Genomic DNA, 254826 nt, shown 5'->3' with positions numbered 1-254826 from the left:
GCTCCCGGGGGAGTCGTGAGGTCCCCGGTGCTGGGCACAGCAGGGCCTGCAGGCCGCTGGGGGGGTTCCTCTGGAGCCTTCTGAGGAGGGAGAGGACACTCGCTAGCTGCCGTGTTGGGAACAGATATCAAGAGGCAAGAGCAGACAGTCAGGAGGCCGTCCAGGGAGTGTCTGGATTTAAAGGAGCAGGAAAAGTGACTCAAAGTTCAAATCCGGGTTAATTCAAAGGATTTACTGACTAATTGGATACAGGGTGTGAGGGGGAAGGGAATTAGAAGTGACTGCAAAGTATTTAGCCTGAGTGATGGGAGGACAAGAGTTGCCATTTCCTGAGAGGAGGAAGAGTGGTGCATCCCGGGACTTGGTCTGCGTGGAATCATGAGATCCTGTTTAAATATCCGAGCAGGGGCACCTGCCCGGCTCAGTCCGTGGAGCAGCTAACTCTTGATCTCGGGGTCCTGGGTTTGAGCCTCCTGTTGGGTGTAGAGATTACTTAAAATCTTTAAAACAAATACACAAGAGTTGTCACAGACAGCCGGCCATGTGAATATGGAGACTTGTGTAGAGATTTAAATGTGGGAGTCTAGGGGCGCCTGGATGGCTCAGTAGGTTAAGCATCTGCCTTCGGCTCGGGTCATAGTCCCAGGGTCCCGGGATCGAGTCTTGCATCGGGCTTCCTGCTCAGTGGAGTCTGCTTCTCCCTCTCCCTCTGCTACTCCCCCTGCTTGTGCACGCTCTCTCTGTCAAATAAATGAATAAAATCTTAAAAATAAATGTGGGAGTCTAAAGCGTGGGAGGTAAGTGTGTGAAACTGAGGTACAAAGTTGTGTCAAGATATTCAAATGTGCACAAGTTCACTCTGTGACACGTGAGTGAGAAGTACAGGCTTAGGCTGATAAGGACCCAGCTGAGGTGGGACGGGCTGTACTGAGACACTAGACACCCCGTATGTGCAGAGGGGGGATCTGGGTGGGCATCCAGACCCACACAGCGAGTGGGGTTCCCCATCCCTGGGAATGCCCACCAGACGGGCCCACCCGTGTTGGGGGGGAATGAAACCATCAAGCAGGTGTGCCCTGGGGAGCAGATGGAAGGACCACCTCCACCTGAGCATTACGTGGCGTGCAGCCCAGGGGCCTGCTCACATGCCTCTGAGTTCTGTGCCTGTGCCCATCTGCTGGGGGCTGGGGCCAGGCAGGGCAGTAACATGTGCCCCCTCCCTACAGCGTCTTGGTTTACACTCTGGTTTTCTGGCCAGTAGAGGCTTGAGGACAGAATAATCAAATTTTATTTATTTTTTAGAATTTTGAGAGAAAGAACCCTCACAAGCAGGAGGGGAGGGCGGGGGGCAGAGGGAGAAGCAGAATCCCCACTGAGCAGGGAGCGGACCTTGATTTCAGGACCCCGGGATCACAACCAGGCAGACACTTAACCGACTGAGCCCCACAGGTGCCCCCAGAATAATCAGTTGTATAGAAGACTACTTCTGGCCCTTAAACTGTCAGACAGTTACAAAGTGTGGAGACCATGAACTTCAAGCAGTTTAAGATAAAAATTTAAGTTTCATTTCATCTTTAAAAAGATGAGAGTTCTAAGGGGTTCATCAGGTCAAAACATTCATCCTCCCGTGTTCCAGCCAGGCCTTCTAAGAAAACACCAGTGGTAACATCTAACGCTGGCTGAGCATTTACTGAATGGGCTGAGGTACGCTGTCCGTTGGTGCTGCTGGTTATGGATCCCCTAACTTTATTAAAGGGTTAAATGATGGGATTAAAGTTTTAACAAACCAGACCACAATATTAAAATGTGGTAATTCTTTTTATTGTTTTTGTTTTTCAGAAAAATTAATACTTGACACCCAGTCTTGCCTGAAGTTTTAAGTCAGTGTTAACAAGAAATGAATTTTTCTACTGAATTTACAGAATATTTAGCTTTGTTAAATAATTTCTCATCTTTTTCTTCATTATTTATTATACAACATTCGAGGATAATACAGCTGTCTTAAGATTTCAGATCTGAGAAATCTATGGCAAGACTTTTAGAAAGTGCATTAGTCAAGGTACAATTTAAATATGAATATACACACATTCCATAACCCAAATCTATAACATGGACTATAATCTTTCCCCCTACAATATGGCCTGACTTTGTAGAACAGTGGATTTCAACTGGGGGCGCCTGTGCCCTCCAGGAGCCATTTGGCATCTAGTGTCACCGTGACTGTCACAGGGGGAGGGGTGTTAATGGCTTTGAGTGGGTAGAACCCAGGGATGCTGCTACACATCCTACAACACACAGGATGAATTCTCACAACAAAGAATTATCCAACCCAAATGTCAACAGTGTCAAGGTTAAGAAATCCTGTTGTAGAGTATCACCCAATTGACTCAATTTCCATTTTACAAAGAGCCTGCCTGTCCACTGTCATTCGGAAAGCACACGTTACTCACTGGCAAAAACCATTTAAAAGATTTAACCCGACCAGTATCATTACCAAAAGCGAAGTTTGACTTTCGGTATCAAAATACTTCCAGCATGATTAAACCACAAAATCAGCTTAGAATGGCAGAAATCAGGATATATACCATTTAATTTCCCTTGAACCTGCTCTACGTTTAATTTGCTCATATGGAAAGTTAATTTGGACTATTCTGAAGTAGCTAAGCAAATAGTTCGCACTGCACATTCTTCTAGACTGTGATAAAAATGTAATGATTTATAAAGCATTTGGTAAAGAGCAAAGTTCTCTACAAGTGTACTGATGGTATTTATCACAACATACCGAAAATGAAGAGCTTCATTTATTTCTTAGAGTTTGTTAGGACCATGTGATTAGACAGGTAACATTAATTTGCCCTTGATATTACAGTAACCTCTCACAGATGTCTTTTACAAATAGCGATGCACACATGTGGGGTGTGTGACATAAAATTAACAAGTTGGTTGTATTTTTCGTACAAATACTGGTTGTAAATTATCAATGTTTCAAGGGACGAATTCTTATGGGGAACCAAATTTTTAAAGAATTATGTTAAGTTTACTAAGTGGAGAAATTTCTCAGTATTTTACTAACCATTCATTTTCACATTCACATTCTATGTATTTTCTTATGGTCAACAAACTGATTCAAATGATTTAAGTTATCCCACCATTTAAAGAGGAAAGCATCAGCAATAATCTGAAACCATGGAGTTAACTTAATTTCACCACGGGCTGCGTTTTTCAGAAGTTCTCTTAGCTCTTCCTTTGTCACATAACAGTAGCTCTTAATCTCATTGGGATCTGGATTCAAAGTTACGTTCTTCCTCACAAACAGAATGTAATCAATTTCATGTTCCCCCCAGATACCATCTGACTGAGCCTTGTAGTGAATTCGTGTTAGGTAATTAATTTCTTCTGGAGGAACCTAGGATGAAAATAAAACAACAGCAAAAACATCAACAACACAAGTAATGTAAATCAGCCCACCACATTTCAGTAAGATCCTGAACAACAGAACCATAGTTTTAGAATTAGAACTCTTAAAATATTAATCTGTTGATGATACATCAAGATATTACTACATAGTTTCAAATGCCTACATTTTTTTTTCCCCGCAGGACCAAGAATTTAAGTTGATTTTATTAAAATAATTGTATAAAAAAAAAAGCAGTCACTCAAACTAAATGTGGCATTCTCCTTCACATCTTGATAGTACTTTTCGTGGGGGGGAAAGTATTTACCATTTTAACTAGATGAAATATACTTTATTTACTCAGGTCTTATTTAAAGAGGACAATTCCAGGAAATAAAGATTATTTCAATTTACCCAATCAGATTGGTAGTTTATATTCGTAAGGATTTTCACAAGAAAACTATCATCTTTGATCTGCTCAATTATAAAAATAATCAACTTTATATACTGGTTAACAGATCAATCCATTTTAGCACTGAGCTAAATCCTCACAAGTAATATGAAGAAATCAAAAAAAATTTTTTTTTTAAGATTTTATTTATTTATTTGACAGACACAGCGAGAGAGGGAACACAAGCAAGGGCAGTGGGAGAGGGAGAAGCAGGCTCCCCGCAGAGCAGGGAGCCCGATGTGGGACTCGATCCCAGGACCCTGGGATCATGACCTGAGCCAAAGGCAGTCGCTTAACCGACTGAGCCACCCAGGCGCCCGAAGAAGTCAAAATTTAAATAATCTTTAATGGAGGTGCTTTCTAAGACCAATAACTCACAAAGTTATAAAGCAGAGACCTACCTTAAATGTAAATTTTAATTAAAATGTTTTAACGTATGTTTGGATTTCTAAACAAGATTTCAGCTTGTACAGTTGTGTAGTAAAATCGGTTACCTCTTCCATGGGAATTCCTAATTCAGCCTTTAATCGCCTCTGTGCTGCTCGTCTTACTCCAATGGCCTCTCTTTCTTCCAGCTCTTGGGGATTACTTAACGGATGACTACAGCACGTGTTGGTAAAACAACCTAAAACATGTTAATATACATGTAGATTAACTTTTTTCCAAATAGGTCTAAAAGATAAAAAAAAATTAAAGTTTTAAAAGTAACAAAAATGAAGATTTCTAAATCAGTTATAATGAGCTATCGGTAATCATTCTGTGAAACAGACATGTGTAGATAAGTTCTTTATTAACGCAGTCTTAACCAGAAAGATCAAAGAGTATAAAGACAAACCTACAACACAGGTGAAAATATACATTAGAAATCTATGTGAATATACACATATGTAGCAGTTTTCACTGCTGTTTCATTAGGTTGTGCTCAATGCACACACTTCTTTATTCGGAATATGAAATGATGCCATCCACAGGATTTCCCTTCCGACCTTGGCTACCAAGAACGCCCCGGACCGAGTCACGCTGGACCCGGCTCCCTACAAAATACTCCAAGCAGAAGCGCACTCACCTGGAAAGGTGATTTTAGCATCTGACCTCTGCTGCAGCAGGAGCTTATTTTCCGTGTTGAATAAGAAGACGCTGAAAGCTCGATGTAATAACCCTGCGAGCCAAAGAAGGCGAATTACTTTACTGTAAAACAGCAGTTACTTGCCCTATTCTCTACCTACGGTCCAGAGCCCCTGGAACTTGCTGCCATCGTCTTCTATTCAGCGGGTCTCTGCACGGCCCGGACAGGGCAGCGGGCACGTGGGGCCGCCCGGGCCGCCGCACCTGCCCCTCAGCTGCCCCTCAGCTGCTCGGGCCCCCGCACCTGCCCCCGCACCTCTGTCTATGTTCTCGTTCAGATGGCAGTTCCGTTTGGTCTCCGCCCCGATCCGACGGTCCTCTTCATCGATGAGGATGCACATCTCCGCCAGCAGTTGCACCTGCTGCGCGTCCAGCTTGTCTATGTCAATCTCCGGCATGCTGGCAGCCCGGCGGACCCTGCCTGTGACCCTGGCGCCGACAGAGGACCGGGGCTCGTGACCCCCCGTCCCCGGGAGAGGCTCCCCACCACCACCACCCGGGCCCCGGGGGACCTCCCCCCAACTCCCACCCGCCACCGAAAGTCCCCCGGGGGGGCGCGGGGCGGCTTGGCGCACGGGACGCAGCGCAAGCGGGCGGCGCGGCCACACTCGGTGCCCCCTCCGCGCCCCTCAACGCCCGGGACCCGCGGGGACCCGCGGGGACCCGCCGGACCCCGCCCTACTCCCGCCCGCCTGCCTACCTCAGTTTGCTGCCCTCTGTATACCCCCGCTCCGCCGCGTTTTTCTCCCGCAGGCCCCGCGGGGCCCGCCCCTCGGGGCCGCACGCCCAACCGTCAGTGCCCGCGCCAGAGCGCGCCACATGCTCCCCGGCCAATCGCGCGCCGGCCGCGCCTAACGTCACGGTCGCGCGAGGGCGTGTGCAGGGCCCCCGTCCCGGAGCCGAGGTCCCGCTCTTCCCGGTGCCCTCCGAGCGCCGCTCTACGGAGCTCAGGACCCTGCAGAGCCGTTTTAAGAAGGCTGCCCGGAGACGGAGGGCGGAGCGAGCGGCCCCGACCATACCCGCTAGTCCGCGCGCCGGAGGCGCCGAGCAGCGCGGGAGCGCACGTTCCAGGTGCCCGGGCGCGCGGGCTCTGAGACGTCGTGACGTGTGTGCGCGGGGCCCTCTGCGCAGTTAGCTGACCGGCGGGCTGAGCTCCGATTCCCTCCGAGGGCGGGCTGGATGAGGACCGAGCGGGACGGCGCAGTGCGTGCCCTGGTTCGGAAGGCCGCGACGCACGCACGCCCGCCCGCACCGTTCACCCCCGCCAGACCCCGCTCTCGTGAAACCCACACTTGTACCCCATGTCACACCCACCGTATGGCCCCCACGCAGACCCAACACATCCCCCTCACACCGCACACACAGACCCAACATCACACCCCTCACCCCACACACAGACACATCACAGCCACACACCCACACAGACCCAACATCATATCCCTCACCCCACACAGACACATCACGCCCACACACCCACACAGACCCAACATCACACCCCTCACCCCACAGACACATCACACCCCCACCCCCACACACAGACCCAACATCACACCCTTCACATCACCCCCACACACAGACCCAACATCACACCCTTCACATCACCCCCCCACACAGACCCAACATCACACCCCTCACCCCACAGACACATCACGCCCACACACCCACATAGACCCAACATCATATCCCTCACCCCACACACAGACACATCACGCCCACACACCCACACAGACCCAACATCACACCCCTCACCCCACAGACACATCACACCCCCACCCCCACACACAGACCCAACATCACACCCCTCACATCACCCACACACCCCCACACACAGACCCAACATCACACCCCTCACCCCCCACACACAGCACACCCCTCACATCACACCCACACCCCCACCCAACATCACACCCCTCACCCCACACGCAGACACATCACACCCACACCCCCACACACAGACCCAACATCACACCCTTCACATCACCCCCCCCCACAGACCCAACAGTCACACCCCTCATCCCCACACCCCCACACACGCAGACCCAACATCACACCCTTCACATCACCCACACACCCCCACACACAGACCCAACAGTCACACCCCTTACCCCCCACACAGACCCAACATCACACCCCTCACCCCCACACACAGACCCAAGTCACACCCCTCAACCCCACATCCTCACCCCACACGCAGACCCAACAGTCACACCCCTCACCCCACACACCCCCACAGACCCAACAGTCACACCCCTCACCCCACATCCTCACCCCACACCCCCACACACAGACCCAACAGTCACACCCCTCACCCCCACATCCTCACCCCACACACCCCCACACACAGACCCAACAGTCACACCCCTCACCCCCACATCCGCACCCCACACACCCATCACACCCCTCACCCCACATCCTCACCCCACACACCCTCACACACAGACCAACAGTCACACCCCTCACCCCACACACCACCACACACAGAACCCACATCCTCACCCCACACAGACCCAACACATCACACCTTTCACATCACATCCACACCCCACACACATCCCCACAGACCGAACACATCACACCTCGCACATCACACCCACATTCCTCACAGACCCCCCACCCTATACCCAACATGTCCCCGCATACATCACACCCACTGAATATTAAAATATTAAGTATTAAAAGTTATTAACTTACTAATTAAAAAAATTCATTTATCTATTAAAATTTTTAAATTATTTAAATTACTAAATTTGCCATCAGGTAACAATCATTCACTTATTTAAATACATTGCATAAAGTGTGGTTATATATTAAGAGCATCTTAATTCAGATTACATATGAAATTATTTCTCAATTTTTAAATAATTATAAAATGTCTACATAGCTCAAGTTCCTTCCTCTTGTGCCTGTGAAATTTAAAATATTGAATTATTACTGCTAAGCGAAGTGACGTGCAGGGGTCCTCAAACTTTTTGGTCTCAGGACACCTTTACCGTCTTAGAATTTACTGAGAACTTAAAGAGCTTTTGCTTACTGTTGTTTGTATCTATGCTTATTTACTATATTAAAAATATTAAGACTGATATATTATTTGTTAATTCACTTAAAAATGATAAATACACTACATACTGACATAACATTTTAATAAATAATTGTTTTGCAAACAAATCAGAAGAGGTTTGTGGGAGATTTTGTTTACATTTTGCAAATATCTCATGTCTGACAAGAGAAGATAGCTGTTACACATTGTATTGGCTTAAGTCTACGAAGAAAATCTTGCTTCACACAAATAGGCTGGAAAATTGGCAAGTATTTTATTAGCCTTTTCAGTTATCATGGTTATTCTTTTTTTTTTTTTTTTAAAGATTTTATTTATTTATTTGACAGAGAGCACAAGTACGCAGAGAGGCAGGCAGAGGGAGAGGGAGAAGCAGGCTCCCCGCCGAGCAGGGAGCCCGATGCGGGACTCGATCCCAGGACCGTGGGATCATGACCTGAGCCGAAGGCAGCCGATTCACCGACTGAGCCACCCAGGCGCCCCCATGGTTATTCTTTTTTGATAATAACCACAGGTAGTGGTTTTTAAAGGATATTTGCTATATGGAATCTGAAACTGATGTGGGAAACAAAGGCAAAAGAGAAATTATTAAATTACTATCTACAGCCCATTAACAAGTCCTTGAAACAGGCAGAGTGATATTCCTCTAGGGACTCAACTGCCTTGATGTTAATACTTTGCTAAGGGCAAAAGGCAACCTTCGCCCAATTCCCAGGATCCTGTGAGTCTACTTTAACACATAAAAATTCCTTTAGAAATTTCCTTTAACCCTAAACCCCCCAAAATACATGTTGGTAATCACCTTCCCCCCAACTCCCCAAGCATATGGTCCACCGATATACATCTGAAGGGTCTCATGACTCAGGTTTTACTAGACAGTAATAAATAACCTTTTTCCAACAATACTAGCCTCCTCAACGTCCTGGAAACCTTGCTTCCAAAATTCCTTAGAGACATGCTATCCCCAACCCCCTCCCAACTTGAAAGTGTATCATGGGCCACTCCTCATGACCCAGGTGCAGCTCTTTCTGCCCATGGGTCCCATCCCTGTGCTTTAATAAAACCACCTTTTTGCACCAAAGATATCTTAAGAACTTTCTTGGCTGTGGGCTTCAAACCCTAATGTCTTTCCTACATCAAAAGCACATCAATGAACATTTTATACTGTTAAATTAACATTCATTGTTTTGGACTGAAAGTTTGCGTATTTTCTCATGCATGATTTTGTAATATTGGGTCACTTGGAAAATATTACTTCACTAATTAAGCAGATCTTGCAAATGTTGACACATTTCATTATTCAGTACCAATCACCTTTGTTAACATCACCACTAATTTAATCAGAAAAGTCCTGGGGCACCTGGGTGACTCAGTTGGTTAAGCATCTGCCTTCGGCTCAGGTCATGATCCCAGGGTCCTGGGATCGAGTCCCATATTGGGCTCCCTCGGAGCCTGCTGGGAGCCTGCTTCTCCCCCTCCCCCTACTTGTGAGTGCATACGCTCTCCCTCTGTGAAGTAAATAAATCTAAAAAAAAAAAAGACAAAAAGAAAAAGTCTTTAAGCATTGGGAAGCCGTCAAGCCCCCAGTGAACAGGGAGGGAACTAGCTAGGTCTGTTTTATCAAAGTCCTGTGTCCCATTGCTCCTGGGCGACTGTTTCATCAAAGTCCTCTCTGTGTCCCAGTGCTACTGAGCCACTTAGCAAACATTTATGTTCCACCCTCCTATGAGTTGCTCTTCTAAGTCCCAGACTCCCTTCTCCTAGGTTCAGGGTGACCTATGAACCTCATTTTGACTGTCTTTGGAATCTCTCATGTTTATGTGGATTCTCATACATGCATAATTATAATTAAATTTGATATTCTCCTGCTAATCTGTCTTATGTCTTCACTATAACTCTTCCACCAGCCAGAAGAACCTTGAAGGGTAGAGGAAAACTCTCCTCCTGGTGAAATGTTTGCCACAATCTCCAGAAGTCTGAAACCCTTACAGAAGGGTTTCTTAGTGCTAAACTGAGCTTTTACTAAATGTGTAAATAACTTCAGGATTTATTCTAGTTTGTGGTTATTTGGATCCCAAAATGTTAAATTTGTTTCTTGTTCAATCATCTTATGAGGGCTTCTTGAATTTGAATGGCGAGCTTTCGTTTTTAAAGGAAGGAGTGAGAATGTTGACCCACATATCAGGAAAATGTTTTCTTGCTTTTCATTTACTGTAGGTCAGCTTTAAACGCCTAGGCAGAGTTGTTTGTAAAGCGGAGGGTGGTCGCTCATTTAAGGTCTCCAGTCCATTATGTCCCTTTTCCAACCTAGATCAAAGACGAGCAAGTCCCACCTTTTGCAGTGAGCAGCTGATTTTGTTTTTTCTTTTTAGCCAATGGCGAACAAATATTTCAGAAAGGAAAGTGGATGAGTCATCCTCTGCAGATAAGCTGAAATATTAATAGTTCTACCTCCACCGGGAGCCCGTGCGGACCGGCAGCCTCCGTCACAGCCCTGCGGGGAAGAGTCGCGGCCGGCAACCCTGCGGCCGCGGGGAGCACACAGGGCTGGACGCCCGACAGCGATCCCCCCGACCCGAGCCGATGGACGCGAACCTGTGGGGGTCGAGGACCCCCGCGGGAGCCCGCCGCAGTGAGTACCGGGGGCCGCGCCCGCGGGCTCCCTGCGAGTGCCGGCGCCCCGCTCCTCCCAGTCCACGGCTCGGCTCTTCCGGGCGCACCTTCGGGCGAGCACCTGGCCCGTGGGGTAGGGGCGGGCAGTCACGGACGCACAGGAGCGCCCCCGCGCCCCCACTGCCCCGGGTTCCCCGCGCGCCGGGGCACGGCCAGCGCGGGCGGGCGCAGCACTTCCGGCGCGAGCGCAGGGCGGGGGTTGGACTTCCGGCGGTCGCCGCTGAGACGGAGGCCGCGGAAGGGACTTCCGGCGCGGGGCGGAGGTCGTCGCGGGACTTCCGGCGGCCTGGGCGCGAGGCGAGGCCGGAGCTTCCGGCAGCGCCGGAAGTGCAGGGCGTCGGGCTGCCGGGTCGTTGGGCCGCGTCAGGGCGGAGATTCGGGGTCCTGCGTCTCCCAGTCTGTCGCGGGCGCCGCGTGGTTGGGAACGGGCAGGCTGCAGCGCAGGGCCCGGTTGGCATTGGGGGTCGGCGGGCACGGTGGCGGCAGGACAGGTGAGTGCCGGGCGGTCATCTTCCACCCCCGAGGGGTACCCGGGGTGCAGGGGGCCATGGCTTCCGAGCGGGACTGGGGGCGTGCCCGCGGGGCCTATGGCTGCCTTGCGCCCGCCCTCCACCCCCGACCCCGCGTGCCCTGGTCCTTGCTGTCGATGGAGGGCTGGGGTCGGTCCGGGGCGGGGGGATGGCGCCTCGCTCAGAGACCCAGGTTACGTGGTGGGCAGGAGCTGAAAGGTCCGGTAGCCCAGTCTCGCAGCAGCAGGCTCCCGTACCCAGCCCGGTCAGCTGAAGCTGAGCCTGTCGTGGGAGAGCGCGGCGACTCGGGAAGTTTCATCTATTTCCGTTCCAGCGAGCGCCCCGTAAATCCAGGATGGTGGCCTCTTAGGTGTGACCTTAGAAATGTCCCCGGAATTGTGTGCCTCCGAGGTGGTCCCGTGCCTCCGGAGTGTCTTCTCCGCGCCCGGCCGCCCCGCTCCGCGCGCGGGCTTGGGCTCCGCAGGGCTGGTGCGGCCTGGCCTAGGGGTTAGTCGTGCGGGCGCTGAGTCCTTGCGCTGGGCCCAACCAGCGGGGAGAGCAGCGGACCCCGGCCGCACTGCACAGCAGCTGCGCGACCTTTCCGAGCCGCGTCTTGATATGGAGAAGGTCATGTTATGATGTGCGTGCCACGCGTTCTTCCGAAGTCCTGGACACGGGAGAACTTTAGTGAGAGCGCTTCCTTTCTCTTGTCTCAGCCTCTTGGCAGCTTCCTTTGGGTGGCTCTGGTAGGCTGTTCACTTGCTTTTTGCACTTGCACTTGAAAATCTTGGTGGTCATCTTCCGATTAGTGGTGTCCCCCAGTTCACTGTGTGGATGAGTGACAAAACACTGTCCGCAGGTTAAGACTGATGGCACATTTCTGCAGGTGCCTCTCTCCATAGATGCTGCGGAGCAGTTGAGTTTGCTGTTCCAGCCCGCCAGGAATTCGCAGCACAGCGCTGTAACAATAACGTGTTAGGGAGAGCTGTACTGAACGGCTTGTGGAAAATCACATTTGATATTGTTAAATGCCACACACATTACATTATTTAATCATTCTTTTGCATATGATTAACGTTCATGAAATTAAGCACTTAAGTGTTCTTTTTTTGCTAAAAGAAAATGTTTAAAAGTCCCACCGGGGGCGCCTGGGTGGCTCAGATGGTTAAGCGTCTGCCTTCGGCTCGGGTCATGATCCCGGGGTCCTTGGATCGAGCTCCGCGTCGGGCTCCCTCCTCCTTGGGAGCCTGCTTCTCCCTCTGCTTCTCTCTCCCTGTCTCTCATGAATAAATAAATAAAAAAAAAATTTTTTTTTTAAAGATTTTATTTATTTATTCATGAGAGACAGGGAGAGAGAGAGAGAGGCAGAGGCAGAGAGAGAAGCAGGCTCCCGACGGAGCAGGGAGCCCGACCCTAGGCTCCCATGACCCCGGGATCATGACCCCAGCGGAAGGCAGACGCCCAACCATCTGAGCCACCCAGGCGCCCCATAAAAAATCTTTAAAAAAAAAAACCAAAAACCCATCGGGTATGAGAATGTGAGTAATGTTTTGTATACGGGGTCATGTGTGTGTGGCACATGAGTTGTGCAGACTTTATATTAAACCTACGTATTTGAATAGTGGGTTAGGGAGGTTGGGTTTTTGGAGGGAACTATTTATAATTCCTTAAAAATGTTTTTTAAAAAAAGTAGGATTTTTTCCCATAAACCTGTTTAATGCCCTATAATAGTGGGTTAGTATGAATATTTTGAAGAAATATAATTATCTTTCGGAATTTCAGATATTTGTTTTTGATTATATTTAGGTAAAAGGGCACAGCTTTTAACATTGGTTACAGTAGATTATTTTTAGAGTAAAGACATTTTTTTCCCCTTTTCAATTCTGTTCTTTTTTCCCTTCTCCCTGCCCCTTCAGGGCCCGCTTTTTTTTCTTCTCCCCTTTACAGTTCCTTTTTTTTTTTTTTTTTTAATATTTTATTTATTTATTTGACAGAGAGCGAGAGAGCACAAGCAGGGGGAGCGGCAGGCAGAGGCAGAGGCAGAGGGAGAAGCAGGCTCCTTGCTGAGCAGGACCCTGGGATCTTGACCTGAGCCGAAAGTAGCTGCATAACCCGCTGAGCCACCCAGGCGCCCTTCCCCTTTACAGTTCTATGACCAGTTTACTAAAGTGTTTGGCCTGTTGAACATTTGGGAACTGTGCCTCACAGGGTTGTTGGAACAATAGTGGCTGTTCTTACTGACCCTTGTGAGCCTCACACCACACCTTTGTAGCAGTTCTTCCGTCTCAGGGGGACCTGCCCATCCATTACCGGTGTCTTTGCAGTACTTTCTAACTGCGCTTCCCTCTTTGTCTAGCTTAGAGTCCATGCTGTATCAGTTCAGTATTCCTTTTGCAAACACCTGCAATTTCCTTGCTTCTCTCTATGATCTCAACCTGAAAACACCCTAAACTTTTCAAACATTTATATAGGATTTATACTAATACTGATCCATGCTGAGGTGAAGGGGTTTGTTCTCCCTGGAGGGTCTGGTGTGAAAGGAAGTAGTGTTGGCACCCGGGTAGACTGCTGGAGGAGGGAGAGGATGTAAATGAAGAGGACAAGAGTAAAATTTTAAAAAAGGTTCAGGAAGAAAATTGTGTTGGAAAGATTAACAAAAGAAAAAAAAGAAGAAATTGGAAATAGGTTATAACAAAAAACTAGAGGAACCTACCACTTCACAGTTTCTGAAGAATGGTGAATATGGCTGAAGACCTGAGTGGAAGAGGCAGAACTTGAATTCGCGGGGTCGTCTTCAAGTGTTAATAACACAGTGCTTGGCACAGGCATTACGAGCCCATCGTTGAGATGGCACTTCACAGAGCTTAGAAAGGTCCTAAGGGATAAAATCACTCAGGATGAAAGATCTCCATTTGATGCCAGGTTCTTGTTCCAGATTTATAATTTGTAATTGTGTGAAGTGTACGTATTTGGTTGGAAATGGATCAATGTGAAAAGCTTAGTGTATGGACTGTGTGGTGGAATGAGAAAAACAAGCAAAGGCCAGAACAACACTATATGGGGCTCATGGGGAGGAGGGAGGTTCAAGCCTCAGTGCAAGGCAGAGGGTGAAGATTTGTTTATTAAAATTTTATTTATTTAAGTAATCTCTACACCCCAACATAGGGCTTGACCCTGAGATCGAGTCACACACTCTTCCAGCTTGAGCCAGCCAGGCACCCCCAGAGGGTGATGATTTTTAAAGTTAGTTGTGTAGAAGACTGCTTATTTCTTACTGAAGGTATAATGTCTGGAAAGCCAGTGGTATGATACTTAAGACAGAAAATCATTGATTCAAAATCTACAATTTTGAGGGGCGCCTGCCTGGCTCAGTTGGTAGAGTGTGAGACTCTTGATCTTGGGGTTGTGAGTTTGAGCCCCATGTGGGGTGTAGAGATTACTTAAAAACTGAAAAAGAATAATAACCTGAAAAGCCTACGACTTTGAGGTGAAAGGAAGGTTGGTGTTGCCCTTCTTGCACTTTATATAACCAACTTGTGAATCTTCAGAATGTGCTAGACCTTCCTTCTGATACTTAGCAGAGTATTCCCACTGATGCACGTCTTCAGAGACGGAAGAAGAGACCTTTACTCTGTTATTTACTTGATTGAAATGTCTGCAGATAAAGTCTCCTCTTTATGGCTCCATTAGGATCTTTTTCACAGGGTTTTGATATTTTCCTCCTTTACAAAATGTGACTTATAAACTGCAAGGTAACTGTTATAGTGTTAATGATTTTGACAACTGAGATGCTTTATGAACTTACTAATTTAATATGTGTAATCACTGAAACAGAATTATGTCTACCTCTTTCTTTTTATGAAGAATATAATTTCTGGGTAAGGTTCCATTAAGTCAGTTTGGTGTTTTGGCCAATTTTTTATGTGGCACAATTCAATAGTTCTAAATGTTTCCACTAAAAAAAATTACTGAAATACTCTTTTAAGTGGGATAATATGAATTGTTTAACAATTTAGTTTTGTTATATTCAAATTTGTCAAATTTAATATTGATGTAATCTGTGTATATAAAATTCTGCCAATTATAGATTCTGCCATTGTTTTGCATTATGTCTTTATTTCAGCCATCTCTAATTTCTCTAGCTCAAAATTTTCAGACTTAAATTTCATAAAAAAATTTGTTCTTTAATTTTTCAGTCAAAAATCATTTTTCCATTGGGGCACCAGGGTGGTTAAGGCATCTGTTGGTTAGGCATCTGCCTTTGGCTCGGGTCATGATCCCAGGGTCCTGGGATTGAGCCTCGAGAGCCCCGCATCTCTCCCTGCTTGTGCTCTCTCTCTCTGTCAGATAAATAAATAAAATCTTTAAAAATAATAATTTTCCATCTACTGTGAAAATGAAACATGATTTAAGATTGAATCAGTTATTTAAAATGATTCTACTTTAACAACTGAGTTTTTTTTTTTTTTTTAAAGATTTTTTATTTATTTGACAGTGAGAGATACAGCGAGAGAGGGAACACAAGCAGGGGGAGTGGGAGAGGGAGAAGCAGGCTTCCCGCGGAGCAGGGAGCCCGATGTGGGGCTCGATCCCAGGACCCCGGGATCATGACCTGAGCCGAAGGCAGACGCTTAACAACTGAGCCACCCAGGCGCCCCTAAAATGATTCTACTTTAAAAAAATAATTTTTCCTATGTCATTTGAGGGAGTGCCAGTTTTATTACATGTTGCTTATAATTACATAATGCTTATTGTAAGCTTTTTTTTTTTTTTATCTTATTAAGAGTATTATTTGGTAAGTCATAGAATCTGGAGGCATGATGGGGTCAAAATGCCTATCTCCACTTTCAGTGTAGACCTCTCCCAGATTTATAAATTTGGCCCAGTTCTCTTTTCATCTCTAGACTTGTGTACTTTCTGCCTCTTCTGTGTTTTAGATATTCAGAGGCATTGCAAACATAATACCTTCAATATTTAATTCTTGATTTCTTCTGCAAATCTGCTGCCTCAATATCTCAATACCTCAATAATCTGATCTCTTTTTCACCTACTTCTTACCTCAGAAATGAGGGCTGTTCTTGACACCTCTCTTCTACCCCACCTGTCCTCCCCACCCCAAATCCATTCATGTACCCTTCTAATCTTAAGGGTCATCATTAATTGCCTATACTGCTTTAGTAACTTCCTAATTGGCTTCCCCATTCCTAGTCATATGATTTTTCCATGTGTTTTCTGCACAGCAGGAAGAGTGATTTTTCATGCAAATCTAGTGTCACTTTATTTTTACAACATGGCTTCGTTTTTGTTTTAGGATAAAATCTAAACTTAAAAGACTCTAAGCCTCCCTCTCCCACTTGTACTATTCTCTCCATTGTTTGCTATGCTTTAGCCACATTATTTCTTTTTTAGTATTTCTGGTTAATTAGTGTCATTCCCAGCTCAAGGTATTTGCACATGCTGTTCCTGTTCTAGGAATACCCACTCCCCCTCTCTCTTTCCACATGGTTCACACTAATTCTTCTGTCTCAATTTAAATGTCAGTTTCTTGGAAAAATCTTGCTCTTTAGCTTGTGTCTTCTCATAATATTTGTATATCTTTCAGAGCAGTCACCACAACTTATAATTTCTGTAATCAATTCTGAGATGACCTTTAAGGTCATCTCAGAATGACCTTTAGAGTCTAAATCATGAAAGTAGGGACCAAGTCTGTTTAGTTCACTGCTGTATTCCTAGTACCTAATGCGTTCATGAGCTGAAGAATATTTGGTGCATGACTTAAAGAAAGAAAGAAATGCTGTTGCTGTCTGTGCTTTTAAAGATGACAAAATTAAGCCTTAAGAATGTGGTTAAGTAACTTGACCAAGGTTGCACAGCTAGTTGGTGATAGATGTGTTCATTCATTCATTCATTCATTCACTTATACATTCGTCAAATATTTTGGGATGTATTTATGTCAGGCCACATGGTTGGCCCAAGTACAGTAGTGAGAGCCCAAATAATGTCCCAGGTGGGACATTGGTGGTGTTGTGGGGAAAACATTCATTAAGTGAGTAAACCACAAATAAGATCTAGGTGTGGAGGTGATGAGGATCATACAGTGCTGTGACTTGCAGTGGCCAAAGGAAGCTGTTTTGAGGAGGTAACATTTAAGCCGAGGCTTCATGGTGAAGCCGAGCCAATGCTTTGAAGAGTTGGGGGTGGGGGTTGCATGGCTCTAAAACTAATTAACTGTTGTGCTCTTCTTTGGATTTTATTCCTAGTAGGTGTTTAACTTAACTGGATTATTTATATCTATTTTACTCCGCTATGTATTTGAAGTGGCAAAACTAGTTCCATTCACTGACATTTTTTAGGGAAGCAAAAAGTTATTCATTGTATAGCCAGAATTTGTAAATGGAGTAATGTGTGATGGATTAAAGATGTCTACAAGTTCTTTCTCATTCTTTTTCTTTCAGTAGGTTAAGTCTGTTTGCCCTCCACTTGAGTCTGCGTTGCCCTTGTGATTTGCTTTGACAAATAGAATATCCAAAAAAGTGAGAGAAATAGAAGATTAAAAAGAAAACCAAATGAGAATTTTAGAGATAAAAGAAATAGTTATTTTATTCCTATTTCCTTCTTTTTTTTAGATTGGATAGTTGAATGTGGTTTACATAATGCTATAGAAAATAGGTGATAATTTTAATAAATTCACAAATTTCAGAATTTTAAACCTAAAAACACAGAATTAGTTAACCTATTTGAAAATTTTTAGTGTGTTGTAAAACACGATTTACTTTCTTGTTGCCATACTAACACAAGGTCTACACATATATAATTTGAGATACAAAAGGTCTCTGATTTTGTACTTATGGAAAGATAGAGTAGAGGTATTTCCCTATTCCACTAAGTATATCTAAAAACACTGGGCAGTATATATAAAACACATAAAAGACTGAAAGGTGGAGAGAAGGAAGTACAGTGATATTGGTATATTGGGACCTCAGAAATGATACAGAGCTGAGTTCCCTGGATTTTCTTTTTTGCCTCATATATCCCAGAATTGGGCCTGAAGAGGTCACAACCCAGCAACACCAAAGGGCTCACCTCAGAGGACCCAAGAAAAGCCTGCTCTCTAGTCAAAAGACCAGGAAAGGAAAAGCCCCGGAGGCAGAACACTTCTAGAAAACACTGCAGCACCTACCCTCATCACTCTTCTGTCTAAGGCTGGATGGAGAATCTAGGCTTTTACCCTTGAAAAGCTGTGTTGAGGTGACACTCTCTGCTGGGTGGTATTAGGGAAGGCTGGGTGAGCAGGTGGGATTCTCATCTTGTTGGGTGATGAAAACATGCTCTTCCTGCTGGGGTGGCGTTAGAGGAAACCTAGTAGGGATTCAGGAATTTCACCACCACTCGGTGCTAATGAGGCCACGTAGGGTTTAGTAACAAAGACCTATGGTGCAGTCAGGGTGGTGTGAGTGGAGGCCAAGGGAGATGTAACTCTCACCCCACTCAGCAGCAATGAGGCGTATCTCCACCCAGGGTCAGCGGAGGCTGAGCAGAGAACCCTGACTTCCATCTCCACCTTTGCAGTTTACCTGGCAGAAACAAGAAATTGCTGGGACATCATCGTTAGAGGCCTGCTGTAATAGAAGACTTAAATCAGATCTCGGGTCTGGTAACATGAAACCCAAAATGTTGAGGCTTCAGTTGAAAATTATATGTCATATGAAGAACTGGGAAAATCTCAGTTTGAATGAGAAAAGACAACTGACAGCAACACAGAGATGTTGCAGATGTTAGAATGATTTGACAGGGATTTTAAGGCAGCCAAAATGAATATGTGTCAGTGAGCAATTAGTGATGTTTGAAACAAATGAAAAAATCTCAGGATGAAAACATGGGATATAAAGAAACAAATGGAAATTTAGAACTGAAAAGTATAATTCAAACGAAAAACCCAGTGGATGGCTGAACAGCAGAATGGAGAGGGTAGAGGAAAGACTGAATAGAAATTACCCACCTTGAACAACAGGGAGAAACTAGCCTGGAAGAAAGTGAACGTATTATCAGGGACCTGTGGAACTTTGACAAGAGACCTATTGTTCTTGTTATAATCCCAGAAAGAGGAGAAAGACAGTGGGGCTGAAAATGTGTTTGGAGAAATACTGGCTGAATATTTCCTAAATCTGGCAAGCCATAAACCTACAGAATCAAGAAGCTTAATGAAACCCGGAGAAGATAAACTCAAAGAAATCCATGCTAAGACACATTGTAGTCAAACTTCTGAGAACTAAAGACAAAAAAGCAGTGAGAGAGAAATGTCACTTTACCATTAGTGGAAAAACAATTTGACAGTGGATTTTTCATCAGCGACCACAGAGGCCATAAGGAAATGGCATATTTTTCAAGTGCTGAAGGAAAAGAACAGTCAACTCAATTCTGTATCAAGTGAAAACCTCCTTCACGTGATCGGTCACCAGCAGACCTATCCTAAGATAATAGATAGAGGAATTTCTTTCAACGGAACGGAAATGACATAAAGCAATCTGGGAACACCAGGAAGGAAGTACAAACAATGGAAAGAGGAAACATACTGGTAAATTCGGTAGATACTCATGTTTGAAGGTTGAAGCATAGCTCTTGATGTTCTCAGTGTATATAGAGGAAGTATTTCACTTGGCTGTTACAAGTGGGAGAGTGTAAGGAGATAAGAAGGTCAGGTTTCTACACATTACTGTGAACTGGTAAAATGTTGATAATCAGACTGTGATAGTTGTGAGAATTTAATACCTAGAACAATCACTAAAGAAAGTTATACAAAAGAGGTAAACTCAGAAACTATACCTTAAATCAAAATGAAAATTCTACCGTGATCCCAGGGTCCTGGGATCGAGTCCCACATCAGGCTTCCTGCTCAGCGGGAAGCCTGCTTCTCCCTCTCCCACTCTCCCTGCTTGTGTTCCCTCTCTCACTGTGTCTCTCTGTCAAATAAATAAAATCTTCAAAATGAAATTCTAAAAAATGTTCAAGTAACCCACAGGAAGGCAGAAAAAAGAAAACAAAATGAGAGAACAGAGATTGACTTGTATACTAGGAACAAGTGGGGTTTACCTGTACATGCAAATTTGGATTAGCATGTGAAAATCATCAGTGTAATTGATCTGTTAACAGGCTAAAGAAAAGCCATACCATTAGGTGATGCAGAAAAAACAGATGACAAAATTCAACGCATTTGTGAGACTTAGGAAGGGGGGAGCCTTCTCATCTCAGTAGACAAAATCTGCAATTGACCTATAGCTAGCGTCATACTTAATGGTCAGAAACAGTTTTTTTACCTTGAGATCAAACAAGGATGTTGTCACTGTTTACAGCATAGTACTGGAATTTCTAGCCAGATCAATAAGAAAAGGAAATAAAGGCCTACAGATCAGAAAGGAAGAAATAAAACTGTTCTTTTTTAAAAAATTTATTTATTTATTTATTTGACAGGGAGAGACACAGTGAGAGCAGGAACACAAGCAGGGGGAGTGGGAGAGGGAGAAGCAGGCTTCCCACGGAGCAGGGAGCCCGATGTGGGGCCTGATCCCAGGACCCCGGGATCATGACCTGACCTAAAGGCAGACACTTAATGACTGAGCCACCCAGGCACCCCTGTTCTTTTTTTTTTAGATGACATAATAGTCTACATAAAAAATGCCAAAGAATCTATAAAAAATCTCCTAGAACTAATAAATGACTTCAACAACAGTGTAGGATACTAGCAATTAACACAAAATGGAAATAATACAATGTTATTTAACATTACTCAGAAAATAAAAGCACAGACTTCAGTGCAAATTCGAAAAGATATACGTAGGACTTCTTTGTGGAAATCTATAAAACTGAGGGAAGAAAAGATGATCTAAATGAACTGAGGCATATACTGTATTCATAGATTGGGAGGCTCAACATGATAAAGGTGCCACTTCTCTCCAAATTGAGGAACAGATTATACAGAATTCCTGTTAAAATTCCATGAAGATTTTTATTTTTGTAGGTATGGGAAAGATTATTCCAAATTTATATGGCTAGGTAAAGGAACTAGAATAGCTTAGACAATTTTGAAAAAGATTTAAGTGATAGGAATCACTAATGATTTCAAGACAGCACAGTAATCAAGACCATGTTATTGGCAGGGGTGCGTGGCTGGCTCAGTTGGAAGACCATCTGGCTCTTGAACTTGGGGTCATGAGTTCGAGTCCCACGTTGAGTATAGAGATTACTTAAATAAAACTTAAATACTGTGTTATTTGTAGAGAGAGAGATACATAGATCAGGTGAACAGAATAGAGAACCAAGAAATAATCTCACCTAAGTATAGCCAATTGATTTTTGACCAAGATGCCAAATTTTCTCAACTCAATGTAGGATGGATAGTTTTCAACATGTGGTGCTGGAATAATTGGATATCCTCAGCAAAGAAAGAAACAAGAAAACCCAAAACAAAAATACCCCTGGACCTAAACTTTATGCCTTAATACAAATATCAACCCAGAGTAGCTCGTAAATTTAAATATAATGTATAAAACTAAAATTTTAAGAAGAAAAAATTTTTAGGAGCTAGGATTGATAAAAAGTTCTTAGATGTGACTCTAAAATATCCATTGGAGAAAGATCAGTGGGATTTCATGAAAATTTAAAAGTTTTGCTTTGTGAAAAACCCTGTTAGGGTAAAAGACTGGGGGAAGCTTGGTAACCCGCACACCTGACACGTAACTCATGAAGGATATATGGAGTACTCTCAAATCTCAACAGTAAAAACCCAAAGTCCTATTAGAAGATGAGCAAAAGATGGGAGAAGACATTTCCCTAAGAAGGGTATTTAGACCGCAGATAAGTACATGGAAAGATGTACAGTATCACCAGCCACCAGGGAAGTGTGTGTGAAGACCGTGACACAATACTGCACACCTGTCAGAGCCACTGAAATGAAAACATAGTGAACATACCAAATGAGCCTATGGAGAATAGAATCTCCTACATCGCTAATGGGAATGTACGAGGTTATAGCTGCTTTGGAGAATAGCTTGGCAGATCGTGTTTTTCATGTTGCCTAAAGTGATAGTATTTTAGACACAGTTGGCTAAATAAATCATTAAAAGTGATTTCACCTGTTTTTACTTTTTTAAATGTGGCTACTAGAAAATTTGCCGTTATGTGTGGCTTGCATTGCATTTCTCTTGGACAGCATTGCTCTAGGATATGTGGTCTAGAACGTGTGATTAGAATTGGTTCTCTGGGGAGTAGGCTGAGGTTGGGGAAAGTTGGTTAAGGGAGACTTGTTCTTTAAGCCCTTCAAAAACTTGATAATCAAATTTGATAAAAAGTTACCTGTTTGACAAAGGCTGGGGTCTTTATCTAAAAAAAGGTTAATTTGTTACTTTCTAAATTAAATAGTAAATATTGCCGGAGTGAAGAATGAAGTTTGGAATTGAAAGTAATTATTGTCGGGGCACCTGGGTGGCTCAGTTTGTTAAGTGACTGCCTTTGGCTCAGGTCATGATCTCAGGGTCCTGGGATCGAGCCCCGCGTCAGGCTCCCTGCTCCGCAGGAAGCCTGTTTCTCCCTCTCCCACTCCCCCTGCTTGTGTTACCTCTCTCGCTGTCTCTGTCAAATAAATAATCTTAAAAAAAATTCATCTCATTTAAAAAAAAAAGTAATTATTGTCTTCTATTTTTCCTTCATTTTGGTTTGCCATATCAGAAATTAAGTACTTGTTTTTCCTGCTTTTGTTTAGCTTATTGCAGGAGCGACTGGGACATCACCTTCTAGAAGTAATGCCCACAGAAAGCGGGAGTTGCTCCACTGCTCGCCAAGCAAAACAGAAACGCAAATCTCACAGCCTTTCTATACGAAGAACTAACAGCTCGGAGCAAGAGAGGACGGGTCTGCCAAGAGAAATGTTAGAAGGACAGGTGAGTTAGTGCTGATTGTGTTTGTAATGTTCCAGAAATAGCCAAATATATGGAGGTCTCCAAAGTAGAGAAAAAGAGTGGGTTACCAATACAAAACAAAACTAGCCCCTCTTCCCTTAATAACTGATTAAAACAACCATCAAATGTAACGCCTACACGGAGACACATGGGTGGCTAATGTGCCTAAGGAATTTTTAACATTTTAATTAATTTACGTTTAAATTTAAATAGCTACATGTGACTACTGGCTACCATATTGGATAGTGCAGGTAAACAGTCTAGTATACTTTTTTTTTTATTAGATTTATTTACATTTCTAGTGAAAATCCCACACCCTCCTTTGCTAGCATCTTCTGGAGTTAACTCCCGTTTGAGGTAAATGTGTTCTTTGCTTGGCCTTCTGAATGCCCCTCCTCCATTGTGATGTAGGACAAGTATGTAATTGCATTTCAGGGTAATGAAATTCTGAAGGTCATTCAGAGGCCTGCAGGCTGAACAGCCTGGCTGCCACGCTGCTCGTTGGGTCCTGGTCTTCGTGTCTTCAGTGCTCTCTAGACGGTTCCTTCTTGTTGAGGAGGCGTTTTGTGGATGGCTGGCGTGTGGTGCTCTGTCTGGTTCAGCAGCAGGAAGACAGTAGCAGGGGTGCTTGTTGCAAGCAGGTGGCATGGTAGGTGGAGGTGGACATGGAGGGACACGTGAGAATCCACGTGGCCAGTTACCGTGGATTCACTTTCCAGACAAGGTTACAGTGATTTGTTGGGGAGCAGTGTCCTGCCACGAGAAGGTAGTGTGAACGAGCAGTGGTGGTAGTTTTACACATCTTAGATTCATGAGTGCAGCATTTAGGAAGTGCAGGGCTCAGCGTGGGGATGCAAGGCCCGTGCTTGCAGAGTACTGCTGAGTCTGTGTGTGCACCACGTGTGGACTGGCCTCCTGCATCCCTGATGTGCTGATGTGGCAAAGTGCACATGCGTTTAGAAGCTTTGCCGAATCACTAGCTTTTCTGTCCTGAGTTTTCTGAGGGGGTGCCCAGAGCTCAGCACCGCTCCATCAGGGTCTATGAAATGGGACGAGACCATAGCCCAGCCTGGAGCGCTCTCATGTAGTGGAAGAGGTTTCGTTTCACTGCACATTTCGCTTCCTGATTATCAAGTGAGGTTATTGCTGACATCCCAGTTTTGTCTCCAGTTACAATGACATTCTGCATTTATTGCTCAAGTAAATGTGATACTTCATTTACTGAATAATAAGGATCTGAAAACACTGTGGGTGTACGTGAGTAGGAATGGCTACAGTAAGAGGGGATTTGGCCTAGTTATAGGACGCAGAAAGGTTTCTCACCAAGTGCTTCGTGCGAGGGGGACTGGCTGGACGAGGGTGCAGGAAGAACGTGGCACAGAGAGGGAAGAGAATATGCAAAGGCCATGAGGCAAGGTGGATAGTGTGGTAAATGTTCATTGTGATGGTTTATTTGACTTTTCATTGTTATTTCAAGTTTTCTTTTTTTTTTTCATATTTTTCATTGGTACTTTAGAGGGATGTTGAGGGAGGCTGTGTTACCCATTCTGCCAGATTTCAGTTGTGAACATGTGGCTTCATATATAGTTTTAATTAGCTTATTAAATTTACTTGAACATTATGTGATTTCAAAGATATTGCTGAGCTGTTTGTCATTAGAGATCATTTTGCCTAAAATTTTTGTCTTCCTAAGAACTTAATCTGAGAAGGGGTGCCTGGGTGGCTCAGATGGTTAAGTGTCTGCCTTCGGCTCGGGTCATGATCCCAGGGTCCTGGGATCGAGCCCCGCATTGGGCTCCTTGCTCCATGGGGAGCCTGCTTCTCCCTCTCCCACTCCCCCTGCTTGTGTTCCCTCTCTGACTGTGTTTCTCTCTGTCAAATAAATAAAACCTTTAAAAAAAAAAAAAACTTAATCTGAGAAGTTTAATAAACTGGATATTTTTATTTGCAGCTCATTAAACATTAGAGAGTTTGTGCTGCATGTAAATTTGAAGTGTCCCTTAGAAAGTAACATTGGCAGCAGTTAAATCTTGAAACCTTATTTTAGAAATCTCTGTGAAGAATTCTCTTTGAAAATACTCTAAGTGCGGGAGGTACACAAAGTAGGCCATAGGCTGTGCCCTCTGGAGATGAGAGTGTAGTGTGGACTCTGCAGTTTCCTCATTACCAGCAGTGGCCAGGACGTATGTGCTGGTGAGCACAGGTGGTGCTGAGGACACCGCCCACACCTTTATACATAAAAATTCAGCAGAGGTGTTGCTTCTGCTCATGGGCTTCCCATGAGGTTTGGACAGGGCTGCAGGTGTGCAGAACACGTGGGGAGGCAGGCATGAAGAGCGTGGTGCTCCTGGGCACTTAATGCAGTAAGGTTTTTGTTTAGCTGACACGTTTTGCTACTGCAAGTCAGATTTCTTGTGTTTCCCTCCTCATAGTCTTGTAGGTATTAAGTATAGTTATAAGAAATATCCAGTATTGTGCTTGAAGCACAATAGATGGGAGGACTCTATGAAAGCACCTCTATTAGTATACAGCTTATTCCAAGTAACTTATAATATCGTATGGTAGAATTTAGAGACTGTATAATGAAACTTCATTTATGGGAACTGTCTTCCTTCTCTACAGATTTGGAAGTTTTTGAATAAGGTAGGCTTATTCCCTCCCTTGTTAAAGAAAAATGATGTTATTTTGAAGAAATGCTTGGTTTTGAATCCTGTATTATGCTGGGTGACCATTTATATCATTGGATTGTAGTTATTACGTTTGTAGTCTGTATAGATGTGAAGTTAAGTTCTTTAAGCATTTTATGTATAAGAAATAAGAATTTAAGACGTGATAATTAACTTTGGAAAAGAGTTTCTTTTTCATTTTAAACAGAATCTTCCTTTTTCCAGGATTCTAAGCTGCCTTCCTCGGTTCGCAGTACACTTCTGGAACTGTTTGGTCAAATAGAGCGAGAGTTTGAAAACCTTTATATTGAAAACTTAGAATGTGAGTATGTCCTGTCTTCATAAACTTCTATAAAATTTTTGGGTAGACATTCACCACTGTGTCTGTTTTCTGTACTTGTGTATCACGTGTAGTGATTTAGAATAACATGAATTTGTTATCTTATAACTCCCTAGTCAGAAGTCTGTTTGGCTATGTCACCAGACTCAAATCAAGGTGTCGGCAGGGCTGTGCTCCTCTGGAGGTGTGAGGGGGGAGGAGTCTGTCTTCTGCTTGTTTGCATTGTGGCAGATTTCAGTTCTCTGCAGTGTGAGGATGGAGGTCCTCATCTTCCTGTTGGCATTCCCGGTATCTAGAGCCTGCCTCGCTCTTTACCTTGAAGCCCTTCCACTCCCACCTCCAAAGCCGTCAGCAGCGGGTAGAGTCCTTCTGGCACATCCCTGAGTCATTCCTAAGGACGTGAGGGAAGGAAGGGTCATCAGGTCATGCAGGGTGACCTCCCCATTGAAGATCCCTCACCTTAGTCACATCTGCAAGGGCCCTTTTGCCATGGAGGCCACATGTTCACAGGTTACTTTTGGGATGGATAGTACTCTGCTGACTACACTCTCCCATTCAAATTGTGATTTTATGAAAAACAAATACATCTTATAACCATTCCTACATAAAGTATATTGTAAATTGAGAAAATGTTGATTCGTGTTTCTCTTTAAAATATACTATATTTTGAGAATTTCCTAAAATGTATTATCTGTTTGACTTACTAAAGGTAAATAAAAAAAAAATTTAAATTAGCTTAGCTTTAGTTTCTCTTTTTAAATTTATTTTAGAAGGAATGTCTTCCTTTGCTTAAAGAATCAAGCAGCATAGGGGCTCTTGGCTGGCTCATTTGGTGGAGCATCTGGCTCTTGATATTGGAGTGGTGAGTTTGAGTCCCACATTGGTGTAGAGATTACTTTAAAAAAAAAAAAGCGGTATAAAAAGATAACTACCATTACCCTTACCTTTTGACACATTCCATTCTGCAAAGGAAAGCATTTTTTTGCTTTTAATTCTTGTGATTATTTTTGTAAACTTAGTCCACTTTTACTTTTAGCTTGTCAGCTTTAGGCCACATGCACTCATGCTTCCCTCTGAAATGTCAGGAAACAAACCTGTCCTTTACCCATTCATTGCTCCATTACTTTACAGTGTTTGTTATTTTTATAGGGTTTGTGTTGAAATCTGTATTATGCCAGTGTAACTATTATGTGGTCTTCATGCTTTATATAAACTGTGATTTCAGAAATTGAATCCTAATAAACAGCATTTCCATTATTAAAATATTTTTTTCTTTATTAACATATAATGTATTATACTAAAATATTTTTTACTCTAGGACTGAGTGATGTGGTTGAATCAGTAATGAAGAGAATGTAATCCTATGTCATTTAAACTCTGCTAGTGGACAATTTAATGTTTTATTTTTGGATTCTCCTTATAAGTCCACCTTGGAATTTTACAGAGGGAGAAATTATTCCAAGTTTTTATAAAGTAAAAATTAGGTACCATGTACTGCTTCTGATCTTAAGGTTTTTTTTTTTTTTTTTTTTTTAAGTATCAGTTGTAATGACCCAGGTGCTATTGAGTTTCTATTGTGATCTAAGGCCTTATGTTTTATGCATTCATGCAGTTTGTTCAAGAAAAACAATAGAAGTACAGGGGCACCTGGGTGGCTCAGTTGGTTAAGTGTCCGACTTTTGATCTCAGCTCAGGGTCATGAATTCAAGCCCTGCGTTGGGCTCCATTTGGAGCCTACTGAAAAAAAAGAAAAAGAAAAGCTATAGGATTACAAACGACTATGCTAGAGGAACTTGGAGTTTACACAGTCTCCTGCTGCCTGGTTTGGATGGCTCCCTGCGGTCTGTGAGGAACAGTCTAAAGCGCTCAGGTGGATCTGCTCAGAGCCTCTGCCCTCAGCCTCCACCGCCTGACGCAGCCCCTGTGTCTCACGGGAGCCTGAGTAGAGGGTGCACAGTGCTGGCAGGTGGCATGGCATGGTTGCAGGTGTGCAGCCCTGGTGTGGGGGGCTGGGTGGCCAGGTCATGGTCCTGCTGCCTTGCTGCAGTGGCTCGTGTCCTTGGCCGAGTCCCTTCCCCAGGTGTTGCTCCTCATCCTGTGGTCCGCAGGCCTGTTCCAGAGAAGAGCACCAGCACGAGTGTGTCTGCTGATTCTCTTGATGACTCACGTCCTTCCTCTTCCTTCCCTGTGGTTCTGTACTTGTAGTCGTGTTTCATAAGTCCCTGAATTGTCCGTCTTCGTAGATACCATCCTTGACTGGGGCTCTGTGTTGCCACACAGCAGTAGTTACATTTTGTTATGGTATGTATTTTCCCCCAATTTCAGTGTTCTCAGCTAGACTGTACAAATTTCACTGAATTTTGGACAGTATCAGAAAAAAGTGTTTTTATTTTTTATTTTTTTTTAAAGATTGTATTTATTTATTTGACAGAGAGAGACACAGCGAGAGAGGGAACACAAGCAGGGGGAGTGGGAGAGGGAGAAGCAGGCTTCCCACCAAGCAAGGAGCCCCATGCGGGGCTCAATCCCAGGACCCTGGGATCATGACCTGAGCTGAAGGCAGATGCTTAACGACTGAGCCACCCAGGCGCCCCAGAAAAAATGTTTTTAAGTGTACAGAAGAAAGTACAAAGGAGATGACCTAGACTGAGGCCCCGGAGCTCTGCCTGTGTGCCCTGACAGCACAGTGTCTTCCTGGTGTGACGAGAGGGCTGGAGTTTGTATTCTTTGAAAGCTGTCTTGAGGTTTGTGAGAACTCTAGGAACTGTGATCTTGTTTCTTTTTTTTTTTTTTTTAAAGATTTTATTTATTTATTTGAGAGAGAGAATGAGATAGAGAGCATGAGAAGGGGGAGGGTCAGAGGGAGAAGCAGACTCCCCGCCGAGCAGGGAGCCCGATGCGGGACTCGATCCCGGGACTCCAGGATCATGACCTGAGCCGAAGGCAGTGGCTTAACCAACTGAGCCACCCAGGCGCCCCTGTGATCTTGTTTCTTAGAGTATTATTCATGTCTGTGTTGAGACAGTACTTCTGTATTAATGTTTTTATGTACTCAGGTTTTGGAAGTGCATGTCTTACCTTTTTGAAAAAAACTTTTTTATTCCCAGTGCGTAGGGAAATCGAGACTCTTAACGAACGATTAGCTGCTGAAGGACAAGCGATCGATGGGGCGGAACTGAGTAAGGGCCAGCTCAAAACGAAAGGTAAGGGTGAACACTCATAAAAGGAGTGCACTGCACATTCTGTGTGGGGGGAATTTGGACTTTAATGAAGGATGTGGATTGATGGGCTTTGTGCAGTAGGCAGGACTCGGGGCATGTAATCAGCATGGGTGTAGAGGAAAGGAAGAAGCGCCAGGAAGCTTGGCTTCCTGTTGTAACCATGCTCTGGCCCCCACGCCTGAGTAGACAGGCCCTCGCGGGTCACTGTCTTCCTGTGTGGAATGACAGATGGGGTTTGCTGTCCCCAGTCTGTCCCTACTCTGACATTTTGTGACCCTGTGGTTGTACGACTATCCCTGACTGTTGCTTCTTTGTCTCTGCAGCCAGCCACAGCACCAGCCAGCTTTCACAGAAGCTGAAGACCACTTATAAGGCCTCCACCAGCAAGGTATGCCGGGCGCTGGCTCTCGGGCCACTCCTGTGGTATTTGAGGTGTGCAGATGTGTACCTGAAGCTGCATATTTTCCAGTTAGAAATGTGTAACAGACAAAGAGGAACTTATTCTGTTTAGAGAAATTGGATTTTTGCAGGGAATATCGTAGGTATGTTAAGTGGCCACAGCCTCTGGACACCTAGGTGCTCCTCTGCCCGGGTCCTTCCTGAGAGTCCAATGTTCTGTGTGAGTAAATAGATTGTCTTTTTTGAGGGAAGAGACAGTTTGTATTGCTCTGTGGCTTGATGTAGAGGCTCTGAATTTGGAGCACGGGACTGGTGAGAAGCAGTGAAGATTCTCTTCTGGGCCACAGGCACGTTTTCCTGTTTAGCCGCCTCTTCTCTCTCATTTTCTAAGGATCGTACAGAAGTGAAGGTCTGTCTCCAAGGCTCGTAGGGGCAGTTGTATTTTGCTTTTTTAAAAATTATCTTGTTCTGACCTTCTTAAAGTGGCAAGGATTTAATCATTTGGGAATAAGTTTATCTGGGAGGGAGGACTGCTGTAAGGTAATATTTTAAAATGATTTTGTGTACATCTTTACTTTGGAGTATTTTGAATATACAAAAGATAACTTAATTATCTAACTGTAATAAATGGACATCCCTTTTGCTAAACTTGAGGGAAAAGCTGACATTTGTGGTGTGCTATGATGGCATAAAGAGTTCTTGTTAACTTTCTATGTTTCCAGTTTGTTCCATCGAGCTTGAAGTTACTGAGTGTGACATCCACAGCGAGATTAACTATGATTAATAGAGCAGATTCAGTCTTACGGCTACTTCTGCTTATTTGAAAACTCTTAGTACTTCTTTGTTATTAAAAAATATGAATATTGATTACCTTTTTTCTGTTTTCTTTGATAACTCTACAGTATAAGTGGTTCATTTAAAAAATGTTTTATTATGTATTATCTAGCTTATACTTACTAGTTTTTAAGTTTTTAAACAAATTAACATTAAACTTCTTTTCAAAATGTATTGTAAGATTATGTTCTTCCTCACCTGATTTCTTGTTTTATTATCTTGACTTATATTGTTTATTCCGGTGGGTACAGCGTTCATATTCTACGTATAGTCTTAGAATTTGGAAACCTTCAGAGCTTTTCTGAAGTAGAAGATGAAAGAGTGTATAAACTTGTCCTTTACTAGCAATAGTGAAAAACAAGATTTGGGCCAAGGGAAGGATATGTGCTATAATACTCTGCTTAAAAAAAATGTATTTTAGATCCACAAATTAATCTCTGTGTATAAGAAACATGTAATTAATGATCTTTATTGTGTGCATTAAAGAATAATGTTGTAAGATGTTAGCTGAAAATTGAAGAAAGACTCCGGTACCAGAGTATATTCTGATCCGTGCTGCGTGTGTATTCTTGGTGGTAGCACAAAGTGTGTGTTCAACAAGGAGGTAGTGAGCTTGAAGGCAGCATTACTTGCCTCCTCACTCAGCCCTGACAGCAAGTAGTGTGCTTGGTGCACCCACGTGCGCTCAGCAGACCAGAAGAGATCTTCCCTTCCTGGGGGCCTGAGGATCGATCGCTCATGTCTGTCCAGGGCTGGAGGCGTGCCGGTCTAACTGGCAGTCACTGTAGAGAAACTTGTAAAATGTTCACACCTGTTTTTATAAAGATGACGATCTCTCACTGTGAAAAACCCCTCTCTGATTTTGTTGAAGTACTTTAGATTGTATCTTAATTAAAACGATAATTAGGTTGATAGATGTAAGCATCACTTTGTCACTTCATTCTGCTTTTCTGTCATGAATGTTCACTCTGCAAGATCGAGTCTTTTGTGGGGCCTCTTTGCTGTCGTGATGGAGTCAGGATTTTTAAGAACAAAGAGTTAATAGGTATTCAAAGTGTAGTGGGCAATTGGAAGCAACACATGAAATGATTTGTTACAATATTCATAAATTGCATATTGTCCACTTGCAAAATCCCACTGGAATCGGGGTTGGCATGAGTCTTGAGCAGTGACCTTCTGTTCTTCCTGTCTGGGTGGAGTTGGCGAGGAGCGTGGCTTCAGTAGCTCATGTCTCCGGACAACATCTGTGTTAGAAATGGCAGGAGGCTTCACCCGTACTGTGGGGCAGGCTTTGCATGTTCTCCAACTCCATTCCGTCCTACGTGTTACGTTATTGAACATCCGATTGGCACCTTAGGCCAGTCAAAGCACTTTTCCTTGTCATGGAGGGACGGTTTCGCTAGTTTGGGTGGGATAGGAGCTTTCAGAGGGGAAAAGATGATGGGTTTGTGTTTGAGCAAGTCCTTTTGTAAAATTCAAACCGAGTCAGATATATTTCTTCCGAAAGAGCCTGTCTTCGTTAAACATGTTTTAGTCGTTCTCGGCGTCAGGACAGTTTGAATGTTCACACCCAAATTGATGTAACAGTAGATTGTGTTGTAATGTCTTTATTCTAAGAATGAACTTAGATTCATTTTCAGGGCTTTGCTAAATCAGTGTTTGAAATAGCTGTTTAATACCAAGTTTTCTTTTTCACTTGATTTTATAGTTTCATTATTCTGATTAATCTCCATTATTCTGATTTGCTTAAAAGCTGAAAAGTCGTTCTGAGAACAGTTTAAAAACCAAACTCTGAAGAGTTGTGTTTAATTAGTTTCTTTCTCATGCACTTTTCTGTTTTTCCTTGTACGAGAAAGTGGGATTTGTTTGCTGTGTGTATCGTACGGGACGATGCCTCACCCTCGTGCACACCTCTGTGGTTCTCCTGTCTGTTTCCGTCAGACTGTGAGCTGCCCGGGGCCTGCTGCGCTCTGTGTGTGTCTCCTAGTGCAGCACCGGCACCAAGCACGCACTCAATAAACAGTGCTGGACAAACCTCACCTGGTAGAAGTGTCGTCTTTGGATTCCTCCCCACCTTGGGCTCTTTGCCTCCTGATAATACGTGGTTGGTGTAAATTACCAAAAATGGGAAAAAAATGAAGTTTGCCCAATAATAAAAGTGGTTTTAAGGGTGTGGGTATACTCTCCTGACTTTCATGTCCTGGTAGCTCTTTTTCTTTTTTTCTTTTTTTTTTAAGAATTTGGAAATTTGGCTGATGGCTTGGATTTGTGGAAGAGACTTGCAGCGTGTAAACAGACCCTTCTCCTCTCCATGGGAGGACACATGTGCTTTGCAGGGGGTTGGGGGGGGTCTTCTGAGGCCTTAGGGTGGCCTTCGTTCTTACTTTGTGACGTCTGGCTGGAGGGATGCTGCTGTTTGCCCTTATGTTGTGTTCCCTTAATGCTTTAAATATCCTGCTCAGGGACTCATGCTGTTCAAGACCTCTTTTTCTGTTGTGCCTTTTTTAACCTAAAAACATTCAGCCAGTAAATTGTCTACAATACTCCTTCCCGTCATGGTTTTAGATTGTCTCCAGCTTCAAGACCACCACGTCGAGGGCCGTGTGCCAGCTCGTGAAGGAATACATTGGCCACAGGGATGGTATCTGGGACGTCAGTGTGGCTAGGACACAGCCTGTGGTGCTGGGCACCGCGTCTGCTGGTGAGTCTGCAGTGAGCCCCTCTGCTTGCCAGGCGCGGTGGCCCTGCCGGTGTCGGTAGCGGACCGGAGGCCAAGCATCACTGTCACCAAAGCACTTGGTGCTGCTGTGCCCCGACAGGCCTTGCCGCTGTGACGTGGTGTCGGGGGGGCGGACGCTGGCTCTGGGGTCAGGCAGCTGCGTAAGCCATCACTGTTCACGGCAGCATAAGGTAGCGTGTCTGTTTACACAGACTAGGTATTTTTTTGATTGGCTTTCTTGTTAGTCACAGTCGAGTGCATATCTGCCTGAATTGAGGTATAGCGGAGGGAGGGGCCTTGTGGTCTCTGAAGCGGGCCCGTTGCTCTAGGGTTTAGGGGAAAGCTGGACTGCTGGTGGCCCTGTTTGCCTGTGGGACTCCTGGGGCAGGCATCCGAGAACCCTTTTTTGTCATTAAAGAAAAGACAGTTTTTGAAAGCTATCCAAGGTGCATAACCTAATACTCTTTCAGATAAAAATTGCTAAAGTTAAAAATGGTGCTCACTTGTTGGAAATGACTTTACCAGCCTGTGAGAAATTACTTACTAGGTTCTACTTTTCAAAGTAGAAGTGGAAAATGTTGCAGCAGTTAGACCTGTGAAGAAAGTTCTCTTTCTTGTTTGAAATTATGCACATGAGCACCCCACCGTGTTTGGGAAATTACAATTAGAAAGAAAGAAAGAAAGGATTTTCCTGTTATGTAAGAGGAAAGGTCCAAAGGAATATTTGTATCTCAGATACTTGTAACTGGATTTGAATTTGCATTTCAGTGCTGTGTGATGCTCTGGAAAGTGTTAATTCAACAAAACAATGGAGCTGTCACGACACGGGCGAGATGCAGTCCTTGTGACAGCACGTTGAGGGTCCAAGTCCCTGGGTTTCCATTTGCCACTTCCCTGACCTCAGGTCACCAACTTCTGTCTTCTTGGAAATATTGTCTTTGGTCAGTTGAATTACAGAGTAGTACAGAGTTGCCAGAGATACTAGTGATAATGTAACGTCTCACTTTTATTAAAAAGACCATAAAATTGGTGATGGGTCAGTTACTCTTGTTTTTTGGATCTTGCAGATCACACGGCTCTGCTGTGGAGTATAGAGACAGGGAGGTGCCTCGTCAAGTACTCAGGCCACGTGGGGTCAGGTGAGCAACACAGGGTGGGCGGTGTCTTCTGATGGGAGGTGTGCTGATCTGGCTGCCGGGCCCATGGGCACTCAGGGGCGGTCAGAGCGATGCTGCTTGCACAGTGGGAGCCTCGTTGGGGAACAGCATGCGAGTAGGAATTGTCTCTGTTTCCTTTACCGTTGCCTAGAAAGCCACATGTCAGCAAATTTGGAACTGAAATGTGTACCTTTGTCAAAGACTGTGTATTCATTTCAGAGGTTCCCTTTCAGGGTCATGCTGCTTTGCACGTAGTAGGGCCCAGGGAGGGTTGCCGTCTGTCCCCGGGCTTCCTGCCTCCAGGTAATGCACGGCGGTTGCAGCAGCTCTGCCCTGCCCCGAGCTGCCCCCGCGCCTACGCCTTGTGTGCCTTGTGTTCTGACCGCATCTCGCCCACTTCCCTCTGGGCGCCCTTGGTGGTTCCTTCCTCCTGGCCTACTCTCCACTCCAGTCTGTCAGGTCGCCTCCCGGCTCCCTCTCCCCTCACCAGCCACCGCCACCGCCACAGCCCTCCCCTTTGTAGACACGCACAGGTGGAGCCTGCCTTCTGTGTCCGCGGCCACGTGTGCCCCACCTGCAGACTTCTGCCTGGTGGGGGCATGTCTGTTGTCCTGTCTGGGCTGCGACCCACATTCGTCCCTCTCTCGGGGTCTCATTCCCTCGGGGGTCCCTGCTGCCTCCTCGCGCCCCTCCGCATATGCACGTCTTCCCTGCCACGTGTAGCTTCTGTCTCCACAGGGGGTGCCTGGGCGGGCGGGGTCAGCGCTCACGGCTTCGCAGACGTTCTCAAATGAACGTGTGCTGAGCCTTTGTTTCCCCACCGCGCATTTATTCATTGAAGAACATTGTTACAGTGAAATACGTCCACATTGCCTAAAAATTAAGAGGGTGTTAGCAGCCTGTATAAAATGTTACCGCGGGCTCCTGCCTCCCCTTCGTACTCTATTTCACTTCCCCAAAAGAGGAGCCCCTTTTAACAGCTTTACGTATTCTGCTTTTTTCTTCCATTTTCCCAAATAGCCTATTTTATTATTTCTGAGGTTTTGAGTTTTAGACAAGTGATTCTTACAGAGGCAATGAGGACCCACTCCCTTGCCACATAGGTTGCTCTCCACTCTTGTCCTTGCAAGTGGCTACAGCACGATTCTTATTCAAATCTAACTATGGTGACGTGGGTATTGTTCACAGCTGCTCATGTATGTGCCCTTCTTGCAATTGCCTTATTTTTATTTGGCCTGATTTCTGTGTCTATCCCAAACTCATCCCCTAGCTCCACCCCTTGTGGTTTGGCCACGGGATGACCGTCCGCTCCTGTGGCCAGACTTGACACGCGTCTCTGTTCCTTTGTTGTGGCTCTCGTCCCTTCCCCAGAGCCTCCCGTACCTGACGACTTTGATGCCCTGCTCTTCGTGGGCTGCCCTGTGCGTGTTCCTTCCACATCCTGCGGCCAGCATGTGGGGTGTGGCGCTGCCCTGGGTGTGGTGAGGCCGGGTGACGGGAGTCGGAGCGCTAGCGTGTCGGGCCTTCCCTTCTCCCGAGGGTGCTGTCCTCTGGGGCGCCATCTGTGTAGTGTTTGTGTCCTGGCTTTTGCTTTACTCACTAGGCGGTGCTCTGATTACATGGTGAAGGTCCATTTAACCCCCCTCCGCCCCACCCCGGGATTTCTCATCTGCGTGACTCACCACAGGTAGTTTGACATGTGTCTGTCCTGGCTCGTTCCTCTCTCATCACCTGGACCAAGTGCCCTCCTGTGCATTGGCCCCTCTGCCTCACGGGTCCCATGCTGAGCGTTGCCGCTGCCCCTGCTGGAGCGCCCCCCAAGTCAGGCCTCCTGTGCAGGAGATGGTGCTTTCTCCCGTGTCTTGTTCTCTTTCACGTTTGTGTTAAAGTTAGGCACACAAATGATAGATGAGGTGTCTTCGAAGCTTGTCCTGAAGACCGTTTGTCTCAGGTGTCCTCTACCTTTCTGCTCCCTCTGTGGCCACTGTGTGTTGAGTTAGCTGCATGTTGGGAGCTGCTGCGTGTCTTTAGGGTGCTTGCAGGGCTCGCCGTCCTTTTCTGCATTTGCCACAGTGCGCTGACTCTGGCAGGGGGATGTGTCGCTGCAGCCCGCCCTCTGCCCATGGCACCTGAGCTCGCCTCCGGTCCCGCCCGCACTCGTGGCACTGTCTCTTGGGTAAGATCAGTGCTCAGTTTTCTCTTTATTAGACCTGTGCAAACACTGCTGACAGCCAGCACTGTGGCTGTGAACAGTCATTAAGCGCCCACTGTATGCCTGATTCTTGGCCGAGCACTCAGTGTGCGTTCTTTCACACACACCTCACGGGGCCTGTAGAAACGTGGTGTCTTTGCTCCCTGCAGCACTAGGAAGGTGCTCAGGGTCACACAGACATCAGGGTGCAAAGTGGCCGCTGGTCTTACCAGTTGCTCCTTGACACTGGGAGTGTTATGTTTATTGTAGACATTGTTGATGGTTTGCTGTTTTTAAGGAGGTAATTTTCCATGAGTTCTTCCCACATTTTCTGTCGTCTAGAGTTTATAGTGAAAGCATCTTCTAGCATTTTCCAGTTCCTCAGAAAAACAGAATTCCAGTGGCATAGCTGACAGAATCATCCTGAAGGCACTTGCTGAAGTTTGCTGAAACTTCCTGTGTATTCTGTGTGCACTGTGCATGTCTTCCCTGTGTGGGTGTGAGGGCTGGCTGCCCCACGTGCCCTGACCCAGGTCAGCTCTGTGTTGGGGTGCCTGGGAGCTGCTCCTGTCATTTTCCCTGGGAGAGCTAGGTGGCAGGCAGGGAAGTCCCAGCAACCGGATTCCAGTCTCTGCACACTCCAGCTGCCATCTTGTCGCTAAACTGTTGGGACGAGGGGAGGGCTGCACTTCTCTCCTACTCCCTCATTCCATCCGGCAAAGGAACACCACCTTGGAAGACTTGGGCAGATTGCCACAATTGGAGAAGGAAACTGTCTACACTATCCTGACTCTTCCCAAGCTGGCAGGGGCCTGCTTTCTCCGTTCCTGGGGTTTCCTGGAATGGGACAGGAGGGAGGGTGGCCTTTTGCCTGATGGGGTGGGGTGGGCAGTCAGCCATGTCCCTACTATATTCTGTCTCCATCTGTTGTCATAAGTGTTTTCGTTTTCGTCCCGACTTATTTTTAACTCTAGGTGGCTTATGTATAAAAAGAAGTAGATTATTTATATTCTTTTTCTGTGTGTCCTATACTTTGGCACTGTGATAGTTGATAATTGTGTTTTCATGTATCTCTAGTCTCTTATATGTTTATTCATAGCTTAATTATATGGGAGGATCTAATATTGAACTATTATAGTTCTTTTAACTTTTAAAGTTACCTTGTAGTTTGTGCTGTAGCTTTGATAAATATTGTTGATATGTTTTTATTTTAAACCTGTTTTTGTAATATTTTTATTTTGCAGTAAATTCTATAAAGTTTCATCCATCAGAGCAGTTGGCTCTTACTGGTATGTTGATTTTTTTCTTTATTGAACAAAATTATTGATAATCTTGAAATAGCTGTAGTCATCCCTTTCTCGTCCATGCCTCATATGAAAGTTTGTAGCCATTTTATGCAATACTCGAGGAATGGAGAAGGAAAAACACATCAAATAGAACCTTTTTAAACCATAGTGGATTATGAATTAGATGAGCTTGATTCTCGTGTGAGATTGCAGGTGACCCACCGTGAGGTCGCCTTATGGAGCACGTGGTGGTCACCGGCCTTCCCGCTCACACTGTGGTATTTCTCAGAAGACTGACCTTGCTATTCTCCAGCCCTGTCACTGCTGCCAAGTTCCTAATCCTGCATGCACCTGAAGCAGAGACGCGGAAATAGCCCCAGGTCATGGTGCTCTGCGGGGCCAGTGTTTTTACTTCTTTCTGGGGAGCGCTCCTGGGCCCTGGTAGCATGGGTTTGCCATAATTTTATGTTGGACTGAGGAGTCTTCCTGTAAAATCGTCTGACACCTGATTTTTGGGGACACTGACAGTAATCTTGAAGGATAAATGTTTGGTGAGTGGAGGTCAGTGAGTTTTCTTGTAAAGGAGCAGAAGTAAATGTTCTCATCTTTGAGGGCCCCACGTCCGTGTCACAACTTCTTAGCTCTGTGTTAGTGTGAAAGCAGCAGAGGGGGTGCCCAGGTGAGCGGCCATGGGTGTGGGCAGTAAGCCTTCTTCTAACAGTGGGTTGTTGCCTGGCTTTGGCCTATGGGCCAGATTTTGCTACCCTGGGGTAGAGGATGAAAGTGGGGTTAATCAGGTGCTTTTCCATGTGAGCAGAGTATGGTAGGAAAGTCAATTTGAGAGCCCTCTGTGTGAACAGGCCTTGACCACAGTAGCTAGTTGATGCCTGAATAAACAATTGGAGAACTTTCCACCTTGTGAAATGGTTTGGTGTGTGACTGTGAAGAGGGAGGGTGGAGGGAGACCAGTGACAACCAGAGGTGGGGCGGGGAGGAAATTAAGACATTCTCACTAGGCCTGATGGAAGCTGAAGCAGAGCATGTAGTGGGCTGGAGAGGGGCACCGATGCTAAGCGAGCTCGCACGTCAGGCAGTGAGCTCGCTTGACACCACAAGAAATATGCCACAATCCACATGTGGCTGCTTTGGGGAACTTCTGCAGCCACAGAGAGAAGTGGGATTCAGGCAGGTCCTCTGTCTGGCACGTCTGTGGGCCTGTGTGTGCCCTTCACTGTCCTTTCTCTTTCCGGTCCCCAGTCTGAGCAGCACTTTGCACACTTGGCTCGTGAAAGTAAGGTCTCAGTACTCAACGGGGGCCTGGCAGGTTTTGAGCCCATCAGTGTGGAGTGGAGGAGAGCACACATTTGCATGAGACTTGCTTTTCTAAAACACCTCGAAACTACTGTGGTCATGAGCTGAAGTGTAGTTGGGTTCCAGTTTACTTAGGTTAGATAGATGGAGAATAAAATCTGTTTGTAAATTTCTTCACAACCTTTTACCCTAAAATGAAGGGGGATGTTTTTAACCAGTGTCTTAATTTTATACGTTTCGCCCGTTGTCGGTAGCATCATGCAGTCTCAGATGTAGCTCAGGATCACTGAGTTACAGAGCCTAGCAGAAAGCACATTTTACACATGGTGTGCACTTCGGGTAATTGTGCCCTAATTTCTGTCCTCAGCTTCTGGAGATCAGACTGCCCACATTTGGAGTTACGCCGTTCAGCTGCCGACACCCCAGCCCATTGCCGACACTATTGTAAGCAGCACCTTTACTTACCCTGAAAGCGCGACATGGGGTATGTTGGTAGGGTTCTGGACATTTGCACAGTTTAGGATAAATTTATAATGTCTTACAGCCTGGATGTATGTGGCCCCTCCCCTTACCCCCCCCATCCCATAGTTTGAAGCCCTCACCTCCCAGTGTGACTGTATTTGGAGGTGGGCCTCTATGGAAGTAATAAGGTCCTGAGGCTGGGGCCTGATCCCAGAGGATTGGTGTTTCCTCTCCCTGCGTGTGCCCAGGAGAGGCCATGGGGGTACGTCATGACAAGCCAGGAAGGCCACACCTTGATTGTGGCCACCCAGTCTTGGTGTTTTGTTCTGGCAGCCCAAACAGACCAAGACAGTGCCTTCCTTTGTGTGTGTGTTGTTTGTTCTCACCCCCCTTTCCATTGGCCATTAATGTTTAAAAATTGTTCGATTCCGTCCTATTTCTAAATATTTCGTGTATTTTAGACAACATATCTTTCATGTAAGGTAAACAGTGTATGTCATTATCACGTGGGTGAAGTTTTAACGCAGGTAACGGGAAGTTGCGTATGGAGAGGAATGATGGGTGGGTTTAAACCACAGAGCCTTTGAAGACCTTTGTCCTGTCAGATGCAGCGGTTCCCCTAGCCCAGCACCCTGTGTTTATCATCGCGCAGAGACCGCCTCCCTAGCTTCCTCTGCAGGGCAGTGTTCTGCCGTCTGGGGTTCACGAATGGTTAGCCTGTCCCTGTGCTGCGCATGCGGGGTGGGCACGCTGGAGCATGGTGTGCGCTCTGGCTGTAGCTGTCGGGAGGACGGTAGTCACCCTGCGCTTGGGGTGCTTCCACCTTTGAACGTTCCGTGGTTGCTTTTTTTATTTTGTTCTAATTATTTTAAAAGGTTGATTTATTTGAGAGAGACAGAAAGAGAGCACGAGTGGGGAGAGAGAGAGTATCTCAAGCAGATTCCTCCCTGAGCAGGGACCCTGATGTGGGACTCGATCCCACGACCCTGAGATCAGGACCTGAGTAGAAATCAGGAGTTGGACGCTCAACTGACTGAGCCATCCAGGTGCCCCTATTTCTTTTTTTTAAAGCAGCTTAAACATCGTTCTTTTTGAAGATGTATTAAGTAATTAATACATTCCAGTGATGAGTAAGAGTTTTCTTTAGTGAAGAGACCTGAACAGTTCTTTCTTTTTTTAAAGAGTTTATTCATTTGTCAGAGAGTGCGTGCAAGAGCAGGGGGGAGGGTCAGAGGGAGAGGGAGAAGCAGACTCCCTGCTCAGCAGGCACCCTCCCCCCCACAACGGGGCTCCATCCCAGGACCCTGAGATCATGACCTGAGCCAAAGGCAGACGCTTAACCGACCGAGCCACCCAGGTGCCCCTGAATAGTTCATTTTTAATTGAGCTCGTTGTGTCTTTTATCTTAACATGTTTTTCCCTTGTGGAATAACCAGACTGTCACCTACTGTGGGAATTCACTCAGGAAATAGTGCTGACAGAGGACAGGGCAGAGGGGAGGCGAGGGTTCACGCTCAGAAAGTTCAGAGAAGGCGTTAACCTTGTATGGATTTGTTTTCAAACAAAATAAGAAACATGCCAGTTTTGGCAGAGGAAGACAGGTATATGTCCAGTACTTATGTTATAAAAACTGAACGGATTATTTACAGTATTAAATCAACTTTCTTTTCTTCTTTATGATTTTGCTTGCCTTGGGCTGCCTCAGGCTTTGGGGGTGATCCGGGAGAGCGCCTTCCGAATGGAGCTAAGCCTGTGTCCATCAGTGACCAGAGCCGCCCCAGCAGCCCGGCCACGGAGGGGTCGGAGGGGTCGGAGGGGTCAGAGGGGTCAGAGGGGTCGGCGCGGCCTGCCCTCTCTAGCCCCACCCAGCACAAACCGAGCTGCTAGTCATCATAAGCTTTTGCTCACTGGTCTTGGCTCAGGTTTTCTTAACAGTTCTCCCGCATGTGAGAACAAACTCTCATCTGCTAAGATTTTGTTTATTTTCAGCAGTACAGCTCTTAGATGTTTTCTCTTCTTTTCTTAAAAAGATTTTGTGTTTGAGAGAGAGGGAGAGAGCGAGCCTGAGAGCAGGGGGGGAGAGGCAGACTCCCTGCTGAGTGCAGAGTCCGACATGGGGCTCGATCCCGGGACTCCAGGATCATGACCTGAGCCGAAGGCAGACGCTTAGCCGACTGAGCCACCCAGGCGCCCTGTATGTTTTCTCTTTTTAATTTGGACCAGTGAGTTTCACTTGGCATCCACCACATTGATAAAGAAATATTTGGGTGGTGTAGTGGAAACAGTTCTAGATTACCTGTTAAGTCATCATTACCTTATGACTCATCATAAGTGAGTCAGGGCTTCCTCAGTTCCAGGGCTGCTGGTGCTCAGGAGATACTTGGTGTGGACTTGGCAGTGCTTGGACGTTCAGTTCCAGTGCTGCTGACGGTGAAGGCGGTTCAGTTTAAACACATGGTCCCTAAGACACTAACTAAGCACACGAGCAGTTCTCAGCCTCCATCCCCTGCTTTTTGTCACGTTAGTGTTAAAAGATCTTATAATTATTCGTGAATAGGATTTAGCACATTTGCATTTTAAGATATCTTTTAGTTCCTTGTGTAGTTTGGAAAAATGACTTCTGTAAAGGTTCTGTCACCTTTCTGCACTCACTCACTGAAATCGGGGCTCCCAGGCAGGAAGGGCCCCTGAAAGCTGCTTAGGTAACTCGCTTCAATTTTCACTTTCCAAAGAGGAAAATTAAGCCACTCACTAGGTTAAATTAGTTAGTCAACATCACACAACTGGTGTCACATGATGACTTAACAGGTAATCTAGAACTGTTTCCACTACACCACCCAAATATTTCTTTATCAATGTGGTGGATGCCAAGTGAAACTCACTGGTCCAAATTAAAAGGTCCTGATAGCTAGACCTTTCTAAAGTGGGAGCTCCAGGCCACTCTTCTGAGACCCGAGGTCTCTCCCCTGGACCTGCGCTGAGGACATCCCTGCGTTCATGCTTACTTGTCACTTTTCCTTCCAAATACTTGGGGAAGAGCCCAGTAGGTGCACTGCTGCAGGTCTGGGTAACTGAACAAAACTCTCAGGACATTTGGGATTATCTTCGACGTGTCTCTTCTTTCCCTTCCTGTCTTCCTCTTCCACCGTTTCCACTAATCTGTGACATCTTACTGCTTCTGATTCTTATATGATTCTTGGATGCACTTCTCTCTGTCCCTGGGATGCCCCTTCTGTAACACCTACCCAGAGATGTCTGTTGAGCCATGGCCCCACCCAGCACCCCTCTTCTGCACCTGCCCGAGGCACTGTCCAGACCACCCCTGCCTGCTGGGGGCAGTGAGGTTGGGGAGCTCCTCAGAAGCGGCCGTGGGAGCTGAGAAGCCTTGTGGCCCAGGGGCTGGTGTTGCCTGGAGGAAAGACCCGAGTTGGGGCATCCCCATGCGGGATTTGTAGTGACCCTGTTGCTCCTCCTGTCTGGATGCGGTTACCAATCAGGGTCCTTTCACCTTGAGCACAGTACACTTCTGGGACCTGTCTTCATGCTGAGGGGCGGGTGCTGTGTTAACCCCGAGCTGTCTTCATGTCTAGTGCCCAACCCTAACTAACTAGTCTCCCTGTCTCAGGCCTGGCTGCTCACATTGTATTCTGTCTGTACGATGTCAGGAGTGGTCTTTGTGGAGTTGCACTTGTCACCTTGGCGAGCCCTTTGCCAGTCCCTAGCCTTAGTTTGTGACTCTGCCCGACTCCCGTTCTGACTGGACGCTCTTGTTGTACCTCCCTCTCCACGGGTCCGTTCGGCCTTTTTCCTGGGTGTGCTCTCCTCATCCCCTCACGCTCTCCACCCTACTGATGCTGCTCTGCGCAGACCACCCGCCTGACTCAGAGTGCCCTGCACTTTGCTTCGTAGTCTTTACCACGCTTTGAAATCGGTAACTCTGCATAATTACGTATGTCTGACTTTACTGTGAGATTGTGAGTCCCTGTCTCCCTGGAGAAATGCCACCTGTGGTTCCACCAGACTTTTCCTCGGCTCCCTGCACTTGACCTGTGAGCGCCCGAGCTGTGCACTCCCAGCATGCTGCCTCAGTTGGCCACTGCCATGCTCCTCAAGGATTTCCACCTCCCTGCCTGCCTTTTGTCCAGATCCTTGCAGGCAGTACTCAGACCTGGCGCAGCGGCATCCATCCTTACCCTCAGTTTTCCTACACAGACCTTGGACCCTTCATGCTCTTGAGCATCTCCTGATGGCTCAGCTGTGTGTCCCTGCTGCTTGGGGCCGTGCTCATCGGCATCCCCTCCACGCTGCCCAGCTCAGTCAGCCCTTGGACTCCTTCTTGTTTACATTTGATGCTCTGATCCTCTGTCAACGTCTGTGTTTCTCCCACTTTCTTTCTCTTGAGTCTTGTTGGCGGGGTCACATCCGACCCCATGTGAGCTGTGCACCTGTCATTTCACCTCTCCCCTCTCTGCCGCCATGACCTTGTTGTTTGTATATAGCTCAGTCTGCTCCCGTCTTGGGGCTTTTGCACCTGCTATTCCCTCATCTGGGAATGCTGTTCCCCTAAATGTTTGCGTGCCTTACTCCCTTGTTTTCTTCATGTCCCACCTCAAATGTTACTTTAGCAGAGTCTTTTCCAGATAATTTTGTATAAAATAGCAGCTTTTATGACTGTCCATCCCTTCATCTGCTTTATTTTTCTTACTAATGCTTATTATTGCCTGACTTTGTGTGTGTACGTGTGACATATCTTTATACTGCCTGTGTGTATGTGTGGCCTGTACCCCCCTATTGTGTGTATGTGTGACATATGTCCTTATACTGTGTGTACATACACGTGACCTATGTTCCTATATGATATTTACATGTGACCTGTATCTCTATACTGTGTGTGTGTATGTGGGAATAGTTCCCAGTACTCTTAACACTAGTGTGTGTGATTAATGATATATATTTCCATACTAGTGTGTGGGCGTATGTGTGCATGCATGCCCGTGTGTGGTCTGTCTTCCTTGCTAGCATGTAAGCTCTGTGACGCGAGGACGTTGCTGGTCCCTGGCTCCAGCGCCGTCCTCACCGGCCTGTCCGTTGTTCTGGATGTCTGTGTCAGACAGTGGTTCTCTCTCTCCTCTGCTGTGAGACCGGCGTGTGGCCTGGCAGTGTGTAAGGGCCGGATAAAATTCGTTGAATGAATAGATAAACATTTTTTTAAAGAGCCGAAGCCTTTTATGCTTTCGTTTTAGCTTTTGACAAAAGATCTCATTGATATTATAGGAAAATAGGTGAACTCTTGTTATCTATTTCTATAGCAACAGAATTCTAAGTAGCTCCTGAGAATTGAAATGTTTCTTTTCTTATTGTGATAAATTACTGACTTTCAATTACATTTTATTACATTTCTACTAATACATGGTGAAAACTTAAAATCATTTTATTTGCCATTTTTTGGTTAGTGGAAGTGGACTGTAGCTCATTTGATGTCATAGCGGCCTTAGTTTTTTTTCTTCTTATACTTGGTCGTGGTTTTTAGCCAAGTAGATAATCATAAAATTGATAAATAGTGAGCTCCAATTAAATACCAGATATTGTGCTGGTAGTGATCATAATGAGGATCGAGTACTAGAAAGACAAATGACAACAGTCTGATTGTGTAGCCGTGTCAGAAAAGACGCAAGATTCCCAGGGAATTTCTTCTCTGCTCTCACCATCAGCAGCAGACCTGTGGCGAAGACGAAGTAGAGTGTTCTGATAAAGATGAGCCTGATGTAGACGTGGACGTGTCCAGTGACTGTCCTACCATCCGGGTGCCACTGACATCTCTTAAGAGCCACCAGGGAGTGGTCATAGCCGCTGACTGGCTGGTTGGGGGGAAGCAGGCGGTGACGGCATCCTGGGACAGAACGGCAAATCTGTTCGACGTGGAGACGGCAGAACTTGTTCACTCTCTGACAGGTACTTTAAACGTTTGCGTTTTCCAGTTGTGTTTTTTTGATTGATGTGCATGTGTTTATATCTTACCTTGCAAATTACTTCTTGTCCAGTTCTCATGGTACTCAGGTTGTGATTTTTCAAGGATTCTTTCTGAATTATAGAACTGTTTGTTAGCTAAATTTATCCTGTCTTTAGGGGATTTAATTGTAGCACGTTATATCTAGATATTTGAAATATAGTTGGTCTGTTAGCTCCCTATTGCTTTGTAGCAAATTTCCAGAAAATTAGTGTCTTAAGATAACAAGAATTTATAACTTCATGGTTTCCCTAGGTCAGGAGTTCTGGGCATATGCTCGCTGGCCCTTGTGGGTGAAGTGGTGTTTGCTGCCTGGGGCTATGATTTCATCTGAGGGTTAGAGTCTGTCCTCCTACTTAACCATTATTGGAAGGATTCATTTTGTTGTGGCCCATGGCTGAGGTCCCCATATGGCTGAAGTCCTTATTTTCTTGCTGCCTGTCAGCTGGGGACTGCTCTTAGCATCCAGAGGGTGACCTCAGGTCCCTCGTGGCCCCCTCCAGAGGTGTTTCCCCACATAGGTGTTTGCTGTCTCTCCAGCTTCCTGGAGAACATCTCTTCTAAAGGGCTCACCTGATTAGGTCAGGCCACCCAGGACAGTTTCTTTTGATTAAGTTAAAGCCACCTGATTTGGAGGTCTTAGTTACATCTGCAAAATCTGTTTTGCCTTTTAATGTACCGAGCTTACCGGAGTGATATCTCGTCACATTTACAGGTTCTGCCCAAACTCAAGGGAAGGTATCATCCAGGGTGTGTATACCAGGGATGGGGGTCACCGGGACATCTTAGAATTATGCCCACCTCAGATGTTTTTGCAAATTTGTCAGTAAGTGAATTTCCTCATTGAGTGTTAAAGATTGTATTTTACTAAGGGCTCCACATATCATATTATTAGAAGTTATTCTGGAAGTGAAGAATTAAGACTTAATCTGTTCACACACTTAGCCTGCTGAAGAGATTGGCCAGACCTTCTAACTGTCAGGATCAGGAAGTGGGTTACACTCACACTCCTTTTCCTGATCCCTTTAAATGCATGAATGAAAGGACTTCCAGTTCCTGAGGGAAAACCAATCCCACCGTGAGCTCACATGCTATTTTTAAGTGATTTCTTACTTTTTCCTACCTCTATTCACTTTTACAAAATTAGCAGTAGAGACCATAAAGACTTTTTTGATTCTTGTGTTCTTAAGAAAACATCACTCTAACTGTACCTGCAGGTGGATGATCTTGCATTTTTGTCGTCTTTGGTTGTAGGGCATGACCAGGAGTTAACGCACTGTTGCACACACCCCACCCAGCGGCTTGTGGTGACCTCCTCCCGGGACACGACTTTCCGTCTTTGGGATTTCAGGGACCCTTCCATCCACTCCGTGAATGTCTTCCAGGGCCATACGGAGTGAGTCACAGTCATTTAGAGATCTTTCTTTAACTATTCGTGAAAAAGGTTTTGCGGGTGGATATTAAAACTTAATTCTTACCTTAATTTCCAGCTCCACTGTCTTCCAAAATGGCTGTTCTTTTCCTAAACGTTTAGCTCCATTTGTATATTTGCAAGAACTTAGAAGACGGAGTCACTGAAGTTCCCACAAGGAATTGGATGGGGGTAGAATGGGGCAGTAGGGGAGATCAGGAAATACTCTAGGGTTGGTGGCACTCATGTCCTCTGCTGAGAGGGCCCAGCCAGAGCTGGAGAAGAGACATACGTGTGTGCATGCGCACACACACACACCCAGACGCACACACAAATGCACACGTGCTCACACTCACATGCACACACACAGTCTCTCACATGCACAAACACTATCATACACGCATACCCTCAGACTATCACACACGCACACAATCACACACTCACCCTATCTCACTCTCACACAACACTCAGGCTCACACGTGCACATGCACACACCATCACACTCTCACACTCTCACACACACTCACACACACTCTCTCTCACACATGCACACACCCTGGCCCTCATCTTGTAGTGCCTCCCTCTGCTTGGCCATCTCTTGGGCGGCTCAGGCATAACCGTGTCTTAACAGAGCTCTTCCTTCCTTCCAAAAACTTTTCTCCTGGTCTGACCATTCCTGACAAATTAAATGAACCTCTGTCCGGTTACTCGTCCGACAGATGTCCCCAGGTCCCCCCTGTGCCCTCTCCATTTCACGAGTCCTACCTCCTGACTGTGTCTTGTCACCTGTTCCCATGCCACCATTGTCCCTGCACGCTGCCCCTCAGGACCGGACTGTGCCTGTTTCTCCTTGGCCGTGTGTGTCCTGCTTGAGCTTCTGCATGTCCAGAAAAGCTCCCGCATGCTCAGTAAACACTTCTTAATGAATGAATACTTGCTTATTTGGCTGCTTGAAAATACGAATTTTCTTCGTTCTTTCATATGATGCAGTAAATGAGTCTGTTTTATGTGTTAATGTTAGAATACTAAGATTTAATGTTTAGGATTAATGAAATGTTCGCAAGGAAACTGGGACAGAACTTTTTAAGAAGCTTGAGATTGGAAAAGAAGTGGTGTCTTGCATCTGAGGTGTGCTGCAGTGTTGGTGGTTGAAATCTCGGTGTGTTCTGAGAGCTTCCATGGTGATTGAATCATGATTTTCTGCTACCAGCTAGAGTAACCATAACCCCCAAACAGAAGATGGCTAGTTCTCTGTGGTTGATGAAGGGCAGTGTTGCTGCCCGTGCGCAGGGCGGCTCTTGCCATGCCCCTGCTTTCACAGGTTCCGGTCCCGTGGGCTCTGCTCTTGGCCATGGAGGGAATGGCTTCCAGTCAGCCTCGCCGGGATGATGCGGAGGGGGCTGCGGTGGGGCCGGGGGTGCCAGGAGCAGCTGCCCGTCATCTGTATTTGGGGTGAGGTTGCTTTGGGCCTGGAGGACAGGAGGAGCCCTGTGCTGTCACTGGAGTGCAAAGTGAGCTGGGCCCCCTGCACACACAGCCCTACGCTGAGCCTGCGCTTCTCTTCTCCCCGGTGTTTTATTTTGAAGAGTTTCAAGCATAAGTGAAATTGAAGGGAGTAGGGCAGGTGGTGGTGTCATGTTTCGCATGTCTGATTGGGGGTGTCGTGTTGCAGCTGGTGGATATATGAAATAATGGCTGTTTTTGAAGAGGTATAATTATGAGGAACATAATTGATTATGAAGGCTTGTTATTCTCACAGGATCAGGAGTTCATAGAGCAGGCATGGACCTGTGTCTGCCCCTGGGCCTCTTGCAACCGCATCCCCCAAGATAGAAGTTGATGCTTCCGTTCACTGTAGCTGAGGACACGTGGGCTTTTGAGCAAACACAGAAGATGTATACAAGCCCCACTCTTACTCAGACCATGTGCGTTTTCTCTTAACCGAATTAGGATGAACGAGCATGTTCGTTGACGTGTAGTTACAAAGATAAGGAAGTGTTCTCCCTTTGGCGCTGATTTCCCCTGGTAAGGTTCAGAGAAGGGGAGGTTTTACCTTTTTTTTAAGCCTTTGGGAATTGGCAGGGCCCGGCTGGGGCTTGTTTGCCGTGGCTGTAGCCCGAGTCTGTCCTCTGTTCCCTCATCATGACCGTATGCAGGTGGGAGCCTCTGCTCCCACAGTGTGGAGAGGCCCCTGCCTGGTGAGACCCCACACTGCATGGTCAGCAGGTGGGGCTGCAGCCTGTGTGATCCCTACTAAACAACCTTCCTGCGTTCTGATTGCTGTAAGCCTCTGCAAATCACTGCCGTTCGGAAAAGCAGGGGGTGAGACACGGATAGGGTGTTTAGGTGAGCCTCTTCTTAGTCAGTAACTGTTGCTTTCTTGTCTCTGGCGGGGGCTGTTTAGGTTTGAGCCCATAGGATAAATAAATCCAACGCAATATGGTACCTGTGCAAGTGATGTCAGCATGTGCCCTCCCAAGGGCATGCTTTTTTTAGAACACAGGAGCCTAAGTCCCGACTAAGCGCACAGGAGCGGCTGATTTTGACTGTGTGTTCAGTTTAATCACTCACCTGTGATGTTCTGAGTGTGGCTTCTCAGACACACTAGGCTCTCCTGCCTCCCCTCAAACCTTTGGTCCCTCTGACAGATGCCCCTGCTGCACCTGTCCCTTCCCACTGGCCACGGCTGCCGTCACGGACCCATGGCCGCCTCTCTGGCATCCAGCAGTGCTCACCACCATAGGACATAAGTCACACTGTTCTCTCGGAGCTGTCTCCTAGTCTGGGAGGTAACTCTTGGTTTCCCAGGTTGATTTTCTTGAGTTCTTTTAACCCGTTTCTTTTCTGAACATGAAAAGCACAGCTCCGACGAGAGCTTTTCTGTTCATTACTTGTTGGTGTCACCTGAAGAGTTGTAGGTGGAGTGTTCTTTTGGTGGATCGTTGTTTAAGCAGAGGCAGTGTTTCTTAAAAATACATGAGCACGTATTTCACTTTAACATGATGTGGGACACACTATGCAAAACTACTATCTTAGGGCATATTTTCATCTATAGGAACTCATCACATATTCTTAAGTAAAGTTATGTGAGAATCTGATGTTTTATAATGTAATTCACTTAGTTGTCCAGTTATTTTGAATTTCTGTGTGTTGGGTTTTCTTGTTCTTTTCTTTTTTTTTTTTTTTTAAAGATTTATTTGAAAGAAGAGAGCACAAGCAGGGGGGTGAGCAGAGGCAGAGGGAGAAGCAGGCTCCCCGTAGATCAGGGAACCCGATGTGGGGCTCGATCCCAGGACTTTGGGACCATGACCTGAGCTGAAGGCAGCTGCTTAATGACTGAGCCGCCCAGGCATCCAATATGTTGGGTTTTCTTAAGGCAAGATGTAACTGTATAGGTTTCAAGATTATTGGCCTAGTTTTATAATTTGATTTTTCTGGGGTCTGGGAGAGAGATATTTTTTCCTTTTCATTTTGTCGTACTGTTATCCTGTGCTGCTGTGGATTCTGTGCCTTTTGGTAAAGGAAGAGTTTGAGATGTAGCGCCTCGAAGTTTGTGCTGCCGTGATTTCTGCTTGACATAAGCTCTGTGTAAGGTTCTCATTGGAAATGTTTAGAAGGACAGATAATGTTTTTTCCTTCTTGATGTGTTCCCTTTCAGTTTTCACTGTGTATTGTGAGAGCCCTTCATTATAATAGGAATGTTACCGTGATAGGATTTGCTCAGCGCAGCTCTCTCTGTGACCATGGGAGCGGCTGCCGGATGGGCCCAGGGTGCACCGAGTTCCGCCAGGGTGGACTTTATGTCACTGGTGGTTTTCCCAATAGCAGGAATGAGAAATTGTGTGTACTGTTCTTGGAAAGAATAGAAATGTTTAATTGAAGTGTTTTGGAATGTCAGGAATTTGAACTACCAGCAGTTTGTTTTCGTATATTTCTGTCTTCATCGTCAGGAGATTGAACTGAAATCCAGTGCTTTTCATCTGAAATCAGCTAAATCCTTCCATGTTCGTGTGTGTGTCCCCTGACAATAGGATTCAGTCAGTGAGCTGTGTCAGGAAGTCTTGTGCTGTGAAGGACAGCTTGCCCTTCCCTCCCTGAACAGGGGTGCATGCTCCGTGTGGTGGGGTGCAGCACCCTGCTGATCCCAGTCGGACTCTGGCCTTGTGGGTTGTGCATACAGAGACCTTCTGCAAGAGGCTTCAGTGGTAATAAAGCTCATTGTAAGGTTCAGTCCACTAACTGTCCTTTGAAAGGAACATGAGAGCTGCCCATTTGGATTGTCCTCTAACAGGAGGTCCCGGCTTCCTCCCTCCCGGCACTGCCGCTTCTCTGTGGGTCTTGGTGAAGGGCCCCCCCACTTTTCTTTTTTTTTGTTTTGTTTCAATTGCTATAAAAAGGGACTGACAGTTGAGGCAGTCACTGGTCATTAAGCTTCCTCCGTGGGTGGCCAATGACTCCAGTCTGTACCCAGCTGACAGTATTCATAAGTGTGAATAAACTCTGGCATTGAAGAAACTCTGAAATTAACTCAACATGGGTAAAATATCTGAGAATGCAAAGTTGGTTTTTTTTTTTCTGTTTTGCTTTAATTCTTCCCATATGATTATAACTTTATCCTCCAAATGTGAACTTTGGTGTTTTCTTCTAAAGAAAACAAAACACCACATCGAACAAAACAAAATTAAAAAAAAAAAATAAGATGAGAAATGATAATGATTGCTGTAAAGCTAAGACATTTTCATATGCTTTTATTCCCAAATAACCAGGGAAGATACTTAGTACTAAATACCAAATTCTAGGTCATATATGTACGAGATGAAAATAGCTTTGAATTTTATGTCATGCGACTAACAGTTTTCTTTGTGCTTTTGAAGAGAAAAAGCATTTTTTTTAAAGATTTTATTTTCTTATTATTTATTTGAGGGAGAGAGAGTGTGTGAGAGAGAGAGAGTGAGCATAAGAAGGGGGAGGGTCAGAGGGAGAAGCAGACTCCCCGCTGAGCAGAGTGCCCGATGCGGGACTCGATCCCAGGGATGCCAGGGTCATGACCTGAGCCGAAGGCAGTCACTTAACTGACTGAGCCACCCAGGAGTCCCGAGAAAAAGCATTTTGACAGCATGACATTTTTAACTGAGTGGTGGTGGATTTTAAGTGTTGAATTCTGTGCTTGGTCAGTGACTCAGGCTGTGTGCAGGCCCATGGTGGGGGTGTATGGGGGCTGTCTGGTGACAGACCACCTTGGATGCTGAGATTTTGGTAGACTGCAATTGGTTTGTAGGTCCGTTATTCTTGGTGATCACTTGTGAGCCCTTGTCTGTGAGGAGGATGAGGAAATACATGTTGTACTGCATGGTTTCTTCTGGGGACTGGAGGACAGCTCCAGAAGGGCCCCTGGGGTGGGAGTGACAGTCGAGGAAGAAGGGGGCCTTGTAGCATCACAGCAGCTGAATGCTCATTGAGCCTAAACTCCTTTCACTTTTACACTCCCTGCCCAGCTGCCTGAGAGTCTGGAATTGTCTTCTTTTTAATTAGATGGTTCAAAAATAATTTTGAGAAGGTTTAGCGTGTCATGTAATTCCTGGTAATAGTTGGTTAATAAAGTTACCATAAAACCAAGGTCAAGAGAGACTAAGGACACCCGCAGTATACTGCCCCAGTGGTTGTGTTATGGTGTATTTAGGACGTGTCATTTTTAGCGCCCTTTTCATGGAAATGAGCAAGGAGAGGTTAGTGAATACAGTGAGCAACTAGAGCTGCTTGGGGGCAGCTCCACACCTCGCGTTAGCAGACAAGGCCGTGGTTTTCCTGTAAATGCGGCCATTTTTCAGGTGTCATTGGATTTCACAGAGAGATTTCGCGGGTTGTCCTGTGTCAGCACCCACACCTCCCCTTCACCTCCGGTTTCTAGCCTGTAGTTTGGGGACTCGGGAATTTACTTAACAGTCCCCTCTTGATACATTTAAAAGTTGTTTCCAATTCAGAGTACAGTTTTTAAAAGTAAGAGGAGATTTAATATTTATTTACTCTTTGAAAATTCCTCATTTAAGAAGGGCTAATAGGTACCTAATAAAAATAAGGACTTTAAGGAAATGCGTTTAAATCACTTTACTTGACAGCTTTGTTGTGAGTTACCAGTTGCTTCACTTTTTACTGAGATGACCGAAGAAGAATCGTCAGGCTGTTAACACAGGCTAAACACTTCCTAACTGTTATAGACTCACTAAGATGGACCTGAGATGTGTGTGGACCAGCCTGCCCGTGTTGGCAGAAGGCTCTGAGTGAGGTGTGTGGCGAGCAGGGTGGGGAGGGAGCAGCCGCCTGAAGGCAGAGCTTGCTTTTGGAAGATGGTGGTGCTCATGGTCTGGGCGCCTGGCCCCTGACTGCCCACGCCGGGCCCAGGTGGGCCTCAGATCACCCGCTCAGCATCTGCGCTTGCTTGCACTCAGCCTTGCCGTTGGGCCCGCAGGGTGCAGATGCTGCTGACAGAGCGGAGTAACACTCCATTTCCCTCTGTCCTCAGAGGCTCCACTGACTGGTTTCTCCAGAATCCCTCAAGGACCAGAACTTTTTTAAAAAGACTATTTTAAGTGTGTGTGTGTGTGTGTGTACAGAGAGGGACTTTGGACACTTTCCGCAGCTTTCTACATGCTGTTGGAGCCCCACACTGAGCCAGATGTCGGCACTCAGTCCAGAGCCTCCAGGGCTGAGTGTTAGTACTGATTGCAAAGTCCATGGAGTTGAGTGCTGGTACTTAACCCAGAGAATATAGACTCCGTGCTGTTACCCACCCGGTCTGATGAAGCGTCCCTGCAGGGAAGGCTAGGGAGCAGCATGCTCGAACTTCGTGGACCAGTGGGCATGACTGACACGGGCCACATGGGGAACGGGTTGTCTGTCAGTGTGGCTGTGGTTGGCTGCCCAGGGGCCAGCATGGAGCGCACAGACTTGGATACAATCGAATACCATCAAGGGTGTAATTGTGACGATCGTCTGTGGAATTCCGTGTGTGTGTGTGGGGGGGGGGGCAAGCTGGCCATGAGACTTGGCGCTGTGGAAACAGCGTCCACGGTTGCAGTCACCCCCTTCCCCTCCCCCCCAGCCATTGGTCTCCTGGGTTCCTTGCCTAACACACAGGACAGGGCACTGGGACTTGCAGCCTGGAGAGCTGCTAGCTTCGGCCATGCCCCACAGGGTCTGAACCTTTGCTTAAGGGAGTCTAGTCTGGCTAAGGCTTAGTAAACTGAAGGAATAAAAGTATTTTCCCATTGTGTGTGTGGCAGTCCCCCACCCCCGTGACTGTGACAGCTCATGTGCGGCTGTGGTCCGCAGTCCAGGGCAGCACCTGTCCTGTTGGGCCCGTGAGCACCAGGACCCCTGGAGAGTCCGTCCTCAGATGATCAGGCACAGAAGGTGCCTGTCGCTCGGGTCAGTCTCCCATGTGAATAGAAGATGCGGGGAGTCAGAAGACTGTGATAATAGCTAACTCTGGCCTTTCAGCATGACCTGGGGTTTTCCATCGCTGTCCTTGCTTGGGTGTGGGAGCCATGGGTGCTCCCTGGCGCCAAGTGTTTCTTGCCCCCTCAGGCTCCTTCAGTGAGTAAATCAAAACCCTGATTACAGGACACTTGTTCATCAGAGTGGCTGAGGTAGCAGCCCCTTCGGTGTCGGTGTGAGCTTGGTTCTGGCTTGTTTAATGCTCACGTGCACACGTATTCCATGTTCCATGCAGCCAGCGTCCCTTCTGGTGGGCATGCTGGCACATCCGTGTGCACCTATCTGCACGTCACACGTGTCATCTTCCATGTAGCCCGTGCCAGTTTGGCCAGGCGCATGCACACTCCCGTTTCTGAAGCACACTTGTACGCAGTCCTTGGGCCACGAGGGCCCCCAGCACCTGCAGTCCAGTGTTTAGGGGCCGTCACCCCTAGTCCGGCACAAGGGACGTCCACGTCAGCCTCTCCCATAACCAGTGAAGAAGAGGGACCTTCCTGCGTGTGTGGCAGGTCACCACGGACCCAGGGTTGGGCTTGCTGCCGTCTGGGGCGTTTTCAGGAAAACACCAGATCTTTCTTTGATGTTGCAGTTTTTGGCTAATCTCCTAATGTATTTGAGAGTAAAAATCTTATGGCTCCTAATACATTTCCGACTTTAATTTTCCTGATTATTCTTATGAATAGGGCTTGTCTATATCCTATTACTTTCAAAGCGGATGTAAAAGTTTTCCTTTTGGAAGATTTAAATAAACGAATCCTTTTAAATTCTTCACTTCCCAGTTTTTATACACAGAATCACGTAACAGTGACTTTGGCGGTGAGTTGATTAGCATGTAACCAGCGAAGTTACATTCAGAAACCAAGGGAATGAACAGTTAGCTTGTTAAAACCTGAGGGAGATCATTCTTTACCTAATTTAAATGGAATATATTCCTCCGATTTTGCCACAATTGTTGATGTAATTACAAATATTCAAAACTTAATTATGGTTGGCTGTTAACACTGTTTAAGAAGAGTGAAATGGGTGCCCGTGTGTCTCAGTTAAGCGTCTGCCTTCAGCTCAGGTCATGATCCCAGGGTCCTGGGATCGAACCCGGCATCGGGCTCCCTGCTCCGCGAGGGGTCGGCTTCTCCCTCTGCCTCTGCTCCTCCCCCTGCTTGTGCTCTTGCTCACTCTCTGTCAAATGAATGAATAAAACCTGAAGGAAAGGGGAAAAAAAAGAGGAAGAATGAAACAGTGACCAGACTTCACAGAAAGGAAATCAGAGCCTTGACCCTTTCTATTATAAGCATGAAGTTACCCTGTAAATCATACTAGATTTAACTTTTCTGTCTCCCTTTTAAATCAGGTTGTGTGGAACTATCCTCTTTGAATAACCTTCTTAATTCAGTTAATCAAATGCCAAGGAGGAGGATTTAGCCAGGTGAACTGAGTGTTGTTTGACACATTCCCGAAGCCACTCAGGAGCCGTCTCCGGGGTGGGGGGGTGACCCTGGTGGTGGCAGAAACTTCTCTGAAGCCTCGGCACAGGTCTTCGCCACAGCAGGTCTCAGCGGCCCGTCACACTCACGCTGCCTGAGAACTGCACGTGTGCGGTTAGAGCGAGGACCATCATTGCCCCGCCGAGATGTGTGCTGTGTACATTCTTCGTGGTGGCGCACGCTCTCACACCAAGCAGGCCTGGCCCATCGAGGGGACTAGAATGCTGGGGAGAGAGCGGTTCTGTCGCTCAGTCCTGTCGGTGGCGCAGATGGGGCGTCTGTCCGTTATGCCACAGAGGGAGGTTCACGGAACAGTGTCACCAGGCTGGAATATTGAGCTCCTGCTGCTGTAACTTCTTTTTCCAGGGAGCGCTTCAGATTTAAATCCTGAAAAAGAATCACGTGTGACACAAGTGTAACTTTTCCTTTGAATGTCTTTATCTCAGGGCCTACTTTTGTGAGAGTTAGCCATGGAGCACTGTTCAGAAGGGTGTTTCATTTGGAGAAGAGTTTTCGTTTTCTCATTCAGGCGCCTGAGATCTGAAGACACAGGCCGCCGTGCGCCATCGGCGCTCTGAGAGGCACACGGGGCAGGCAGGACCGAGGCGAGTGCCCTCTCTGGGACCCTCCGTGTTAGTGTGGCTGCCCGGAGACTTGTCTTGTCGGTTACAAGTGTAGTTGATGGAACACACTGGGAAGTGGTGGTCGGAGAGGACTGTGGCCACATGACGATGTACCCACACGCGCAGTCACTGTCTGCGTCTTCCGTGCAGGTGTGTGAGTGAGTCTGGTCGGCTGGTCTGAAAGCCCTGCTCTGTGTGTTGTGCCGGCGCGGGTGGGCCACGGACGTGTTGAACGTGGCCTTTTCTGTGAATGTGGTCGTGTACTTGCCAGGTTGACAGGCCAGAGTGAGAAAGCCACACTGACCTCTCCCTGGGTACGCTTTTCCAAGGGGGCTCTGGTGTGTGTGTGGAGGGGGAGGGTGCCCCTGCTCCCCAGGCGTCTTTGTGTCCAGAGTGCTTGCTCCTCCGGTCTGTTCTTGTGTAAAAGTAGGACTTGTTTGTGGGAAGCTCTGCAGTCCGTTTCTGACGCGGGGCCGGGAAAGTGCACTGCTTTAGCATTTTCCACATCATGTGTTTTTTTTCTGAGCTGTGAAATTCCAGCAGATTGTTATGCAAAACAGTTTTGTGTCTCTGTGTGACTGGGAAGACAGCTGTTCGTCCTAATGAGGAGTGCTAGCATTACAGTCTTTCCGTTGATTGAGACCCACGGAGGGAGTGGAATGTTCCAGACCGGGCAGTGGTGTGCGGCGAGAAGGTACCGCGCTGTCAGCTGGAAGCACATGCTCGGCTGCTCTCGGCGACAAGATAAATGAGTTGGCTGGAGTTGTGCAGAGTCTGAGCTTTTCCAGTGAGCGGTCGTGGCTCAGCCGCTTCCCCGTGGGACCCAAGTCTGAGGGTGCCTTCAGAACGATTGCCCCCTCACCAGCTTTTCCCTTTGATGCACTACAGTACCTGTCAGGATTGTGATTTGTTAAAGACCTAATGTCTTTCAGCATTTCATTAACATAAGCTGAGGCGGTCTTGTGTGGAGACTTTTTTCATTAATGTAGCAGAATGCTCACAACCCCCTGAGAACGAGAGTCTACGGAGAAGCCCCGGGCGTCTGCACGGCCCTGTTTGTGGTTGAAGTCCTCAGAGCTTGTGGTGGCCCCTGCACCTGGGCGCAGCAACCTCGTTTCCAGGCCAGCCCTCACATTGCCCTTTGTGTTTGGAATAGGGAATTCAGGGGCGTCGTCAGGTTGAAGTTCTGGGCTTACCCTCCCCTTCTCCCCATTCTCTGTGCGTCACATGTGGGTCCCTCTCGGGTCTCAGTGACCTCCACGTTTGTCCACGTTGTGACAGACAGCAGGATTTCCTTCTTTTTTATGGCTGAATGAGATCCCGTTGTTTATATACACATCACATCTTTTTTATCCATTTGTCTGTGGACAGCCGCGTAGGTGGCTCCTTTGTCTTGGCTGCTGTGAGTAGTGCTGCAGTGAACACGGGAGCGCAGATAGCTCTTCAAGGTACTGACTTCATTTCTGTAGGATATATTGCCAGTGGTGGGTAGCTACATTTTTAACTTCTTGAGGAACCTCCATACTGTTTTCCAGAGGGGCTGCACCAGCTTGCATTCCCACCAGCTGTGTACGAGGTTCCCCTTTCTCCACGTCCTCACCAATGCTTGTGTTCTGTTTTTTTTTCTTTTTTTTTTGATGGTAGGCCTTCTAGTGGGTGTGAGGTGGGATCCTGTGGTTTTGGTTTGCATTTCCCTGATGATCAGTAATGTTGAGTGTCTTTTCATGGGCTTTTTGGGCATTCATAAATCTTCCTTGGAGAAAAGTCTATTTAAGTTCTTTGCACTTTTTTTTTTTTAAGATTTTATTTATTTATTTGACAGAGACACAGCGAGAGAGGGAACACAAGCAGGGAAAGTGGGAGAGGGAGAAGCAGGCTTCCCACGGAGCAGGGAGTCTGACACGGAGTCCTGAGCCGAAGGCAGACACTTAACAACTGAGCCACCCAGGCGCCCCAATTTTTTTTTTTTAAGATTTATTTATTTATTTTAGGGAGAAAAGAGAGAGTGCATGTGTTAGTGGGGGAAGAGCAGAGGGAGAGGGAGAGAGAATCTCTTGCAGACTCCCCGCTGAGTGTGGAGCCCAATGCGGGCCGGATCCCAGGACCCTGAGATCATGACCTGAGCTAAAACAGTCGGACGCTTAACTGACTGAGACACCCGAGTGCCCCTCTTTGCACATTTTTAAGCTGGTGGTGGTGGTGGTGGTTGAGTTAAAGGAATAAGTTTTTTCCAGTGTTCTGGTTAAACTGAAAGTTGGCATGGATTTTTTTCCCTTAATCTTCTGGTGTCTGTCAGGTGTGAGTATATAGACGTTTGGCAGGTTCTGTGTAATCCATGTCTTCTGGTAGCTTCTCTTTACTCCATTGCCTGAGAAGGTGGAACAGAAGAGAATGGACTAGTTTTCTAGCGTGCTGAGAAGTTGGGTATGCTTACGTTTACTCTTACAGCAGTTAGCAGAGAGAACCCTCGGCTTCCGCGTCTCCAGTCTCCTTCCTTCCTGCCTCATCAGGTCTCTGGCAGCGAGACCATGTGCTCATCCATGGGTGGAGAGGACTTGTGTCTGTACCCTGAGACTTCCTGATGATCTTCTGAACCTGTGCCCTTTCCTTACAGCACTGTGACCTCTGCTGTGTTCACCGTGGGAGATAATGTTGTTTCGGGCAGTGATGACCGCACCGTGAAGGTCTGGGATTTAAGGAATATGAGGTCTCCCATTGCGACGATTCGCACAGACTCTGCCATCAACAGGTGAAGGGAGCTGTTTGTTGTGCCTTGAGAGGGTGGATTATAATGTGGTGTCTTATTCATATAAAGTTAGTGTTTAATAGATCCTTGGAAAAGCAGCTTAGACTTCTGGGGAAGTATGTTTTTTGGGGGGGTAATATTTTTTATTGATCCTCTAATGCATATTTTCATATCTCCTGTAGGCTGAAATGTAAGTATAAAATCTGGCTGGTGAAGTAAGCTTCGTGGGCTAAGAATGGGCCACCTGTAGGGCTGTGTTTGAGTTGCTATGTAGCGTGTGCACGGTACGTGTGAGTCATGTGGTCTCTGCGTTCTGATGCTGCCGACGGATGGTACCTGTGGTTTGCTCATGTGTTTTGCTTGGAAATGTGAATGGTGTAGAGTCTCCTACTGCGTGATGCTCTGTAAATTGAGACACGCATGCTGTCACCGCTTTGTATGTAACCCGCTTTTATCTCTTCTTTGCAGGATCAATGTATGCGTTGGCCAAAAAATTATTGCCCTCCCGCATGACAACCGACAAGTGAGATTGTTCGACATGTCAGGTGTGAGGCTAGCACGACTTCCCCGGAGCAGCCGGCAGGTAACTGTGCTCTTGGTATGTGTGTTGGCAGAGAGCCTTAGGGACAACTGGGAGTCTGCGTCCTAGGTCACCACTAACAGAAATAGACTGTGAGCCCCACATCCTTTTACGTTTTCTAAAAAAAAGAGAAATTCATTTTAGTAGTGTATTTAATTTATGTTGATATACTCGAGATAATATAATTTCAACTATCATCAATATAACAATATTAGAGTTTTACATTCTTGTTTTCCTATTGTCTTTGGATGCTAGATTTTCGTTGGAAATACTTGATCTGTATTTAGAGCTCATAAAATTTAAATTTGAAACTGTTTCCCAATACCTCAACTGAGAGTGTCAGGTTTTTTAAAAACGTCAATGAGATTGCACACTCAGTTCCTCACTCTGATTTGCGGAGCTGTTTGCGCGTGTAGTAGTGGTTTCCACGTTGGAAAGTAGACTCGGATCTTGGCAAGTGAAAGTATGCAGCCGGAAGGGTGTTAGGTGAGGAGTACTGAATGTGGTGACACAGAAGCCGTGGTGTGGACCCACCTCCACCCACAACCAGAAGACACCTTTCCATGGCAGGTCCAGGACAGGGGACCCCATGTAGATACAGCTCAGACGATGCACCGGGAGCGGCCCGGTGTCCGCTGTGCTGGCTGGACCGCCCGCCACGGTGTCTCCGTGTGCTGAGAACTGGTTGGTGCTCGTGGCACCAGCTCACACCTGCTGATGCGGGATCTCTGAGGGCCACCTGGGCCCCTGGGTGTAGATCGTTCCTGGGCCACTGGAAGTGGGAGAGGCTGGCTCCTTCTGTGGGAGCAGTGTCTCTGCAGGCTCGGTGCTTGAGGGAGCCTCACCCCGCGGCCCCTCTCCTTTGCTTCCTTTGGTGTTTTCTGTGTCGCTGTGGCACACAGCTGTGTGGGCGAGCTAGTACCCTCGGGCGGCCCCTGACCCTGCCGTCAGCGTGTCTGTGCCCCCTGGCGCCCGCCACCCTTGCTGCTGACGGCCACAGCTCTGCTGGCCTTCGTGGAGACACCCCGTGTCCTCCTCGTGTGCAGCCTCACGGACAGTGACCATCAGGCGGCCCTGTGCGGGGTGTGGCTTCAGGAACGCTCGACTGAGGGTGGTCTCGGAGGACGACTGGCGGGGGCTCTGCTGTCGGCGGGGCAACGACTTTTCTTTAAGTGGCACCGACTTTCTGTGAAAGGCCTCTGCCCTTAAGACGGGATTGTTTCATCTGTTCTCCCCTTTTAGGGCTGGTACATGTATTGTTGGAAGCGGGTTATTGAACTTTTATTTGAGTACACATCATCGAAACTACTCATGAAATTAGATTACCTGATAAGAGCTTCACACCCGCTAACAAAGGGAATTTTTCATGCTTGGGTCCTGCTGAGAGTCTCGGGTGTGCCGCCCACGCGGCATGGCTAACACGATGGCTTCTCTTCCCGACGTGCCCTGCCGCACAGGAGGTCTGCCCCTGAAACACAGCACCGTGTTGTGGGTGTGGAACCTCACTACTTTGACAAGATTTTCTGCAAGAGAGGTTCTCGGTGCTACTAATTCCATTGAGGTGATTTCAGCCTTGTTGAAACTGTAGAATTTGTTGTGCTTGGATTTATACCCTTGTAAAGTGGTGTGTTAAATAGTTATTTTTAAGAGTAGTGAATAACATTTCAGTTCATTCTGAGCTTGTAATGCCTCTTCTGAGACACAAACATGGTTTTCAGCGTCACAGAACCCCAGCTGGAAATTCCTGGCTTGTATCGCCCCGGCTTCCTTCAGCTGACGGATTGGAGGCAGAGAAAACAGCAACCCGTATTTGACCCTGGTAGTGAGAGTGAAGGTGGCTAACAGTATAAAGCTGTCTTACTTTGGGGAGAGTGCGTGTGGCATTTCCCCAAAGTGGGTTTCAAGCGAGGCGAGCTCTGTAGAGTCTAGGAGAGACTGAGCGGGGAGGCTCTGTGCGCGGTGTCAGAGGTTTATGGCAAGGACACAGGGTCCTGGGGTGGGCGTGCAGCACCCTGTCCGGGATGTGTGCCATGACCCTGGGTGGGTGCGTGGCATTTTCCGAACACGTGCCCAAGGAACCTCTTTGGATGTGTGCCCCATGCATGTCCCCACGCACTCAGGCAATCCACGGGAGATGGGAGGCTGGACTCCAAACCCGAGCTGGCTTCCAGCTCCGTCCTGGGCGAGCTGCTCGTACAGACCATTGTTCTGAGTGCCACAGGGTCTCTTCCACACACCCATTTGCTTTCTACCACGAATGCCTTGAGTTGATTGATCATCTTTAATTGGTTCCTGTGCAGACTCTTGAATTTACTACAAGTTAACAGATGTGTTGTTCACTCTTTTTCCTTGGGTTCTTAACAGAGAAGTGATAGAAGGTTGCTCTTGAAACCCTTTGTGATGTGGGCTTGCATTTGCAATACCTTTATTCTGTGGCCTGTCGTCTCTCTCACATGTGTAGATAGCACTGTTCACATGTGAAGGGTTAGTGGAGGGAACTTTTGTGTCATTCTTTTGAGTGTTTTGTTTTACTTACTGAATTTCTGTGAGCTTTTCTTAATTCTACTTCTGTACTTTATTGTGTGTTGCTATAGTAACAGCAGCATATTAGACCGACCACGTTAATCTGGAACGTATGCTCGTGTCCTAAGGTGCTGTTCGTATCTCTGTACATATGCACTAGGGATATCCCACTATAAACTTTGCTGATATTTTGCAGTAATTTTTTCCATAGCTGGAATTCTGAAGGTGGCAGGAATTTACTTGGGAGGGCCATTTATTTTATCCTTGTTTTATTTGGTTCCAGATATATTTTTCTGGATCCTTAATTACCTGAGGCAGTTATTTGTTACAATGATCTTTGAGGTCTTTAAATGAGTTTCATTTAATATATTCCCAAATATCATCTAGCCTCATTAAAAAAACTTCAAATTCATCATTTATTCTTTTTTTCTGACTGTAATCCCACTCATTTTTAAAGAACCCCGGAATGGTGTAGGTGTGAATCTCACTGACTTCGTCATGTGTTCTGACGCCACTCTCTTCGCCTCCACTCCCCCACGGCACATGCACAGTGTTTCTGGCTCACTCTGACTAATGCTGCTCGTTAAGTGGTGTTCTTTCCATTCTGTCGTGATGTAGCTGTTAATTTGGCTGAGGTTTTATGGCATGTGTGCTTCAGGAATAATATACTAATTCTGGTTTGTGTGATTGGAAATAGGGCCACAGAAGAATGGTGTGCTGCTCGGCGTGGAGTGAGGACCACCCCATGTGCAATCTGTTCACCTGCGGGTTTGACAGGCAAGCCATTGGCTGGAACATCAACATCCCTGCATTGTTACAAGAGAAATAAGGTCGCCGGCGCCCTTAGCTGTGTAGTTCACCATGGACCTATGGACTGGTGTCGCTTTTCTCCTACTCGTCAAGCCCTTTTTGTGAGAGTTGCACCCTGGAAAGGGTGGTTTGTATTTTCTTTTCTCATTGTGCCGAGCTTGCATGAAATGTACAGCAAAATGTATGGTCACATGTCTTTATTTTCGTCTTGTGTGTGTGTTGGCACCCTCTGGTCAGTGGACTGAAGCCCCCTTCCCTGTAGCACGTTGTGTGTTGTGAGTTCCTGGTGTTTGACAGATGACAGGAGGGCATTACGTTTGCGTGAGTTCAGTGTGAACCTGTGTACTTACTGTGAGGCGTAAGCAGTCTGTGGCATTTCTGGAATCATCATACATATCTACCTTGTCCCGGGAAGGTCACGGAGCTGCATCTGCATTGGCTGGCGATTGGCAGGCGTGATGGGAGATCTCATGTTTACTTCCGTCTGAGGGTTTAGCATGTGCTGTGGTGTAGTTCAGCTTCAACTCTGTATTCTGGTATAGTTGTGTAAAATTTACCTGGAATTGAGAAGTTAAAAACAGAACGCCAACTTTGCAACATTTGGAAAGATTTTTTTTTGAAAAGGAAAAGTTTCTGCTCTTTTTATAGAAAATCATTTCAATCTCCTGAGGTCTCATATTAGCAAATTCAAAAATACGATTCTAATCACTGATTTCAGATATTAAGCAAAATTTAAAGCACTTTAGTTTATAGCTATGGTTATAAACAGTTTTTAGAAGTTTCAAATGACTCATCCAGTGAATGTGACTTGAACTTATAAAGAAGGCCCTGCCTGCTACCTGAAAACAAAACCTTATTTATTTTCTACACTTTGGTTTGCGTATTTCTAAATGGGTTCACTTCCTTGGGTGGTGTTTGAGAGCCAACAATGCAAATAAATGAGTACTACCTCAAAAATCAATGTATTTGGAAAACGTGGGAGTCTCACTGATGCCTAGCTAGAGCACTTTTGACTGCCGAATTCAGTTCAGAAGGCAAGAAAGACAATCGTAGCAAATGTATCCTGAGGACGAAAGCTCTTGCATTAGCTGACAAGGTGGTAGCGGAAACCATGCTTCGCAGGGTACAGGATGCTCCGTTTCGGCAGCTGGGACACCTCTCAGCGCCAGTCCTCCCGCTGCCTGGGTGAGCCTGTCACTCTTGCCTTCTTAGGAGTTACTGTTGTCTGGTGTTTGTGAGTTCATGTTTCTTGCTCAGTTACAGTTTTGATAAAGAGCCATCTCCATGTACTGCCCTTCTCATTTTAATACTTTGAATGTGTCTGCTTGGAGAGGCCCAGAGGGGAAGAGTGGCAATGATCATGGGTGCCCTCCACCTCCCAGTGGTGACTGCTGGTGGAGTGCCGTTTGGCAGGGTGTGGTGTGAGCAGAGCGTGTGGGCCGTCCTCAGTCCTGTGTGAACGCGCCTCTCTTGAGGCTCCTTTTGCTCAGGTACTGTGTGCGGTAGCTCATCTTAGGAGCTTCAGCCCTGAATTATCTGGAACGATTCTGAAATGACTTACAGTGTGGAAGGGAAGAAGGGCCAGGAAAAACTCGTCATGATGTAGTTAGGGCTGAGGTTGCCGACTAAAGACTAGAGGACAAACAACAAATGCTTCAGAGCAGCTCTTTTTCCAAAGCCTGGCATCTCCCCACACCACACCTGAGAATGTGGGCCAGAACGTCAGCGTCCAGCCCCTGCCGACCCGGCAGAGCACCGGTGACTTCGGACGCTGAGCTGTGCGTCCACACTCTTGGGCTCCTGTTGTATTTTAATTTGAATGTCTGAGTGTCTTAGAATCATTGTTAGGAGCATTGAAAAATGTATACAAACACAGCGAAATCAAACTTAAGAACCAGATCTCTGCCAGATTAAAAAAATTTGAAGCTTTTAACTCAACATTTTTGATGCTATTCAGTTCTCTGCAGACTAGTGCCCTCCGTGTCCAGCAGCTGCTGACCTCGCTAGCAGGAGGGGCCAGCCTCCTCCCTCCTCACTTCTCCACGGGGCACGGGCCTCATGGTGTTTGTGCGCACTCCCAGGAGCAGGATACCCTACTGCTAACCACCGCATTGTCCTCGGACATGGTTCCGTTCAGCTGCCACTGTGGCCTTGGTGGTGGTGTTTTCAGGAGTCATGGAGATTTGGGATAGGGAGTGCATGTGTGTGCATGGGTGTGTGTGCGTGTGTGAATGTGTGTGAGTCTGTGTGCATGGATGTACCTGTGTGGCTGGAATTAAGCCATGTGATCAGCCACACGGGATCTCATCTGAAATAGTGTTTGGAAATGAGAATGGTTTTGTCCTATGTGCTCACATGTCCAGAATTTCATTTAATAATGGAAGGAAAATGTGTGGTAACTGGAAAATATGTATTGATAGAGAATCTCGTAAGAACTATGTTGTCGGACAAAACAGCACTCTTTCTCAAACCACTGCACATCAGTTTCTGGAGAGACAAAAATTCTGTACATATTTTGGAATTTGAAGAATCCTATGTAAATCATTTATTGCTTAAATCTGTGAAAAACAAGTTTCTTTGGGGGGGGAGGTATACATTTATAAGTGTTGTGTAGAAGCAAGTGTTTTTATTGTATTGATGTAATTGTTTTTAAGTGTTGACTGTCTTCATTGCAATATGAAATTCATTAAAAATCCACATTCTGTAATCACTATTGTCAAAGTTTTATTTTATTAGGACTCTCTCTTTTTTTTTATTTTACTTATTTTTTTTTAAATGTTTTGCTTTGATGAAATATTGTTAACAGCTACTAAACACCACAGTGATGTAGAAATCAAACAAATTATAGAACTGCCCACTTGAAAAATTTTAACTTTAGGCTTAAAAGATCGGTTGTGTTCTATTTCCTGTCTGTCAGGCTAATGTTAAGTGACATGTAATTATGCTTCTCCATTCCGGCATCACTGCCCCGACAATTTCTGGAGGGAGTTAACAATGTGATATAATGCAGGTGCTTGTCAAAGTTCCTCAGAGTTTCATAAGACGCTTGTCCTGTTCTTACTATAGTTAAGCTTGTTCGAAAGTTAAAAAATTGCAGTTGCAGTTGCAGAAAGTAGGCCCTGGTCATCCCCTGTGAGAGAATATGCGTCTGAATTGGTGGTGGCTGCTTATTCACCATTCATTCCTACCCCATGAGCAGAGTGTCGTGGCGGGTGCAGGAACCTCAGATGTTCATACATAGCTTGCCAGGGTACCCTCTTGAGACTGGTAGGGCTCACTGCCTTTATTTAGTCCCCAGAGGGTGGAAATTCACTGATTACTTATTTTTCTTACCTTAGTCTTTAGAAACCTGTGATTATTGTCCACATTTCACAATTACATCTTCAGTTACATTTTAAAAGTTCATCTGTTAGCATAAAGAATCATGAAGGTGGGCTCAGTTGGAAGAGCATGCGACTTTTGATCTCAGGGTCGTGAGTTTGGGCCCATATTAGATGTAGAGATTATTTAAATATTAAAAAAAAAGGAATCACAAAGGCAAAACTTATATTGCTATAATTTTGTCATAATGTTACCAAAATGTGTCTTGCTTACTATGCATAGATTTTCTGGTTTCCCTTAATAAATTTAGATTACTTCAGAAACTGAGAACACCTCAATTATTATATGCAATGTGTGATATATAATCCATATGATGATGGGAAGAAGCTGAGAACGAAATCCTATGAAAATGTTGAGTAATTTAAAATTAATTTTATGAAAACATTTTTAAGCAGCTTTTGGTCGAAATGAAACGAGAATAGGCAGATCTCCAGCTCTGAGAGCTCTGTGAGGCACAGGTGATGCCTGTGGGCTTTGTGGGCCCAGGAGGCATCCTCTGAAGAGGGGAGGCTTAACCAGGCCAGAACGTTGACAGAGGTGTCAGGAACCAAAGAGAGCACCTCTCTAACACTTGGCACTGAGTCCCCTCACTCCGAGCAGTCTTTTTGCACTCTACCAAACCCTCTCTCGGAAGTTTTGGAACCAGAACCAGAAGTCTGTCTCTCTCCACAGTCGCTTTGTCTGAGCTCCAGAGTACTGAGAGGAAGAAGCCAGATTGGTGAGCTCAGCGAAGCTCTCTCTCAGGAATGAGTCTGATAAACAAGGATGGATTTCACCAGTGCTGCTTCTCTAATGCACCTTCTTGAGAATGCTGTAGGAAGAAAAAGTCACAGAGGAGGGCTGTCAAAATGGACAAAATGCCGACATACCTACATACAGCAATGTCTGGAGGTACTGGTTTAAATTTCTATTTTTGTTTGGCTGGGGAATTACAATTTTAACTTTTTGTCTTTGTTAAATACATACAGTAAAATTTCAAGGGTAACCACAAAGGAAAAAAAAAACTTTGAAAAGATAGAAGACATGATTAAAAGTGGTTACTGTAAGGGAGTTGGGAAGTGTGGTAAGTAACTGGAGCAGAAGTAATTTTTTAGTGTTTTGTGGGTTTAAAATTTTGGAACCATCAAAGTAGATCACCCAGTATTTGAAAAGTTCCCACTTCATGCTAACAACAAAAACTTTATAAAAGGTACCTCGTGGGGAAAATCTGACAAAAATAAAGGGACTTGAAATAATCCATGGAAATACTTAAAAACTTGAACAAAGACATTAAAAAAGACAAGATGAGAGACCATCATGCATTAATAGGAAGAAGTAATATTGTAAAAATGTCAGTTTTCCCCATATTGCCAAGTAGATTTGATGCTGTTCCAATGCTAATCACCCCAGAGTTTTTTTGTGGAATTGGACATCTGATTCCTAAATTTATTTGAAGCAAAGGCCGGGGTTGATGAGATACCGAGAAAACAGGAGGAGGGAAGGGAGAAGAAAGCAGGGTTTCCCTTAAGCCTGGCAGGGCTGTAGCAGCTAGAATGTGGGATTGGCACTGGGATGGAGGAATTGACCAGTGAGGTTAGAAAGAGATCAGATTGATTCAAGCATTTATGAAAATGTGAAGTATTTCAGCTCATAGAGCCACAAGTCAGTGGGAAGAAAGTGGCCTGTGTAGTTAATGGTTCTAGTGTTACTAGTTACCCATATGGAACAAGGAGCGAATCCGATCCCTACCTCACACCAAAGATAATTCAGGCCTCATACGTGAAAGGAAAAACACTAACTTTTTTAAAAATTAAGAGAATATTCATATGATTTTGTGTTTATTAAACAACTCCAAAAATGCATTAACCATACTAGAAAAGATTGATACAGTCAACCACGTTGAAGGTAAAGATTTGTAGCCCTATAGGACAGCTTAGAAGAGGTGAAACGGAAAGCACAGGTGTTAGTTGCATGTATATAATCCACAGAGCACTGATGTCCAGGATAGTAAAAACAAAATTCCACGTTTCCAAAGGAGAATTGGAAATTGGCAGCAGACATGAATAGGTGTGTCACAGAAGGGGTGACACCTGAAGGGAAAACCTGAATAGTCAGCAAAGAAATAAATATAGGAATAAAAAAAAGGAAAATTAAGGCCCAAATGAAAGACAGTTTCACAACTATTGGATTTGGGAAGCACTGTCAAGCATTTACTGTTGGAACTTATATGTACTATTGGTTTGGATATAAAATAATACAGCAAATTGGAAAGCACGACCTTGTGAGTCTGAATGTGTGAGTGCCCCCTTGCTCCAGCAATCACGAGGGGTCTATGTAGAACATGGTTTTTTAAGTGTGATGTGTGGAGACCATGCATGTCTGTTGCAATGAAGACTTCTGGCCCAGAGCCAGTGACTGAGGGTAGGGGTGCGACGCACGAGTCTGCATTTGGAGCGAGCCCCTGCGTGTGGTTCTGCTGTCCAGTTTGAGAGCTGCAGGGTGTCAGGACATGCCCTGGGGCACACGAGAAACCACCGAGCACCATCAACAGAGGCTGTGGCCTAAATGGTGGCACGTCTGTGCATGAAATACAACAGTAAAAATGAATGGACCACACAGGACTGTGTGCGATTGTTGATCTTGGGAACATAGTGTTGAGTGAAACACCATTTTTATAGAGCTCGAGCAAGAATCCCCATACACAGTTAGGGTCATGTATTTTGGAGCATGGGAGTGAAAACTCCCGATTCTGCATGGTGTTCTGTGGGCCAGGCGTGGAGTGCGATGCGGGAGGTGAGGGCGGGATGGGGAAGAGCCCGGACTGAGTAGTGTCCAGCTCCTGATTGGGATGGTGGATGCCAAATTCTGTTCCAGTATTCACACTTCATAACTTATCTTTACAGCTATTTTGTTAATGTGTCTCATATTACACTGTTAAGTAATAACATAAATGTAAGAAACACTACGGAGGAGGTGTGTACTGTTGCAAAGGTGGACGATAGCATGATGATAACAGAGGGGACTTCAGTATTTTTGCCCATGTCAGGGTCAGGCTTTTTATTCACTTCAGATATTAGCTCTTCTTCCACTTACAAACATGTAGTTTTATTATTCTACAATGACGGATTTTTCAGTGTGTATGTTCCATGGGAAAGACAAAGCCAATTTTGTTCCAAGATAATGTTCTTGAAAAAAATTCTTGCTAAGGAAATTGTAAAAAGGCCGTGTTACACTGTGTCAAAATTGTGTTGTTTTCAAATACATTTTGGAAATCCTAGCTTTAAAGTGGGAAATGTAATAAAGATTTCATTTACCAGGTGTGATCATAAAACAATAAAAGTAGCTTTCTTATGTTGCTCATAAACTGGGACTGAAGTAATTTCAGATCCGGGAGACGGTCCAAAAGTTGTGTTGCGTAATGGCCACATACCAGAATAAGAACATTTATTCTCACAGTCTGTGTTTTGGGGGAAGCAGCATTTATTTGGCTAGGTGGATAAGTTTGGGTATGTTTGCTTAAAAATGTAATCATTTTTTACAGTGCATGTGCATTACAGATGTCTTCTAGCTCTGAATTAATTTTTAATAAATAATAAAATCGGGACACCTGGGTGGCTCAGTCGGTTGAGCATCCAACTCTTGGTTTCAGCTCAGGTCATGATCTTGGGGTTGTGAGATCGAGCCCCGTGTCAGTCTCCACGCTCAGCTCAGGCTCCCTGTCCCCTAAATAAAAAAATAAAAAATAAAAAAATAAAATATCCTACTGTAAACTTTATTTTTTCTTTTGCAGCGACCAAAGTAATTATATATATTTTGTAATCAATCCCTAAGTGTTACATGAAGCTAATTTATTTTCTCTTTTTAAGAACAGCTTTATTGTGGCATAATTGACATAATCTACACCAAACGCATATATTGTAAAGTGTAATGACTTTTGACATATTCACCCATGAAGTCATCACCACAGTCAAGATAATTCATTTGTCACCCATTTGCTCATACCTCTGCATTTCCTCCCTCCCGCCCCTATGGACCCCATCCCTGATGACCACCGACTGGTCCGCTTTCTGTCACTAAGGTTAATTTGCATTTCTACAGTTTTATATAAATTCACTTCTATAGTAGGTACTGATTTTTGTCTTCTTCCACAAAAGCTGTTTGAGGTTAAGTCATGTTCTTGCATGTCTTATTCCATCCTTTTTACAGCTGAGTGTTTCAGTGTACGGATGCGTCACATCTGTTTATCCACATCCCTGTTGATGGAGACTTGGGTTGTTTTCAATTTTTGGCTGTCACAAATAAAGCTGGTGTGGACATTGGCGTGCCAGTCCTGTATTCCCAGGCACTGTCCTTTCCGCATTGGGCAGACATCTAGGAGTGGAATTGCTCGGCCATGTGGAGGGAATATTTTTCTTTTTAAGAGACTGCTGTGCAGTTCCCAAAGGGGTTCTACTGGAGACTCCTGGTTTCTGCTCTGACACGTAAAGAGCATGGAGTTCTCTCTTCTTCCTTCATAACGAGAAAAAAGGTGGACAGACTGATCAGTGACTCTTCTTAGATGCACTAGAGAGTTGAGGGCCAGAGAAACAGGCAGAGGTGGAGAGTCACAGCGAGAGAAGCAGAAGCGTCTGGAGCAGGAACCACTCGGCTGAAGCCCCTGGAGCCCAGGCAGCGGGCTCCCCTGGGTTCCCATGGTGAAGATCAGATGAAACCCCCTCATGTCTGGTCGGGGAGGCGGGGAGGATAGCTGACACCAGGGGTCTGACACCACAGACACCTCCCCACCAAGGGAAAGGCCTCACCAGAGCCGTGCCCTGTCACTAAGGTGACACCTGGGGGGAAGGGCACCTGAGAAGTGCTCGGAGGGCACGGCCCAGGGCACGGCTCCCTGAAAACTAACGGGCCCCTGTGAAATCCCAGCAGACTGGGATGTGGCAGGAGGCAGCTGTGGGTAACATGCCAAAGGCTGTGTGGAAACGGTGGACGCCGTGGATGGGGAACGTGAGCAGAGCATCTAGAGAAATCCTAGAAGTAAGAAACACAGGAATGAATGCCTTTGATAGACCTGACCTGGCCGAGGAACGAAACCCTCAAGACAGCTTTAGGGTAAGTTAGTGGAAATTTCCCAAACAGAAAAGCAAAGGGAAACAAGAGTGAAAGAAGCAGAACAGAACGCCCTGGTGTGAGGCGATCACAAAATGGTGTGACGCACACACATGCACGGGGAGCAGTGGAGAAGAGGGAAGGGGGGCAGGAGAAAGATTTGAAATAATAATAATTGAGAGTTTTCCAAAATTAATGACACAAACCAAACCACAAATCAAGGAAGCTCAGGGAATACCAGGTGAGTGAGTGCCAAGAAGTCCAAAACTTGGGCACATCAAGTGAAAACGGCAGGACATGGCGCCTGGCTGGCTCTGGCGGTGGATCTCTTTAAAAAGCAAGCAGACACACTGGATGTTATACACAACTGATGAATTATTGAACACTGCATCTGAAGCTATTAATGTACTATATGTTGGTTTGAAATTAAAAAAATTTTTTTTAAATAAAATTTAAAAATTTTTTTAAATTAAAAAAGCAAGCAGACAAAGTACTGGAGGCCACTAAAGCCAAAGAGCAAATGTTGAAAGGAGCCAAAGAAAGCACACCTCACCTACAGAGGAGCAGTGATCAGAAACCATGCATGCCACAGGAGAGCAGAGTGGAAGTCTCAAAAGGGCAGAGCCCCAGTCTTGAATTTCATATCTGGAGAAACTACCCTGTGGGAGTGAGGGAGAAAGACAGCTTTTCTCCAACCAATAAAAAGGGAATTTGTACATTCATCCTGTAGCCCGAAGGGTTTTCTGAATTCACCTGTTTGTTGTAACAGATTTTTAAATAGATTCCGTTGGATTGTCTGCAGAGGGGATCCTTTCGCTTCCTTGCCTTGTCTTGCATCGGCTGGAGCCCAGCGCGGCGTTGGAAGAGCTGGTGGACCCTCCACCCCATCTTGTTTCTGATGAGAAGACACTCCATGCTTTGCCATGAGCTACCGCATTAGCAGTGCTTACATACGTGCTCACTCCACTGGAGGCATTCCTCATCGATTGTTGAAGGGTTTTTGTCAGGAACGGATGTGGGTTTTTTTCTCCAAGTGCCGTTTTTGTGTGTTTATTGAGATAATCTATGATTTTTCTTTTGTAGTTTGCTGACATGATGCTTTATATTGATGGATTTATACGAATGTTAAACCAACCTTTCATTTTTGGGATAAACCCTGTTTTGTCAATGCACTATTTTTTATGTCACTGGGCTTGATTTGCTATTTTTTTGAGGATTTTGGTGTCTATGTTTATGAGAGATATTAGTCTGTACTTCGTATTCCTGGACCATTGCCTGGTTTTGGCATTAATGTAATGCAGGCCTCATAGCATGAGTTTGGAAGCCTTCTTTTTCAATTTTCTGGAAGACTTTGTAGAGTTGCTATTATTTCTCCCTTACATGAATTTATTAGTGAAGTCTGGCCTGGAGTTTTTTGTGGCTTTGTGTGTATGTGTGTGTGGGAAGGTTTTTCACTATAAATTAACAGATAAAAGGTTATTCTTGTTATCAGTTTCTGCCTGAGTAAGCTTTCATAGTTTGCTTTTTTTTTTTAAAGATTTATTTATTTGAGAGAGAGAGTGAGCACAAGCAGGGGGAGGGGCAGAGGGAGAAGCTGGCTCCCCACTGAGCAGGGAGCCCACTGCGGGACTCAATCCCAGGATTCCAGGATCATGACCTGAGCTGAAGGCAGATGCTTCACCGACTGAGCCATCCAGGTGCCTCCACAGTTTGCTTTTCAGGACTGTGTGCACTTTATCAGAGCTGTTGCATTTATCAGCATGGAGTGTTCCTGTTATTCCCTTGTTATCCTTCCGTGTCTCTGGAGTCTGTAAGAGTAATACTGGCATTCCCTCCAAACCTCTGTTGGGATATTGGTCACGCATCAGTGTAACTGTTCAGTGTGACAGACTCTTAAGATCCGCCAGGAACCACAGCGTTAGGCCTACCTCATGGTGGCTGCCAGGAATCGCTGAGGAGGTGGGAGGGTGGGGAGCAGTGGCAACGTGAAGCCTGACATGACCAGTGCTCTGTGCGTGCTGCTGTGCGTGCCCCACCTTGTACCCCTCACCCGGTCTGCGCCCCTTGCGGTCTCTGCAGTTTCCCGCCGAGGCTCCCCGTCCCCCCAGCTTCTGCTCACTGCGTTAGGGACCAGTTCATCTCCTCGTTAAATTTCTCTGAACCTTGAAAAACAATTTTTAATGCGTGTAAACAGCAACCAGCATCGTTCAGCTTCTAAATGGTCAGTAGCATCTCTTAAGTTAACCTAACTTGAAATGTGGGCGCGTCGGGTTCCCATGGAGTGTCTCCCGTTCCTGGCCGTGGTCACCATGGCAGGTCGCAGTGTTTGCAGGCATCACCGGTGGGGACTGCCTCCTCGGCAGCGCCCACGCCTCATCTGAGCACCAGCCCCTCCTGCAGATGGGCGCCTGGCTGGGGGAACAGTCTGTTGCTGGATGGAGTGGCTGACAGTGTCTCCGGAGGGAGGGAAGGGGAGGGGAGGGAAAAGGGCCATCTCCCACAGCGGCTGCCATGTCTAAACCGTTGGCCCTGACTGGCTGCTGCATGTTCCCGGAGTTCGGGGATTTGTGGACATTTTGGGGGCCGTGATTCTGCCTGTCCAAGCTGCTCTCCATCCTTAAAGAATCTCCTTTCTATGACCACAGTAGGAACGCGATTAATCACACTATTTTTAAAATATCAACGTGGGTCTAAGCTGTCCCGTGTGTCTCCAGCCTCTGGATGTCTGCCAGGCTTCCTCCTGAGCTTGTTTTACAGTCTCTCATTTTTCACCATTCTCTGGAAATGTTTTTACTAGCCTGTATTAGCTTTTTCTCTACAAATCAGACAAACATGTTTAACATGAGCCACTCATTGTGTGGGTCTCCATTTTCCATATTTATAAAGTGAGATTTTTGGATTTCCTGCCAATTTATTACGGTCATCAGAGTCGCAAGATATGGTCTTTGTTCTAAGGAAACTTGCAGTATGGGGGGGGTGGGGAGGTAAGAGATCTCTCCAAATGTTGAAATCCTGAAATACCCTGGGATGCCTGGGTGGCTCAGTCGGTTAAGCATCTGCCTTCAGTTCAGGTCATGATCTCAGGGTCCTGGGATTGAGTCCTCACGTCAGGTTTCAAGGGAGTGCAGTGCCTGTGGTAATAAGGAATTTACCTGAAAACCATAGTCTGAATGAAGGAACCCCCTACCCCTTGTAGAAGTGTCTTAAGACAGCACTGGGTGGCGCGGTGGGGTCACCAGAGGGCACGTGGAGTGCTGGTGGTGACAGGGCTCTGTCCACGGTGTGTTCAGCCACACGGGTGGGACAGAGCAGCTACTGATCATTGAAAGTTTCATGGTTTTCTGATCTTCCTGAGGCCTTGTCTCAGTCCTTGGTGTTACCCGGTCCTGGGTGGCGTTTGGGTACAGACAGGCTGCCTGCTGGGGGAGAAAGCCCAGGTAAGAGAATCGAACAGCTCCTCGAGCATTGAGGTTGAAAATCCTACAAATAAACAATATCGCTGGGTCCTTGGCACGCCCAGCTGTCTGGTTTTATGGCCAGATGAGTGTGTTCTCTTAGTTTCTTTCTGTTTTGCTGTCTGAGGTTGAATGAATGCCTTGGAAACTCCCCGGTTCCACCGGGCGCATTCGCCTGAGTGACTGTTCCTCGTCTCTGCGACTGCACCCCGTCCCTTCCCCAGCTTGTCCCGCGGGTTTGTGCTGGGCCCCGCAAGGAGCGCCGAGCCGCTAGAATGGAGCCCGTGTGTGATTTATGCTCCTGGAGGCACTGAGAGGGAGCATAATTGGCCTGTCAGGGCAGTGCTGCTTTTTGCTTTGACATATGCCCAAGGCCAGCCTATCTTACCATGGCCGGGAGTGACCCGCTCAGGCTCACCTGGGCCTCAGTCTTCCACCTTGCCACCTGTACTCAAAAGCACAGAACGAACTCATCACAACAGTGGGATTCCTTTTTTGCTTTTGCAGCTGATAGTTTTCTTCGATCAGCCTGTTCTTCGATTGGCCTGACATCATTTTTATGATGTGATGTGTGACGGACGGCTGCCCCAGGCAGGGTCACGGGGAAGGGGTGTCCTTCCATGGGGCACACCTGTGTCCTTGTTGATTTGTGTGTGTGGGTGTGTGTTCTCGTCCTGCGAGGGGCAGGGCGCCGTGTCTGCGTCCAGACTGGCTGCCCATATGTGATGCCTTCTGGGGAAGAAACCCTCTTCTGTTGTCTGTCAGTTTGTGTATGCGAGTGAACAGCACCGTGCCTGCAGCAGATTGTCCTTTTCTCGACCCGTTTTCCCCTCTTCTGACTTTCCTCGTAAGGACGGGAGCACGGGTGAGTCCCAAAGGGAAGCTGGTGAAGGGCAGCCGTGTCTTCATGATGCCCTCCCAATGGGTGGTCTTGAGAGGAGGAGATAGGGGGTGTGCTCACCTGACGTTCAAGGCCCGAGTGTGTGAGAGGTGACAGAGGACGAGAGACAGAGATGGACACGCGGGGAGGGGCATCTGAGCCTGGCGGGCTGGGGCAGCAGGTGCCGAGGCACAGGCGTCAGGGGCTTGGGGAGCGGGCTGCCGCCGTGGGCACAGGACGGGAATGGAAAAGACACTCCAAGAGGGGGCGCCTAGGTGGCTCGGACGGTTAAGCGTCTGCCTTCGGCTCAGGTCATGATCCCAGGGTCCTGGGATCGAGTCCCGCATAGGGCTCCCTGCTAGGTGGGGAGCCTGCTTCTCTCCCTCTGCCTCTGCCTCTCTCTCTGACTTTCATGAATAAATAAGTAAATAAGATTAAAAAAAAAAAAAAAAAGACACTCCAAGAGGACACTTATTTGGTACTTGATGGTTGGCTGTTTAATCTCTGCTAGCTCCTGGCACACTCCTTTGGAGACTTTTTGTTTGTATGGCATTTAGTAGGTACACAATCAATATTTTTCCAATTGAGAGCTTGTGCAGATAACCGCGGTGGGGAGGGACAGGTAATAGGAACTTGAGCCAAAATTGAGAGAGTCAGCAAGAACCAGGTGCAGCTCTGGGATGCCCCGGGCTCTTGAAAGAACACCGTGTGGTGATTCTGGGGGGAGCAGACCACCCATTGGGGGTGCAGGGGACAAGCCCCAGTGACTCAGAGCCTGGGCAGAGGCTCCCAGCGCCATCCGGGAGTTGGGACGACCTGCGGGGTCAAGACGGGCACAGGGGAGGCCGGTCGGCAATGACGCCAGGACTCTTGAGAATAGACACCCAAGGGACGAGATGGAGCAGGGAGCAGCGTGGGGGGGGGCGAGCGATGTGGGGGGGCGAGCCGCGTGGGGAGGGTGCGGGGGCGAGCAACGGAGGGGCGAGCGGCGTGGGAGGGGCAAGCGGCATGGGGGAGGGCGAGTGTCGTGGGGGGGGTGAGCAACGTGGGGGGGCGAGCGGCGTGGGAGGGTGGGGGCGAGCGGCGTGAGGGGGCGAGGCGCGTGGGGGAGGGCGAATGGCGTTGGGGGGCGAGCGACGTGGGGGGGGCGAGCCGCGTGGGGGAGGGCGAACGGCGTGGGGGGGCGAGGCGCGTGGGGAGGGGGCGAGGCGCGTGGGGGTGGCAAGGCGCGTGTTGAGGGTGGGGGGCCAGGTGCGTGGGGGGGCGAGCGGCGTGGGGAGGCGGCGAGCGGCGTGGGGGAGGGCGAGCCGCGTGGGGAGGGTGGGGGGCGAGGCGCGTGGGGAGGGCGGAGCACTGTCCTGCGCCCTAGACCGCATGCGTGGGGGCTGATGCCCGTGGCGCTGGTCTCCATGCCCCGTCGGCCGCGGCTCTGAAGATTTCCCGGGCTGAAAGCAGCCCCACGCACGCCTGCAGACGTCCAGGAGCCCCGGTGTCGGCGTTCACCGTGGAAAAAGGGGCTTGGAGTTGCAGCGCCCAGTCACGGAAACAAATGTCAGTCATAATCTGTCAAAAAATAGAGTCATGTGCAGATTGAAATAGCCCAAGTCAGGGATGTTTAGAAGTAAAACAGTTTTATAAAAAGTCAGCCTGTGCCAACATAAACTTGGGGGGAAAAGTCCCTGTTCTTCTCACCGGCAAGCAGATTTCCAGAACGTGTTTGTTTGGGCTCAGAACACACATTTCCAGCCGGAGAGAGGCTGGCCCGCCCACGGCTGAGCAGCCCCCCGCGGGGACGCCGGCCTCAAGCCTCCGTACATGCCGAGCACGCGCGTCCCGCAGCCCGGCCGCAAGGAGGCCCCGCCGCGCCCTCGGTCCGTCAGGGAAACTGGGGCAGTCGCGGGGCTGGCTCCCGTCTGTGCGCGCCCAGCAGCTTCCCACGTCGGCGCGCCCCTGGGAGCCCTGCTCCCTGGAAGGACATTTCCCAGAAGTTGCCTACTTGCTCCGACACCCCATCGGCGTGTGGTCAGGGCGCCTGTGGCTCCCCCTGAAACCCGTCCCATTTCAGCTTCTGCCTTGCTCTTCCTCAGTGCCCGTCCATGTTCTCCTGGGCACAGGTCCTTCATAAATATTTCGTTTGCACCTGAGCCCCGGGGGCCGGGTCTGTTTCCGGAGCACCCCGGCAGGGCTGGCCGAGGCAGATGGTGGACCAGAGCCCGCGTCAGTGCGTCAGCACGGGAAGGGGACACCCTGAAGGAGGATAGCACGCAGCAGGGGGCTCCCCTAGGGCCGCTTCCCTGCCGAGGCCACCTCTGCACAGGGCCTTCCTTGTCTGTTTGGGCCACTTGCTTCCGGAGTAGTTACATCTGCCCAGATGGCTGGTGAGTGACAGGGCCTTTCAACCTCAAACCTCATCTTTCAAGGCGAAGAGTTGACGCGCCACCAGCAGAGTTGCTGGAGTTCAGGCGATGTGCTGTTGGAGCTGCTCAGATGGAAAGCAATTTATTTCAGTTGGTTGGCTTGTTACCAAAAAAAAAAAAAAAAAAAAAAGGAAATAAGAAAAAGCATTCGGTGGCTTTGAGGTAACACAGAAAATTCAGAGCACGCTTTCTGGGTTTGCAGCGTCGAAAACTGAAGATTTTCATCTACGGAAATGTCTCCTTGTGATCTCCTAAGCTAGGAGATGCCTAAGTCAGGACTTAGTGTCTTCATTCCACACAAGTATGTCAGAGACCCATCATCCGGAGCCGCATTTTGAACCTTGGGGTGTGCTTCCCCTGAGCAGTTTGGGTTGTGCGTGGAGCAGGTGCTTGGTGGCGAGGTGGGCAGAGCGTTTCTCACACCGTCCAGTCGCCCAGTGGGCAGGAGAGCATGACAGAAGACACACTCGTCGGGGAGGAGATGCGCTCCCCCTGGGCGGTTGATGGCAGAACGTCACACTCAGGAGGTGCGGTGTGAGCGAGATGAGCCTCACAGCTGAGAATCTGCATGGGATGCACCTGGCTTGTGCTGGAGCCAAATGCTTTGAGTGGGTCAAAGTTCATGTCTACAATTTTCAAAGTCCTGATGGAAAGGAAAGGGTAGGGGGCAGGAAGTCTTGGGTTTGCTTCCCGGGCGTGCAGCCTGTCCGAGTGCTGTGTGTACGGGTGAGGTCTTGTTCCAGAGAGATTTTCCTTCTAATTTTTCTAGAAGGAAAACACCTCATGGTTCTGTGGTTGCTGCTTCTTCATGCTGCCCGTGGAAGCCTCCTGGCAGCTCTCATCCTCCCTGGTTGTTACCGCACAGGTTCCCATTTGATGAGCCCACAAGGACCTAACAAAGACAGTACAGCTTTCTCGGGGGAAACCTGCCACCGATGGTGGGGCTCTTTCTGGATTAAGGAGAACGGTAATGTGTGAGCCCAGAAGTATCTTGCTTGATGACATGCTTGTCTGGAACAGCGTTCCTCCTTCCACACGCCGCGATTTCTAGATGGGAACTGCAGCGCGTCATTGTACAGGGACTGTGCGAGTGGGCATTGGGGCTCCCAGATCATGCCCCCCCCTTGGCGCAAACACTTGTTCAGACATGAGGAGCCTACGCCACCATCGTGTGGCAGAGGCAGTTTGGTCAGGGTGTTTCTTGTGTCCTTAGCTCCAGTCTGAGTTTTGGGAGTGAGTGTGGATAGGTCAGGATGAACTCGCCTGCCCACCCCCTTCTCACTGAGCTGGCGAGAGGGAGGGTCTGTGGAGACCTCCTGGCTTCTGTGGTGAGAAACAGTCCCACCCCTCCCGTAGATGACCAGGGAAAGGGGGTCTCCGAGGAAATCAGCTGCTCAGGAGTGGGGCTGGGTACGTTCCAGACACCTGAGCCTGACCCTGCCACATGACCCGGGGAACGTGCATCCTTGCAAGGTTTGTTGTATGTTGTTTGAAGAGCCGACACTTTGTCCCCTAGTCCACCAGCAGAGGGTGACATGAGTGTGAAGTCTGGCTGGCAGGTCCACACGGGTTTTCAGTTCATGACTTGGTTAACATACTGTCTCCACAGTCTAATAAGTTGACTTGTTGGTCGGGTTCCACGAACTTTCCTGTACCCGTGATAAAGTCACACGTACGTATGATTTTTCCAAGACCATCCTAGGAGTGACATGTGATGGTGCTAATGGATGAGGAATTTCATAAATAACTCTCTCGGGGACTTGGGTCATTGTTGACTGCATCTCCAAGGTGACAGGTCTTGTGAGAGTCCTATGCTCTTTACATGTAAGTTCTATGTCTACATGTGTGTGTGTAATGTGTTCCAGACATGCCACTCTTAGTCCCTCCAGTGGACTCCCTCATGTACCAAGCAGAGCGGCTTGCTCCTGGCAGGTGGCTACCATGGTCCATCAGCACATGGTGGTAACGATATCTCACACGCACTTGATTCCTTGATGTTGACCAGAGGCCCCCAATACTATCTCTTTCTTTGACTTCAAATTATAGGTTCCCAGGAACTGTGAAGCTCTGGTTACACTGTCTTTGGGTCCAAGAAATTTTTCAGATCCCTGTGTGGGTGAACCATGGGTTCTCCCTGGCTAAATGGAAGAGGATCCTGCTGGAGGAACCATGGTGTGAGCTTGGGAGGGCAGCTGGAAGATGTGTGGGTGGAGGGAGGAGCTCGGACTTTGAGGTTGGCACATCTCAGGCAGGTTAAGTTCTCTGGGGACCAGTTTCCTCATTTGTTGCTGAGGACAGACCACCTATATCCCCTCAAGCTACGGGGGTTTAAAGGATAGTGGACGTTTGCGGCCCACCACACAGTCAAGCAATTGACCGTTCAGGGCTTAAGGTCAGTGTTACTCAAGCATGAACTTCTTTCCATTCCTACTAACAACCAAATCCTGAAAACCATTCATGCAGGAAGCACTGGGTTAGGTGTCATTAGTAACAGGTGCATGGAAACTCAGGACAGGTGGGAAAGGGCTAAGCTGCAGGATTGTGGAATTTTAGAGTTGTGAGAAAGAAGTCATGTAGTCATTTGTGCTCTTTGCTGACTAGTGAACAGAGGCCCAGGGAGGAGATACCTTGCCCCAGGACACACACAGCTCACCTCAGTGAAGACTATATGCTAAGATCAGGTAGTAGGTTGTAGGGTGTCCTCCACCCTGGCATTCTGGCCTGGGTGCGGTGGCTCTGGAGAAGCAAGCACGTCCCATAGGCTTGGGGTCTGGGAACGTCCAGGGAGCATTGTTTGAAGAGCTCAAGCCCCATCACATTCCTGGATGGAGATCTTTGTATAGGGATAGCAGCCCGTCTGGAGGGGCTCTGCCTCCTCCTGGCCTCCTGTTAGCCCTTGGTCCCCAGGGGCGTGGAGTCACCTTGCTACTGAATGCCGCCTCCTCACTGTTGCACTCAGGCAGGGCTTTGCTGCCTGAGCCCTTGGCTATGGGAAGAGGTGTTTGTGTCTGGATAGCACTCGGGTTGGATTCTTGGTGCTAGAGGCAGAGCTGCTGGGCTGGGAGCTTCAGACATCTTCATGGACCACACCTTGTCCCCCTAGACCCAGGGCCTCATGGTCAGCTCCTGAGAGATGCCTGGCAAACATATACCATGCAGACGGAGAAGAGCAGAGGTCAGCCCTGGGTGGTTGGGCTTGCATGATCGGAAGCCTGCGGTCCCACCAGGAGTGCCCAGCTCTGCACTCAGGGCCACTGCTGGGAAGGGAATCCCAACCCTAACCTCATCAGCCTCCCCTTTCCATTTAGAGTTGGGTGCATTGGGATTTGTTGACTGCATGGACCGTGACCCCATCACAGATAGGCCCTGCATTTCAGTCTGTAACGAATGTCTGGTCAGAGTGGTTCTGGTTTGTCAGCTCTTTGAGAGGACCCAGAAGCACTCTCTGCTCCATGCAGCTCCTGATGCTTATGGGCCCTCTGCTGTTCGGGAGGCTCGGGGTTGGCCACGGGTGTCCAGCAGTCCTTGCATTTTGTCATTTCCGGGGACTCGGCTCCCCCTCCCCCTCCTGATGTTTGCAGGCAGCCACTCTCCATGCTTGCTTAGCACTTGCAGGTCGTCTGTCCTGATGGAGACTTGCCTCAGGCCTTCCCTCCTCCTGAGAACGCAGCCTGTGGGCTTCCTTCTGTCTTTGCCCTTCCGTTACCAGCCTCACTCCCTCACTCCCTGCTTTCCTCCGAGGGTTCTTTTGCTTCTCTTGCTTCTCCAGCAGAGGGATTGGAGCACATGCTGATTAGGTGTAATTCTTTCTCACGGGTAGCCTTCCTTACAGGCCCCCACGGGTGGGGTAGCACCCCAGCTAATGCCGCTCCTGTATGGTTCAGTGTCCTGCTGCCGAGGACCGATGCGGCCCATGTGTGCTGGCATGCCCGTGGCCCTGGCAGTCGCAGCGCGAGGTGCCAGGCTCCCGGCTCCCTGGACACACGGGGGTAGCAGCGCGGTGAGCGGCAAGGTCACTTCCATGGACGTCTTGGTTGTTTCCTCCATTTTAATTATATTTTCAAATAAAAGGGGCTTGAAGTTCCCCTGAATGTGAGAGAAAAATGTCTTCCAAGAAATTGCTTTCATCTTAAAGAGTTACTACACCGTCACTCCCTCAGCTCTGAAACACTGGCACTGATGCTGTGAGATTAACGATTTCCCCGAATCGCCAGTGGAACACGTGTTAATGATCGAAACGTCATTCATGGGTCCCAACTCTGAGATGATCACGGTCAGGGTTCCGCGTCTTCAGATAAAGCTGGATGTACAGTTGTGTGTGTTCACACTGCTTTCCACCCAGCGGCATGACGGGAACGTGAGCCTCTGTTGTGTCGCCTTCTGAGAGAGCACAAGACGATGTTCTGTCTGACACACGTCCTCATCTGTTGCAGCTAAATGTTTGTTCCTGTGTCCCTGAGCGCCTCCTCTGCACACGTGTCTCCGTCTTTGAGAGGCTTTCCCCCCAGTGTGGTCGGCTTCGCTGTCTTCGGATTTCCCCGATGGCCACTGGGCTTTCAAGGACCCAGATTGCTCCCACGTCACAGGTGATTACAGAAGGTCCGTGTTTGCCAGTGTGGGAAGTGCAGGGGTGTCTTCAGTGTGTTCGCGCATCCCAACAACAAATGGCACAGAGACCGCAGAAGAAAGGTTTCCGGTGGTAATGAAGACACCCCCCCACTGCTACGGTGAGGACGGGGTTGGACAGGGTCAGGTCTTCTACTTTGTGCCTTCAGACGTTTGGTCCATTGGGATTCCCTTTGATGTGTCGTCTTGGGTGGGGGTCACACGCCTGTGCACAGCTCTCTCGTTCTCGGGGTCCCGGTTCCCGGCAGCTCCCGACGGAGGCCACATCCATGTCTCCATGGACGTGGCCCCAGCTGGTGCTCGATGGCCATGGAGCAGGGTCTGCTGGCACGAGCACCCTGTCTCCTTAGGATGAACGAGGAGGGGCATGGCCAGGGCCATCAGGCTTATTTTTCTCCTGAGAGGAAGAAAAGGTCACTTAAAGCACAAAACTCTTTTCAAGGACCACACTATGTGATGTGATCACGTAGACAGGGTGTGTCCTTGGCTGGAACATTATGTGTTGCATCCCTGTGATACGTCCCTCCCTGCTCCCAGAGACTGTGCCATCCTTGTGTTGGGATGTGTTTTGAGTCTGCTGAAATAAGAGCTTCTCTTGAATCCACATTGCTATCAGGGAGGGGCTGTGGGGCACCAATACCCGTAATTATAATTACTCGTCAGACATTGTACCCTGCGCGGGGACTGCTGTTAACTCTGATTTGTCAGACCAGGGAGACACCTCCGAGGCTTTAGGCGGTTGTGCAGGTGATGGAGCCACGGATGTATTCCACCCAAAAATCAAATGGAATATCCAACTTTTCTGAAACAGTTGTCATCGGATGTTGTCACTGATTGTGGCCAGAAAAAAGCATGGTGTATTTGAATTCCGAAGTGGTTTTAAATGTTTCCTGTGCGGCACAGCCTAACAGAACTTTGGGCCCGAGGAACCGCCGAGCGGAGTCAGCTTTGCAGTGACCTCCGTGGGCCTGGCGGGTGGACCACAGCTGCTGTGGGGTGCTCCGTTCATGCCCTCCTTTATATAGAAGGTAGAATTTGATCCATTCCTGAGTGATTTATTCTTTTTGATGCAGTCATAAACGGGGGGCTTTAAATTTGCTTTTCAAGTAGATTGTTGTTGGTGTAAAGAAATGTGACTGATTTTTGCCTGTGGGTTTTTATCCTGTAACTACTGAATTCATTTATTAGTTCTGTTTGTTTTTGTGTGTGTGGAGTCTTTTTTAGGATTTTCTACATGTAGAATGATGTCATCTGCAAGCAGAGATAATTTTACTCCTTCCTTGCTAGTTCAGATGCCTTTTATTTCCTTTTCTTGCCCAATTCTCTGGCTGGGACTTCCAGTGCCGTGTGGAGTACCGTGGTGAGCGCAGCACCCTGGCCTTCTTCCTGATGTCCGAGGGAAAGTTTTCAGTTTTCCCTGTTGCTTATGCTGAGTGAAACAAGGAAAGGCACTCACTTCCCTACTTAAATGTGGAATCTAAGCAGTCGAATCTGAGGAAGCAGGGAGGAGAAGGCCGGTTCCCAGGGGTTGCGGGTGGGTGCACAGACGTGCAAGCCCAGGGAGCTCATGCACGGTGGCGTGAGGGCGGCGCAGGTAATCCTGCACTGAACGCCAGACATGTGGGGAGCGCATCTCAGCCGCGCTCACTGCGCACACAGCGGTCGCACACGGCGGTCACCGTGTGAGGAGATGGGCTGCTAATTAGCTTCACCGGAGCGATCATTTCACTAGGAATACATTGAGTCAGCATGTCGTGCAGCTTTCCCGTATACGAGTTTTATTAAAGAACACGGATTTGGAGAGCTTATCGCTGCTAGGCACATCAGAACGTGCTGTCCTGCCTTGGAAAGGCCGGGCAGGACAGGGTGCTCACTGTAGCCCAAGTGCCTCGGCACGGGGGCTGTCGGAGGTCTGTCTCTGGACATGGCGGTGGGAGCCGGGCGGCCCCCCATGGGCGAGTGACAGACCACAGTCCTATTTGAGCCCCCGTTGTCCCGTGTCTCAGGCAGAAGCACAGTGACCTTGGCCGACCGTGCTTCTCTGAGGCACCCAGCCCAGCCGTGAAAGTGTCAGTGTCTGCTGAGACCCGCACTCGGGTTGGGTCGTGCTGGTGAAGTGACTCCCCTGGGAGTCTGGCCACGGTGGGCTGCACACTGTACCGCGGGCAGTGACAACGCCCCTCCGCTCCGCTCTGCAAGCTGAGTGGTGCGCCGGTCGGTTCCTCCCGAAACCTGCCTGCCCTGGACATCGCTGTGCCCTGGGTGACACCGAGCACCCATATCCGGGTTCACACTCAGCGTTTTAAATCTGGCCCCTGTGACACTTGATGGACCCTGTCCCCTCTTTATGGAGGAGGAACTGTGGCTCAGAAAGGCCAAGAAGGTGCTGGGACCACACAGCTCTTGCAAGGGGCCGCGTTATTGCTATGTAAACGGCTCCCCTCGAACATTCTCCCTGTCATGCTCGCGTTGGGTGTCAGCTGCGTGATGTGAAAATAAATTACATTTAGTGGAACACCTACCTCCAGCGAATGCTTGTGGAGCTCCTCACGCGGCTCCTCATGCGGCAGTTCACTGATCCCGCCGTTAACCCCATTTTAAAGATGAGGAAGTGGAGACTCAAGTCAGAATTAGGATGTGGACACAGTGCTCAGGTCGCTGGCATTTTATGCTTCCCGGCACTAAGGGACCCAGCACACGATTGAGAAACAGCAGGCCACTCTGCACGCGGCACACCTGTCCAGGGGTGAACACTCGCTGCTTGCACACTCTGCGTCCAGGAGACGGGCCTCATCCGAATTCACGATGCAGAAACCAGCTTAGGGAGTTCCGTAACTTGAAAAAGGACAGGGTTAGCATGTGGTGGAGTGAGGATGTGATTCGGGCGTGGCAGGCTCCCACGCGTGTGAAGACAGCGAGCATGAGCGTCTGACACAGGACACGGCATGGGCCCCTGGGCAGCGCCGTCTGGTGCACATTTGTTTTGGGTGGGACAGTCTTGGGCATGGGGCCGCAGTGTGGGAGGGAGGGCCTGGGGAAGAGGGAATGGGCCAGCCCTTGGCAGGATGGCACACGGAGTCAGGTCAGTGAGGGTCCCAGAGGAACCTGTGGAGCCGTTGGAGGGAGTCCAGTCACGGTGCCGCTCCTGGCGTGTGGAACGGGTTTTGTGAAACTGACAAAGGAGGGCTGTGTGGACTGGGAGAGCGCCTTGCCGGGACCTGCAGAGTGACTGCCACACAGCCAGGAAGGGGGGAGTGGGGGACCACACGTGATGGCATGGCTGCCCGGCTCTCTGTTCAGTGCACACACATGCGTGCACACACGTGCACGTCCATCACACAGGACAGCTGTCGGCTTGCGTGAGCACACCGTATGCATGCACGTGCACATACACCACACGTACTCACCCACAGTGCACACCCTGAACCAAGTGTGCACACACAGCCACACAGAGCACACACCAGTGCACATGTGCGCAGACACACGTCTCCTCACCATACAGTGCACACACCGGTGCACGCTTGCGCACACACACTTCTCACTGCACAGCATGCACACCAGTGTACACGCGCACACATACACCACATCTCACTGCACAGTGCACACACCAGTGCACACGTGCGCACACACATCTCACCGCACAGCGCACACACCACATGCATGCAGTCATGGCGCACGTGTACACAGCACATACGGGCACACGTGCAGTGCTCACGTCACCTGTGCACACTCATGCACGTGCGCACACACGTCTCCTCACCGTACAGTGCACACACCAGTGCACACGTGTGCACACACACTTCTCACTGCACAGCATGCACACCAGTGCACATGCGCACACATACACCACATCTCACTGCACAGCGCACACACCAGTGCACATGCGCGCACACACATCTCACTGCACAGCGCACACACCCGTGCACATGTGCGCACACACCACATGCATGCAGTCATGGCGCACGTGTACACAGCACATACGGGCACACGTGCAGTGCTCACATCACCTGTGCACACTCATGCACACGTGCGCACACACACATCTCCTCCCCGTACAGCGCACACACCAGTGCACGCGTGAGCACACACTTCTCACCACACAGGGCACACACCAGTGCACATGCACACACACATCTCACTGCACAGTGCACACACTGGTGCACACGTGCACACACACACTTCTCACTGCACAGCATGCACACCAGTGCACATGCGCACACATACACCACATCTCACTGCACAGCGCACACACCGGTGCACACGCGCGTGCACACACATCTCACTGCACAGCGCACACACCGGTGCACACGCGCGTGCACACATCTCACTGCACAGCGCACACACCGGTGCACACGCGTGCACACACATCTCACTGCACAGCGCACACACCGGTGCACACGCGTGCACACACATCTCACTGCACAGCGCACACACCGGTGCACACGCGTGCACACACATCTCACTGCACAGCGCACACACTGGTGCACACGCGTGCACACACATCTCACTGCACAGCGCACACACTGGTGCACACGTGCGCACACACCACATGCATGCAGTCATGGCGCACGTGTACACAGCACATACGGGCACACATGCAGTGCTCACATCACCTGTGCACACTCATGCACGTGCGCACACACACGTCTCCTCACCGTACAGCGCACACACTGGTGCACGCGTGCGCACACACACTTCTCACTGCACAGCATGCACACCAGTGCACACGCGCACACATACACATCTCACTGCGCAGTTCACACACCAGTGCACACGTGTGCACACACCACATGCATGCTGTCATGGCGCATGTGTACACAGCACATACGGGCACACGTGCAGTGCTCACATCACCTGTGCACACTCATGCACACGTGCGCACACACACATCTCCTCACCGTACAGCGCACACACCAGTGCATGCGTGAGCACACACACTTCTCACCGCACAGCGCACACACCAGTGCACACGTGTGCACACACCACATGCATGCTGTCATGGCACATGTGTACACAGCACATACGGGCACACGTGCAGTGCTCACATCACCTGTGCACACTCATGCACACGTGCGCACACACACATCTCCTCACCGTACAGCGCACACACCAGTGCACGCGTGAGCACACACACTTCTCACCGCACAGCGCACACACCAGTGCACACGTGCGCACACACCACATGCATGCCGTCATGGCGCACGTGTACACAGCACATATGGGCACACGTGCAGTGCTCAAGTCACCTGTGCACACTCATGCATACGTGCAGCACACTGAGGAGCAGCAGGAGTCAGGATGGGGCTTTCTAGGGGCCCAGAAGGGGGTGACAGCACCCTTGTAGATGAGGAAGTGAAGGCTTGTTCCCCGAGCTCTGCTTCTGGGCACATGCAGAGCATCCCCCCGCTGCCTGACTCGTCAGCCTGCCCCTGACCCTTGGGGGCCCCTCTCGGCACTGCCTGGCCCTTCCTTCTCTGATGGAGGGCCCTAGAGCTGAACCCCCTCCTTGGGGGGACCTGCCATTTTCTCCTGGATTGTCATCTTGCAAGGAAGAAAGGAAGGTGATGAATACTTAATTTTCTGTTGCGTGGGCAGCAATATTGACTGTTTTCTTTTTCTTTCTAAACTGCTTATTATGGACATTCCCCAACATGCACAAAAGCAGAAGAGAATAATGAGCCCCTGTTCCCACAGCCAGTTCTGGTACTTACCATCTCATGGCCCATGTCCTGTGATCTCTGTCCTTCTCTGATTGTTTTGATGCAATATCTGATGTCCTCTTTGGTTTGTAAAGTATAAAAGTCTCAAGGAGACAGGGTTTGTGGCCTTTAAATCTACTTGGGGATTCTATGCCATTTAGTAACCAATCCTGTTTTTAAAAAGTTGTAATATTTAAAAGTGGGAAAATTAAACTGGGGTCTAGTATAGGAGGACACACATCCTCAAGAAGATTCTTAAAGACTGAGAAAGCCAATATTGTTAAAATGTCCATCCTACTCAAAGCAATGTACAGATTCTATGCAATCCCTATCAGAATTCATTCCAATGGCACTTGTTCACAGAACTAGAACAAATCCTAAAAATTGTATGGGACTATGAAAGACCCTGAAAATTGAAAGCAATCTTGAGAAAGAACAAAGCTGGAGGCATCATGCTCCTTGATTTTAAACCATATTACAAAGTTAGAGTAATCAGAACAGTATGGTATTGGCACAAAAACAGACACATTGATTAATGGAACAGAACGGAGAGCCCAGAAGTGGACCCTCAACTCTATAGTCAACTAATCTTTGACAAAGCAGGAAAGAATGTCCATTGGCAAAAAGACAGTCTCTTCAACAAATTGTGTTGGGAAAACTGGAAAGCCACATGCAGAAGAATGAAACTGGACCACTTTCTTACACCATATACAAAAATAAACTTGAAATGGATGAAAGACATGAATGTAAGACCTGAAACCATAAAACTCCTAAAAGAAAACAGGCAGTAAACTCCTTGACCTCAGTCTTGGCAATGATATTTTGGATTTGACACCAAAAGCAAAGACAACAAAAAAATAATAAACACATGGGACATCAAACTAGAAAGCTTCTGCACAGTGAAGGAAGCCATCAACAGAGTGAAAGCCAGCCTACAGAAGGGGAGAAGATATTTGCAAATCATGTATCTGATAAGAGGCTAATATGCAAAATATATAAAGAACTCATACAACTCAACAGCAAAAAGACAATCTGATTAAAATATGGGCAGAGGATGTGAAGAGACAATCTTTCCAGAGAAGACATACCAATGGCCAACAGACACATGAAAAGGTGCTCAACATCACTGACTATCAGGGAAGTGCAAACCAAAACCACAATGAGATACCACCTCACACCTGTCAGAATGACTAAAATTAACAACAGAAGAAAAAACAGATGTTGGTGAGGATTCAGAGAAAGGGAAGCTTTCTTACACTGTTGATGGGAATGCAAACTGGTGCAGCCCCTCTGGAAAACAGTATGGAGGGTCCTCAAGAAGTTAAAAACAGAATTATCCAGCAATCCAGCTTTTGGGTATCTAGCCAAAGAAAATGAAAACACTAAATCAAAAAGATATCTGCCCTCTTTGTTTATAGTAGCATTATTCACAGTAGCTACAATATGGAAGCAGCCCATGTGTCCACTCACTGGTGAATGGATAAAGAAGATGGGGAGAAATATATATAAAACGGAATATTATTCAGCCATAAAAAAGAATGAATGAAATCTTGCCATTTGTGACGAAATGGATGGATTTCTAGGGCATTCTGCTAAGTGAAATAGGTCAGATGAAGACAAATACCATATGATCTTATATGTGGAATCTAAAACCAAAAAAAACCCCCCCACCAAACCAACTTATAGGTGCAGAACAGATTGGTGGTTGCCAGGGTAGAGGTGGAGGTGGAAGAAAAATAGGTAAAAGGGGAATTTTTTTTTTAATTGAACATATGGGAAGGTATTCCACATTTTTGGCAAGGAGGCTCAATATCAAAAAGCCATCAATCCCCTGAAAGTTAGTCCATAAATTTAACGTAATCCCAATAAAAATCTCAATAGGACTCTAGACGAAATAATCCAATAGTGAGCAGTGAGTAAAACTAGTCAGAACAATTTTGAAGGGGAGCACTAGAAATTAAAAATCTGTAGTGATTGAAGCTGTGTGGTAGTAATTGTGGGTGCACATTGGGGTAGATCAGAGACATGGGGAGAGAGTCCACAGATGGACTGCAGAACATACAGGAATTTGACTTTTTTTTAGAAGGTTAACATTAAAGATTTTTGAATTGCAGGACTCCTCCATCTCACCAGGTGAAGTTCTTGGTTATTCCTGGATGTCTTGGGGCTCGTGCAGCCGGTGTGTATGTGCGCGATGAGGCCCTGCCCCAGCCCCCGGGACACTGGGTTTGTCTGACTGGACCTCTGGGTGATGGCCGTCCTTCTTGCGGGCACACAGAGCCACGGTCGGAGGAGCAGGCCCAGGGTGGCGGGCTCGCAGCTCCAGGCAGGGGGTGGCCTGTCCTCCTGACTCCCCAGCGAGTCATGTGATTTCTCCTGGGGCACGTGCTGCCCGAGGACACACTGACCTTCTCTGTCTGTCCCCGAAGCAACCGGTACAGACCCTGGTAGGAAGCAGGTGCTTTAGAAACTCAGGGAAACTTCTTCCAGCACATGTCAGGTGCTGGGTTTTTGGCTCCATGACATTGCAGGAGGAGTTAAAGAACAAGTAACCTGTGAGAAGGTCCACTTGGGCCGGTTGAGAGAGAAGAAGGAGCTTCCAGGGAGGGCCATCTGGTGATTAATTTCCCTCTTCAGAGCGTTCTGACTCCACATGTCCCACACCTGCGGGAGCCCTGGGGTCATTTTTGGCCAGGCCTGTCATGGAATTTCTGAAACCCAGCCTGACCCTTGGCTTTGTTTTGAAAAGTGGCGCAGCCCAGCATGGCCGGGTGATCTGTGTGTGGCGCTCAGGAATGGCAGGGTGGGGCCATTGCAAGGCCATGCTGGGCCCACGGTGTCCCCAGGCCCTGAAGGAGGGGCAGGGGGCCGGAGAGCAGCCCCAGGGCTCTGGGCTGGTTCTGGGGATGGGGAGCAACGGTCCCGGTGCCATCCACAACGGCTCCCACATGCCAGCCCCCTGGAGGGCTCCATGCCTAAGTCCACCTTGGTCAGGATGCAGGGCTGTGTGCCCAAGGACAAAATCAGCGTGCTCAGAAGACTCCGCTCGGGTTGGAGCATACCAAACAGAATTTACATGACCGCTTCCTGGCTGAGTACTAATGTCTATGGCCCTTTCTGCGCCTCTGTGAGTAGGTGGCCTCACATGTTCATTCCTGTAGGAGACGCTGAAGCCCAGATGGGTGGAATGACTTCCTAGACCTAGTCAAGTCGAGGAGTGCAGGCGAACTGGGGATCCCGGACCAGCCACCGCCACAGGATTCGCTGCGTGGAGTAACAGTCGTTATTTTCCATATGTTAAGATAATATTAAAGGAACACGGAGCCCCTAGAAATGGTGTTTCTCTACGAAAACCTTTAACTGCTTTTAAGCTGATATAGACCACATCTTCAAAACAGTGCCTTAAATGTCTGTGTATGATTTAAAGGCAAGTTAGAACATTTAGAAGGGGAAAGGCTACTTGTACTGGAGTGAAAGCAGAACGTTGCTAGTAACCTGGACCTGTCCATCCCATCTTATTTCCTTCCTTGTAAAGGCGACCATTGTCTTGACGTCTGAGACAATTATTTGTGGCTTTAATGTAAATATACTCCTTGGGTCGTGATTGCTTAGACACGCCTGTGTTTGAACCTCGCGTGAATGGTTCATGCTGTGTGTGTCTGTCTTCCCTGTTACGCTCACAGGCTCGTGGTCCACGACACGTGCAGTTCTGGTCCACATGCGATGGGCCAGACGATGGGCTGTCTCTTACCCACTGAGGGGCTCATGCTCCGGTGCTGTGCACACCCTGTTCTGTGGGTACCGGCTCGGCTGGGCTTGCGCATTGGCTTTCCTATGCAGTGTCTGTCCCCTCCTGGGCTGATGACAAGGATGCCTGCGTCATGGCCACTGAGGGGTCTGGCAGTGGGCAGAGCTCACCCACACTGTGGACAAGATTGTCCATGATCTCTCGGCCTGACCCCTGGTTACGGGAAGGACTCTCGCAGGTAGAGCCATCCGGGAGACTCGGAGGAAGTGGCCAGCTCTGTGGGCCCTAACCCAGCCCACAGGTTCACAGGGTCTGGGTTCACATGTTCTGCCAGTCACAGGCCTGGCCCGGTCACGGGGAGGGGACAGCCTGAGGGGGGCTGCCCACCTGCAGTGCGGCTTGCTGGGGCGCTGTAAGCTTTCCCGCCTCTGGTGAGCAGACACAAAATTTCTTGTGGGTGTATTCCCTGGAGATGACCTGCTGGCTTGTCCAACATCACTTGTGCAGCTATCCTAACAAGAGGGCTGGCTTCATGGGGGGAGGGTGGGGGGACGGCCAGTCCCACAGGGCCCTGCCCTTAGCAGGCCCCACGCTTGGTTCGTGCTCTGCTCAAGACTCTCCACATTAGTCCTGTGCTTTCACCTGTGCTGGGAAATTTCACTAGTGGGTCCTGCTGATTAGGACACACTGTTCGAAGTGGCCAACCAGTTCACCTTTCGCCCGCCGTATGTGAACGTTGTGGTGAATGTTTTCCCAGGCTGGTGGCTGTGCCATGATAACATGTTTTAATTTGTATTTCCTTCATTACGGAGGTCTTTCTGTGTCTTTATTGGCCACTTGCTGTCTCCTCTGCTGTGTAATCCCTTGTCAGTTTTATACGTTGTGTCTTTTTCCACTGTATGGGTGTAAAGAGTTTTAATGGAGTCAAATTTATCAATCTTTTCCTTTGTGAGTTTAATTTTTTGTATCTTATTGACATTCTTCCCCATCCCAAGGTCACACAGGTAGTTTTGTATGTAATCTTGCAAAAGATTCCACCCTTGGCCTTCTGTACAACTGGAATTATTTCACATGTAGTGGGACATTGGGGTACGCCTCCACGTGTCTTCCACGTGCATAGCCAACGGCCCCAATGCCAGTGATCCCAGAGTCCACCTCCGCCACTCACCCTGTACCTAGTGTGCGCCCCGTTCTGTGTCCGGGCTCTCAGCATTAGGCGCCACCGTTTTTTTGTCAATCCATGTGTCAGTATCTTAGTTCACTGAGCTTCATAATCTGTATCTAATAAGGCAAACCTAGGATTTAAAAAAGAAGAGTGTTGGGATTTTTGATTGGCATTCCGCTGAATCTGGAGATCAATTTGGGAAGAATTGGTATTTTATTTTATTTATTCATTTTTAAAAATATTTTATTTATTTACTTGACAGAGAGAGACACAGTGAGAGAGGGAACACAAGCAGGGGCAGAGGGAGAGGGAGAAGCAGGCTTCCCGCGGAGCAGGGAGCCCGATGCGGGGCTCGATCCCAGGGCCCTGGGATCATGACCCGAGCCGAAGGCAGACGCTTAACCGACTGAGCCACCCAGGCACGCCAAGAATTGGTATTTTAAGATAACGTATGTTCCAGTGTGTGAACATGGGATGACACCTCATGTGTTCGGGTCTTTTTAATAATTCTCAGTAAAGTTTTATAATGTTCTCCATAAAGGTTTTAAACATCTGTGGTTAGTTATTACCAGGTACTTCATAATTGTAATGGTTTTGTAAATGGTGTTTCAAGTTTATTTATTTATTTATTTTTAAAAAATTTTATTTATTTATTTGACAGAGAGAGACACAGCGAGAGAGGGAACACAAGCAGGGGGAGTGGTTAAAAGTTTATTTTTTAACTATTTGTTGTTCATTAAAGGAAATGCAGTTGGTTCTATGTGTGTGTGTATGTGTGTGTTGCTCTTGAGTTTAAAGATTTGCTGGAATCTGAATTTCTTTTTCATATATTGCTTGTTGTGGAATAATTTCAGGTTCATAGAACAGTTGAAAATGTAGTAAAAAGAGTTACTGTGTACTCCTCACCTGGATTCCTTGAGTGCGTACATCTTACACGATTGTAGCACATTTGTCCATGCTACAAGATGAACCAAGACACAGCAGTGTGAGTAAACTGCAGACTTTACTCGGGTCTTGCGGGCTTTCCCACTGTGGTTTTCTCTGTCCGAGGGCCCATCCGGGATCCCCCGTTGCACGTGGCTGCATGGTCTCCTCAGTCTTCAGTCTTTGTTTTTTTTTTATGGTCTTCATGGTTTTGAAGAGTGTCAGTCTTGTATCTTGTATAATGTCCATCAATCTCAGGTTGCCTGACGTCTTCCTCGTGTTTGAGGTGTGGGTTTTGGGAAAGAATACCACATTCTCATTGCATGATATCAGGGGTATGTCAAAGCAGTGTGACTTTTCCCTGGTGAAGGTAGCGCTTGGTGAATGTGGCACTAGCCCACTCTCTCCACTGTGAGGGGACCAGTTTTCCCTTCCATAGTCTGTTCCTTGCTGTGAGTCACTAAGTCTCACCCACGGTCAGGTTGGGATGAGGAGTGTCTCCTTACGCTCCTGCAAATCTTTTGTAAGAGCTCTCCGTCTCTTCTCCTCTCCACCCTTCATTTATTCAGCCATTATACTAGTATGACTCATGGATATGTATATTATACTTGGGGTTAGGATCCAGTACTACATTATTCGCTTTCCATTCGGGGCCGTTTCAAGTTGACTTTTTGGTCCCTGTGACATAACCCCATCATGATGGGTTTCTTTTTGTTATACATTTTCTTTCCCTCTGTTACAAAAAGATGTTCTTGGATCATCTTTCTCTGCCCCAACCCTAGAATCTGTCAGGTCTCCAAAGAATCATGGAGAGAGACCATCCTCCTTTCATTGGAGGAGGATATTTAGAAACCATGGCCCCAGCATTTGGTGTACTTGTTGCTACTGGGGTGTCATTTCTTTTTTTTTTTTTTTAAGATATTATTTGACAGAGAGAGACAGCGAGAGAGGGAACACAAGCAGGGGGAGTGGGAGAGTGAGAAGTAGGCTTCCCGCAGAGTAGGGAGCCCGATGTGGGGCTCGATCCCAGGACCCTGGGATCATGACCTGAGCTGAAGGCAGACACTTAACGACTGAGCCACCCAGGTGCCCCTGGGGTGTCATTTCTTCTGGGCCCACTCAGCTGATGGAGTGAGGAAAGGTGTGTGGACTCGCATGTGTGAACATGCCACGTTTCTCTGTCATCATTTAGCTGTCTCTCTATCACCTATCCCTATAATGAACCATGAACTTAACACTCATGCGTCTCCTGAGAGGGTGTATTCTTTTTTTTTCAAAAATTTATTTCTTTATTTTAGAGAGGGAGGGAGAGAGAGAGAGCACAAATGGTAGGGGCAGAGGGAGAGAATCTCAAGCAGACCCCGTGCTGAACGTAGAGCCTGACGTGGGGCTCGATCCCAGGACCCTGAGATCACGTCCTGAGCTGAAGTCAAGGGTCGTACACCCAACCAACTGCGCCACCCAGCGCCCCATGAAAGGGTATATTCTAACTGCCCCTTGCTTATTTGCACCTTCTCCTTGACATTGAGAAACCTGGCTCCCATGTCCATCGTTTCTTTATCTGTTCATCTCTAGGACAGAAGTAGAAAATACTCAGAATTGGTAGCTCACACCCTTGTGACAAACAAATATACAGACTCGAGTTCAGTGTTTATGTACAGTTCTTCTTGTCGTTAGTTTCTGGTCACAATAACAGAATTACTTTGGTCAGACTCTACTTTTTAAACCTATTCTCCAGAGTGAAGTTAGGGGCTATACTTGTAATTCATTCATTTGTAGATTACTTAGATTTATTTGTCATATTCCATTCTAGGATTTTATTTTACATTTGCATGTGAAAGTTCACTCTTTATGATTTTGGCAAAAGCATAGTCATGTACCCACCACCCCAGGGCCATACAGAACAATCCCATCACCCGAAAAATTCCCATGTGTACCCCCTTGGCAGGCAGCCACCACCCCTCCATCCTTTGGCAGTCCCTGCTCTGTTTTCTGTCCTGATAATTTTGCCTTTTCCAGAATGTCACATGAATAGAAGTAAACAAAATGTAACCCCTCTCTACATTTATTTATGTCTTACACTTCTTTTAATTCTGATAATTTATGTGTAAATTATCTTGAGCTTTCTCTATACAAAATTTTATCATCTGTAAATAATGACAGTTTTGTTTCTTATTTTTAACTCCTTATGCATTTTGCTTCTTTTTCTTGAGATTTCATTGCTTAGTGTCCTATAAGGTCATCACACATAGTTCTGATGCTTAATATATTTGGGCTCTTGAAGGACTATATTTCTAGTGAATCATTTTTAGTGACATATTGCACATGGCTTTCCATTAACCATTTTCAAGCTCGGAGATGTTCTGGAGCTATTATGGCTAAATGGACAGGAAAAGTTACCTCTGTTCATCAAAAAATGCTCAACAGGGGACAGAGCCTCTTCATCTATAAGAAAAATCGATCTTTGGAGCAGGTAACAAAGATTGGGAAGCTTCATGGGGGAACCAAGGGGTTCACTCAGATGTTTAATGATGTGCAGTGAAACTTCTGGAACAGAAGTTGAGCTCAGACTTTTCCTTCTGCCTCGTCTCCGTGCAACTAGAGCACTGGCCTTGGAAGCAGGTGGCCTTGGAAGCAGGCATGTTTGGAGTGGACCTGCTCCTCCATGAAAGCAATGAAAATGATGGTCAAAATCAGCCCTTTCAGAACTCTGGAAAATAGCCAAAGACTGCAACAGTTCAAGGAAAAGTGCCTGAATCTTGACTCTTGGTGAAAACAGTTTGATGGTAGTTCACCTGGAGCTACCCCATCCCCCAGCTCTGTGGCGGCCTCACATGACGGTAGCACAAAACGCTGCAGCCAGGCAGCCACTGGATGGGGCAGAGCGGGTTTGGAGCTCTCCAAGGCCCCATCCCCAGAGCATTGCCATCTGACAGTTGTCAAATGTGGTACCTCCCTGGGAACCCCCACTCACAGTTTCTCACTGTCAACAGCCTTTTTCCCTGGGCCAGTTGTTGAAAAAAAAAATCAGCAGTTGTTTAACATCACAGTTGCCTGAGGTGACAGTAACAGGGCAAATAAGAAGCTGACCAAAAAGCTTGAAAGGCTGGGGACACGGATGTCCACAGAGGGCTTTGGGAAAGCTCACATACACCCACAGGACTGTGCACAACTCCATGCCCAGGGAAGACCAGAGTCGGTCCTGGTCTTTCACTTCTGGCTGACCTTGAGGCTCTGCACAGGTGGAAGGTGATGGCTAAGACAGAGTTATACAGTGCCTGGCAGAGCATGAAAGACATGCCCCAACATGCTCACGGAACCCCTTTGCAAATGCTGGGGATCTCACTTGTTCAAGGCATTTTCTCTTTTTAAAGATTTATTTATTGTTTTAGAGAGAGAGCGAGCAAGTGGGGGGAGGGGCAGAGGGAGAGAGAGAATCTCAAGCAGACTCCCCAGTGAGTACAGAATCCAACATGGGGCTCGATCCCAGGACCCTGAGATCATGACCTGAGCTGAAATCCAGAGTGGATGCTTAACCAACTGAGCCACCCAGGCACCCCATGGCTTTTAATTTTTAGGAAGATGATTTGCCCTCACACATAACAGGATTTTAGGGAATGTCTGTAGGTCTGAGTGTGTCTCTTGCATTGTCTTGACATGTTCTATTACCCACTCTGATCCTCTGATTCTTTTGTAAGAACCCTGTGACTGCATTGGGGCAGATTCAGATAATCCAGCATAATCTCTCCATCTCAAGATCCTTAATTTAATCACATATGCAAAGTCTCTTTGCTCTTTAAGGAAACACGGGTTCCTGGGATTAGGATGTGGACATCTTTGGGAAGAAGAAGGCGTTATCCTTCTTCTTCTTCCCAAAGGACTTAACCTACACAAAGGACTTAACAACAGATTTGAATTGGCAGAATAAATAATCATTGAGTTTGAAGATAGGTCAATTGAGATGATCCCATCTGAGGAATAGAAAGAAAGAAAAATGAAGTAAAATAAACAGCTTCAGAGACCATCAAGTGACCAACATACCTATAATGGAAGTCCCACAGGAGAGGGGAAAGACAGGGGCAGAAAGAATATTTGAAAAAATAATGACCAAACTTGCCAAATTTCACAAAAAACATTAGTCTCAATGAACTCTAAGGAGAATAAACGTAAAGAGATCTGTACCTAGACACATCTTAATTAAACTGTCAAAAAACGAAGACAAAGAATCTTGAGCATAGCAAGAGAGAAATGCTTCATCCCGTCCAAGAGATCCTCAATAATACTAATAGCTGACTTCTGACTGGAAACTGTGGAGGTCAGAAGGCATCAGGGTGACATGTTCAAAGTGCTGGAAGAAGAGGTCAGCCAAGAAGCCAGACATGAAAGGCCAACTATCCTTCTGGAATGAAGGAGAATGTTAGATAGCCCCAGATAAACAAAGACTGAGAACTTGTCACCAGCAGACCTGCCTTGCAAGAAACACGTCGGTCATTCAGGCTGAAATGAAAGGACGCTAGACAGTAACTCAAATGGTGCTCTCAGTAGATGCAGGGAAAACAATGGGCAAAATCCAGCACTCTTTCATGATAAAGACACTCAGCAAACTAGGAGTGGAAGGCAACTTTCTCAACCCAATAAGGGGCATCTATGAACAACTTGCAGCTAACCTCACACTCCATAGTCAAAGACTGAAATCTTTCTCCCTAAGATTTAGAACAAGACACTGTTCTCACCACTCTTTCCAACACTGTACTGAAGGTTCTAGCCAATAAATTAAGCAAGAAAAGTAAGTGGAAGACATAAATCTTGGAAAGGAAGAAATAAGATGGTCTCTATATACAGATGTGATCTTGTATGTAGAAAGTCCTGAGGAACCCACAAGAGAACTACAAGAGCTCATAAACAGTTCCTTTCATTTGTGGTCAGCTGGTTTGTGGAAGGGCACCAAGACCATTCAATGAGGATGAGCACTCTTCAGCAAGTGATAGGCCACCTGGATTCCCACATGCCAAGGAGCGAAGCTGCACCCCTACCTCACTCCATATGTAAAAATTAACCCAAAGCAGATCAGTTACCTAAATGTAAGAGCTTAAACTATACAACCCTTAGAAGGAAACACGGGTTTAAATCTTGTTGGCTTTGGGTTAGACAGGAATCTCACTTTCTTAGACATGAAAGCAATAGCATAAACAACAAAAGGGAAAAACAGATAAATTGGGTTTCATCACAGTTAAACGCTTGTGCTTCAAAGGATATCAAGAAAGTGAAACAACAGTGTACAGAGTGGGAGGGGGAAAAACTTTTAAAACATTTTTGAAATTTATCTGAGAAGGGACTTGTATCCAAAATATACAAAGAAATCTTGTAACTCAACAATAAAAAGGCAAATAACCCAAATTCAGAGTGGGCAAGGGATCTGATAGATATTTTTCAAAAGGAGACATACTAATGACCAATCGGCATATGAAAAGCTCACCATCATTAGTGATTAGGGAAATACAACTCGACTGGCAATGAGATTGCACCTGACACCCACTAGGTGGCTGTAATAGCAAAGACAGCTGCTGTTCTATCAAAAGTAACACCGTATTGGTGAGGATGTAGAGGAAACTGGAAAGCTCATGCATCGCTGGTGGGAGTGTAAAGAGATGCAGCCACTTTGGAAAACGGTTTAGAGTTTCTCAAAATGTTAAATATGGGATTATTGGCTGACCTAGCAATTCCACTGCTAGGTATATACTATACCAAGAGAATTTAAAAACTCTGTCCGGAGAAACACCTGTACATGAATGTTTATAGCTGCATTACTCATAATCGTAACAAAGTGGAAACAACCCGAGTGTCCATCAACTGATGGATGGATAACAAAATATTCCATCCAGTGGAATATTACTGAGAAATAAGGAATGAAGCTACAACACGGATGAACCTTGACAACGTTATGCTAAGTGAGAGTGGGCGGACACAAAGGGCCACACGGTGTACGGTCGCGTTTACACGGCGGGGCGGGGTGGGGGGTAGGCAGATGAGTAGACGTGAGAAGTTGTCCAGGAGCCGGCCGGAGCTGGTGGTACAGCATTTCCTTCTGGGTGATCAAGTGTCCGGATCGAGGCACTGGGGACATGGCTGTATGACTATTGGGCGTGGTGCTTAACACTGAGGTGTTGAGTTTGGAGGATATGACTTAGCATAATAAACTGTAGACCCAGAATTGGGAGAAAGAACAGAGCAGCTGCTTTGTTTTCCTGATTTGACTAGATTTCTCGAAGGGCGAGACTGTATTTGCCACAACGCAGGTCTTGAATTCCTTGCATGTGCAGGACTTTCTGTCTCTTGCATCTCTGGAAGCACCTAGAAGGCATTCACTGGGGATTCTGACAGCACTTGTTTGGATTTAACTGCCGTGAGTCATGAGAAATGCCGTATTTATTGCTGAAGCCTGCAGCCTTGACTGCTGACCATTATGGGCTCCAGGCCAGTAGGAAGCCTCTATTTCATTGCCCTCCTGGCATGGCTCTCTACCCCAGAGCTCACGAAAAATTCTCTGATGGCAGCGAAGAGGGCCATTTTGCACTCCTCAGAAGGTGGGAAAGTGCCCTCTGCTGAACTGCCTGGCGGGCAGGGGCTGGTGCAGCCGCTGGTGTGGGCTTACCCAGCAGGTGCAGGACAGCTGCTCAAGATGGGTTCTGTTCTCACAGAATCTTTGGCTTTAGCGTTATCATAACTTGGACCTTTATGCTGTTCTGTTCCACCACCGAATCTGTCACCTCCTTGGGACCGGGGATCCACATATTTTTTACTATGTCTCAGGACTGAGCATGGTGCCTTGTCCACAGCAAGGCTCCAGACAGACTATTGTAGAGCCTGGGAGGTGGGAGGTCCCTGCGGTGCCCCCTCTGACTGCTTCTCTCTGTGCCCAGCTGAACCCCAGTGTGTTGAGAAGAGGGTGACTCCAGGTCGAATGACAAAAGGGAGCCACGCCTGCCTCTGATACTAACTGTGGTCATTGTATCATATCCCTTCTCCTTTCCTCCCCCCTCAGTCCTCCCAGCAGCCCCTCCATTTAGGCTTGGTCAGCCTGTTAGTAGCAGATGAAGGGTTGGCGCGTTAAGGTCACCTGCCCGGGGCTGCACAGTGAAGGCAGGTCTGTGTGGCAACAGCCCCCACTCCCTGGGAGAAAGCAGCTGTGTCCACGTCCGGGGCTGGCCGGGGAGTTCTCCTCCCTTCGTGGCTGGCCTGGTGGGGAGGAGCTTACCATGGGCCTGCCCCCACAATGCAGCCTTGTTCTCCTAGTGAGCGCTTTTCTCTTTGAAATGCAAGCACGGTCCTTCTTGAGAGGCAGAAATCCCCAGACTCCAGCTTTGAGGCTGGTGGGGCAAGGGTGAGACTCAAGCCAGAAACAAGGGACCCTCTGGATCTTTGTGGGGAGAAGGAGATGCAAACAGCAGATTGCAGTCACAGCAGAGGTGGTGGGAGGTCGCCCTGCCCCGGAACTGAACCGTCTCCTCGACTGTGATGCGCTTTATTCTTTGGCTCCCGCTTCCGAGCACCTGTTTGGGAAATGCGGCCCCTTCAGAGTCTCCCCGTACCCCACGGTCGGGACTCCTTGGTGTGTCAGATGAACGCTCACAAATTTCTGCCGCCTCTTCCGTCTGCGGCGGGGTGTGCAGGTGCCCGCCCACCGGGAGGTGCCCCAGATGGTCCCACCACCAGGCCCAGGGCCGCCAGCTCGCACACAAATCCACTCTGCATGGGCACGGCTTCTCATAGTCACAGCTTCTGGGGGTCCTCAGGGGACTGCGCCCTGCGGCTCCTGCTGGCTGTGATACTCATCACGGGTACTCATGGCTTCTCTCTGCCCTCATCACTGCAGCTGCCTTGGTCGGCTCTGCCTGCGCTGTGGTGCCCACAGATGGGGACCCACCATGGACACTGGGAGGACCGCCTGGTGGAGGGACCTGGAGCTCATCCTGTGGGGCCCGAGCCCCTACTCACTGTGCTCTTATGAAGCTATGGTTGCTGGGCGTGTCCATTATGGCCGCACAAGGCATGGTGTCACCCCCCAGGGCCACACACACTCTGTCCTGGGCCTGTTGCAGCCCTCATGATGGTCAGGGTCCATTTCCCTCACCAGTGCGATCACTCCATTTCCTGCTGGCTCACGGGTAGACCGGGCAGCCGCAGCCGCTGTAAGATCCGCGTCCCCCCGCTGGGCGTCCCCCTGAGTTGCAGCTTGAGAAGCACAAATCTCGGAGAGTCTAATGGGACTGTGGGGAGCAGGTCCACCCCTGCCCTGCTTGGCTCCAGAAGCATGTCTTCTGCCGGGTGGGGACACCCCCATGCAGTGGCTGCTGGCTTCGAGGGTCCACTACCTCTTGGATGATAGTGCCCCGCCCTGTGCCTCAGCTGCGTCTGCAAGACTCCATCTAGCCACCCTGTCCGTCTGTCTGTCTGTCTGTGGTGGGGCTGGCGTCACATGGGGCCCTTGGCCTGAGGTGGCCCATCCCGTGAGGTCACTCTGCGTGCCTGGGTGGGGTTCGGCTAAGGCACCACGGGCAGGAAAGACAAACCCACATCCAGACTATGGATTAGTTCCTCTCAGGACGGATGGTTGCCCTCCTCCGGGAAGCAGGATCGTGATGTCCCATGAGCTGACTGTGTGGGCCCTGCGGTGCTGGCGGGCAGCAGTTGGCTGAAATTCCCCGGCTGCATCGTCCACTGCAGTGGACGCTGTCCAGCTGGCACTGGTCAGGAGAGTCACTTAGTGTCCACCTCAGAAGCCCACCCACTTGTCTTTCTCCCAGACCTGTTTGTCCCAGTTTTGAACTTCCAACCCTTCCCCTGACCAACCAGGTGAGCCTTTGTCTTCACTCACTAGTCTGTAGGTTCTCTCCACACCAGGTGGATCTCAGGTTCGCTGCCTGAAGCTTGTGCATGGGGCTCTCCTCTTAAAATCTCCTGAGCCAGTTCCTTACAGTGAGCCTCTCTCTGTATGCACACATCGTACTGGCTGTTTTTCGGAGAACTCCACCTGAAATGGTGCGAAGAACAGCATGAGCAGAGACACAGGAATGTCCAGTGCGTGAGGGTGTAAAGCAGCTGAGCATTATTAGAGCACATGAATTCTGGGGGTTTGGTCTCCTGGGGGGCTGCATTTGGTGTCTAAAAGATAATGGATGTCTTCCTCATCCAAGTGTGCACATATCCAAGTGTGCAAGTGGTCAGCACACTTGGGGAGGTGGGGAGAGGCCCACACTGTGAACCACCAGAGCCACCGCCCCTCTCTGCCTCCACCCCTCCTGGCTGGTTCGGCTGACCTGCTGTCCTCGCCACCAGCTGTTATTTGATATTGGGGGGTACATTGCCATTTATCTTAAAATGAGCCATTTCGGGTGACCCAAACTGAAAGTAACGAGGCCTGCTTTGTCAAAGGCTGAGCAGAGCAGGGACCTCAGGCTGCGGTGGCTGGACCCCACAGGTGCAAGGGTGAGAAGTCCAGTCCTCTGGCTTGAAGGAGTCTCCGTGCTCCATTCTGGTCCCCCCCCACCAATCCGGGTCTGAAGAGCTGATTCATGTCATTCTGCAAGGTGAGCATGCACGGTGGTTCAAAACGCTCTGTAGCACAGCTGTACCTGAGCCCGTGGAGGACCTACAGCCCCGGCAAGTTGTGCCCCAGACTCGTGCAGCCAATTCCAAATCGGAGAGGCTATTGGATGGGGTAGGCCTTCATCAAGGCCCCTCTTGTTCTCCTGTCCTGTTCACCCTCCATCTCTGTGGATGAAACTCACTTGGGAGAGTGCATTTCTGTCACCAAATTAACCCCAGCTGAAGGAACCTACGTGAGTCACTCTGGCGTGGACACAGGTGTGAAGGATCATAGTGCTTGTCCAGTCCCTTTGCTCCTCAGACGTCATGCATACCCGTCACATTTTAAGAATCAGAATAGCCTCTAGTTACTTTCCTTGGGAAACACGCACTTAGTGTTTCCTGAGACAATATATCATAAACTTCATGTTTTATAAAAGAAATTCTTACCAAGAAAGAAAAATGGCCACAGAAGAGAGCTGCCATCAGGCTAGGGCAGCTGGAAGTTGGATGGCTTGGAAAATGATTTGGGTAGACTCACAGGACCATCAGGTTCGAGGAGATTACCAAGGACCAGACGATTGATTTCCAAGGCAAGTGGCCATTCTCTGGCAGGAGGGTGTCCTCCAGGAGCGAGAGTGAGCATTGGGTACTGGCTGAGAGCATTGGGTACTGGCAGGTGGAATGGACACGCCAAGACCAGTGAATGGTCCCTGCCACCAGACATCCAGACTCCCAAACTCAGAACGTGTGGGACACGTTACGCTCATGCATTTGTGACTTGTCTTGAACCTTCCTTATGCTCAGGCCTGCTGTCTTCCTTCCTGGCCCCAACTCTCGTCTCTGTTGGGGGTAACTTACTGCAAGACTCCTCTGCCCTAACCCAAGGGTGAGGGAATGTGTCGGAACAGCCCTGGGGGGTCTGCAGACCTGAGGTCTGCTGTGTCCTCCCTGAAGTGGAACCTCCCTGTGGTTCGTGGGAAGTAAGGGCAGACTGAACAGGATGTAAGACGCCCCCGCGCCCCGGCCCAAAAGCAGGTGGATGAGAGGAACACTTTCAAACAGGCAGTGTTGTTGGGGTCACTTGGACTGTAGCCTGCCGGTGCTGTGTCCAGCATACTGGCAGTTCTGCTCCACGCCTGGTGGGGCAGGTGGAATGGGCAGCCCTTGAAAGGGACAGAATGCTCAGGTGGGCTCTGTAATGTTGAGCCCATGCAGATTCCTGTAGGGCTGAGGCCGTAAACAGCCTGAATGATGTTTTAGGTCCGAATCCATCCGGCTTAGTATTCCACAAGGAGACTGTCAGCCATGCCTATATTTCACATGCTAGGGCAAATTTGGGAGGGGGACTCAGAACACCTTCAATATTTGTAGTGCATTAACCTTTCAAAGCACCGTCACCCTCTGAGTCCGTGGATCCGCTAGCGGCTCCCAGAGGCAGGGGCTGACAGTTGTCCCCACCCTCCACAGTCAGGTTATTGGTTGACGTGAGAGCCATAAGGGTAGCTATTCACCCTGCTGAGCCTGCTGATGCATGTAATCGTAGGAGGAAGAAAATTTTGGAGTGGACATGACATTTCTTTGCAGTGGGCGCGCCCTCTGGGAACTCTCCCTACACCTCCACGTGGCATTCAGAGAACCCCCAGAGCCCTGCTTGATGAAAGATGCCCAACAAGCCAGGGAAGCACAATTTTACTCCATGTTTTTATTCACTTAACAGAAACATTCACTTATCAGATACCACTGAAGTGCGATTTACAGAACTTAGAGGGAAATTAACATGTAAATTAATACTTTAAGGTTTTGGATTTTTTTACAAATATTACAAATGTACATCCAATATTGCCATTCATTCATGCTTTTTATGTACATACCTTTGCTTAAGAATTACTATATATTAAGTTCATTTGCTTAAAAAATGCTGAAAATTAGTTGAAAACTAACTGGGCACTGCTGGGAAAGTGTGTTTTTTGTTTGTTTTTTATTGATGCATATCCTGCAGAGTGGTAGAAATCCAGTGCCGGCGTGAAACGAGGCCGTGGAATCCCGATCATTGTATCTTTATCATCCCTGCAAGTCTGATTTTGCAACGATGAGCTGGGAAATAAGGTATTTCTTTCTCCAGGGGCTGACACTGTCTGCAGTCCCCTGCGGGAGTGCTGTTGTTTGTTCTGACTTTCTGGAGACCTGGCCATCAGTGTCCCTTTGTTGGGAGCTCAGACTAATGGACATGTTCCAGGGGTCCAAAAAAGGACTCCGGTAAATCCCCCTGGCCCGGAAGTCACAAGAACCCTCGAGGTCAGCACGGCAGAGCTCAGGGGTACACAGTCCTGAGACTGATTCTCGACTGCACCGGGGAATCACAGGTGTAGGGCAGGGAGGAACAGGCACTCAAACAGGGAAGAGGAAGGGGAGGGAGAGGAAGATGACGGGGAAAACCAGAGGCAGCCCTGTTGGGAGGTAAAAAATGGTGGCGATGGGTTGCGTGTCTATCTCCTGGTTCCCAGAACTGAGAGGTGCCCCCCTGCTCCAGGCCACCTCTCCAACAACCTGCATGTTTTGCATCTGTCTCTGCTTCTTCATCCCCCCCAACCCTTTATCTGACTCAGAATCTGTGGGAGACGTTTGACAGGAGCCCACAAACTCCCTGCATGGCCAACACAGCTCTTTGGGCAGGACCGTGGACAGCGGCAAGCGCGCCCCAGCTCTGGCCCCACTCCCACACAGGAGGCCCTGTGCCTGGGAGGGCGCGGAACCCCAGCGGGACCCCAGACCCTCCGGCTTGTCCCCGCTAAGTGCCGCCGGATGGTGGTATTGTACGCCTTTCCTGAAACACAGAGCTTTAAATCTTTCACTCTGTCCATGAGCTCCGCAAGAACTTGAAGCTGGGACAGCCTTTGCAAGTGTGTCGGGCAGTGGCCCTTCCTGACCCCGGGGGTTACGGCTCCGCAACCCCCACCAGGGAAGGTGCTGGATGAGCCAGCAAAGGCTGCTGAGTGTTAGCGGAAACTTCTGTCAACAGAGGTGGTAGTCCTGACTTCCCTTTGGTCTTTATTAGGAAGGAATATTTATTGTGTTTTGGGCCAATTAGATGATTTCATTAGAATGGCTTAAAAAATGGTTGTAGAAGTTTCCCTAAATTAAAAATGTCTAAGTTTCAAATGTCTTTTTAAATTTTTTAAAACAAGATACTATAGACACATCTTGAAATTTATAATCTAAAAATAGCATTTCATCAAAATACTCTAACTATTCTATTCTGGGCATCGATATACCATGTATTTACTGTTTATGGCTCTCCAGACGTGGTAAACGCTATACCAAAAAAAACCCAGAACCCTCAAAACAACCATTTAACTTTATTGATAAGAACAGCTTCCTGTGAAAAGGAAATTATATGAGAAATTATGTGGGAGAAACTCAACTTGACGTTTCCAAGGAACAGCAAGACTCACAAAATCAGTAGTGACGTGAAGGTATATACAGACTTGAAGAGACCCACAGGTATAAAAAGGAACAATAGTTAGAGACCTGCAAATCCTTTCCTGGGCAGAAACCAAAACCAAAGAAGCCCTGGCTCCAGTCCCTTGCAGTGGAACCGCGTGCTAGGCACGGGCAGGTGGAGCTCCACAGCCGGTGACCTTCCCCCTCGGGCTGCGTGCTGTGGAAGGGCTTGCGGACACTGACCTTGTGGCCAGAGCCAGGCGGGAGGCCGTGCACGGCTGACCTCCCCTCAGGGAAGGCAGTGTGTGCTTCGAGGCAGGTACCGGTGGAGTCGACCTGATCTCGACTTGAGTAGCGGGGCTGGGTTGACGTGCAGACACGGCACAGGACATGGGAAGACTAAGGACTCAGAGCCACCGCATCTGACCCATGTGCGGACAGGCACCAGCAGGCCCCTGCCTCGGCTCTGTGGGTCTTGCCTCTGTTGCCTTCGGGCGCCAGGAGGTGGCCCCACGGTCACATGCCGAGCTGCGCTCTCCTATGAGTTCTCCTGTGGGCTCCTCCCAGGTCTCAGACCACCCTGAAAATGCAGGGTTGGCCTGGCCTCCAGCAGCGTTGGCCTGGCCTCCAGCAGCATTGGGTGCTCTTTTGGGCTTTGAAGCCCAGAGTAGATCCTCAGGCTCCCCTGCGACCTCGTCTCTGGGCCGGCACCACCTGTCCCCCCAGCCACGGCAGGTACCACATCTGAGCCCTGTGACCTGGCCTCCTGTTGGTGACCCGGCCCCGCCGTGCCACCTTCCCTGTCCCTTGTGCCTCTCCATCCCTGCTCCTGGACAGGCAGCTCCCGCCAAGCTCAGCCTCTCAGATGCGCTTTCTGCTGCCTTGGAAACGCCCACTTGCGACAAAGCTCCTGCGCCGAGCCTTCGCCTCTCCTTCCAGGATGTCCCCGCTGACTGAACAGACGAGTCCCTACACTTTCTCCAGAAGTAGATATTTTGGTGGAGTTTAGGTTTTTCTGGAGGGCCAGTGCCTCAGGCGAGATGAACGGTGACCAAGTAGTTGCAGCTGAGGCATCACGGGAGTGTCCGATATCGGGTAGGTCCAAGTCCCTGCGGTCCGGTTGTCCGGGTGGTCCTGCGGTGCTTTGTGTGGATGGGCCCATCTGCCTCTGTCCTGGGGCGGCTGCTGCTTTTGCTGTCTCCTCGCTCTGGAAGGGGTATTGTTTGGAGTGCAGGGACAGAAGCAGGGGCTCAGAACGGGAGCAGTTCCAGTGGGAACCGACCTTGTGTCTGTGGAGAAATCTGACCCTATAGGAAGTCCCAAGAATAGTTGGTTTCCATAGTAACACCTCTACTTCTTGTCCCACAGCAAATATCTAAAACTCATGTTGGCTCATTTTTGCCTCCTTATCATACCCGCAATCTCTCCTTGAATGTGTGCGGCTCGATGTTATGCTCCCGCGTCTTGGGCTGTGTGCAGTCCCGTGTTCTTGTCAGGGTGTGCACCCACGGCTGGCGGCTGGAAGTCTCACCAGGAAGCCCTTACCCCAGAGCGGGCTCTCCGAAGCGTGGCCATGTGGCCCAGTGAGTTTCAGATGTGGATCTTTTGCAAGAGAAATTAGAGGCCCGTCAGTAGCATGATGGGTGTTAGAGATGAGTTCTTGGTGGTCAGAGTGCACAGTTCAAGGTACCAGGACAGACTGAAGGCTTGTGAGAGGGTGCCTGCCCCTCCCACGCTCGGCCGTACGGCCCCACCGTCCTCTTAGAGAGGGTACCAGGGGCTGGATCCCAAATGGTCTGGGTGTCTGACACCTGCTCTGAAGGGGACAGAATCTGGCCTCTTGCGTCTCAGCAGCTGCTGTGAGTGATTTGTTTCAATCATGCAAGATGGAGACCAGGGAACCTAAAGCAGTGGAGATCTGGTAGCTCCTCAGCCCCAAGGAGAGGTTGTTGTGGATTTGTGGATGTTCTTTGGGCTTGCTCTCTGATGCAAACTTAGCTAAACAGGGCGTGGTCTGGGACTTGTTTCCTTGTTACCTGGTGAGGAGGTGCAGGTGGTCACTAACCTCAGATGCATCTGCCACAGACGTGGTCAGTGGCCGTGGGCACCTGCCGTGGAGCCTGCGCTGGGCCTGGGATGGGTGCGGCAGTTTGCAGTGGTCGGCAGCACTCGGTCCTGGAGCCCCTTGTCCTACGTCTCAGCTCACTGGCGCACTGCGCAAAGGGTCTTCATTTCTCTGGTCCTAGTTCAGGGGGTTCTTCAATATTGCGCATCTCAGATCCGCTTTGAAAGGAGGTGGAATAAAAACTTAAGTGAATAATGGGGTTGGTAGAGCGTCCTGTTGGCTTCTTTGGGGAGGAGCCCATGGCTTTTCTTTTCATTGTGGCTTTTCCTGAAGTATCGTGCTACTGAGAACCGGACGCGGCGCTGGAGGCGGGAGGGGCGCCCGAGGCACCGCGTGGCAAGACCGCACCGATGACCCTTCAGCCTGAACGGAAACTTTCCCGTGGACACACCAGGGAGAGACGTTGGGCCGTGCCTGTGCCTTCAGGTCTGGGGGGCGTCTGGGTTCTGACAACGTGGGAGCAGCTCCTACTTTGAGTCTAGTTGCCCACGGAACACTGACCATGCGCGTGCTTCCAGAACACCAAAGGGAAATGGGTGCGGGGAGCCAATGAGCATCGCCTGCTGCCCCACGCACGCGCACGCACGCCCTGCCCAGTCCGGGTGCTCGCCCTGCTCTGGGAGCACGGGAGTCCAGTGGCTCAGAGAGTCAGTAGAAACTGGTCTTGCTCGGGCGGCTTCCTCACCCAGGTGCCCAGCCCGGCCTTCTGGAACGCCTTGAATAGCTGCTGTTTGACAGACTGGTAGGTGCTCGCCCCCCACTTGGCCTCACAGTACATGGACGGCGTGTCTCCGTGGCTCGGGATCCGCGTGCTCAGCTGTGGGGCAGGAACAAGACAAGTGAGCTGGACAGACAGAAATGCTGGGGCCCCCATGCAAAACACGGCTCCCGGCCACCTTCCCTTCTCTCTTACCGTGAAACGGAAAAGCGATGTGGCAAAGAGTAACACGCGTGAAACTTGCCCCAAAGGAGCTTCCTTAATTAAGTGTTCTCACCGTGCACAGTGACTGGGCGGATGGGTGCGCTAACTAGCTTGCTTGTGGCGGTCCCTTCACAGTGTGCATGCGTCAGGATGTCACGTGACCCACACTAAGTCTGTCCAGTGTTAGTTATGTGTCAGTCTTACCCAGTGAAGGGGTGAGCCCCATCCAGCAACCCTGAGACATACCAGGGCTGCTCGGCAAGGAGTGTGAGTGCTCAGCAAACAAAACATGTGTAACTTGCCTGCTATTAAACAAATACACTGTGCGGAGTTTTCCTTTTGGGGGAGGATCCGGGGCTGAGGTTGGGTGGGGTTGTGGGGTGGCGGAGACGTTTGTGGCACTAAAGCAGCCTCGGGCAGGCGGGAGATGGGGGAGTTGGGGTTCTCCTGCCACCAGTCAGGAACCTGGTGAACTGACCAGCTCCTCTGTTGGGTTTCTGGGCCAGTACCCGGCAAGGCCCCGAGACCAGGGCAGGCAGAGACTGCACTGTGGAGAGGCCAGGGGTGCGGCGAGCAGGGGCAGGAGGCCCAAATCCCCTGTTGGGCCCTGCCCACGTGCTGGCAGCCTCACCCTGAGCAGGTGCAAGGGGCCCTTTTGTTTAGGAAGACAGAATCGGTGGTGTTCTGACTCGGGTCCCTGCAGTGTATAGATGAGGGAAGCGTGGATGGTGCCCGAATGGGCGGGGAGGCAGCCGAGGCCATGTGCTCAGGACAGACCCAGGTCCCGTGGGCGGCTCGTGGCAGCCGCACAAGTCGCCCCACGCAAAGGGCGACACACACAACGTCCAGGGTCCTCTGGGTTGAAAGAAATGTTGATCTTAAGGGTCGGCGTGTCTGTCCTGTTCTTCTGGTTGACACATGACCCCAACAACCCCGTTCCTGTTTGGAGTTGTTGCTGATAAAGACGTACAGGAGCAGCGAGCACACAGCTGCTTTTATGGGTTTATGTTTTCCTGATTCCTCTGTTTTTGTTTGTTTGGTTCTGCCACAGTCTTCTGTGCTTTGGAAACATGTGGAATTCTATATCTCAGCTTAAATCTGGAAATGCAGTAACCATCTTTATTTATCGAGGAGAAAGCTCAGAACTGTAGTAGAAATGCACAGCTTTGGGGTCAGGAGAAGAGCTTTGACCTCCCGCCTGGCATTCGCTCCCCGTCTTTCCGGGGAAGCCGCTCGCTTTCCTTGTACCTCAACTGGGAGTAACACCCACATCAGGAGCTTTCTCTGAACTTTCCCTACATGCAGCAGCTAGCGCCCTGTCTGCAAGACTTCTAGGGCCACGGCTCAGAGTCCATGGCTGCTGGCCGGGGCCCTGGGCGCAGCGGCCGCATTGCGAGTCTGCAGGGCGCCGGGGTGGGGGAAGGAAACAGAGCGGGAGTGTTTTTGTGTTGCGTGTCACCCTTGCTCAGACCAGTGTTGGCTTTCTGGGGGCCCCTCCCTGTGTCCGCCCATCGGGAGCCGAGGGCAGCTGGGCCGGCCTCCCCCAGAGTGGAGCTGTACCTTTCCATAAAGCCTCGCCCACCGCGCCGAGAACACGTGCTTGCAGAGCCGCGACGAGCCCCCGCAGCTCCTCTTCCCGGTGGTGCCGTCGATAACCTCCACATCCGCGTTGCCCATCACCCAGTTCACGCTGAAGTGTGGAGACTTCCCCGGCTGGCGTGCCTCGGCAAGGCTCACTCCTGTCAAGAGAGAAAGCGCATAGCCAGGCGTCAGGGTGCCCGGCCCAGGCAGGGCCCCCGCGGCTGGCTGCTGGGAGATCAGGCTTGGATTTGCCCTGCTGCCCATTTTCACATGGAACTTGGGACTTTTACCTTGGAAGTTGTTACGGTCCCAGACAGGCCCTGAGGGCTATCGTTTTGGTTAAGGAGATTGAAAAAGCTAACGCAAACTAGAGAGACCTAAGAGCATAGGCTAATGAATCAAGTGATGTGATCCCAGAAACAGCAGTGGTTTCCGAAGTTTTGAGGCCTGTTCTGAAATGAAAACACGCGTCCCCGTGTTCAGTAGTTATGGAGGATTTCAGGATGACGGCGGCGGGTCCCTGGGACTGCACTGGATACCGAGCACTGCCCCAAGGCCAGTCCCGTGCACGGGGCCCCCGGAATTTTCAGTGCAGCCCTTCTTCCACAGTCTGTCCGTGTCAGCTTGCACACTGGTTTCCATCGGGACGACACAGCCCCAGTAGCCCCAGTTCCTAGCGCACTGGAGAGAAGGGGGCACTCGGCGTCCCTACTCGGGGCAGCAGCCTCTGACCTCTGCCTGGCCTCCGCCCTGCCTGTGGCCTGAGTCTGCTGGGGGGCCCTTGCTGGCTTTCCCCCCGCCATCCTGTAGCATTGCTCCGTCCGCCCTCGAAGGTGACCTTGGGGAGGTGCCGGTGGGCGGGAGGAAAGGCCCCGACATGCCATGGAGCCGCGGACTTTGTGGTGCGGCTCTGTGCACAGCAATGTGGGCGTGGCCCGGCTGGGCAGAGGAGGCCCCAGCCCTGCGGTTCACCTCGGTGACAGCCTTGTGGGATATTCTGTTCCCAGCCCCACTGCCCCTCCTCACGACCCCTTCCCAGAGCCAGCCCCACCAGAGCACCCCTCCTCCGGGCCCACACTGCTTGCCGCTCCCCACGGAGACCCCACCACGCACCCGGGTGGGAGGGGGCCAAGGGTCCTCACCGGTGGCTCCGCCGGGGTGTCACGAAGGGTGCGGCTGGCCCTGGGGGGCCTGCAGCAGATGTGAGGGAGTGAGCCCTGTGTCCAGGGGCAGCCCAGCACCCCAGGCCCTCCTGAGGGCAGCGTCCCGTCAGCTCCCACCGGCAAAGCCACAGATCCAGGTCCTCCCGCGGCCACCGGTGTGCCCACCACCCAGGGGCTTCCCACCGTCTGCACACACGCTGTCCGAGTCTGCATGCTGCAACAGCCTGACTCCCGACCATAGTCACCCGGCGACCATCTTTTGGTCATGGATGGGCAGTGCCAGGCGTCCTGGGCTAATTCCAGCCAAGTCAGCGTGTTCCCGTTCCTTGAAGCAATTCCCTCCGGCAGCCACCCACACGGAGAGCTGGGCAGGGGGACGGTCTGGCCTGTGGGCCATGAGGTGGCCCTGCTGGGCAGAGGGAGGCAGTGGCCAAGGTCAGGAGTGACCAGCCGCAAAGAGAGGCATGCCGGCTGGGTCCCCCCGCCCCCCTCCCCCTGCCCTCCGCTCTCGGACCCTCCCTCCCTTGCCCCTCTTCCTCCGGACCAGGGAGGGAGAGTGCACAATCCTGCTTCTCCACCCCTCTGCACGTGGGGAGAGCCTCCCAGGATACATGGATGTCCATGTCACACCTGGCTCCCTGTGTGTCCTCTCTGCGGTGGAAAGTGCCCCGCTTGCACACAGATGCCTGCTTGGAGAGGCTCGGCTGCAGCCCTGGCAGGGCGTCCACGCGTGGGTCCTCCAGCTCTGCACACGGATGCAGGCAGAGAGAAAAGGCACTGGCTGCTGGACAGCCCCCCTACTGCCCAGCCCTGACCCACCTTCCTGCAGCTCGGGTCCCAGCTGGTTGGTGTGTGTGCTGAAGCAGAGAAGTGTGTGGGGAGGGAAGTGGCTCAGGCTATAAATCACGACTCCATAAATCACAGTATGAAAATTGTCGATTTCCAATTGTAATGGCCCTATCAACGACCATGTGCGTCGTGAAATGAGATTGTAGGTCCAGCCACGATCTTCCACATCACCTCTGTGGCCAGTGGAAAACATGGGGTGAGATCTGCATTGACTCAGGAAGCAGCCCCAGTCCTGCTTTTGCACCTGGTTTGCTGTCCCACCCGCCGTTCTGTTCCTTCCTGTGCTCTCGGTAGCGACAGCGTCTCGTTGGAGGCCTGCCTTTGTCAGGGGAAGGGGTGAGGGCCAGCGCTGGTTTGTGGGGAGTCCCCCACATCGTGGGGATCACAGCGCCCCACTGAGATTGCATGGACCTTTCCCAGTGTCATTATGAGTGGACGGCCTGCTCACCTCCTGCTGTCCTGGGAGTGGAGGAAGCAGCCCACACATCAGGGTCAGAGTCCCTTCTGTGTGAAGCAGATTTGGTTTCATGTATGTGCAGTTGATTACTGTGTGTCCTTGGGGCTCCGGGTTTCAGGGTTCCCTCCCTAAGTCTTGCTTGGGAGAAAAGTTCCCAAAGCAACCTGCAGGATCGACAGTTTTCCCCCTCCCTCCCTCCCTGCTCTCTGTCTCTCTGCTTCTGTCCCTGAATCTACCCTAGAGAGGCTGCGCCTTTGTGTTTACGAAATCTTCGTGCCAGTGGTACACGCGGGAGGCACCGTCGGGACTGACTGTCGAGTTTGTCGCAGGAACGCTGACTCGACCGTGCAAATCGGTCAGCGCGCAAGGAAAGATGGTCATTTCACAGAACGTCTGTTGGTCTAAACCCACAGGCCAGACAGAGTGCAGGCAGGAGGCGCCGGGCGAGGGGAGCTCGTTCATGATTCCTACGCTCACGGGCGGGTCACACTATCTGTCCTCAGAGGGAGGCACGAGCGGCCTGGGGCGGATGGGAGGCTGTGGCCAGCACGGGCTGTTCCTGCTGCTTATGTTCAGTTGCCCCGCGTGTCAGGATGGCGCTCCCACCCGCTCCCTGTTCTGCACCACACTCATGGGTGCCCTTCAGGAGGCGTGTTACAACGCTTCGTTAGGTTCCTTCCAGGTCTGTCTGTCCTTTACTCACTCATCTTGGCCCGAGGGAAACACTCGTTTCTGAGGAGCCTCCTGCGTGTATCTGAGTGATCTCATTCGTTATGTGCTGGTTTTGTAATTTGAAATCAGCTTCCCAGGAGCCACTCAGGGCCTGGTGGCCGGATGGGGAGCTCGTGCAGCCTCCCCCTCTGGGCCCAGGACAACGAGCTTCTGAGTGTTGCTGCCAGACGTCCTGCGTTATGGGGAGACAGGTCTCCTCCTCCCAGGAAGGAGCATCTGGCCTGCATTTACTTTTCCTCCCATTGGCTGGAAGTTGTCAAAGTAAGAGAGGCACAAATTCCTGGGATCGTTCTTCTGGAAGCAGACGTCCAATGACTGAAGATAAAAACCAAGCCTCAAGTTCAAGTTCAAGTGCATAATGTACTTAAGTCCTAGATATCACCTGCTACCCGGGCTTTCATCATCATCCTTGAGATGGTAACACATTGTTGGCACATTATACAGATCCAGGCACTCAGAAAACACAGTGTTACCTTCTCTGCAAACCTCCTGGGGCGAATCAGAAGTCTCCATCCACAGGAGGATGTGAACACATCCAGATCTGCCCCCGTCCTAGTCATGACTTCAGGAAGAGCTTTACGTTCTGAACACTGAAAGCAGGATCCTGAGTCTGCAGGAAGGGAAGAAGCCCTCTTAAAACATAAACCCTCGGAAGACTCAGCCCTGTGTACCCATAACCTGTGTTCAAGGTCTCTTCATGTGCACAGACATTGGACTCTTCGTGTTTTTCACCGCAGAGCACCTGAGCCCAAGAGTCGGCAAACCTGCACCTTGACATCCAGAAACGAACCGATCACAGTATCAGCAGCCCGCGTGGGTCCGGGGACGTCTGCCTTCGCTGGGTGGTGACGGAAGCACAGGGCTGCATTTCTCAGTGTGGTTCCCGCCCGCACAGGGTTGTACCGTGACACGGCAGCCCGGTGTTAGTCTCCCAGGGCTGCGGCAACCCAGTGCCGGCACGCTCGCTGGCTTGCAGAAAATCCTGGAAATGGACCTGCTGGAGGCCACCAGGTGTTGGCAGGGCTGTGCACCCTCCAGGACCCTTCAGCTTCCGTGGCCCCAGGGGGCCCTGGCTTGGAGATGTGTCATTTCCGCCTCTGCCTGTTTCCACGCCCCCCCCACCCCCGCTCTGTGTCTGTCTGTCTCCGCCTCTTTCCCTCCATCAGCCTCTCTCTTCCATGGACGTGTGTGGTGGTATGTGGGACCCACGCACAGACATAGTTCAGGACACCCTCTTCATTTCTATCCGTAACTTAGTCACATCAATAGGGACCCTTTTTCCAAATATGGTAATTTGCAGGTTTCATGGATTAAGATTTGGTGTCTTGGGGCAGCCATTAGTCAGCCTCCACCGGCATTAATGTTGAATTTTGGAGCTGGTCTCTGAGCCCCGTGCACTGACCCTCTGGCACCACAGTTGGCGGGAGAGGGGGGTTCCTGTGGCTATAGCCACGTGGACGTCTCTTCTCGGCCTGCGGCCGGGGAGGGAAGCCTAGCGCGGCTGCATCTGGGGGATGATGTGGTCGGCCTCTGTCGGGGGGATCTAGGTTTGGAAACTTCCTCAGCAGAGAAAGCCCAAGACAGGATGAGAGAAAAGGTGTCCCTGGAAGGTGGTGCGTCCAGGTGAGGACCAGGTCCACGGCCATTCTTCCTTAGTGATTTCTGTAGTGATTATCCCACCATCTTGGAAGGAAGCCTGATCTCCACAAACACCTTCCCCATCAGAACCATCACCAGTAAGATCTGTGCAGCTCATCTGTCTGCGAACCACACCGCATGCGGTCATTCATCCTCTATGGAACATTCTAGACACGTCTTGTATCTCAGAGTAGATATGTGGGGGACCAAGCAGGTCTCCACCAGCCGTCGACACACGTATTCTGCCACGATGACAAATACACAGAGGCGTCTCCATGACGATTGTCTGACATTTGATTTAGTGACTTAGTGATTCACACGACAGTGTGAATACAGTGAACCTGACCTAGGTCTCGCTCAGATTTCACATCTGTCACTTAACGGCAGTGTGGCCTTGGATCGGTTAATGCACGTACCGACTCCTGCTGTCACTGCCTTCACCGCGGTGCAATTACCGCCACGGCCACGGCCACTGCTGCCACGACTGTGAGGACCGCTCCCGCCAGCGGTGCTTCTGTGCCAGACTGTGGCCGCCTCGGCACGGCTCCCGTCACCGCGAGTCCTACACCGCCCGACTGGCACGACCACCATGGCTAAGCAACGGGAGCGGATTCACTATCCGTCTGTGAAAGTGACTTCCGTGACGGCTTATCTAGCTATGAAAAGATGCCTTATTTTGAAAAAACCCTCACATGCCTCTTTTTGAAAAGCAGTATATGGGAGACGTAGTAACATTTCTTTAGATAGCTAGTGGGTCTAAGGTATTTAAAGTTTAATTCACTTTCTCCAAGTTAAGTGTACATAGGACATCCAGGAATATGATTTTTATAGGACGTGAGGCAAGTCCGTATCTCAGGGCAGCACTGCATCAAGGCTGTGAAACGGACGACCCCTCCCCCGGTCTGACCGGCGGGCGGGTGGGGTGGTGGCTGCCGTGGCTGGAAGCCAGTGTTGAGTGTGTGCGTGCCACGCAAGGGAAGGCTCTGGCAGCACCTGTTCAGGAGGCTGGAGCCTCTTCCTGTAATGCGAGTTTTCCCCACTGATTTTCAGGGGCTTCCTTCCTGGAGTCAATAGGAACGTGGCCTTATCTGTGAAAATAAATGACTGTGGTGTGTGGTCCTCACAGTTTAAAATGCATGGGCTCACAGGACAACCCTGAAAGGGGCGAAATTTCCTCTGTGGCAGGAAAAAATTTGAATATTTCATTTTATAATCTGAGAGTGACATGGTTCTTGGTCCCTGTAAGAATTGTCATAACTTTGAAAGACATGGGACAAGGGGACTGTGGTCATGTTTTCCTCATATTATGCAGTTTTCATTACTGTAGTATCCAAACTATAGTAATAAGCCAAGTTTTATACTGGAAAAAATGTGGATTATTTTCATCACTCTTTATTGTGCTTTATCCATTTGGGGTTATTTTCCTTATGCCCAAATAACATAATTAATGTCTCCTTTGGTGCAAGTCTGCTGGATTTGCATTAGCTCTGTTTCTGTCTGTCTGGACTATTGTCTTGCCCTCATTTTAATTTTTAAATTTTTATTTATTTTAAAAAAAGATTTATCTATTATTTTAGAGAGAGAGAGAGAGAGAAAACACGTGTGCACATGACAAGTGGGGGAGGGGCAGAGGGAGCGTGAGAGAGAATCCCAAGCAGGCTGTACACCTAGAGCAGAGCCCAACACGGGGCTCGATCCCATGACCCTGAGATCATGTCCTGAGCCAAAATCAAGAGTCAGATGCTCAACCGACTGAGCTACCCCAGTACCCCTTGCCCCCATTTTTAAAGGATACTTTTACTTGGTCTGGGATTTTAGGTAGAGATTAGTTTTCTATCAGCATCTTAGAGATACTGTTTCATTTTTTCTTATCTTCCAAGAATCAGCGGTGAGTCTGATTTGGACCCTCTGGAGCTGCTCTTTTGTGTTCTGACGGCTTTGACGACTTTTTGTCTTTTTGTTTGTTCTGCTTTGTGTGGTAGCTATTTTCCTGCTGGGAGGAGGATTTAAGAAGGTTCTTCTTGGGCCACACGATGCTTCTTAGATCTGTATTGATGCTTGTCACCTGTCTTGGGGAGCTACTACTTATTACCTCTTTACACACCGTGCCTGCTCCATTTCTTCTCCCTGTTCCTGGAGCAGGTTATATCTTGGGTATATCAGACTTTCTCACTCCGTCTCTGACCTCCTTGTGTTTTCCCCCTGGGATGGTTACTTTCACGTGTCAGCCTGGTTGGCCTGTGGTGCGCAGCTGGTTCATCAAACATGAACCAGACGTCGCTGTGAGGGTGCATTCAGGTGTGATGGACGTTGCCTTCGGTGCACGTGGAGGGGAAAGATGACCCTGCATGTGCAGTGGCCTCATACAATCAGTTGACGGCCTCAGGAGCAGAGACTCCAGCTCCTGAAGACGATGGAGTTCTGCCTGCATGCTCTCTGTGGACACGGCTGCAGCACCGTCTCCTGCTGGAATTCCCAGCCTGCTGGCCTGCCCACCGACATTAGACTGGCCAGCCCTGCACACATGGGAGCCAGTGGCTTCAACTACATCTCCTTCTATTGGGAAAATGAATATACCCTAGTGCTGCTGTTCTCTGGAGAACCCCAACTAATACACCTTCTTTCTGTTTCTGTGCTGCATTCTGGATACTTTCTTCAGGGGAGTGTTCCAATTTACTAATTCTCTCCTCAGCTGTGTTTATTTTATTATTTTAAAAATAAATTTAAAAATTATTTTATTTATTTGAGAGAGAGAGCACATCCGGGGTGGAGGGAGAGGCAGAAGGAGAGGGAGAAACAGGCTCCCAGCTAAACAGGGAGCCTGATGTGGGGTTTGATCCCAGGACCCCGGGATCCTGACCTGAGCCAAAGGCAGATGCTCAACGACTGAGCCACGCAGGTGCCCCATCCTCAGCTGTGTTTAATTTGCTACTAAACCTATCCCCTGTCACACAAATTGTTTTATTTTCCTCTGCAATTCCTATTTGGCTCTTTCCTTTTCTTTCTTTTTTTTTTTTTTTGGCTTCTATCTCTCCCCCTGTATTTTCCCTCTTGTTTTTTTAAATCTCTTTTTCCATTGTGAGCATGGTTATACCAAAGTCTGTCCAGGAGCAGTGCTTTCTGACATCATGGGTTTTCTCCACTGTGTGTCTGCTGGGTTTTGTTAAAATGGTCTTCTCCTGTGCCTGCTTGGTCTTTGCGGTGTGTCAGTGCTGAATTTCCAGATTTTTTGTAGCATTCTTTTGATCCAGCTCTTAGTAGGATCGTCTCTGTGTGAATTTAGGAATGGAGACAGTTTCAGGCTGCTCTGTGAACCCTCCTGCTTACTCGGGGTTCAGACTTAGTCCTAATTTAATCCATGTGCGGCAGCTGCAGCCTGCCTCCATCCTGAACCCCGGAGACTCTGCCCCAATTCTGCCCCCCCGATCCTCCCCTGCATCCCCCCCACCCACATCATTCCCTCTTCCTGCAGGACTTCACTCTGATGCCACCGGTGGGGTCTGACCCTCTGACTGAGGGTTGAAGGTCACTTTTAGTCTCTTCTGTGCTTTGTTTTTCTACAAAGTGTTTTCATTTTGTCTATCTGCCTTCCCCACTGCAGTGTCGTCTCCCTGGGCTATGGGGTTTCAGCCGTTTGGTTCACTGCTCTATTCCCAGTGCATAACTGTCCTGGGCACATCATCAGCAATCAATATACATTTGCTGAATGATTAAATAAGTGTATGGATTATGTTGACCAACTTCTTGGTGTTTGGATAAATGAAATGTATTGACAACGGAAGTATTTTCCCTAAATGGTAAAAATTTCAATATAATTAAGGTTGGTGTTCAAATACTTTTGTGTAACAGTTTCTTAAAATCGTGGTAGAAATTAAATGTAACTTAACTTAATATACAACAAGTATTTTTGAAAGAACTCCTCAGAAAATGAAAACAAGGTTTTTCTATAATTTTAAATTTATCATAAGCCATCTAATTTGCAGAGGGAAATCAGTGCTAATCTATGGAAATGTCTTATTAAATATTTCTTTGTTGAATTTAGCATTTTGGTCTTCATGCAGATATTAGGATTGCCTTTAGATTATTCCAGTAAGATTTATAATAAATTTTTTTCTACCAAATATTCCTTCAAGGGCACAAGAGATAAATTTCTACTTCTAAGAACTCTAAGACAAAGGAGCTGCTCAGATATATTTTTAAGCTCATGTGTTTTATCCTAAACATTTATGAAAAATTTATAGGTTATTCCATAATAAACCTGTGCTTATTTTATTTTTTTAAAGATTTATTTGAGAGAGAGAGAGATAGTGAGAGAGAACATGAGCAGGGGGTGGGGGCAGAAGGAGAGGGAGAAGCAGACTACCCCCTGAGCAAGGAGCCCAATGTGGGACTCGATCCCAGGACCCTGAGATCATGACCTGAGCCGAAGGCAGACGCTTAATGGACTGAGCCACCCAGGCGCCCTAGGGCTTATTTTAATATAAAAATAATTTTGCCTATTAGTTACCATCTGCATAAAAACAATGTTTGCTACTACCCCACTGGGTTGTTTTGCAAGATACTATTAATGATCATTAACTTCAGAAATTTCTCCTGAATTAAAGAGACTTGCCTTTCCATATTGGATTCTACAGTTTAATGTGACAATACTTTGGAGATTGGAACTCACAAAAATGTGGGTATGCATGTCGACAGACCTCCTTCTCCATCCCACCCACTACCACTCCTTGAGGAGAGGAGTCTAGAGTGCAGGAAGTAGGTGGTGTTGGGCAGGACATTTCAATGAACTCAGCTGCTTGAGAAACATGGAGTCTGAAGAGGCTCTGACCCACCAGTGACCCATTTTACTCCTTCAGGAAGATGCACGCTGGGGAGGAAGACAGCCGATGCTCTGCTTGTCAAGATCCTGTGATTCCCATCATGCAAACGTAAACCAGGGTCTGAGCCAACTCAGGGCTCTAACATCCGATTCTCTGGGTTCATCTCTCGGATTTCGTGTTCGTTGCCAGGACCTTGCCATGGGCTATAAAGTTTTATGTTCAGTGTGAACTAAGACTGTTCAGCGCTGAACACCAGATCCAGTAAATACGCCGCTAGTAGGAGCAAAGAACTTGTGTATCCCACCCAGATTTCTCTTTTTCCTGATGAAGAAAAATGAAACTTACCTTGAGGTTGGAAGCGCAGACAAACCAGACCCTCTGCCCAGCAGAGTAGCCTCAAAGTCACTTTCTACTTCACTTAATGTTTTTCTAACAAGATGAGTATTCAGAGCATAGATTTTTATTATCATCATCACCTTTTTCTCGTCGTATTCAATATGCCGAGAAAGACTGAAGGCAAGTTCCTTTAGGGGAGCCACTCTCATCCAGTGATGTGATGTGCCAAAGGGCTCGGGGTGTATAGCAGCCATGGTGTGGGTGTCCGTCCTCACATTCTGCCCAGAGGTGTAGGCTGGTCTGTGCAGAATGCTTCAAGATATCTTTGGAGGACATTAATATGCATCCTACAACCGTGTCAGTAGGGTATCTTTTTCAGCTCGGCTGCTTCTTATTAACCCAGAGCTGATTGAGCCCCAGCTAAACAGCGGGACTTTCTGCGAGTACGTGGGCTTCATCTTCTCAGGCAATTTTGCAAACTGACCTTGAGGGAATCTTCAAGCAGATTTCATGGGCTTGTTTGAGTGTGCTTTTCATTACTCTCCTTATACAAGATCTCTCTGTCTCTCTTTTGTTGCAAAAAAATCCTGATGATTTCCTTTCAAAATTTGCATGATTGGTTTTTAAATATCCATCAAAAGCAGAGCAGTTCTTGCAGCTAAGCGTGTGCAGGTGAGACACCACGGTTTAGGCTTATTTGCATCTCTGCAATAACAAAAGCTGTATTTTCAGTATGGACTGAAATGTCTAGTTAAATTGTCCTGGTTTTAAGTAGGGGTGCGTGTCACCCGGGGGTGGGGGTTCACGTGGGAGTCTCAGGCGCATTGCCATCAGGTACGCCACTTGATGATTTCAGGTGTTCTGAATTTCTCTAATTGAGCTTTTTTTAAAAAAAATTTACTGCTTTTATACTTATAATTCAAAATTCCTGTTTTTATCTGTTTACATGTTCCCAGTTGAACATAAAATTTTTAAAAAGCTTTGCAAGAATGGATGGCCATTCTGTGTGGCACCCAAAGGCTGGATGAAAACCAGCCCCCTCATGGGAAAGGTGAGAACAGATGAGAATTCTTGTAAGTTTAATGTAGAGACTGAAGAACCTCAGTGAGGTTTGTGGGGCACCCGAGTTGGGAACATTGGATTTAGCATGAAACCAGTAGGTCTAGGACTTTGGGTCTGCTCCAGAGCTGTGCTGGCTGTTCAGCCATAAGAAGTAAGTGTTCTTGGGATGCTTGGGTGGCTCAGTTGGTGAAGTGTCTGCCTTCGACCCAGGTCATGATCTCGGTCCTGGGATGGAGTCCCCCATCGGGCTCCCTGCTCAGTGGGGAGTCTGCTTCTCCCTCTGTCCCTCCCCCTGCTCATGCTCTCTCTCTCTCTGTGTCAAATAAATAAATAAATAAAATCTTTAAAAAAAGTATTCTTTGCCACTTTGAGAAAAAAAGGAAAAATGAAAGAAAGCTTGAAATTGAGCCAAAGTGATATTTTATCAGAATTCCTAAAATTACCAACTGTTTAAAAAATAAATGTAATTTTATAGACTTTGAATTTGAGGCAAATGTTTGCGCCTCTCCTGTGACCCTTGATGAGCTGGGAGTGAGTGTCCCCGGCTGGCCCCGCTGGGTCAGTTTGCCTCTCCTACACCATTCGTCATGAGTTAGATTCTATCACCTCTTCCGCTAGTCTTGTTTTGCATTATTAATCTTTATGGGATTAAAAATATGGACATCTGTTAAATGGTGCTGCAGGTCATGGGATGCAGTGTGGGGTGTTGAAAGGGCTTAGCTGTGTCATCGAGCTGAGTTTAAATCCTTGCCCCACGTCCATAGTTTCGAGGAGTCTGTTCCCACATCTGTAACATGGAGATTGTTGGTTGGTGGGACGCCATCTTCGTGATGCTGAGAAGGACCTTCCCTTCTGTAGCTGACGTAGTCACTCTCAGCAAGAGGCTCGGGTGCTGTGTTCTCCCTGCGCCATGCAGACCGGGCCCCTCGGGTGCTCGCCCCCCAGCACGACCACCTGCAGGCCCACCATCGTCCAGAGTCGGTTGTGATTCGGGGCTGGGGACCCTGCAACGCTGGACCAGGCGATGGGCTGCATCCAAAGGCAGCCTTTTGAGCAAGGATGGTGGTGAGGAAATCCTGCCTTGCTGATGTTGTTTTCTCAGCCCCTGGGACGGTGGCGAAGGACTAACCCCTTCCATGACCGAGCAGGCCTGGGGACAGTAGCGCAAGTGAAATTCTAAAAGATGGTGCTGTTTGGTGTTTCTGGACAGAATCTGTGACCTTGTCTCCAATGGCCTCACTGAGGTGCGCTGACTTTGACTCTAAGTCCCCTCACTGGACACATCATGCCCCTGGACTCTAACATGGTCCCAGGGATGTGAGGACGGGTGACACGGGCTGACACAGTTGATCTTGGACCTGCTGCCTGAGGGCCACTCATACTCCTGTGGCAGCAGAGAGGTGGCTCTCAGCATGGGGTCTAGGATCTTGGGCATAGGCTCTCACATATAAAGGAAGGCCTGCGGTGTAATAAAGCGGGGACCTGGGTGGTCAGCCAGCCCCCAGCCCGCAGGTTGTTCCCAGAGCAGCAGAGAGTCGGTGAGTCTAAGAGACAAAGGGAATGGATGTGGAGGTGTCTTCTTCAACACTTGCTCAGTTGTTCTCACTCCCAGCCGCATGGGGCACTATTATCACCCTGATTTTATAATTTAGAACAATTTGAGAATCCTGGGAATAAATCTTAGGCCCGAGTCTGAGCCACAACACTGAACACCTCTTTTATTTTCCTCTTTCTCTCTCAGGTGATATGGCCCAAGACTGAAGCCAGCCAGCCCTGCTCCTTCCCAGGAAAGCTATTCCCGCTTCCTGAAGACATCTGCCTGGGGTTGCAGGGCGGCCTCCGGCAGTCCCTTCAGGATGCTGTCCTGCCCAAGCAAGGGAATCCCCCTCTGCATGCGCTGTTTCCTCCAGGCCTCTGGTGAGGCTCATTCTCAGGAACCAGGAAAGGGTCTGTGATGTGGAGACCAGTGGTCACCATAGGCATTCCCCTCCAAAATGCCGAGATCAGGACTCGATCCTTCCCAGTGTACAGAACGTGATGGATTTCAAAGCGCTTCCTGGCCATGTGACTCTTGATCCTTACAACCGGCTGTGTGCCGGGCGACCTAGGAGTTGGCCGTCCCCATTTTGCTGTGGGGACACTGAGGCTCCGGAGGTCTGGTGCTATGGACACAGGCAGTGTGGGAAGTAGGATAGATGCTCAGTGCTTGCTGGATTACCTTGTTGCCTCTGAGATGTGCCTTCTGAATCCCTTGTGCGAGGGGGGCACGGGGACCCCGAGTCCTGCAAGCACTCGGGGCAGCCTGTGGGCCTGCGCTGTCCACCCTCCATGTTACTGCTCCTGACCCAGCTGCCCTTCATCAGAGGTGCTGCCCGCGGAGCGGAGCGGGACGGGTATGTCATCCTGTTGGGCCCGCGCGTGATGGTTCCCTCAGTCACTGTGATGGTGTGACCCGGTTCTGTGCTGTGTCCTGTTCTGCGTCCACCTCAGAATGCTGCCCATTCCTACATTCAGGATGCACGGTAACCTTCCTCTCTTTTAAAGTTTTGTGTTATTGTAATTTTGCTCGCTAAATCGTAAATATTTAAGCCAGCGGCCAACATGGGTAAAATCTGCCAGAGTTAGGACACATGGGGCTGGCCGATGAGAGGGCACTGGTTGCGTGTCTATGGGGACGGAGTTTTCTTACCGCTGAGGAGGGGCTGGTTGTGTCGGTACGAGGCTGGCAGCTGGCCGATGTCCTCGGTCCGGAGGCTCATGACCCGGGAGAGGTGGCCGGTGTGGTGCAGACTGCCCACGATGATGCTGTGCAGGTACACAGGCTCAATGAAGTGGCAGAGCAGTGCACCCTGCAGTCCCAGCACGTTCCACCTGCAAGGAGAGGGCGTCAGTGCGGGGCTCACCTGCGCGGGCAGGCCCCCCCGAGTGGCCTCCCTCCCCACCCACCTGGGGGCGGGCTGTGCGCAGCCCCGGTCCCTGCCTTCCCGCCCTGTGGCTGTGCCGCCCGACCCAGCAGAGAGGCCACCAGCTCGGGCAGCTCCAGTTCTGAGCCCCTAACTGCCGTGCGCGCCGCTGACGGGGGCCCTGCATTTCCTTTTCTAGAAGATGACTTGTTAGATGGAGTGGAAGCTATATATTCTCGCAGGGACTTGAAATTAAAAAAAAAAAAAAGACACTCTGTCCCCAAAACGAATCTAAATTTTCCTTTACGTTAGCTGGGAAATATCAGAAATGGAGTTTATTTCAGTTTAGGGAAGAATACTTTCTTCTTCTTTTGTCCTCAGCAGTTAGAACAACCTGCTGTGTCATTAAATGACATTAATAAGTGACCCTGTTTTGCTCCGAGGAAGATTTTGATTTTAGAAGCCCAGATCCCACATGAAGGACAGGGCCGTCCTTCTCTGAAAGAAATAGAGCCCTGGGCAAGTGTTTTTCTTCTGCAAGCAAAGATGACAGCAGCATTTTAAGATTGTTTTTGCCCCTAAACTTGGGTGGTACAAGGTTACATCCATCTGTTTGAGGCAACATTTCGTGGTTTCCACTGTAAATAACGTGTTTAAAACCCAGCCTCCATCAGCAGCGAACATTATGCAGCTAATTTCTTACATCATTGTTCTTTTCATTAATTAACGTTTCTCCGCTGTTAGGGCAATCATTGTGGTGCTTCCATGCCGTACATTTCTTTTCATGATTAATAAGGAACCATTATATTTCCCTTTCCTGAAGCAGTCAATTAACACAGAATGCTTTCCATTAATTACTGAATGTTTAAAACCAGCATGCCCTACCTGGAGAGCAATCTGCTCTGCGAACTGGCAACACCGATTGCTTTAAAAAGTTCTCTTTAAATTTTATTCCGAAAACACAAACAATTTAGCTGGTGATATTAATTTGCCTCAGAAGCATTGCGGTGAATGGGAGACATGTTTTAATCTCATGCAAGAAAAGGCAACCATCTGGCGGGGGAGAATCGAGAGAGCGAGTCTCCTACCCTCTCCACAAACGCAGGTCATTAAAGTAATGTGTTCATCTACATAAAACTCAAACGGAATATAAAAGGTAATATTTATATACAAACAATTTAGTCCTACAATTTGAACAGTCATTGGTTTTATGAAACATTTACTTTAGTCTATCAGATTTGCATAACTTCACTTAAAAAGTAATTATGGTCATTTCTGTAAGTCACCTCATTTCTTTCAGAAAGGACTGAAACTGCTGTCCTTTGGAGATTTATATATATATGATTTTACCAAAGTAAATGTCAAAAAGTTTTGAAGGAGTGGACTTCCTGAAAGCAACACAAGAACTTCGCACTGGTTATAGGGACCCGTCACTTGGTGATACGCCCCCACCCAGACTTTCGCTCGCACCCGACGGTATCAGCTGACAGGCCAACTGGGGCGCTCAGGAGGCTGCCTGTCCCTCACTTCTCACTGATGAAGTACAGAATTTCAACAAAATCCCGGAGAGGACTTTTTTGGTATGTGAGCTTTTTGTGGAAGGAACGCCTGTGTTTTTGAGTGGTGATTGAGGGATTGGGTTCCTTCCCTTAAATCTGAGACCAGTATTTCTAGGCAGTACTAAAAAGTGAAGAAAAACCCAATAAAGTCACTTCCTCTAGTATTTTGGATACCTCCTTGTTGGATTTGAAGAAACTGGGAAATTATGCCAAGAAAAAGAGAAAGAGCAAGTTAGCGGTAAGTCTGTTTCACTATGAAAGTGTTTGGTATTGGTTTTTAAGTGCACACTTGATTACTGGCAGACATGCAGGCTTCCTTGTGTTTGCACGTGTGGGTGAACACAGGTGCTCTTGCAGCGAAAGTCACGGACGCAGTCAGTCTGCAGGGACGATGCTAAGTTACCGTCAGTGGCCAAGGGCTCTGTGGTGCAGGCAGCCCAGGTGCGTCTATTCTATCTCTGACCATTAGTGAAGTGTGACTTAAAATCAGAGAAATGGACATTTCCCCCATCGATAACAAAGCACTTGCCCGAAGTATGCCAAGTCTTGAACAATAAAATTAGTATTCCCAGAAGAGACAGCGCTGTTCTTTAGGCCATTCAGGTGTTGGCTTTGAACAAAACTTCTGGAACGTATTTGAGTGGTTCTGATTCTGTGGGATTGTCTAAAAACAAATAACTTCTATATCTGGCTTCCTCTTAATAACCTTTATAATAAAGAGAAAATCAATCTTCTCCTTGTCTGGCTATAGGAGTTTAAACTTATTCAGCTAACATGATCAATAAAACCAAATGTCTTCCTGAATATAAACTGGTGAATTTTCAGTGTTTGGGATTGAATGAAAATACCTCTCCTTTTGTTCAAACAGCTGATATTTCTGCAATGTTGACAGAGAAAAAAAAAAATCCCATGTCTGGTTTTCAATACAGATAATCCCTTAATAAATATATTTCTGTCTGTCAATCACGGAAATACCAAAGATAAGTGGAGGAGAGATCTTGGAGAAAAGCTGCCTTTCTTTAACCAAGGGATGCAGTCTCCTTGCTCAGTTTGAATCTTGGCCTCTAAGGATGAGCAGAAATAGTCACAGGGTGAGCCCTACCTCAGATGGCCACTACCAGTGTGCCCCTGGCACATAAGACAGGGACAGCGATTCCCATTATATGTTTTGGACAGTTGGGGTTCTTGCTTATTGTTTTTGCCACCTTGATGTGGCCCTTCAGGGTGATGTAACTCTCCTAAATTACAGTGAAGTCTATGGTACAGTCTTCAAGTGCCATCAAAATATATACTTACTTGGCATAGAAACAGTCACCTAGATCAATGGAACAGAATAGAGCCCAGAAATAAACCCATGCTTATATGGTCAATTAATGTACAATAAAGGATCTAAGAATATACAATGGGGCAAGGACCGTCTCTTCAACAAATGGTGTTGGGAAAACCGGACAGCCATATGCAGAAGAATGAAACTGGACCTTTTTCTCACACCATACACAAAAATAAACTTGAAATGGATTAAAGACTTGAATGTAGGACCTGGAATCAGGTCTTACATTTGTGATAACTTGGATGAATCTTGAAGGTATTATCCTAAGTGAAATAAGTCAGACAGAGAAAGACAAATACTGTATGATCTCACTTCTAAGTGAAATATAGAAAAGCTGAACTCATAGAAACAGAGTAGTAGAGTGGTTACCAGGGGCTGAAGGGCGTGGGGGAACTAGGGAGATGTTGGCTAAAGCATACGAATTTTCAGTTATAAGAAAGATTAGTTTGGGTATCAAATTATAGCATGGAGACTATATTTAATAATTATTATATACTTGAAAATTGCTAGGAGTAGATCTTGAAGGTTCTCACCACAAAAAAGAAATGGTAACTATGTGACCTGCTGGTGGTGTTAGCTAAAGCTTTGGTGGTAATCATGTTGCAATATGTAAATGTATCAGCAACACTTTCTACACAAACTTACATAATACTCTATGTCATTTACATCTCCATAAAGTGGGTGGGGATACATACTTACTTCACTTTTTTCTTCATCTGTAGGAAGATTTGCCCATTATCTGAAAGTATAGCCATACCCAACTGGGAAAAATCCCATCTGTGCTCCATCTGTGAAGTCCAAACTGGGGGGCAGGAGGCATGATAGAGACCCAGTGTTCCCCATTCTGCCAGAATGACTCCAGCGTTGCAGCCTAGGAGTGGTTTCCAGCTTTGGTGCACTTTGGGCTCATGTGGGGGGCTCTGAGAATCTTTCGGTGCCAAGTCCCCCCAGACTCTGATGTCGTGGGTCCAGGGTGCAGCCCGGCACCCACCTTTCCAATGCCGCAAATGATTCTGATGTGAGCCAGGGCGAGAACCTTCTGCTGTAAGGCAGTCGGCACAGATTTTGGAGTCAGAAACTCAAGTCAAATCCCAGTCCTGACACCAGTTAGCTGTGTTCCCTTTGACCACTTTGCTGCTACCCTGGACAACAGTCTATGGCAGTGGTCCTCAAAGTGTGGTGCCTGGACCAGCTGTATCTGCATCACCTGAGACTTGATAGAGATGCACACTCTGGGCCCCACCTCAGACCTACTGAGTCAGAAACTTAGGGTTGGCAGAGGGAGGTTCAACAAGCCTTCCAGGTGATTCTCATGCTGCTGAACTTAGAATGGTGGGTCTCCATGCTGAGTGTGTGGGTCATAATAGTAGTATCTGCTTCTGCAGTCATTTCAAAGGTCTGCAGGAGAGGATTTAATCTCCTACCGGTCTGGGGGTTGATACCTCCCCCCTGCATAGCTTCCCCTATCCCCAGTCTCAAACCTTCTTCTCCCACCTTTTGACCAAGATGGGTAATCATGCCAAGTCAGAGACATTCCCGCACAAATGGCCCATCCCATTTCTAGTCTGCTGATGGGGCCCCTCCAAACAAAAGAGAAGGACCAGACCATTAACCCTTTTACTCAGTAATTTTACTGAGTGAGATACTGAAAGATATACTCTCAGTAAAATGGCGGGACATATGGACAAGCAGAGTCACTAGAGAATTGTTTGCTGTTGCAAAGCAAGCAAAACAAAATGAAGAGCCTGAAATCATCTAATGGCCTCTTACTAGGTTTTGGTTAAATAAATTATGGTCTGTTTGTGGAAGAGTGTGGATACGGCCGCCCGCAGCCTGCCTGACCATGGGGGGCATGGTCACCTTCTTCGTCTGCACCGCTCTCTCTCCTGACTGCTCTCCTGCTGGCCCCCTCTGCTCGTTCGCCTCAGAGGCCATAGGCCAGTCGAGGTGGGGTGCTCACCATTGCCGTGGAAACCACGTGTGCTGTCCCCCTACCCTCGCTCACGCTGCCACCTTGTTTGGGATCCCAGCCAAGCAGTCCATGAAGGGGAACCCGGTCTCAGCGCACGGCTTGGCTGAGCTCCTAGCTGACAGTTGACACCCAACTGGCCAGCCGTGTGAGCGTGCCGTCCAGAAAGTGGCCCCCGGTCCCAGGGGCTGCCTGAGCGGATGCCATGCAGAGCTTAAATGAGATGCCTGATCAAACCCGCACACATGGAAGGTGTGCACACAGAACACGTGGTTTGTTTCAGGCCACTACATTTTGGGACGGTTGTTATTTACAGTGGACGACTGTCGTGGAGTCCACTGCCTTCTCTGAGGTGACTTTTGGCTACTGGTAACTCTTCGGGATGTCCGTGTATGTCGTGGCGATCATAGTCCCCTGGACGTTGGCAGTGACTACAGAAGCTGGGGGCACAGGTGCCCTGGCGGTTGGGTTGGGGTCAGAACGATGTCCTGCCACTTCTGGTTATTTTCAGCTGAAAGAAATTACTTCTGCTTAACACACTGTCTCATCTCTGTTCTTCGAAGCCTACCTGGGAAGTGTCCTCTCTTGGCCCGACATTTCTGGTTGCATCTGCCCCTGACAGACTGTTACAGTGTAACGGTCCGCGTCCTGCACGTGGGGGCTGCCGTTTCTAGGGTGCGTGGGTGGAGGTCCCCCCATCGCCAGCTCCAGGCTCTGGCTGACTTTCAGAGCTCTCGGCCCCATGGCTCTCCTGAGAGGGGCTGCATTTGGCCTCTTGGTTCCTGGGGGACAAACATCACACAAAGTTACTCTAGGGAACGACTTTCATTCCTTTGGTGAAGATGGAAACCGTAAGGTAAAGCTCCGGCCACTGTGTGTGCCCCGCGGGCTCTTTCTGCCCAGACCTGCGCTCCAGACCATCTCTTCTTAAGTCCCCAGACACGGTTTCCTTCCCCTCGGTCCCGTCATCGGACCCCCACCACGTCCTGCCGACACCGTACCGTTCATGAGATGTCTGTGGCCTTGCCTCACGTGGCCACTTCACTGACCTCTTTGCTTTCCGTGGACCAATGTATCATCTCCTGTGGGGCCCACCAGACCTCCAGATGGTTTTGCAGAAACCGAGCTTCCCAGCCGTTTGCAGAGTCTGGGGCTGGACAGCAGGGCGCTATGCAGATCTGTGTTGCTTTAGGTACAAGCAATGAGGCGCCAGTACAGAGTGTCGTTGATTGTTGCCACTCTTTTTGTACTGGATACGTGTTACTGATTTTATCACTGGAGAGTCTGTAAGACTGGGTGCAGTCTTTGGTACAGGAAGCATAGCAGGATTATTACACCATCCTTGGATGAGCATCCTGGAAGGACCTGTTTTAAAAGGACCTGTATTTCGAGAATGGAAAAATGAGCAACACTTTCACTTGAGTTCCATAGAGCTGGTAACATTCAAACACAGGACGACCACAGTAGATCGGGGGGCTGGTGGTGGAGAGGTGAGAGTCGCAGCCCACGGCTGCAGTCAGAAGGAGAAAGTCACTCTTCACCGTCTGAAATCCAAATTTAGAAGTCAGACAGTGCCTTACTCCCTGGAGAAGAGCTATAATTTTTTACAGTTCATCTTTATGGAGAAAGTTTTAGTCCGTTCATTTAAAGACACATTGCAATCAATAATCAAGCTCAGGTACTTAAAATTAGAAACCATATCTAAAGGAACATTAGTTCCAGAAGATTTAGATTTTTATGTGCGACTCAAATTTGATTCTTAGAGGCAAAGGCAGAGAGCACTGCTTTGGTTTCCCCTCCTTCCAGGAGACTGTGTTCGCCCATGGGAGAGCATGGGGATGGGCGTCCCACAGTGGGAAAAGCAGATCCTGCATTCGGGAAAGTGCGCCAGGACAGTGCTGTTAGTGGCTGGCCCCTCCTTGTCTCACGGAGTGGCGCATCTGCTCTGTTTCATCTTTCTGAAGAAATATCGGAGTGCTCTTTGGTGCACTCAGTTTGTGGTGCTGAAGGTTGACTGTCACGGACGCCATGAAATGGCTCCATCTCTGTCCTGACGCTCAGTCTTCACCAGGGAGATATTGGTGGTTGCGTTGTGGGAATTGATTTTACTATGACTTTATCTGGTTCTGTAATTTTCCAAAGACTACACAAGTTGGGCTAAGCGAGCACCACCTCTTACCTGGTTGTACTGGTCTCCTGGGGCCACGACGGCACACACCACAAACGGGGGCTTGAAATGATAGTCACGAATTTTCTCAAGGTCCCGAAGACCAGAGTCTGAGGTCAAGGTGTGGGCAGGACTGTGCTTTGTCCGGAGGCTCTGGGAAAGCTGGACCAGGCCTTTCTCTGATCTTCGGGTGGCTGCTGGCTGGCCTTCCCTGGTGTTCCTTGGCGTGTAGACACGTCACCTCCTTGTCCCTGGGTCCCCTCTCTCTCTTACAAGGATACACGTGGCTGCATTCGGAGCCAACTGGAATCCTCCTTCGTGCTTAGCTGAGCGCCCACACGTAAGGGCATTTTTGCAGGATTTGGCTGTGAGGACATGGACATACCATTTCGGGGGCCCGGTGCATCTGCTGTGGCCCATTGGGAGATCCCACCCTGTCTCATTTACCCTCTACCATGGGTGGGCTCTGTGACCCACGTAGGGGAGCACATCCGGGTTCAGAGCTTTTGTGTGAGGACATCATGGGGTCCACCATTCACAGTAGCTCAGGTGGGAACATCTTGGATGCCCAGCAGCAGGGGGCCGTGCAGATGGATTTCTCCAAGACCTGAGCTCCACGGGCCCTGAAGGTGCCACGCACCGCGTGCTGTAGGGATTGCAAGCGCGCCGCCACCCAGTGAGGTCTGAGTATGGGAGGAGCAGACGGTGGCCGGCCGCTGTTGTCTGTCACTGCTGGGGTATCGCTAGTTGTTTCTTTTCTGCTTTCCACCTTTTTCTCGTATCTTGTATCCTGCAGGAATGGGGGAACCCCCATCCGCACGACTGCACTCTCTGAGCTCTTCTTCGGTGGGAGGGGCGGGACTGGTTGGTCTCTTGATTCTTGCTCAATTGCCGCCTGCGTCTGGAGGCAGCAGACCCACGGCATTGGGGCATCCCGGGTCGCCCACCGTGGGGAACCTCGCAGTTTGGTTTGGTTTTCGGTGCAAGGCCAGTTCACCCACAAGGGACTGACTCTCCCCGGCTGGACCACCAGGACTGGCTTTTATCTTCAAGACAGATTTCTGCAGAACCTACAGAGAAATGACTTCACTTTCAAAAGACTTTGATGACCCAAGAATTTTCCTGGTGACTGAGGACTCTGTTCCTAACAAAAGAGACCAGATTTTGTTTTGTGCTATGTTTAATGCCAAAATTATTTTTAGGGAGAAAAAATTTAGCCCGCGTGTCCCCACTCCGAGGCTCTGGGGTGTCTTTTCCCATCCACAGGCAGCAAAGAGCTCTCTGTGACGCAGGATGCTCTGTTTGGCTTCCCGGCTTTGGGCACCTCTGACCTCCCACTGCTCAGGACGCCCCAGGCACTGCTTCCAAACAGAGCCGAGCATGACCTCGGTCAGGCAGTGGAGGGAGCCACCCGCGTTCTGAACGAAGCCTTCAAGGACGCTGACTTGGAAAGCTGGGCTAACTCGGGCAGCGTGCCTCCCAGAGCACAGGCTTCTCAAGCTGCAGGTCCCACACCTTTGACAGGAGTTTAATGACAGTGACGTCGCCAAGCCGGCAGCTGCCGGTTCACCTTGGACAGTCCCCTTGACTTACTTAGGAAACCAGGTCTGCCTCTGTAGCTGGGGCCTCTGTCGGTGCTCTCTGTGTCCCGGCTCTGGCCTAGCCAGCTGCCCAGCCTGTGCTTTCTGCTCACTCTCCAAGTGTACCCGGTGCCACCCTGCACTGCCCCAGTTACCCTCCTGACTGTGGGCAGAGGGGCCTCGCAGTCCTGTCGGGCACAGGCACCTGCTGGCCCGGCCTCCCTCTCCCGTTCTCTTCTCTGCAGAGCAGGGCCACTGACAGGTGCTGGTGGAGAACCTCCCACGCTCCCGAGTCTGTTGTCCTGTCCCATGGCTGGACTTAGGTCCGTTGCTTCTGGGTGCCCGCTGAATGCCCCTTCATGTCTCAGAGTGGCTATGTGAGTGTCACGTCTGTGGGCGTCTGCCAAGCCCGGCAGTGTGTTCCGGAATCTCGAAGAGGGCCCGGGGCGTGCCCACGATTCGTGGAGACAGGTGGGCCGTCTCAAGGTGATGCAGGGCGGGGTCCTGTGAGCACTTCCACCTGTCACAGAGCCTCGGGTCCCAGAGGGGGCCGCTGAGATGGTGTTTCAGGTGGGTGGGGGACCAGGCTGGGTGACAGCCCCGAATCCTCCTCACGGGGGAGGAAAGTGGCCTGGGGCGAGAGAGCAGTACTTGAGATCTCCCACCTCTGCGTGAGGGCTGAGCCTCTCTTGTGATGAGAGCACTGCATGGTTCCCAGAGAGACAGAAGCTCTCCTGGAAGACACTGTACCACTGGCTGTTGAAGGGATTGATCTTTGTAGTGAGGCGCTTGTCTTCAGTGGGCGTCCCTGACTGCCGCAGTCTTTCGCCCGGCTCCCTGCTCCCCATGGACGGACCCACTGCTGCCTCAGCGCCGCGGGGGATGCCGGACGCCGAGGCCGGAGGGCCGAGAAGAGGAACTGGAAGGATACGAAGGAAATGTGAGGAATTATCCAATGGCTGGAATCCAGGAAGTTTGTTCACGATGTTTTATGGCTCATTTTAAACCACTGTAAAAATGTCAAGCTTTCTGTAACATGTTTTGCTGGAAACCTGTCTTTACACCATCTCACCAATGACGTTGTAAAATGATACCAATTGTTATTCATGAAATCGTACTCAGAACGTCTGTGGTGCTCTAATTTATATTGCGTGGGTGTCATTGATCCAAAAAGTGACACCTGTGTATTGCTTTTGATCTCTGGGAGGGAAATAATGGAGCTGTGTTGATTGTTCAGATCTTTGGATAGAGCCTGATCCCCTTCATTATTCACGGATATTGAGGGGGATTTGCAAAGAGAAATACAAATTTGTCTCATGGATGCGCTTTCTCTACCTTATTTAAAGATACAAGTTTATTCATTTATTTTCATCTAAATACATAGAAGTCACATGCGCTAGATGGTGAGGTCAGCTGCTCAAATAAAACTGCATCTGTTCATAGAGAAAGTTCACGTGGATGTGGCTTGTGGGTCCCAGCAGCATCTGGGATAAGACCCTTGGGTGGTCCCTTGGGAAGAGAGCCCGTAGTGAGTTGGCTCGGACGCCTCCCTATGGTTTACGGGCGGCACAGATAGGCCTTAGCTTTGGCAGCTGAGGGCAGAGTGAGGGCCTGGCAGAGGCTGCATCCCTGGGTCTGCCAAGCCGTCTCTGTGGGTCGTTGGAAGGAGGCAGGCCTTCAGTTTCTGGGTCCCACTGGGGCCCCTGTGCTGTGCCCCCCATGTGTGACGCCATGGCCGCAGAGCAGGTTCCGTTCGCCCAGCATTTCCTGCTCACCGATGGGATGCCCCTGTGTGTGCCGCGTGGGGGGCACAGAAGCTGAGCGTGTGGCGCCTCATTAGGGGGATGGTCAGCGAGTCCGGGACGGCCCCGTGTCTTCCCTGCCTTCTTCCCGCAGTGACTGCCATGAGTTTCTGGATATTCACTAACAACTGTCCTTAGCAGCCCCTGCCGGCACCCATCACCTGCTTCCTGCCTGCCTCACAAGCGTCCCCGCACAGATGCCAGGGTGCCTCCGTCCACCCGCCCACCTCTCTGCCTGTTTCTCCTGCGAGCACTGCTGTGGTGTGGCGCCCCAGGTTGGGGGGCAGACAGGGTGAGCAGGAAGAGTGGGCAGCCCCACGGGACCCACGGGTGACAGGTCGGCCTCCGAGGGGATGAGCTCGCCCGAGCGGGGTGGGCGGAAGCCAGATGCCCTCGGCGGTGGCTGGGGGTGAGCGCACATAGTTACCCCAGGGAATCTGGGTTAGAAAGGAAGCATGGAAGTGCCGGTGGAGGGATGCTGGGTTTAGGGGTTTCCTTTATAAGGTGAGGAGGACCAGCCGTGTGATGACCGCGTGGTCGGTTTCGGGCCAGCAGATGCTGGAACAAGAGGGAGACGAGGCTGGAGGCTCAGAGGAAGGTGAGAGCCGCAGGTGGGGGTGGATGCGAGGCGGCTGTCCCTGTTGTGGTGGGACGGGGAGGGTGGGACACCGCCGGGGCGCAGTGGGGGGAGTGGCCTGGTCTGCGCGCCTCCCGCCTCCACACACACGCCCGTTTGGCCTCCTGCCCTCGTGGGCTCGCTTTGTCCCTAGTGAGATGACACACACGTCACTTCTAGTCTCGGGGACTTGACCCGTGTGACTCTGACGTGTGCCGGTACAAAGGCCTGGATTTGTAGCGTCGGCCGACTTCCGTGCTGTAAACACCATCCCTGCGGCCAGTTTTGCGGGGCTGGCGTGAGGGCCCAGAGCACAGATTTGGGGCCGGGCCTGCAGTGGCTCAGCCTCTCGTGTACCTCTTGCATACGACACAAGACCAAACATAATAGTGCAATAGTCAGGAAGAGGTGGGTTTTGAGTATTTCTTGCCTTTATTTTTAATATAATTTATTTAGTGTATGTTATTTGACTCTTAATAACAACTGCGTTTAGCAGTCTGCTTTCCTAATGGCCTGACGACAGTGGGCTCTCGTGGCTGAGCTGGCTCCAGCAGCCGTGCGGGGATTGGGGAGCCAAGGGGGTCCTCCAGCACCTCCCGGCTCTTGGGAGGAGGACGTAACTCCCACATCTCTGTGCTCAGAGAGAAGACGGGGATGGGGGCAGGAGGAAGCGGGATGAGGGCTTGGAGGAGTGAGTGAGGGCGGCCCTGCGTGGCTCTCGGGGGCCCCACCGCCAGACGTGGGGACCAGAGCTCGGTGCATGGAGAGAGGCTGCCTGTGGGGCTGGAGTCCTTTACCTCCCCGGTCAGTCCAGGGAGAGAGAGCTGTCCTTCCGGCCCACCCCGAGCCAGGGCAGTCCCCACACATGCCCCGTCTTCCTCAAAGGCTGTCTAGAATCGTTCTCAACCAGGATACCGTTTGAGACCCCTGGAGAGATGCAAGGTGGGCTTTTGTTCCTCCAGATTTTGTGACTGACTTTGGTGCATACCTGCCCACAACAAGCGTCGCGTGGGGTCCGTATCCCGTGTTTAATTTGCTGTCTGTTGACGTGTAAGGTCCCACAGACAATGAAATCTCAGTGCGATAGCATGAATTCACTTCATTTTTCTAGGGACTGAGAGTTAATTTAGAAACCCAATGTGATCTTCGGGCATCAAGAGAATCTCCCTAAGGTGAAAATTGCCCCTTTTTTCCTGCTTCGTGAATAGATGAGAATATTAAAAAGGAGGGATGCATCTTCTTCTGAAAGATGAGCTGCTTGATGAGTCTGGGCCTTTCTCTTTGATGCAGAAATCAGTGCTTTGAGTTAGCGTCATTAGGCCGGCCTGTTGCCGCTGCAGGCCCGGGCAGCCGTAGCCAGGGAAGCGAACAGCCCCGCTGCTCCTGCAGCTGTTTGCCGAGTCCCTGGGAGCACTCGGTTTGCCCCTGAGCCCGACAAGCCTAAGGAGGCAGGGACCCCATGTGTGGGGCCTGCGGTGGCCTGGGGTCCCGACCCTGCCCTTGCCCTGCCTGCCCCTGACGGCCCCGCGCTCGGCCTCCCGGGGAGAACGCGGCATCTTGCTAGTGAGGGAGGCCGGGCAGCAAACACCTGCGGGGCAGGGGAGGTGCCGTTTGCGCAATAAATGGGCAGATAGTCCCACCTCATGGGAGTCCACGTGCCGGGGAACCACACCTGGGAGGGTGCACCTTACCGGGCCCCGTGGGGACACCCTGCCCTCTGCACCCCGCCTGGCCTCCAGGTCCATCCCCCGGACAGACTCTGACTCCGCTTGAGCCTCAGCGTCCCTCCTGCCTTAACCTCGCCCTCCTGTCCCCTCATCTCCGGTGAGTTCCAACCCCAAGCCCTTCCAGGCCGAGGATCTTGGGGGCAGCAATGTGGCTGGAAGTAGGGGTGGGGTGGGGGTTTTAGTTTATAGATTACAGATTAATACATGTATCCGAGGGTCCAGAAGAAGTTCTGACTCACTCTCAACAAAGCTTTCCACGGCCAGCGTGTTATTATTGGCACCCTCAGGGTGGGTTTGGAGCTGTGTACGGCTGTGTTGGGGCAAACTCCTGCTCACCAGGGGCCCTGGACGGTTTCCAGACCTAAGTGACAGGAATGCTCCCCAGTGGGGCTGGCGCATCTGGGGGAGCAGGGGAACGGGGTGGTGGTGGGGTCGTGAGCAAGGGGGCCTCTCCCTGAAGAGAAGGTGCCTTTGAGGGACACCCGCATGCCTTTTTGCAAATCCCTCGTCCTCCTGCCGGCTCCCCACCGAGACCCTTCAAGTGGGGGCTTTTGAGGTTCCTTCTAAGAAGAGATTCTCTTATGGCATGGGGAGGACTTGCACCCGGCTGACGGCACAGGTGGACATGTTTCCTGGAAGGCCCATCAGGCTTTAGGGAACAGGAAGAGGTCTGACGGGGGCACCCCACATCTGAGAGGTGAGGGTCCCTGGAGAGCTGCCCAAAGGATTGGTGGGCTCCTGATGGACCAGTGGGCCAGGTTGGTGGTGCTGGACATCCGAAGTGACCGAGGCCCGCTCTTCCATAGGAGCAGCCGGCCTGTGCTCAGTGGAGCTGGTGAAGTGGAGCGTGTGGCCCGCGAACTAGGATGAGCCCCCCCACAACGCCTTCCCCGTCCCGCCCTCACTCAGCCCCGCCAGGCCACCTGGGCGGAGGCAAGCAAGGGGGCTGTTACCTGGCGATCTTGTCCGTGCAGGACATGGTGACGAGCTGCTCACCCAGCAGGACGCCATCCCACGTCTGTACCGTGCTAGGGCCCCGGACGGGGACGGTCCCTTCCCCAGACTCGATCTTTGTGCGCAGGTGCCCGCGGAGCTTCCTGACGATGTGCTTCCTGCTGTTCACTAGGAGATAAGAGGTGGCTGTGAGCCTGCTGGTGCAGACACGTGAGTCCCCACCTGGAGCCGTGCGGGAGGAGGGCAGGTGCCCAGAAACATCTCCAGGGGCCCCAGCGGCACGTGGACAACTGCTGGGCTGGGGAAGCACAGATGAGTGCCCCAGCGGAGGGCAGGGGCTGCTGCAGGGCTGCGCTCCAGAGCGCCCCCTCTAGACCAGCCCCCGACTTCTCCGGAAGGGCCCGGCAGTCAGTGTCTGAGGCTCCGTGGTCACGTGGCCTCTGTCGCCGCTGCCAGAGCTCACGGCTGCACAGACAGCCCCGCGAGCGAGCGTGGCTGCGCTCCAAACCCTGTATTCGCGGACGCTGAGATGTGAGTCCCATGCCTTCCACGTGCTGGGAGATACTGCTCTTCGCACCTCTCTCAGCCATCTAAAGATAGTTCCTGGACCGTCTGGAAGGGCCGTGGGTGGGGTCTGGCCTGAGGGCCGTGGTCTGTAGACCCCAGTCGAGATTTTCCTCCTGGCTATATTGTTTTCTAGCTCCATGACCTCGGAAAGGTCACTCACGACCGCTGTGACACGGGTGTTGCACCCTAAACTAGGGCTAATAATGGTGCCTGCCTCCTGGGCTGTGGGGACGGATGAGGTCAGACATGCACAGTCAGCAGGGCATCCGCTCCCACCAGGGTCTATAGGACGAACAACGAAACACAGCCTTTGAACTGGTCCTTGTGGGCCCCTCATGCCTTCGTCCCATATACTCCTGCTTTCCTTCCCAGAGCCCCCTCAGCGCGTGCGCGCGCACCCCACACCCTACAGTTATTTGCAGAACTAGCACGAACAAAGGGAAGATTATCTTTATCCTTTCTTTCTTTAAAAGAGTTCTGCACGTTAAGTCTGGATTATATTGGAAAATGGAAATGGTTAAGTGCTTTGCATACAAATGTTATTTAATATAGTGATTCCAACATTTACATACGTATGCTGACATAGATGGATACTAAAGATACTTTCTTTAAAAGGTTTCTATTTAAGTTTTGAAGTTGTGGAAATAGGATTTCTGCCTTATTTATCCTTACTGAAGGCATCAAATAATAACGTGGATTTATATGTGCACCTTCTTTTACAGATTTCACAACAATTGACAGTATATTTTCTTTGTTTCTAGGAGCTGAAGTTCTTTTACTACATTTCTGTAGTCCCTAATGTCCATGTCTTAGGGAGAAAGATTGTTGTACTCCTTGCTGAACGTAAACTTGTAAAAGGGTTCAGGTTGCTTTTTGATCCTCACCAACCAGGTGCTTGATGAGATCCAATTTTGACTGATTTGTGAGTCATCCATAGAAAGAAGAACCAAGATGAGAGACTGAACCTGGGTATGCACAGCCAGAGATGCTCCATGATGGTGATGGTGAGAGTGCAAATCTCTATAGCTTTGAATGGCACCAGGATTCAGATGATGACAATGACGATGGTGGTGATGGTGATGATGGTCATGAGGATGATGGTGACAATGATGAAGATGATGATGTTGATGGTGCTAGTGATGATGGTGATGCTGGTGGTGATGATGGTGATGATGGTGATGGTGGTGATGATGGTGATGGTGGTGATGATGGTGATGAGGGTGGTGGTGATGATGATGGTGGTGAAGATGGTGATGATGGTGGTGGTGCTGATGGTGATGGAGGTGGTGGTGATGGTGATGATGGTCATGAGGACGATGGTGACAATGATGAAGATGATGAATTTGATGGTGCTGGTGATGATGGTGATGCTGGTGGTGATGATGGTGATGGTGGTGATGATGATGGTCATGAGGACGATGGTGACAATAATGATGAAGATGATGATGTTGATGGTGCTGGTGATGATGGTGATGCTGGTGGTGATGGTGGTGATAATGGTGATGGTGGTGATGATGGTGATGAGGGTGGTGGTGATGATGATGGTGGTGAAGATGGTGATGATGGTGGTGGTACTGATGGTGATGGAGGTGGTGGTGATGGTGATGATGGTGATAGTGATGATGGTGAAGATGATACAATGAACATAAAATAGTTCATATGACTCAAAAACCCTTGAATAAACCTTTGATTGGACCCGACTTTTTACACTGTCCAGGTGGGGTCTTACTGGTCTCATCAACCTCAGCACTGGGAGAGTGGAGGACCAGTACACCTCAGTTCCCACAGTTTGCCAGTGTCAGGGACTTGCCGTTCTATGTGGGGGATATTTTCTCAGGGAATATGGTACGTTTTGCCCTCTCTTTCTATTAATTATGGCATCCTTTTTGTTCTCCTGGTGCTTCAACTATCATGTCATTTTTCAGACCTGGAAGTTGCCTGTTACCTTGTAAGGCTTTTCTAAATTCCTACCCACTGCTTCTGCACAACTAACTTTCCATGAAGTAGACTCCATGACAACAGGGAGTCCTGGCTTGAATTAACAACCGGTCTGTAGGAGTTAACTCAAAGTTTTCAGGTGGATTAATTTTGCCTGAAGAGCCAGGTGCATGAGGCGCTCCTGAAACTTGTTTATTTTTGGAGGTGCTACTTCTCAGGCTGCCTTCCTTAGCATGCTCCCCGATGAGCGTGATCAGTCCGGTGGGGGCGGTGTTCTGAGTGCGGGTGATCGGTGGAGCCCATGTCCTCGGCTCTCCCTTGCCTAATTGTGAGAGGTGGGAGGGAGCTGAAGTTGGCACTTGAAGTAGCACAAACACCGGTCCAGCCAGAGGCCGCAGAGGACTGAGTCCACACAAGCTGCAGTGGGTCTGAGACATTGAAATATGCCGAGTGCATATAAATCCTCCCAAATCCAGGAGAATATTCTAATCTGCTAGTATTCCATGTCCCCAGACTCATCATTGTAGTGTTTATCAGTCTGAGACCTTTGAAGACAGGTGTGAAGAGACAGGAAGGGTGGTCATATGCTTTACAGGGTTGTTCAGGTGAATATTTTATTTTTAGGACAGAATCAGAAGCGGGTGGACAAAAACGGCAATTGCTGGCGTCCACCGAGGGAGCACAGCTGTGTCTGAGGAGTGATACATGGCTGCCACGATTGCTGTAGGGAAGGAGAGCCGGGAATGGGAGGAAAGGCCTCAGAACGGAAGACAGACAGTCTGTCTGAGCACCAGATAAACTTTTAATTTCCAGACCGTCTTCAGAAGGTGTGTGCACCCCGCAGGGAACACCTGTGATGCGCCCCGCTGTTTCCTGTCATGATGTCTACAGCATCCGTCCCGTGCGTCCTGTGGGACGTGGCGGCGGCGGCGGCGGCGGCGGCGGTGGGAGCTTGGAGGCCGTCTGGACACCTGCTCCCGCGGTGCACAGACCTTCGCATCCTGTGCCAGCATCAGGGACTCAGTAGGCAGACCTGAAGACGGGGCTGTCAGGACGCGTGCTTCAGACTTGGCTTTGTGGTTCTGGTCCAATCTCTTGAACTTCCCTAATGCACAATGAACGGAGTTGGCCTAGAATGTAGGAGGCATTTAGCACGTGTTCGTAAGCTACGACATCATATGCTCCTTCTCGTGGCACGTGGGGGAAGGTAGAGGGGAGAATTTTAACTACACTGTTAAATCTTGGAAAATGGCAGTAAGAACTGAATTTCTCAGGTTGTTTCAAAGACACACCACGAAAGTGGCATTTGCGTTAAGGATGCTGGTGAGTCAGAAGGAGGACAGTGGTTGTTCAGCCACAGTGACGTGCCCTGAGTCTTGTCAGGGCTCTCTTCCATGGAGGTTCCCCTCAGAGCAGTCTGGGGCCAGCCCAGGCCTGCCCAGAGCCACTCAGGACGTGGCATCATCCTTGTTGGTCCGGCCTCCTGGAATGAATGGAGCTGCTTCTGGTTGCCAAGACCAAGGACCTTCATGGGACAGCTCGTCCCCCCCGGTAAGAGCCTTGTACACCTGTCCCCCGAGCCTGCCTGGCCCTGCAGACACCGGACCAGACTCCTGCTATCCTGCCAGGAGATACACACCCAATCTGGGCAGGAGACTGTTTGGGGGGTTTTGAATCCAGTAGCTTGAAACATATCAGATTCTCAGAATCACTGGGGAAGTTTTAAGAGTAGCCCAGTGTACTCTCAACACATCAGAATCTCTGGCAGAGCAGGCAGCAGGGAACTGCGTCTGTGGAGACTTCCCGGCGGATCCTGATAGATGAGGCAGGTTCGGAGACAGCCCAGTGGAGCGCTTGCCTGCTGACGGGCAACACCCCCCAACTTCTCAGACCAATTGGTTTTGATTTCATTGTGAAAGACTCCAGGGAGGAAGAACTACTATCTATCTAGATGAGTATTTTTGAGGAAACAAATAAAGCGGGGGAATTTAGAATTTCTTGAGCCACAGGCATCCAAGGGAGGTGAGGCTGGTTCACAGCACCGCGCTCTGTGGTCTCTTAGACACGGACCAGGCCATAGGGAGTGTGGGGTCAGGGAAGTCGGGGAGCCTTTCGAGCGCCGGGACAGCTGGGGCCAGAGGTCCCTGGTGGACGGCCACTGTCTCTCCGCAGCTGGTGGGCAGTCAGGCGTTTGCTCTTAGAAACGCCAGGTCAGATACTGTTCCCTGCGGTGTGTGACGCGGGCTGTAGGGATGGTCTAGACCCCTGCACGGGATCTCCTTTCTCCGCTGCACGCAGTCTGTCGGAGGCCTGACTACAGATCTGCTGCATCACACGCCTGTGGAGGGTGTGCTTCTTCGCACGGGTGTCCTTGTGTGTGGGGGGGTGGAGAGCAGAGCCGTGGCGCACGTGGGCTGTGCAGAGCAGAGGAGGCTGAGAACAGAGGAGCGGACACAATGGGCACCCCGCAGGGGCTATGCTGGGTGGTGTGCAGGACCCGGGGAGGTCGTGGCTCCCGAACTGGGGCGCCTGCTGGCTGCAGGGGTGGACGTGCCTCTGTGGACCTCTGGGGCTGCGTTCAGGGAGCTCCATTTAGGAGCGTGGAGCCAGGCTTGTGGCAGGCAGGCAGGGTTTCTCCAAGGTTACTTGGAGGACGCAGACGCCCTGACCTCTGGGAGCAGACGGGCCCGCAGGCCTGTGCTTCCTGGGGGCGCAGAGGTCCCAGTCCCCCCATGTGCCATCCTTCCAAAGCAAAGACCTGTACCATGGGGGGGGGCGTGACACACAGAGCCCCCCTCGGTGGCAGTGCCTTCTCTCTAAAGCGGGAGTCCTTCCTGAGTGTCCAAGCCCTCCTGGGCCCGTGAAGAACACACAGGTTCTCTGGGAGGCCCTCCCCGCAGAGGGCAGTGTGGTGTTCTTACCCTTCCTGGCGAATAAGGGGAGGTGGTGTGTGGCTCCCGGAGGTGAGTCTGAGTACAGACTCGCCGAGAGCCCCCTCCCGGGTGCCAGGGACAGCAGGCTAAATAACCCGGGAGCAGCATGTCACTTTGCCTGGCATAGCTGCAGTAAAAATGGGAGGAAAACACTTTATTTTGTTTGCCCTAGCAGCACCTGCCACTTCTTAAAAGCACCATGAAATAAAAGACATCTGTGTCGGGAAGTGAGCCCCCAGGGTGCATCTGAGGATGTGTTTGTGTGTTTTTCTAAACCACTGGCTTTGCAAGTTGGAATCGGGGGCCAGGGAGGCCGCCGTGGGTGCCGGATGCACAGAGGCGCGGGCCCAATGAGCCAGAACTGCCTCTCTGGAGACGCGGCGGGGCTCAGGCCGTCCTCACTCAGCCGTCCTGTCCTCAGGAGGAAGCCGGTAAATGAGGTAAATTAGGGCTGGCCCCAAACGTTCTGCCAGACCTTTCCTCCCAGACCTGAGGCCTCCTGGGCCGGGTCTTCATGATGCCCAATCTTCCGAGAGAAAATGGAAAGACAGTTCTAAGCAGCTGTCTAATGGGCCACATTTCACAATTTCATATGGGAAGTTGGTTCTTGTAGATTCAGCCTGATGAACACTCCAAGAAAAATGAATCCGTTTCATGTTGTTTCTCCTTCCTTCTCTTTCTGAGACTACGTGACGGTGAAGGAGTGCCCTGCGTGACCCTTGAGGGCGGATGCACCTGCCGTCACCTGCCAGGCCGTCCCAGCCCTCCCTCTCTCCTGGGGCGGCTCCCTGAAAGGCCCCTGGTAGTTAATGGGTGCCCTTCCCTTGACTCTCAATTTGATTTGATTCTGCCACTTACTTTCCACAGGGTGTGGCTATGGACCGAGTGTTTGGGTCCCTCAAAAACTCCCGTGTTGAAGCCCCAACCCTAGGGGACCGTGTCAGGAGGTGGGGTCCCCCGATGGGATTCGTGCTCTTGTGAAGGAGACGCCAGGGAGCCCCCCTCGCCCCTTCCCCCAGTGAGGGCACAGAAGACGCTGCCCAAGAACCAGGCTGTGGCTCTCACCAGACCTGCGGGCGTCTGGATCTGGGATGTCCAGCCCCCAGATTGTGAGGAAGAAATGCCTGCTGGTTATAATGCACCCCAGCGGCTGCAGAGGAAGACAGTGAGGAAAACGTTACTCCAGAGGGGAGAGCCGTAGTCTTGGAGCAAAGGTGGCAGGAAGGAGGATGGATTTTTCTGGGCCAGGCTGCAACCGTGTTAGAGAAATAGACTAAGTTAACTACATGTAGGATTTTTAAAAGGGCTGTTTTCCCTGCACCTTCTTTACCTCATCAGTGCCTGGAGCAGCAGGGGTTCGGAAAGTGCTTCCCTTTCCTTCCACTGGTAATTAGAACACAAATGCGGCCTTCCATGGGGGGGAATCAGAGGCCAAAAATAAACCTTCCCTGCATGTGTCTCGTCTGCTGTAGGTTTCCTGGGATGAGTCAGCATCTTCACTGGGACCAGACCCCGCATTATATACATGCTCGGTTTCACTGCCTACCTCAGATGGTTTGCTTGGTGCTGCTTCTGGGATGGGTCTGCGTGTGTGTTTGTGCGTACATGTGTGTGTGTATGTGTGGTGCACACGCACGCACGGTATGTGTTGTATGCACAATGCTTCGGGGATGGGTCTGCATGTGTGTGCACGTATGTGTGCATGTGTGTGGTGCACATGCATGGTATGTGTTGTATGCACACATGCTTCTGGGATGGGTCTGTGTGTGCATGTGTGTGCATGTATGTGTGCACGTATGTGTGCATGTGTGTGGTGCACATGCATGGTATGTGTTGTATGCACACATGCTTCCGGGACAGGTCTGCGTGTGTGCACGTATGTGCGCATGTGTGTGGTGTGCATGCATGCATGGTATGTGTTGTATGCACACATGCTTCTGGGACGGGTCTGTGTGTGCATGTATGTGTGCATGTGTGTGGTGTGCATGCATGCACGGTATGTGTTGTATGCACACATCATATCAGGGATAGTTTAATGGCACTCTGGAGCAGCTCAACCCTTCTTCCTGGAGATGCTAATGTCATTGGACCCGTATGTTGGGTGGGCACTGTCGTTTACACCTGCTCTGCCCAAACCCCCAAGAGGGCAGGTCCTGCCCAGCACTCCGCATGGGAGTTCATCACCCTGGGGCAACACCTACCCCTGGCTTTGTTATACATAAATAACCAAGCTCAGCATTAGTCTCCACAAAGTTGCAAACAAAGGTGAGCAAAGCCGCTTGGACTTGCTCGCACTTCGTGTAACTCCCGTCCCATTCTCCTGCCCTCTCTTCTACAGACCAGGGTGTGTGGGCTGCTGACCGATTGACATGAAGGGGAGCGACTCTGCTCTCTCTGATCTGGGCATTCACACTAGGGCTTCGGGGGGAGGACCCTCCTGACTGCCACAGAGGCATCCAGGGCATGTACGCACGCGTGGCCAGCACATATGGCCTGGCACGGGGCCGGCAGAGGAGAGGGGTTGTGGCTTACGGTCTGTGGTGATCTCGTAGGGTGAGTGGAGCCTGGCGTCTCCGCAGGGGGATGTGCTCACGTAGAGATGGAACAGCACGTTGTCCCTTAGCCGGTAGCCGCCATCCTTGGACCGCTCGAATATCGAGTGCTCTGAGTCCTCCCGCCGCTTGCTAGGGTCAAAGAGAGGGTCCTGGTCACCTGTTATGAACTGACCAGAAAGGCGCCCACCGGGCCCATGGCTTTGCGTGGTTTTGTGTCTTATTTCCTCGTATTTTTCTCGTTGCCCCCTGCATGGTGCTTTCTCCCCGCAGGACCACGTCTGGGGCAGGCGGCAGTGACACGGGGCAAGGAGACCTGGCCGGGCCCCAACGCCCTGGAATGTCGCGTCTCGGGCCCCTCTGTTGTGGAGCCAGCCCCCTCAGTGATGCTACCCCCCTCTCTGCATCATAAAGCCTCATGGGGCTCACGGCTCTGTGTGCAGAGGAGTCAGAGGAGCGGCTTTAAAAGTGGGGAGGGCTTGGCCTCCAGCGCCTGGAGGGACCCCCTTTATTCCTGCACCTGCCATGACCCAGGGTGGTGCACCTGTTCCCCAGCCTGTGATGGGCCCAGGCCTCTGCCCTTGGAAGGCCCAGCCCGAGGGCAGGAGGCTGTGTCGGCCGCGTACAGGCTTCCGGCTGCTCGTTGCTGTCCCCGTTCTGCCCCATTGGTGATGGGTTCTGTCGCTGGGTCCTGAGACCACACGGGCAGCGGTGCAGACATTCCCCCTGGGAAACCCCGAGGCACACCCCCAGCCTGTTTGCCTCCCTGCTCTGCTCCCGGGCCCCACACCATGGTACACATCAGCCTGGAGCTGTGAGTTGGGTGTTGAGGAGAGAAAACCATTGGGCACGTCTGGGAGACCCACACCCCGTTCCCGGCACCCTCGGCGGGCCCGGAGCTGATGGAGGCCTGCGTGCCGGGGGGCTGCTGGCCACGGGGCTCACGCAGAGTTAGCTGAGGGAACGGAGCCTCACTTGGATGGGGTCTGCCCGTGCGCCCTGGGCCTGCCCTGTGGGCGCCATCCTATACAAGCCGGGAGCAGCCTGCATCCCGAGCTCGGGCGTCCGGGCCCAGCTGCCCCCGGTGGCGGCCTACCTCAGGTGCAGCTCTAGCTGGGTGTACAGGAAGTGGACCAGTGCTCTCCTGGCTACGGTCTCCGCGTGGCAGTCGTTGACCACCAGCCCCTGGTCACTGATGTGCTCGCCGCTGATGCACTTGGTCCCTGACGACAGGACGATGACCTGCGCCTGCCTGACGTCCAAGCCTGGGGGACAGAGGAGGCGTGGGAGTGAGTCTGCTCTCCCCCACCAACCCCCGAGACCCCTGCCCTCCTACACCGGGAGACTCGACGTGCGCCGGTGAACATGGCGAGAGGCGCAGCCTGCCACCAAACACACCAGCAGGAGCAGTGCAGTGCCCACCGGGTGGGGGAGACCTGGCGGGCTGCTGGATGTCAGGCTGTGGTTCTGAAAGTGGGGAGCAGAGCCCTGAGCCCGACCGGGCTATGACCGCCGGGACGAACCCCGAAAATCCTGTGACCACCGCCCTCTTGTCCCGTGGGAAGAGAGTTGTATCTTAGAAAGATTTGCCGATGGAAGCATGCCGTGTGCAGGCAGGACGGGGGTGGAGGCCTGAGCCAGGCGGGGACTCCCGTGAGAACAGGCCCCTGGGCCAGTCCCTGTCCCCATGCACGTCTACCCCGGAGTCGCCACTTGGGACTTGAGACAAGACACCTGGGACCATGGACAGGAGCTAAACCTACATCTGGGTCCTTTGAGCAGGCCCGTCTCCATGTCCCCCAGCCCTGGGCCCTCTACCCCTTTGCCTCGAAGCTGGAGCACGTCCCCAGCTCAGGGGAAGTCGAGGCTCAGGGCCTGCAGGACATGTAGATGCCTGTGTCACAGGCTCAGCAGTCTGGGCCTCAGGGCCGGAGGGCCCTGAAGGCGAGCTGGCCGGACAGCAGGACCACCGGCACTCATGTGCGGCACAGTGCCCGGCCCCGGTGCGTCCCTCGGCAGAGGTGCATCTCATGGAAGGGGGCCGGGGTTGTCTGCTCGGGCTGCCCCCTCCCCAGACCCAGCACAGAAGTGGGAGCCCCCCTGGTCCTGGCCTATGCTGCGGATTCTGCTTCCTGAAACTTAAGGCCCATGCACGACAGTGCCCGTCACAGACTGCAGTGAAAACGTGTGCTGTTCTGATTCAGCGCCACGAGGCTTTCTGTTTTCCCTAAAGAGTGGCAGCACAGGTGGGAGCCAAAAAGCAGGGGCTCCATCCCAGCCCGCACAGCTCCTTCCTCCTCTCCCGTCAGGGTCCGCACAGCCCTTTCCCAGGCCCTGCGAGCCCCGGACAGCCGTCTTCCCCGGGCTGAGGGGAGAACTAGGAAGCCAGGCTTGTGTTAGCTTGTGGCTGTCCCATGTGACCCACGGAAGAGATAAACTCACAGAGTGCGCAGAGCTATTGTGATTTTTGAATGCTCTTTATATATGTAAGAGCAGAGAGTTTTGAGGTCAGACAAACTAATGGGGTGGTTTTCTGACCCTTTCTCTGCGCCCAGGTTCCTAGCCATCAAATGGGGCGGTGTTCACTGCTGCCTGGGCATGCCCCCCCGCCCTGGCCCGCAAGTTCCCCTTTCCCACCGCGGACCCGCGCTGAGGCCAAGAGCTGATGGGTCCTTCACACAGTGGAGGCCCCATGATTTACGTGTCACCGGACGGCGCTCATTCTGACCACGGTCCAAGGAATCTCGTCAACAAAAACAATATTCTCTGCAAGAATGGAAGACAAATGAAACCAAAGAAACCTTCAGAACGAACCCCAGACTCATGACTCTAAAATGTGGTGTGTTTAAGGATACCCCAGAACACCACGATCTCAGTTTATTCTTTGTCCTGTGAGGGGGAAGATGACTGCAGCCGGCTTATACCTGGAGTCTGGGCATGGAGGAAAGGACTGGAGCTTGGGATTCCTGCCCCAAGCTCGCCCTGCACTGTCCTGGGGCCCCCTGTAAACACTGAGAGTCCAGCCCAAGGGACCTTATTGACCTCTGGCCCAAACACCGTACGAGTAAGAGGTGGTTATACACTGCTCTGTGCTTTGCAGATTCCAGCTTAATTAAAGCAGGTATTTAGAGTAATGGGAAGTAACATTTATAATTGTTTCCTTGCAGTTTTTCAATATTCAGATGTCTGGTGCATGTGCAGGACAACTTAGCAGCAGAGAACTATTTCTCCTGAGGGCTGGTCTGATGCTCCTCTCTTGATTCTGTGGAAATCGGAGCTGTAGAAGCAGAAACTGCTGTCCCTTCACCCTTCATTAATCCTCAGCTCCTCTGGACTTGGGGCTCTGCCGTATTCAGCACAGTTATGAGGCCCAAGAGATGCATTATTTGCTTATTCGCTTTCTGTTAGTCTCACCTCCTATTGTCAGCATCGTGCCATGTGACGCAGCCCATCCTTCAAAGAATTTATCATGAATTTGGGGAGATGGCTCAGAGACAGAAATGTCCACAAAATAAGGTATTGCGTGATGAATACCATATAAGTCTGCACACAGACTGTCGCTAGGACGAGGGGAGGAGGGGGGGAACTGCGTGCACAGGCTCTGGACAAGCTGGCCGGAGCCGGGGTCCCTGGTTGCACTGAGTTCTTGAAGGAGACGGGGAGGATGAGGGAGGAAGCCAGTCAAAGAGGAGGTGTCGTGAGTCTAGCCTCAGGCTGATCTGGTAGAACACTCTGGAATATGCAGGGGCCACAGGCGCCATGTGCTTGGGGGCAGGTGCGGAGCTCCTCCCCCAGCGCGGCTGTGGCCCTGGCTGCAGCGACCCCCATGAAATGCAACCCAGCACGGGACTCTGGTTATGGGGTCCCGTGATGTGGCTGAAGGACAACATGAGCAACGGTCCCAGGAAACACGGCCCTACTGACTTCTGTAGAATGAATAGAAAACGTGATCAGAGACCCCCTCCCGCAAAGCCCCAGGCCCAGTCAGTTTTGTGGGAGAATTCTACCAACCTTGAAGTAGCGGCTGATTTCAAGGGTATTTATAAAGTGTCCCAGAGCACACGAAGACAAGGAAAGCCTCAGATTGTTTTTATCACGAAATGCCTGTTACTGATCTATCCGCCTGACTGAGAATGCACAGAAGGGAAACAGGTAGCCTCAGTTATAGATACCAAAGATTCTAAATCAAATACTAACCACCGAGCACTGGAGGAAAAGACCAATACAGTAATCACCACAAGGGGGGTTTATTATGGAAATGCAAAAGTGAATTCAATTCAATTAAAGAGCAGTACAAAAATATGATTATAATTACAGACACTGAGAAGACATCTGACAAAGCCCAACAACTGTTTTGATAAAAACTCAATAAACGAAATAGATGTATTTTTCCAATGTGATGTTACACACACACACACACACAGAGGTATACCCACAGGGACACACACACACATGTATAGAGAGGTATACACACATATGACAGGTGTATACACGTACCCCCCCAGTGGCATGCTAGAACACTAGAGGGACGTCTGCGTGCTCAGGAACACGGCAGGAATGCCCGGGTAACTCCGTTCCTTAACATTCGCCGAAGCTATTAGCCGGCACAACAAGAGAAGGAAATTGGAGATAGAGCAGTTGGAACGGAGAAGGAACAGTGTTGCTGCAGAAGGCACTATGACTGTGGATGTGGAAACCTCTGGAGAATCCAATCGGAATACTGCTAGAGATAATAAGAGAGTCAGTAAGGTGATAGGGTACAAGTTAATATACAGAAATCAACAGCTTTCGTACGTACACACAGCAGCTAGTGAGAAACTATAAAGGACAAACAGCCCCGTTTACTGCAGCAAACAAGATAACAGGAATGAGTTTAACAAGAAACGATCAAGATGAGAAATGAATAAATATTTACTCCCCCGAAAGACACCAACAAAACTCGAACACATGGATGTTGCACCTTCTTGGACGGAAAGATTTGATGTCTGGAACCTTCTCCACGGTGATTGATAAGGTTCAATGATTCTAGTAGGAACAGCACAAGGGCTTTGTTTTTGACAAAGCAAACCTGGTTGAAAAGTATGGTTTTGTTCCTTTATTTTTGAACCACGCAAGCTGATTTTTGTGGGTAACCCAGGAAGTTCTGGGAGAGAAGACCAATAGCAGGGCACAAAGCCCAATAGACATCAAGCAGGTTATAAGGGCTCAATAGCAAATTGCCATGGTTCTGACGCAGGAAGTCCCAACAGGAGAACAGAGCAGAAAGTCCAGAAACTGACCCAAAGTCAGAAAGGAATTTACTGCAGGATAGAGGTGCTGAGATCTCAAACCTGTGGGTTGGAGACACTGGAGACACTAGCCCATTAGAGCTATCCAGTAACTGAAGAGCCCTCTGAAAAACAAAACTGCATCTTTACTGTGCACCGTGCACCAGCGTAGGTAACAGGTGGGTCAAAGGTGTTGATGCAAAAGCATGAAGAGCTGCATCTTTATTCATAATCACCCAAACTCAGAAGCATGTCCTCCAGCAGGTGGTGGATAAATGAACTGTGGTCCATCCAGACAATGGAATATTATTCAGTGATAAAAAGAACGGAGCCATTAAACTATGAAGAGACATGGAGGAAGTTTGGATGCGTATCACTCAGTGAAGGACGCCAATAAGGCAAGGCCCCATGCTGCTGGATGGCATTCTGGGAAAGGCGGAACTATGGAGACAGGAAAAGAGGAGGGTTTTCCGGGGGCGGGGTGGCAGTGGAGAGACGGAGCACAGAGGTGTTCGGGCCGTGAAGCTGCTCTGTGTGACACTGGAATCTGGGTCCATGTCCTTATACATCTGTCCAAACCCAGAGAATGTACAACACCAAGAGTGCAAACTGTGGACTTGGGTTGATTAAAACAACAACAACAAAAAGATGTAAACACAGTAGAAGAAAACATGGGATAATCTCTTCATAAATTTGGTGAGTGAAAGACCTTTCTGATTATAACTAAAAGTCTCAAAGCAGTAAGAATTGCTAAATTCAGATGCATAAAATAATTCCGGGAGTTCACTGTCCTGGCGACTCATTGCAAGCAAGCACACCTCATTGTGTCCCAGGGGAGACCGGTGCCGGATCCCTGTGTGCAAACACAGTCGAGAAGAGCTCCAGGACCAGAGTGAATGTGTCTCCCTGGCTGGCTGCTTGCATCACCCTCGTCAGCTCCATGCACCTCCATCCCCAACTTCAGGCAATCTTTGGGAATGTCCTTTTATTTATTTAACTGGGACTGAGCAATTCTGAGCCCATTCAAACCCTTTGAATAGAAATTTTCACAATGCAACCTCTGATTACAAAATTTCTAAAAATAAAACTGTAGGTAAATATACTAGCTAGGGTCCAAGAAGCAAATATCAGAAGTATGGGTTTATCCTGTGTGCAGACTGCCCAAGGGTGCGGTGTAGAAATGAGTTCTGACTCCCTTTTTTCTAGCACTGCACCCACTGAGTGCCACGGCCCCAGTAGTAGGGTTTCCACAGCCTCCCGTAGAGATGGCGGCCCTCCTTGGATGTCCCCAGTAGGATCCTGCACCACGTCTTGCAGTGTCTTCCATGCATGCTGGGGTTGCAGAGCGCCTGCCCTTTCACCTCTCTCCTCACTTGGGCAGACTCTGTGTTTGATTATCTGACTTTTCCTGCGAATCAGTTCCTTCCTCTTGTCAGGGTCTGTTTCTGTCCTAAATTTCCTTTGTTTGGACTGGAGGGGACATAAAATGCCAGCTCAGGCATGTCTCATCCGGGAGGGACATGGGTAAGACTGAAGGGAAACATTTTCACGTTCGACGCAGATTTCTCTCCCTCCAGGGCCTTGGTTAGTGGCCGTCCCCCAGGGCTGTCTTCTTCAAATGCTGCAGGTACTCTGACTTGACGAGGGAAGTACGTGTGCGTACAAGTTCTGTGCACTGCCCGGGGAGCGGCAGGCAGGACGCAACCCGCGCCATGTCCTGAAGTCTGGAGTCACATAACCCTGTTCCTGCTATTCACTCGAGACTTCGCTCAGGGGAGCTGGTCTGCCGTCCCATGTGGAACAAGGGGATAAATCTAGCGCTAGCTAGCTGTTGGGCATGAGAGAGCATCGTGTGACATGTGTAATGGGTGCCAGTCCGAATCTGCTAAAAATGCTGTTATCCGAGCAGTCAGTACTGGAACCAGACTTCCCCTGCGGCGCCCGCTGCTGGAATTACAGCAGAAGCCCAGTGCTCTGTTACTGTCAGTGCAGGAACCGCACCCTCACTAGGGCCCTTCGGTGGGCGGGCTCCTGTGGCAGGAGAGAGGGACGCCGTCGTGGTGGTTGTGAGGCCCTGGGTGTGACGCGGGGCCCGTGGTCTGTGTGTCCGGGAGACCCTGGGTCTCGCGGCATGGGGTGCCCCCAGCCCCAGTGCAGAGGAGTCCAGGAGCAGCCCCGTGGCTCCCCCTACTGTCCCACAGAGCAGTTACCTCCTGCGGCGGTGAATTCTGGAAAACGTAAACATCGGGTTCACTGGGCCGCACGGGAATGAACTGGGAATGCACCTGAAAATCCAGAGTGCATCAAGGCCATCAGCTTTATATGAGAATAATATGAGAAAAAGTACAGAAATAAACAGCTTCATGTTTGCTCCATGTAGAACACGGTTGTTAAACCTCCACCACCCAAGGGCAGTGTTTGATTTTCTTCCCCTGGTGAAATCTTTTGGGCAGTTAAATGCCAGCTTACGATGTCCCCGTATGAAGAGCGCAGAAGTCCCTGGACACCGTAGGTGGGGCCCGCGCTCCTGCAGGGATGTGGCAGGGGTGCTGTCTTCCTCCCTGTTTTGTGTGTTTCCTTGTGCACCTGCTCGCTGAGGAGGGGCCTCTGGTGTTGCAGGAGGGCTGGCCCAGGTCAGGCCGCTGCCCCTCCTCAGCTGGCTCCCCTTGGGGGCCACGCAGGTGTAACTCTGGGGTCAGCTGCCATGATCTCTAGACAAGCCATGTCCGCTCAGCGATGGATCTTCCTTCCCTCTCCATGTTAGGAGGGTGTTGAGTATAACAAGTCGGCATTCATGCAACATGAAGGTCAGGAGTAAAATACATCCTGCAGCTCGTGGTTTAGACCTAACCCTTTAAACCGAAGACTGGGAATTGCTCTCCGTCCTGCTCCTTGTTGTGCAGGAAGTCGGCCCCCGTGAGTGTCGATGGGCCTGAACCTTCCTCCCGCTCATGAGGCTCTGTACCTTGCAGCGTCTTCCAGGACCAACCCTCTGAAATCCAGGTGACTGTTCACTGTCTCCCATCCCTGCTCAAGGCTCTGCTTACGGTCTTTACCCATCTTCCCCATGCCCTCCTGGGTGTAAATGGAAAGACCCACTTTTTTTTTTATGATCAAAGTAATTGCCAGTCACTCAAGGGAGACACCGGGAAGAAAGGGTTTGGGGATCTGCATGCATCTGCAGGAGTCCCCTTTGCTGAGGGGCCTCACCAGGCCCCTCATGCGCTCGGAAGAGAGGCGCTGGCTGTGGTCCAGCTGTCAGGACTTTACCAGGGCTGCCTTACCTGGTGTGGCGCCGTGGCTGACCCCTGACTCAGGCAGAGCATGGCTCGGACAGCGCAGAAGCAGATTTCTTCACCCCATGGGGTCGTTTTAGGTTCAGAGCAAAAAGCTCTGAAGCATAGCAGAACACGTGTCTCATGTTGTTACTTGGGACTTTGAGATTTTCCCTATAAGACAGGACAGCCCGCTTTGTCCACAAGAGTCTGCCATCCTGAATGGAGCTGTTCTGGGCTGTTTTCATGAAGTTCGGCTTTGTAGGCTGTTTTCTTCCCCATCCTGTCTTCAAGAGATGTGCGTTTTTGCTGGGCAGTCATATGTCCCAGGCATTCGTGGGGTGTGCGTAGAGCTGCCCACCAGCTTAGGAAGGGTGTTTGTTAGAGCCACAGCTTCTGAATGTGTTTTGCAGACCAGGCTAGCAAAGACAGGCTGGAACATAAACTTCTGAAAATACGCACCAGGGAAGTCTTTCTTCTGGTCATTTACTTAATAAGCTTAGAAGCGAGGTGAAGAGCATGCATCTCAGCACCAAGCCTCGTGCACGTGTGTAGGGGCCCTTCAGCAGGGTTGCGGAGTCCACTGCCCACCTCCTGGCTCCGCCCGCCTTCCCGTGACTCAAGAAAAGGCACCTAGCCCCTTCATCTCCTTGTCTGTATTTCTTAAAAGCTGTAATTAAGATTCCTGCATCTCCCACTTCTCAGGGTTGTAGCAATTAACTTGATTAGTGTATGCAAAAGTGCTATCAACATTATAAATTTGCATATCAAGTGAAAATCATCATTATTAATAGCTCCTTCAAGAGTCACTTTCCCATGGAAGCACCAGGATTTCTTAACAAAGGAGAAGACAGAGCCATCGCTTGACAGCTTGGCTAAACAATGTCCAGGTTTCTGGCTGAGGAGGGCAGAGGGAGCAACACATTGCTTTTCCTCCTGTGGGATCCACAGGCCGGAAGGATTCCGGAGGGTGTGGAGGGACAGGATGAAATCCCGGCATCGTACGGAGGTGCCATCGAGAGGGAGCAAGCACCTGCAGGGCGGGCCCAGAGAAAGCAGGCGCTGAGCCAGCAGCCACCAAGGGCGGGCTCACCAGGTGACTTTTAATTAAGGACTGTTGGCTGGTCCCCGACCCACCTGGGTCGACGAGGAGGCTTGTGCTTATATGTATCCTGCCTTCCACTGGGGAGAGAGACCCAGTTACAGGGGAAACTGGAGCTGCGCTGCGAGAGTAGAGTTGGTATTTTTCTCACAAATGTGAATATTCACAAGTATGGAAGCCACAAGCAGGATAAAAGAGAAAGACTGACTATAAACAAAGCCGGCTTGATCAGAGGAAGCACAGTCCGAGAACAGAGGAGGCTCAGCTGCTGAGGCTCCCCAGGAACCTGTGAGGAGCGTCACATCTATAAAACGAGAGGAGGAACCTGAGAACAAGAGAGATGTCTTGAGTGATACACATTGCAGAAATTAAGAAGCAGCGGGCATTTGAAGAGCTGTCAGGGAAGTTTCAGAAGGGCCCAAGGACACAGAGGAAATGGGTAGATGCACCAGGAATGGGAAGAGACCGAGGATCCGGTCAGAATACTGAAAATTGGACGAAAATGTGTGTAAAGGAAGGAATTTATCAAAGAAATAATATGAGAAAAAGTACAGAAATAAACAGCTTAAATAAATCAGAGCAGGTGCGTGGCTCACGCCTACACACATTCTTATGAAATTATAGAACATTCAGTTTACAAAAAAGGGCCTTTCCCCTCCGTAGGCAGGGCAGGGCGATCCGGCAGAGACGTCAGCCAGATGTATCTGGTTAGAAACATTAGGTAAGAGATAATAGAAAAATCCCCCCCAAGATGTGCAGGGAAAATAATGTCAAGCGCAGAATTCTCCCCAAGCAAAGCTGCTGCAGGAGCTTGAGAGTGTGGTCGGCATGCGGCCTGTGAGCGAGCATGCCCGGTTTCTGTCCCCACACGTTTTGACGGTGTTTCTTGAGGTTGCATCTGTCAGGCTGGGAGAAGGGAGGAGAAAGCGGAGAGGCTGGTGCTGGGGTGCGGCTGGGGCCCAGGGAAGGGCGTGGGCCTGTCCGCAGACATGGGGACTCGTTGGCCAGCAGGCGTGCCAGAAGCACTTCCTTCCTTTCAGTGAAAGAAGAGAAAGCAGAGCACCCGGAAAGCACACAAAAGACTTCAGAGGCTCTCTGAGGAGGTCTAGCAACAAATGTGGGTCAACCCTAAATGTGAGGCGGCTTTGAGTGAGTGGTGGCAGGAGTGAGAATGTACGAGCGCGGCCCCTGGCGCTGTAGGGACATGGTGCAGGGACAGCACAGGAACCGCGGCTCAGCCTGCGCTCGGCAGTGGCCCCTACCGCGTCCTGACCGCGCGAGGCCGTGTAATGCTTTCCAACATTTAGGCTCACCGGACAGAGGATGGAAGGCTGAAGTACGGCATAGAAGAGGCTGTAAGCGCTAGTTACCGTAACACAAAAATATGCGCGTAGTGAGACGAGGCGGCTCGCCAGGCCGGCCAGGGGGCCGACGGCGCGCTCTCCGCTTGACAGCATAAGGAAGAGAAGTGTAAGCATGTTACCTGAACCCATGAATGTTACAAACACGATCATGAAAAAGCAAAAAGCGTCAGATTTTACCAGCGCAAATCAATATTCAGAATTGAAAAAAATGGAAATACAGAACAAATATAGTGTTTGGAGTCACGAGGACCCAAAAGGAAAGTGATCAGTGCCAGCTTCACTACCGGGCCGGTAGGAGAACGCCGTGTCCCTTCCCGAGCTCCCTTCTGCTTGAGTTTTTACCAGATACTGCGCTATTTGGGTAACAGTAAGAACTGTTCTATCCGTAAGCAAATGTCTCTGCTACCGATTTGTCCTACGGCCTCATCAGGGGAAAGCACCTGCAGGCGCTGAGTGATGTGGACGAGCTGGTGTCCCACCTGGAAATGGGAGGCATCGCAATCAGGTTTTCCTTCAGAATCCACACACGTTTGTAACTTTGTAAGTAAGTAAGAGCATCCTTCCCTCTTGGAGGTTCCTGCGCATTTGCTTAAACACCTGAGCTAGAAGGAAGGTCAGGTGTCACAGCAACTTTAAGTAAATGGTTTTTACAAAATATTTCTACCAGTGATTTTGCACACATCTCCCTAATCTCTTGTTAATCAGTGTGTTTATGAAACTTTCTCTTTATAACAAGAAGGCAAGTTTCAGCACTTTATTCCTCAGTGTTTATAGTCACTAATTCGTGTACAGTCTCACTTCATAGAATAAATTCAGTTCACGTAGGTAAATTGCCTGCACAAAAACCAGCGTATTCACTCGCCATTTTCCCATGAGTCTTTGTAAAATGTTACTGTTTTCCAAGGGAGGTCTGAGAGTAGCTTTCAAGACTTCCTGGAATTGAGTTTTCCAGAAAAGTGGGAAGATATTGGACAATCAGCTCCAGAGCTGGGAAATCCTGGAAAAACTACTCAGCAGACCATAGCGACCTAAGCGCTGGGGTTGGGAATAGAGCCCAATGGAGGTGAGACACAGGTCCCTCCCTTTCACCTTCTATGCTCCTCCCTTCCTTCCTCCTTTCCTTTCTCCCTCCTCCTCCTCTTCCTTCCTTCTTCCTTCCTCTCTTCCTTCCTTCCTTCCTCCCTCCCTCCCTTCCTTCCTCCCTCCCTCTCTCCCTTCCTCTCTCCCTCCTCCTCCCCTCCCTCCTTCCTTCATCTCTTCCTTCTTCTCTTCCTTCCTTCCCTCTTTCCTCCCTTCTTCTTCCTTCCTTGTATCCTTTCTTCCCTCCTCCCTTCCTCCCTTCCTCTCTCCCTCCTCCTCCTCTTCCTTCCTTCCTCCCTCCCTCCCTCCCTCCCTTCCTTCCTTCCTTCCTTCCTTCCTTCCTTCCTTCCTTCCTTCCTTCCTTCCTTCCTTCCTTCCTTCCTTCCTTCCATCCTTCCCTCCCTCTGAGTTGCCAAGAGGCAGATTGACCTAAAGTCACATGGCTAGTTGCAGGTAGAGCTGGGAGTCAAACCCAAGCAATTGTCCTTGGCCAGCACCATCTGTCACGGTTCCCTAGACCGTATCCTGAAGTGGAGGCTGTGTCTTTTCTTGTCACCCCCTTGGGTGTGCAGAATGGTGCCCCACATGTAGATGCATCCGGTCCACGGCTGCTGGCTGCCGGAGAAAGGAATGCCAGGTCCAGCGGGAATGCTCTTGACTGAGGTGGACCCTTAGCCCTCAATTTAGAATATTTCACTTTCTACACGGAGGCAGACATTTGAATATATGGAAGGGCAAGTGTCGGCAGCTTGGGCAGAATGCCGGCCCCGGATACAGTGGTGTCACTGACGAAACAGAATTGCCTTTGCCTTAGCACATTGTCCTCATAAAGTCATCGTTACCTTTCAGAGCACTTTATACGCCCCATTCTCCTTCCCCAATTACAGCAGGGGAGGCATTTTTCATTCTGTTTTACTAAGATGCCCATAATGGAAAGGTTGAGCAATATATCCCCTTGCGCTAAAGCCCTGGGGTCCTGAGTGGCTCTGCCCCTCCCCCAGCGTCCTGCGCTTGGCAGAACCTGAGGGGCCCTCAGGGCTAGAATGGTAGGAAAAATATGCCGACTCTCTGGTTTTTAACTGATTTTCAACATACATATGTTTGGTCATCATGTAGATGGTCTTTGTCTACACACGCAAATCCTCTTTGTGAAACTTAACCCAAAGCCAGTTATTTCTGCAAGCATCATTTTGAGTAGGTCATGACCAACTCATGCCCAACTCTGGAATCAGAAAGAGTACACAGTTCAAATGACCAACTGGTTAGTTACCATTAATAGATGTTTTCACCAAAAACTGATTGCTGGAAGTTAACCCTTGTGTCTCCCACCCTGGCTGTCCGAGGCCACAACCTTCCCTGTGGTCTGGACGTCCCCCTCCCATCCTGCCCCATGTGTGGGATGGGGTTCCACGTCTGTGAACCGCTTGGCGGAAGGAGTGCCCACCGTCTCCCGTGATGGGGCTCAGGGGGTGGTTTGCACCCCAGTGGGGGCTCAGACTCCCTGCCACAGGCCGCCCCCTGTGCACGGAGGAAATGCAGGTGCCGCGGGGAAGTGCGAGGTGCACGCAGGCAGCCTCCTCACCCCTGCCTGAGGCGACTAATCTGTGGCCTGGCCTGACCTTGGGTTCCAGCTGTACCAACATCAACAGTGCACGGTGTTCTCAACCACGAGGCGGGGAGCCTAACAGGGAAGACACGGGCCAGGTCCTCACGCGGCCCTTCTTTGTGGGAGTCGAGGCATGCGGGCAGAGCCGGTCTGAGGAGGTGTCAGCATGCTTTTGCTGATCATCTAGAATCGGCACTGAGCTCTCTGGGTCCTATTGTTGTTTTTCTTTTTCACATCTTCGTGTGGAAGAGAGACTCGTCTGGTTCCCAAGGTCAGGCAGACACTAAATCTCCTGTCCTTGCGGATGGGATCCCACAGGGAAAATGAGAGGCATTACCTGTGGTCATGACGATTCCTGCCAGTGCTTTGTGGCGGGCGTGCGCGGACGCCAGGCCCACAGTCAGCTCGTGGAACTTCTGCGTGACCAGCTGGGACACGGAGTCTGCGAATTCCTGAAAGACACAAGCACCAGGCCTCTTTGACGGCTGAGCCGGTGGCATCCTGGCCTCCCCCCTCCTCCGAGCCATGTCCCCATGTGCGGCATCCGGAGGCCACCGTGTGCACTGTCCCGAAAACCCACGGCCCTATGGAGACCCATGGCAGGCCTTGGTTCTGAGTGGGGAGCCCTGGCCTGGCCCCGCGCCTGAGCAGAGCCTGCCCGTGGGAGGCCACAGCCACTCTTGCCCTCCCCTGCCTCGTGGAGGGGCCAGCCTGCAGCTCTCGTTCGGGGAGCACTTGTGTGAGAGAATCCTGAGCAGCAGGGGGCTTGCACACCCCGGACACTCGGCTCCCTGGCTTCTCAGTGTGGGAGAACCAAGGTAAAAATACCCCACAGTCGGGCGCCTGGGTGGCTCAGTTGGTTAAGCGACTGCCTTCGGCTTAGGTCATGATCCCGGAGTCCTGGGATCGAGTCCCACATCGGGCTCCCGGCTCAGCGGGGAGCTTGCTTCTCCCTCTGACCCTATCCCCTCTCATGCTGTTTCTCTCTCTCTCTCTCTCTCTCTCAAATAAATAAATTAAAAAATTAAAAAAAAAGATTTAAAAAAAAATACCCCACAGTCTCAAGTACTTCCTGGCCGAGCTGTTCCCTGTGCTCACCCCACAGTCTCCCCCCTTACTTTCTGCACACATGCACAGGCACTCACAAGTGCACTCATGAGATGCAGGCACAGTGCACACACGTATGTGCACATGTGCACTCACAGACACACATGCACACTGGTTTACACATGCACACAGTGCAGCCAGAGATAATGCACATGTACACATGCACTCAGAGATGCAGGCACACATGCGTCGTACACACCCATGCACATGTACACGCACACGTGTGCACACACTCTCAGAGATGCAGGCACACATGCGTGGTACACACCCATGCACGTGTACACACACTCAGAGATGCAGGCACATGCGTGTGGTACACACCCACACATGCATGTGCACACACATGTGCACACACAGATGCAGGCACACGTGTGCGGTACACACCCACACACGCACGTGCACACATGTGTACACACTCAGAGATGCAGGCACACATGCGTGGTACACACCCATGCATGCGTGTACACACTCAGAGATGCAGGCACATGCGTGTGGTACACACCCACACATGCATGTGCACACACATGTGCACACACAGATGCAGGCACACATGCGTGGTACACACCCATGCACGCATACACACACTCAGAGATGCAGGCACATGCGTGTGGTACACACCCACACATGCATGTGCACACACATGTGCACACACACAGATGCAGGCACACGTGTGTGGTACACACCCCCCACACGTGCACACATGTGTACACACTCAGAGATGCAGGCACACATGCGTGGTACACACCCATGCACGCGTACACACACTCAGAGATGCAGGCACACGCGTGTGGTATACACCCACACATGCATGTGCACACACACAGATGCAGGCACACATGTGCGGTACACACCCACACACGCACGTGCACACATGTGTACACACTCAGAGATGCAGGCACACATGTGCAGTACACACCCACACACGCACGTGCACACGTGTGTACACACAGAGAGATGCAGGCACACGTGTGGTATACACCCGTGCATGTGCACACTTGTTGAATTTTCCTAGTGTGACCTGTGTCCTTATTAAAGCAGCTCATCGGCAATGACTAAGGCAGTGTGGCCCAGGAATGTGGTTTTCTTGGTGTCTTCCTCCCTCCCACCTGGCCCCATGGTGGACGTGTCCCTTCTCTGCTGGAGGAGGCAGGCTGGGTGGCAGCGCCCTTCATGGGCGTTGGAGACAGAGAGATCTGGTGTGAATTGCATGGGCCCATCTTTCTGATTTATAAGGTAATCCTCTTAATTTCCATCTGACGGTGCTTTCGTGAGGATTAAATGCATTAATGTATCTGAAATGCTTAGCATGCTGCCCCGTGTTTCGTCAGTGCTCAGAAACGGTGCCTGTTCTTTCATCATCATCATCATTACTAATTATCATTTCCCTGGTCGCTGCAGACACTAGCTGCATCCTCATGTGGTTATCCATGAGGGGGGCACGTGGTTCATTTCGGGATGGGATGGAGCTTCACTTTCCCGCCAGGTGTCCGGATATTGTGCTACAGATAAGAACAGGTCTCAATAAAGATGCAAAAGACAAATAGACAGTTTTTTTAAAAAAAATCACACTCACGGGCAGTAACACCTATTCATATGGAAACAGGCCTGCATCCCAGACTCTGGAAACCTGCGCGGAACAACACCGAGGTGTTGGCTCCTGTCTCCTCTGTCCTGTGGGGGGCCTGCTGCCGTGGCGGCTCCCGAAACCCATAGTGCTGGGCGCCATACGGGTGTGACGATTCGGGCCTGGCAGGTGGCGAGGGGCCCTCCGTTGGGCCTGCTGGGCCTGGGACGTGTGTGCTGCGGGGGGTCTCCCCCGGCTGGGCCCCTGCAGGAACCCAGGCTGCTGGGTGAGGTGCCTCACCTCTGCTGGGAGCTGTGTAGTCCATCCTGGGGTTGGCTTGGGGTTGGAGGCTGTCCTGTCCTTTGTGACCTGGGGACAGAGGTCCAGAGAGAGTGGGCATGTGTCCCAGGCACATGGTGTATGGGTGTCCTTGGGTGGCCAGAACCAGTGACCACCAGCGGTCTGGCTTAGAACCACAGAAATCTGTCCCCTCTGGAGACAGCAGCCGGAGGTCAAGGTGGTGAGGGCTTGTCTCCCTCCCATGGCTCCAGTGGAGGGTCCTTCCTTCCTCCTCCAGCCTGTGGGGGCTGCAGGCGTCCCTCCCGTGTCTGCCTCCTCCAAAGACGCCTGTCACTGGATTCAGGGCCACCCTGATCTCAGATCCTTCGTGTCACAGCTGCATGGCCCCAGGCGCAGGCTCTGGGGCAGGCCACGGCATGCCTTTTTGGGGCCATCTGCAGACCACTTCACCTTGTCATCAACACCTTCCACACTCGTGCTGTAACCCAGAGGGCGACGGTTTTCCACAGGAGTGTGAATTTGGGTAAATTCTGTATGTCTTGGATGAGCCCGACTTCTTCATTTGCATCTGTCCCTCGAACAGTAGCAGGTGTGGGCACGGGACTGGTAGTGTCCCTGGCGCCCTTGGCCCCCCACCACCAAGGGAAGGTTTTATCAAGTCCCGCCTTCAGATGGATGCTGGTGGGCACGGGGGCTGAGCTCCGACTGAAGGCACGCGAGCAGGGAGCGAGGCTGGTGAGAACAGGGGTCCCGGGGTCTGCAGGCTCTGTGGCGCCTCGGTGAGCACTACTTTCGGAGCAGGAGCCTTTGAGCCCTGTTCTTGCAGGACCAGCAGCAAGATGCAGCCAAGCATCACCTGCCTGGCTGGGAAGGGGGGCTCTGACCTGGGCGTGGGCCGAGGGCTCCCATCCAGGCACAGGGGTCCAGAAAGGCGTGAGCAGAGCTGACGGCTGAGAGGGACCTTGATGGAGTGGTGGGCCTAGGGTCTTTCCTTCTGCAGACGTCCAGTGCTCAGGTCAGGGGATGAGCTTCGCCGTCCGCCCTCCGGCTAGCTCTGCAGCATGCTGGCGGTCAGCGGAGTGTCAAGCCGCTATTCCGCTGGGGACCTACGTGCTGGACCTACCTTCCTGCTGGCGGCACCTGCAGGTGGCTGGTTCCATGCATTTTATTGCTAGGATGGGCTTCCAGGGGCTGCCCGCACCTTCTTCTGGCTTCCCCAAGGTCTGAAGCGCCTCGCGGGCGGACTCCTGTCTTTTGCTCCTCCAATAACATTTCTTAAAATTGAAGTATGATTAACCTATACTGTTATATTAGATATTAGTTTCAGGTGTACAACATTCAACAGTTCTGTGCGTGCCTCAGTACTCATGATGATAAGTGTACTTTTAATCCCCCTCACCTGTCTCCCATCCCCCACCACCTCCCTGCTAGTGAACAGCAGTGTGTTCTCTAGAGCTAAGAGTCTGTTTCTTGTTTTGTCACTTTTTTCTTTGTTTTTTTCTTCAATTCCACATATGAGTGAAATCATATGGTATTTGTCTTTCTGACTTATTTAACTCCATATAATACCCTCTAGCTCCATCCGTGTTGTTGCAAATGGCAAGATTTCTTTCTTTTTTATGGCTGAGTAATAGTCCATTGTATATACACCACATCTTCTTTATCCAATCATCTGTCGATGGACATCTGGGCTGCTTCCATATCTCGGCTATTGTGGACATTGCTGCTATAAACATCGGGTGCATATCTTTTGAATTAGTGTTTTCATTTTCATTGGGTTTACTGGATCATATGGTAGCTCTATTTTCAACTTTTTGAGGAACCTCCACACTGTTTTCCAGAGTGGCTGCACCAGCTTGCATTCCCACCGACAGTGTAGGAGGGTTCCCCTTTCTCCGCATCCCCGCCAACATCTGTCGTTTCCTGACTTGTTAATTTTAGCCATTCTGACTGGTGTGAGGTGGTATCGCATAGAGGTTTTGATTTGTATTTCCCTGATGCTGAGTGATGCTGAGCATCTTTTCATGTGTCTGTTGGCCATCTGCATGTCTTCTTTGAAAAAATGTTTATTCAGGTCCTCTGCCCATTTTTAACTGGATTCTTTGTTTTTGGTTTTTTATTTTAGGGTTGATTTGTAGAAGTTCCTTACATATTTTGGATATTAGCCCCTTGTCGGATATGTCATTTGCAAATATCTCTTCCCATTCAGTAGGTTGCCTTGTCATTTTGTTGGTGGTTTCCTTCTCCAGTAACTTTTCAAGGTGCCCGGATCAGATTCCTATGCCTTGTGTGCTCTGAAGAGCTGTTCCAATGTAGTTTTGATTGTCCTTTTTCCATCTCTTTAAAGTGAAGTTTCGAATGTCCAAGAAGTGAGGAGACTGTCAGTGCAGGAAGCATCTTGCTGTTCTGTGTGCCTGATGGACCCTGTGAGGTTCCCAGAAAAGGTCGCCCCCAACCGCTGGCTACACAGAAAAGCGACTTCATTTGGAAACTAGAGGCCGCTCTCCTTTGTGCAGAGGTGCAGGACGGATGCCCTGCATGCCAGGGTGGCACCTGCGTAGCCTGCTGAACCCCCCAAAGAAGGGGCTGACACGGTTTCAACACGGGGATTCGGGGACACACACGTTCCGCCCGTAGACCCGTGGGACGGGGTGTGGTATGAGTGACCTGCGCGGGTCTGGCTGTTGGGGGGTGTGGGGTGCCCCTTCTCCTTCCTCTCTTTCATGGGTCCCCTGGCTAGAGCCCCTGAAGGTGGAGCTACCGTGGGGGGCTGGGACACCAGCCGCCCACCCGACGGTAGCCCCATGCTCTCGCTGGTTTCGAGGGCGTAGGTTACAGCAGGAGCATCATTAGTCTAGTATAAGGAATGAGAGGGATTTATTGTAAAAAGGTAGTTAAACCGGACAAATCAGAGAAAAAGCGAAGGGTGCACAGAGCACCATACCGCCCAGCTGACCCGCCAGGCGTCCTAGATCCCGGTGAGCGACCTCTAACCCATGTGCCCTTTAGGGGATCTTGGGGCCCTGGGGCCCCGACCGGGTAGCTTAGCAGCTCTGCACGGTTCTGCTGCCAATGAAGAATGTTCTTCATGTGTGAACAGCCATTACTGGGCTTTACCTGACGCATGTTTAATTTTCGTTCGGACTGAAATGCGCCATGGGAAATACAGATGCCGAGCCGCTCGCTGGTCCGCCTCTGAGCCACCTGATGCGCGCAGGCTCTGCTGGATGCTGGATGCAGGGCTGACGGCCAGAGCCACGGTGGTGGGAAGGACAGGCGGCTCGCGGCTCTGAGGGGTGCGCACGTTCTCCTGGCCCCCAGCCTCAGCCCCCTGCCCTCTGACCTGGGTGTGCCCCATCTCCTCCCCTATAGTCCTTTCACTTTATTCTTTTTTTCAGGGGTCCTTGACGTTGATGTGAAGCACATTTCTCACGTCTTATAAACGTGAATGTAAAAAGAAAGGCAAAGTTTTCTTCAACTCTGCTCACTTCGGGTGGTGGCTTATCTTATTGAAACATAGAGAAGACTTTAGTGAGCTGCTTGAAATTTACCTGTAATACGTAACTGGTGTTATATGAAAGCATGCTTGTGGTTTTGCAAGGAGGGATTTGATGGACCCTTCGTTTTCCTGGTTGTGAGAGTGGAAGGAAGAGAAATCGGAGAGCATGGCTTGCAAGTTGTCTTCATCCAGACTTGCAGGAGTCTTAGCGAAATTAGACGTGCATGGGCTTGGGAAAAGGCCTGAGGAGCCTGCCCTGCTCTGAGCCGCCTCCTCCCTGGCCCGTGCCCCCAAGCCGCTGCTATTTTGGGGGATCGGTTGCTAATTCAGTTGCATACACGATTGCAGTTTGCATTGGCTTTCTCAGTTGCGTTTGTGTCTGTAACTGACGTTGTGCTTGATTACGTGGGGAGCTAGAGGCTAGATGGAAACTAGAATTCACGTGGGGACGCATATACTCACTGTCTAATTTAACACCAGCCGTTTTTTATGTTTTGATCACTCGGGATTTAATATAGACAGTCAACTTTGGTTACTGCAAACCCACCTAATCAGATGGTGAAATAATCCATTTTCTTCCCCACCTGGCACTTGGTTTATAGTCAAAGCAGCTAAATGGCTTAAAAACAGCTCATGCCACTGATTATTTTCATAAATTCAAATTCCAGGGTGCACCCGTGGGCCCCGGGAAGTTCATTTAGCTCCCCAGGACAGGCGAGTGCATCCCGTTAGGACACATTATTTAACTTAAATAGTATTTTTTTCAGCACATGAGTCAAGCTATATCTTAGTATTGCTTCCTAAATTAACGTAAGACATTTTCCCTGGCGGCGAGCATACAAACCCCTCACTGTGACTCAGAGCAGCCCCCACCCTTGCTTTACCGAGGCCTGTGTGCAGGGCTTGGCGGGAGCTGTGGCGCTTACAAACCCATACCCCATCTCTGTCCACGAGACCATCACAGACCGCCGACGGCGGACCTCCTCATCCCTCTCTCCACAAAGTCCAGGTCCAGCTCCTATAGAGGCTTCCACAGTGAGCAGGATTCTCCTCCAGACCCCAATGGCTCTTAGAAGCTGTGTCCTTTTTTGGTACATCCTGAAAAGGTAGTTTTTCTTTCTCTTATGTATGTCATATATATACAATGTCCCTGTGGACAAGGGGGTCAATATTTTTACTGACTGGGGGAGTGTGAACCACCACGTGGATCACATGCCATGGAGATGGACCACGACACGTGTCTTCTGTGGAGCTCACTTTTCAGGGTGGGGGACGAGGTCCGATGGTCTGAGTGTAGGATTTGTGCAGCGTCATGATGAGAGGTCAAAGCTGCAAGGCCGCCAGAGGTAGATCTTGGTTCCAGACCCAGGAGCTCCTGCGGTTATTCTGTAGATGTCCCCAGAGTGCCTCCTCGGGCTCGGCGGCTACGTAAGCAGTGGGGACACAGCGTGGGAAGAGCATAGGACCCATGCAGCGAGTTCTGGCTCTGCTTAGGAGGCAGAGGGGGGCCCGTCCCAGGCTCTGACCAGCCACAGGTTGACTGTGAGGACGAGGTCGCCACCGGCAAGGTTGAGGTACTGTGTTTACCGACAGCCATTGTTCCTACGGCCGTGTCCCCCCGCGCAGAGCCCCCAGCACATGGCCCCGCGTCCCCCCACGCAAAGCCCCCAGCACACGGCGGTGTCCCCCCACGCAGAGCCCCCAGCACATGATGGTGTCCCCTGCACAGAGCCCCCAGCACACGCAGAGCCCCCAGCACACGGCGGTGGTCCCATCTTACGGCTGCAGACACAGAAGCTCAGCGAGATCGGGGACCGGCCACAGTTGTGAAGCAGGCAAGAAGCTGGGTGTGATGGAGTTGTGTGTGTGTGAGTTCTGCGTTGTGCTGTCAGCCTGTGATGTCTGCTGCTCTTCTGGGGGCCGGTTCCTCAAACCTCAGAAAACAGCTTTAATCTAACCACACTCTGCAAATCCTCCGAGATTAAAGCTAAGTGCATGGGTGGTTCGCTCAGATGGTGCCCCAAAGCCCTTGCCCGTTTGTGGTAATGGAGAGAACCTGCCGCCCTCCTCTGAAATCTCCGGCTAACCCGTCCACCCCTGCGGGGGCAGGTGGGGGTCCCACCAGACTCGGCCTCCACAAAGGGCCCCCCAGGGTGGGAGCAGTAGCCCTTGTGCTCCAGGGGCAGAGGCGGACAGAATTTGGGGATGACTCTGGGCCCCATTTGGGACTTTCTGTGTGCCAAGATGAGAAGGCAGTGGGCCTTATAGAGGGGGCAGGCCTGGAGAGATCTGGGGGCTCTGGAGCAGGTGAGCCTGCTGCCCCACCCACCCCACCCCTGAACTGTCACTCCTCTTGCCTCAGTGCAAGTCTCGCCCCTGAGACACCTGGCCTCCCAAAGGTAGAGGCCCTTGGATGGGGCTGGAGGCAGGAGCAGGTTCCCCGGCTGAGCTAGGTCAGGGCCCAAGCCTGTGACCATCTAGGGAGAAGGTATGGGATGGGGAGGGGCGTGCTCTGCTGAGTACCCTCCATGGTCTGCCTAATCCAGGCCTTGGCTGGGAGTGGGGAGGGGGTCCTGCAGGAAACACCCCCACTGTGGTTTGCCTAGTCCAGGCCTTGGCTGGGAGCGGGGAGGGGGTCCTGCAGGAAACACCCCCACTGTGGTCTGCTTAATCCAGGCCTTGGCTGGGAGGAGGGAGGGGGTCCTGCAGGAAACACCCCCACTGTGGTCTGCCTAGTCCAGGCCTTGGCTGGGGGGGAGGGGGGTCCTGCAGGAGACACCCACACTGTGGTCTGCCTAGTCCAGGCCTTGGCTGGGGGGCAGGGGGTCCTGCAGGAAACATCCCCACTGTGGTCTGCCTAGTCCAGGCCTTGGCTGGGAGCACAGTGGGTATCCTGGTGGTGAGGAGACAATTTAGGGTTGGGTGGTGGCCTTCTGGACACCCCATCTCCTGCAGTGGACAGATGAGGGTCTGCTGTGGTCTGGGGCGGGGGCTGGGAGACTCTGGCCCCAGGCACGAGTGAGAGGCCAGCTTTGCAGTAGAAAACCCTGCACAGAGAGCCTAAAGACCCACTCCAGAAATCTGGAAAAATAAAGTGATGTCATCCAGCTGTACTAATTATTGGCGATTTAGCAGTTTAGAGAATGCCTGTATGGGGCCCCTTGGCAGCCGAGGCATGCTCAGCCTCCCTGGGCATGAGGTGGCTCCTCGGGGAAGCCTCACAAAGCCACCCCAGCTGCTCTTAGGGCAGGAGCACGTGTGGGGGTGGGACTGGGGGGTGTGCCCCTGAGCCGCTGCTCAGAGCTCCGATGAGCCCGAATCTGAGGGGGGGCAGTGTCCGAGCTGGTCACGCATAGACTGGTACAGGCTGGACGGCGGGAGCAGAAGTGAGCAGAGGGGAGAGGACTTGGCTTCTGGTTGAATGATAGTGATAAACAGGTGCTTCTGGTCCCAAAGGTTAAGTGCGGAGGTTGGCCCCATATTAATGAGCTGTGTGTCAGCGTTCGAAATGCTACTTCAGTTTCTGCCTGTCGTTGCCGCGCATCGTCCGTGGCCCCAATTACCATGGCAAATTACCAGCATTATTCAAACAGGAAAAATAAACTTTAAAGAGGAACGCTGAAAGACTCACACTTTACTCATTTCCAACACTAATATTTTGAATGCCACAAATAAATAAAATGTGTTCAAATTTGCAATAGCAGTCCTCAGGGTAAAATTGACATTTAGCCAAAGTGGTAAGGATATTAAAATCAATAGATTATGAAAGAGAAAGCCTTCAGTAAATATTTTCCTGTTGAAATCGTGTCTTTGGGCTTATCATGCTGAAATATCAGAAAGGTTAGATTTGCATATGGGTGGGGCAGGACATGATCTGTGAGCCAAGGCTGCCCGGTCCCCTGTCCCCTCACCCTCCCTTCATGGTGCTTGCTGTGCGCCCCCCCACCATACTGGGGAGTAGTATGGGGTAGTGCTCCGGGGTGTGGGAAGTAGCACCACCAGGAAGGGGGCATGGCTGACCGAGCTCCCCTTCCAGAACTGGGCAGCAGAGGGGCTGCTCCCCGAGACATTGAGCTGGCGGACGGCGTGCTGAGGTTCAGAGAAATCCCGCTAAGTGGGAGGTGAACTTCCACGGCTCCATCTCAGCATCCCCTCGTGTGTCCGTGGATGAGGCGCCTCTAGGTCTCGTAACGATCCCTGTTTGCTAACAAAGGCAATCAAGCCTCATTCATTTCAAAGTCCAACTACGTAATTCAAATTAGCTGACTACTCAATTATTCTATATCTCAAATTACCTAGAGGCCAATGACAAATTTAAAGGAAGTCCTGAAAGAGGAAAAAATCCATACTGTCACCCACATGCTGGAGAAAGCGCCAAACTTGGAATGGGAGGACCTGGGCAGGGAGCCTCTCTGGGGTGCGGCTTCCTCGTCTGGAATTACCCTGATGGCCCTAGTTCTGATCCTCAGCACGGACACCTGGCCTGCTGCATCAGACATTTCTGGATGGCCAGGGGCATGGCCAGAGGAAGAAACGAGGGCTGGGAGGTGTTGCTCTGGGGTTAGCACACCTGTCCACTGTGTGCAGGGAGCTAGGTGAGTGGTCATCCTGGGGCCAGAGAGTGGCAGAGCCAGACATGTGTTTTGGGGAGTGCTGACTGCACCGTGGTTGACAGGTACCAGCCTGAGACTGGCCGCACGAGGCGGCTCATCAGAGCACTTTCTGTGGCTGAGTTTCCTGCTCGGGTGTTTCAGTAGGCTGTGGCATGGATCCCAAGGCTAGGAGGGGCTATATTTTGGCAGATTGCATTTTCCAAAGATGGCTGTGCCCATGTCGTCCATCCTGTCAGCTCGTCTTACCACTAACCCCCATGTGCCTCGTATGCAGCAGTTGGCTCTGTGTCCTCTCCTTGGACACTGTCCCAGCAGATAGAGCAAGGAGGGGATGGTGGCATGTGACCTCTGAGCAGTCCGTAACGCCATGACCTGTGTCTTGGTCCTGGGTGCTCCCTCTTGGAACCCAGCCAGGAGAAATCCCATGGAGAGGATTCTAGGTCCTGGCCAGTGGCCAGGCTGAGCTCCCAGACCACACACAGCCAGCATCAACCTGCAGCCCCGGTGGGCCCTCTGGGGAGCGGTTCTCAGCCCCCAGCCAAACTGCCCAGCTAGTGCTGTGAGGAGCTGAGGGGCACTGTCCCCGCTGAGCCCTGCCCAAATGGCAGGTGCGAGAGCAGAATAAAAGCCTGTGTTGTTTTGAGCCACTGGGTTTTAGAGTGGCTTGTTATGCTGTGGTGAAGCCGCAGACAGAGGTACGGTGTGACAGACCATGGACAGACCATGAGGGCTTAAAGATGGACTCTGAAGTCATTGTGATCCAGATTCAAATCCTGTTGTTGCTACTTAACAGTGGCCTGACTCCGAACATTATTTAGGCCTTGATTTCCTCTTCTCTGAATTAGGAATCGTGCCTACGCCATAGGGTTATTCCAGGTGGGATGGCATAGCGGGTGTAAGATGCCTGAGTGTGTCCTGTATGCTCACTGCCTAGCTCCGAGTGCCAACTGCGGTCGAGGTTGTTCGTGCCCAGACTCGTGCAAGCACAGAGTTTCTTAGAAACGATACAGAAATACTTGTCACTTACTTGCACGAAATGGAAGTTTTCTCAGGACGCAGCAGTTCGAGGGGTGTGTTCCAGCGCAGTTAGGCAGGTGCGTACGATGCTGAGGATGTGTTGAGGCAGAACTTCACGAAATACCTCCCTGAGTTGAGTGCTTTCTTGGAGTCCCCCCGCCCCCGGTTAAACCAACTGCACTGTTGCCTGTCCCGCCGGCTGTTCTCCCTGCACCACGTGCACTAAGGGAGCCTGCTCATCGGTGGAATAGCTGCGCCTTTGACCCGGCTCTGCGCCCCACACACGGGCGCTGCATCCCCCCGGGCCCAGAGCCAGTCTCAGGGAGAAACCACACATGCGTCGCCTGCTTGATGTCGTGCCCTTGCAGTGAAAACGTAGGTCAGTATTGGGTGAGTTAAACTATTCGCTTGGTCTTTTATCAGCTTTCCCTCTGTTACAACTTTTCCATTTGGAAGACGGTGTCTCTGGCATCAGCAGCTTTGAACATCGCGTGCTGTCTGGAGGTGCGCTGCCCTGGGCTGTTGGCTACTAGTCTGCTCATGGTTCTGACTTGGGGTTCCCTTCTCTCTGACTTCATCCTCGGGCCGCGTTGCTTGTGACTGTCGACACGAGCGTCACCGTGATTGGCCTCAGGCCGGAGGACCAGAGCTCTGTCATACTCCTCTTGGCAGTAACACAGGCACACAGTGCGCCCCAAAGTGTGTGTTTGCCCTGGGGGGCTTGTGGGGCACACGTGGCTCCTGACGCGCCCCCACAGGAACGCTGGCGTAGAATTGGAATGGTGTTTGTCCGAGCTGTTACGGGGGAGAGCTCAGCTGTGTCCAGAGTGGCCCCCGAGAAGCCACAGTGGAGACACTGTCTCAAGCCTCTCCACTTCTATCTCATCTCAATACCTGTCTCCTGAGGAAAAGAATAAATCAAAATTGGGCGCCTGGGTGGTTCAGTTGGTTAAGCGACTGCCTTCGGCTCAGGTCATGATCCTGGAGTCCCGGGATCGAGTCCCGCATCGGGCTCCCTGCTCGGCGAGGATCCTGCTTCTCCCTCTGACCCTCCCCCTTCTCATGTGCTCTCTCTCATTCTCTCTCTCAAATAAATAAATAAAATCTTGAAAAAAAAAAGAATAAATCAAAATTTATTGAGCAAGACACTAATGAAATATTAAGACAAAGAAGACAAGGTCCTCTATATAAAAAAGCCCGTCATACCAAACAGGAAACACAGAACACCGTGTGATAGATGGTAGCCGACATTGCTCAAGGACTTTGTGCACGCAGGTGCTAAGTGGCCGGCGCGTCTTGTTTCCCGTAATCGACATGATTGTCCCGGGAGGCAGTTACTCTATTACCCTGCTTTGCAGATGAGCGAGCTCAGAATGAGAGAAGTCAGCCTCCCTGCCAGGGGCACACAGGGTCCCAAATTCACACAAGGGAGGTCAGACCCCAGGGCACGTGCTCAGCCGCTGTCCTGCCTCAAGAGAGATGGGCAGGGCAGGAAGGACGGTGAATGCTTATATTCTCAGACCAAAACGAGCACACGAGCCTGAAAAAGGCAAACACAGAGGTAGGAGACGGGGAGTGTGAAATTCTGCCTCTTACACAAATTTGGGTTTCATGACAGTCTTCACTGTAGGAGTTTAGGGAGCAAATGACCCCTGGTTATTGGAGAAGGAGGACTTCCCAGGGGCAGGGAGAGCCACCTGGGGCCACCTGTGGGGCCGCAGACCCCTTCCTGGATCCCCTGAGTGAGAATTTCAGGCGCTGGCGTTGCCTGCAAGGTGCTCAGGGATTCAAATGTGCAGTGAAGTTCGACAACAACACGAGCAAGATTCTCTCGTTGGCCACACATCACCAGCCTCCTCCAAACTGTTTTCAACCAGGCCTGCTTTTTGGGTTTCTCTGTTTCTCTCTGCATCATCCAATCTCAGCAGGACCAGAAGCCCCCACCCTCGATACCTGACCCAGTTCCTCATCCCTAACACTCCCAGGTGATGCCTGACCACCTGGCCTGTCCTCAGCGAGGGTCCTGCTGGTCGGTTTAGCCAGGACCTCCTTCACCCCTGATGTTTCCTCTTCGTGATTTCCATGCACTGACCCCACCTGCCCCGTGGCTGTAACCCCCACTTCCCACGCTGCATGCACTCCTGCCGCAGTGGCCCGTCACCTGCCAGCATTGTGTGAAACCTGGAGCGGGCTGGTGGGTCCCAGTGGGGAGGGACGGCTGAGCTGGGGTTGGGAATGGACCACCTCTCCCTGCAAGAGCAGGGACACGTGCCACAAAACATTAGCCTGTCTTACCATCTTGTGGTTTCCAGTCCCTAGGTGACTGCCTGCTCCCTCTTGCTGGCTCTGTGCCTGCCCCACCCCCACCCCATCTCTCCCTTTGGTCTCCACAGGCCTCACCCCACTCATTGCCACACAGTGACCTCCACCAAATTCAGCTCCTCAAGGGAGACCATGACCCATATGCCTCCCTCTGCATGTGCTGAGACCAACCAAGCAAATCCAGGGGTACAATAGTGAGGTTCCCTCCAAGGGAACTCTAGCTGTGGGTCATTTGCTGAACAAGAGAGTTCTTAGCCAGTGGATAGGAAGATCCCTCTTATGTATGATGGGACAGATATGAATAGACAGGGCTGGGGGCTGGTCACATCTGTAAATATAATTTTATAGACATGAAGGCACTTTTAGTCATGTATTGTTGGCATTTTAAAATTCTTCATGATTAGTTACATTAAGAAGAAACAGTCTAAGGAAAATGAAGAAAATAATTCTTTTAAAATAAAGGATCTGCATAAAGTGAAAAGGGGGACAGTTATATGAATGGCTCATGCTATATTGATAACAAAGGTTTAGTAACATCAGGAGCTGACCTTTTTTTCCCCTGTGTTTGACAAATAGGTTACACTCTCTGCTTTCTGCTGTTTATTTTATGAATTTGCTATCTGGCTCCTGAGCACCTTCAGTGGAGAGTGGCTGGAGGGCCAGAGGGACTCAGTGGCCAGGTGGCAGGTGAGGGCCCCCTCTTCTGGCAGGTGGGAGGAGAATGGTGCAAACACTACTGCCCACCCTGGGTGGTTCCCAGGGACCAGGCGCCAGAGGGATGAATGCTTTATGGATGGGCAGCCAAGACTGAGACGAGCTGACTCAGCCAGTCAGTGTTACCATTAGAATCACACCCACATGTTTAAATTCTGGCTTCAACATTCGGGCTCTTAGCCACAGCATACCTTCCAAGGTCTGTTTACTAACCAAGGATTTCAGAAAAGCCTACAATGAGAGACCACATGTTTGCTATTTTGATAATTGGGGGCTGAAGTTTATATGTGCAGATATCTCTACACCTACCTATTGATTAAGTAAATTTGTAGCTATTCACAATTACCTTAATTGTTAGATAGCCACAAATCTGTTTATACATATTAACAGTGGTTACTACTTTAACAATCAACTTCAAATTGGAATACAAAAAATGTAGAAAGTGAACTAAAACTGCACTGGAAAAATGTAATATTTCTGTTTTTCTTAAACTCATGATTCCTGATGTACTCAGGAAGATACTTTGCATCTGGGTTTAATCAGAATCTTTAAAATGTCATTAGTGTGCTAATATGAGGGTGCTAACAGATGAGGTCCTACTGTTTGGGGTTGATTCATGGTTGTTTGAGTTCATCAGGATTTAAAAAGACATGAACAGTAAGATCCATTTCAGTGCATCAAGAGAAGAAGATGTGCAACAGAAAAAGTAGTTGTTCCATAAAGGAAGTAATATTTACTTTCCCAGCTTTTGTTAAATTCAAGGAGAGTTTTAGTTATTGCCTAAATAATAAAGTATGCTACCACCTGGTTTGCAATATCACCACTGACATCAGTCTCATACTCATTTATGAATGCCATAAATGACAAACTCCAAATGCCTCCAAATGATGAGTCTTCCCTCCCCCCCAGTGTTCTTTCTTTACCCTGAAAATAGGTTCTGGAGAGGAGAAATTAAGTAGATGAAAATTGCTAAATAATTTCAAATAATGCATCTGAGGCATTAATGAAAGCCAGGACTTGGCCATCATTGTGCATTTCCTCAAGCTCATAGAGATACTTGAGACCAGAGAGACACATACATCCCAGCCCTTTTTACTACACACAACAAACAGGACAGAGATGGCCCAGAAAATGCTTGTTCTTTCAGATGAACTTCCACGAACAAGAAAGACACTGCCCCCATGCCCTGGTCTCAGTGCCACTATGTGCATGCCTGTGACCTGGGCTCCATGCTGTCACACTCCCTGGAACCAGTGTCAAATCTGGCACCGCTGTGCATGCCACCCAGCGGGCAATCTTGCACTCATTGGCCGTGAAGGCCTTTCCCACTGAAGCGAGGCCTTACGCTGTGGAAGAGACTACTGTTCCTTCAAATGTATAGACACCAAAGCAAGGCTACAAGGTACACAGAACATTTCTAGTAACTAACCTCAAAGGAATGGAGAGCCATGAATTTCCTGACAAAGAATTCAAAATAATGGTTTTAGGAAAGCTCACTGAGCTACAAAAGAACAAAGATAGACCACTTGATGAAATTGGAAAAACAGTACATGAACAAAATGATGGGTTTAACAAAGAGATAGAAATCATAAAATAGAACGAAACAGACATGCTGGAGCTGAAGAATACAACGACTGTAATGAAAAAAAAAAGAAAAACAAATGCAACAGAGAGTTTCACCACCCGACTTGGTCAAGCAGAAGAAAGTACCTGTGCACTTGAAGACAAGGCATTTGAAATTATCCAGTCAGAGGAGAAGAAACAAAAGAAGAATGAAAAGAGTGAAAAAAGCCTATGAGATTTATAACATGCCTTCAAAGGAACAAAATATGTATTATGAGAGTCCAGAAGCAGAAAAAAAAGAAAAAGAGGCAGAAAGGATATTTAAAGAAATAATGACACCCCCCCCCGCCCAAATCTAGGGAAGAAAATAGACATACAGATTCAAGAAGCCACAGGATTCCAAATAGGCTAGACATAAAGAGGTCTACCTGGAGACACATTGTAATTATATTGTAGAAATCAAAGGCAAAGAATTTCAAAAGCAGCAAGAGGAAAGTGACTCATCACATACGAGGGAACACCCACAAGATTGCCAGTAAATTTCTCAGCAGAAACCTTGCAGATCAGAAGAGAGTGAGTGACATATTCAAAATTCTGAAAGAAGAAAAAGCCAACTAAGTACTATTCCTGACAAACTACCCTTTAAAAATGAAGAAGAGATAAAGACTTTCCCAGACAAACAAAAATTGAGGGAGTTTATCACCCCTAGACCTGCCTTACAAGAAATGCTGAATAGAGTTATTCAAATTAAAACAAGCACTCCAAATAGCAACATGAAAACATGTGAAGGCGTATGTCTCACTCCTGAAGGTGAACAGGGTAGACCCACCACAGACAGAATATGCAACACTGTCATGGGTGAGTGATTTTGTATGCGACTGAAGTTAAATCATTACCCACTTAAAACAGACAGCTATAACTATAAGATATTTTATGCATTCCTTGAGGCAACCACAAAAAAACTGCAATAGGTGTACAATAGATAAAGAGAAAAGAATCAATGCACATCATTACAAAAAAAAAAAAGTCAAGTAGCGAAGACAGCAAGAGAGGAGCAAAGGAACAAAAACCCCTACAAACCAGGTAGAAAACAAGTAACAAAATGGCAGTAGTAAGTTCTCTCCTACCTATGACTACTCTGAATATAAAATGGATTAAACTCCCCAGACAAAAGGCTTAGAGTGGCTGAAAGAAACACAGCATGCAGTGATATGCTGCCTTCAAGAGGCTCTCTTTATATGTAAGGACACACATAGGCTGAGAGAGAAGGGATGGAAAATGTATTCTCTTTAAACGGCAACCAGAAAAAAGGAGAGGTGGCTATCCTTCTACCAGACAAAATAGTAAATTACTAAAAACTATTAACAAAAGACAAAGAAGGCCATTATACAATGAGGAAGGAATCAATTCAACAGAAGGACTTAACAATTATAAACATCTATGCACCCAATATCAGAGCACCTAAATATATAAAACAAATATTGACAGACCTGAAGGGGGAGATCGACATCAATACAGAAAGAATAGGAGACTATTACATAATGCTATTAATAATAATAATAATAATAATAATAATAATGATAATATATTTTCATATAACTCTGTAAAATAATAGGAGACTATTATTTTCAACAATGGATAGAACATCCAGATAGAAAATCAATAAACAGGTGGCTGGAACAATATAGGCCAAGTGGATCTAACAAGCATGTACACAACTTTCCATCCCCAAGCAGAAGAATACACATTCTTCTCAGGCACACAGTGAACATTCTCCGAGATAAATCACATGTTAGGTCACCCAACAAGTCTTAACAAATTTAAGAATATAGAAATCATTCCAAGCCTCTTTTCCAACCACAATGGAATAAAACTAGAATTTTTTTTAAAGAGGGAAAATTCACAAATAAATGGAAATTAAGAGCACCCTCCTGAATAACTATTGGTTCAAAGAAGAAATGAAAAGGGAATTAAAAAAATATTTTGAGACAAAAACAAAAGCACAGCCCACTAAAACTTATGGGATACAGCAAAACTTGAACTAAGAAGGAAGTTTATAGCAATAAACACTACCACTGAAAAGGAAGATCTCAGATACAGCACCTAACTCTACACCTCATCTAGAAAAAGAAGAACAAACTAAGCCTAAAGCTGGGAGAGGGAAGGTGATAATAAAGAGTAGAGCAGAAATAAATCAAATAGAAATAGAGAACAATAGAAAAAAATCAAATTTTTGAAATTTGTTTGGGTTTTGTGAAAAAGAGAAACAAAATTGACAAATCTTCAGCTAGGTTAACTGAGAAAAAAAAGAGAGAAGATTCAAATAAATAAAATTAGAAACGAAAGAGGAGACATTACAGTGTGTGCCTCAGAAATGAAAATGATCGTAAAGGGCCCTTCTGAACAATTATATGACAACAAATTGGATAATGTAGAAGAAATGGATAAATTCCCAGAAACCTACAACTTACCAAAATGGAGTGAAGAGGAATTTGAATGCATGGAAAGCCCCACTAACAATATATGTTATTGTTATAACAAATACAGAAATTGAATCAGTAATAAAAAATCTCTCCACTATATTTCAATTTTAAAAAAGTTAAAAAAAATCTCTCAACAAAGAAAAGCTCAGGACCAGATGGCTTCACTGGTGAATTCTACTAAATGTTCAAAGAAGAATTAATACCAATTCTTTTGGTATTAACAGTCTGTCTGTCCACCCTCCGCTACGGACGCAGAGTCGGGGTCCCACCAGGGGTATTTTCCTCATGTCTGCCACCACTTTCTTCTGAGACTGGAGTGTGGTTAGCGCTGCTCAGAAAGAAGCGTTTTGCGGGAGCTCAGGGGCTGTATGGACTGACCACATCTGCGTGAGGCACCTGCCCTGGGACAGTTACTTTAAGGCGGTCAGCCCATCTGCCTCAGGATGTGCCTCAGGGCCGGGTGGTTGTCCTCTCCCCTGGGGAGCTTGCTGGGACAGCGCCCTCAGGACTGGCCGCTCTGGCCAAAGACGCCTGGGCTGGGAAACAGAATTTGATCGAAAATTCCCACTGAGGACCTTTGATCTGCAGCACACGGAGTTGTTTTGTTTTCTTTTTCTTTCTTCTTCTTCTTTTTTTAAAAAAGATTTTATTTATTTGACAGACAGCGAGAGAACACAAGCAGAAGGAGCAGTAGAAGGAGAGGGAGAAGCAGGCTTCCCGCTGAGCAGGGAGCCCGACTTGGGGCTCGATCCCGGGACTCTGGGATCATGACCTGAGCCAAAGGCAGACGCTTAACCGTCTGAGCCACCCAGCGCCCCCCCCTCCTTTTTTTTTTTTAAAGATTTAATTTATTTATTTGACATGGGGGTGTGGGGAGTGGCAGGCAGAGGGAGAAGCGGGCTCCATCCCAGGACCCCGGGATCACGACTGGAGCCGAAGGCAGATGCTTAACCAACCGAGCCACCCAGGGCCCCAGGTTGTTTTGTTTTCTATCAGACGTAGTGTTTCACGTTCCCTGGTTTCCTCACATGCATTAATGAATAAATGTTTGTTGCAATATAGTGTTTAGGGGAAAATAGAAAACATTACGTAAATTACTTCTTCAGGATCAATAACCATCACTTTGTGAAGCTTACTTATCCCACTAATTAGGCAAAATGCTTTTGATCTGAGGCCAAGCTCTGGTCCTTCTCTACGAAGACATTTTCTTCCCAAATCTGAATGAGGGTCCTTGTTAAGGGCACGCTCTGACACAAGAACTCATTCTGGCTTTTCTTCACTGACTTGCAAGGAGTGAAGCCTGAAGCCGGGTGGTAGCAAGTGTGTTGCTAAGATACCGCCATGCTTTGACGGAAAAGTTGAACCTTTTGGAAAAGTCTGTCACATCCAGAGAAAGAGGGCTTGGGGGGGTTTCAAAGCAGTTTTGCTTTTCACGAGGCCGGTTTTATTCTCGTCCGTCTCTGTCTTTCTTCTCCCGTGCATTTAAAAAGCCGTTAATAGGTTTTGGAAAGCAGACCCTGTTTTTGTTGTGAGCGTCTAAGATTTCCCCCTTTGCATTTTAAGGGCACTCCCTGGGAAGGCTTGGACTCACTAGACAAACTATTATACCAATGGGAGTCTGTCCAGTTTCTGATAAAACCAAAACTAATTTATTTTTTGTTTATACTCCGCTACCTTTGACAACGCTTCCTCTGGAGATGTATATCTTCATCCTCAGCTCCTCCGGTTTGTCATTTTTTTTTTTTTTTTTTTTTGCTTTGTTTTGCAACTGACAAGGGGAAAAAAATCTGACATCAACCTTGGAAGATGGTAATGCATTCAAGACTTTTTTTTTCCCCTTTCAGATCTGATAAAAATCTTGCCTAAAACCATGTCCAACCTTTTCAGCAGGAAGTCCAGATGGCTTTGCAGCCCTGTATAACAGACTTTACTCACTGATGCTTTGCAGAGCGACGGCTGGGCAATGTCTTTCTCGAAACATAAATGCAAAACAAAAGACAGCATCTGTGGCTCGGGCAGGGCTGGGGCAGGGAGGTGAGAGGTGTGGGGGGCACCGAAGGGAAGTGCAAACAAAGGGAGAGTCTTAGAGCACGCTTGAAAGGCAACCTCAAGAGTGAGCATTCCATGGGGGGGGGGAGCGTGGGGTGAGAAGCTGAGAATCAGCTGCATGGGGGCAAAAATGGATTTTTCTCAATGGGGAAGGATCTAAGTCTCCTACTGTTGAAGATGAACTGTTGCTGATGTGATCAGTGAGGTGTACTTGCTGTCTCTCTCTGCTGAAGGGTTCTTGCAGCGTCTGCCGTGGGCGATTGCATCTGTGGTGTCCACTGGAGGCTGGTGTGCTGAGAGTGACCACCCACCGTGCATGTAAGAGGAGAGGCCGGGAAGTGGAGCCACGCACGAGTGACGTCTTTGGTCACTTAGTCCTACTCGCTGTCAGAAGGAGCCATCATTCCTTGCGATGCCTTTGCTAGCCACAGCGAGCACGTTCTGGGGGGACGAGATCATTTGCAAACATAGCTGATGAGGTCTTTGGCTTTCTGGGGAAATGAGTGTGGAGGACTGACATCCTGTTTTACCGCTGCAGGCGCGGAGGCTGCAAGCAGTCAGCGTCCTCTTCAAGCTCCTTTTGCTAACAGCCAGGCACACGGACGGTTTCCCTCCGGCTTTTTCCCGGCAGCCTCCCTCGGCCTGCACGCTGCCATCTCACTCCCCACCCAGCCACGCGTCCACTGGACAAAGCTTTCTTGCTGTTCTTTCTCTCGCTCCCAACCTCCAAGCTTTGTTGAACTCATTATGATGTCGCGGATGGAATTCCGGCCAAACCATCTCCTTCCCTGGCCCACCTTCCCCTCCACCACGCAGCCGTCCCTAATTAGCTCGACCCAGTTCTGACCGACTTGTGCGCTGTGGCGTGAAGGGGTGGGTCTCAACTCCGTCTGCATATTAGATTCTCCTGGGGAGATTTAAAACACCCCAGTGCCAAGGCCCCAACCTAGACCAATTATAATAGAATGCCTGGGGGCGAGGCCAGGACTCCTCTGCTTTCAAAAGCAGATTTCGGTATGCAGAGAGTAGAGAGTCACCAAGGAGTGGAGAGGGAAATAGCTTACATTCTTTTCCAGTGAAAACATTCCGAACGTCTTCATTAGGCATGTGCCTCTCATTTCCACGATCTCAACTTCAGTGTCCTTGGAAGGCCAGCATGCCGTCTTTCCGTCTGGGCTCACGCCGTACTGTCTCACGCAGTGCCCGACACTGTGACGGGCCAGTTGGTGGGGGCCGGGGAATGTGGGTGTGACATGGCAGCAAGGGAAGTCACAGGCGTGACAGTCCTGGGGATGACCTTCAAGCGCGTCCAGGTCTGGAAAAGGATGTGAGGCAGTGGGGGTACAGGGAGGTATGTGGACATTACCTGGTATTTGGACACCAGTCGGTATGTGTTGAAATTAATCGATGTGTACTTTTTTGGCCTTTTTTTTCCCCTAAAGATTTTATTTATTTATTTGACAGAGAGAGAGACAGCGAGAGAGGGAACACAAGCAGGGGGAGTGGGAGAGGGAGAAGCAGGCTCCCCGCTGATGCGGGGCTCGATCCCAGGACCCTGGGACCATGACCTGAGCCGAAGGCAGACGCCCAATGACTGAGCCACCCAGGCGCCCCCTTTTTTGGCCTCTTAAAGCCATTTTGTCAAACACCAACGCAAAGCACCACAATTTCATGAGAAATACTGGGGACGATATCAGAGAAGTCGGATGCTGCTTAAGGGACAGAAGAGCAGGGGGAGCGGGCGGACGTCTGAAATGTTGAGTGCCTTTGTTTCTCCATCTGCTGAATATGCCTGTGGTAGCGGTCCTGTCCCTGAGATTTGGTTTATTATAGATCAGAAATAGCAGAGTGATGGGAAAGGACTCATGAAGAATTTTTGATTTTGAGTATTATCTGAATCTGAAATACGGAATAATGATAAATGTTGTTTTCTTTCTTTTATTTGTTATTTCAAAATGTTCTGCAGAGAAATAATCTCTAGAACATCTAATATGGGGAAACTACAGCTTTTTTCAAACTTCGTGAATTCAGACTTTAGTAGCAAAAATGACTTTAATATGTGGTGTCTTAGTACGTGCTTTCCGTGCAACCAAAAATTCCAAAACCCAGTGGCTTCGTCAGTATGCCCTGACTGCTCGCTCAGCATCTGGGGTCTGACTGGGGTCTGGCTGACCTGGCGTGGGATCGGGCACCCTGCGTGTGTCTCGCTCTCTTTGGGTAAGCAGCTCCTGAGACTCGCTCCCATCACGGTGGCGACAGGTGTGCAAACGCTAGTCCAGCGGCTTAGGCGGGTCTCCCGTCTGGTCTCGGCAGGATGGCGTGGGAGACTGGCAGCATCGGGGTGGGGAGTATACACTTTCCATGCGGAGCGGGGAGAAAGCAAATACTCCCTTGTCAATCGTATCTAATCTCCCTGCATGGCTTGGTGCAGGGTGTGGAACGGTGTGAAGGCTCGGGAAAGGCTGAGCAAAATACTGACCCCTGTGTGGCTAGTCTCTGGTTCGTGATGAATCCTCATTAATTTAAGCCTCTTCTCAACACCGTCCACGGAGGCAGTGGTAGAAGGGGCACGGCTAACGAGATTCCCGTAAGGCTGGGTCTGGTTGGTGCCTTTCCAGCAGCCCCCAACGGAGATGGACGCTGGGGCACAGGAGGTCAGAGGGCAAGAAAGGAGGGATAAGAGTGGGTGGCCATGTGGTCAGGACAGCTGAGGCCGTTGGAGGAGGGAGCCTGCGCACCTGCGTTCCCGGCTGAGCCGCACAGCGGGAGGACCGGCTCCAGTTTGGCGTGGGACCTCTCACCTCCCGGGCAATCACCATGCAGCCGTCCTTCGGGTCCGACTTTTGGGAGCGGCCCAGGTCTGCGGCCTCAGTTGTGCTGTTTCCCAGATGAGATGATGTTATTGGACCAGCTTTTCCGGTTCCGACCAGATCCCAGTTTCTGACTTAGGGGGCTCCTGGGGCGTTTGCACACACCTTTCCTTCTCTCCCATGTCCCCACCCAGTGGGGCCGTTCTCCTGGTTCTTGGTGAAAAACCTCGTCTCCTCTTTGCTGAGAAGCACAGGCGTGTATCTCCTCGCCATCCCTCAGCCCTCCGTCCCCCTGCCCTGCCCACGGCTGTCACAGGCACCTGCCCTTCCTAACTCCGGCCTGGGTGGAGTAGTGTCCCCCCTGCTGATGGGCCCTCGGACCTGAGGATGTACGCTCATGTGGACATGGGTCTTTGCAGATGGAACCAGTCAGGGTCTGGAGATGAAGCCATTGGTTTAGAGCAGGAATCTGGTGACTGATGTCTTCTGAGGTCTTCATGAGACACAGTATGGGAGATGTGGATACTGCTTTACAAGGGGGCCAAATGTGGCCTCTGTGTTGGCCCCTGGTTCTTTACTGCTTCCCTGTCAGCAGCAACCTGTTAGCGTGAAAGCCTGTTAGTCCCAAACCCAAACTTACGCACATTCAGTAATTTAAAACCGCAGTGCACAGATTTTTAGCCATGGAGAGACTGCCTACTTTCTGCACCCCACAAAAGCTGGCTGGTAGCTGTTACCCACAGATGAGGTAGGTCCCGAGCTGCGGTGTTCCCTTGGTGCTCTCGACCCAGAGACCCCCCACCAGACTGCTCAGTGGCCTCACCCAGATGCCTAGCCCTCTCTGAGCCCCATGGCCACCCCCAGATAGGCTGGTGCAGCCTCAAAGCCGTCCAAACGCTGTGCAGGTAAGCCGTGTGGCCATCGCTCCTTCCCGGGTCGGCCCTGACCCAGGACCTGGACCCTCCACAGACAGGGGAGGACACCTGGGGCCACGGAGGGAGACCCTGGGGTGCTGGGGGAGTAAACTGGGCCGGAGGCTGCAGGAGGCCAACAGCAGCCTCTCCCTCTGGGAAGAAGGAAGCACCTCCGGTAGCAGCTTGGTTTCAGTTCTGTTGTTAAATTTCAACTGCAGGAGAATATGTTTCTGTTGTTTTGAGCCACCCCATTTGTGGTAATTTGTCACAGCAGCCCTGGGACACGAACACACACACGGATACGGCCTTTCTTTCCACCGTGCAGGTTCTGAGACGTGTCCAGAGCTGTGGGGCTGGCGGCAGGCACGTTTCCACTCCGTTCAGAAATGCGCACAGACCCCGTCTGACGGCCGCCAGGAGCCCCTTCCCGGGCCGGTTCCCCTCACAGCGGAGACCGCAGAGAAAGGAGCATCCACTCCTTTCTTCATTCGGCAAATGTGTGCTGAGCGCCTACTGCGTGCTCTGCACTGTGCTGGGCCTCAGAGGAGACGTCCGTCTGTCCTTCTGGGCGGTAACGCGCACACAAAACACACGGTCCTTGAGGAGCCTGGAGAGCCGACCACGGGCAGCCGAGCGGAGACACAGAAGGGGCTCTGCTGGACACATGTGGCGGGCGTGGACGGAGAAAACCAGCGCCGGAAACCATGCTGGACGCCGCGACGGCACGCGCTCTTCCCGCAGGCTGCCCCTCGGCCTCGCCTTAGTTAGTGAGGGATGACAGCCCTCCCCAGAGGTTCAGCCAAACCGACCAGAAGACAAGCACTTTCAAACGTGCTCGGTATGAGCTACCAGAATGCCACACAGCCGGGATCTAAAGTTTCAGGGTTCAGGAAAGGACCCCGAGACCAGCGGACCGAAGGCGGAGCGTCGGTCTGTGAACAGCCGGATGGGGACAGGCTGCTCACGCAGAGGCTGCAGGCGTGCGGGTGACTGGGAGGCACCGGCGCGGTGGCCGCGCGATGCCGGCCCTCCGTTAAGCTTCCTGCTGCCCCTTCCAGCTCGTCTGAGGGGCAGTCCTTCCCCTGCTCTAGTGACAGTTCTCACAGAGCAAGGTGTTAGAAAATTCTAGAGACTCGCTGACCTGCTGCGTACCACCATGTCCACTGAAGACCACTGGCTCCCATAGGTGCACACAGCCGCGGTCCCAAGGGACGCTGGCGCTCAAGGAAAGCCCACGCCCTGGGGGACAGACCGAGAACCGCGGACGCTTCCTCCCGCCGCCCGTTCCGCGCCGTCCCGACATCACCACACGACCGCTAACAGGCGTGCAGATTTGTGGGCTCCGTGCACTGATTGTAAGGACACAAGATCAAAGCGCAGGGCTACTCGTTGGCACTGCACATCTGCTTCAGGCGCTCCCGCGCTGCCGGGTCTCCCAGATGCGAACCAGAGGCAGCGGCCGAGCAGAAGTCGGCCCCAGCTGCCGTCAGCAGGGCGGGGAGCGGTTTTCTGTGTGGGGTTGGCTGAAACTGCTCAGACGATTGCAGAGTCTGAACTGATGATAAGAGAAGAGCTTGTGTATGGGATTAAAAACAAACGCCACCGGAATCCAGGATACAATCGTTGAACATGAATCACCCAGGAAGTCAAGCTCGCAGACTCAGGCAGAGCGTTCGCTCCCCAGTCCCTGCCTGACTCTGTCTGTCCCTCTCCCAGACTGATCAGACACCGGGTGACCAATCAGAACCTCGAGTGAGTCATACGAGGCCACCCTAGGAAATCATTATGGAATTCTTAGAGGCATATTTCCTGCCACTGAAGTGTGTGCCAATAGCTTTGGTAAGTACCATCAGATAACAACTTTTTCTCTTAATGGACTTTGCTTTTCAGACACTTTTTAGTTTTAGAGCAATATTGAGTGGAATATACAGAGATTTCACGTTCACCCCTGTGCCCACACATGCAAGCCTCCCCCACTGTCAGCGTCCCCAGCAGATGGTGCATTTGTCATAATCAGTGACCCCACACGGACACGTCACCACCACCCAGAGGCCATTTATGCTAGGGTCACTCTTGGTGTTGTGCATTCTGTGGGCTTGGACAGATACATAATGACATGTGTTCGCCATGGTGGTGTCACACAGAGTTGCTTCACTGCCCTAAACCCCCTGTGCTCCACCATCCAACCCCCTCCTCCTCCCTAAGCTCTGGCAACCCCTGATCTTTCACTGTCTTCAGTTTTGCCTTTGCAAGAATATCATAAAGTTGAGACCACACCGTATGCAGCCATTTCAGATTGGCGTCCTTCACTTAGCGATATGCTTTTAAGTTTCCTCCATGTCTCTTCATGGCTTGATAGCTTGTTTCATTTTAGTGCTGAATAGTATTCCATCGTCTGGATGGAGCACAGTTATTTATCCATCATTTACTGGAGGACATCTTGGATGCCTCCAAGTTTGGGCAATTATGGGTAAAGCTGCTGGAAACATCTGTGTGCAGGTCACCGTGTAGACGTAAGCTCTCAGCTCCTTTGGGTGAGCACTAGGGAGCGCGATCGCTGGATTGTGTGGTACGGGGATGTTTCGTTTTGTAGGAAGCCAGCAAACCGTCCTCCAGGGTGGCTGCCCTGGTCTGCGTGCCCACCAGCAGTGGGCGAGCTTCCCTGTGGCTTGTGCTGGTGTCAGACCTGGATTTGGGCCTCTGGTAGGCATGCAGTGGTGTCTCCTTGTCTTAATTTGCACTTCCAGGTAACTAATACTTGACCGTCCAGTTTACTTCTGTGGTTGATCAGCAAGTCGGGAGACTCTAACCACAGATCACCTCTTTTTATTTTTCTCTTTTGAAAGGACAGGATAGAGAGCATGGGATGCATATTCTTCTCCAGCTTTTTATTTTCTTGGCTGCAAAAGAGTTTATAAAAGTGGTTTTCTACAACAAATAGATGTGGTTTCTTCCTAGTTGGTTTTGGCCAGGATCAAATTTTATCAGATCCATGACTGAGATTTCCTACGGGGAAAACAAAACAGGTAATACTTCTATACAATTGGGTTTTTAGACTGGACGACATCCATCGCCTCCCCCACAGTAAACACTGTAATTTGCACCTGAGGGAATGATGTTTTGAGTTGCTTCTGGGAAGTTCAGGAATCTGTCCTCACAGGGTGAACAATAGACATTGACTGTCACTTTGAAGCTACTGAGCAATGAATTTGATTAAAAACAAAATGGCGCCATTGCCCAATGGCTGTGAGGTTGATTTCAGCTGCATCCTGACCATTCAGTCTTATTTTTGCTTTTCGACTGCCCCCCTCTGTGCAGGTTATGGTCTTGGCCATCATAAACCACACCTCCTTGACTGGGTGTTCACTGGTGGTGATCCCTGCATTGCACATGGCATGTTTCGAGGACCAGGGTCTGCTCCTGGGACAGGGATTCTGCAGGGCTGGTCTGTTAGACTCTTAGGGGTGGTCCTGGGGGCTTCAGTGGTACATTTAGCTGCAAGTAGTAGTGATGCTCTTTTGTTTTTGACTTAGATTTAAAATTTGAAAAGTTTTGTGAAATGTACCAGGACCAATGACTCTCATTCCAACAGCAGGAATTTCAATAAAATTGCGTATTATACATTTTTTACTTTTTTTTTTTTTGCTAAGTGTTTGCATTCACAGTTCCGGGGGTGGCAAGGTGGGTTGAACACCTTCAGTCCCAGTCTCCAGGCAGCCCATGTCCCAGGAGTCAGCCTAGACTTTGGGCGGTTAAGGAGGTTTTTGTCTGCGGTGGAATCTGCTTTCCTATCAAAGCACCAGACCCTCTTTCTCATTTGCCATTCTCATGGCGCTCCTGCTTTGATTATGACATTTGTCTGTGCTCCTTCCGCCACTACCTTCTGCAGATACGGACTTGCTCCTGCCGGTCCGATGATAGATGCTTCATTCCACCTGGGATTTCCAGCTACGGCTCCTTCTGTCCTCTTCATACTCATTTAATTTCTGTTTCTGTTCTTGTCTTAACTCAGTGTGTCCCCTTGATGAGTTTCTACCCTTCGTTCTCCATTTTCACTTGGTTCCTTGCTTTCAGAGAACCCTCTGTAGCTCGCTGTTGCTTTGGTTGTGCATCCCGCACATGCTCACTGGGGGCCGGCGTGGGGCCAGGGATCCTCCAGGGACTGGGAACGTATAGAAATGAGAGTGATTTCTGATTTCTGATACCTTGCGAGGAGACGTGTGCCTGGAGGCTAATGCTCCCCCTTCCATGAGCGTGGCCTCGGCAGGGTGTTGTCTGCAGCAGATGTTAGACCGTTCTGATAAACTACAGACACCTGAGAACCAGTGCGGAAAGGCCTTCCTGTATGTGTGTGCATACACGGGAGGAAGGAAAAGAGGAGCAAGAGAGGAGAACCAGGCTGGCTCCTCTCCCAGCCCTCATGCCCCAAAATAAGAGGATCTGCTGCCGAGTTAACTTAGCCCTAGGTGGCCGGTGTTACCGAGGCTGCTGTGTGCTGGGTCAGCTCTGCATCGGGTGTCACGTGGTGCTGGGGACGCGGATGGGGCTGCTCCGCCTGGCTCAGGACCATGTCTCTGGGCATCTCCCAGGGGCGCTGGGCTGTGCGGGCCCACCCCCTCGCCCCAGCCACAGCCTGACTCCGCAGGACGTCAGGGAAGGAGGAGACACTGTTATGAAGATGAGGAGGAAGAGCTTTTAGGCACTTGATTAAAAAAGATTGAGGTTAAAGGCTGAATGTGGAACCATATGAAACTGGCCATAGTTTGACTTATGAGCATGGCAATCATTTCAACAAGTGCTCTGAAGTCTATGTGGATCTCAGTGACTCAGGTGAGGTCTATCTGGTCTGTCAACCCTGTAGACTTGGCCGTGAGAGAGCGCGAAGGCAAGTCCCGCACCAGCATGGAGGCCATACAAAGAGTGACCGTGGGCCCAAACGTCTGCACAGAGTCTGCGCTTGGCCTTTACCGTCTTGTGGCTGTGAGCAGGTTCGAGGCCTGTCCGGGTCGACTTCTGGAAAGAGACGCAGGGGGATGGCTTGGGAGTGGAGAGCGTGTGGACCAGGACCTCCAGCCGGCTCTCCCAGCTCCAACCCTGCTGGCTGGGCACTGCTGTGGCCCACACTCCAGAGATTCTGCCCGGCCGTGAGCACAGGGTGGGCTGAGCTGCTCCCGGGAAGCACGTTTGCTCTGTAGCGAGGGTTCCCGCGTCCGCCGCACAGCTGCCCTTGGACGCTGAGACACACTGGCCGAGTGCGGATGGGGGACTGCTTGCGCACGCTCCGGAGGCCAGCCCGAACCAGAGGCACAAGGCTGCTTGCATGGCCCGGGTGCACGCGGGAGCCGCATGGATGTTGTGCCGTCCCAGCCCTGAGGTCCGGTGGGGGCGGAAGGCGGATTCCCCACCACGGGCCCCGCAGTGTGAGGCAGACGCTCTTCTGTAGGGACCTGCTGGTCCTGGTCCAGTGCCTGCCCCGCCCGCTGACAGCCCCGTCCTCCACTCCCAGGATAGTCCCTGCCTGAAATGATGGAAGCGAAGTTAAATGAATTTCTCTCTGGAGCCAATGGGCTGGATCTTAAGCCTTCCTGAGAACCGAAGTGTAATTTAAGAAACTGGAAGAAATTATTGAGTTGGTGTCCTAATCCCCCGAGAGTCTCTGTGCTCACTCCACTGAGCAGCCTAATCCCTGCCGGTGCCTCGACCCCGGGTGGAATCCTTAATTACCAGAATCTCATTTCTGCTTCGGAGGCTACCTGAGTAGCATCTGTTGCTCAAATAAACTCATGAAAATAAAGTATTAAAATCAATAATTCAACTTGGAGGTGAAATGGAACAGAAAAATAACTTTGCAGTCTGCCCGCCGGATTCCTGGGTAGTTGGATCTAGCAGACGCTCTGACCTCTGCTCTCTGCTGTGTCCTCCCTGGTGGCGTCCGCAGGGATGAGGGGGGCATTTCGGCATCGGCACTTCCTGGAAACAAGTACAGCGCAAGAACTTCCAGGAGTGAGGCCCAGGCCCCGGGAGATGTGCTGGCCGCTGTTCCTTCTGGGTCAGGGGCCACCTCCGGGGTGGGAGGGTCACCTCCGGGTTGGGGGCCACCTCTGGGGGTGTCACTTCCGGGTCAGGGGTCACTTCTAGGTTGGTGTCACTTCTGGGCGGGGTCACCTCTGGGTCAGGGGCCATCTCCAGGTCGGTGTCACTTCTGGGTGGGGTCACCTCCGGGTCGGGGTCACCTCCAGGTCCGGGGCCATCCCCGGGTCGGGGGCCATCTCTGGGTGGGGGCACTGCAGGTCCAGGAACTTCCCATCTCTGTTTCCATCTCGATCACATGTCTGAGCTCATCTGAAAGCCCACCGACTCCAGGATGTCTCCCTGGATTACCTGTTTCTGTAGCGGTCATGAAAAGCTCCGAGGTTGATCAGTTGCTTATTGTTTTGTGCAGCTCTGTGACGGGCACATTACCACCTCCACTCACCTCATCGTCCCGGAGACCGGGGGTCAGGCACTGCCCCTCTCTCGTTTGCAGAGGGGAGGAGGACAGGGTGGGTGCATGGCCTCCCCGACTTGGCCCCATCTGCTTCTTTTCCTTCTTTTCTCTGTGGAGGGAGGGCAGTCGGGCCCGCGCATGTGGGGCCACACCAGCCTGGAGAGGGGGCTGTGTTTGCCTGACCTGGGTTTGTGTGTGGGGTGCAGAACGTGGCGGGGGCACCCCATCATGAAGCACCAGGACGGGACCTGACGCTCAGCAGATGGGTTGCCCCCACTCCTGAGAGCGTGGGTCGGTGGCAGCAACAGGTGCCCCCATACCTGGCAAAGCACCAGTGTTTCCAGCAGGAACAGTCACGGTTCCAGTCACTGCTCTCTGGGAAAACAAACGGGGTCAAGCTGTGGTCTGCTGGACTGCGGGGCCTCCCTCGGTCCGGGGAGGAGGGCGAGGCAGCCTCGGCTGCACAGGCCCAACTTCTGCTTTGCACCAAGAATGTCTGGTCATGTAACTTCGTTTGTGAGCCTGCAGCTGTTCCAGGAGGCCCGAGGCTGCTGGTGCTGCCTCTATGCCCATCTCTCAGGCTCACTGTGGTGCTGGAGACCCAGGCTCGTCTTGGGCTAACTGGTAATGTTGCTGGAGTCTGCGAGTCTGGGAGGCAGTCATTTGGAACGTTGTGCGGGGTGATGAAGGGGCAAGGGCAGCCTGCGCAGCCCACCCGCATGATGGTGAGGGACTGGGGCGCTGGTGACCCGGGGTTCCCACTGCAGTGAGCCTGATGCTCCAGAGCTCCACACGGGGCCCCGCCGTGCTCCTCACAGGAATCACACCCCGACCGCCCACCCCCACCTGTCCAAACACCCTCCTCAGCAGAACGCCCCTCCTTTCCAGCAACTGCACCCCAGGACACAGGAGGGGAACCCAGAGGGAGCCCTGCTTCAGGATGCAGGTTCCCCCAGCTGGGCCTGGTGGGCGATGGGCTTGCATCGTCGCCCGGCTGCACGGCCGAGCCCTTCCTGCCCTCCTGCCTCGTCCCCCTGCGCCTCCGGGGCCCCTTCCCCACTCTGCCCACGCCCTCCTGCCTTCAGCCCGTGTCTAGCGGGGCCTGCAAACACCGCCATGCCAATGTGCAGAGTTTAGGGTGCCCTCATGTGATCTGAGGTTCTCGAGACATGGGGTCTGTCCACTTCACCTGCTGAGACCGGCCTCCCTCGAAGGCATTTGCAAACAGACAGAAGTGCTAACGAAGGGAATTCCTTCTAGGTATTGGAAGGTTTCAGGGTTTCTCCAGGAAAAACCAAACCAACCCTTAGGTGGCTCTGTCCCTGGACAGCTCTGCTGTTGTGGGGGCCAGACTCAATGTTATGGGGCTCTTTTGCTCCTTGGATATTTCACTGCTGCTACAGAATTTCCTAGAATGGAGTTCACCCCTGTCAGGTGGATGAGGGGAAGGACGTGGGGCGGGGCTGTCCCTGGCTCCGTGGATGGCTGAGCCGTCAGCCCAGAGCACGGCCACCCTCCCTGTGAGAAAGCCTGCGGAGCAGTCCTCCCCCTGTCCCCCTACCCCATCTCCTCTCCCTCACCAGCCGCAGGGGCTGCTCTCTCGTGGGCACGTCTGGGGGGCTGTGGGAGCTCTGAGCCTCGGAGTCCACGGGCACCGGTGAAGCAGCAGGCGTGGAGGGAGGAGGCCCAGCCCGCACGCGGCTTCCCGAGGTTTGCATGTTCACGGACTGCGGCTCTGGGCGCACGGCTCAGCGAGCACCACGCGCCTGCTGCCCTGTTGGCATGGCTCACGTTCCCGAAGCCCCCCAGCAAGCCGTACATCATGGAATATTGATATGGTTCCACCAGACTTCCGCACCTGACATTTGATTTATAGCTTTAGGTGTTCTTTTTAATTCTAAACAGTCGATGGAGGATCAAAGGAAATGTCATATTTGCAGCGTTCAAGCCCAGTGACAGCTCAGCCACCAGAAGGGGGAGGCGGCCCAAGGTGGCTTCCACCAGCAGGCTCTCCCCTGCCCGCCATCGTGGGGTTCAGAGCAACCAGAGCTCAGGCCTGATGCCCCTCCTCTGCGCCCCGAATATTTATCACATTACAGAGCAACCTCCAGAATACTGCCTTCATTTAAGCTTTTCACGTCCCAATGATTTTTTATTATTTCCATCGACCAAAATAAATGAAGAAATGTTTTAGACTACACTTGAAAGCATGTAAAAATCAATAACTGGATTTTAAAAGATTTAAAACGTCTTGAATACATTCATTTTCAAACATTTTCCTCTGATCTTTAAATAGCTTTTCTTGGAGCATAACGTTTTTTTGAAAAGTCAAATATGGAGCATTAAGGGTATAATTACCATTTTAATTATAACTCAATCATCCTATCTGCTTTGCATAGAAATTAAAGCTTTTATGTCAGGATTTGGGGCACTCACAAATGTTCAGGAGCAATTAATGTTAAAAGTTTGATTTTTTTCAAAACCAGGATGAACTTTACAGTTCTTAATTTCATCTTGCTCAGATTGGAAGACGCGGATGCTCCCACTTGTCACTTATTGCTAAAGTAAATCCCTTTCCACTTGTGAGTTGGTTTGGTGTCCAAGGATGCACAATGGCTGAGGCTTGGCTCTGCTGCTGGGCTCGGGACCCGGGAGGAGTGACAGCCCTTTGCCCCGTGCCCTCATGTGTGAGATGGGCCACAGCCCCCTTGTCTATGGGACTGCTGGGTGTACGCGGGGTGTGGGAGGCGTGGGGATCCATGGCCCGTGTCTGCCTTAGGCTTGTAGGAGCCCCTCTTTGCTACAGGATCTAAAATAGTCCCAACCACTCAGAGGTGTGGATTTTCCTGCCCCCCAAACGGTAGTACCCTTAAGTCCTTTATATTCAAGAGGCAGGGACTGTTTTTATTAAATAGCAAACCGGTACTGAGCCTGGTGACGTTCCGCCCCACCTAAGTCAGCAATACCAACTGCACCTCCACTAGACTTCCTGGCATTTAGCTCTGAAAAGGAAATGTTAATGATAGATTTCCCATCATTTTGCTGCAAATGAGTGATGTGCTCTGCTTCTGGCTCCTGAGGCCCAGGCAGCAAGTGTGTGCGTGTGCACGTGTGTGTAGATATGTACGTGTCCGCATGTGCACATCTGCACGCACATGTGCATTCATGTAGCTGCACGTGTGTGTGCATGCACGCACGCACATGCATGTGCTTGCCTGTGTGCAAATGCAGCCTCGCCATTTTTCTCCCAGTTTAGCCTCCTGTCTAGGACCTGGCCCATTTCCTCCTGGGTGCCAGTATTCAGTCTGGAAAGAAAATCACATTTATGGGTATTTCCGAAACAAAATGAAATGCTCCCATTTCTAGAACGTCTGTGGAAGTGCCTGTCTCCTTTTTACTTTTCATTTTAGCCTATTTTGTGGTTTGTGTGTATCTCCCTTGTGCTTACATCTTACTTTTCTGCTTTATTAGGAAAAATGGCGACAGAGGCAGGCAGACATGACTCTACGGTAATGGCTATACCTGGGGTGCGGCCGCGCTCCCTGAGACTTAATCACTGAGTATCACTCACACGGGCACATCAGCCTAACATGATTGTGGACCGTCACGTGATCATGCAGAGGCAGCCAGCTTCCTAATGATCGCGTGGCCTAGATTTTCCCAGCACAGTGGGGATTTCATGTACTTTTATTATTTTCAGGAAAGGAATAAGTTTTAAAAATCTCAGTAAATATGACTTAGGGTTTAATGGCTCTGGAAGGCTTTCCATATAAATAAGTTCACCCCCTGGAAGACATCCCTTTCTTGGGCACCACCTTCAGATTTGGGGGCAGTATCGAAGATTGCAGGTCCTTTGGGTAAGTTGAGTCCCAAAGTGTGGCTGAGTGTTTCTGGCAGCCCCTCCCTGGTCTCGGTGGTTACACGGGTGGTGGGGCGCAGGCAGGACTGGGATTCTGGGGAGAAAGGGCCCGTTAGTACCCCCACTCCCGCCCGGCCCCAGGCTACTCCAGTCCTGGCCACACTGTGGTAAGGGTCCCATCACTCCGAGGTCCTCAGTGCCTGTGAGTGTGGGCTCCTGCTGACGCCCATCCACGGGCACGTGAATACTAGGAGAGGGCCCCACCCCATCTGGATGGGTTTGGAACGTCTGCCGCTGATAAATCCACATTCTGCCCACTTGGGCAGTTTGAGGTGGTGGAGAATATACTATAATTTTGTTAGACAAAGTAAAATGCATGTTGCTTCCCAGTGTTTGTTATTACATGAGTTTCATAGGAACAGGACAAAGAACAGAAAACAAAACCCATTCACAGAGAATGTGCCAATCACAGTAACCACGGGCTGGTGGAGGACAGGACTGGCCTGTGGTGGCACGACGGGTCCATCTCCCCATGACCCACACCTGCAGGGAGTTCCTCTTTAATTCAAATACTGATTACTCCTCTTGAGCTTGTCTCGGGGAGTGACGTCGGAAAGGGACTCGTCTGCCAGAGACTGGAAACACCAGGTATGTATGCCCCTCCCAGTTTGGGAACTTAGCAGAGGGGGCTACTCATCACTTACTGATCTATCCGCTCAAATGGAACATTTCTCTGTATCAGAACCCGTCCATTGTATCGGGGGCCATGGGGTGGGGCGGCGAGGTCTCAAGGGGATGGCCACACTCACAGCCTCTGTGTGGACGAGAACTCAGTGCGTGAGTTCCCGTCATGTTGAACTTGGAAAGAGTCAAGTTTCTGGCCAGTGGGCAGCTGGCCTTTCCCCTTTGAGGAGCGCTGGGGTTCGCACTCCTGTTTCCCACTCAGCCGTGGTGCCCCACGCTTGTCCTCACCCCTGCACGTCGTGGTCCATCTGGGTGGGGGCGGGGGGGAGGCGCTGTGTGCTTGGATTCCCGGCTGGTTCGGGGGCAGCCGTCCTGTCTTCTCCCTCCCTGTATCAGTGGCTTCCTTCGGGTGGATTCCCACACTGGAATCCCTGTGGCTCGTCTGCCACAGTTGACGGCCGTGCTGGGCTTGTGGCGTCCTCACTGCAGTGGGCACTGGGCTCTCCCAGGCTCTGCGTCCTGTCAGCCTCTGGCCTGAGCCTCCCGACCACCCCCACCAGAGTGGAAACCGCGTATTGATCTGGTTTCTCCTCGCAAGTGTGGGGCACCACCAATATTTCGCGTGGCTCCAGCGTCCAGAACATGCTACCCGCAGAGATGGCCGCAGAGCTGTGTGTGACGCAGCCAAGTGGGCTCCCGAGAGAAGGGAGTGATTTGTGCAGGTAAGTCAGTCGGACCGAGGGCCCGTGACGTCATGCAGGGGTTGTTTTGACTTCGGGCCAGTTTGCCCAGAGGAGGAGGGGGCGAGGGCTGCGTCCCGGGAGCTCCCCGGCGAAGGCAGAGTGCCCTCTCCCAGGCTGAGGAAAACGGCCAGCCCAGGCAGAACGGCCAGTGCCTGCAGAGAGGGAGTTCCTCCGTCACTTTGGGGTTGACTTTATAACTGTCATTCCTCCAGATAAGACGAGGTTTGCTGACAGGCTGCTGGGTCCTACAAATCCATTCATTTTCCATAATGGGGGAGATGATAAAGTGGCACCACGAAATCAGACACCGATGATAAAGCCATTCCCCAAGGAAAAAACATCAGAACGCAGAAGTGCTGGTGGGCAGATGATAAAATGCCTGTTTCCTGGTTTTCAGGCCCTCGGATGAAACATTTCAGAGAGTAGGCAGAGTGCATGGGGCGTGCGGTGTTGCAAATATAGATGGAGCTGAGCCCTGTGTCAGCCCAGGGTCGTTGGGGTTGGTTCTTCAGTGGGAGCGTCGTTTGCTGTTTGGTGACCGAATTACACCACAGCATGTAAACTCCCTACCCCCCAGACAACAGGTTTCACTCTGACTTCCATCTGTCAGACGGACGTATCACATGGCTCTAGTTAAAAACCAAGACAAGTCATTTGGAACCGAAACCCATCCCATTGGCTGTTTACGGGCCTCCCTGTGTGACAGCACTCGTGTGAGCCTCCCCCCCTACCTGGGCCTCCTTGGCAGGGGCAGGGTCCAAATCCTTCCTACCTCGTCCTGCTGTGGGCGAGCCCAGAGCAGTCGTCCTGATTCCAGAGACTGTACCCCAATCTGCACTGCTTGGGAAAGTCCCGCTCAGTTAGCAAAGGCCAGCAAGCACCCGCCATTCTCAGAGGCAGGATGACGCGATCTCTCGGTACGCTCCTTCTGACCAAAGATATGGTGCTCTGTTCTCGGGACAGTGGCCCAGCTACCAAGGCCTCCATCCGGAGCTGAAAACAGGGCAGGGAGCAGCTCTCGAGGAAGTGGGCCAGGGGTGTGTCACGGACTCCACCTTCCCACTGTGGGAGCGGCTGTGGGGCCGGGAGCACAGAGCAGGGGCAGCCCCTGGGGGGCGAGTGGTGCGATGAGAGCCCGAAGCGGGAATGGACTCGCCCTGCTCTGTTTTCCCCGCGGTCCTCTCTTCAGAGCAACCCAAGCTTTGGGCTCAGGAGACACAGATTGGTCCCTGGTGATATTTCTAAATAACTCAGCGCCAGAGAAAAGTGCAGGTCTCAACATTCCTTGCTATGTCCTTAATGAAAGTCCCTGAAGCTTGGTGAGAGGCAATGGCAGAGCTGGAAATCATTAAGGATGGGCCATAAACTTGATTTCCTGCTTAGGGTGCTAAATCTCACTTTCTGCTGGTGGAAAGAACTCAATCCCATTTGATAAAATCTTTGGTAGGCGCCGTCCATTGTGGAAACTCGTCTTTTTCAAAAAGCTCAGAGCCGTGTAGGGTTCGGCACCAGGGGGACGGTAGTCTGAATCCAATTTCTGTCTCTGTCTTCTTATACTTTTTCCAGTTCTTTGGGCTGTAGAGTACTTGAGTTGGTTTTCTCACTGCCTACTACTCGAGTTCTTGGTTCAGGGAACAGAATGATTCGTTTGGGTGAGGCGCTGCAGTGAGGGACGGTGAGGACAGAGCGCACAGTGTGTCTACTAGGCTGATCTTGAGGTGGGGACAGAAGCATTAAAAAGCACCAGCCAAGGATATTTAAAACATCTGGCCATTTGGGACCGTTTACTGAAGGAAAAACAGGAAACAGTCAAACAGATCATAACAGCCACTGACAGCTTCACTCCACATCACGAGGTGGAATCTTCTAGGTCCACAGTGGGGGGGGGGGATCTAGAACCACTCTACTTGCCACGCTTCTTTTAAGAAGAAAAGGTGTTGCATCTGTAATGATTCCTATCCAAACGACTTAAAGAAAAACGTTTGGCATTAGAATACATCATTTCGGGGCACCTGGGTGGCTCAGTTGGTTAAGCGACTGCCTTAAGCTCAGGTCATGATCCTGGAGTCCCGGGATTGAGTCCCACGTCAGGCTCCCTGCTCAGCAGGGAGTCTGCTTCTCCCTCTGACCCTCCTCCCTCTCATGCTCTCTGTCTCTCATTCTCTCTCTCGCAAATAAATAAAACCTTAAAAAAAAATTTAGAATACATCATTTCCAGTAATTTCAAAATTCAATTTTGAATTCATGCATTTCTATTTTTCTCATAATGTGGATAAATAAGATGGCACCTGCCCTGTCTATCTGGCACAAAGGGGGAGAGTGAAGACATGGCTGACCTCATCACAGCTGTGCGGGAGTAAGAAAATAATGCATCTATCTGGTCTGTTAGTGGACGCTTTTTAAAAGTCAGGGCTTGAAAATATTGGAGGTCAGTAAAGGGGGGAAGCCCTTTTCCAGAAGCTACTTTTGTCTTGTTAAACAAGTCAATAATGAGTACACTCAGGACAGCGTGCATGCTGTGTGTACTTCAGTCGGCACGGTCACCACCGACTGTACCGCACGGAGGCTGCAGGAGGCTTCGAATTTCCGAAACTACACAGTTAGGATCTGTATGTTGAAAATCACAAAATGCTAATGGAAGGAATCAAGGAAGACTTGAAATAACGGAGAGACGTGCCTGTGTTCATGAAGTGGAAGACTCAAATCGTCCAAGTGTCAGTTTTCGTGAAACTGACCTAGAGTTTAATGCAGTTCTCAAAATACCAGCAAACATTTCTGGAGATGCACACAAGCTTATTCTACAATTCATACATAAAGGCACAAGTCCTAGAATAACTAAAACATCCCATTCCATGAGAAGTGGAAGGAATCACTGTACATGGTGTAGAGGTCTAGTGGGAAGCTGCGCTAATCCAGGTTGTGTGGTGTGTGTGCGGGTAGATGGATAGGTCCATGGGACAGAATGGGGAGCCACACACATGTGCCCAACTGATCTTTGACAGAGGTCCAGAGCAATTCAGCGGGGGGATTGCCTTTTCAACAGAGCCGGAGAAACTGATCTCCATGGGCAACCCCCATCCCCCGATCACACAGTGATGTGCATCTCACACCTTATACAAACATTAACTAAAAGTAGATCATAGACTTAAACTTTTAGAAAAAAAAATGCAGGAGAAAATTCTTAGGATCTACAACAGGGCAGAGAACTCTTAGACTTGGCACCAAAAGCACAAGGGAGAAAAAAGCTGGAGAATTAGATCTCACAATGGAAGGTCTGTGATAGACCCTCAGTCTTAAGAGGATACAAGGGATGCCGCCGAGGGAAAATGTTTGCAAGTCCCATGTCTGATGGAGTGCTCGTATCCCGAGCACACAGAGGACTCTCAAAACTCATCAATAAAACAAACAATTGAATTAGTAACCGGGCAAAGACGCACGGAGGCATGTGAGTGAAGATTTGCGCACACTGAGATGTTTGGCTTTGTCTGTCACTCGGGAAATGCAGCCGCAAACCACACGAGATCCTCCCACACATCTCCCAGAGCGACTGCCCCAAAGGGCAGGGGAACCGCCGAACGCTGGCCAGACGGGGTGGGGGGGGACCCGGGTCCCTCACACTGCCCCGTGGGACGCAAACTGCTGCAGCTGCTCGGAGAAACAGTCTGGCAATTTCTTGTTGCACTGAAGATGTGATCACTGTGCGACCCAGCAATTGTGCCTTGGGCATTCATCCCAGAGAGATGGAAATTTATGTCCTCACCCACAAACACCACATTGATGCCTGTAGCAGCTGTCGTCATAACTGCCCCGACTGGGGTCAACCCGGTTGTCCTTCACTGTGTCAAGGTTAAGCAAACTGGTCCGTTCACACCATGGAGCGCCTCCCAGCAGTAAAAACGGAGTCTCGACCTGCACAGCAACTGGATGGATCGCCAGAGAGCTATGCTGAGAGACAAAACAACCCCAAGGACACGCGGTATGATTGCATTTACATTATGGCAGGAAAAGACAAAATTACAGGGATGGGGGGCAGATTGACGGGTGCCAGCATTAAGGAACGGGGTGGGAGGCAGGTGGGTGTGGCTTTCGAAGGTAGCAGGACGCACCTGTGGTGACGGGAGTCCTGCATCATCACGGCGGTGCACACGCGACAGAATTGTACAGCACTGAACACACACGCGCGTGTGTGCACGCACGCACACACACACCCCTCCAGTCCTGGGCCTCATCCCACGCCGACTGACCTGAATGCTTAGGGAGTGAAGCCAGGTGTGTCCAGGACACAAGCGGCCTGCGGGTTCTGCGGAGGGAACCAGCGGACACTGGTTCTCAGACTGTGCAGAGTCCTCCTGGTCTCTGGGACAGCTCTCGATGCCGTGACACCCCTCCAGGCTGCCTCTTACAATTCACTGTGAAGAGCCTGTCCAGACTCTGAAGGGGTAACTGGAAGTTGGCTTTGCTCCATATGTAAATATTTCTCTCGTTCAGAAAAACACGTGAGAGGGGCGCCTGGGGGGCTCAGTCGGTTAAGCGGCTGCCTTCGGCTCAGGTCATGATCCCGGGGTCCTGGGATCGAGCCCCACGTCGGGCTCCCCGCTCAGCGGGAAGCTTGCTTCTCCCTCTCCCACTCCCCCTACTTGTGTTCCCTCTCTCCTGTCTCTCTCTCTCTGTCAGATAAATAAATAAAATCTTTAAAAAAAAAAAAGAAAAAAAAAAAGAAAAACACGTGAGAGCATTCACATAGCAGTACGAGGCCCCAGAGCCCCTTGCATAATGGGTGGCTGTCAACCAGCCGTGGTCTGCCACAGGGAAAGCGTCTGATGCCCCCACGGCACTCTGTGTCGGGGCCCTCACGCAGAGAAGGCGCGCACGGTGTCCCCTCAGAGAAAGGTGCGCCCTCAGGGCTCAGTGGTGCTGAGACGCAGCACTCTCTAAGCCTGGCGCCCAGCAATGTCTAGGGAGTCAGTCCTCCCAGGCGCCAGGCCGTGGTGAGGTGTGTGCATCTTCCCAGCTAATGGGATTCCTGCACTTTCACACCATTTGCTTGGAAGGCGTGGTTGGTGAATCCAGTGCCTCTCAGAGCATAGTTAGAATACGGAAAGCCATCAAAGTTAAAACAGTAGGTGTGCAAACACTAAGAAATTCTAATCTTGAAAAATGCAATGCCAGTGAGTTGGACCCTTTCCATTTGGCAAACTTACCCATTTTGGTGTCTTGATGATGAAGTTAAAAATGCAGAGAATAAATCACCTTCTTGAGTTAAAAGTATACTTTTAGGGACTTCTGACATAAAAGGCTAAATGGATATCAGTTCGTAATTCATCAATGACTGTGATTGAAGAAATGGTCTGGGTGGTTGGTCGGTGTCCTCATGCAGAAACACCAAAGCTATCCAGAAGCCCCCAAGTGCCGACGTGGGAGGGGTCCAAATGGAATTATTATTTGAAAGTTTTGGTGACGTTGGTGAACTAAGGGTGATGGAGTGACTGTGACCCACAATTACGAGGACCCGAGCTCTAGTTCCATCTCAGCCACTGTTTTTAGTGGCCTGGATGGGGGGTGACCTTACTGGATCCCACACCTGCAGGCTAGCTGTTCATACCATAGCAGCAGCAGAGGAGGAGGACAATAGGGACGAGAAAAAGGACAAAAGAACAGAAAGAATATTAATCCTTGCCCCAAAGAACTTTGTTGAGCCCACATTTCTGCTAATATCGGTGCAGGCGGGTGCATGCCCTCTGCTGCCCAGAGCACACAGGTGCAGGGGCCCCGCAGAATGAGGAGCTCATCCTTGACATCACGGAGGGACATCACAGAATGACATCACAGAGCGACATCATGGAGTGACATCACGAGCGACATCATGGAGTGACATGAGTGACATCAAGGAGAGACATCACAGAGTGACATCATGGAGTGACATTATGAGTGACATCCCAGAGTGACATCACGAGTGACATCACAGAGGGACATCACGAGTGACATCACAGAGGGACATCACGGAGCGCTGCAGCAGCCGGAGGGGGCAGCCGCCTGGGCTGGGAGGGGACTGTGAAGGGCGATGATGAAGTATTTGGAGGCTGATGGGCGACAGAGGCGGCAGGTCAGGGGTTGGGAATTGTGGTTCCAGCAGGGGAACAGTACCTGCAGGGGCAGAGCCCGGCTTCAGAGCCAGGGGAGCCCCTCGGGGCGTGGCTCCGGAGGGGGCCAATTCCTGATGCCTGGTTCAGAGGCGGTGCTCTGGTCACGCCAGGCCTGGCCTCGATGCTGTGGTGGGGGCACTGAAGGATTCTGAGCAGGTGAGAAATATGACCAAGTGTGAGCTTCAGAGAGATCGCTGGGGCAGCTTTGCGGAGCAAGCAGGGTCTGCTGGGAGAACGGAGGGAACCCACAGCAGGTGCAGCTAGGTCCTCTGGGTCCCTGAGCTAGTGAGAAGTAGGATCACACGTGTGCCACTGCTTCTCTGGGGCGAAACGTGGGAGCCCTGGGATTAGCTGGTGGCGGAGAGCAGCCCGGGGGATCGGCAGGGGGCAGCAGGCTGGTGACACGGGGCAGAGCTGCTCCTGGACCAGCCTCGCAGGACGCTTCCAAACAAGGGTGGACACGTGGAGCTCAGAAGCAGTACTGTACACCGGCGGACACCCCATCGTTTTGCCGCCTCTGGTGGTCAGCGGGGATGGACGGGGCAGCCCGTGCTCAAGCGCTAGCTTGGAGGACGCCACGCAAAGGGCAGCTCTCGGAGGCAAGCCCACTCGGTATCTCTCATTGTTCCTGAACAGGTCAAGCTATGGCATATTCCAGGGGTCTGATTCACGTCGTAGTTTGCAGATGTTCCCGGAACAGGGCAGAGCTCCCCCGGCTTGCGGATGAAGTGGAGGGGATGCCCTGCTGCCTTCCTGCGTCAGACTTGCCCCCTAGAGCTCTGGCACGTAAACCTCTGACTTCTTGACGCTTATCACGGAGCTGCTCAGGAGAAAGGCAGCTCCAGAAGTTTGTCAGTGTGCTGATCTATGATCCATCGAGCTCAGACCCGCCACTCTGCTTCAGCACGGAGTTCACACTGCAGCGTGTGCAGCCCTGGCAGCCGTGCAGATAACAGGTTTAACACCACGCTGCAGGGTCGCATTTCAGCACGGCAGAGAGCTGCGTGGGAGCCGCCTCATTTCTGCACCTGCTGCCCGTTGAGATGTAAAGCTTGTCAGACTATTTATTTCTAAATGTAAATACAGGCATTGACGATCATGAAAATGTGAATAAAATAAGAAAAACCTCTGCTATTAGATGTGTGCCAGTGACTCTTAAGAGTTTAAATAATTAAATCTATTAAAGTGTATTGTTTGTTCAGAATCTTTCAGACTGGAAACAGGAGGCCCTGGCATTTCAAGAGGTTCAAGCAGGTGTCCATGCGGGGAGGGAGCGGGCCGGGCTGGGCGCAGCCTTCCCAGTGTGCTGGGATCTTATATCCAGGTTTCCAGGCTGTCTGCCCATCACTCTCCAATGCACACCTCTCATCTCCCTTCTGCTCACGGTTCTGCCCCATCAGCTCTCACCCGAACTTTGCTGCCCTGCACAGTCTCTTTGGGAGCTGAGGGTGCTTGTGGACAGCTGCCTTGATCTCGTTTTGACTGCTCTCTGAAATACTGTGTCTTTGCCCCATTTAAGATCCACGTATGGTGGCCTCTCAGCCAGGCACTGGCCCCAGATTCCACATGTCATGGACCAACCTGGGTACTTGAAGTGTTCCGGTGTGGTGGGGCAGGCTTGGTCAGGGGCCGGTTGTCTGTCTGCCGCTGCCTGCTGGGAATGCTCCGGAATGGGTGCCAGTGGCTCAGGGTTGTAGGCCTAGGGAAGCCGTGTGGAAGAAATGATCTGTTGTCTTCAGCTTTTCCTGATCATACATGGACATCACTAGAGGTTTTCTCAGACCGAAGTGACACATTCAACGGTCTTTTCCCTTGAGTGGTACTTTACTATCTTTGTATGTCCTTAAAAGTAGGGTATAGCTGGATTATCGTGGAGTTTTATGCATGTTCTTTTGCATCTGAGGATGGAATAGGGACTTCTTCAGCAAGGAGGGATGAGCCGGGGTTGACTGAGCCGCACGCTCACTTGGTGCCCCCTCGCGCATCAGAACGGGGGTCAGCAGAGTCTGGGCTGTGATGTGTAGCGTGAGGCAGACCTTCCTGGCGTGGGCTGGTCATGGCCACGGGCTTGGCGATGCCATGTTGGAGGCCTGGGGTCTCCTGTCTAAAGTAGCTTTGAGTGTCCATTCTGCATACCAGCTCATTTACAGATGGTACAAAGTGCTCTATTAATGTAATTTGTAAAATATACACAAAAATAGAGATTAAAAAGCAAGGAGACATGTTCCGTGGACGAGGGACAGAAGAGAACCCCCTTAACCTGGGAAACAATTATGAAAATCCAGGGCTCCCATCACACTCAACAGTGAGAGGCCGAGTGCTTGTACCCCACCATCAGGAATGAGACCAGCGTGCCCGTTTGTACCACTGCTATCCAGCATTATCCTGGAGGTTCTAGCTGAGGTTATAAAGCCATTGCAAGAAAACCCAGGAGCGCGTCCATCCTCATGACTTTGGTGGGCAGTGATCTCTTAGCCATGACACCAAAAGCACAAGTCACAGAAGGAAAAATGGATCATTTGGGCTTCGTCAAATTTAAAGACTTCCATGCTTCAAAGGACGTCATCAAGAAAGTGCAAAGACAACCCTCGGAATGGGAGAAAATATTTGCAAGTCTTATGTCTGATAAGGGACTAGTAGCCAGAATACATAAAGGAATCTTGTAATTCAGAAAATAAAAGACCCAAATAAAAACAGTCCAAGAATCTGAACAGGTATTTCTCCGAAGAAGACGTACCCATAGCAAGTGACTCATTAAGAGATACTCAAGATCATGCGTCATCAGGGAAATGCAAGTCCAAACTACATGGAGATACCATTTCACACCGACTAGGGTGGCTAAGATACAGAGGACAGATACCAACGGTGTTGGCAAGGATTTGGGGAAGCTGGAGCCCCCATTCATTTCCAGCGGGACTGTAAGTGATGCAGCCATTTGGGAAGAGAGATTGGAAATTTCTCAAAATGTTAAGTACATTTAGAAACAGCGCTTCCCCTGCTAGGTGTATACCCAAGAGAAGTGAAAATGCATGTCCACACAAAAATGTGTATGCCAATGTTCATTGCAGCATTATTCATAATGCCCAAAAGTGGAAACCACCCAAATGTTGGATGGATCCACAGATGAATGGATAAAGACAATGTGGTACATCCATAAAATCAAGTGTTATTTGGCTATAAAAATGAATGGACAACTGATATATTCTAGATCACTGATGGACCTTGAATAAAATATGCTAAGTGAAAGAAGCCAGACCCGAAACATTGCAAGTTGTATGATTCCATTTATGTGAAATGTGCAGAGTAAGCCAGTCCTTAGAGTTAGAAAGTAGATCTGTGGTTGCCAGGGGCTGGGGGAGGGGAGAATGCTAATAGGGTTTTTTTGGGGGTGGTGAAACTGTTCTAAAATTAGATGGTGGTAATGGTTGCACAACTCTGTGAATATACTAAAAACCACTGGATCACACATGTTGAAAGGAAGAATTTAAGGTATCTGGTTTAGCCCAATAAAATTGTTATAAAAATAATGAGATTAAAATACAAAGTAATAAAAGGTCTAGATTTTCTTCTTTTACTCCGATGCACCATCTACATGCGCCACACTTTGGAGACTTTAACACACTATGCTCATCACTTACAGACCTGTCCATTTGCAGTGATCCAGCAGGCTATTAGGTGTGTTTGGAAATCTCCGGTACCTGGGATATGGTGGGCAGTGTGGAAGGCTTTCAGAAAAGCTACTCTTGAAACGGTGAGGCTACAGCACTTGGATGTGATGGGGTTGGTCTGACTCAGAATGCCACCTACTGTGCACCCCACCGGCATCCGTGTGACCCTCAGGACAATGAAGCCAGATCTGCTTGAAATCCTAGATCTGCAAACAGGACAGACTGGGGATGCTTGTTGACCAGCCCCGGTTTCTCCTGCTGTTTTGGGGGCATCTAATAGATGATGATACTTTTGCTGATGAATGAAAAATATTGCAACAAAGAATGGCATGTTTTTGATATTTTGACAGAAGAATTCTCAGGACTCCAAGACCATACAAGTGTTTACCACTGAGAGCAGAGGATAGAAATGGAGAGAACTTCCCTCCCCTTCTTTTGCATGTTTTTGTAATTTTGGTTTTTTGGTGATATCTGTTAATTAATTCAGACAGGATACATCAGTTTGAGGGAAAAACCTCAAAACTTTCAAATGATTTGACTAAATTGACTACTTGTAAGTAAAAATAATTTATCTAGTTACACTGGGGAGCACAGTTACTCTTTCCCTTCCTCTAGATTTTAGGTTACCCAGAATTTGCCTTGTCTCCTTCCCTGTCCTTAACAAACACAAAAGACGGCCAGATATGGAGCAGCAGATCGTGTTGGCCAAAGCAGAGCCATTGGCAGGGAGCCTCGTCTCAGGCTGGCCCGTTTTCTGGGTCCGGGGCCCCATGCGCACTATCGATTGCCAACGCCAAGTGCAAGTGACCATCGCAGAGCAGGGTCCCTGAGCTCTCTTCAGGCAAGAAAGTGCTTGATCCGTTTCTCACTCAGTTGCCAAGCTCATTAGAAGTGTCCTGGAGTTAGCTGAGTTTACTCAATTTTTACTAGCTTTCCCCTTGGTTTTGATTAACTTTGGTGCTGTAATTGCTTACTTTGGAGTTGTCCTATGTTACACGGTACTTAGGCGGCTAGCGTTGTGTTGTGGGGAAGGATGAGGTCCAAGAAAGGGCACTTCACCATGGCCCTGCGGGGTTGGTACCCCTCCTCACCAGTCTTACTGAGCGGTGAATAGGCAGTGCGCCCAAAGTCACGCAGACGGTACTGAGTCCAGTCTTGACCAAGGGCCCCCCTGCCTCTCTGCACAGTGCAGCTGAGCCCGAGCCATGCTGAGGGTGCTTTTGGTGTCAGCGAGTCATTATCCTTACACCGGCCTAGTTTTTCTCATCACATGAGTACACAATTCTAGTAATAGGCAGAGAGTGTGTATGTGTGTGTGTGTAGCAGAGAAAGGGCACCAAGGAAAACAAACGTGTGCAGAGGCAGGAGGATGCTGGTGTTGGGGCAGCAGGTGATGCCTGGGGAAGGGTGGGGGCAGCCCACCAGCCAAAGCCCAGAAAGTCTCATCAAGTAAGATAAGAAAGGCTCACGGCCCTGCACAGGCGGGGCCGCTGCTGTGGGACTGGTGGGAAGACCCGCCGTCAGGCCCGCTCACGCCCCAGCCGCACTCCACCTGACGTGTCCCTCATGCACCCGCAGGGCCCCGGCAATGGCTGAACCCCAAACACGATCCCCGCTCCCTCTGTACCTAACTTGGTCAGTAAAAGCCTCTCAAAGATGGACACCGAGCACTCCAGGGGTGTTTTCCCAAGTGCAGATAAACCTCATCGTGGGAATGTTTATAAATCAGAAGAAGCATAACGAAGTCATTTCTGTGCAGCCTGTCACCTCTGGGAAGGCTGGGAGCCGTGACGCAAGGCAGGCCTGCTGCCTGGTCCCCTTCCCCGCATCCTCCGTGGAGCAGGACACATTTTGGAGGAAGAGGGCCGCGTATGCCATGGAGCAGGTGTTCAGTGGATATCCAGCAAGTGGATTAATTATCAGTTTTGTATTAATTAATTAGTGAATGACATGACGTATGAGAGAGATCAGCCCCTCTTTCGGGTCAAATACATTCGAAAATATGACCGGTGTTAGGTGCCGTGGGCAGTAACCCCTGCAGCTGTCACACGTGAGCCTCGCGGGTCAGTTGCTCTGTGCTTCTTTTTATTTTTTTATTTTTTTATTTTTTTAAAGATTTTATTTATTTATTTGACAGAGAGAGACACAGCGAGAGAGGGAACACAAGCAGGGGGAGTGGGAGAGGGAGAAGCAGGCTTCCCGCCGAGCAGGGAGCCCGATGTGGGACTCGATCCCAGGACCCTGGGATCATGACCTGAGCCGAAGGCAGACGCTTAACGACTGAGCCGCCCAGGCGCCCCTGCTCTGTGCTTCTGAAAGAGAAATACGCTTCAGCGGAGTAAGAGTATTTGTGTGTGCGTGAGTACACGCACACGCTCTTTATGTAGATATGCGTACATTTACTGTTATTCACATCTGCCTATCCAGCTACTTTGATATTCTTTTATTAAGATTTACAACCTTACTAGATGAATCTTTAAGATTTCAAGGTGGATTATTTTCTGCGATTTTGCAGCTTTCCTTTTATAAGGAAAGTTGTTTCGCAAAGCCAAACACGTTTGTATAGAATTAAAATTAGCTTCGTATTTTACTGATTGGTTTTCTACAACTTCTTTGTGCAGGTCCTGTGCGTACGATGTGCTCTCGTAACAAAAAGTCTTTATTTTGTGCGATCTGAGTTAGCCCTCTCTCCTCAGCTTTTACCGGACGCTTAACACATCTCTACAACAGCTCAGTAAAACATATCGTCATTATTTGTTTTCATTTCAAACCTTTCCCTGAGTTCAATTCTGAAATTTTAGCATGACTAAGAATCATTTGGGTACTTGTTGAAAACGCAGCCCAAGATATTCTCATTTGGCAAGTCTAGGCTAAGTGCCCAGTATTTGCATTCTAAGATGTGACACCCAGGCAGATGTTATGCCAGGAATACTGGACCACAATTTGGGGAACCCACTGACCAGCTCTGAGCAATTCTCAAGAGGGAGTTCTTTATCCTATTCACCTCTGTGTATTCCTAGCACCTGGCACATCACCTGAGTCAGAGTATGCTCATTAAATACTTGTAAAATGGGTGAATGGATGGATGGATGGTTGGATGGACAGACGGATGGATGGATAGATAGATGGATACATAGATGAATGGATGGATGCATAGATGGATGCATAGATGGATGGATGGATGGGTGGGTGGATGGACAGATGGATGGATGGATGCATAGATGGATGGATGCATGGATGGATGGACAGGATGGATGGATGGCTGGCTGGATGGATACGTGGAAACCAGTCACTTTGTAAGTAGGCTTGACAGTTTAAAAGCCATCAATTGAGCTATGAACAAACTTTGGCAATCATTTATGTCTTTTCTAAACCTTAAGGAACATTTTGATGCGTCTTAAATAAGAATAAATAAGTCCTTGCCTAAATAGGATATACTCTTTCACTTTTTTTTTTCTGATTTTAAAAGTCATCAAAGCAAAATTTGCACATCCTGATTATCTCATTGTTTTTGCAACTAGCTCATTGCTTTGTTTATTCTATTTAGTGCATACAAGTCAGAGATATGTTTGCATCACAAATAAACTGCCTTCCAAGTGCCTTAACACTGAATTTGGATTTGAATAGTACTAAATGGGTCTTCACATTTGGCTGTTGTGGTTAATATGACCATTCATAGCATGTTTCCATATATCTTCATGACAAATGTAAACATAATTAACTCTTATTCAAGAGTAATTTCGTTGTAAAATCTAGTGATTTCTGAACGTGTCCCCCATTTTAAGAAACTCCAATACGCAAACATTCAAATTTGTGTGGAATGCATATAAATTTAGCACCAATTCATTTCAAAATTATTCTTTGCTTTACCACAGGACTCAGGGCAGGAGGCTTTCCAACAGTGGGAGTCTATAAAACATTTTCAATGCTACTCACTTTGCAATAATCTGACATAGCCCGTATGGAATGCAGTAGCACCTCCTTTAAGGCAATTATCTCATTATTGTGTGATTCTTGTGTCTGTCTGTCATGCTCACTGTGACTTTCCTAGTGAATTTCATCATGTTTATCCTCAGTTCATCAGTGTCTTAAATACTTGGTGCCTAACTAATGCTCTAAGCATCTAAAGGACGTTTTTCAGATTCTCGCACATCTGAATACATTGTGGGAGCCCCCTCAATATTTATTAAATGAATACCCTTGCTGTAGGGAGGCAGATAATTCTAGATATGATGTAGGAGTCCTGCGTGGCCGAGGAAGGGAAATGAAGGGTTTGAAGGCTCCTTGGAAGTTCCTTCTTGTTATAAAATAAGAATGACTTTTGCAACTCCATTTAGGTTCAGCTCCTTGTGAGTTATGAGGTGTTCCTCACGGAAAAGACATTTCCTGTACCCTGCTCACCCTCCAAAGACCACAGAAATTCTCTGTAGAAAAAAATTACACCTTCTCAGCCCGCCGAGGGTTTCCTGTGTCAGGTGAAGTTTATTACTGTCCTTAGTGCGAGGAGGAATTACTCTCGGGGTGGTTCAGCTCATTACCTCCACTCTTCCTCTGCCGTTCTCAGTGGTCGTGGCCTTTGTGGTGGCTGTTGAGCCTCCGTCCGTCTGCTCCCGTCTCCCGCAGTGGAAACAGCACGTAGCCTGGTGGCGCGGATCCACTCGGGACACCAGAAACCAGCAGGCAGGAGGTCATGGAATGGGCGATTTTAGCATGAACTCAGAGAGATTTGTTGGTGAGCTTTATACGTAACCACGAGTCGACTTCTACAAAGTCAGTCAGTTATCAGTTGAGATAGATGAGGTAGGTCCATATCGCGCATGCATCCAAGCACCTCATGCAGGGGTGTTCGGATGTGTAGTTCTCTCCAAATCAAATTCCAGTACTTGACCCAATAGCCACATGTTGGGATCCAGACCCCACTGCAAACTAATGGCACAGCTACGTCAAGCATGGTGAAAGAGCAGCTAGATTTTGGCTCCCACGACAGGTGAGCTAGGGGCTGGCTTGATTTTCCAGGTATTTAAGCATGTGGTCCGTCTGGTTTCTTTGAACTGGTCAGTTTAGGTGATGCTGTCGAACTGTGTGCATGTTTGCAGTCCACCCCTCCCGCCTCCCCGTCCCTCTCCTTGCCTCCTCACCCCTATCGAGGGGTGCAGCGGGCAGTCAGAATGAGATCTGACACCGATTCTGTGGTCTGGGTTCCGATCGTCTATACAATTTTACCACATTGATTTCATCGTGTTTCATTCCCGTTTTGAGTGCCAGAAGAAGTTAGGGGTGCGTCATGAATCTCTCAAGGTAACTGGTCGGACCGTAGAGGGGGGAACCTATTCACAAGGCTGGGCACGCTGAGTCTGCTTCCAGGCAGCAGTCCCCTGCAGCCTGCTCTGGGTCTGGGGCTGGCGCTGGCCTTGTCTCGACCTTGAACGTTGCTGCAGAGTTGCACAGCCTCGTGTCCTGAAACACAGCACCTGTTTTAAATGAGACACCGCCATGGAAGCCAGAGTCCACATGGAGGAAGCCAGAGGAGGACCACAGTTTCCAAACCCCACAGGCATCTCCTGAAAACAGGATGGCCATTCACACGGGTGACTGTCACTCCAGCTGACGAGGATGCTGTCGAACCCCCGACCCAAGCGCGGTCTGCACATTTCAGCTCGTTCACCTGAGAGTCCGCCGGTCTTGGGCTGCCCCCTCACTGCTTCTGCTCCCCGATAACTGCACTGCAGAAAGACTTCATTTTTTAAAATCAATCTTTCCCCATTTCCAGATTCATTTTCAGATTCATGTTAAAGAAAATGTTCACTTTAACCTCCCTCCTAAACCCTGCTATAGGAAAAATATTGAAACAAGAAAATCAGGTCCAACTAGTGGTCTGAGATCTTGTGTAGAACGGTGTGGAGTTTTAACTTGCATGGATTTTCCACTTAGGACGGCCTCCCAGGACCATGGCTCCTCCAGGAGAGCCAGCCGCAGTCCAAGCCCCTAGGACGGCTCCCTGAGACCCCAGCCCCAGTGGACAGAGAGACAGAGGGGCAGGGAACCTCTGGCTGAAGGAAGACAGAGCCACCTTCCTCTCTTCTCTGCCAGCGAGTTGGTTCCAGGCTCTAAAAAGGGAGTGCTGGGCGGGTCCTCCGCTCCTTCACAGGAGCCTGGGCTATGGCGTCACCTGCTCGTTCATCCCGGTGCCCACTCCGTCCCAGCTCACGTGTGCATCGCAATCACCAGCAGCCTCTGCAGGGGCCCAGATTCTGGATTCGAAGCACTGTTTTCCTCTTGGGATCCCTCCGGTTCTCGGTTCCCTGGCTCCTAGCCATCCGGCTGTGGCCCTCCCTGGTGGCATAATCGTACACCCAGCCCACAGCGGCCTTCCTTCAGGGCCAACCCCGAGCCCCAGAGAACAAGGGGATCGAGTTGGGGTCTGCAGTATTGCAACAATGCATTCACAGTGGCGCGGATCTGCCTGCATCTCCTGCTGGCTGGACTCTCAGGAGAGCGGCATCCTCCCGGCGCCGGCCCTCCCAGCGGTTTCATGTGCGGGGTCCATCAGAGCCTTCCACTAATTCATTTAGCAGTTTGTAAAGATTCTCCACCAATCTCCGGCCTATATCTTTGCTGTTTTTCTATCCTGATGCCTTCAGCCTGTACCCATTTGCTTTGATTACAAAAGGGGTTAAAAGCAGACAGACAAAGCAAAAAATACTAGCCAGTGCAGGGCACAGTGGATTTGTGCCAAACTTTGGATAGTTTCCAAGTCAGTACTTCCATTAAGAAGGGGAGCTTCTCCAGCGCCGAAACATTGCACCGTTACCCTTGGTGGAGATTGTCCTGGTTCCGCGGAGATAGAGGCGTCCGTCTGTGACGGTGCCGACCTACTTGAGGTCACGTGCAGATGTCCCAACAATGGAACACAAGGTTTGGAAAGACCTGCTTTTGGTGTAGATGGTGAGAGTTTTGAAGCTATTTTTATGGCCTCACTTTGCCGTCTTGCATTCTGACATTTTCTTGGAGAGCGAGGGTCTCTATGGCCGAGGGGACAGGGAGCCCGTTGTGCATGTGACTGTGGGCCTCCAAGTGTTCTGTGGCCCAAACAGGTGAGAGCTACATCTGGCTCGAATCCAGTTAGCGTCAGTCAGAATCCCCTGGGTTCCCGTGGCTGAACGTCACTCCTTTGCCATCGGTTCATTTTTCCTGTGACGCTTTTCCCCTCTGGTCCTACGTGTCCCTTCCACCCGATGTGGCCACTGCGGACAGCAAAAAATGCCATTTGTCCAGGACGCAGGGCCTGGGGGCCGTCCCGCCAGGACCCCGTTCCCTGGGCTCTTTCCTCCTGCTCGCTTGCAAACATGGCGGTCTGGGTGTAGATAGAGTCAGCATCTGACCGGTCGCCAGGATGCGTGTGGTGTGGCCGCTCGTGTCAACGTGTCCACTTCGCAGGGAGGAGGCTAAGTTGTCCAGCCCCACAGATGGTGTCTGGGAGGACCGGGGCTGAGATTCAGATGTTGGAGCTCAGAGCTCCCCTCATCAGCACACTGCCTCCCCACGCATCAGGGGGCACGGCATCCGGGCACGTTCTAGACACGATTATTCCTGGTGTTTCCTCTCCACCCTCAACCCCCCGGGTTTGTCTGCTCCTGGGGGAGGCTGGGCACAGGTGTCGGCTCTGCCTGTGAGTCGCCGGCACTCGGGAAAGTCAGCCTCATCCGGCCCAGGTGAGGAAGCTGGTCGTGCTGGGCGCCTCAGCCTCCCTCTGGACGCCCCCTTCCCAGACCCCTGCCATTCTGGTCTTCGTCCACTGGCTCCTTGGTATCAGGGGGCTGGGAAGCGAGTTGCGAAAAGAGGGGTTTTGCCACATCAGTCCCCTGTCTCCTCCCATTTATTATTCTGACTTTTTGTTCTTTATTTTTTTATTTTTTGAAAGTCTCTCCATCTCAATAGCAAGACTCTTGGCTGTGTTCATGAAGGGAAGGGATCCCCAACCCAGGGAATCCCCAAAGCTCTCTGTTGGAATGTGGGAGGAAAACATTGAAATTTAAAAGGCTTGAGTGATTAAAAAAATGTTTTTACAGTTTTTGCAAACATAGGATTTCAGTTAGATGTGTTCTCAGCACAGGCCAGAATTTTGGTTTTGTTTTGTGGATCTTGGTCTGGAGAGAGAAAGATGGCATGTGCGTGGTCTGTGTGGTGTTCAAAGCAGGTGTATTTACGACCTCTCTGGATCCCAGTGACACAAAGTAGAAGCTGAAGATTAAAGATGCTTCCAGAATGGACAGAAATGATGCAGTTAGTTCAGGGCTGTTCTTGCTGCAAAGTCAGCCAGAGTCTCCTTGTAGGAGCCCCGTCTTGCAGGAGGAATCTGCACGCCCTGAAAGGGGCCCCAGGCCCCCTGTCTCGCCGCTGCGACCCTCAGCACCTGAGCCCCTGAGTACGTACGGTGTGCATGCTGCACATGCCTTGTATAAACGTGTATCCCGCGAGTACATACGGTGTGCATGCTGGACATTGCATATGCCTTGTACAAATGTATAAATATGTTGTTAAAGCCTTCAGCATCCTCACCAAGGAGAGAAGTTTAGCAGGTTTTTTTCCATCTGCAGTGACAGTGAGGTGACCTGTCAGTCAGTGCTGGGGAAACAAGGAAATGAAGGTTCGGTGGGGTTCTGGGCCGGCTGGTCGTGGCTAGCCTTCTTCCTCCTATAAAATGCTGCCTTTCTCTCCTCGTGGGCCACAGGAGGGTGCGTGTGGTCACAAAACCCAGACAAGCAGAGGTGTTGAGAGGCTGCTTGCATAATCATAGGCTTGGCCCAGGCAGAGTGGTCGCAGACCAGCAGAACAATTCCAGGGAGGCAGACAGGCTTCCGGAACCTTATGGGACAGCAGATCATCCTGGCATGCATGATGTCTACCTGCCCTGGTGGTGGCAGCGTCTGCCCAGGGCACTGATCCGACCCAGGAGAGTGGCCAGAGAGAGCCCGGGTTCGTTCTGGGGGGACGCCTGGGTGGTAGCCTCTGTGAGGCCTGCTCTCAGGAAGCACCACTGCTCTGGATCAAGCAGCAGGTGCTTTTCCTCCCGTTGCTCCCTCCCCTCTTCTCAAACAAAATACCTACAGAGCAGCCTTCCACAGCCTTACGGAGCAAGTGGCCACTTAACAATCTGGAAGACTCCCTTGGGGCCTCCTCTGGTTGTCACCCAGGGTGGCTGAGGGGGAGGGGCTGGCCCCAGGCGAGGCTCAGCCCGCCCTGCACCCCGAGACCAAGACCGGGATGCTCAATGAGGGAACCTCACACTGGCTCCGTCTGGGGCCCACGTCAAGCCTCTTAGAGTTGAGCATCAGTGACGCCCGGCGGTGAACGCGGAGGAATAAAGGAGTCCATGGCTGCCAGCGCACAGAGGTTCTCCATGGAACCGGGGCGCCAACAATAGCCCGGGGGTCCTGCCCCATGTCAGCACCGCATCCTCAGAAGACACGCTCACACAGGAATGAGATTGGACGCTGGCTCCTAGCGGGAGGGGATGGTGGTATCCTGGGGGGAGGGCAGGAGCCCAGCCCGGGGCACAGTGTCCACACCCACGCCACCGGCTCGTCAGGCTTCTCTGCACTCCGAGGGACGGGGCGGTGTGAGTAAGACGGCGGGTGGCCGCAGACAAGCCCTCCGCTTCTCAGTTGCAAGCAGGGCCACCGAGTTTTTAGCAAATAGGAACGTAGGCCATCCAGTCCATTCGAGTTTCGGGTGGACAGCACATACTTTGCTCATGTAAGTGTTGTTGCTGTATTTTTCCTGCCAACCCCTTGTAAGGAGCCTGCACATCCAAGCAAACCTCACATCTCTCTCCGAAGGCCTGGCCTCGTGCTGCAACACCGAGAGTAACTGGTGGCCACAGGGCGCTGCGCCCCTGCTGTAAACGACCGTCAGAACCGCCCCTCGCAGACGCGAAAACAGCTGCAGAGACATCAGGTAACCACGCGGGGAAAACACCTTTTGCTAAGTCTCTGAAATGTGACACTAAGGACGGGCATGTGTCTCCACCTTTGCCCAAACCGCAGGTGAGTGTCTTCTCTCTCGATGCAGAATTACGCACCTCCATGTGTGTTTGCATATCATGTGTGCATAGTGCATGTGTCTGGGAGAGAGAGACAGAGAGAGACGTAGAAATCACTGATTCGGCTCTGCGGGTCCAAGAAGTGGGTTCATCTTGACTGGTTGGCTCATCTGATTAAAGCCATTAACAAAAATCGGATATGATAATGTGTCCGCATTACGACTTCATAATTTCTTAGTGCTGGGACAGGGGACGGCCTCTGCATGTCCTCCTCAGCACCTGCCTCTCTGCTGTGGTTCTGAGGTCTCTCCACATCCTGACTAAAAGCCATCACCGTGTTCAACTGGAAGAAAACATCCTTGCTCCCCACTGTGGGGATGCTCAGTGATAAGGCGATAACCATATTTATCTGAGATGGTAAAGACCAAGGTTCTTTGTGTATGGACTTTGCATAAGCATGTTACATTTTTAATATTTGCATTCCCAAATAAACTCCTAGTACCCCAAATCAAGCACGCGGTCCTGGGCCTTCCCTGCAGCTTGGAGAGGGGAGGATGGGGTTGCTGCCGTGGGCCAACTCGGGTGCCTTTTCTCCGCTGTTTCAGAACAGTCCCCTCCCCCCACAGGGCATTTCTGCCGCAAAACAAAGTTGTTTCTTTGTTCTTGTTAATCTATGAAAAGGCATCCTGTGGAGAAGGCCCTGGCCTCAGGCCTCATCCTGTGGTCGTGGTCAGGGAAGGGGGCTTGTGTTTCAGCTGCTGATCCAGCTGGACGGCTGGGTGGCACCGAGTGAGTCTGTTCTTCCGTGGTGGTTACGGAGATGCGTGTTTTCTCTCAGAGCACGGCCCATGTTCACGCGGGCTGGGTCTGAGCAAGGGCTCAGGGAATCACATGTAGGATGCTTCTAGTCATTAACTGAGCAAATTGTGCTGGCCCCTTAGCGAAGGGGGAGATGGGGAGATGGGGACTGAGGGCAGAGTGACAAGAGGCTAAGTTGGTGGGTTGGCCCGGGCCATGGGTTAGAGTAAGTTGGCTTATTCTGACTTGAATGGTAGTCCACAGCATTCTGTTTAAAGTTCGTGATTGATAGATCGCCGGAGTCCATCTTTGTGACCCACCCCCCAAAGTTTGTATGGAACACTTAACCCCCAAGGTGGTGGTATCAGGTTTGGGGCCTCTGGGCGGGGTCATGAGGGTGGAGCCCCCATGAGGGGTTAGTGCCCCCAGGGAGCCCCGTCGACCCTTCCCCACATGAGGACACAGCGACAGCTGGGAAGAGTACTCACCAGACACAGGATCTACCAGCACCTTGATCTTGGATTTCCAGCCCCCAGAGCCGGGGGGAGTAATTTGTTGTTTATTAACCACCCCATCTACAGTATTCTGTTAAACAGCCTGAATGGACTCCCACAGAGATTAACTTTTGTAAGCATCCCAAGATGCTGAATCTCACCCAGATGTTTCCCCACAATTAGGTGGAATCCATCCTCTGCCCCAGCTCTCACTGACCACACCTCTCCAAGTCGGATGCACAGGTATCCACCTGTTCTTTATAACCCAACTGTACCCAGATTAGCACTGCCTTTGAGAACACCTGTCTGGATGATTTCGAGTGGAAGGAGAGCTCTGGTTCCCCGACACACAGCTTTTTGGGGACAGTGGTGATGAGGGAGGGCATCTAGGTAGAGCAGGGAGGGGACGAGGGAAGGGATGTGGGTGCGGATGCCTCTAGGCCCCCCACACCTTCTGGCAATGCCTATGAGGCTCAGGGGACGTCCCCATAGAACCCCAGGTCAGTGCTTGGCCACCCTCTTTGGCTTGCTATGTCTGTGGCCAGAGTCATGCTCTGAAGATGGGTCAGAGCCACCTTGGGTCTCTTGCACCAGCAGGTGCCTGGATGTGGTGAGGTCAGACCCTAGTCCCACTCCCCGAGGAGACAACAGGAGAACAGCCGAGGAACTGAAATCCCGTCAGACAGTGTGACTTGGAGTCTAGAACTGTCCTTCCTGCTTGTGGGAACCGCAGAACTCCAGGACTCTGCTCAGATGTCATTCAGGAACTGCCCCAGGCTGGACCCGTGGCCGACGGCAGAGTCAGACCTGGCTGTCCCTTCCTGTGTCCCCAGAGCTGTGCGGGGAGGACGCCTGGGCATCTGCTGCTGGTTTTGTGTGTTTTTCGGGGAAACCAGCGTGGACAGTGTTAAGCCATTTCAAAGCCAAGTGGATATAATTTCCATAACTATCTGTTTCTAATTTAAGCCTATTTAAAATTTGAGGGCCCCTCTCTTGCTAATTTATTATGGCAATATTAATTAACGGTTTTGCATTACGGCGGTTAGGACGCCACTCCTATTGAGTGAGAGAGATTAGCAGGAGTACGAGATCAGAAAAACCATCTGTAAAGTGGCCAGGGGCAGCTGGGGGTCACCTTGGGGTTTGGGAGAAGGATGGCGCGTTTGTGCAAACATGCTATTAGCATCCTACAGCACAGCTGTGGAGAAGGCAGCAACAGTCCCCCCGGCCTCATTCTGCAGCTAATTCTGGGGGCAGATTCCATGAAATGGGGCTGTGCACTCGAGCTCTGATCCAAACTCGCTGTTAAAGTTTCCTTTCCATTGTGTCATAAATTCCCATGGTTTCTCCTCTCCTCAGTGTAGTGACACATGCAGGAGCAGAGCTGGGCTGGTCACTTTCCCGCAAGGATCCCTGGAGGGCGCGGTCCCAGCAAAGGCCCCACATGAACAGGCGGAAGTTGCTCCCTCTCTTACTCTATGGCAAAGACAAATCTTTGAGACACATCAAAACAAAACAAAACAAAGGGGATCATTGAGTGTGAAAGAGAAGCTCACGTAATCAGTCACCGTGCTTGTTTTCACCCCAGGGGCTGTTTCCTGAGACCATGCTGACATTACCCACTCTCCTTGTAAGGCCTGCTCCTGTCCACCATGGGAGGCGATGGGAGAGATGCCCTTCTGATGGGATCTAGTGCTTTTATGAATTCAACTCTTTTCATGCTAGGGGTGGGAAGTGAAGGCCGAAGAGAGAGAGAGATTTTGTGATTTTATCTTTTTTTATGATAATGCTTCCAGGGAATGAGCATTGAGAAATCATCCTTGACTTCTGATGGGGTTGGGTCCCGATAAACCTATTGTAAATGGAAAATATCCTTAAGTCAAAAATGCATTTAATACCCCTAACCTTGACCGTCCCAGTGTAGGCTCGCCGACCTGAAACGTGCTCAGAACACTTACATCAGCCCGCGGTTGGGACAAATCCTCTCCCACGAAGCCTACTTGATAACCCGGTGTTGACAGTCTCACGCAGTGTATCGAATACGGCGCTCACCGTGAAGAGCAGACAGTGGGTATGGGTGTGGGACTGTTGTCCGTGGATCCGCTGTTACTTCCGTGATCACGGGGCTGACAGGGAGCCGCTCATGAGGCAAGATCATCCCACTGGCCACTAGCCCGGGACAAGGCCCAAACTCAAAACTCAGAGAATGGCTTCTACTGAATGCGTATCACTTTTGCACCATCGTAAACCTTAGACATTGTCGAGTTGAACTACCTTAAGTTGGGGACCATCTGTAGATCCTGACATGGCCTTGTTATCACGAGTATCTTGTAAGCTAGAGGAGTCCTGCCCTGAGAAGGTGTACCAAGTGGAGCCTAGGAAAATGGGCCAGCTACCTCCTGGTCTGTGTCGATGATTCTTATCAACTGATATTTGCAGATGCACAGCCTGCACACTTGTGAGTGTTACAGACCCCCTCTCAGGTCTGTACCTGATAATAAAGTCTTGGTCTCAGCCTTCTGGATAAGAGACCCAAAGCCAGATCTCGGGAAAGTGAAGGAACAAAACTAGCCCAGTTCTGAGAAACACCCCCGATAAAGGAATTGGTGAAAATCAGATCCTAGAGAAATCAATACCTACGATTTTAATTGTCACTGAGCATATTGTTCTTTAGAACTTCCTCCTTCAAACTAGAAGTGGAAGCAAGTGCGTGCAATTTGCCTTCCCTGGTGGGGAGTGACACTCAGCCTGGAGGAGTTGATGTCCCGCACCCCCAGCAAAGTTGATACTTGGGTGACCAGCACAGCATAGGGGCCACTCCGGACAGGCTCCCCGCAGGTCTTCAGCTGCAGGTGCTGGGGAGGTTGCGCTCACCCAGACTAGTCTTCAGGACAGAGTGAGCGTCCGGTGCGCCCTGCCAGGCCTGCATGGTCCTGCTCTCCAGGCTGAACGGTGCAGGTGAGCTGACCACCCATGTGGAAGTCAGAACTGCGGGGGTCCCGCTCCATGCCCCAGCACCCCACCAAAGTGGGGCCCACAGCGGTGTTAAATACGCACCCCACATGGCTCTGTGTGCCGTCACGTCTGAATCTTTCCTTCAGTGTGTATCACTTACAGAGGGAGCTTCCAGCCGAGAACACTCTGGGTTTGTTCACGGCAGGTGGAGCCTTTGGTGAAAGCCTTAGAGACGCTGCTTCTGTGGCCCACCACACTCTTGGTTTGTCACCCACTCGCTAAGGCCACCCTGCGTGGGGCGGACCCGGAGTCAGGGCCGGGAACGCTGGAATGCTCAGTCCGGCGGCAAGCAGGACTGCCGTCCTCCTCAGTGGGCCCCGGCCTTTTCTGGGCGCCTGGCCACTCTCCCGGTGCAGGTGCTAACAGCACAGTGAGGGGACCCCAGGACCATGGGGCGGGGGGCGTTGGGCAGAGCAGGAAAGCACAGCAGGACTTACAGGGTTTCTTGGGATCTGTCTTTGAATTAAAGATCAGCCCCCAGATCCAGACCACGTCCAAGACAGGGATTCACATTCAGTCAAGCCCCTGGTGGCGCCAGGTCCTGGGTCCCCTGGCCCGCTTAACCCCACCGAGCCTGGGGTGCAGGGGCGAGGCGAGCAGGCAATGAGCCTCCAGGATGGCAGTGCCTTGGGTGTGTTGGATGGCCCCAGCCCTCACGCTGATCCCCGCCCTCCATCATCCAGTTGGGGTGGTTGGCGGACTGTCAGAGACAAATCATTCAGCGGCCGTGGCTCTGAGTGGTGTCCTACGCCCTGGGGTCGAACGGCTGTTACAGAGCTGTGGTGCTGCCTGGTCCCTCCGTCCCAGGGCTCAGGGTTGACAGCATGAAAGGGAAAAGCGTCATGGCCAGAGCTCCCTGACACCCTCCAACCTTCATCGGGGCGGGGAGAAAGGCCCGGCTGGTGGCGGCCTGCTGCGGGCTGGGGCGAGGGGCCTCTTCGGGGAAGGCTCACCCTGCCATGGGGAGCACAGTGGCTTCCTCGGGCGCCGTTGGCAGGTTTAAGCCACAGATACCCGAGACACAGGGGCGGGAAGGAACAAAGGCGGACGTGAAACAGAACAGGGGTGTGGGAGGAGAGAGTGGGGCTATGGCCTCCCCTTCGGAGGTGCCCGGGGACGGGCTTGGGTGCCGAGCTGCTTGGCAAACGGCTAGATGGTGGGTCCCTTGAGGGCGGGTTGAAAGGCAAAGCAGGCGGCGATGCGGTCTAGATGCCTCCAACCCGCTCTGTAAAATGCTCAACAAACGTCCCAAACGAAAGGAAGGAATAGGGGGCAGAGGCCGCAGAGAAACGGGGATTCCTGTTCAGTGGTCTCCCCCTCTCCCCGACCCCCCAGTGGGGGCAGATCCCTGCCGGCTTTGCGCCCGCCATGCTGAGGAGCGAATGAAGGAAGGAAGGAAGAAGTGAACGAGTGAGTGAAGGAAGGAACGAGTGAATGCCTGCCCGGGTCGCGGCTCCGCTCCGGGCTCTGTCCTGCTGTCTTTGCTCGGATGGCTATGCGGCGCTGGTGCTCTGCGGGGACGCACAGCCACGCGGGGCTCACTCTGACCCGCCCGTGACACACTTCTGTCCTCGGTCGATGCCGAAGCGCACAAGGACGCCGGATCCGACCTGGAAGCGGTGCCCACAGATCGTTCTCAGAACGGCGAGACAAAGGGTGATGTGCACACGTGAGCACTTACAGGACTTGGAAGGATGTTTCAAAATGGCGTCAGGATAGTTCCCGACACACGGACGGCGCTGCACAGTCTTCCCCGAACCCTTGTGAGAAGCAGACCCATTGTCGCGATCGGAGCGGCCGTGACGTGGCCGTGACGTGGCCGTGACGTGGCCACGCCGCCGGCTTCCAGCGCCCCCTCCCTCCCTGAGCCCTCTGCCTCGCACCGGCCTAGGTCTCGGACCCCCGCCTCCGTCTGGCCCGGCCGGGGTGCCCAGGCGGCCGCGCGCGCTCCTGCCTGCAGTTGGCACCACTGGGATGAGAGAAGACACAGTCGCAGGGCTCTCCGTGGACCCCCAGCTGCAGACGCCCCCAGACCACCCCCCGGCACACACCTCACGCATGTTGCTCTCCGTCCGGCGGCCTGGTCACTGACGGGTCTGGGGAAGAAGCCGGGCTCCCTGCTGCTAGGCCTCTCTCTGGACCGGGGGCCCCGCTCCTGCCCTCGCGGAGGGGATCGCCGTCACGAGGGCCAGCTCTGCTAACGCGGGGTGTGGACACTCTCTCCTACACCCACACAACTCTCTCCACACGCCTGAAAAATGCTCCTAATGAGGAGGCTGGGAAAGGGAGCCTTTGGAGGGCGCCGAGCAGAGCCTGGCTTTCCCGGGACGGGGTCGGGGTGAGCCTGCAGTGCTGGGAGCAGAGGGGCCTGCCAGGTGCCCGCCACCACCCCCGTCCTCCGAGCTCCTGAAGAATACCACCTGCCCCAGCTACCTGCGCATCTCACCTGGGGCAAGAGGTGACTCTTACTCCTGCTGGGGATGTGGCCGGGCAGCCGGATGTTGAAGAGAGCCTGGAGGGCAGCCTGAGCCGCCTGGCCCTTGGCCAGCTTCTTGCTGCGTCCCGAGCCTTCGAACGTCCTGCCGTCCACGCACACGGCCATGACGAAGCTCTTGGCGCGCTGCTTCTCGGCCGGCTCCGCGAGGCACACGTAGCGCAGGCCGGAGCGCAGCTGGTTCAGCACGACCACGGGGTTCCTGTCACCCAGGGCCACGGGGCCCGGCCTGGGTCTGTCCGGCCGCGCCGGGCCCACCAGGTCCAGGGGGTGGCAGAGCAGTCGTCCCCTCCGGCAGGCGGAGGGCAACAGCCCGGCATCGGCGGGGCGGCGGCCCGCGAAGGCCTCGCCAGGGGCGGCCGGCTCGAACTCCTTGAACAGCGTGTCGGGGAAGTCGGCCTGGTCCGAGGTGAAGTCCGTGGACGGGCCGGCGCCGCTGCCCATGGCCAGGTGGGCCTGGCAGGCATTGGGGAACTGCACGAAAGACCTCAGGGCCAGCTCGGCTGCCCGCATCTTGGCTTTCTTCTTGGTGGGCCCCGTGCCCTCGAACGTGAGCCCGTTCACCTCCACAGCCACGGCGAAGACGGGGGCGTGCACCGGGCCGGTCTGGGACACCATGCGGTACTGCAGGCCCGGACGCAGGTCGTGGAGCTGTACCAGCGCGTTCTTGGGCGCCACGGACCACGAGAGCTTCTTCCAGATGAGCTGCACCTTGCATAAGTGGCCGCCGTTGCCCTCCTCCAGGGGCCTCTTCCTCTTCACGCCGGGCGCACCACCTCGGGCCCCGTCACCGGCGGGCAGGGGCCGGGCCTCCAGGTTGCTCACGTTGCGGTTTTCCTTCACGTCGGCGCTGCTGATACCTGCAGGTGAGAAAGACAGCCGTGACCCCGGGCACTGGCAGCTGACGACGGCACTGCTGGGCCGCAGACCGGGCCTCGGCGCACGCGAGCCCGCCACCAGCACGGCCCGCCAGCCAGGGAGGCAAGCTCCGGGCGGGCACCTGCGGGGAGACCTGGGGAGCAGCACCCCAGAAGTGGGGCCGCTTGCCCGGAGGCGGGAGGACCCGCATTCCTGGGCAGCTCTTGCAGAGACGCATTTCTGAGACGGAGGTGTTGGGGGGCGTGTGTGGGGCGCACGGCCCCCTGCGTGTTGCTGCTGTCTCCTGCCCTGGGCACCGGCTGTGGTGGGTCAGGGCTGAGGCCAGCCGCCTGCCCTGAGCCTGGGCAACCCTCAGCGTTGCCCCAACCAAACGGACAGGCGGCCCTGTGCCCCCAACAGCTGTGGGCAACGCTGAGGTCAGGGAGGCCTTTCCCGCCGGGGCCGGTGGGGGGTGAACGGTGGTGTCCTCATACAACAGACTGCTACGTGGCACTATGTTTAACGAGCCACATCTGTGTGTGTCAACGTGGATGAACCTCAGGAATGTGCTAGACGATGAAAATAATACGTAGACCAGGATATCGTTAGTTCAAATCATACGGACACAGACATTACAGATTGTTGGTGTAATCACACGCAGGTGGTAAAGATTCAAGGTGTTCCTACTTCCCCCAAGACACAAGGAGGAAATTGCATGCGGGCTCAGGGGGCCGCTTCCTTGGTGTCTGTGATGGTTCCTTCCGTCCTTCCTTTTTTCCTTCCTTCCTTCCTTGGCAAGAAATGATACGAAGTAAATTTAGCAAAACCATCCTTTGCTAACTGTAGGTGGAGGATGCATGTAATGATAATTTAACTTCTGTGGCCTGGCCATCTTGGACTGCTCGTGGCTGATGATGCTGTTGTTTTTAGGCAATCTCAGGCGTGGATGACTTGGGGACCACGGGAGTCCCGATTGCTCTGCAGGTGAATGTGCTTCTGGGGCGCTGACCTCTCAGGTCTCCGCTGAAATCCTCCGAGGGTGTCAGTGGTGAACGGTGCAGGTGCCTTTCACAGAGCCTCCCTCAGACCTTCTTATTCCTAAAATCCAGCCTGCGTGGGGATCACAGCACCATGTTCGAGAAGAAACAAGGCTCAAAGAGGGAACCGGTTGATCCGGGCTTGTTGGTCGAGATGGGAGTGTCCCGGGAATGTTCGCGGCTGCTGTAAACCTGGCTTTACAGAAGCAGAATAGTCCCATCATTTTCTTGGCTCCTTTACAGGGACACCCTGTGCTGGGCTCTGGGAGGCGGTGAGGATGCTGAGCGCAGTCGGCCCTTGGTTCGGACAGACGTGGGAGGCGAGGTGGCCGCCCAGGGCCAGGCGGGGCCCATGCAGAAGTCCCCGGCAGTCGGGAGTGAGTTTGTTCTCATTAAGCACGTGGAAGCTTGGGGCTGATCCCGTGGCTCCTGAACAGCTGTCGTGTGGGCGCCCCTCAGTCCTGTGCGGAAGCCGGGCAGCGGTGAATGCGGCAGACTCCGTGACCTTGCCCTCGTGGTGTTGCGGCAGAGAATCTAATGGAGATGTGCAGCGTGTCAGCGCGGAGAGGTGCCCTCTCTGGGGGATGCGCCCTAGGGGACGTGTTCTCCGACTGAGGAACCCCAGCCGCTCACCGCGAGCCCGTTGGCTCAGTTGGCATTTCCTCCAGCAGTTTGCTTCCATACAGTGTTAGGTTTGTGGAGGTAACTGTTCAAAGGCATGATGCAGAGGGTTTTATAAGTTAGAGGTGGATGGCATTCATTTACAGACTATTTTAGCAGAAATAATTACCTTCCAAATATCAAGCACTTAGTCTCTGCCTCCTTTGTTAATGATTATGCGTCTTGGGCACAGGTAGCAAGGAGCTCTGCCGGGGGCGGAGTTTCAGGCCGAGAGACAGTGGGTCAGATTAACCATGCAGCCTCTCAAATTGAATGTGAAGATGAGAAAAAAAATCCAACCCAGCCAAAAAGCCCCATTCTAGATTGCGTTCGAAACTGCTGGGTGTGCTCCAGTTTCTTACTGATTTCCCACAGGGTGGGGACTGGTGAGACTGGTAGCAAGAGTGAGGTGGCCAGCATCTCGGATGACCTTTTGAGGTAGAAAGGGTTGTCTTGCAGGAAGAGCCCTTGCAGGCCGACCCCTCTCTTCCCTGACTCCCAGCGCCCACGGCTGCCCTCGATACCATTGTCCGTGACACCAGCCATGGTTATCTCTGATAACCACGCCGGCCCAGGGCAGATGACTTCAAGCTCCATTAGACAGATACCACAGACCGGGGGCCAGCAATTTGGAGACCGCCAGGCACGGAGGAGCAGGGGCATGAAGGCCCCTTCCGTAATAACCAACAATGAATAATAATTGATGAAAAAAGTGGGCTTCTGGGCCCTATCCCGGGTACACGAGCCACAACCTCTGGGTTTGGAAACTCGCAGAGTGGGGGTTCGGCTGGCATGCTCTGTTTAACTGGCCTGTGGGGTCCGAGCGTGGCCGGCCGAAGCTGTAGGAGGCAGACAGGGCAGTGGTCACCCCACCAGCTCGGGGCTCCAGCACACAAGACGTCAATGTCCCCCCTGCCTCTCAGGTGCGTGTGACCAGGGGCAAGTCCCTCCATACGCCCAAACTCTACTTTCTCAAAATGGCAAATGTGGGTTTTAACGGCACTTGCCCTATGAGATTATTCTGAGCTTGAACTAAAGGAGCATCAGGAAGAGGCTCAGCCCAAACCCAGACATACAGGAAACACATCTTTTTGAAAATAGCAGGAACGAGAGAGGCAGACACTGCTGAGCTCTTCCTTGCTGAGTTTCCCCTGGAATTTGGGACCCCCCAGGAGGCAGGGTAGCAGCGTCTGTCCTGTCACATGGCGCGGGCTCCAGGCTGTCCTGAGGCCGGGTCTGAGCGCACCCCTCTGTCATGAGCCTGTGGGCCCCAGAGTGCAACACAAACACACCGTGCGTCTCTCCCTTTCAGTCAGCGTCAGAGCTTCTGAGAGTCAACAGCCATCCCATGGGAGAGACGCGCACGGTGACTCCCGGTCCCCAGGGGACAGACGGCGAGGGGACGGATGGCGAGGGGATGGGAGGCTGCCTCGCGGAGCAACCCCACCCACGCCGCAGCTCCAGCACTGCTTAGAGATACATGGGCCGTGTCTGGAAAACCACGCGCCACTTTGCCAGGTCCGCCGTGAAAATCCAACACCAGTTTGCGGGACTTTCGCTGCAGCGATCCCACGTGAATTTCTTATGGGACTCCAGCTCCGACTTCACAAAGTCACATTTCCTTCTTCCTCAGGGAAGGGGGTCCTTCGCAGTCCCTTCCCCTGACCACTTTGTTCTCCACTAGTTAATAGGCTTCCGTTCTCTGTTGTCAGAATGATCCAGAGGTGAGAGTCAGGAGGCCACGCTGCCCAGGACCTGCGCCGCACATGCTCCCTTGGGTCTGGGCCCTGAGGCATCCAAGCACACGGGGCTCCTTTCCCAGCACAAGCTTCGGCTCCTGGGCCCCGTGGGTCACCCCTGAGGTGGGAGGGGGACGCAGATTGTCCTCATCCAAGGAGAGCAGGACCTGGTCTGCCCTGGGGGAGTCACCCCTCAGGCACGTCGCTGATCTTGAACCCTTTATCCTGTACATGGAGGCAGCCAGATGTGGACAGCAGGCTCCCAGCATCTGGGAGTTGTCCGGGAGCTCACCTCCGGTGCTGACCCCGCAGCCATGCACTTCTCGCTGGCCTTCTCGGGGGGCCATCCCCAGGCCTCACGGGCGGCGTGAGCACCAGCTCATCTGGGAACCGCAGGAAAGCACGCTGACAGCTGAGTGGTGCGCACAGAACCCACCACACGGGGGCTGCTGTGCGGCTCAGGGCAGACAACCCGTGAAACTTTCCACGTGATCTGTAAACGGTGATCCGTGAGCGCCGCAGGCTTCCAGGCCGTGTGCTTCGTGATGACTGATCACGGCCACCGTGGAGGTGGCGGTTGCCCCTGCCTTGAAGGGTCTGAGAGAAGATCAGTGGCCCCCATCTGCCTGGACTTGCCCTGGGTCCTGGGGTGCAGGACTTGGCACGAGAATGTTTATTACGTGATAAAAATGACTTGTTTCTGAAAATGTATTTGTTGTACATTTGGAACAGCTCAAACGGACGGGTCATACTAGGTTATGAGAATTAGTGAGTCCTTTAATTCTACCCTGGAATTCGTTCTCCCAAATAATTGCTTTGCTTGCCAGTCATAACTCAGGGACTTGCAGTCGGTCAGGCTTGCAGCAGCTCGGCCAGAAACTCACGTCCCCGTAGGGGGTCGGACGGGGGACTCTCTCGTCAGGTCAGTTGCACCTTGAGGTGCGTTTACGGGTCTGCCTGTCCCCCCCACTTTTTCTGTGTCTGCGTGTGTGGGTGCACTCAGCGCGCGGACGTCAGCCTGCGGGCGAATGGTAGGCAGCAGAACCGGGGCTGATTGATCGGGGGCCCAGCGGCTCCCACCACCCCAGGGAGCCCCCATCCATGGCTCACGTCATGTTGGAGAATTTCTGACTTGGATTCCAGTGCCTTCCTTGGCAAAGCCCAGTCCCGAGGAAAACACGTGCAGGTGCCCTGAGCGTCCACGCCGGCCCAGGGCGAATTCCCTCATCCTCCCGGCGTCGAACACCAGACACCCTCAGACTGCGGCTTCTGCGACTCAGACAGTCGCACGTGTCCTTCATTGCGGAAATTAGAGAAAAAGCAGGCAGATGACTTCAAGCTCCATTAGACAGATACCACAGACCGGGGGCCAGCAATTTGGAGACCGCCAGGCACGGAGGAGAGTATCTACGGCAGAGCCACGTGCGGGAGAACATAGAGCAACTGTTCCATTCTGCTCTCTCACACATCGATCCATCTCCAGAGCCCGTGACTGCATTCTCCTGTTTGGCAAAAAGTGTCAGCAAAAGCGGTGCTATGTTTACCAATGCATGAAAGAATTGCATTTTAGGGAGAAAGAGCTGGATTTTGGGGCACCTGGGTGGTTCAGTTGGTTAAGCGACTGCCTTCGGCTCAGGTCATGATCCTGGAGTCCCGGGATCGAGTCCCGCATCGGGCTCCATGCTCGGCGGGGGGTCTGCTTCTCCCTCTGACCCTCCTCCCTCTCATGCTCTCGGTCTCCCATTCTCTCTCTCAGATAAATAAATAAAAAATCTTAAAAAAATAAAAAAAAATTAAAAAAATAAGATTTTATTTATTTGGGCGCCTGGGTGGGTCAGTTGGTTAAGCGACTGCCTTCGGCTCGGGTCATGATCCTGGAGTCCCTGGATCGAGTCCCGCATCGGGCTCCATGCTCGGCGGGGAGTCTGCTTCTCCCTCTGACCCTCCTCCCTCTCATGCTCTTTGTCTCTCTCATTCTCTCTCTCTCAAATAAATAAATAAAATCTAGGAAAAAAAAAAAAGAAAGAGCTGGATTTTACATTGGCGTGGCTGTGGCTAAAATTTTACTTTCCAGGTGAAATATATCCTCCCAGACTTAAGTCCAGTTAGCAGGCTGCACTTGTGCATTGGCGGCCATCCTGCAAACGTGGGCGGGCCACATGGAGGGTGAGGTCCTGTGGTCTCAGGGCCGTCGGCTCCGGCGAGCGCAGGCAGCATGTGCGAGCCCGTCTATCACGTGTGTGCCTCACCCCCCTCCGCCGTCCCCTTTCTGGGGCCAGCGTCTGTCTGGTTATTAGGCAGCCAGACTTCTCCAACTAGTCACGTCTGCTCCGCATGGCCGATAGTGATGCAGCCGTGGCCTCAGGTGGTAGGGCACCGGGGACCGGCCATCTGATCTGCCCCATTTGCATCAGATGGGGGCTGACAGGACTGAGGCCAGTGGCCTGGAGTCTCCTTTCACTCTGGAGGGAGGCCCTGGTGCTTGGCAGGTGAGCAGTCGCCTGGGAAGGGGGTCCGCTGAGGCACAACCACGCCCTGGGAACACCGAGAGGCCACGTGGGCCGGCTGACTCGGGCTGCAGAAGTGCAGGCCTGATTCCCGGCAGCAGGCAAAGGTGCCTCCTTTCGAGGACGTGTCCCACATGGTCCTGGATGTGGTGTCTGACCCATGTCTGGGTGAGGATCAAGCGGGTGTGGTGGGCCGGTCTCCCTCCCTCCAGACCACAGCTCGGGGAGTGACCCCTCCTCGGGTGACCTGGGTCAGCAGTAGGCACAGCGGTGATGGCGCTGGGGCAGTGACTCACTCTCTCTCAGCATTTAAGGAGAAAGCTTTCAGAGTTGCCCACTTGAGCAGAAGTCTCAACAACCTGGCGCTGTCCAGGAGACCCTGGAAACCCACCCCATTGATGGCTGGCTTCCAAATGGGCTCCCAGGCTGAGTCTCTGGTCACTGACCCCTGACACCAGCTCTGCCCTTGGCATTGGGAGCTCAGGCTCCAGGGACGAGTGGCGGTGAGTGCCAGTGGCCACGGGGGAGCCCGCTGATGGTCCAGAACGTGCTCCACACGGGGCGGGCAGAGCACCTCCATGTAGCACCAGCCCAAACACACCCAAGTCAAAGCCACAGTCGCTCCTTCCAGCCCACCCTTCCCCCCTGCACATGGCACACACACCCTGCTCACCCGCTCTCTTCTCCCACCTTCCGAGGGTGCTTGGATTGCTAATGGCCGAGACCGTGTGGGTAGACTAGGAGAAGCTGAAGACGGGGCATTGATGGGAGGTTTGTCTTTGAACAGTGTTTGAAAATAGGGTTTTCTAAGTAAGGATTTTCCAAGCATTGCAAAGGCTTTCTAACATGTAACAATTCAAAGTCGTTCTTCTCTGTAGGTTTCCACCGATTGGGGGAAATAGCCAACTTGTGCGTTTGCTCTCTTCCAGGTCCTTGGTAGCCGTCTTCACGCATTGTCCTGTTGGATTCCGATCTCAACTGTGGGATTCAGTTTATGCACACGAGGCGCTGGGGCTCCTGGCTCGGGCTTGCGGGAGCAGTGGCGGCGAGGTCTCACCCCACACTGGGCACCTACCACGCTCAGCAGGGTCCCAGCCCCTCAAGGGGGGAAAGAGGAGGAAGCAGAGGAAGATTTTCTTTCTCGATGTGTTTATTCCAGGTGTTTTATCAAAGCGCTTTGCATGCACATCCAGTTCAGCTTGGGGCACGTGTGCGTGCGTGCTTAGAATTGGTTGATGTGTATATGTACACACGTGTGTGTGTGTGTATTCCACATTTCTGAAGTGGCTATCAATAGGACCCCCACCGGGTCCTGGAGGTTTTCCCGCTTAGACCCTGAGACAACAAAAACGAGCATTTGCCCAACTTCTCTGAGGAGGGAGCCCCGAACGGGTGGCCCAGAGACCCGCGTTCTGATTTCTGTGGGGACTTTGTCCCCATCCCGCGCAGGGGGTCTGCTCTGGTTCTGAGGCACCACGACTCTGTGACTTTGATTTGTGCAGTGACACAGGCTCGTGCCCTCAGCCTCCAGTCCTGTTGCTGGCCGTGCATCTTACTAGCCAATGGCAGGGTGGCCAGCACTCCAGTGCGGGTCCCCCCACCACGTGCCCTGGTCAGAGTCCTGGTGAGCTCCTGCAAGCTCCCTGCTCTGGGCAACGAGCACAGTCTGCACCATCTCACTGGGCGGAAGGTGACCCAGCTGTGAGGTAATACTGAAATGCAGGAGAGATCTGTGTGGTTTGGGGGTTGAGAGCATGCTGGACACGTCCAGGAACCCCCCACACCAGCCCTGCCCCCCAGGGGGCCCCTCACTGGTCTCAGCAGGGGGACCAGCGTTTCCATCCCCGCACCACACTGCTTTGGGGCTTCCCCGGTTCCCTTCAGGAGCCAGAAATGTTCCAACAGGCAGGCACCCATCCAACTCCGTCCTTGTTAAATAGTTGTACAAACTGTGTTCATTTTCCTCCGTTCCTCCCCCCTCCCTCCCCCTGCCTCCCTTTCTCCCTCCCTCCCTTCCTTCCTTCCTTTTGAAGGGAAAAACAAAGGAAAGAGAGGAGAGGAGTTCAAGAAAACTGATTTTTCCCTACAATCTTTGGAGTTCTCAATTATAGAGTCGCTGCTAATATTTTCCTACTATCCAGATGGGGATGGGATTCCAGGTGGGGACGGGGTTTCAGGTAGGATAGGATTCTAGGTGAGGATGGTATTTCATGGCAGGGAAGGGATCCCTGGTGGGGACGGGATTCATGTTGGGGATGGGGTTCTGGGGGTGGAGGGACAGGAGCAGAGCCTCCTGCTCGGTGAAGCCCAAATAGTCCCCACCATCACCCCAAGGGTCTCAGTGTTTGGGGACAGTAGAGGACCCCCCCTGCGCATGGGGCCGGGACCCCCTCCACTCGACAGGGAAGGGAAACTGCTTACTTAGATTGTCTTCGTCCTCCGTGTTTGTGGCCCCGGGGCTTAAGTGCTTGAAGGGAGCGATGAAAGCTGACAACATGCTTACTTTGTCTGGAAAGAAAAGAAGAACAGGAAATGCACTTTTGACACCGAGTTTCAAAAAAACTCAATGCTTTCCTATGTTCTTATTACTGAGGGTTTGGACAAGGGAGTTTGAAAGCTTGTTTTGGTTTCAGCCACTTCATTCTGGTTCAGTCTTTTATTGAATTTCTGACAGCATTTTTATCAAACTCCTCTCTCCATTCAATTTTCAACTTTATGATTTCCATCTTTCTTCTTTTCTCATTTTTGGCATCTCCCCTCCTCTTGTTCTGTGTCCCTCAAAACTCAAAGCGATCGTCTCCAGGGCAAGAACCTTGCGTGAACTCATAGGATGCTGGGTGGGGCAGAGCCTGGGACCCAGGGCATTTCATAGAGAAGAAGTGAAGCAAGTAAAAAAAAAAAGCCATAATTAAATGAGAATCGTGCAGAAAAAGCCAAGACCTTTTCTCCCCGTGAGCGGAGAACTTGCTTTGTGGGCTTGAACAAGGATGTAGAAATCAGTCAGCGGGCAGCTGGGCAGTGGGAGAAGTGGCGGCGCACGATGGGGGAAGGGGTGCGGGGGGAGGCCCCCTCCGTCCCTCCTGCAAATGGGCGCGCGACGAAGCAGGGACAGGAGCCCGGGAGAGCGCCCTCCACTTACCCTGCTGCGGGGGAGTGAGGCAACACCTGTCCCGAGTCAGCCCGGGGTGGGGCACTGGACCCAGGGCAATGCTGCTCATAACCTACAGTCCCCACAATCTCTCTCTTAAACGGAAAGATTGGGGAATTGTGGGATGGGAATGCACTTGGGAGACATTGAAAAAGGACTAATAAAGGGGCCAAAGGAAAAGCTCCTTTCTGTAGAGATTCCACCGACTGAATCCAACCTCAGAAGCTGGGAGCACTTGTCCAAAGAGGAACCTAGTCCAGGGCAGAGGAGAGCACGTCGAGGGATGGCACATGCAGGCCTCCCCGTTCTCGGATGCCCGCCTGTCCCCGTACGGTTCCTGGTGGTTCTCGTGGCTGGCCTGGCCCGCGGGGGCTGAGCTACTTTGCCACGGGACACTCCCCGCCTCCAGGAATCCGTTGGCACCGGAGGGCCGAGTCTTTGGTGGCTCCCATGCCATCGTCTGCTTCTGTCCTCGGGAAGGGGGACTGCTGACTCGTGGGGCTCCCTCTTTGTACACATCTAAGTGTGACTTTGCGTGAAAACCTCAGCTAGTGGTTTTATCTGCAGTTAGCCTTCAGGCGTTCAGACCCGGGCCTGAAATGTGCTCTTTTTCTTTCAATTCTGAGCCTGTTTTCTCTTTACCCAAGCTTTCCAGAGGCCAGGGGAGTTCACATTGAAATTCATTCAGGAGCCTGTTAACAGCTGTTGTTTCCAGTAGGGACGGGCAATGATATAATGTTCACTCAGAGAGAACAATAAATAACTCAAATATAAAATGCCTCTCTTTCTTCATTCTACGGAACGAGAAGAATAAGCCAGGGAGGGACTGGCTCTCCCAAACCCTCACAACCCAAGCTAATTTACTACAAGGGAATGAAATCTCTTGCTTGAGTTATAATTTCATTAAGGGTGCCCAATAATGTTACACAAGGAATGTGAAGCTCAAATGATTTAGTCTGGAGCATCTCAAAATGAAATTACATTTTTCTAATAAAGCAGGGCTACCAGCCAAACACCCACAAAAATACACCAAACCATTTCAGAGCTCACCTTAGCAAGACTGCAAAATATTTAAAGATTGTTTTAGATCCTCAAAGTTCTTGCTTTCTGGGGTTGCCAGATTTATCAAATAAAAACACCAGACACTGAGTTAGATAAACAGCAGATACTTATTTAGTATATATAAATCTCCAGCATTGTGTGGGGCACGCCTATACTGAAAAATTGTCCAGTCTATCTGAAATCCAGATTTAAGGCAAAGGACTTGAATAGACGTTTCGCGAGGGAAGGCATACAGACGGCCAGCAGACACACTCACCAGCAGAGCAGCGCAGATCAAAGCCGCACTGGGCCACCACCTCACACCCATCGAATGGCCGCCATAAAGAAGCCAACTAGGCAGTGGGTTGGTGAGGTTGTGCAGGGGTCGGCGTCCTTGTGCACCGACGGAGGGAGCGTGAGACCAGCATGTCCACGTCTGCGTCTACACCCAAAAGCATTGAAAGCAGGGTCTCACAGAGATACCTGCACACCTGTGTTCACAGAAGCTAAAAGCAACCCGAGTGTCCACTGACAGATGAATGGACAACACAGTGTAGCATATGCACACCATGGAATATTACCCAACATGGATGGACCCTGGGGCCATGATGCAGAGTGGAATAAGCCGGTCACTAGAGGACAAATATAGTGGGGTCCACTTATCTGAGGTCCCCAGAGGAGTTAAATCCATAGACAGAGAAAATGCAATGGTGGGATCCAGGGGCTGGGGGATGAGGGGCCAGAGTTTCAGTTCGAGAAAATAAGAAGGTTCTGGATGGTGGTGATGGTTGCACAACAATCTAGTATAGTTGATGCGACTATACTATATGCTTACAAATGGTCAATATGGCAAATTTTACCTTCTGTATGTTTCACCACGATTTAATAAGTCACATTGAACGGGACGCTCAGGATTTTATCTGAACCCTACCTCTTTTATGCCCTAGCAGCTCCTTCAGCATAGTGGAGTTTGGATTTCCAGCTCAAACACACCAACCCGCTCAGAGCAGGACATCTAGGGAGCTGCCTGCCTGTTTGCTGGGCGAGCCCACCCGGCTCTCTGGTTGTTTGCCCACCGTCACTGCCCCTGTACGAAGAGGAGGAAGGCTGCAGCCTTAGCACGTCGTTAGGAAGGACTGCGAGGATTGCATTTTTGGTTTGGAAAAACTGCAACACAAATGATTGGCTGTCAGCGGCTTGTTGGCGGCTGTCCCCTCACGCACGGTGTCTGCGTGGCGCTGCGCTGGGTTGGTTCCATCTGAGCACCCAGCTCGCACTGTCCTCTGGTTCACCACAGTCCCGAGACTGGGCTCGTGCAGGTTCCTGATGGGAAATGGAGGCTGTGCTTCTACTCTACTCAATTCTGGACGTTTGGGGTATGCCGAGAGAAGCTGGCTCATGGAATTCCCCGTGCTCCCGGCTGCCCTCCACCCCTGTTGTCAAGTCTGGAGGAAGGAGAAGGTGTTTCTCTAGGGCAAGTATCTGGAAGGGATGCTGGGCACACACTGCACCAGCTGGAAACGGAAACAGCAGGGGTCCTGGGCTGGCCGTGGTGCTGGGTGCGCCCGGGGCTGCCCTGGATCCAGCCAAAAGTCACTTCCAGGGAAGGCCTGGTGGTCACCAGCATAGCACAGCATTCCTAACGCACCTCCTGAAGTGATCCAGGACATTTGCATCAGAAACCTCACTGCTCTTTGCAAAATAAATGGCCAGGGCCCCGTGGGAGTAATTTTGTGTATTTCCAGAGCATGTGGGAAGCACTTTCAGAGGGCAGAAGCTCTTCCCTGGAACCATGTGAGATCACATTCATTGAGGATATTGATAACCAAGAACAAACACAATTTGGGAGTGGCCTAAAGACAGATAAATAGGCCCGAGCGAAAAGGAGCATTTGGGAATAGAATCATACCCATATGATCAATCGATTTTCTTTTCTTCTTTTTTTTATTCTTATGTTAATCCCCATACATTACATCACTAGTTTTAGATGTAGTGTTCCATGATTCATCGCTTGTGCACAACACCCCGTGCTCCATGATCAATCGATTTTCAATGAAGATCTCAAAGTAATACGATGGGGCGAAAGAAAAGTCTTATTGGGAAATAGTGTTGAAAGAACTCTACACTGGCTTGGGAAAAGTGAATTCTGAGCTCTACCTCATACCATACCTGAAAATTGTCACAAAATGGGTCATAAACCCAAACGTAAGAGCTGTAACGATAAAACTTGTGGAAGAAAATACGAAGATTTTCATAATGCTCATGGAGGCCGATTTCTTAGGATATAGAAGGCACTCATTGTAAAGAAATTAGTTTTCATCAAAATTAAAAATTTCAGCTCACTGAAATACAGTTAAGAAAACAAAATGCAAGCCGCAGATTGGGATAATAGATTTATGATCAAGACAACTGATTTGTCTCCAGAATATAAGAACTCTGCCAACTTAATAATAAAAGGGAAAAAATCCAAATTTTAAAAAATGGGCAAAATACGTGAACAGAAACTCGACAAGGGAGAATATGCAGAAGCCAATAACAAGCACACCCGAAGCGCTCCACAGCATCGCCCATTAGGGAAACACAAATTAAGATCACAAGCCTGTCAGGACACACCCATTGGAACAGCTAAAACTTTATCCATTACAGCTCAAAATTAGGAACATCCTGCATACCCATCAAAAGAAGAATAGTTACGTGAATTGTGCTACATTTGTAGGATGGGAAATTATCAGCAATGAAGACAATTGAATATTAAAATATTAAAACATTAAAATATATTACAATATGGATGAATCTCGAAAACATTATACTGAGCAAAAAAAAAAAAAAATCTAGACACAAAAAAGAAGGTGCTAAGTAATTCCATTTGTATGAAGTTCCCCAACAGGCAAACTGCTCTCTGGGGAGAGAAGTCGGGAGGGGGGCCTCCTGGGTCAGTTGCCGGCTGCGGGCTGGCCCAGGGGGATTCTTTCTGGAATGATGTGTTACATGTGTGTACCTGTTTGTCACGGGCCATAGCACGTGCAGGATATGTTTCTCCATATGTAAATTACACTTAGTCATTTAAAAATATTAACAGATAAAAAGCATGACTGGATGAGAAAATAAACGATGTGAAGCAAGCATCAAACTATTGTTTCATATGAAAGGAAAAATGCAGGATGGCCGATGGTGAAGACAGGTGTCTACTAGCGAGCAGAGACGGTATGCAGTGTGGCACGCGCGCAGGCCTTGTGGCTTTGTTTTTGCTTATTCTATAAATTGGAAAGCTCAAATATCTCTCAGAAGCTCTGCTGTGGCAACAAGTACAGTCACTACCTCAAAGGGGAAGACCTTTGGAGACGCCCCCGGATTCCCATCAGGACGAGCGCATGTCTGGAGAGCAGGGGAGAGCCGGCTGGGGGAGGGGAAGTGAAGGCCACAGCAGGTGCACGGGGAGCCCAGCACGCACGCCGGGCCAGCCCACGAAAACTCTGCTTACCCACGGCGGTGGCATGAGGGGCTGAGCAGGGGTCCTGTTTTTTGGAGCCTGTTTTGTGAAGACGATGTTTGCCTTTTTACCAAGTAAGATGGAAATTTAAAAAAGTCTTCGGGTGGGGGCGCCTGGGTGGCTCAGTTGGTTAAGCGACTGCCTTCGGCTCAGGTCATGATCCTGGAGCCCTGGGATCGGGTCCCGCATCGGGCTCCCTGCTCAGCGGGGAGTCTGCTTCTCCCTCTGACCCTCCTCCCTCTCATGCTCTCTGTCTCTCATTCTCTCTCTCTCAAATAAATAAATAAAATCTTTAAAACAAACAAAAAAAAGTCCTCGGGTGCATGAGCCCCTGTCAGTTACCTGGAAAGTCTGTTCATGTGAAATAACAGGTTTGCTGGAACTTTTAATAAACCCCGTAATTGCTAAAACCTGGAAGGATTGGACCTGGTACTCTGCCTCCTTAAAAGCACTCAATATGTCATAGCCTAGGTTGTTTGTAAAAGGCGCGTGAATTGAGCACTTGGGCTCTGCCGTCATTTCAACAATTTAAAGTTTTGTACGACTCATGTCTGCCTCGTAGGCCACACTCAGGCCCATGTCCCACACAGCCTCGCTCTCTGGGGCAGTTTTGTCCTTGGGGGAGAAGGTGACAGTTGGAAGCCACGGAACTCTGCCGGCGCCCCTGGGCCACGCACACCTCAGCCCCTCTCAAATCCCTTTCTCAGAGTCTCGTTTTGCCAAAACACGGTGTGACAGAAGGCCTCCCTCAAGCTGACCCACTTTGCTTGCCAGCCGTGTGTTCCGACCGGACGCAGGTACGTCTTCCTTTCGTGGATGTGGCTTCTAGCTAAACACAAACACACATCAGCCTGAACAGGCGGACCACCCTGGGAAGCGAGGACGTAATTAACCTCTATGCACGCAGGAGGAAAGGGATAAGGGTTTGGAGTAAAGGCAAAGAATTTTTCTCACGGAATTTCAGGAACATGTATTTTAAACACTGTTTTCAAGCTGCTGTTCTAGGATAAATACAAGGGAACTCAGGGTCTGCATGGAGTTTGCAGCACATGAGAAGGTCTGATGCTCACGAGAGGATGAGGATCTCTTTTGGCAATTTCCACATGGATAATAATAGTCACAAGTGGCCTTGAATGGGTTCCAGTAAGCAGGCGGCCAGCGTGCGGTCAGTATGCCGCTCATTCGCCATATGGGCTGAACTAAGGCTTCCCCGAAAATGTGTGCTGGAGCCCTGACTCCCAGGGCCTCAGAAGGAGACTGTATTGGAGACGGGGTCTTTAAAGAGGTGGCTAAGGTAAGATGAGGTCCCTAGGATGGACCTCAAGCCGGTCTGACTGGTGGCTTATAAGAGGAGATCGGGACACAGACACGCACGGAGGGACGACCACATGAGGACCCGGGGAGGGGACGGTGTCTGCAGGCTCAGGAGAGAGGCCTTGGGAGACCCCAGCCCTGCGCACGCCTGCACCTCGGGCTCCCAGCCCGCAGGATGCGAGGCAGTGAACTCTGGTGTGTGAGCCCCCAGGCTGGGGTGCTTTGGCACAGCGCTGACTAATACATTCACTCAACATAGCTTTATTGAATGCAAGTAGTTGCACACCTAATCCATGATTTCAAACTCTGCTGCCAAGAAGGACTAATGCAGGGAGACCGCTCGTGGCCAGGGGATCTAGAAGTCAGGTGGAGGCATCCTTCAGGAAGTGACTGAGTGGCTGAGACCCAACAGGTAACAGGAATGTGTCCCATGTATTGAACCAGGAGATCTGCTCCAGAGCCAGGAGACTCCTGCTGCAAGGATGAGTGTGGGATTGTCTAAGTTAGGGCGGGGAGGCCGCCCTGAGCAGAAGGGGCGGCTCGTGCAAAGGCCCTGGGTAAGCGCACCAGCATCTCAGCCTCTGAAACTGGGCAGCTCTGTCCAGGTGGCTCCCCATTACTGTGGGCATGGAACCCTGATTCTGAATCGGGGCCCCAGGGACCAGAGGGCAGCAAACATGAAACCTCTGGATTGTGACAGATGCACAGGAGGAAAGATCGGGGACACAGACAGACAGAGACACAGAGAGAGAAAGAAACAGGGAGAGAGAGATAGAGACAGGGAGAGAGAGAGAGAGAGAGACAGGGAGAGAGAGTCAGAGAGAGAGAGAGACGGGGAGAGGACAGAGAGAAATAGAGACAGGGAGAGAGAGATAGAGACGGAGAGAGAGTCAGAGAAAGAGAGACGGGGAGAGAGACAGAGATAGAGACAGGGAGAGAGAGATAGAGAGAAATAGAGACAGGGAGAGAGAGATAGAGACGGAGAGAGAGTCAGAGAAAGAGAGACGGGGAGAGAGACAGAGATAGAGACAGGGAGAGAGAGATAGAGAGAAATAGAGACAGGGAGAGAGAGATAGAGACAGGGAGAGAGAGTCAGAGAGATAGAGACAGGGAGAGAGAGAGATAGAGACAGGGAGAGAGAAAGAGAGACGGAGAGAGAGACAGAGATAGAGAGACAGGGAGAGAGACAGAGATAGAGACAGGGAGAGAGAGATAGAGACAGAGAGAGATAGAGAGAGACAGAGATAGAGACAGGGAGAGAGACAGAGAGATAGAGACAGATAGAGACGGAGAGAGAGACAGGAAGAAAGATATATAGAGAGAGACAGGAAGAAAGAGATAGAGACAGAGACAGAGACAGGGAGAGAGACAGAGAGAGATAGAGACAGAGAGAGAAAGAGACAGAAAGAGAGATAGAGACAGAGAGAGAGAGCAGGACAGAGACAGAGACAGAGGGAGATAGAGACAAAGAGAGGACAGAGCCAGAGGCGGGAGCTCTTGTTTACGAGGAGTCTGAAGCCCAGCTCAGGTCCTCAGAGTCCTGCCTTGTGGGAGGGCCGCTACTGAGGGCGCGGAGGCCCGTTCAGCAGAGGTTCCTTCTCCTTCCCCTCCCCTGGATGGGCTCGGATCTTCTGAGATGGCAAACTTGTCAGGACAGGATCGGTCTCGTGGGGGGCCTTGACCACAGAGTTGAGACTCTGCCTGAGATTCACTGGGGGGTTGGGGGGAACAGAGTATGGTTAAAAGGAAAAAAAAATGGAAAAACCTCAATCATCCTTGCGGGTTTAGCCTTCAAGGAGTTGAGACTTCCAATGAGCCGGGGTCTCTGCCCGGCTGCCGCAACCCCAGTGCCTCGGGGTGCTTTCTGGGGGGGACCCCATGCGCCGGGGCTGGACTGTGTGGTTGCTACGGGCAACGGAGGAGTAGGAGTGCTCTCATGCCTTAAAGACTTAGAGGAAGTCAGGGAACATACAACTCCTCGGTCCTTTCGCAAAGTGCCTGGACTCCCAGGAGGCAATCCCGAGGTGACGGTCACCGTGAGCCCCCGCCCACCGTGGGGACCGTTAGTACCCACACCCATGAGAACTCGATGTAAGGCTCTCAAGGAGTTGTAGGGCTCAAGTCGGAGGCCTCTTGCGGACGCCGTCCCTTTCTCACGGTTGAATCCCCCAGGCCTGCCAGTCTGCTCCCAGACGGTTTCCCTCCGTCACAGCGCTGAGATGTCCCTGCGCCGTGTCCCCACCCCAGCCTAGGCCTTTAATCAGGCCCCGAGCACGGCGCTATGAACAGTCTGGCAGACCAGACAGACACTTCGGGCTTGACGTGTATGCCACATTCCGGAAGCCTGGCTTATTTTTGGAAGCCGTGGAGAAACAAACAAGCCCGCACCAGATTGCTCTATGTGAATAACGGGCAAAGACACAGATGGTCCGACAAGTGATTGACGGACCAAGGTGACTCTCCGCCACAAAGGGTATTTAGAATTTAAATACATACGTGTAAAGGTGTGTGTTCACACTCCACTTGGAGAGACTCAGAGCCTTCCAAGTTATCTGCCGAGGCACTCAGTAGCTTTGCAGAGTGTAGGCACCGTCTTCATTCTGTGGTCCGTCTGGGGGTGGGTGCGTGCAGGCGTGTGTGACATCATTCTCTACGGCAGCCTAGATGCGGTTCTTGCCGCCATCCGTGTTCGGGGCAGAGAGTCCACCCCAGTAACGGGTTTATGGTGAGGCAAGACTTCAGCCGGGATCTCAGACTCTGAGGGCAGAAGCCTGCGCTTCTTCCAAAAGATTCTCCTTCTGTGGGAACCAGCGAGGTCGGAGTTCATCAGAGCCCCCCTTTCAGCGACGGCGAGCCGAGCGTGTTCGCCCCCCTGGCTCCGAGGAGCCGTGAGTGTATGGGAAAGTCTACAAGAGACTACTGGAATGTGATTCTGGTCAGGAATTCTAGGAGATAAATATCTGGAGGTTGGAAATTCTCACGAAATAAAAATTTAATCCTACAGACCTGCGTAGGCTCCAAGGACTGTCGTTCGGGAGCCATGGACACAATGAGAGTGTAACACTCTGTAAATGAGCAATAATCCTGCATTTCTTGTCCCTATGGACATGTTTCCCCTCTAAGTCCTTCTTCAACCTTGTTGGTTCCTTATGGGTCCTTGGGCTTCCTTTTTTCACATCCTCTGGCCTCCCTGCCCTCTTTTCTTTGGAAACATGTTAAACCAAAGTCCTTTTATTTTGCAATTTCACATTCTATTTTTCCATTTGATAAAAAGATTGCCCACATTAGTTTCCTCTGGCCAAGAGCATTCTCCACCTTTCCCACCTCCCAGCCTTCCTATGCTATAGGCTTCCACCCTGAACCATTGCTTCTGCGAGTGAGCGAACGCTTCAGGGGCATCCATCACGGACTCAAGGTCACCAGGTTTTCTGAGCACAGTCGTACGTTTGTCAGGTGGTAACTACCCCTCCACAGAAATGCCGTGAGCCGCGCATTCGTGCTGGCTGATTGTGTCAGCTGGACCAGGCCCCAGGAGCCCCGGTATCTGGCCACACATGATTCTGATGTATCTGCGAGGGAGTTTCTCATTGAGGCCAGCATTCGAATCAGAGGACTGAGTAGAGCAGAGTCCCCCCAGCGAGGGCCTCACCTAATCAGGCGAGGACCCGCAGGGCCACATAGGTGGAGGGGGACTCTCCATCTGCCGGTGGCTGGGCTGGGACTGCCGTCCTCCCGCACTCCTGGCTCACAGGCCTGCCCACCTGGCCCAGCTTCCCTGGGCCATAGACCTGCCAGTCATATCGCCATCTTGCATCCCCAGCTTGCAGGCGCGAGACCACGGGCTCTCCGTGCTCCGGGATGGAGTGAGTCGGTTTCTTCTCATGTTTAATGTTCTGCGGGCTCTGTCCCTGTGAAGAACTCTGACTACTACGGCCCTGCCGCCCCTGCAATGCAGCTCTTCTGTGCACACGCCCACAGCTCCGTAGAACCGGGACCGATAGCTGGACCTGTTGCCTCCTCTCCCCTCCCCAGCCACGGCCAGCCTCGTCCTGTCCTGGAGCTTGTGGGGACGGGGTTTGCAGGGACATGGTTTGTGGGGATGGGGCCTGAGAGGATGGGGCCTGCGGGGATGGGGTTTTTGGGGACGGGGCCTGCGTGGACGGGGCTTGTGGGGACGGGGCCTGTGTGGACGGGGCCTGCGGGGATGGGATTTGTGGGGATGGGGTTTGTGGGGACAGGGCCTGTGGGGACAGGGTTTGTGGGGACGGGGCCTGCGGGGATGGGGCCTGTGGGGACGGGTCTTGTGGGACAGGCATGCACTTCTGAGTGTGCTATCCGTGGCCATGGGTGGCAGCCAGTGTCCCCACCATCTCTGCATGCTGGTGTGTGTTTCCCCATCCCAGTGGGGGCTCTGGGCTGTGAGCAGCATCCCCACTGCGTCTTTGCTGGGGTCCCAGTAGGTCCCAGTCAGTCCAGCATAATTATTACTAGCATTTGCTTGCTGACAGGTGTCCCCACTTGCATGATAGGGCATCGGCCATCCTACTTACAGATGAAGCATGCGGGTGGAGGCGGGTGGCCTGGAGGCAGTGGCGCCCCTTAACCCCCAACTGCCCCTCCACCGCGAGGGCCAGGTTTCTCCCTTCCTGCCAGACATCCTACCCGACTGCTGTAGATGCATTTCTGAGCCCATCTGCTCACAACTGGATGAGCGTCTCTGGATGGAAACTAGCAGTCCCAGGGTTCCTCTGACCTAGTTGGCCTTCCACCCAGGCCTCGAGGTGCGAAAGCCCAGGGTTGCTGGGCTCACCTGCCCTGTCACGCTCCATGTGACCTGGTGCCCGGCCCACCGAGTGAGCCCCGGCCGCTGCTGCGTCCCCGCCCTACTCCCACCCTGTCCGCGTGCCCTGGCTTCTGCAGTGACCCCCAGCTGGCTCCCGGGTGAGGTCCTGCAGGGCCAGCAAGTGGGAAAACGCACAGAAACTCGTGGTGTCGGCGGGCCTGAGTGGCTGGACAGGCAGGTGGGCGGCAGGCGGGACAGGAGCGCACCAGCCCCGAGGGCCCCGTTTCCTGAGCTTGGCTGTGAGGCCCAAGCTGGAGTGTGCGGCCCGGGCTCCTCAGGGAGGTGACCTTCTACGGAGCTTCCAAGGGGACGGCACTCACGGAATGGAGGGTCCTTTCGGTCTTCAAGCAGGAGAGGCCTTTCTGAGGCCCCCCTCAGAGATCTTGCAGGACAGCTGACGAGGCCGTCCTGAAAGTGAAGTCTGACATGGAAGCCCGATTCCGCGGCCCCGGGAGTGACAGTGCGACCCCACACATCTCTTCCGTGCGTGATGCTGGTCACGGGCCTGACTGCACCCCACAGAACCGTGTGGAGGTTCTGGTGGTCATGTGAGGAGAGAGTGGGAGCTCACCGCCCTCCATGTGGCCTGTGCCCCGCCCCGTCCGCGTCTCCTCCAGTGTGTACCGCCTCGGGGGTCGGCAGGCCGCCTGGGCAGGGTGTCAGGCCCCTATCCATCGACGAGCTGGGAGGTCGGCCCTGTCGCCTGACCTCCTTGGGTCCCTTGTCTCTGACATGCAGGCATGTCCACCTACATCAGGGCTGTGGTTGAGACCGAGTGACACGCACGGGACACACCGCGCGGTCCTGAGCAGGAAAGCTCCCCCGATAGCCACCAGCTGTGACTGGTTCAGATGGGACGACAAAGTCAGAACATCTCCCAGGACACAGCTTCTTCACCTTATTAGGCATTTGGTGACTCTGGCATTCCTGAACTCAACTGGACCTAGCATGATTTTTTTTTTTTATTTTCTGATATTAGTTTTATTATTTGAGGTATTGAAGTGAGCTCGTTTGAAAACCAGAAATAAGAGATCAGGGAACCTCCTGGCAGGCCCCCCGTCCTCACTGACTTTGCTAAGCCCTACGGTCCACACTCATGTCTTCCATGCTATTTGAAATTTGGCTAATTTCTCATCTCTTCTATGAATCAGATATTCTAACAACCGAAAATAGAGGCCTGATCACATCGGCGATTGTTTAGAGAGCAGGTCAAAGTGTTAGTGTGTGAATCTGCAAGTCTGACTTTAATTTTTCCCTTTAGCATGGAGCCCCTGGCTGCTGTGTGTAAATGACATTTATTATTTCCAAGCTAACAGCTCGTCTGTTGCTGTGGCCCCGGGTGGGGTCATCTGTGCTCCTCGCGTGGGCTGGAGTCCCGTCCTGACGCACACTCAGGGCCACACGCCTAGCGCTCCGTTCCCTCCTGCCTCCGTGCCACGCTATCCTTGCATCGGGCCACGCAGTCTAGGCCACGCAGGCCCAGCCTGTTGCTCCTGGACTGCATCGCTCGCCCCGCCAGCAAAGGGCCGTGGAGTGTTCGCTGTGCCCAGAGCCGAGGACACCCCCGGAACAGCCCAGAACAGTCTAGAAGTCCCCGTCGTTGACTTTCTGTGCAGGCTGCCTCACCGTGCTCAGGGCCGAGTGTCATACTTGCTTATGTGGCCTTCTCTCCTGCCTCGAGTGCAGACTCCCGTGGGCAGACGGCCTCTGAGTTCATGACAAGACCCTGCAGTTGGCAGACGAGACCGTCTCACGGGGTGGGCAGGCTACACGGAGCTTGAACAGAACTCCGGTCCTCGCTGCCCCTCTCCTGTGCTCCTGGTTTTCGCGACACTGCGGCCTTTCCCTCCATACTGACTGAGCTCCCATCGAGGTTCGGGGTGTTCCAGCCCTGCTGTTGGGGTCTCGGCCTGTCCACGCCCCTGTCACACTGCTCACGAACGCTTGGGTTGTGCTGCCTGGGGGCTCGTGCCTCAGACAGTGAACACCCACTCCCGTGCGTTCAGGGGTTCTGTGACACTATTTTGGGGGTGTGCCAGCACGAACCAGCCGGGGCACAACCAACCAGGTAAGACTGACCCATGTCTGAGCTCGAGACCATAGGTGATATTTAACGAGAGAGAGAGAGAGAGAGAGAGGATGGGCCGGTGCTGCCCTCGGGGAGCACAGGGGAGGAGGCCCTGCAGGCCCCGCACGGGCCGCCAGCGTTGGTGGGTGCTGGAGCCCCCATGCTCCTGCATCTGGTTCTGGCCGGCCTCGAAGCCTGACTGATGAGGAAGCCGAACAAGAGCTCCGCTGCTCTGGGGAGGAGGAGAAAGTTCTGGAAGAGTGCGAGGTGTATGCCAGGCAGAGGGTGGCTGGAGGCGGGCTCGGGATGCTGCCCGGCCCTGCACTTCTCCTTCCGGGGAGGGGGGAAACAGCAGGCCCCCTGGCACCTGTGAGAACAGGCCCTTCCTTGAGTGGACCCGCCTCAGGGGCCATGCCTCCCACAGGCTCCTTTCAGGTGAGAGGCGTTTGCAGGACGAAACGCGCGGCTCCGTGGGCTAGGACTTTCTTATTACTTCTGAACAGCGGAGAGAGTAGAAAGTAGTGTGGTGGATGGGATTTTCTGTAAGACGGGCAGCGTGTGTGTTGTTCTCTATTAGATTCCATGAAAATCAATCTGCAGCCTAGTTCAGCCTGGTAAAATTAGATCTAAAACTATTTAATTTTGTTTTGGGAGTGTTTTCCCATCAGATGCCTGGCCTGAGGACACACGGGGATAAAGTACCTTGAGTTCTTACCAGCTCTGTGCGCCTCCGTGATCACATGTTTGCTGCTCCATGGCTCCCGCGCCCAGGATGAGATGCAAGCCCCCCCCGTTACCGAGAGTCTCGTTGTTCATGCTCCTATTTTGCACTCCACGTGGTTTGGTAACAAGAGGTGGTAAACGAATGTTTTTAGTTTGCCTGAGCATGCGTGTTTGTGTGTTTGGGGTCAGACCGTCCGAAGGGCTGGCCGCTCTGGGGGGGCGTGTTCGGGAGGCACTGTGCCAGGCTGAGTCTGCTCCCGCCTGGCCGGGCACATGAAGCCGGGGGGTGGGGGGGGGTTCAAAACTGTTGCTTCTTCATCTGGAAACTTCTCCATTTTGGGGCTCTGGCGAGAAAGGAAGCATCTGAGAGTTGCAAGAACACCTGGCCAGGGCACTCAGCATCACAGGGCACACCTTTATTTGGCAATGCCATTGTTAAACGTAGCGTTACACTTGGCAAGGATCCCGTGCCTTCCCAGGGCTTCTGCGCCCCAGGGCACTGCTCTCCGGTTACCGGGCAGGGAAGACGCCCCTGGGAGGCGAGGCACCTGCAGAGGTTGGAGGCGAGGTGGCACGGGGGCCGGGCCTTGGTCCTCCGGTTTCAGCTTTCCAACATTATAGGGACTAGCGGCACTGTGCCCGCAGGTGCCAGGAGGGTTTTCAGCCTCAGCACTAACGGCCGGGGCTGTAGGGGGCCATACCACACCATCCGCGCAGCGGCATGTCCACGCAGGTTGGTCTTACTTCCGATCCTAGGAGACAGGCCTGTCAAGCGCTGCACTTGGCACCTCCCTGCATCATCCCTAACTTTCCCTCACGTCCAGGAGGAAAGTCAGGTGCAGAGAGGTGGCTCGGCCGCGCAGGTGGGCGTGGGCCGCTGGGGGCCCCCTGTCTGTGCGCCTCAGACCCCTTCTTGACACAGACAACCCTGGTCTGCTGGAACTGCTGCGTTCTTAAGACCAGACCAAACTTTAAACCACGATGGGCGTCCTTGCCAACAAATGTTTCCATGAGCAAATCCACTTGAGGAATGCTAAGTTCTATAAAAGTAAGCAGCTTTCTCTACCGAAGGGCTTCTGGGAGCCTCTACCGTGCAGTGCGCTAGAATATAACCTGAACATCTTCGCAATGGAGCAAGCAAACAGCGTTTCTCACGACCTCGGAGCATGTTCTTCATAGCATCTCATGGAGCTTCTGTTCCATGAGATGTAACGTGAGAAATGCTGACAGATGGGGCTCTGGGAGGCCTCGCCAGTGTCTCAGGCGCAGCCCTGCAGATATTCCCGAGTAGCGCCGTGAAAACCTCCAGTCAGCTGTGGACCTCTGAGCCGTGGGCTGGGGGGAGGGAGCCCGCCCCATTTGGTATTCGATACGAAAGTCCGTGCATCTGTGCAGAGGTCTGGCCTAGTCAGGGAAGGGGTGTATCTACCATCTTATTTTTGCATCGTTCACTCATCCGTAGTCATGTGGTATATGTCTGTTGAGAGCCTACTATGTGCAAGGCGCTGTCTTTGCCATGGAGAGTCCGCAGAGAACAGGCGAGTGTCCTTGTCCCTCCCCTGGGACTTACATGCCTGCGTCAGCAGCCGTGTCCCCCCAGCAGCCGTGCTGTGCGGGTTTTGCTCCAAAGCTAAGTACCCACACATGCCTGACAGCTACTCTAGTCCTGTGGTGTCCAGCATGTCTAACCCTGGGGTATAACACATATCATCATTTGCACACTTGTGCTGGGATCACCTGCAACTGAGGAAGGAGCTCACCCCAAAGCCGGAAGTGGGTCCCCTGTGTCAGTGCAAGGTTCATCTTTCTTTGCCACTTAGCACCTACTTCCTTCCAGCAAACAGAACCCCCACTTCCTTGGGGGGCACTGTTCCTGACTCCCAGACTCCTGGTTGGGTGAGGCCACCCCTCTCTCAGCTCTGATGGTCTCTGATGGGCCTGATCCACAGAACCCCCCCATCCCGGCCGGAATGGAGGACAGGGTTTGCAGGGCCCAGTGCAGAATAAAAGTGTGGGCTGCAACTAGATGAAAGCATGATGAATTTCAAGATGGTCACGGCAGAGCATTACGCCAAAGGCAGGGGCTGTTCCTGGCGTGGGCACCTGGCTCCATTCGGGCTGACCAGAGGGAGACCCAGGTCTCCCGTCTCTGATGGGCAAGAGTGGCCCCCTCCTGCTGAATTTAAGGTGAGATTGTGAGTCTGGAGCTGACACCCTGCAACCGTAGGAAAGCCGGGACCTGCAGGTCACTGTGCGTGGCTCACGTGGAAGGAAGGGGGTTGGGGACAGAGTGAGATGGGTCCGAATTCTGCCAGTGGACCCTGACTCCAGCCCGGCCACCAACTCCTCAGTGCCAGGAGCCACGACTGGGTTTTCTGACCCATGAAACCAAATACATCCCAGCCTACGCAATCACTCAGGACTAACATAGTTACACGCTTTCTGTTGGCTTTGGCTCATTTGTGAGATGGAAATCATTACCATGTCCCAAAGACAAGCAGATGCGGAAGGGCTCTGCCTGGTCATTTGGTAGAATGCCCATGCTGGCACTGTTCTCCTGGCAGGAGAAGCGTCGGCTTGTCCGTGTCCGTGTGAGGGAAGGAACTTGTCTGCGTCATCACTCACCCCCACCTGTGGTAGGTGATGGCTGGAACCCCAGTTGGGGGTGCAGGAATAATTGCTGCACTTGGCTACTGTCCTTGAAATTGTGGTTCTGTTTTAAGAGAACTTTTTGCTACCGTAGCCGCCACGTTCACCTGCCGGAGTGAAGAGACGTGGCTGGCTGCTCGCTCTGAGGACCCAGGGCGCCACAGAAAGGCGCTGTTCTAGGGACAGACAGCTGAGCCCTCCCCACGTCAGCCAGCCCCCAGGCGACCCAGGCGCCTTCCCTCCCTGACGCCAGTGCTTCGAATTCCGTGCAGCATTTGGGGCGTGGCCCTCCCTGGGCCCCCAAAGTGCCCTCAGTATGCCTGTCGGCCACAGGTTTGGTCTGGGCCTGGCTCACGTGGTGCCCGATGCCCTGGCAGGCGGGGGTTAGCTCGCACTGTGTCCCTGGGCATGTTGGTAGGGCTGCGGCCTCCGTGCTCAGGGGGAGCGGGGCTGTGACCCCGTTCCCATGAGCTGGGGTGCTGGGGGCGCTCAGGGCTCACAGAAAGCCGGAGGCATGAGCCTCTTCTCCAAAGCGTGGAAGCCCGAGGCTGTCTGGGAGGAGAAGTACCGTTTAGCCAATGAGCTCGGGCTTCACTGGCGTCTTTTGATGAGAGGTTCTAGGTGCCCTACATCTTATTTAATTAAAGCATAAGATTTTCGGTCCCAAAGGGGGGGATAGGAGGAGGTCTTGTCTTTGAACTGAGGAACGTGTTTCCAGGGGCTGCCTCTGAGCGTGGCTGTGCAGAGAGAGCGGCAGCTCGGGCCGAGTTGTGTTTGAAAGGTTCCCGTGGAGAGAGCTCAGCTGAAGAGCCCTCCTCGGGGCCTGTCAAGCTCCTGGGGACACATTTCTCTGTGTGTCTCGAAGGCCCTGCCTTGCTGTGATGCACATCAGGAACGATAATGGGGGCCGTGCGTCTGGGTCCCCCAGCGGTGAGCTGACAGCCGGTCCTTGAGTGTCAGGATGGCCAGCAACTCTGCAAACACTGAGCCGCTCATTTGCTGGGCTGTTGTTGCTCTGCTGGCATTTTGCGGTGTCCCCAGGGCCTGGTGTGTCAGAGTGGGCCGGGCCACCGACGGCACCCTGCGTGGGGGACTCGAGCAGCCCTGGCTGCACCCCTATTGCCTGTGCGTTTAGGGAAAACGCATCCTTCTGGAACTCAGCAATCTCTTTTTTAAGTGCCCACAGGGGCGGGCTCAGCGGGCAGTGCACAGTCCCTGTGCACCCCCTCTCGGGCCTTACCGGGAGTCACCCGAGGCTGCTGCAACTGGCGTGCAGGCTCCGGAGCCCAGGGAGCCTCGTGTTGCTTCACTGACACCCGAGGACCCAGAGACATGCCGACCAGACCCCCAAAGGCAAAGTGATGAGTAGCTGTTTTGAAATCCTTGAAATGAAAACTAGAACTAAAGGTATGAGGACCATCTTTCTCGTCTCCAAGGAAGTGCTGGGCTGATCTTTTTATCAGTTCTTTTAGTTTAAATTGTTTAAAAATGCGTGGCTTGTTTAAGCAGCAGAATGCTTCTCTCTTTTTGTCCAAATTAAACCTCAGGTCTTAGAAGCTTCGTATATAAGTCAGGGACGCTGAGGCTGCATCCCCGCCTCCTCCCTCCCTTGGGGAGCACTCCCACCCAGAGCCCTCGGACGACCTGGGGCACCGTGGAGGCAGAAGGGGGCCAGGGAGAAGCCCAGCTGAGGACGCACACTGCACACCCCTCACTGCGTTCCGAGCCCGTAGCAGGCGCGCTCAGTAATAGTGAATATTTGTTGCATATTGACTGTGTCAGGAACAAAGTGGAAAGCATCAATTTTCATGTATTTCCTCAACTAATGCTCATGACGGTCTCGAGTTTATCATTATCCTCCTTTCATCAGTAAGAAAGCCGAGGCTTGGAGGAAGTACGGGGTTTGCTCGCGTCTAGGCTGAGCCACAGGCGTGCCCGGCTAGCACAGTCCTCCACAGAGGTCCCGTCACCAGGCGGGCGGCCTTAAGTCAGTGTCTCTGGGGGGATGCACGGCCACGTGCCCGTGTGTTCCCGAGCAGGCTGCAGCCTCCGAGAAGCCATGCCCCGACGTGAGCCTGTTTGTTAGACCCCTGCTTACAGACGCTGATCACAGCTGTTCTTTTTTTTAAATTTTATTTTATTATGTTATGTTAGTTACCATACAATACATCATTAGTTTTTGATGTAATGATCCACGATCCATTGTTTTCATATAACACCCAGTGCTCCATGCAGTACGTGCCCTCCTTAATACCCATCACCGGGTTAACCCAGCCCCAAACGCCCCCCCTTCTAAAACCCTCAGTTTGTTTCTCAGAGTCCATAGTCTCTCATGGTTCATCTCCCTCTCTGATTTCCCCCCCTTCATTTTTTCCTTCCTTCTCCTAATGTCCTCCACTCTATTCCTTATGTTCCACAAATAAGTGAAACCATATGCTAATTGACTTTGTCTGCTTGACTTCTTTCTTTTTTTTTAAAGATTTTATTTATTTATTTGACAGAGAGACAGACACAGCGAGAGAGGGAACCCAAGCAGGGGGAGTGGGAGAGGGAGAAGCAGACTTCCCGCGGAGCAGGGAGCCCGATGCGGGGCTCAATCCCAGGACCCTGGGACCTTGACCTGAGCTGAAGGCAGATGCTTAACACCTGAGCCACCCAGGCGCCCCTGCTTGACTTATTTCACTTAGCATAATCTCCTCCAGTCCCATCCATGTTGATGTAAAAGTTGGGTATTCATCCTTTCTGATGGCTGAGTAATATTCCATTGTATATATGGACCACATCTTCTTTATCCATTCATCTGTTGAAGGGCATCTCGGCTCCTTCCACACTTTGGCACTCCTGGGTATTTACCCCAAAGACACAACTGTTCTTTTCAAAACTGCCTGCCTCCGGACAGGCATAGACTTGTGTCTTGATGAATGGGGTGAGGGGTGCTCCAGGTCCTGGGACCCGCCATGTCTCCCGTCCGGGTACTCACACCACGGGCCTAATGGGCTCCTCTGGAGGCTCGGACACAGGGCAGACAGACACACACTGCCCTCAGGACACTGCAGCCGGACCAGCTTCCTCTCAGACCTGCAGGTGCAGGTACCTGCATGGCTATGCGGACGGAGGTAGGAGGGAGGGTGGGGGCGCCCTTCACAGGAGAGGTGAGATGAGGCGAGGGCGACTGGAATGGACGATGATCATCTTCCAACAGGATCCCTTTCTTCTTCTGTGTCTCCGCAGCCTCCCTGCACGGACACTGTGGCCTCCTGCAAACGCACGTGGTCTTGACTTCTTGCCGGTGGACCGAGGGTCTTTCCAACTCTGGAGAAACTGTCAGATCGTCTGACTTTGGGCCATGTTGATACGGGTGCTGGGAAGCAAGGATGGGCCCAGGGGACAGCAGATAAACGGCTAATGTCCGGCCTTCCTGCTTGTCGGACACAGAGCTCTGGGACGGCCTGGGGCCAGTGCTGGGGTCAGTCCAAGGCTCCTGGGCTCCTGAGCTTGAGTGCGGATCTGCAGCCCCATCCGCCCAACTCACCAGCCCTGCCCCGGGGTTTGTCGTGTGGACAGAG

General features: G+C 50.7%; 3 protein-coding genes across 7 annotated transcripts; 1 reads left to right on the top strand and 2 right to left on the bottom strand.

The window, feature by feature from the left end:
* Window positions 1–1799: 1799 nt before the first annotated feature.
* Window positions 1800–5803, bottom strand: IDI1 (isopentenyl-diphosphate delta isomerase 1). The gene is made up of 5 exons (XM_045874501.3): window positions 5671–5803; window positions 5227–5399; window positions 4912–5004; window positions 4340–4470; window positions 1800–3406 (listed from the first exon to the last, which is right to left on the bottom strand). Exons 2-5 carry the CDS (start codon window positions 5366–5368, stop codon window positions 3089–3091), a joined length of 684 nt encoding a protein of 227 aa, XP_045730457.2. The 5' UTR covers window positions 5369–5399; window positions 5671–5803; the 3' UTR covers window positions 1800–3088.
* A 4719-nt stretch (window positions 5804–10522) lies between these two features.
* On the top strand, window positions 10523–66126 carry WDR37 (WD repeat domain 37). Of its 5 annotated transcripts, none has more exons than XM_064592154.1 (14): window positions 10523–10657; window positions 22963–23140; window positions 26050–26146; window positions 29272–29367; window positions 29709–29773; window positions 33184–33319; window positions 34405–34476; window positions 37930–37974; window positions 39650–39726; window positions 45459–45696; window positions 47006–47147; window positions 59375–59509; window positions 59975–60089; window positions 63307–66126. In XM_064592154.1, exons 2-14 carry the CDS (start codon window positions 23003–23005, stop codon window positions 63436–63438), a joined length of 1488 nt encoding a protein of 495 aa, XP_064448224.1. In that variant the 5' UTR covers window positions 10523–10657; window positions 22963–23002; the 3' UTR covers window positions 63439–66126. The 5 variants fall into 5 exon arrangements, with proteins under 5 accessions (XP_064448224.1, XP_064448223.1, XP_045730456.2 ...); XM_064592153.1 differs by having other exon boundaries at window positions 59975–60104; XM_045874500.3 differs by having other exon boundaries at window positions 45456–45696.
* A 44464-nt stretch (window positions 66127–110590) lies between these two features.
* Window positions 110591–237135, bottom strand: ADARB2 (adenosine deaminase RNA specific B2 (inactive)). The gene is made up of 10 exons (XM_045870362.1): window positions 237105–237135; window positions 234406–234492; window positions 225136–226043; window positions 162139–162253; window positions 149204–149372; window positions 148088–148239; window positions 140117–140285; window positions 126200–126381; window positions 112433–112611; window positions 110591–110767 (listed from the first exon to the last, which is right to left on the bottom strand). The coding sequence occupies exons 1-10, from the start codon at window positions 237133–237135 to the stop codon at window positions 110591–110593; spliced, it is 2169 nt and encodes a 722-aa protein (XP_045726318.1).
* Window positions 237136–254826: the final 17691 nt, after the last annotated feature.

This window comes from Mirounga angustirostris, unplaced genomic scaffold, assembly GCF_029215605.1.
Source record: "Mirounga angustirostris isolate CCGP_5_RB_7025 unplaced genomic scaffold, mMirAng1.0.hap1 SCAF_5, whole genome shotgun sequence".
Lineage (NCBI taxonomy): Eukaryota > Metazoa > Chordata > Mammalia > Carnivora > Phocidae > Mirounga > Mirounga angustirostris.
This window is presented reverse-complemented; position numbering and strand designations above follow the sequence as displayed.

Bases quoted from the DNA above. Each gene is read 5' to 3' on its own strand.
- IDI1 (XM_045874501.3), bottom strand. From the start codon at position 5,368: ATGCCGGAGATTGACATAGACAAGCTGGACGCGCAGCAGGTGCAACTG. The intron at 4,471-4,911 runs GTGAGTGCGCTT...AACATGTTTTAG, and splicing joins TGCTAAAATCACCTTTCCAG to GTTGTTTTACCAACACGTGC. The intron at 3,407-4,339 runs GTAACCGATTTT...TTTTCATCCTAG, and splicing joins TAGGAATTCCCATGGAAGAG to GTTCCTCCAGAAGAAATTAA.
- WDR37 (XM_064592155.1), top strand. From the start codon at position 23,003: ATGCCCACAGAAAGCGGGAGTTGCTCCACTGCTCGCCAAGCAAAACAG. The intron at 29,774-33,183 runs GTATGCCGGGCG...TCATGGTTTTAG, and splicing joins ATAAGGCCTCCACCAGCAAG to ATTGTCTCCAGCTTCAAGAC. The intron at 47,148-59,374 runs GTGAGTCACAGT...CTTTCCTTACAG, and splicing joins GTCTTCCAGGGCCATACGGA to CACTGTGACCTCTGCTGTGT.
- ADARB2 (XM_045870362.1), bottom strand. From the start codon at position 237,135: ATGCTGAAGGAGCTGCTAGGGCATAAAAGAG. The intron at 226,044-234,405 runs GTAAGCAGTTTC...TCTCACCTGCAG, and splicing joins GGAGGACGAAGACAATCTAA to GTATCAGCAGCGCCGACGTG. The intron at 112,612-126,199 runs GTAAGAAAACTC...CTCTCTTGACAG, and splicing joins CAACCAGCCCCTCCTCAGCG to GAGTGAGCCTTGCCGAGGCA.